The following is a 288,358-nucleotide window of genomic DNA, read 5'->3' on the forward strand; positions in this document are numbered from 1 at the left end:
CCGATGTCATGAGAATGAGTAATATTCGGTTTCTAAAACTGGAGGATATTTACAGATTTGCCAAAGAATCTGGAAAATTCTCACAGGACTAACTATCTCTATCTCTGTCTCTATTGTTTCCTATCTCTTTCTCTAATACTCTTCTCCTTGACTATCTATCCTCTTCCCGGAGCTTTAAATACAATGGGGTCTTTATCCTGAGTGTTTTAGGAGCTACCAAATCTCTTGGTGCTCCTTGGCTCGACCTTTTCAAATTTCAATTCATGTACCTGAAAAAAGGCAACACTTAAAAAATGATAGGCACCTTTTAGCAGTTTAAGACAACAATCTGTGATATAGAGGCAGCATTATAACACAGAAAAACAAAAAAACAAACGGAGAATATTTAAAAAAAAAGCGAAACACAAATTCCCGAAACCTATAGGGGAATAACACTGTCTTACAACTGTTCATGAAGTTCAGCATTTTTATGTGTTGTCGACCTAACACAAGCATTTGACAGGGTGAAGTTTCCCGAGGTCCTTAATCACAAGTAGTAGAAGATTTAAACACAGAAAACTCAACTTTATTTAGAGCAACCAAAAGCAGTTAATTAAAGTAAAAACTGCATCAGGTGTAGGACGAGAAGATAGTCGTAGTCTAATACGTTTCAACACATTCATCACTGGAATAATAACAGATATTAAAAACACAAAAGCGAATGGTTCTAAATTATTAATCACAGAATTTAAAATAATTTGCTACGCAGACGATACTGTGTTGGTAAGCTGCAGATGAGATAACTTACAATGAATGCTTTTCAGCTGTGCGAAATCTGCAGCAAAATATAAGCTGAAAATATCGGTAACAAAGGCTAAATACTTGACATTTTCAAGAAACTCTCTCAGATGTAAGCTTGCTGTTTATAGTAAAGTGAGGAGCAGGTCATGAAGTTCAAGATCTATCAAAAGATCCACACTCTAATAGCAAAAGAAGTTAGGGTTCAACCTATAAAAGCCTTCTAATTATTTGGCTTTTTACGTGATGTGGCATGGAAAATAAGCACACCGCGTCTACGAAACATGCATCAGACCCATTACAGCGTATAGTGTGGAGACGCGAGCAGATACGCTAGCAAGTACAGCATTCAGAGACATTTAAGTTCATTGCCTTGCACTCGGGTTCCCTTTTTAATTTTCTTAAAATCTACACGACCACCGAATAAATCTGAGTAGATCTTGTGCACATCATTACCAAAGACTTCAAGCGAAGACCGGGCAGACGCCCAAAAAAGATTCGCCGTCTCATCCTCCTCTCTACAGCTGAGCAGAGTACACTGTCTGAGATGCCTACATTTTCCATGTGCCTCGTCTACAGAAAGTGGCCCGCCATCAGTTCAACCGGCTGCCTATAGTCCCTTCTGCGTAATGACCGGAAGATTGTGCGACAATCGGTCGGAAGGTAACATCAGTTTTGTCCATCTGCATCCACTCTTAGCCTGTCAAGCTCACTTGTGGGTTGACTTACATAACTCGTTTGCTAACCGTGGCTTTGATGGCTGCAGAAGGGAGTGGCAGAACGGGCTCCGGACCAAGGAAGTTAGCCTCGGAGTCCAACCTACCTCGCTACCCACGATTTCCCGGGACCCATGTTAGCATCAAAATATTATGTCTACCGACATAGTTCAACCGGCATTTGCAGTACTTAACGACCCTTGAAGTGGTTTCAGGGCTGTCTTTACTGTCGTGCAGACACATACAGATCTGCCTCTGCGTCTGTTTTCCACAGCAAAGATCATCGCTTCTTGAACAGCATACACCTCCGCTTGAAACGCTTACAACGTAGCGTATTAAAAAGACAACATAAATGCAGATTTGACGATGTATATACTACAGACGGCGGTCGCCGTAGCCGAATGGGTTGGTGCGTGATTACCATTTGGAATTCACAGAGAGGTCGTTGGTTCGAATTTCGGTGAAAACAAAATTAATAAAAACATTTTTATAATAGCGGTCGCCCCTCGGCAGGCAATGGCAAACCTCCGAGTGTATTTCTGCCATGAAAATGCTCCTCATAAAAATATCTGCCGTTCGGAGTCGGCTTGAAGCTGTAGGTCCCTCCATTTGTGGAACAACATCAAGACGCACACCACAAACAGGAGGAAAAGTTCGGCCAAACACCTAACAGAAGTGTACGCGCCAATTATTTATTTATTTTATTATACTACAGACTACTCCAGACCTGACTACCAGAACAAGTCTAACGCATATGTGAAATATAGGACGCAACCAACTGGAGTAGAAATCGACGGACTGAATGGAATAAATACATTAGAAGATGCCCACACAACGACTAGTGTAATCAGCGATGTTGGAAAGATCCTCTTCAACTAGACCGTTAGGAAGTTCTCCTAGAAGATATCATGAATGTTAGACATCAGGCACAAGATCCGAATAAGACCATTGGTTATATTATAAAACGCATATAAATTTTTAATTTATGTATTGTAAATTTTATTTATTCTAAGATTTATTTATAATTAATCGTTTATTGTTAAATGTTGTTTTTAGACAGGACATAGCCCTAAATAAAAGATAAATAAGAAAAAAACCTCAATGTGCTGTTGCCAAAGTGTACTTTCTATCATAAAATAAAGAAAAAACAAATACTGAAATTTATAAACATTTGCATGAAAGCAGACATTTCATTCGACGGCATTTCATAAGTACAAACTGCCTATAACCGTTGAAGACTTTTATCGCTTTTAGTTCTTAAGAAGTGGAAAGTTTTCATACACCAGTTACTTATAGTTACTTATACACATACCTATATGTACATTAGGGTGGCCTCATTTTGCTGATACTTTGGATTCTCATTCTGAATTACTGAAAAGTAAAAAATAAATACAAATACGAGAAAAAATGGAAAAGCGGTTCGTAAAGCTCAGCGAAATCAATCATTTTATAGAAAAAGAACATCATGATTTTGTCGCTTTGGATAGATTTTTTTTAACAGAAGAATATAACAGTATCTTTAACATGAAGCACAATGTTTGTTGCAAGTCATTAGGGATTGGGGAAAATTGTGCCAATTTGTGTCATTTTAGTCACATACTTTGAGAAGTCAAAAATCTTTAGGATTTATAAAAGATAAGGATAGAGCAATTTTTTGCATATAAAATGAAAAAGAAAAGCTTGGCAAAAGCTAAAGTACATTAATTGCAGAATTTCAATAGCTGTGAGCCAGGCCTAAATTTTTTTATTGACCTAACACTATGCATACCCAAGTTTCCAGGTTATCCGTATATTTCATCAAAAATTCGAACATTTTTATTCTTCTTCACAAAAGCGATACCCTAATGCACACATGCATGTTTGTATGTATTATAGTTAGTTTAGATGCATATGCATACATACATACATATACATGTATAAAATTGTGGACTTGTTGAAAAACTTTTGGAAAATAAATATTATGTTCAAGGAAAGGAAAACAAGGAAAAAAAATTCTGAAATATGCAACTTAACTGCTAGTCAATTTTACGTAGTGGCGTTAGCGGCGCCAGATACTTGCCCCGACCAAAGCAAACAAACACAGGCGCATACTCACTGTATGTACATACATAGGTAAGTATGTACAGATATATGAAAAATTCTTAATCTGAAACAATGCATAAAGTTGAAAAGAATTTTTTCACTTAAATTTAACTTTAACGGGAAAAGTTTTTATGCTGAATCGCTTTTCTGCAAATGCGTAACTCAACAAAAAATAAGAAAAAAGCAAAAGACTCATAACCAAGTCAGACAACGTCAAAGAAAAATCATAAAATCAAATAAGTTGAGGCGCAGAAAATATGAATGAATGAATTTGAAATGAGGTAGAAGACACAAGTAATGCATTTGCTTAACTTTAAAATTTGAAAAAAAGCAAATACTTGGTGGCGAGTGCCTGGCATTGGCTGCCTGAATAAATTTATGTACTATATTTATGTATGTACGTTCGTATGTTTCAAAGGGACGTTTGCACTTCGACCTCATCATCTTTGCGCTCGCCCATTTACCTACACTAATATAATATATGGGTTATTTCATTCATTTGATGGAATTTTTTTACATGACTGTTAAAGTTTTTGCTTCGTTACTCTGCATGATCAAAAAAATTGTTAAAGTTTCTGCTTCGTTACTCCGCATGATCAAAAAAATTGTTATTTCATAACCGTTAGGTACATAAAAAGTGTTATTAAAAAAAAACAGAAATTAAATAAAATTAAGTGCAATGTTTTTGTTATGACGAGGTGAAAAAATGTGGGGGTTTTTTTAAATACTCGCTGCTTTTAACGAATCCGGAATAATCTGAAAAGATGTAATTTTTTTATGGCTAGTACATACAGACATATGTGTATAAAAACATACTTTTACTGAAATTGCTCTAAAAAGCTAAGAGAAACTAATGTTTGCTTTAGATTAATGCGAAAAATAAAAAGAGAAGTGGTATGTAAAACCTAAATTTTTGTGGCTAAAGAAAAACATGCCCGTTTGATTTTTTTTCGATTCGGGATATTATTTAATCTTATGCAATATGTTTATGAATGTGAAAATTCCTAAAAAATATTTGTAGTTTATTTGTAAACCTCTGATCTTCCCAGCCGATTATGATTAAACTTTGTTGAGTGATTGTAAGTATTGTATATCTGGGAAGGTTTGCGCATTGGTAAATTCGAGACATTTATAGAAATGTTTTAAGTAACAAAATTTTTTACAAAAATATTGTACCAGCTCGGTAGCGCCATGGTAGTAGCGGGCCGTACGGAGACGGCTCTTCATTTGTGGGGCAACATTAAAAAGCACACCACAAATTGGCGGAGAAACTCGAAATGTTTCTAAAATTTTATAGCCTAATTGGCTTCATATTCATCAGAAAATAGAAAAACTGCCGAATAAGAATTTTTTTTTACAGAAAGTGGAGGCGCTAAAGTGCGGGATACTCTACGCAAGCGGCTGATCAAAAGTACTTCAAATCACATTTTTTTCATTTTGCCACGCAATGTCATATACAAGCGTAACTAAATCACCTCATTTAAATTTACTTCCGGTAAGCGATGAGTGAGCCCGCCAAAAGTCATTATTTTTCTTTTGTTAAATTCTTATTTTACGCAGATAATTTTTATTTTTTGCTAATTAGAGGCGTTTTGGACGTTATTCACCTTTAGAGTGATATGTCCAATCTGTATTGTGTCTATGCAAATGCTTTTATTAGTATTCCTCAAAGGCTTTTCACTTGTTATTATAGTTTATCAAATTTTGCCCTAAAAAGCGTTAGACAGATTAAATACCTTGGAATAATTTTGAAAAAAAAAAAATCGGATAACGTCGAAGTCCTACACCGAACAAAGCTTTGCAAGGCGCAGTGCCTCTGTATTCTCTGATTATTTTCTGTCTCTTCACATAATTTATTTGGTCACTTCTTGAGTATGTTTTTTTGTTATGGAGGCCAACCAATCAGATCGCTACTAATAAAATAAATTAATGGCATATCTTCCTCGTTTATGGTTGCTCAAAAACCTTAACCTTCCTTTTACTTGTAATATCATCCCATATCCCTTTTGCTTTGTCTTTGAATGAACAAAATGTGTGGGCAACTATTAGCAGGGGTAGCTGAATGAGTTCGTACGTGAATACCATGCGGCAGTGCAGAGGTTCGAGTATATTTCTGTCATTAAAAAGCTCCTCATAAAAACCTATCTGCCGTACAAAGTCAACTTGAAACTGTAGGTCCCTCCATTTGTGGAACAACATCAAAACGCACACCATAAATAGGTGGAGAGAGTAAGCGCCACTAAAGAGAGTAAGCATATAGATATGCCCCAATATCATCAGATAGATATAGATATGCCCCAATATTCTTTGAAGGAATACAATTTCACGTTCTCCATCGTCCTTTTCATAGTTCACGTCTGTTCAATGATTATATCTTAAGCACTATTTCTATTTATTCATCGATCTATTCGTGAATTCAATGCTATTCTTACTGCCACTATTGTTTTTTTCAAGGGCGGCTTTTTTTGAATCTTTTGAATTCCGCTCTTTAGTCTTTGAAATTTCTATGTAAATGCAATTAGTTTTAAATTACTTTGTGCTAATCCGAGGCTAAAAGATTGTAATTTCTTATGTTAAATAAATAGATAAATAAATTAAATAAACCTATAACAATTAAATGAAAAAACCCAATAACGATTTATACGCCTAGACAGAAACAATTAAGATGGCGACAATCCGTGGCAACACACAATAAAATGTAATGGCTAATGGAGAGTCCTTCCAGGAATACGCAAAAACTCTTCAGCTGCGAATTTGTAGTTTACCTTGAAGACTTAAAGAAAAAGGCTACACATGTGTCGCAAAATAAGTGCGCGCTGCGAGAATCAGCCGAAAGCAGGTATTATTTTCGTTGTGCTTTAGTCGAGGAATATCGGCGTTTGTTGGCAGCGAGGGCATTGTTATGAAGCTGCAATCGAGAAGATACACGGCAAGCAAGTAAGACACAGCGATTCAGTCGGATGCACCCAGCTCTTGCCGACAATCAATTGCAGGTCTCAGTTACACGCAGTTTTTGGCGAGGAACCAACCTGTGCAAGACTATTTAACAATCCAGTGATCGAACTCAGAGGAGTTATTCTGAGGCGTTTTATTGGAGAAAGCGTAACAAATTTCGTAACAATATTTACTTGTAATTAAGCAAAAAGAATTTTATCTTTTATTGAAATTGTATGTTTGTATGTTTTACCTTGATTATTAAATTTGCGTCAATTTTTTTATTTCAACTCCAGCTGACATATTTTCTTAGGACTTACAAAGGAAAAAAGCCTAAATTTGAATGAAGCAACAGTCCGGACTATCAAGAAAAGAAATATGAAGTGCTTTTGCTGCAGGATCATTGACACCCACAAAGGCAATGGAGTTCCGTTAGATGGCAATATCACCAAACAAAAAGAACTAAAAATTTACATACACAGGATACACATAAATCAAGTTTTCAGTAATGATGAAGCTGGGCTTTGGTGGAAAAAATGACGAGCAGAACTTTTATATCTGAAACAGAGAAAACAGCACCCGGATTTAAGGTGTCTAAAGATAGCCTAAAGCTCCTTTTGTACAGCTATGCATCGGAGGATTTTGTGACATAACCCTTGCTAGTTTATAGATCTTTAAGTCCTCGTGCAATTAAAGGCGTAAATATAGATTCCTTACCAGTAAATTGGAAACCAAATCCGAAAGCTTGGATAACTGGATATTTATTTAAAGATTGGTTTTTAAATGTTTTGTGTCAGTGGTTGAACGTTATTTAAGGCTGAAAAGTTTGAGCTTCTAAGTGCTATTACTATTAGATATTGATATTAGATATCACCTACAAGATTTGAATCATCGCAACATCAAAATATAGTTCCTACCACCTAAAACTACTTCGTTGCTCCAACCATTTGATCAAGGTATTATTTACAATTTTATTTAGGCGTAAGCGGATTTGATGGAAATGGCATCCGAACCTGTAAATCAAATCGATTCTCAGGACACTAGCACTAAAGAAGATTGTGCAGTTCATAATTTAACATTAACAAAATTAAAGGAAGTCCTAAACTTAGCTGGAAATAGCAATTCATTTTTCTTGAATGCAGACTCTTCTACTAAAAAAACCCGAAAATTCAAAAGAGCGTTGCAAAACTGTCTAGCTCCATACCGTCAAATTTACAACAGCAACCAAAGTACAATTACAGATTTTGTTTAAGAGGGAAGAAGATGCGGGAACTTAAAATGAAGAAAAAAGTTCTGAAAGCGAAGGCGAAATGTTCTCGTTTGGTTATACTGAGCGGTGACCACGAAGAAATTTATTAAATTAGGGTTTCTTAAATTAAAATAATATTTTTTTATTATTTTGTGTTGTACATACATTCATATCTTTAATAAAAATGAAGTTGTTGATGAATTAAAGAAGTAAAAACAAACATGATTTTAATAAGATTTCGGAACATAGCCCTGGTTTTTTTACTGGCTCTGAGCCTCATACAACACCACAATTTCTAGGAATCTATCCACCGCGTTAAACGAGGGTTACCTGAATTTGGTTAACTAAGGGATGGGCAACAGAGTTGCCTTACTGTTATTAATTCCATGACGAAGGAAGTCGTCCAACTTGAACGATTCTTTTATTTGTATCTTTAGTGTTTACATATAAAAAGTGGGCATGGTTTTTGTCCGATCTCAATAATTTGTTGAATCTAAATGAGGTGGGGAGCAACACGTGTACGAAGTCCTGGTTAGTTATATGAAATCGGTATCGAAATACATGCATTTACTCAAAAGTGTAAGTAATACTGCCTATTTTCAAAATTCTACTTGGGTCGAATTTCTTTTTTGGGTTTGTTATTTTGACCAAATTAGAGCAATTTTGCTGAAGGCACTTTGGATTAGAAAGGGAGTCTTCTAAACAGACGAAAGCATGGATTGCTCCGCTATTTCCTAGTTTTCATTTTTACTCTCGCTACTATTCGGAAATTGAACAAATGAGTAGTGGAACAGGTAGCACTCCGCTTTACTCCGCTCTTAGCTATGTTTCGTTACTGTTAGTAACTCAGAGTACTAGTCAAAAAAAATTTCAGTACTCTCTGTAGTTGGAGTAGTAGCAGAAAGCTTAGAATCGACCGTAGCGCTACGTGCGAGATTCATGTGTACTCCCATAGCTACTACCTGAGCAGTGCCTGCTTTTGTTTTGTAAGTGACGTTTTGTAAGCGTTTTTGCGGTGGCACACTGAAAACATTACCGACAAGTTAGATATGTCTGTAGGTTGCAGGTATAGTTAAATACATCTATGTATGTCTATAATTTGGATTATAGCACTAATTCATATACTAAGTCAAAACACTTGTAAGTATATGTATATATGCAAACTAACAAAATAATGTTTCTATTTCAGAATTTATTTGAATATTTTTTTATTTAAATATTGAGAAGGCAGTTGGTTGGTTGGTTAAAGTGGTGATTCTTCCAGTCCAATCCAACTAGCGCTTCCGCACCATTTTGTTGCCACATCCTCGTTACCAACTTGTTTAACGGTTATTTACAGCATAACTATATCCAGTCTGTGCGGTTAAGGAACCTTATTAGGTTGTTAACATCTAAGCCAGATAGTTGTTCGAGATTCTCGAACAGCGGTTGGCCCAGGGTTAACATTCTGTCCTTCCATAGGGCAGGGCATTCACAGAGGAAATGGAAGATTGTCTCCTTTTTCTCCGGTTGTTTGCAACTGTGACAGTATGTATTGTGAGGGATGCCCATTTTGGCTGCTTGTTCTCCGATAGACCAGAAGCCAGTTAGGACTGCCGTTAGTCTCCAGGCGTCCCGTCGTTTCATTCTTATTAATGCCGATGATTGCTTGAGATTGTAGGTGGGCCATAACGTTCTGCTAATTTTGCATTTCGTCTGGATTTTCCACCTACAGTCTGCGATTCGGAGGTATTTTAGGGAAATTGTGCTCTTGACTGCACCTAATGGTGTGAGTACCGATTCTGCAAGAGCATTATTCATGGCAGATCCCCCTCTTGCCAGTTCATCTGCTTTTTCGTTGCCTTCAATGTTCCGATGTCCCCGGACCCAGATTAAGGTAACTTTATGGTTTTCACTCAAGATGGTGAGGCTATTCCTACTTTGTTCCACCACTTTGGAGGTTGTTGTGGCCGAACCCAGTGCCTGGATTGCAGCTTGGCTATCCGAGAGAATAGCGATATTACCCTTAAAAGAGAAGTCTGCGATTAGTAACATACAGGCTTCCCCAATTGCCAGTACTTCCGCCTGGAAGACACTGCTGGTATTAGGGAGACGCACAGATTTCTCAATTTTAAGTCTGTGAGAATATATACCAGCTCCAACACCGCAGCCCATTTTACTTCCATCCGTATAGACTGTAGTGTCGAAGTTGTTTAGAGAGAATCCCTTATTCCATTCCTCCTTAGTTGGAAAGAGAGTGGCAAAGTTCCTATTGAAAGTTACCGTCGGGACGATGTAGTCAGTTCTCACCGAGATTAACTGAGTTTGTCGCAATAATAGACTAGCATGACCATAAGTTTTTTCTCTCCAGCGGCCCGCTTCGTTTAACCTAAATGCACTCATGGTTGCCGTCTTCTTAATATGTAGGTCTATTGGAATAACGTGTGTCAGTGCATTGAGAACCATACGATAGAATAGGCCGTATAACCGTCTTATACAGCCATAATGGCAGTGACAGTGTGTAGATGCAAACAAGCTGGATATTTCCCGGAACACATTAAGCGATTAGTATTTATTTACTAAAAACATAGCACAAACACCCGAGTATTAAAGTTATAATATGATATAGTACAATAACTGCAACTAAAAAATGATAATCAAAATATTATAAAACATTTACATATTTCTTCAAATTTAATTTCTTCTTTTATAACGCTTCCGTGATAGCTATCACCTTGCTACCGTCGTCAAATTTCCTACCTCGAAGTTGTTCCTTGAGGCAAGAAAAGATATAGAAGTTGCTGGAAGCCAGATCTGGTATGCAGAGTTTTCGAGTAACTTGAAATTCATTTCTTGTTTGGAAGCCATCGCAATTTCAGCTTAGTGTGCTGAGGCGTTGACTTAAAACAATATTTTTGGTCGCAGTTAAAATTATTCATATAGATAGATTCCTGTAATCTCAAAAAAAAAAAAAATGTTTGATGACTTCTTGTTACATTATCATTGGTGAGGAATGTAAATGGACGCCTGGAACAGTGTTCGTCTTGAGTCGGTGTTCAACCCAGTTTAAGCTCTTTGCCTTGTAACTGTGTGAATATGGAGGAGCAGAGTCCGGTAATGTATCTACTAAGTTGGTATCGGATTTTAAGTTGAAATAAAGCAACGAATATCCAAATTGGTTCTATTTTTGTATAGAACCATTCATGGCATTTATTTTTTAAATATAAACATCCGTAAACACGAATTTTGGATGACTCGCCGGAGGACTTCCGTCGGTATCTCGTGAATAACTTTAGTAGCGTTTGCTTTCAATGCCTCAATCGAAGCTGATTTATCCAAGAAGCATTTAGACTTTACATACCCCCACAAATAAAAGTCCAAAGGTGTGATATCACAGGATCTTAGAGGTCAATCCACTGGTGCGAGACGAGGGATAGTATGGTATTATTTGCTATTAAAATGCTATTCGAAATATTGGAAAAACATGCTTACATACTACACACTTAACAAGCGAGCTTAAATGAATTTCTACAGTACTGCAAAAGGCAGCAACGAATCCATGTTGGAAAGGGCTAATTAAATTCAATTAAAAATTCAATAATTCAAAAAGCTTTGTTACTGCTGTGAATTTGAAGATTGGTCTATAATTTAAAATGTTCTTTTTGTTCCCAATATTTTGTATAGGCGTAATAAGCGAAATTTGAATTGCTGGGTCATAACACATGGGCTGAAAAATCCCAGGTCAAACACTTAGACGGCACCAGTGTTATTGCATTCACCTTTTTTAGTTAGTACTAACCTTAAAAATAACACTGTTAAAAACATATTCTATTCATCAGTTCGTGAGTTATTGTGCTAAGAGTGACGCTACTTCTGTTATCTTAAAAAAAAGGATCAAAAAGAATTTCGTGTTTTAATTTTACACTGCTTCATGATGGGAAAAAATACCATTCAAGCGAAGCAATGGCTTGAAAAGTGTTATGGGGGCTCAGCTCCATCAGAAACAATAATAAAATAATGGTTTTCTGACTTCACGTGACGTGCTCGTAGAGATACCGATGATGCATAACGCAGTGAACGTCCAACCGACGCGGTAACAACAGAACATCATAAAAGCGATTGATCGAAAAGTGAAGTTGCGAGAGTTAGCTGGCATCATTAAGACATCAAAAAACGTGTTGGCGTGCCTATATTGTAGGAGCATTTGACTATGAGAAAGCTCTGTTCAAAGTGGGTGCCGCGTTTGCTTACTGTTTTGTTTCATCAAAACAACGCACCGTATCACAAGTCAATCAAAACAATGGCAAAACTAAATTAATTGAACTTCCAATTTTCTTTCAAATTTGGCTCCCACATACTACTCGCTTTTCGCAGACCTAACATAATTGCTCGCCTGTATGAAATTTAGCAGAGGCAGAAGATAAATCGTCCTACAAAAGTGTGTATTTGAAATGCTAGAGTGGCGCTGGAATAATTGCGTTGTTCTTGATGGATGAATAAAGCTAATTATGAAGAAAAAAATGTGTTTTCTTCGTTACGCCCGGGACTCTTCTGCACATGTTTTACATCCATAGATAGGAATTTAAAAATCGAAGTAATAGCGTGAATAAGGAGCTTTCATGCATTTTAATTAAGAAACTAGATAAACCGTCAATATAACCCGTCTGTATTACCCGCAGAACGCAACCTGACATAAGTGCGTACCTATTTTTTTGTATGTAGATTATCACATAACTATCACTAGCTATGCACATATGTACGTCCATATGTAACTAGCGACTAAAGTAACTAAGCACTTTTCCAACCTCCAAGATGAGCACAGTTCAGTTGATTTAGTGTTAGTTGTTTAAAGTTGAGCTGGCAAAGATTTTAGAGCTCCGTTATCCAAGATTTATTGGGATTACCGGCGGGTTAGTGAACAGTTGCTTTGTTTATTAGAGAAATCACAGAGAGAACGTATATTCGAATCTCGTTGAAACACCAAAATTAAGAAAAACATTTTGCTAATAGCGATTGCCCCTCGGTAGGTAATGGCAAGCCTCCGAGTGTATTTCTGCCATGAAAAAGCTCCTCATAAAAATATCTGTTGTTCGGAGTCGGCTTGAAACTGTAGGCCCCTTCATTTGTGGAACAGCATCAGGACGCACACCACAAATAGGAGGAGGAGCTCGGCCAAACACAAAAAGAAACATTTTTAATTGCAAATTTCTCAAACTGTTCCGAAATATCAAAACAATTAAACGAATGTGATAGTGCAAACTAGCATTGCATCCAATCTTCCTAGTATATCTCTTTAAAAGTTTGATTATTTTTTATTCACAATAGATATTAACAGTAATTTTTCGGCAATCCTCCTGGTCCAGTTAAATTTTGAGATTTAAGTCTTGTTGTCAATCCGCATTTTTTGCACTGAATTCCTGAAACAATTCCGCATTAACCTTCATGTGCCCGGCTTACTACATTTGTAGTAAATTGTGAAAAAAAGTGAGATAAAAAAAAATTTTCCGAAACAACAATGCCCGAATTTTTTAGTAGCTTCCTGATTATCAAATCAAAGTCAATTAAGAGTATAATAACACTCGAACTATTATTTGCCTGACTTCTAGACCCTACTTGAAAAAAACATCATCTTGTGGCCGGCTTACTACATTTGTAGTAACCATATAAAATGTATGCAAAATAGTATTTTATAGTTAACTTCAGCTTGTCGCAACACGATTTTTTATAACTGTCGCTTCGCTTAGTTACCGAAGTACGTTTGTGTGTGTGTGTATGTGTATGTGTACGTTTAAATACATATATATCAGTCTAAGGTACGAAGAACTTCAGGATCATGTGCAAAACATATTGCACGAGCTTGATGAGGAAGAAAAGCATTTCGACTTGGAGGATAATAGCAATGCCGGCAATGATGAGAGTTCCAACCCGAACGATATTGGCGCTGGTGGTTTGATTGGTATCAATACAGAAGAATCCGACGCTGAAAGTGAATTAATTATTGAAGAGTACGACATTCGCAATGATGAGCAAGAAGAGGGTTTCGAAGCAGATTTCGAGGATGATTTTAATTCAGGCGAACCGCCCATTACCCAACGATATGATGCGTTGATCGCTAAAGATCAAACTGCATGGCTTAAGAACTTTCCTAGCCAAGGTGTTCGCGTAAGTAGCCATAATGTATTTCGGAGCACTGTTGTGGGTCCAACTCGGACTACCCAGGGTCTAATTGAGTCTGACGTCTTTGAGTTGATATTCACTCCATCAATGCTTCAACAAATTCTAGTAGATACGAATGAAAAAGCACGAAAAGCCTATGAGACTTGGAATGAGAAAAACTGCACTGGAGATAAAAGAATCTGGGAGAAATTAACCTTAATTGAAATAAGAGCATTTATAGGTCTTGTGTTACTAGCAGGTGTAAATAAATCAAATGACGAAGATGTGGGTGTGCTGTGGAGCCAATAATGCATTTGCTTTTATCGAGCAGTAATGCCTAAGTCACGCTTCAAAGAAATTGTTCGATTCATTAGATTTGACAGCGAGCGTACAAGAGCAGTTAGGCTAGAAGCCGATAAGGCTGCTCCAATATCTGAATTGTGGACACAAATGAACGCAAATCTGCGCAAATATTACCAACCATCTGGAGAAATTACTGTGGATGAACAATTATTTGCTTATCGCGGTCGAACTAGGTTTACTCAGTACATACCCTCTAAGCCTGCCAGGTATGGGATAAAGGTTTGGTTTGCATGCGATGCTAAGTCGTTCTATCCACTCAAAAGTGAAATATATACTGGAAAAAACTCAAATGCTGGTCGAGCAAATAAGGTAGGTGAAGGTGTTATGCAAAGGTTAGTATGCCATTGGGAGAACACCGGAAGGACTATTATTTGTGACAATTTTTTTACATCGCTAAACTTAGGCAAGTATTTAATGTCCAAAGGTCTTGTTATTCTTCGTACTGTTCGTCAAAATAAAACGTTTGTACCATATGAAATGAAGGCTGATCGCAATCGTGCTGAAGAATCTTCCATTTTCCGATTTCTCGATGGAAAGTTTTCTTTGGTATCTTATGGTATCCAAAAAGAGGCAGATCAGTTATAATACCTGCCAGCACACCTTTGACAAATTCAATTGTAGCTGAAAAGAAAAACAAGCCGCAATACATCCTTGATTACAATGCAAACAAAGGAGGCGTCGACGCAATGGATAAAATGCTTTCTGCATATTCAACGAAACGCAAAACATTGCGTTGGCCCTTGGCCATGTTTTATAACATGCTGGACGTAAGTGCACTTGCATCATTCATCATTTACTCGGAAAACAATCCATATAACCGTCGCACAGACGCGCGACGAAAGTTCTTGCGGAGCTTGTCTAAGCAGCTTTTTATGCCAGCAATTGAACAGCGCTCTCAAGTTCCCCGGGTGCTGGGATTCCATCAAACACGTAAAGCTATCGAAATGGCTCTGGATCGATCCCTTTCTGCTACATCTAATGTTGATTCATCTATTTTACCTGATATTTCCAACGATAAACAACCAAAATATCCTGTACCTTGTCAATACTGGTGCAAAAAAGCAGTGTGTAATGCACATGCCGAAACATATATTTTGAGAAAATGCTGTTCAACTCCTGAAAATTAAAACATTTTTTGTACTAAAATTATCACCTGAATTCAATATTTTTAAATAAAAAGATTATTACACACGTACAAGTAAACAAAAAACACCATACAAGTCTTTTTTTCTTAACATTACATTGGTTTTGCATGCCCTTACCTAGTTACTACAAATGTAGTAAGCCGACCGGGTACGTAAGTTTTATATCCCGGGCACATGAAGGTTAAGTTATTAATCCCGATTAACCTAACCATCTATCTGGGCTATTAGATTCTACTTTCAGTTTTCATAGACACTTTAGGATTTACTCAGTAAGTAATCACAACTACACCATCCATATTGGTAATCCTCCATGTTTACAATGTTTTGTTTTACATATGTATTTGTTTGCTTTGTTTTTATTTTCGATTTAATACGTTTCTACATATTGGGTTGGGAAAGAATTTCGCAGCGATTTTACCGAAGACTTTTATTTAAACAAAAAAAAAATTACAGGGTAGGCCATTTAAAGCGGGCCCATCGGGCAACCCTATAACTTTTGACAGGAACGTCAGATCGACTAATGACATAGCGCGTTGGAAGCGTCAGTCCAAGACAATTTTTACCATGGAGCAGTACACTCCAAAAGAACGCGCTGAAATAATTCAGCTTTACATCCAAAATAACTTCTCAATTGTGAAAACTCAACGTGCGTTTAAAAAAAAAAATAAAGTTAAAAGTGCGCCATCCAAAAGCACTTTACAGCGTTTATACGCAAAATTTATTAACCACGGTAGTCTCAGCAATACCAGCCACGCATCCAGACAACGTACACGACGTTCTGCTGAAAATATCGAGGCTGTACGAGCCAGTGTTGAGGAGGCTCCGCGAACATCGAGTTATCCCAATGTTTATGCCAATCATCGAAGAAAATGACATGGAAGGCTACTGGTTCCAACAGGACGGGGCTACATGCCACACTTCACGCGCTACAATCGATTTTTTGAAGCCATTGTTCCCTGGAAGGTTGATTTCGAAAAATGGTGATTTTCCGTGGCCACCGAGATCACCAGATTTGACGCCACCGGACTTTTATTTGTGGGGTTATCTGAAATCCAAGGTATACATCAACAAGCCAAGGACTCTAACTCAACTTAAAAACAATATCCGACGCGAAATCGCCGCCATACCGGCCGAAATATTGGCCAAAACGATGGAAAACGCCGAAAAAAGGACACATTTGGCCATCAAGGCCAGAGGCAAACATTTGAAGGATATCATTTTCAAAAACTAGCTGGAACAAATCTCCTTGAATCAAAATAAATGATTTTTCATATCAACACAAAAAAAAATGTTTTTTTCAATGTTTTTTTTCAGAAACAAATGGGCCCGCTTTAAATGGCCTACCCTGTATATCAATATTATATTCGTCGGTGCTGATTACAACCTCTTTCCGCCTCTCCACCAATTTGTTTATGCCGTTCCGCCAAAATTCTCTTGGTCTGGTGTCAAAGAATTTGTGGAGTCAGTTTTTAAGGACCTCCTATCGAAGGTAACGCCCTTCATATGGTTTGACCGAGAGCGGAAAAGTTGGTAATCGGTCGGTGGAAGGTCCGGGGAATACGGCGGATGCTGAAGGACCTCCCATTCGAGCTCTCAGAGTGCAGCTTTGCCGACTTGTGTAACATGGGATCTGGCGTTGTCGTGAAGGAGTATGGTTAGACCATGTCGTTCAGGTCTTTTCGGTCCCATAGCCTCATTCACGTGGTATAGCTGGGCAAGGTAGAGCTCTCTGTTGACCGAGGTACTCTTTTCGAAAATTTCTGACTTACGGCGCAATTGCGGTCAACCTTTGAAAGGGATTACTTTAAAAGATAAATGTCATAAATGGTTCTACATAAAAATTTTGTAATAAAGCTTTGAATTTCACCATTTACTTTGTTGTTATTAGGATTCGCTAGAAAAGAAAAAAATGCTGATAAAATTGTTCAACTTTGTTTAATTCTCTTAATAATTTTTCAGACTAAAATCTTACTTAAGGGGAATGTATTATGTTTTAATTCTTCAAGCAACATCGCATTTATGTACATACGTATATATACATAAGTACTCGTATACTTTTATGTATTGACAAACAGGGTGGCTGATGAAAGCCGCTACCAAAAAAAAATTGAATAACTTTTTTTCTTTTTAAGTTATCTGTTCTATTTTTATTTTAATTTGCAGATTGATCTTTAAAATTTATTAAAATGGATAACTGGGGCACGCAAACAAGAATTTGGATAGTCCGCCGCTATCACGCACTGGAGTCCGTAGTTTTGGTACAGAGAGAGAACAGGCGGATGTTTGGCGGTGATCCCCCGAGCAGATGGACCATAATGAGACTGGTGAATAATTTTGCTGAGCAGGGAACAGTCGCAAGAAGGCTTTATCATCGAAACCCACCAGTTCGGACGGAGGAAACGATCGCTGCTGTAGCTGCAGCTATACAAAGCAATCCAAGGGTTTCAACAAGAAGCTTATCTGCTCAACTTGGTGTCAGCCGACAGTCTTTGCAAACAATAATGCACAAAGATTTAGACTTATTTCCCTACAAAATTCAAATGGTTAAATGAATGCAGCGGACTTGCCGATTCGCTTGGAATTTTGCCAGAAGATCCTGCAAATGGTGGAAGAAGACCAAAACATGTTAAACTGCCTTTTCATATCTGATGAGGCCCATTTCGATTTAAACGGAAATGTGAACAAACAAAATTGTCGAATATGGAATTGTCGAATACTTCTAACCCACAGATACTCCACGAGACGGAATTGCATCCTCTTCGCGTGACAGTGTGGTGTGCGGTTTCTTCACGCTATATTGTCGGGCCTTATTTTTTTGAAGAAAATGGTCACACCGTTACGGTTACTGGAGACCGTTATTTGAAAATGCTGAAAGAATTTTTCTATCCAGAACTACGCCGAAAGAGAATTCCTTTCAACTCTGTGTGGTTTTAACAAGATGGGGCAACGTCTCACATAGCCCAGACTGTTATGACAGAGTTGCGACGAAAATTTGCCAATAAACTGATTTCAAGAAACTCCGAATTTCGTTGGCCCCCAGGTCGCCTGACCTTACTGCACCTGACTTTTTCTTGTGGAAGAAGAAGATTATAAAACAAAGCCAACAAATTTGGATGAACTGAAACAATCCATTCGGGCAACAATTGCGGCTATTCCTGTCGCAACTCTCAAAGCAGCAATGAACAACTTTTTACTAAGATGCTGCACTTGTGTCAACGAGCATGGGGGCATTTAAATTCAATTATTTTTAAAACTAGTTAAGCTACATTTAATAAAATTTAATGACCTTCAACTTGAAAAAAATTAAATGAATTCCATACACTAAAAAAAAAGTTATTTGAGTTTCTTAATGTAGCAAAATTCATTAACCACCCTGTGCATATGTAAATTCATCTCTCTAGAGCATAAAACTTCAATAAGCAAATTAAGCTAAGTACCTTCAACATTTAAGAACTTCAATTATAATCGAATTTTGAAATAAAGTAGACAAATACTTATTACGCATAGAATTGAATATAAATTATAAAAATGTTGAATTGAAATCAATGTATTTTATTTAAAGAAGTGAAGTGTGTCGCCATGCATTAGTGAGGTATATGGTGGAAAGAATTCAGAAGATGTGGCCAACATCAGACTGTTAACTGACTCAGCGACTTTGAAGGAATCAGCTGATCTCACATAACCAGGCTTATGAAGGCGGTTTGTTTTCTACAAAGCTGAAATTGTGCTGGTGGTATGAAAAATAAATCAAGACTATTTCCACTAATGTTACATAGTTGCCGTATGAACAACAACTGATTGGATGAGCGTAAGAATACCTGTGAAATGAGCGGGCAGAACTTTACTCTTAAATCCCCTATGACGTTTCCGCCGAAGTCACTCTTACAAGTTTGCTTCGGAAGAGCAAACCTGGTAATCTATCATCCGTGTGCGGGGTAGTAGGTTTATTGGATCTAGTAAAGTGTGAGGAGCAATAGCACGACTATGTCAATTCCATCCACGTGATTAGTACGCTGACGCTATCAAATAGTAAGCTTGCCAGTACTAGCGAGGTGACTGACGAATAGAAAATGTTAACGTTAAATTCGGCAATTGCAAGGGAAGTGGGTTGGCGCAGGACTAGTGACGACCACCGAAGTTTAGTGAAATCGTTAGTTCAGAACTATTTACATACATATACATATGCACACATAGATGAAACCAGAAAAGGCTTTAATCTGCTAGTCTTTGAAATAACGCAGACAACTTCAAACAATGCGTTTTCGCCATTCCCTGTGCACATTCGAATTTTCTTAATTTTTTTTGTTTTGTTGAGTGGCTTCAGGCAGTTTCGCATCCTTTTACTTTCTCCCACATGCATATGTGTGTGTGTACATTGATGTTATTTCGCGTTTCCTCTCAGCGTATTTGTTCAGTTGTTCCACGAATGTCTTTGCTGCTGCTGCTATTTTATTTAAAGTCAACTTGGCGGTTTGTTTATCGTTTTATTACTTGCTGCTACTGTATATCTTTCAGTATTGTTTTGTTTTTTGTTATTGTTCACTTACTAGTGTTTTTTATTGTGAAGCAATGTGTTGTTGGACAAAATATCCGCTTGCAATTAAAGTCACATCAAATCGCATGTCCGGAAATTTGATGTCATTTGCAGAAATTTGTGTTGAAATGCAATGCAGTTTTTTTGGAATTCGTTTTGTTGTTATGTAGTTTTTCGCAGATACACACAAACAATAACAAATAATGTGTATAACCATGTGCAAACAGATGTCGAAAAAAGGAAGTAATTAAAAAGAGGAATTTCAATACGATTAAGATAGCGTTGCCACATTAAGCGATTTAAGCGATAGTGTTTTTTCATAATTTTTTTTTAAAGATATACAAAAAACCTCGAAACTTTATTAGGTTGAGAACGACCGTCTGATGCATGTAGCGCGAGTATATTTCAAACATTTTTTTTTTTTGTATTTTGATTTCAGTTTGTCGAACTGATTTCGGCAATTTATCAATTTAAAAAGTTATTTATTCATTCATGATTTTTGTTTTTTACTTTTGATACATTTCTTTATACGTTCACATGCAGTGTTATGAAAATCGGAAGAAGAAGATGTCCGCAGCTTATCGCTTAGTATACTTTTTTCCAACAAATGTGATAATCGCATATCACTATTTAATTTTTTAAAGAGATATTAACCTGTGGTCTGATACAAGGTTGTTTTTTGCAGCAATGATATATTTAAAGCTCAATTTGCCCCTTCTGGTAAAGATTATTTTACTCACCTTATTTAGATAAAAAAACCCACTACCCCATAGATTGAACTGAGATAATTGGTAGCTTCAGCGTTGTCAAAATAAAAATAAATAAATAATTATCGCGTACACTTCTGTCAGGTGCTTGGACAAGCTCCTCCTCCTATATGTGGCATGCGTCTTGATGTTGTTCAACAAATGGAGGAACCCTTCGTTTTAAGCGAAGTCCGAACGATAAATGTTTTTTTATGAATAGCTCTTTCTTGGCAGAAATACACTTTGATGTTTGCCAATGTCTGCCGAGGGGCGACCTCTATTATAAAAACTTTTCTATCATTTTGCCATTTCATACACGTAGATTTGAGCCTACGCGCTCCCAAAGGGTAGTCATGCACAAACCCAACGCCTACTTCTGCTACTAATACAGTAGATCCGTTTTATTTTAAGACTTCACTTTCGAAAACAATCAAAAACATTTCGCCATCTGAAGAGCAAATTTTATAAACGTAATAAAAACGCGAAGGTAAATTTTTAATTCATGATTGGCATAGAAATCGTGTTCCATAAATAATGGGAAAGTTTGCTCATTCGAACAAACTAATAATATACCCAAAAAAATTGTTTTTGTTCTTTTTTGGATATCAACCGTCCTTTTTTATGGCCCATCCTTTACATTTGCAGATGCACCTGGATTTGGTGATATGGCATGACGCCAAATCTGAACCATTTTTGAGTTATTTGATTTTAAAGATTATTTAAAACTTTTCTTCTGTATGTCTACTATCTTTTGAGCCTACCCGCTACCCGACTTTTTGGATAGTATTTGAAATAATTTGCAGAATAGTTTCCATGATTTTTTTTTAATTATCTGAAGTAGGAAATACTTAGTGAAAAATTAGAACTCGTAGGCAGAGGTCTTTATTAAAGTTTTATTAATCGTTTTTGTTATTTAGCATACCCCTTGTCTAAAAACAGAAGACTCCTTGTCCTGGCCGTCTGCCCGATAATATAAGCTAAAACTTTCATTGTATCTGAGTTTTGTTTTATTCCAAAATGCCAGATAACCAGTCCAAATTAAATTTTATTGAGATATGCGCGAGTACATAAAGCTCTGACTGAATTTGGCCACTTTACTTATTTCAATTGCATTGTGCAAGTTCAAAATTTGGGCAAAGATTTTGACAGGTTTTTTAAGTAAGACCTGAATTGAGTCCTTCGAAATTTAATGGTGTTTTTTTTGTAGGAAATTTCCGAAGCTTAGAGTTTTGATCGCCGATTTCGCTCGAAGTTGTCACTTTCCCTTTTTGCTTTATTTTTTATTTGTCCGGGTTTTTCAGCAATCTTGCGATCTCAAGAATGTTAAAATGCAGGATTGCACAGATGGAAGAAAAAATTGGAGCGGAATTTAAGGAAAGCACGAATAGACTGTATGGCTGTACTGGAAGTCTTTACTTTTATTGCCATTGCCAAAATTTAGCCCCGCCCATTTCATTTTAATAAGTTTTAATAACAAAAAGCCGAGAAATCACATTTTAGGTGTAAAGCAAATTTGGCAATTGAAATTAAAAATGAAAATTTGCAAGTAACTGTAGAACACATACATAGGCACAGGTTCATGTGTGAAAAAAAAAATTATAATAATAATAAACTACGTCATAAAACCACCTTACTCTGTGAAATTCCTTCAGAGTGGATTAGCGGTTCACGGACCAGGCAACCTTCCGGAAAAAGTCCGAAATTTAGTTTTTTGAGGTGAAATTTCTTAGGCGTCAATGGACGAGCGAGAATGGAGAGTAAAATTTCAAGGTCATACAACGTTTTGAGCATTTTCGTTCCGCGAGAGAGAAAAAAGATATAACGTAGGGGAGAAGGAGAGAGACTATACCTTATATATATCTTAGATGCGCTTTAGGCTATTTTTCTTGAGTTGTTCCTGGTGGTTGCTAATTTCTAGTGAGAAATAACACTGCCTACTTTTTGGCGCTTGTTTGTTGGTGCAAACTTGTAGGAAATATATTTTTGGGGCCTACTTTTTGGTGTTATATTTCTTTGGTGCCTACTGTTTGGAGCGTTTTTTGGTTCCAATTTTTTTGCCGTTTTTTTTTTTGGTGCCTACTTTTTGGCGCTTGTTTCCGTTTCCTGACTAGTGCTTGTGCGCACTATAAAGTGATATCCATTGCCTTACGGTAATTTGTGCCGTTGCTGCGGTCCTGACATCGCTGCGTTTGTGCGGGTGATAAGCATTCGGAGTAGTGCGCCTTGTTGCCACGGTTTGTGTTCGGCGTTTACCTACACCGGTCGACCCCTATCCATTTTTTGTAAATTTTTCCTATTTGTATTTTCTACAAATGTTGTGAATTTATTTAGATATATATTCTTTCTTTCTCTCTATCTCTCTCTCTCTCTCATTCTCTGTCGGGTCTCTCCGTCTTTCTTTGTCTGCCCTTAAGTTTCACTTCTGTTATGTGTACTACGCTACACGCACTGTTTTCTTTGTAATATATTTTATTCTGCAGGTAGGTTTCTATTTCCCCTTAGAATAGTAAACTTTCGAAATATTTTAATACTTTGTGATGTTGGACTTCTCTCTCACTCAAACTTTTACGATTCATTTGCAAGAGGAAACATTTTGTACCCATTCTACTTTGTTTCTTAATCAGTTGGTCTATCTAAAACATATGCACTTATTTCTGAAATTATTTTCGCTCATACTGAAAGTATAATATAAAATTGTTCAAAATAATGGGAGAAGTCATCCATACGTTAGCCCCGATAATTGATATACATATATCGACATAAATTGACAACGAAACATCAAAAATCGTATATAACAAACCTTAGCCCAAACAATATATTTGGTCAAAATAATATATTTGAGCCGATAGCCTTGGTAGCTTGTGCTAAAAAGTTATTTTGTAATTTTAATTATAGATAACAAATAAATAAATAAAAAAAATATATTTGGTGTCGGCAATAAAATTGGTCGAAGCAATATCTTTGGTCTAAATAATGCAAATGGTCTAAAAAATTTATGCTGTATCGCCAACCTTTAATGAATGGCGTTATTTAAAAAATGTGATGTCCGTGATATGTAATATCAGCAAATAAGGGTTAAAAACACGGCCGAGAGGAAAGACCAATTTTTTAAGGTAAATAAAGAATGGAAACCTCGCTAAGCACGTATTTTAAATACCAGTCCTGTTGACTGTAAGTACATAAGTACATACAAGTACAATAAGTACATTCAAACAGCTGGTAAATCTAGTGTTAATGGCGCCCCATAAAAAATAGGTTAATGGAAGTAATTCTCCAGTTCTAAATAAGCGACCTATTGACACCACCATTTCGATTTTCGAAGACAATGGGCAAATTATCGAATGTAGGTTTGGGTATGGGTCAAGTAGAGGCGCCTTGTTGAAGTCAAATGTCATCTGTATATTACCAAATATTATATTTCAATGTAATCGGTTAAATGGCCCGGTAACATCAGATCGTTCAAACTTTTTGACCAAAAGGCGTTTCAAAACCTTTAAGTTTATCCCATTTATAGCTTTTAACAAGGACTAACTCTTTGTAAGATGATAAAGAGAAATCGTCAATATAAGCTCACCAGACGTTTTATTTTTACAAGCATATTTTTGTATTCCATCTCATTCTCAAAAATTTCTTCACTTTTGAAGGCTATTTATTTAAATTTTCTCTTATATTGGACACTTATTTTTTTCTTCAAAGATGAAAGATTACCAGGTTTGCAATTTAGCTATGGTGAAAAGGAAAATTGTGAGGGGAACTTTGGCTGCTACGTCACTTGGGAATTCAGTAGCTGAATTCTCCACAATAATTTCACACCCATTCGCAAACTCGTCCAATCAGTCGTTGTTCAGCCGACAACAAAGTGTCATTGGTTGATGTTTTTCGTATATCACCAACATAATCTCAGCTATTTTGTAAATACACCTCACCTAAGAGCTCACTTTGATATATTTTCATAATGTTCTTTCTTTTTAAGTTTAAAAGTAACGTTGCTTACAAAAAATCGAAAACAAGGAGCAGTACGTCAAAGACAAAATATTATATTTAAAAAAGAAAATTAACTTTACCTTTTAAGAGTTAAAATTAAAATAGAGCCGAAAGTGGCCTTTTGCAGCATTTTTCTAATTAAATATAAAATCAAGCTCAAGCTTTCATATACACCATTCATACTCGTAGTAATAGCAAAATCACGTTATAAATATCTTTTAGAATGTAATGCTTTCTTTAACGAAGGTGTGAAGGTAATGGGATAAGTCAAATATTAAGTTGATTAAATTTATTAAATATGCATGAGACGTACAGTTTGAAGTTTTCAATTATTTTTCATTGGTATTGTGTGGCAACTCTGCCAGCAAGAATAGAAATGAAATGAATGCCAAGCGCAGCTCCAATGTGAAGTGTGTCCCCGGTGACGCTGATAGCTATAATTGTAATGGGCTTATTTGTTGTCACTGCTATACAGATTCTATGCTTAGTTGCTGCTAGTCCTTTACGGTTGCCAAGAATGTAAGTAAACATACGTACACTTGCATATACGTAGCCTATTCTCACTGAGCAGGTTTCTCATGCTCATATCAATGCAGCTTGTTTAACTGTCGCTTACAAATTGTAATACGCTTGTATCATTTGTCAATGCGGACACACAAATATGTACATATAAATACATACTTATACATACCCATGTACACATATCTAAATAAGTACATACATATGTATGTAGAAGTACAAATTCATGGAAGCTCTGCTCAATATACCAACTTAACCCACATACATATACACATACGCAGCTTGGTATTCTCAAAGCTGCTGATCTGCTTCCGTATAAATATATACACATAAATACTCTTACACATATACTTTTTTGTGACTACACTCGTATGTACATACATGTACACATCAACCTTCCCACCAATTTTATTCCACTTGCTTCAACTTTTATTCTTCGTTTATTTCCGAGTCCGTATTGTCTTGATTTCTTTTCAGCTTGTCGCCTTGTGGCCTTAAATGTCCGCTCTGACGTTGAGTGATATTTTAAATTATTTTACTTTGAGATGGTTGCTTGCCGCCATACATGTACATGTGCATGTGTAGTTGTGAAGTCTCAGCGTTGGGTCAAGTGCTCGTTTAACCGCATTAAAATTTAATATTCTATTTCAAATATAAGTTTATTTTGCCATGAAAAGTACATTTGGTAGTAGAGTATTTTGTGGACAGCTTGTGGACATCTTGTCACATAATTTCTTCTGATTTGCCTAGCTTGCATTTTCCTAAATATTTTATTTGTTTCTTATTGTTCCAGGCTACTTTTGGCACATCACAGATTTGCATTTGGACACATTTTACTCGACGCAAGGAGATGTTATGCACAGTGAGTATAAAAGTTATAAACTTTCTTTATAAAATAAATTTACATTCATTGAAAAATTCACATTGACACCTTTGCATATCATTCGTATAACAAAACTGGAGGACAGAGAAATTTCATATACAGAGTTATTTAATAAGAGGTGTTATTTTGATATTCAAAGAAAAATGCTGTTTTTTAATATAAACGATCGGATGCTTATTTCATTATAAAGAGGAAGGTATGCCGTTAATACTGAAAAATAACATCAGGCAAATGAAAGCGTGGACGTGGTATGCTTACAGGAAAATATCCTTTCTTTCCTATCCTTTTCATGAAATTTTCCATAACCGAATTGCAAAGTGGCTGCCCTATGTCCTCGATAGCCATACGAATTCCATCTTTGAGGTCTTGAATCGACCCTGAGCTGTTGGCGTAGACCTTCTCTTTCACATGGCCCCAAGAAAAAGTTACAAGGTGTAAAATCATAAGATCTCAGTGGCCAATTGTGATCACCTCTTCGAGAGATAACACGGTACGGAAACTTTTTCCGTAAATGATCAATGGTTTCGTTGCTTGTGTGGCACGTAGCCCCGTCTTGTTGAAAATAAACGTTGTCCAGATCAATACCATCCAATTGCGGCCATAAAAAATCGTTAATCATCTCTCCAGTTTAACACCTAACACCTGTTATTGGGAAACCGTTTATTATCAAGAAGATATTTGTGGATGAACGGGGAAGTGTAATAGAATCAGGGCCGTCGAGAGAAAATTCGGGCCTGGGACTAAAAACTTACGGATACTTCTACAAAAATTTTCACAAATTAGAAGCATGTGACCAAATAAATGATTTGCATTGAAAATTTATTTAACGTGTAAAGGCAGAAACAGTCAGCATTAAGCGGAATGCCATATGCTATATTTGTGATAAAAGCCAATAATGAAGGAGTAGTTTCTAACAAAAATGGGGGAAATATTTTCTTCCACAATATCTTTATTTTTTTTATTAAGCTGTACGGCGCTGTATGCATGTAAAAAATGCTGGGCGTTACTTGGGGTCTATCACCCTCTCTGATGCAGTAGTTAGGCCGATATTGCTGTATGGGGCCTTGGTATGGTGGGCTGCGACAAAAAAACTTACATACTTAATGCCACTGGATAGGAGTCAACGACTCGCTGCTCTGTGCATATCAGGAGCGATGAAAACCACCCCAACGGCGGCGCTGGAAATGATACTCAGCATGTCGCCTATTGACCTTATGGCGAAAAATCTGGCAGCGAAATCTGCGAGGAGGTTAGTGGCTGCTGGACTTGTAGAACCTTCGAACATAGCTCAATAGGAAAAAGGATTTCAGGTTCCACAGACTACATGACTCCGTAATTTAATTAGGAGATAAGCTTTCGTACTACAATTTAAAATGATGGATGGCACAAAGGCATGAAGTCTGGCCGCAGGACTTTTCATATCTACACAGACGGCTCTAAAGCTTCGGAGTGAGAGCGGGCAAAACTAGGTATTAGGCAGCCTATCAAGCTGCCAGACCAGAGCAGTATTTTCCAAGCGGAAGTTTTTGGAAGAACTCAATAATTAATATATACGTGGACAATCAAGCAGCAATAAAAGCAATAAGCTCATATTGTATCAAGTCCAAAAATGTTGCAAGAAACAGGAAGGCCATAGAAAGTCTATCCGCAAACAGAAGGATGCACATCTATTGGGTGCCTGGCCAGAAAGGCATTGTGGGGAACGAAATAGTAGATGAGATAGCAAAAAGTACTGTTAGACTACCTTTTGAACAATAGAACGATATACTAAAACCGCTAAATACAGTATACAACGAAATGGATGACTACATCAAAAAACTAGTGTAAGCTAGGTAGACTAATCTGACCACATGCGAAACAGCAAAAGTTATGTGTAGAACTAACGACAAAAAACTGACTCAGTTTATACTTACGCTCTCGCGAAAGGACTGCAGAACTATCGTAGGTATGCTGGCAGGTCATAATCTATTAGCTACACATGCGTACCAGATAGGGATTGCAAACATGGACAAATGCAGGAAATGCAGAGAGGATGTTTAGGAAACTTTAGAATACTTTCTGTGCGTTTGTCCGGCATTATTAAAAACGCATTTAAAGCGCCTGCGAGCCCTATTTCATTGACTTTATCGGGCTGCGAAAGCACGATTATAATGGTGGCAATATCAAACGCTCTAAATGTTAGCGAATGCGGCAACCATTGTGCACATAGCTCTCTGAAACCCAATACTTCAGTCAAATTAGACCTTTTATTAAATGCCTTTCAGTCACACTCGACGATCTCCGAAAATGATTTCCTCTATATTTTCTCAGATTTCTGGTATTGCTGCTGTTTTTGGATGTTCTTGACGTGGATTGTTTTAAAAATTCATCAAAGTTCAAAGTATAGAACATTCGTTCAGAAATTTTCTTTACTTTTAAACCTCCCAAAAATAAAAATTCAATCATTGTACTATACTTGATTTTTTCCAGTGTAGAAAATACTGTGGCGCGTCGACTGATAGATTGAAATGAAAATTTACATACGCTCATATGAAGAGTGTACCAACTTATTAAAAAAAATGTCTGCTAGTGGCAACACCCTTTCTTATCGAACCGCAAAACTTATTGAACAACCTAGTAATCGTTAAACGACTTATAATCGCCACACAGTTATTGTTTCAGATGCACTGTTTGTACAGGGTGAGGAAGGTATACAGGTGGCAGAATTAATAATTAAAAGCTTAATTCACAAAATATTGTTAATGATAAAAAATTTGCCAAATTCAATCACTTTCACAAAGAGTAGGAAACAGTTTTTTTTTGTTTTAATTATTGATCGTCGGATACATCTAGAAATCTGGCCTCTATACTCTATGCCAATCGTTGGACAAGTGATGTCGGGATAACCTCGCGAACGATATTTCCTTATAGTGTAGACTTTCGAAGACTCAACTTGTGAGACATCCCCACAGTCTCTCATGGCTCTCAGCAAATTTAAAAGAATCGGCTGATGTAACCAGAATCATGCCAGTGGTTTGTTTACAAAAATACTAAAATTTATGTTGGTGATATACGAAAAAAATCAACACAGTCTATAGCATTCGTTGTATTCCGCTCAATTTCTTTTTTCACTAAAGCTGAAGGCCAAATCTGGTAATCCGTGGACCGAAACGGCTTATCAGTTTGTTAGGGAAGCAATCGCGCAGTATCACCACGGTTTCTCTGGCTGTGAGCGATGTGGCGCCATCTTGCTGAAACCATGTGTGTCTATTGAAGGAAGAGTGATTTCTCATTATTGGCAGAAAATAATCGTTCAGCATGCGCCGATAAGAGACACCATCCACAGAAATTGTTTGTCCTCGTCGGTTTTCAAAAAATATTCTTCAATTATTTCACTGCTTGACAATACACACCAAACCATCACTTCGGGACCGTAAAGTGGCTCTTACTTTTTCAATAGTAGGTTTTGTCCTTTAGGTGACCAATAACAGCAATTTTTCTTAATTCAATGAAGGCATGAAGTCTAAAATTCGTCCTTAATATTTTATGAACAATAATTTTTGTAGCTGGGTCACAGCCGCTGCCTATTTGCCATCCAACTTGTTGCCCGGATTCTTTGCACCTGAAGCGTCGAATATTTTAACGTGAAAATTATCTACGGCGTTGCACACGAGTCATTGGCATTGAAATACATTTCGATTGCAAACGCAAATTGTTCACCCGTTCACTGCGACAACGTGACTAACTAACCCGCACGAATAACGAAGTTAACGCAATCTTATCCTCACTCATTCGCTAAGCGGTTATACGGCTAAGCGGGATAAACGTTAAATTTAAAATTTAATTATACCCCCGGACACCCTTTGCAAGCTACAACTCTAGTTGCCTATAAGTTTCGTAAAAGTTAACTGGCGGCTCGAACTAAAGTTTACTAAAATTTGTATAAATATAAAGTTCTGTCTGGGTCGTATTTCTCTCTTCCCTGCTTCTTTTTTTATTAAAATTATTTGAAGTTCTAAAAAATTTAGTTATCACCTTGCAGCTGATTCTAATGCTAGGTATTGGGTTGAGGTCAAGGTATTAGCTTTTGCGCTATCGCTGAACTGAGGACAACTCCTGCTGTTGCTACTTCTTTCTTTAGGATTGAGAACATTTTAAAATTAAGGCATTTGTTATGTAGCAAGCATCACACAAATTCCATCAGCATCACGTACATTATTCACTTTGGACATAAATGTGTCTCAAAAATCTCAACCGCCGATTCTCGGACTTCACTTAGAGTCGATTGGGACACGGAAACGCATCTTTTCCAATGATATTATAATGGTCAAATTTTTGGCTCTTTTTTAAGTTTATCCAACTTATGTTGAAAAAATCTTCCGAGAAAAATAAGCTTCAAAATCAAATAGGGCTGAAAAGTCCCTTAAAAGTAACACTGCTAAAATTTCATAATATTCATTTATCAGTTCGTGAGTTATTGTGCTAAAAGAGACGCTACTTCCGTTATCTTAAAAAAAAGGATCAAAAAGAATTTCGAGTTTTAATTCTACACTACTTCTTCATGGAGAAAAATATCGTTCAAGCAAAGAAATGGCATGAAAAGTGTTATGGGGGCTCAGCTCCATCAGAAACAACAATAGTTTGCTGGCTTTAAATGTGGTCGTAGAAACACGGCACAACGCTGTAAGCGTTCAGATGAAGCGGTAACGCCATAAAAAGTCAAAAAGTCAACAAAATCGTTTCGAAAGATCAAAAAGTGAAGTTCCATCAGTTACAATGGGCTTTTTAGCCTGAGTGTTTTAGGAGCCACCAAATCTCCTGGTGCTCCTTGGCTCGACCTCTTCTCCATCAGTTAGCAGACATCGTAAAGATATCAAAAGAACGGGTTGGCTATATATTGATTGATCATTTGACTATGAAAAAGCTCTGTTCAAAGTGGGTGCCGCATTTTTCACTGTTGATCAAAACCAAGAACGTGCTAATGATTCTGAGCAGTGCAAAACTACGTGATTTTTTGACTACGAATTTTGCTCCCAGCGACTACTGGCTATTTGCAGACATAAAAAAAATTCTCGCCGGTCAGAAATGTTGCTCGAATGAAGAGGTTATCGCTGAAACTGAGGTCGTTTTTGAGGCAAAAGATAAATCGTTCTACTAAAGTGTTATTGAAATGTTAGAGCCGCGTTGGAATGATTGCGTTGTTCTTGATGGAAATTACATAGGTAGATGAAAAAAGCTAATTTTGAACAAAAAAACCCTATTTTCTTTCTTAGGCCCGGGACTTTTCGGCCCATGTGTTATGTACATATTTTGGGACTTTATTTTATAAGATGCAGTTATGAAATTTGCAGCTTTAGTTTTCATTTTAAAATTAGAATTCTGCACATTAAAAAATGTGCTTTCACCAAATGCCAATTAAATATTTCCGAATAAAGAAGTGAAGGGCACTTGTAATTCCCAAAGTAAAATGTTCGTGGAAGTTGCTATTTTAACTTGAAGCAAAATTAAGTCATCTACTTAACTGCCAGTTTCCGCAAATGCCAACACCTTTCACTTTCATTTTGGCACCAGAATGTCCTGCAGAGCTCAAGCACTTATTTGCGTTTGTAAATTGTTATTGTTTCAATCAAATTAAAATTTTATTTCTATTGCAAATGCCAAACAGCACTTTGCGCTTTTCATTGTTCCCTTCTCTTTCATATTATTTGGCCTCTCATGCACGAATTACACGTAACCTGCCTGCATTTGGTTCAGTTGTATTAGTTTTTATTTCTTATTGCTTATTTTCCTTTGTGAGTTTGGTTGTGCCGGTCAATGGGGCAATGTGGCATACATTCCGATTCTGGGGTGCCCATTTGTGTGAAATGAAAAGGAGGCGGCTACGGAAGTGCCTGCGGGGAGTAAAGCAAATCCCACCAAAATTGTGCTAACCATTAGAACAATGAATGGTCGGTCATATAGCTTTCGGCATTGTCAGCAAAAATACGTCTGTTGTTACATGCTTGCAACTTTCCAATTTCATTTTGTGGCCGCAGCGAAAATCTTCCATACTTTTTGGTGCTTTTAATTTTATTAAATTTACTTCTTTTTTTTTTAATCTGGCAGAGGGAAGAGTGCTATACACCTGTATAGCTTATTCCAATTTTTTCTAAGACTTCTTTTCTTACTTTTTTAGGTTTTTGTTTTACATTTATATTCGCCAAAGCACTTTGTTTATTTTTCCGGTACGTTGATAATCTTAGCAAGTATTTCTAAAACGGCCTTTTCCATTTGCGCTTCTTTCAGGTTGCTGGCGCATCGACGGTCAATCGCCAAGCGCTTCCATTCGTTCACCGGGTCGCTTTGGTGATTACTTTTGCGACAGTCCTTGGAGTCTAATTGAGTCGGCGGCGAAAGCAATGAAATCGCGGCAAGGTGACAATGTCGAATTCGTGCTATGGACTGGGTAAGTAGTAAAAATGAGAGGTAAAGGTGCTATGGAAAAGATTAGAAAAAATAAGCTTTGATTGCGTTTTTGGGCATACATACAAACGCACATATTTATTTTAATGAAAAGTTGACGTCAGTGGCTTAATCGAATGGTTGAATTTATTGAAATTGTTTATGTTGAAATTTGTTCCTCCGCCGTAAAACGAGTACCTCTGAGTATAATGCACATACCGTCTTTTTCCGAAAATAACTTATTTACTTATAACTTTCTTTTTTTTGTGCTTTTCTTCTAGTGCTTATTTTTGGGAGACGGCAAAAATAAAAGTATATTTATATATTTTTAATTTAATATTTATTTTACTTCGAATACAGAAATTTAAATCTATTCAATTACAGTCATGCCATCTTCTTCTGGAAGATCGTGATAAACAAAATTCTGAATTATATTCAGATTTTCTTCCAAATCCATTTCCTGTTGAATCATTGGTCCGAAACTCTCATGTCTTGCTACATATTATCGTTAAATTAATACTTCTTGTCTAAGCCACCATCAGTTATTTTTTTCCATGAATTTTCTACCCAATCCTTGAGCCTGATTTTACAAAATTACATCGATAATTTCTCAGCATTCTGTTTTCAATATATTCATTGATTTCCATCCGCAAATAATCTTTGATGGGCTTGTTTATTGCAATGTCAAGTGTCTGGAGGTAACCAGTCATTCCTGTCGGAATCATTATTTGATCAATCTTCCTTTCAGCAAGAAAGTTTTTTATGCCTTAAGCGCGGTGAGTACTGGCTAAATCCCAAACTACTAAACCTTTATTCTAGCCCCTCAACAGTGGTGGCAGCATCAAATCAACCCACTTTCCTATAATTGCTTGAGTGCGGCAGATTTTCTCACTTTCATTGACATAAATTCCTAAAACATGTTGAATCTGCTCTTTTTTACCTTTAGCGATTAAAAATGGCGATACTTTCTTGCCATCTAGACGAATCACCAACGTAAATTGACGAATAAGCCTTGTACACTGTCGTTTGAGCTCCTTGGCCTAAGAATACCGCGGTCTCATCCATAACAATCATGTTGGAGAGTTGGTATTTGAAAAAATCGATGCCAGTTCATATCGTTTAATGAAGTTGTCCAACCAGTTGAATTGTTATTTCAAGGGCAATTAATTGAATATCAGTCCTGCGCACAACCAAAGCCATTGCTCTCCTACCTGCAGTCCATTCGCAGATGCAATCGTCCAACTCAGAAAATAACGGCTGCTGTCCTAATCTTGCTCTGCGTTTTTTCTCATTGCCTTGGTTCACCAGTTGGCACAGATAATAGTAGTCTACACGCCATTTACGAACCATAGGGAGATCCAGCGGTACCAGCTGGTGGTAGCAGAGGAATAGGAAGACATCCTCTGCGTTGGAAAGATCAGGTGGAGAAGGACTTGGCTTCACTTCGTGTGTCCAACTGGCGCTGGTTAGCACGAGAAAGAAACGACTGTCGCGCTTTGTTAAACTCGGCCAAAATCGCGTAAGCTGTTATAGCGCCAATTAAGAAGAAGAAGAAGAAGGGGGATCCAGCATCTTCTCTTTACAGAATGCTAGAAGATTTACAACCCTGGAGTCTTCCACGATCCCCTTTTTGTATTCAACCGAATAGCTCGTTCGTTTTATACTCATTTTACGAATACGAACTCTTTTTGTCACAATATTTTAACTAAAGACTATTTTCGGGGGATGCCTTATTTAAAAAAAAGTTCCGAAAATCACAATACGGCTTATTTTCGGGGGTTGTCTTATTTTCGGGGGTTGTCTTATTTTCGGGGGTTGTCTTATTTTCGGAAAAAGACGGTATTAAACTAAACATTCCAGAATTTCAAACGGCGCGGTGATGCCTTGTGAGAGTCATTGGTTTAAACAAGTCGCCATAATGCAAACCACGACGCACAGAATACTGTATAGAAGAGGGAGCCTTCCGAAAGCCGCTACTTTATTTTTGGCGAATTTGGCAATTGAGTGCCATCAGAATAAAATATAAACAAATGCATGTATGTATATTCAGATCTGTGTTTGCACAATTTCTTCTATGTTATCGGCTTTCCACTCAATTTCGCTTACTTTGCCGATTTGTTTGTTTCTTTTTCTGTACTGACGTCACGGCCTTTTTAGGCGAAATCTTGTATTCTAACATTCTTCTATGCAAAAGATATTATTTTTAACGGGCATTCCTCACTTTATATTTGGAGGGCAAGTGTCAACATTTTACTCTTCCTGGGATACATGCGAGATTCTGTTAGTTGGTGGGAAAGTGTGTCAGGTGTGGTTATACAGCGCTCGAGTACGAAAATTCAAACATTATTTGGGATTTTTCTGTGGTTTTACTAATAAAGCGAGTAAAAGTTCATTTTAGACCCTTATTTAGTTCATCAAGAGGCGCTTATAGAATCTTGTTTTAATAAAATATATAAAATGGCCTCTTGGAGACACTTCGAATACATACACTTCTTGTATTGTCCATTGATGAACACTACAACAAATTTTGAACTGTCCTTAGAACAAACAAACATATGTATGTATGTTTCTTTATTTGTATGAGTTTTTCTTTCGCAAAATGCTAGCAGTTAAAAAAAATCTAGGTGATGAAGAGCCCAACAAAACGCAAATTCGAAAGAAAGATAAAATTTATATTAAAATATTTAAAATCTACGAAGAACTCTTTGTGCAATTTACACGGCTAGTAGAAGTTTTACAACAACAAATTTTAGGAAGAACCCTGTGAGACATAGTCCGTGTTCTTCCAACAAATTTATTATGAGCTCTTGATATTCTTTCCCTAGAAGAGGCAAACCATGCAGTTCAATCGCACTAACAGAGAGCTCTCATGAAAAAATCATTAAATTTTGTCTGTAAGCCTAGCAGCTTGAATTCTGTGCCTTGCCTCATTTGGGGAGTTGTTGCTGGCACTTACGAATATTTAAAAACGGTACTGACATTAATTGCTGATAATGAGTTCTTAGTGGTATGGCTTAAAATTTGCACTTATAGTTATCTTATAGAGTCATTAGCCTGGATCTTAAATAAATCATTCTCATCTCATCAAATGATTGATCTTCAAAAAAAACGATGAAATTTTTGTGTACATTTATACTAGAATACATGAATTTTTATTCCGAAATGTCCCATTTAATGAAGAAAATATGTTCTACTGAAGGTAGTTCAATACATATTTTTTTATACACCCATATATTAAGCTATAGCACACTCAACTGAATTGACTAATATGTCAATCGGCAGGAAGAATAATATCGTTAAATTCAAGCTTGAACTATTTTTTCTCCACTTTTTTCCTACCATAGTTTTAGTACAATAGGCAAAAAATAGTAAAAATATAGATTTTCTTGAGTGAACATTAAATGAATTGAGCAGGTATGGGCAATCCATCAATAGAGAGTAAACACCAGTCTTGAAGATCTGGCGTATGCAGTCGACGCTATTTTACTCTCGCGTTCATATCAACATATGGAAATGAAATTAAACTTGCTTCAGCCAGAGCCCACAAAAGCAGGACTCAAAATTAATATTAAAAAGACGGAATCTATGCGTATAAAAACTAGCAATGCCGCGTTGTTTACAATTGGAGAAGATACTTTGGTTGACTTTGACAGTTCTTAATATTTGGGAAGTATAATCTCCATAGACGGTGGCGCAAAAAGTGACAAAAGTGACCGAATAAATAAACCCCGTGGCGCGTTAGATAGGCTTCGAAATAACACATGGGCTGAAAAAGCCGGACCTAACACATATCTGGCACATAGATTAGCACTCAGTTAGTAGTTACCTTAAAAAAACTGCAGCTAAAATTTCATGATATTCTATTCAAAACAATGGATCGAAAAGAATGTCGTGTGTTAATTTTACAAAGCTTTTTGAAAAATGTTGTTCAAGCAAAGCTATGGCTTGAAAAGTGTTTTGTAGACTCCGCTCCATCGGAAACAATAATGAAAGGATTCGAATTACTCGCAACACCCACCAGATTTAATTCTCGTCGATTACTGGCTGTTCGCAGACCTAAAAAAATGCTCATCGATAAGAAATGTCGCTTGAATGAAGAGGTTATCGCTGAAGCTGAGGCCCATATTTATTTTATGGTATTGAAATATTAAAGTGTAGCTGGAATTATTGCGTTGTTCTTGTTGGAAATTATGTTTATGAATAAACTTTTCGAAACTTGTACAAAGTTTAAAATTTTTAGCATCGACCACGAACGAAAAACTGGAAGCGTTTATAAATATGTATCCGCGTAATATACTCAAGATATGGTGGCCAAGTGTAATAAAAAGAGAGGGGTTCTGGAGAATTACAAGAAGAAAAAATATGGATGAATAGGGTATACTCTGTCAAAACCTCATGATGAAATACTGCATGCCATCTTGGCACCCGAAAGGAACGAAAAGAAGAGGCAGACCACTGATAACGTGGCAAAGGACTATTCGCAATGCAACTAGAAAATCGTTGAACTGAGACTTACATATGACTAGAAATAAAAATGTTCGCCGAATTTTAGCCGAATACTTAAGCTCCTAAAGGGGTATGGAGTAAATAATAATAATATAAAAGAGGTATCAGGTCAGTCCATAAGTTCGTGCGTATTTTACCCATAATTTCACTTTTGTACGATTTTTGCATACAAAAAATTATTCGCGGAATATAACGGAACTATTTATATTTTCTTTGATATATTGTGCACTCAACAAGTGATTTTAGTAGTGGATAGAAGCACGTGTTGTTAAAAAATAAAATGGTATAAGAGGTATACTTTGTATTTTTTTTTTTTTAAGTGGTAAAAATGCAACAAGTGCTGCTGCAGAAATAAACACTGTTCACGGAGAGAATACCCTGAGTGTAAGGACTGCGCAAAAGTGGTTTTCAAAATTCCGAAGTAGTAACTGCGACGTGGAGGATGCCCCGCGCGCTGGTCGTTCTGAAGTCTTTGACTCCGACGCCTTGCTCGTGCCAAATTTGACGGTCGATATGATAGCTCAGAGGTTAAATTCATCGCATGGAGCAGTTCACAGGCACCTGGTTCAGTTGGGAAAGGTTTCAAAGCTGGGAAAATGGGTTCCGCATAGACTTTCCGTCGCCAGCCTTCAGCAGAGGGTGAATGTGTGTTCTTTGCTGCTGCAACGGTTTGAAAATTAAAGTTTTTTGAACCGTATCGTTACTGCTGATGAAAAATGGGTTCTTTACAATAATCCTGTTCGTAAACGCAAATGGTTAGATAAAGATGACACACCAGAACCGACCCCTAGAGATAGCCTTCACCCCAAGAAGATTCTCCTGTCTGTCGATAACTGCTGTTTATTATTTCCATCAGCTATAGAAACGGAATGAGGCATTTAAAAAAAATCGACTGTCTTTAGTCAATAGACGCAAAGTTTTGTTTCACCACGACAACGCAAGACCTCATACCGCAAGGCAAACATTAGGCAAGCTGAACAAGCTCGGATGGGAGCTAATGCCGCATCTACCATACTCTCCGGATATTGCACCTTGTGATTATCACCTTTTCCGTGGACTTGAATCCCATCCTCAAAAAGCTCAAAAATTCCGTTACATTCATTCATGCATACACCCCGAGGTAATAAAAGTGTGTTTAAAAAAAGAAAATATTAATCCTGGCAATCCTAATAAGGATAATGGAAAACTTTTATCAAATTATTGCATTGTCATCGGTCCTTGATAGGTGTGCAAAATTCCAAGTCGATCAGATTTTTAGAAGCCAGTGAAAATTAAGCTGAAAGATTCCGTTACATACATACATACAACCCGAGCTAATAAAAGTGTGTTAATTATTCTATAATATTTGTATCTTAATTTTTGTTATAATTTTATTCTGAGGTAGTTGACTATGACTGATCGTTCGATTTGCTATTACTTCATTATAGGTCCCTTTGTCATTAAAATTTATTTTCTACATTTTAGTTGGATTAGCAATTAAAGCGTGTTTTTTAGTTTTTTTAACTATTTTTTATTTTCTACTTTTTAGTTCGATTAGCAAAAAAACGTGTTTTTTAGTTTTTCTAAATTATTTTTTTTTTTACTATGAATGAAAATTATTGTTATCATTGCAGTCAGTGAATAAATGATTCGATATATTCGTGTTATATTTAATTCCTTTCTTATCGACTGTGAGTCTAAAGCTATCCAGTTATCGGCCGTGATAAAGAAGTAATCGGGATGAAGAACCTATTTCGTGGAGGGAGCCTGAGAAACTGATTTACAAGAATAAATAAAGATTTTTCATTTTACAACCAAATTCACCTTACTTTTTGCCCACAGTAAAAACAAGAAAATATTAATCCTGGCAATCCTAATAAGGATAATGGAAAGCTTTTATCAAATCATTGCATTGTCATCGGTCCTTGATAGGTGTGCAAAATTTCAAGTCGATCAGATTTTTAGAAGCCAGTGAAAATTAAGCTCAAAGATTCCATTACATACATACATACAACCCGTCCTAACAAAAGTGTGTTAAAAAGGGATATCGAAGCGTATTTAGGCTCCAGCAGGGAATTAAAAATGTGGCTAAACGTTGGGAAGACATTGTAAATAATGAAGGAAAATATATTATTGATTAATAAATACTTTAAACATCTTCTTTGTTAATTTTAAAACCACCTTTAAAAAACGCACGAACGTATGGACTGACCTGATATAACAGTTTTAGAGTTTTTTTGAAAATTAACAATTTTAATAACATTTATGTTCAATCCAAATAATATATCAAAGCGACCAATTTCGCCTATTTTCATTACCAAACACCTTCGACAAAGGGTAATAGTGTACCAAATTTGTTTGAAATATATTAATTGTTGATCGAGTTATCGTGAGCACGGACGGACAGACAGACATGACTTAGTCAACTTCTCTCATCATTTTGAGTCTGATTGGTGTATATATCTACTATATCTATTTAGACTTCTTTATGTTTTTGTTTTTACCAGTAACCGTTATGTTAACAAATTTGTAATATCCTTGTGTAGAACTGTGCGTGGGTATACAAAGGAACAAAAAATGCGAAATGCAAATATTTGATATTCTACATCGTTCAAAAAACAAAACCTGACGTAAAGCTTTGTCTAAATTTTCAACAAATATTCGCTTTCGCACACACTCCCACACGCACATTTTCAATAGTTCAAATATCTGCAGGCTATTTGCTTTGGAAAACCCATGTGTGTAGTTGCTAGCGGTAATAGTAAGGGAATACGCAAACGTGCAGCCACGTGTGTGCGTTACCTGCGTCAGAGACGATGCTACTGTTTAAAGGAACCAAAGAAAATAATGAAATAAAATAAGTTTTAGTGAAGGTAAAGAAGGAAAATAACCAAAACCACATCAAAGTAAAAAAAACCAATCTAACTTGTCTTGCATATTACGAGCTGACAAGTTGGTAAGCTCACACGCATACTCATACCTATTTATATGCTCCCTATAGTGCAAAGGGGGCGTCCATAAATTACGTGAGGTGTTTTTTTTAATTTTCTATACCTCCCTCCCCCCCTGGTGAGATTTCGTGAGATTTTATTCAACCCCCTCCCCCATCCCCTAATCTCACGAGAGATTTTTCAAAATGTGGGTTTCTTATGTAAGCGCGTTGGATTGTTATTGTAAAAAGAGAAAAAAAAAATTTGCTTCGTGCTTTTATTTACAATTAGATAAGACTAGTAATCAATATTGCTGTTATAATATATGAGTTATAAGTGTAATAAAAATTTAACAATAGAAGACGTAAATCGTAACTACTGCGATTCAAAAAAGAATATCTACTCTAATTCAGTCCATGGAGAATCACTCTAAGCCGTTGACGCCTGCGCACACTAACTCATTAGCTCGTCTTGTGACAATCCGTGAGGGTCGCACTTGGCGGAACATACGCGCTTGCTTAGCTGGTGCAATGTGAGCTGCTCGCCTGTGCTCTGCAGCTCTTGTGATAGATGCAAAGTAAATACTGCATGTACTGCAGCATCTTTTCTCTAAATTATCACGTATACTTGGGCAATAGAGATCATAAGGCGTGCTGATGAAGGCATTCAGCGGTTGAATCGGTAGGCGTATTCAAAATGGAGCGAATGACTTTGCGTCATGTTCTTTAAAGTCCGAAATTGTCAAATGTCCATCAACCTGAGTGATAAGGTATGGAGGTGGCAGAAAACGGTCGTGAAGAATCATATGCAGATCACTCCGGCGTGCGCTGCAGCACTTAGGTCAAGCTCCATATGCAGCTTAGCATTCTGTTTCTTCATAGTATCTTGTGCTGGAGTGGGACGTACGTTAGATGGTGTAGTGTTCGACATAACTTCATCCTCATCAGCGCTGATCACAAGAAGCTGATTTTGAGTTATGTGAAAACAGTGAAGGAAATGACCGCGCTAATATTTTGTAGTTATGATTTTAGCATATTTTATCAAGAATTTCACTGTTTCAGTTTTTTTATGCTATTAATTGTAACAATAAACTTTATATAAAAAAAAGTATTTTCTTAAAAAAATATATATTTAACCCATCTTTTGAAGGAATGCTAAAGTACACCGAACTTTTCTCTCAGTGGATTCCCTAAGAAGCCGTTCAATCTCATGTTTAATGCGATGTATTAACTCTTCTTTCTTCGGGAATTTTCGCAGTATTCCATAATTTTATCACATCGTCGTGACAGGACTTCTTCGCCTTATAGACGTATCTTTTGACGTATGCGTTATAAAAATCTTGATAGCTCATTTTAAATTAGTAAGAGTATGAACTGAGTCGAGTAAAACATTTACAATAATAAACAAAGAAGGTTGGAACCTGTCCGTGTGTCGCTGCCACTCAGCTCGTACGCTCTTGTTCATCGAGTCGCGCGTTCGGCTGATAGTGGCGCGAAAACAAACGACGGGCTACACTGTACCGTAAATTCAGATTAAATTGAACTATTTGGTATAAAACAAATATGGTGGTTTGACAGTAGTAATGTACATATAACGTCGAAGTATGAATGAAATTATTTTCTTTCGAACGAATTAGTGAATGATCTTAATCATTCTTAAGCATGTACAATCTGGATAATGGACCAAAATAGTATAATTTTTTTTGTTTCAATCACAAAAAAAATTGCGTGATATTTGCCGAGACCCCCCCTCTCTCCAACGTAAGATTAGATGAGATTTGACTCGACCCCCTCCCCCCCTTAAACATCTCACGTAATTTATGGACGCCCCCAAAGGTACTCGGCAAAGATTGTAGTTCATAAACTGGGAATTGACGGAAAGAGTCTACTAGTTCGCGAGCGAGTGCAATTGTACTAGTTTCAAAATTACAATTACAGCTGTATGCGCAACAAGTATCCTTCTATTATGTTTATTATATTAAAAACAAAAAAAACCGTATTAAATAATTTTTATTTAAAGTAAAATAGAATTTCAAAATGTAAAGGTTTCAAAAAAATTGAGTATGGGATTAAATTTGCGCCCTCGTAAAAGAGATAGCGCTGCTGATACTATTTTTGTATTCACTCTAGTAATATACTGATGCTTTGAAGGTGCATATAAGAGGTCTCAATCGCAGTAGCTGACATTGGTTTGAAGTGTAAAGATCTTTTTTCATCTGATGTCAAAAATGTCTACGTTCGTCCCGAAAAAATAGCATTTGCGGGAAGTCATGCTACATTATTTCCTTTTATAGAAAAGTGCAGCTCAAATGTGTCGTATATATTGATCAATATTTACGGTAATCACGCTCCATCGAATAAAGCTTATAAAGAGTGGACTCGACGCTTCAAAGTGGCAATTTCGAGGAGAGTGAGAAAGATCGCGAAGGGACACCGAAATTTCGAAAATGCGATGATACCCAATTACTATTATTGGATGAAGACGCATGTCGAACCCTTGATGATATATATATAGGGTCCGCCATATAACTTTACGGAATTAAAAATGCTATAAAAAAGAAACTACTCAATATTTTTCCAAACTGTTTTTTTTTATTTTGAAGTACAATCCTTCCGGTTAATGATGGAACACAACTTCATTCATATGGCTGCCTCGGCTAGCCATGCACCATCCCATACGATCGGTCCAATTTTTCAACACATTTTCGATTGTATGCGGCTGTATTTCAGCTATGACATCGCGTATGTTGGTCTTCAGTGCATCAATTGTTGCTGGTTTGTTGGCATAACACTGGTCTTTGACGGCACCCCAAAGATAATGATCCAACGGCGTCAAATCGCAGCTCCGAGGCGGCCAAACGATATCAGAATTTCGGCTGATAATGCGATCTTCGAAGACAGTGCGCAAAAGATTGATCGTAGCATTCGCTGTGTGGCAAGTAGCGCCATCTTGTATACACAACCATTTTCGTTCAGCGGAGGAATAAAACTAATTTTCTGTCAAATCAGATGACAGCTAAGTGTTACCATTCTTCAAATAATACCTAGTTCAAATCCGTAACGATAGATGGCGGGCCCTGTATAAAGAGTTGGATGTTGACAGATCAACCGTCGGTAAACGTTCGCACGCGATGGGAATGATCCAGAAAGCAGGTAACTGAGTGCCACATCAATTGAAGGGGAGGGATATCGAGAGACGTTTGGTGACGTGCAAGATGCTTCTTGAACGGCAGAACCCATTTTTCGCAGAAATGAAGAGTTGTAGCGCCTTTACAAGATACTGTTCACCAAACCATTACGTTGGTCACGCTGAACCCTTGGAACACCATTTTGTGCGTCTTTAGAAGTTTTAGCATAGATTTTAAGGTTTTACTTATTAAAAACTTCTCCACCAGTGAAAATTTTTTCATCCACGAAAAAAAATGTTCATGGCCGTTGACTGCGAGCTACCGAAGAAGCTGCTTGCATCTGTCGAATCTAATTTTCTTGAAGCGCGTTGTGAAAAGATGAGCTGTTGAGCGACGGGAGGCTTTAATGTGAAGATCATCTCTAATTATTCTTGAATTTCCCTTGACATTATTTTCTGCTTTCTAAGGGGATTTCTGCGAATTTTTTCTCGAACGGCTTTTTTATCAGGTCAGTCCATAAGTTCGTGCGTTTTTTCAAAGGTGGTTGTCAAATTAATAAAAAATATGTTTAAAGTATTTATTAATCAATAATATATTTTCCATCATTATTTACAATGTCCTAAAGGTGAAATTTTTAATTCAGTGCTCAAAAAATTGTTTGTCCTTGGAGCCAAAATACTCTTCGATATCCCTTTTTATAGCTTCTTTTGACGAGTAGTTCTTGTTACTCATATGGAATTGAAGTCCACGGAAAAGGTTCTAATTACAAGGTGCAATATCCGGAGAGTGTGGTGGATGCGGTCGATTTTTTTAAGTGCCTCATTCAGGTTTGATAGTTGATGGGAATAATAATCAGCAGTTATCGTCTGGTTTGGTTCCAGAAGTTCATAATAAACAATACCGGTCATATCCCACCAAATAGACAGGAGAATCTTCTTGGGGTGAAGGCCATCTCTAGGGGCCGGTTCTGGATTGTTGTAAAGGACCCATTTTTCATCACCAATAGCGATACGGTTCAAAAAACTTTAATTTTCAAACCGTTGCAGCAGCAGAGAACACACATTCACCCTCTGCTGAAGGCTGGCGACGGAAAGTCTATGCGGAACCCATTTTCCCAGCTTTGAAACCTTTCCCAACTGAACCAGGTGCCTGTGAACTGCTCCATGCGATGAATTTAACCTCTGAGCTATCATATCGACCGTCAAATTTGGCACGAGCAAGGCGTCGGAGTCAAAGACTTCAGAACGACCAGCGCGCGGGGCATCCTCCACGTCGCACTTACCACTTCGGAATTTTGAAAACCACTTTTGCGTAGTCCATACACTCACGGTATCCTCTCCGTGAACAGTGTTTATTTCTGCAGCAGCAGCTGTTGCATTTTTACCACTTTTATAAAAAAAAATACAAAATATGCCTCTTATACGCTTTCGAAGATTCCATTTTATTTTTTAACAACACGTGCTTCTATCCGCTATTACAATCACTTGTTGAATGCACAATATATCAAAGAAAATATAAATAGTTCCGTTATATTCTGCGAATAATTTTTTGTATGCAAAAATCGTACAAAAGTGAAATTATGGGTAAAATACGCATGAACTTATGAACTGACCTAATAATATTAGATTTTTCAGCAATTCTTAAATCTCACTTGCACTTTTACCACACTTAAGTAAGGCAATCACTGCAATGCAATTTCCTTAGATCCCCACTCCATTATTATGGATAGACAATGAAGACGAACAAAAGCAAAATTAACGGAACTTTGCTCTGCGAATTTGTTCCCGCCGTATGTATTGTAAACCTCCTTCATTAAGGCACCATCTTTTAACTAGTTCGATTCCCTACTAGCCACGCATGTTGAACTGCACGCTTATGATGCAACTTCTTATACTTATGTACTTTGAACTCTGATAAGCTTTGTACACCGGAGTATTGTACTTACATAATATTGTGACAGATACTGAGTACAGCAAGCAACTAAAGGCAGATCTGATAGGCGCACGAACTTGTGTATGAGCACAAATACAAAACAAAAGAAGTTATTTCTTTTCCTAGTTTTAGATTACACCAACACCCTTGAGCTGCTTATGTTGAAAGCCATCAGATACTTGAATTCTCGTACATGAGCTTCCACGCCAGCGTTAGCTAGTGGGTGAATGCACAGCGAGAATGTTTAAACGCGATGAAACTGTTGATCCATCACAGACAATTTTTTTCATAGAGAGGTCCTCTAATATAATATTTTGTAAGTTAATATGACAAGTTAAAAATATTCAAAGAGGGATGAGGCTCACTTCTAGTTAAATGGTTTTGTGAATATACGACACTGACGATTTTGACGTAATACTAATTCACAGGTGACTCATCAAGGTCATCAGCCACACATTAAGCAAAATTAACTTTACTGCGATTTGTTGCCCAGGGACCCATTTTCCCTTATAATCAAATAAAAAATGCAAAGATAAATTTTAATGTACCTTTCATTTAATTTACTAAACTTGAAACGGTAAAGGCACCAACTTGTATGTTTTATTTTAACTTACCGGGGATGTAATTTTATAGCGCCTTCATGTGAATGGTGTTGATTTTATTAAATCGCATGTTTTCAATAAGTTCTTGCTTTGTTGCAAGCATTTTTGACTTCATAGTGAGTACTGATTTTATCGCAGTATAAAGTTGAACGGAATGGTCATTTCAAAAGTTTTCTATTAAATTTTTCCTTTTCTATAAATTTCTTCTTTTTGATCTACCTGAATTAAATTTTTTTCACAAAATTTAGAGACCATTTTCCCGAACGTTTGCATCGCTTTTCAAATATTTTGCACAATACGAGCACCCTATAATGATAGAATAGAATCAATCTTCCGCTATCTGTTGTGGTTTAAGCTGCTTGGATTTGGCCGGGGTTTAGAGAATACAGAGGAGGAATATCGAGGAATGTCGAATTCCCCGTAGAAGTATAAATTAATGTAAAATTTGGATAAAATAAAAAAAAAACAGTGGAAGAATTAATATCGTCAACTGCCTTCTTTTTCATCAAATGGGGCGGGAAAATGGTCCAATAACTCACTGTAGTGTTGTCCAGTGATAGTTCATCCTTTTTCTAAAAATTCCATGAGGATGGCGCTATTCGCATTCCAAAAAATCGTTGCCATGACCTTTCTGGTCGATGCGACTGTCTTCGCCTTCCTTGAAACAGATTCACTGTGAAAAATCCATTGTTTTGATTGTTGCTTAGTTTCTCGTTTAAATTGCACCAACACTGCTTCAAAGTTAACAGGCGCATCCGCTTGTTGTCCACCGTGAGCAATTGCGGCACCCATCGTGTTGACAATTTTTTCATCACCAACTTTTCTTGTAAAATATTAGTTGCCGTTCCGATCGACCTATGGCCTCTGTTACTTCGCACACTTTCATTTGCCGATCATCAAAAATTATGTCGTGAACTTTTTGAATAACTTCATCGGTAACCACATCTGACGGGCATCCTGGTCGCTCCTCGTCAAAAACGAATGTTTGCCCACGTTTAAATTCATTGTACCAACATCTAACTGTAGTCGTAGATGGCGAAGCGTGCCCATAGACCAGCTTTACCAGACCGAATGTTACTGCTATTTTTCCATCTTATCGAAAATCTCGAAACAAGTCTTACTCGAATAGCTGCCAAATACAAACTCACCTATCGTCTAAAATTTGTTTTGCCGTCGTCTGATAGATGGCTGCACACGATGCTAATACCAACTTCTCTCAGGAACTATCATGAAAAACGGGTACTTATTGGACCGCCCTCGTATGAATATAGTTGGCGTCCCATTACATATATATATTATACATATATATGGCGCGTATATCCTCTGACATCTTTTTGACCAAGCTCTTTCTTCAAATGATGTTTTTCTAAAACTGGTGAGGCCCTGAACTATACTCCTATGTCCGGAATGCCGGATGTTTTTCATTAGACACTTTTTCATGACAGAAATGCATTCGGTTTGCCACTTCCTGTTGAGGGGCAATCGCTATTTGAAAAAATTTGTACATCATTTGGTCTTTCATGCCCACTCTGAGCTACGAATTCAAACAATATCGAATGGTAGACATGCGCGAACTCATTCGGCTACGAAAAACGGCTACGTCAAGTAGCTTAGAAAAATTGTAGCCCGCATAGCACTTGGATTAAGCGTAGTCTTGCCTTTTAGTGTGAAGGGTAAAAACAAATTCTTAATTATATTCAATTTCATCTTCAGCACCATATTGGAATAATTTATTTGCTTTACTTGAATGAAGAACTTTGAAATAATTAAAATATTATTTCTTGAAAAAGTAAAAAAAAGAACAGATTTCGTTTTAATTGTTGAGTTTACGTACTCGCATTTTTACAACATAATTTATTACCGAAAACATACAGAAGTTAAAAGAAAAAAATATTTTCAGATCCTTCAACTTGCAGGCAACGCAGCACCAGATAATCATATCTCATTAAAGCACTCCCAAGTGACACATTAAAAAGGGGAAAGTAAAACATATACATACATACATACATATTTTTTATTTTCCACACATATAAAATACTTTTTTCATTAAACCACGACTATGCAAAGCAAAAACAAAAAAATACCTGCCTTATAGGTTGTAAATTCACGCCCAAGTGTAACTGGATAGCCAAAAGGGGACAAATGGACAACAAGATACAAGAAAGGGCATAAAACACGCCAGTGCACAAAAATAATTAAGATAACAACAGTTTTATGATTCATAAAAAGCAGAACTTTACTCTTTACTAGCACCACCGGCAAGGTGGCCAAACTCTCAGCTCGTTCAGCTCATATTCTACACTGATCCGATATGAGTAGTCGAGCCCAGCATCAGGTGAAGGCATAAAAATGATTGCGCTGTCCAGTCAAGCATGTTCGCTCAACCGGGTAGAGTAGCAAAACGAAGAGAGTAAATATATATGTAAGTCATGAATGGTTCTTTGGTTTTGTAGTTGGTTTGCTGGATTGAACAGCTTTTACTCCAGCTGTTTCCTTGTATGCTTCTGCTGCTTATCTTGGGTATTTTTTTCTGCAGCAGTTGTCGGTTTTTAATTGCATACCGTTACAGCAAATTAAATTAGAAAACTCCAACGTATGAATAATTATGGTTCTTGATTTTGTAGTTGTTGTTACTGTTGAAGTTATCGCCAGTGGTAAATTAATAAAGAAAAATCCACCCTATTGAATTATTGCAGAACCAACAGTTGTGCATTGATATGAAATGGCATAGATAGCAAGTTACGGTTAATAGTATACATATACACTGGGAGGATTTGCTATACTTGTTGCAATTATGTTGATTTTATATAAATTCACTTCTGCCACTTGAACTTAAAAACTTTTCATCGCCTTAAGAGCGCGCGTGGCTTGCAAGCAAAACCCTGCCTAACAAATAATATAAGTATTGGATTGCATTTAGGTCATTCCTCGACACTAAATAAATTAAACCCAGTACAGTTTAGCTGCGGCGAAACATTTGGTGCAAATATTTGTGCGCACTTAAGCGAAATATGCACCTATCACGATTTTCTTGAATTTTTTCTTTTGTTTTTTAGCTTATCAATATGTCTTTTGTTTTTTGGTCATAAATGTTCACTAAAAATTGTGATTATTCGTTAGTTTTATTTAAAATGTTTAGTTTTATTTAGAAATCACATAAATCCCTTAAGGGGGGCAACTACTCGAGGCCTTTCAAATTTTCCATTTTTTTGAGACACGATTTGTGCTAGCAGCTGTTGAAGATAAATTTGCTTTATTGCTGGTAGATGCTGAAGTATTTTCTGTTTGTGGTATTTGTTCATGTAATTCACTAGCAAGAAAATCTTAATCAGAAAATATATTTCTATGTATTGAAAGGATATATGCCGGTGCACTTAAACCATTTACGGCTATTTTTCGAACTTGAACCTTGAGATACACTTTGGTAAATAACTCAGCTATGTCAAAATGTGTAACCTTTCTCTCGTGTTCTCAAACAAACCTACGTATTTCTTCACTGTAGTATGCTTTTAATGGTCCCATAAATGTTTTGTCTAAAGACTGGAGCTTATGTGTTGAGTGCGGGGGAAGAGAAATTATAGTCATTCCGTTTTGGCAAGCAAATTCTAGGAGCTCAATATTCCTTATGTGGGTATAGTGACCATCTAATATAAGAAGAAGCGCCTCGTCACTTGTTGGCTTCGTTAATTTTAAAAAATGTTGAAATCATTTTGTAAATATTTCAGTTTGTACCCGCCAGATATATGGCATGCGAAATCTGATCCAGAAGGAGTATTCTTCATAAGTTGTGGATTTTGATTTTTTCGTGGAAATATGAAAAATGGAGGTACAAAGCAGCCACTCGCACTCATTCAACTAATAACTGCTACCAAAGATCTACGCTCAGCAGATGTTATTGCACCAGCCTGGAGTTTCCGCTTGCAGGACAAAACCTTAGGTAGCTTGCTTTGTACAACTGAAAGCCCTGTTTCATACACATTCCATATTGAGGATGGTGGAAATTTGTGATTATCGTACTCTTGCTCAAGTATATCGAAAAACTTTCACATTTTCTTTTTTGAAGCCCATTGCTTTATTAAAAGAGTTTCCTGTTGGAATCCGAAAACTAATCTCATTTTTGTGCCTGCGAAGGAGTCCATAGCACCAGCACATTGCTTTAGAACAGAAAACTTATTTGGCACATGGGTTTTTTCAGCCAACTGAAACGCAATTGACCTAATATCGCGTCTTGTAAGGCCCCAACATCTTGATTTCATTTCCAATGCATACTTTACGATATCTTTCTCAGTTCCTTCAATGCAAAAAGTGCCCATTTCCTCACTCCTAACACTCCCTCAAAGAAATTAGCAAATTTAGCAAAATTATGAGCGGGTAATGTGGGCTACTAGCCCATAATACCCTACCCTAACTAACCCACATTAGCCGCATTAAGACTTAATAAAAAAAAATTATTTGAAACATTTATTTAACTAAGTTAAAACGCTTTCTTACCGTTTTGTATTATTTAAAATAATTTTAGGCCACTATCTGAACTTTTACTTTATACAAATAATCACTTTGTAAAAAATTATTTCAATATTTTACACCACTAAAAAACAGGTCGACTGCACTTGTGGCGTTAAATACATTATCATGACTTTCAAACCTTACTGGATAGAAATGTACACAGACTCTGCCATTCTCAGCTGTCAATCCATAGTTTTCGACATTGAACAATAAAATCGCCATGAATAGAAAAGCTAGGCATTAGACGATAAATAAAGCTTGAATTTGTTTGCCTTTTTTCCGAATCATTCAGTGGCTCTGATGAAATTCATCTTTAAGTCAGTTACATACTTTAAGTCAGAAATGGTGACCACCGATACTACAGGCTACTATTGCAAAGTCGGTGGAAGCTCGTGAAAAAACGAAAATGTCCTCTTGGCTTTCCGTCTGCTTCTGATCCCATTTTGGGTGCATTTGCTCGAAAATCCGATTGCTCATACTTTAAACCATCTTTTTGTTAACTGTTAACTGTCCGCCAAATATTCTTTTTAAGGGTTGGGATTGTCGGAGACTTGTTGCCATAAACCCAAAACTGCAAGTAGCCGCAAAGAAAAGTGATGGCTGGTTAAAACGCGCGATCTTGCTAGCCATGCGAAATCGATAAAACGGAAGATTACGATTTCCAATGTGGCGGGGTGTATGTGCGATTGTACCGTCTTATTAAAATCACAAATTTGCCAATCCCCGCTAATCTGTTTCGGGCGGTAAGAAGTCTTTTATTATGGGCATGTAGTGTTCGCCAGAAACAGTGACCGTATTGCCCATGACGTCCTGAAATAATTACGCCCCCATCACTCCTCCCGTGGGAGCGCCACACCACAGTGTAGCTTTTAGTGGATGTACTGGCTTTTCGTGGAGGAGGATTTTACTTATTGACGTAACCGTTTAAGTGGAAATGCGCCTCATCGCTTATTATGATAATTCTCGACACAAAATAGTTCTGTTCGTTGTTACGATTGAGAATGACTTGACAGTAATTCACAAGCGACGAACGTTTGCTAGTCTTTCAATAAAATCCACTATAGGGTCCGTCTGTTGATGCTCAATGGCGTGGCTCGACGTCTGGGTGATGTTTCTTCATTCTCAGCGACATCGGAAGCCACAGTCATGATATTCTCGACACACCCTGCCAGATCCCATATGGTTACAATCAATTGCTTGTATGTTTGCTTATTTGAGCTGTCTAGTTCACAAGTATAAAATATAACTAATGTACAACGCCACTTGCAAAAATTATAACATCTTCCGATAGTGCGATGAATTTTCGGCCACCTTGTAATATATATTTAAGGTTTTTTTATTATAAGATGGATCCGATCTTGATAGTGCCTTGTTATATTATTTTTGGCAGAGCCTGTCAAATCCGTTCTTTATTATTTCCAAATGACCATGACAACATATAGCAAAAAATGTACGCAAGTAAACACTAAATGCATTTTTATTACGAACGATTTGAGGATATGGTTATCTCTCTCGAGGGGTGAATTAATTCCTGGTAGGCACTCCAAAACTCTAACTATACCGTTTAAGCCAAGATAGGCCAGGCCATTTCTTATATTCAACCGGATCCATACAGAATTGGCATTGGTAATGGAACTCCTCGGATCTGTATTACCCTAAGAAGCCACTCTAGGATATTAGAATGATACAAATTCCATAGGTAATTGCATTAGCATACCTACGCACATAAGTCTTTGAGATCTAAAAAACACCTTTTTTATTCTATTTTAAAATTTATTCGCCCTTGTTGGAAAACCCTATATTTTAAAAACCAATTGTAAGCACAATCCAGTCCAGAGGCTTACACACTCACGTACATATGGACTTATATTCTACATTCGAATATACTTACTAGGATTGATTTGCGCACTGCTTTGGTATTTTGTCATGTCAACAGCGAAAACAACAACAATAAAACACTGCATAAGTAATCTAATAAGATAATGTTTGTTATTTGTCAGACTTAAGCATTAGTAAGTGGCATTGCAATTACAATGACAAATATCAAGTGGATGCGCACATGACGCGACACATATCGAACGGCGTACAGCAATACAATGCATGTTACATATTTACAATAATATCGATGTCGATAAAAAAATACGAACACAAATACATGAAAACTCCTGGAAAGTAATCCAATATCTACATACCATACCATGCGTATATATATATATGTAATATGCATAGAGAAAAGCTGGATAGGGAAATACTCCCATAGGATGTGCGTACATGTACGCATTTATGATGAGTAAAAGAATGCAAACAAGTTCTGAGAATTTTTATCGATAAGCTTAATAGTTACAGTACTACTTTGCAGCCAAAAGTTCCAGAGAAAAGCTCCAAATCCTATTTAAAATCGATCGATGAATCCGAAAATCTACACCATTTTTTTTTGTTTTTTGCCATGAGGTATTTGAGATATCGTCAACGAAGGATATTGGATTAAATTCGTTGCATTAGTAACTTTTGTATGCTGCACTATATTCAGTGATAAGGCCGAGAGAGCTTTTGAAGTAGAAAACCCCTTTCTGCGCCGATCATTCAGCCTTACGATATCAAATGCTCAGAAAATATTGGAAAAAAGACAACATACAGCCTTAACAAGTTTCAAAATAGGCGAATTGATTAAATTTATAAAGGAGTAAAGATAGTTTGAGGAAATGGGTTACGGTAGAATTGTAAGAAATACTATAAGAAAAACCTTACAAAATGGCTCATTGTAGAACTAATTACTGAATAGTTAGGTTAGGTAAAGTTAACTTGGCTTATCGGCAATGATCTCACATACAATGCTGCAAAAGAGATACTATCTGAAGCATACGCTTCAAGTTCTCTGATTAGCGATATCTTTCTATAAGAGGAAGAATACAGAACCAAGTAACTAATATGAAATGCGCATTCAGTGGCAGAGGCGGTGCTTCTTGGTGCTCTTAACATGGACTTTGTAACAAGTTAAGAATATTTCACTCTGGACTAGGCCTAATTTGCCGCTTGAGTTGATGTAAGACTATTGGCGTCTTCTATTCGCCATTTCTCTGCTCGCTATTTCTACGCTCTGCACACGTGACGAAAAATTTGCATGTGAAATCAACAACACAGTTGTCGAGCAAGATTCGCTGCTTGGTTAGACCACATAAAACTGGTACAACCCACTTTTTTAAAAACAAACGTAATTTTAGGCAACTCTATTTCAGCGCTGCCAAACTATATTTATTTATACCAGTTGCTTCATCTATGCGCCACTTGTTAACGCTTAGCGAAAAAAGAGGTATAATATCTCGTAATTCATGGTTTAGGCATTTATTTTTTACCTAATTCACATATCTAGTTCTAATTAAAGATATATTTATTCCTTTTACTCCATAGTGAAGCATAGGGCTACAACAAAACTCTTAAATCTGTCCCTGTCCAATGACATTCTTTTAATTTCATTCCAGTTCATTTCACTTAATGTTATCTCCTTCTCTAGCTGTCTTCTCCAAGTATGCGCTGGGCGTCCCCTTCTGCGTGATCCCTGTGGGTTCCATTCAATGGCTTGCCTCGTGATATCTTGTGCGGGTTTTCTGAGCGTATGGCCGATCCAGTTCCACTTTCTTTTCAGAATATTTGTTTTGATGAGCGTATGGTTCGTCAGCTCCCACAGTCTGTCGTTGGTTATAGTTTCTGGCCACCTTATCTTTAGTATACGCCTAAGGCAGCGATTTGTAAAAGATTGCATGCGTTGTATTAGCCGTGGCGCAGCATTCCATGTTTCACATCCGTATAGTAAAACGGATATGACGTTGGAATTAAATATTTTTAGTTTGGTGCCACGCGACAAGAATGAGGAGCTCCAGATGTTTTTCAATTGACCGAATGCTTGCAGCGACTTATTTATTCTGTTCTCGATGTCTTCCGCACAGCCGCCAGAGGTTGAGATAATGCATCCTAGGTAGCAGAAACTTTGAACTTCCTCTAAAGGTGTTGAGTTTAGTAGGAATGGGCGCGTGTTGTTTGCATTTATGCGCATGGCCTTGGTTTTAGAGACATTGATGTTGAGTCCCACTTTCGATGCCAGTGTCGATATCGATTTGAGTTTTCGTGCCATGTCGTCGTAGTTGTGCGCAAGGATGCAGATATCGTCGGCGTAATCGAGGTCGTTTAAGGATCCACGAAGACCCCATGTGATGCCTCTCTGATTAGCAAGAGCCTGACCTAAAATGGCGTCAAGGACAATGTTAAAGATAGATGGAGAGAGCGGGCAACCTTGTTTTACTCCAGCTTTAACAATTATTGGCTCGCTTAGCTGTCCTTCATGTAGGATTCGGCAGCGTGCGTCCGTATATAAGTTTATAATGAGATTAATCATTCTTTCGGGAATGCCTTTACATCGGAGCCCGGCCCAAATAGCGTCGTGACGAAGAGTATCGAATGCCTTAGCAAAGTCGATAAATATTAAATAAAGCGGTGACCGATATTCCACGCTTTGCTCTAATTAAAGATAGCTTAACCTTACTATACTCGCGCCAATTATTGTAACATCTATAATCGCGCATGGTTTCACAGGTCGATAGTTTATGCCCCTACAACATATTTTTTTAAATACTTTTTTTTTATTGTAATATTATAATTATTTTAAAATTTAGGGCATAATGAAACAAAATAGTGTGCCTAATACTTCATTTATAAATTATTTTACAGACTTTCAGTCTATCACAAATCAGTCTTCAAATTTGAAATATTTTTCTTAAGTAATAGGAAAACAAAAATAAAATCTTTACTTCTTCTTAAAAACAAAATAAACTTCTTAATAATAATAAAATGCGTATCAAAGTATATATTTATCTATGTTTGGCTTAGTTTTGAGCCACACCATAATAATCAGGCCAGACGGTTACAGCATGTTCCAAACAAAAGTATTGCAGGTGGCACAATTGTAACGTGTCTTGCGGTTTTTTTTTGTTTAGCAGTGTCCACAACGACCCCAATTTTATTATTATTGGATGTTGTCGAAGACTCGGGTCCATCTAATTTACATATTTCGCCGAGCCTAAGCCTTATGGTTCTCGGCAAGGATGTATTCAGAGATAAGATCATATGCTAAGGCTTCAAGAAAGATCCTACGGCTGATAAAAATATATTATAGAGCAACATACATACATACATTTTACTATACATAAGTCATAAAGTATCCCAAATTTTGTTAAAAAATATATATATTCAATACTAGCAGACCCAGCCCCCTTCGCTCGGCACACTAAAATAGAATAGATATGGTTTAGAACAGAAAATATATGATTTTCATATTACTTATTTCTTTATTCTTTAGTCAAGCGCCTTGGCATAAACAATATTTTTTGTTTTTCTATTTGTTTTTGAGTAAATATAAAATATAAATTGAAAATCAGGAAAAAAGAAGATTGTTTTTAAATTTCAAATCAACGCATATGAATAAACAATCGTCTTTTTTCCTGATCATCCATGAATTTTTCGTTTCAATTTATATGTTCTATTAAGCATTGGAGCTTTTTTAACCATTATCCATTTATATTTAAAAAAAAAAAAAAAACGAAAAAAATTGTTTTTTCCACGAACACATAATTTCATTCGGATTTCACATTAAATTCTCAAATTTCGTAAGAAATTATTCACTGTTCCAAAATCCACTCCAAAAAAATTCACAAACAATTTTTACATGTTGCACTACGTTTTTTCCTTATGGCATCCAAATCAGAAAGAAATATTGACACATTGTAACTCACACTGTCAATTTGACAGTTCAGTTCCGCCCCAAGCGTTAAGAAAGTAAGCGACATTATGGCTGGTTCAAAAGAATGCTGTACCCGTTGCCAGTGCTCCGAATTACAACCAAACTTTACGAAACCCATTTTCAATACTTACTTAACAATGTGTGTAAGTTTGGTTTAATTCGGTGCAAAGACACGGCGGGTCCACGTTTTGGCATATATTTCGAGACCCTAGTCATCAATAGGTATGAAAGTTACCCCGTATTAAAGCACATATCAACAGCTTTCATTTGATATCCATATTGTACATACACAACCAAAGGTTACCCGGGTCCACGTTTTGACCTATATCTCGAAACCCCAGTCACGGAGCGGCATGAAAAATACTCTGTACTAAAGCATTCACCAACAGCTTCAATTTGGTACCCATATTGTACATACACATCCGAAGGTTACCCGGGTCCACGTTTTGACCTGTATCTCGAGCCCTATTTCCAAAATAAAATATAATCCATGTTACTCGTGGACGATGTAGCTTTCGAATGGTGAAAGAATTTTTAAAATCGGTCCAGTAGTTTTTGAGCCTATTCATTACAACCAAACAAACAAACAAACAAACAAACAAACAAAGTTTTCCTCTTTATAATATTAGTATAGAAAACCCGCACTTATACTCGCGTCGGTCTCAGGGACGGATTGGCGCTAAATGCTACAACATGTACATACGTTCCGAACGCACAGCGTGCACTAAAACGAAGTAAACCACAAATCCGACAGCTAGCATAAAGCTCGGCTTCTCCAGATTTTCGTGCATTAAAATAATTACGAAAATGTGTTTCGTCGGTCTCAGAGACCAATGGGCGAGTATAGGAAGGTTATATGTATATACACGGCAAGTTGACCAATGATAATCTTTCACCGGTTTTGGTCAGTATATAAGCCCAGAAAATCACCCTGTTGTGCCTATTTTGATATTCTCGACGATTAATTATGTGCTATAACCAGCGCAGAATGGTAAGGTTTTCACCAAATTTTAGGAGATGATATATGAAAAAAACAATTAAGAACAAGGGAGTATGCGGTAAATTTGGCTTAGACCGAACTTTATGTATCTGTGTACGTACCTGCGCATATTATATATATTTGTATATATATATTATTGGCGCATACACCCTTTTCGGGTGTTTGGCCGAGCTCCTCCTTGTTCCGCAAATGGAGGCATCTGCAGTTTCAAGCCGACTCCGAATGGCAAATATTTTTATTAGGAGCTTTTTCATGGCAGAAATACACTCGGAGGTTTGCCATTGCCTGCCGCGCGGCGACCGCTTTAGAAAAATGTTTTTCTTAATTTTGGTGTGACATCGACAAATGGCAAGCCTGGTAAATAAAGGAGAATATTGAAGGGAAACCGAAGAGTAGCAATCGAGAGGGTTCGTGAAGCAGCTACCGATTTGCATCAACGACTGATTACTCACTTAAATTATACCTTTTCAATATTCAATTAAATATTATCCTTTCTAACTTAAATATTCATTCTGGCGATGAAATTCGTTATTATAAATCGCGTGTATTAATTATTCGGAATAGTTTAACAGGTGTTTCACCGAGATTGGAACCTATGTTCCTCTCTGAATCCCGAATTTTAGTCACGCACCAACCCATTCGGCAACGGCGGCCGCCCATTTTAATAACATTTAATTTGGGCTGGAATCAAATAAGTCGTATCAAATATCGCCTACAAACGAAATAATAAATAATTAATTTTAATTCGTATGGAAAACATTGAAATTCATGTAACGGGTGATCAATTAAGAGGAGTTTTTTTCATTTGCGTTTTTTTTTACAGATCGCGCGCGAGTTGTGGCAAACTCATCGTGGATTTTTTGAACAGCGTTTGGCATTTCATCATGGAAAGACTCACACCGCAACAACGTCTACAAATTGTTAAACTGTATTATGAAAATCAGCGTTCTGTGACAAATGTTTTTCGTGCGCTTAGACCGCATTATGGTCAACATAATCGGCCTGCCTTAAACACTATTCGACATACCATCAACAAATTTGAATCTGAATATTCATTGGTGGATAATTCTCGACCGAATAGACCACGTCCAGCAAGAAGCATTGAGAATATAGCGGCAGTAGCAGAGAGTGTACGTGAAAACCGCGATGAATCGATTCGGCACCGTTCTCAGCAACTTGGACTGTCGTATGGAACAACTGGGTCAATTTTACGGAAGGATCTTCATTTAAAAGCATACAAAATACAGCTCGTACAAGAACTAAAGCCAAATGACCTTCCTGCACGTCACCGTTTTGCTGATTGGGCTCTTGAAAAGATTGAAGAAGATCCGCTGTTTTCAAGCAAAATTTTGTTCAGCGATGAATGCGCCTCAATGGTTACGTCAATAAGCAAAATTGCCGTATTTGGGATGAAGAGCAACCAGCACAGGTTCAAGAGCTACCTTTACACCCAGAGAAAACAACGGTCTGGTGTGGTTTATGGGCTGGTGGAATCATCGGTCCATATTTTTTCAAAAATGATGATGGCCGCAACGTAACTGTGAATGGTGCTCGCTACCGTACCATGATATCGGACTTTTTGCTACCTGAAATTGAATCTAATGATCTCTACGACATTTGGTTTCAACAAGACGGAGCCACTTGCCATACAGCTCGTGAAACAATGACTTTATTGAGAAGTCATTTCGGAGAGCAGCTAATTTCACGTTTAGGACCTGTGAGTTGGCCACCAAGATCTTGTGATATCACACCTTTGGACTTTTTTCTTTGGGGATTCGTGGAGTCCAAGGTCTATGCTGATAAACCAGCTACGATTGAAGCTCTGGAAGCCAACATTACGACATACCAGTCGAAATGCTCGAACGAGTGATTGAAAATTGGACCTTCAGAATGGACCACCTTAAGCGTAGTTGCGGCCAACATTTGACTGAAGTCATATTCAAAAAGTAAATGTCAAAGAATGTCCTTTCAAATGATAAATAAAGGTTTTGAACATAATTTACATTTTTTTTTTTTTAACTATTGAAAAAAGCACCTCATGATTGATCACCCGTTATTTAATGAGTTTAATTGATTCAATTATATAACATACTTTTTAATGATTTGTGAATTTGTATGGACCGTGCAAATGCCTTGTATGCATGGCTGTATTTTTATGCGGAAAATCTTTCGCAATATTTAAATGAATTATGAGTTACATTTATTGAATATACATTTTTTTAATTTAAAGCATTTATTTGAGTATTTTTCACAATTTTACCACAACCTTCAACAGAACGCAGGCAAACGAAAAATATGTATTACACAAGTTTCGTCACATCCAATGGCTGTTTTCTGAAAAGCGGTCACCTAAGTCTCGCGCACTCTCATAATTCGTTCATGCTCAACTTACTTAGCGACTACTCACCCGTAGCCCTGCTGGCATTCCAGAGCCTAAATTTAAGCTCTATTTAGAGTTGACCACAAAGGACGCCGACACCAATCTTAGCACCCATTCTCCAATTATGCGTGAACAAGTTCACTGAACATTATTCCCAAGTATTACAGCCCGCCCAATTCCTTCATTAGAGAATGATCAGCTTGCAATCCACATGCATCTTTCAAGTTGTACATTTTGTAGGGTATTTGTTTTTTGTTTTTTTTTTTGGCATACAAATATTAATATTCGGTCAATGGACAAGTTCTCGAAAAGTATAACTGCCACTTGTAGAAAAAACTATCCCATTTATTTATACACGTATTTCAACTCATTCAAAGGGCGCAAGCCTTTCTTCAAAAGAAATATATTTTCTACGCAGCATTTGTAAGGCTTGTTATTGATTTTTTCTTTACTTTAATATCAAATGTTTTTACTTCAGCTAACGCTTGCCTAAGCATCGTCTGTTCGAGTGTCAATAATTTGTTCATTTAGTCATTTATTACAACCCTTCAAGCGTCATGCTCTTGAGTTGCGTTACAGCTTTTTTACATGTTTCTGCTGTGTAAGTAGAAGCATGATGTTTTGCTTTTCTAAATGCCTGATTAATTTACCCGTTTTATTCCATTTTCCAAAGAAAATTGCTAACATGTTGTTTTTGCCACTTATATGCCAAGGGAACATTTGCCTCTGGGTGACATTAATTGGCTTCTATAGTATTTATTTGTAAGATCTAGTTGACTTAATCCTATTTACAACTGAAAGTCTAATGACAAATTGAATGTGCGTGTGTATGTATGTGTATACATATGTATGTATGTGTATGTATTCAGAAGCAAATGACTAGGAGCTATGAACATGTACAAACGCGCATATGTGCCAAGGCCTGTTAGCGGGAATGTCGTCCTATATATTTAACCCTAGGACTTATACCCAAGTACAGGTGTGGCCAGTAGCTACTTTGGAGTGATGTAGTTCCTAAATCGCTACATATACGTCGATTGGTGTCTTATTTGTCATGCTAGGTCCATGCATTGATGAGACATAAGCTTTCAAAGTTGACACCTACGACTTCTTATACCCGGGTACAGGTGTGGCCAGTAGCTTTTTTCTCGTTTTTTCTCATTTTTTGAAGGAAACACATTTTTATTTATTATTTTCTTTATATTTAAAATATTATTTTATTGATTATTTCTTATAACTAAATATGCAATGAAATTTAAATTATTCAATTGTGTTCATTATTTTCACAATTATTACATGTAAATGTGTTTGAAGAATGCTGTATGCATATTGGGCGCTGACATATTCTGCACATGTTACGCGTTCGTCTTCTGTGTTGGTCATGGATATAGCAGAGAAAACAGCTTCCAACCTGCTGTTTCTTTGGTTTTGCACCAGCAGCTGCTGGTTGATGGCCTAATGTCAGCACTTCCTTGCAAGGCCGTACTTATGAAACTCGCGACTGCAATTTTTGTGTTGAAGTTCCGCATCACTTGCTGATTCACCGACCGCTCTTCAATTATGGGCACAGACAGTTCCTTGGCGAGCTGGCGAAGAAATGTCTTACGCTTCGCTTTGGTGCATCTGATGTTGGGATTATTCTCATAATATATGATGTACGGTGCCAATGCCGTCAAATCAATCATATTGAAGAATAGGGACAACGGCCAACGCTTTGTCATCCTTTGGCAAGTATATTCTCCAAGCAATTGGTCCATTACGTCCACTCCTCCTTTTGTCTTGTTATAAAACTCGATCATTTCTGGTTTGTCGCTTTCGCCAATGTGATCATCGTCATGCATTGATGATAATAATATAACTGCCTTGTTTTTTTTCGGCACATAGGAGCATATGGATATGTTGGGCAAGCTTTCCAGTAGATTTAGGGATGTAAAAAAATTGTCCATCGTTATATTTCGGCCGGTTCCATGAAAGCGGCTTACTAAATCCTTCACCACGCGTTCACCCTGGTTAGTTTCCCGTCCTGTAGGTGCTTGGCCAGTATATATTTGTCCACACAGTGGATATGCGTTTTTGGCATCACATACCCACCACACTTTGATGCCATATTTTGCCGGTTTCGATGGGATGTATTGCGTGAAGCGGGTGCGGCCACGATATGGAAAGAGCTTCTCGTCTACCGTTAGACATTCACTTGGCTTATATGACTGCTCAAAGTTGTAGTTTATCATGGTCCACAGCTCGGATATTGGGGCAGCTTTGTCAGTTACGTTGTGCCCGTGTGTTGCGATCGTCAAACCTTATAAACCGCAGTAATGCCCATTGACGCACGATATAATGGACAATTTTCCACCGACCACAAGTCCGGCGCACATTCGGCATTGCTGCGGTTAGCGCCAGTCATAATAAGCACTCCAATGAACGCTCAAAGTAACCTTCTTCCATGTTTTTGGTTCCGCCTCTGGATGTTTTGCGTTTAATTCCGCATATGTAGCTTCTGCTTTTTTGTTGGTGCAGCGTACTATAATATCCACCATTTTTGGAGTCATAAAACATTTATATGTATTGACTATTGACATCATAGTAGTTGATCTTGCGGGCCCACTTCGCTGTCGCAAAATATTTTGTTGCCTAGTTTGGCGTGCAAGTCGTGGCTGTGAGCTCCATATGGTACCATTACGTGCTACGAATTCAGCTGCATGCAAATTAATCTCCTCAGAATCATCTGAAGCATCGGATTCATTGTCAGATTCTTCGTAATCAGCCTCATCTACCTGGGCATTGTCAATTGTGTAATCAGGGTCTTCTACATCCGATTCAACCACGCCATCTGCTACTGCTACTTGTTCGCTTTCATCCCCTTCAGGGTTGGAAAATTCAAATAATTGATCATCTGAGATTTCGTCAAACAGGTTTTGTATGTACTGCTCTTTTTCAGCGTCAGATAATCTTTATAAAAATAATTAATTTTTATTCCATTTATGAAATTATATTTGAGTTCTTGTATTTACCTCATATATTGATTCGAAGACAAATATTCCATGTTCCTTCTGCGATCCATGTTGTAATATTTTAAATTTTTTCTGAGTTGTTACTTTCACAAATATAAATTAACTTCACACTTCAAAAGAACGCTTTACAATGAATATAAACTCGCAAAACTGCCGTTTATATAGCTGCAACCCTTAAGTTTCTGGAAGCATTTCTTACCTGCCAGGTAGTTGGATTATATCAAATGTTGTTTGTCAGCAAATTCTAGCAAGGGTACAATATAATGTCTTCTTCTAAATAATTAAGAGTGCGCGGAAAAGGTTGTATTCTAAAAATTCTAACAACAATAGAAATTATTGACTTCTTAGAAATAACTTAGAATGCGCGCAATTCTTAGAAGCAGGCTACAAATATATGTTTATAACTAATATACTTAAAATGTTCGTAAGACAGTCAGCTACAACATTGCATTAAAAAAAATAACTTGTTTCTCAGAAAAAGTGAGAAAAAACGGGTAAAACAAGCTACTGGCCACACCTGTACCCGGGTATAAGAAGTCGTAGTAGAAGTTGGGTATAAGTCCTAGGGTGAAGAACATAAATAGGTATAGTACATAAAAAAAAGAATTAATCCGTAGGAGGATTGCCAGCTCAACTAGTGCAAGGTAAAATAAAAGTAAAGGAAGGAAAACGTTTAAAAATACGCGACTAAAAGAAAACTCTTAACAATTAATGCCTTTCTATTCGTTATAATTTATTTTCCTCTATTTGTGTAAGGTTCAAATATCCGTATATGAAACAATAAAATGATGGAAAAAGTTTTTCCTAATAGCGCTTGCCCCTCGGCAGACAATGGCAAGCCTCCGAGGGTATTTCTGCCATGAAAAAGCTCCTCATATAAAAACATTTGCCGTTCGGAGTCGGCTTAAAACTGTAGGTCCCTCCATTTATGGAGCAACATCAAAACGCACACCACAAATAGGAGGAGAAGCCCGGCCAAACACCCAAAAAAGGCGTGAGCACCAATTATACATAGCGTCTCTTATTTATGACACCTTGGTGTTGTTTCACATAAGGAATATATATTTCAGCAATGCTTCCTTCCGCGCTGTTAGTTCTGCCTTTTCCAAACTAGGTAAAGTGGTAAAGCGAATGGGTCTGGTGGTGAACGAGTATAAAACGAGGTAACTCCTGTCATCCGCGTATCGGCACGCCCGTCACTGTTGACAGTTATAATTTCGAGGTTGTAAAAGACTTCGTTTATTAAGGAACCAGCGTTAAATCGATAACAATGTCAGTCCTGAAATCCAACGGAGTGTCTCTCTTGCCAACAAGTGCTAATTTGGACTAAGTAGGCCATTGAGTAGTAAAGTCCTCTCTCGACGAACAAAACTTACACTCTAGAAGGCTCTCATCATGCCCGTCTTAACGTATGGCGCAGAAGCTTGGGCGATAACAACATCCGATGAAGCGACACTTGGAGTGTTTGAGAGAAAGATTCTATGTAAGATTTTTGAACCTTTGCACGTTGGCAACAGCGAATATCGCAGGCGAGGGAACAATGAGCTGTATGCGCTTTCTGACGACATAGGCATAGCGCAGCGAACAAAGATCCAGCGGCTACGTTGGCTGAGTCATGTCGTCTGAAAGATACAAACGCTCGGGCTCTGAAAGTATTCTCTGCGTTGGAAAAATCAGATGAAGAAGCACCTGGCTTGACTTGGTGTGTCGAACTGGTGTCTGTTAGTACGAGAAACAAGAGTCTGGCGCGCTTTGTTTAACTCGGCCAAAATCGCTTAAGCGGTTATCGCGTCAATTAAGAAGAATGATAGATATTTCGGAACCAGAAATAAATTTATAATCCGTATGCTGGGGTTTTCTTTTAACTGCATAATTTCCATTATTTACTGGTTTCAAACGTTTCTTAAACTTCCCAGATAGTTGGATTGTATAAATTTTTGACCGATCTTTTAATTTCCGTTTCAAAAATATTAAGCTTTGCTAAACTTGATCTGAGTGCTAGGAAATATTCATTGAATATCACATTTATTCTATGATCGCCAAGAAATTGACGAAATCTTTTGCATTAGATATTTTGTAATTCAACAAGTTTAAAAGTTTCGAGTTTTCGAATAGTGTTGTTGGCAATAAATTATTAGCATTAACTTCTAAAATGTATTTAGAAACAACTGTTTTTTTCATAATATTGTCAACAGTTCGGGTATATGAAACACAGAAGATGATGAGGCAATGAGAAAGGTACATATGTATGTAGTCCAATTTATCGAATCATTGTAATTATCTTTTTTTTATTCGCCCTCCATTGTGCAGGAGAAGATCTCACGCCTATCAAAACTTTGCATCCATCAACATGCTGAATAACATTTCGAAAAAAGTTTTTATTTTAAATACTTTGAGTCATAAATCGATTTTTTTCATATAATTCGAGGTGCTGTTTTTAATTTGTGCAAATTCTAACTTTTCTTTAGTTTTAGAATAACTTTGGATATGTGCATGCTCTCCTATCAAAAAGACTAATGTCAGGTCTTATCAAATTATCTTCTAAACGGCTCAGTGCATATGTGTTTCTGGTCAGCAATAACTATAGCGAGCGACAATTCTTCTAAATTGTTATCCAGAGGCTAATGCCCATATTTTCTACTGCAAAGAATCGTTTCCTCGACACCTAGATTTAGTTCTGAAAATCATAGAAGGAGTCATATAAGAAGTGGTAGAATGATTGGCGTAAGAGCCATTGCGTGAGGGAATCTAATCTATACTAATATTATAAAGAGGAAAACTTTGTTTGTTTGTTTGTTTGTAATGAATAGGCTCAAAAACTACTGGACCGATTTTAAAAATTTTTTCACCATTCAAAAGCTACATCATCCACGAGTAACATGGATTATATTTTATTTTGGAAATAGGGCTCGAGATACAGGTCAAAACGTGGACCCGGGTAACCTTCGGATGTGTATGTACAATATGGGTACCAAATGAAAGCTGTTGATAAGTGCTTTAATACGGGGTAATTTTCATACCTATTGATGACTAGGGTCTCGAAATATATGCCAAAACGTGGACCCGCCGTGTCTTTGCACCGAATCAAACCAAACTTACACACATAGTTAAGAAGGTATTGAAGATGGTTTCCGTATAGTTTGGATACCTATTGGTGGATAGGGCTCGAGATATAGGTCAAAACGTGGACCCGGGTAACCTTCGGATGTGTATGTACAATATGGGTATCAAATGGAAGCTGTTAGTGAATACTTTAGTTCAGAGTATTTCCATCTGCTCCGTGACTAGGGTCTCGAGATAGAGACCAAAACGTGGACCCTAGAATGTGTTTGTACAATATGGATATCAAATGAAAGCTGTTGATAAGTGCTTTAATACGGGATAATTTGCATACCTATTGATGACTAGGGTCTCGAAATATATGCCAAAACGTGGACCCGCCGTGTCTTTGAACCGAATTAAACCAAACTTACACACATTGTTAAGTAGTTATTGAAGATGATTTCCGTATAGTTTGAATACCTATTGGTAGATAGGGTCTCGAGATATAGGTCAAAACGTGGACCCGGGTAACCTTCGGGCGTGTATGTTCAATATGGGTATCAAATGAAAGCTGTTGGTGAATGCTTTAGTACAGAGTATTTTTCATGCCGCTCCGTGACTGGGGTTTCGAGATATAGGTCAAAACGTGGACCCGGGTAACCTTTGGTTGTGTATGTACAATATGGATATCAAATGAAAGCTGTTGATATGTGCTTTAATACGGGGTAACTTTCATACCTATTGATGACTAGGGTCTCGAAATATATGCCAAAACGTGGACCCGCCGTGTCTTTGCACCGAATTAAACCAAACTTACGCACATTGTTAAGTAAGTATTGAAAATGGATTTCGTAAAGTTTGGTTGTAATTCGGAGCACTGGCAACGGGTTTCCGCGTTCTTTTGAACCAGCCATAATGTCGCTTACTTTCTTAATGCTTGGGGCGGAACTGAACTGTCAAATTGACAGTGTGAGTTACAATGTGTCAATATTTCTTTCTGATTTGGATGCCATAAGGAAAAAACGTAGTGCAACATGTAAAAATTGTTTGTGAATTTTTTTGGAGTGGATTTTGGAACAGTGAATAATTTCTTACGAAATTTGAGAATTTAATGTGAAATCCGAATGAAATTATGTGTTCGTGGAAAAAAAAAATTTTTTTCGTTTTGTTTTTTTTTTAATATAAATGGATAATGGTTAAAAAAGGTCAAATGCTTAATAAAACATATAAATTGAAACGAAAAATTCATGGATGATCAGGAAAAAAGACGACGCATCTCTGTTTTGATCCTGATTGTATTCCCTTCTCCTTCTTAAATGAATTAGTATGACTTAGGTTTGGTCAAATGAACGCGAAAGAGAGGTAAATTTATTGTTAACAGATATAGGCATGTTAACAAGAACACTTTTAAAAAGCTCTGACACTGGTACCCCAAAAAACGGCGTTATTGAGTCAGTTTCTCTCATTATTGTAGGCATTTGGGCATATGTCTTCTATGTATTTCAATTCCTTTGTGATCTTACAAGGAATGGTCATGTGAATAAAATTGTAAAAATAGTTGGTATTTTTATACATTTTTATATTAGTAGGTATAATTAATTTTTTTAAATCCGTTGAATTGTGAATTTAAATATTTTTATCCAATTATTTTATTTCAGTGATGGCCTGTCACACTCAGCGCTCAAAGAGTCAGATACAAAAAGACTGGAGATCCTGCGAAACATCACTGATTTGCTTGGACGTACATTTTCATCTCAATTCGTATTTCCGGTGCTTGGTCATGAGGACGGCACAACTAATTTTCGACATATGGGTGAACTATGGCGGCATTGGTTGCCTTCGGAGGCACTACATACGTTCGAAAAAGGTACGAATACATACAATGTTTACACATATCTATATGGATAAATGTAGTGTTAGTACCTCTATTATAATAGCAATTCCAAATTAAAAGAACTGCAAAAATGGAAAACATGAGTCAATTAAAAGAATAGAATCAGCTTCTATAAGGATCCTATGCCGATTTCCCATAAGAGTATGCAAAAGTGGGAACTTTGGCATTTATCAACTATTTTCTAATATCTTTTAAACGAATTGCTCTTCGCATAGATATTATCTGTGTTCGAAAAGAAATCTCTCAATGGTTTGGAATTCAGGCAGTTAGTACTGCACTTCTCTTATCTTCGTACAAATCTCTCTATCCTCAAACTGGAGTTTAAGGGAAGGAGGGGAAAATATATACCGAGACAGGTACATCTGTCTTCGCTGACGCAAGAGAGACTTTCTCTAAATCAGCCAATTTATCTATTTTTTTTTAACTGTTGAATACTACTAGTGTTTTTCAGATCCTGCGATCCACCAAGCATGCAGAATGGTTTTCTCATAGTATCTGACGACGCCTTGGTGCAAATCCAAATTGATCAAGTCCTGCAAGGAAGATATAAAATGTCTTAGGTGCGCAGGTAATAGTTCTCTCATCTGGATTCCAGGGCATAAGAATATAAAAGAAAATGGAACTGCCGTTGAGCTTGAGAGGAATTTTACGACTGAATTAGTACCAGAGGGGTCCCATCAGGTCATCGGCGTCCAATTGACTATTGTTAAAGCAGAACTATATAACAAATTGCTCAAGAAAGCGCAGCTGCATTTCCTTGTGTGCTATTTCGAAAACTTTTTGGTCTCACTACAATAAACGAAGAAACCCAGATAGTCTCTGTGGGACGACATTCAGTTTTCAAACTTTTAGCGGTCATTGGACCATCAGTACACACGCAGAAAACCTATTACCATTTAATGGCGTTGCTGAAGCTGTGGGATGTTTTCAGAAAGGATGGTGTTCGTTGGATGTTATTAGTTTCTTTCTCCGACTTTGGTCTTGGTTCATTCGGAACTCTTCACTCTGTGTTGTACTCACAAACCCATGTCTCATCTCTAGAGATGATGCGTTTGCACACAATTCAGTCCCTTTGGAACCAACTTGGCAACAACTCTACGTAAACCCAAATCATTAACTTCAATGTCCTGAACGGATCCATCCAACCAATATTCAAGTCTGCTGCCAGCTTTCTGAGGATTATTGATTGATTTGCGGTTATTGATCAACTTTTCTTTCATTTTATGGAATTTTTCATCTGTTTTCGATGTAGACACCCTGCCACTACGTTCGTCATCCTGGATGTACGCACGATCTTTTCTGAAGCGTTCCTGCCACTTGTAGACGGTTGTTTTCATTACCGATAGAGCTTCCCAACATTTTTAGGACTTTCTTACCATTGAATCTGCATCGCATTTTTAAGGCAACATTTAATACAAACTCGTTGTAAATTTAAATCCATTTCTAAAATTGTAAAAAAACGAAAATAAATGCAGAGGTAGGTTTACTAAAGACGGCGTAACTCTTACAAATGCTGAGTAATGGCGATAAGTGGCAATTTTTATAGGGATGCTAATTACAGACAAGTCAACCTAATACAAAAAGAAAACATAACTCAAATCAGTTAACTTAGAGCGTTGAATGACGGTAGAACGACGGTTGGTCGAGGAACTTTCACAACAATTTTCTTTACGAATATCCATTGACCCATCTGCAGTTACAGAGAATAATGAAAATAATAGTAATGATATTGTGAATGTAAAACGACATTTGTAGACACTTCCCTAAAATGTCTGATAGCTCAAACGCCATTGTAGCATAAACAGATGCCTTGTTGTAATCAGAACATATTTCGCTTCAGTAAATATTGATTTTCATGCTGTTACGTTTTACGCCACCTGAATTAATAATGAAGGCTGAAGGATGTATGAAATTGCAGGTAAAAAAATCGTTTCAACAAAGGTTATTGTTGTTTGTTTTTCTTTTTGCCACAAACCTTAATGCTTTGAAAATGTATGCCGCCAGCACAATCACTTCGATTCACTTCGAGCATGAATGAGTACGAAAGCAGACAGACGACAGGGCGTATACGTGATCGTTGCTAAGTATTCTATAGTAGGAATTGGTATGGTGACGAAAATCAGCAACAAAACTAAAAAAACTGCTCAGAAAGAAATCCCAGAAAAATATTTAGTTTTTATTGATTATTGTTGTTACTTACTTATTTGTTTGCTGCTTTATTGCAATCAGTGCAAGGTGTGAAAATATGAAAAAATAGTAAAATTGACGAGTATCGCTACCAAGCCGGTACTTCCGATTGATTTTTGTGTCGTCTGTATGTCTGCGATGTGGATGGTCAAGTACTCTAATACAACTGCCTAAGAAATGCTTATGTACATATGTATGTACGGCGGCCGCCGTAGCCGAATGGGTTGGTGCGTGACTACCATTCGCAATTCACAGAGAGAACGTCGGTTCGAATCTCGATGAAACACCAAAATTAAGAAAAACATTTTTCTAATAGCGGTCGCCCCTCGGCAGGCAATGGCAAACCTCTGAGTGTATTTCTGCCATGAAAAAGTTCCTCATAAAAACTATCTGCCGTTCGGAGTCGGCTTAAAACTGTAGGTCCCTCCATTTGTGGAAGAATATCAAGACGCACACCACAAATAAGAGGAGAAGTACGGCCAAACACCCAAAAAGGGTGTATGCGCCAATTATTTATTGGTGGCTTGATCGGCATGGAACAATTTTTTTTTGACTTCGCTTCTAGAAATTTCGTATTCTACATAAAATTGTAAGAAGAAAAGTATTGTAGTGGATAGCCTTAAAATCAATTTTGAGCCCCGTCAAATTTTAAAAGCAGCTACACTTGTGGTCACATAATAAGTTCACTTCATTCTTTTACAATCTGTGCAATATTTTTTGTTATAAGCTTTTTTCTCAAATTTTTGATAAATATAGAGTTCATTATAAACCCAAAAAAATTATCATCAAAATTTTGAAATATTTTACCCACAGTTTTCAGAAATGCCTGGGTGATACTCCCCAGACTCAATTAGCAAAAATGGTGCCATTTTGGAACACCACTAGTAGAACCACTGTTGTTATTTAGGCAAACCATCTTGATTTGACTATAAATCTGCTTATGTAATTGTTTTCTGCAATTTCTACCAATTTGTTCATTGAAAATTTCTCCAGCATTCTATGTCGTAGAACACCCCAGCTTGGGCACTCACACAGATAGTGGAGGACGACAGCTTCAACATCTGTTGTTATACGGCTACCCCCTCTTCCTAGCATGGTCTCCGATAGTTCTCAACTCGTTGTACTCTGGTCATGTTTCCTTCACTATTTTGCGAGTATCGGTGTTGGTCCATCTGTTAACAGCCTGTTTCTGGAGTTGCCCTTTGTAAGCGCTTCAGGAGCAGCCTACAGTTATCACTTCGGATACTCTAGAGGAAGCCCCTTGTCTTGCTAGCCCATCTTGCATTGTCTGACAATTTTTGAATTGATTGTTGGTGACTTTATAGCTAAAATGACTAATTGACTATCTGTAAAAATACGTGCTTCTGATAGTTGTTGTGGATGATTTCACCTGGGTCGATGCCGCAATCGATCTTGGCTTTATCAGTGCAAAATGCAGTGATATCTTCCGTGACTACTGAATTTAACTCCCATTTCTTTAACGCAGGAAACATTACCTTGAAATCTAGCCTGAAGTCTAGGGTAGCGGTAATGTAGTCTGATGTACTGCCGTTTAGCTGCCGACGATAAAGGATAGTACTACTACCCAAAAGAGTTATACGTGCCAATAATATATATATATATATATATATATATATATATATATACTAACTTCGTATCAATTAAAGATAGAATCTCAAAAGTGACCCTAAAGTTCTCTAGTAGACTTAGAGTCTACTGCGTGCGACGACGAAAAAAATTTACCCGCCCTAGTGTACATAAGTGCCTTTGATGTCTATGAAGAAAAAAGTGTCTGCAATTACCTCAAATTAAAATTTTGTATTTATTTCTTTTATCCTCTCTGCATTATATGATATCTAAAAACATATAACCCATTTAGCCTAATACGCCATTGAGCCAGCAAATCGCCCTTCTGGATTTAGCAGGACGATGCAGCCATGTTTAGCCGTCCTTGCGATTTCCGTTCCACTACACTCAGAAAGCAATTTCTGTATGTATGTCACCAATAATGGACTCCCCCCCCGTCTCATTCATTAACACTGGATATGGTATCCATATTAATGTGTGTCTCACAGATGAAGTTGTAACTTTTTATTACATCAATAGGATTCTCTCAGTAGAAATTCAACATTCATAGCTACTATTGGACAGAAAAATATCTGCATTGAAAAGCTGTTGCAAAGTGACCGAGAGACTTAGCAAGTTAGTTAAAGCAAATGTCGATAAATTCGAAATACCAGAAATAATAGTAGTAGTCGCAGCATCACCCAGGAGCTGAAGATTGTCCATAAAAAAATTTTAAAGGTATAAGATATAAGGGAAATTAAAAACATATTTAATACTAGCAAACCCGGCCCCCTTCGCTGGGCACACTAAAATAGAATAGATATGGTTTAGAACAGAAAATATAAGGTTTTCATATTATTTATTTCTTTATTCTTTATTCAAGCGCTTTGGCATAAACAATATTTTTTGTTTTTCTATTTGTTTTTGAGTAAATATAAAATATAAATTGAAAATCAGGAAAAAAGAAGATTGTTTTTAAATTTCAAATCAACGCATATGAATAAACAATCGTCTTTTTTCCTGATCATCCATGAATTTTTCGTTTCAATTTATATGTTTTATTAAGCATTGGAGCTTTTTTAACCATTATCCATTTATATTTTTCAAAAAAAAAAACGAAAAAAATTGTTTTTTCCACGAACACATAATTTCATTCGGATTTCACATTAAATTCTCAAATTTCGTAAGAAATTATTCACTGTTCCAAAATCCACTCCAAAAAAATTCACAAACAATTTTTACATGTTGCACTTACGTTTTTTCTTTATGGCATCCAAATCAGAAAGAAATATTAACACATTGTAACTCACACTGTCAATTTGACAGTTCAGTTCCGCCCCAAGCGTTAAAAAAGTAAGCGACATTATGGCTGCTTCAAAAGAACGCTGTACCAGTTGCCACTGCTCCGAATTACAACCAAACTTTACGAAACCCATTTTCAATACCTACTTAACAATGTGTGTAAGTTTGGTTTAATTCGGTGCAAAGATACGGCGGGTCCACGTTTTGGCATATATTTCGAGACCCTAGTCATCAATAGGTATGAAAATTACCCCGTATTAAAGCACTTATCAACAGCTTTCATTTGATACCCATATTGTACATACACAACCAAAGGTTACCCGGGTCCACGTTTTGACCTATATCTCGAGACCCCAGTCACGGAGGGGCATGAAAAATACCCTGTACTAAAGCATTCACCAACAGCTTCAATTTGATATCCATATTGTACAAACACATTCTAGGGTCCACGTTTTGGTCTCTATCTCGAGACCCTAGTCACGGAGCGGCATGAAAAATACACTGAACTAAAGCATTCACCAACAGCTTCCATTTGATACCCATATTGTACATACACATCCGAAGGTTACCCGGGTCCACGTTTTGACCTATATCTCGAGACTCCAGTCACGGAGGGGCATGAAAAATATCCTGTACTAAAGCATTCACCAACAGCTTCCATTTGATACCCATATTGTACATACACATCCGAAGGTTACCCGGGTCCACGTTTTGACCTATATCTTGAGCCCTATTTCCAAAATAAAATATAATCCATGTTATTCGTGGATGATGTAGCTTTCGAATGGTGAAAGAATTTTTAAAATCGGTCCAGTAGTTTTTGAGCCTATTCATTACAAACAAACAAAGTTTTCCTCTTTATAATATTAGTATAGATGTTCCTTCTTTACTCAAAATAAGACTACTTCAGTCGTTAAGAATATGCTCAATGTGATGGTGCCGATCATGTACTTGTTTTGTCCATTAAGAACTAACTCAATAGCTAGTATGATGCTAATTTATGGGCTTATAACTCAAATTGGTGGGACATCGCTATGTTAAAAATACCAGTTGCTAGCATTGAAAGAAAATAAAAGACGAGCTAATTCAGCTGCTAATCAAACTCGTAGTAAAATAGTTGGGATCTAGCAGGTTCGATTAAAAGATATGAACGACGAAACTACTGTATTTGCTCGGTGTCATTGTAAGAAGAGTTCCTTTTTTTGTTTTTGGTAGAGGAGGGGAAGCATCAATAGCCTGTGGCCGAAGCTGTGGGGTGGGACTTTAACCCACTAAATCCAATACGTACCTTTCTCGCAACTACACATTTCGCGTCATTTGATACAGTTCGATATGCCACTCTCATACACCGATTCTGTATGTTGATTGAATATCTTTAAGATAGGTTTTCTTCGTATAAGCCCTGCGCACAGGACCACAGAGCTTGTCACTGTTGATAGGAGTTGCCGTATGATTGATCGAGGACCGCCGATGTAAGGCATTAGCCTCCATAACGCACCATTTATACGTGCTACTTACTGACTATAGACGCATGACATTCAATGCGCAAATCGAAGGGGTCCCTTAGAATATTGATTGTTGAGATGTCTTTAAAACTAATATTTAAAGGTTAACAGAAATTAATAGTGAGGTAACAAGTGTGACTTTGCATTTTGCTGAATCTGTAACACTGCAGCAGCAAATTTTACCACATTTATCTCATCGTACATCATATTTTACATATATTCTCATAATAACTACTTTTCTTTCACACATTACAGGTGGCTACTACTCCATCGAGCAGACAAAAAGTCGTCTTCGCATAATTGCGCTGAATACAAATTTCATGCGCTACGATCACAAATCCCAGCCGAGCCATCTGGCAGCAGTGCGACAGCGCACGCCAAATGCTGCTAATGGTAATGGCGATTCGGAATATAAGACCTATTACTATCACCATGGTTCAATACATCAGCATCACGGCCATTCGTCCGGCGACTGGATGTCGCATGGTGGCAACTATGGTGGCTATGGTGTTGGCCATCATCGTGGCATGAATGCAATACCGGCGTTAAGCGTTGGTGATGGTGGCGGACGGGTCAGCGCACTATCCGAGTATGAGACTCAAGATGCGGAAAAACAGTGGATTTGGCTGGAGGAAGTGCTGGTTAAGTCAAAAAATAACAAAGAAACGGTAAGTTTTTGCTGTGATTTTTAATTCAGCGATACGAAGATATGTACCTACATGTATTTGCTCTTAAGTGTATACTATATATATATTCTACAATATTGATTCCGTCATAAGTATTTCCTTTATTAGGTTCAAAGTTTTTAGCCATTGTAACTGAGTTTGGGACACCATGATTTTAATTTTTCTTAAATTACTAATTAAAATTAATTTCGATATCAGCCTTCGTCGAAAGAAGGATAGTACCTAGGGAAAGAAGAGTACCTAGTTTCATTGAAATAAATGAGTTTGTGTTCGATTTACCGGGGGCACGGATGAACAGGCGTGAAAGAAAAATTTTGTTCGAATCGAATCCCACCGAAAAAAAAGTAATTCAAACATAACCAATTATAGATTGAAGAGTTTTGAAACTTTTCGAGATGCAACTCGTATTCTGTAGCATTTTCGGCAATACTGCCCTAGACTCTCCATATATTTGTCTATCAGTCAATTCGCTGTTAATCATCTCTTCGCAGAGAGCTCGCTCTGCCTGTTCGTGTCCGATCCTACTTCAAATACATCTGTCTGAAGATCCGATAGGCCATACTCCTTTGCAGTCGAACTAAATATGGGAAGTTCCCCTAACAAATGTATTTTAGTGCAGTAAATGCATGTTTTCGTAGCAGAAGCAGGCATTGAGCCGTCTCGGGCATCCTACTCTAAATTTGGTACTAGTAAACACAATCACCGCGAGCTAATCAAATTTGTAGGAGACCCAACAATATATTTTCGAGTTTATGTAGTTGACCTGATTGCTGATTTCCAACTCTTTCGGTGTATGCGTCGTGACGGAGGCTCCTTAGGTATACATGCAAAGAATTACACGGCAGCTAGCAGCCGTTCAACTAGTGCATGCGAAGACACACAATACTCTAAGGTGCCGAGTGGTTTGCGCCATAGAAGGTTTTGAGTCTTTATTTCTTCCATTATTTTTTGTTTTTTTTTCTTCTGCATACTTTTTCGCCTTGCGAGAAATCGTTGTTAGATCTAGCAATAAGTTCTCCACGTCAATATATTCGCTATAGTTTTCGCCGATCTTAGTTAAAAATTTTGCCAATTAGTCAAAGCCGGTACCATTTACTGCCGAAAATGGCTCGATATCCTCAATGACTCAAAACGCGCATTTTTTAATGGCCCCATTTTTGTCCAATGCTGTAACAGGTTTCAAAACTTCCGATTCCTTAATGTTTTTGCAGCACTTATAGCGATTCAAAGTAGATGTTTAGCTTCTGTATACTTCATCACTTTACAGCAAGAGTGGCGGTAAACAAACCCTGCCACTACAGTATTATCCGGTTTTAGGATTTCAGCAAACATATTCCAAACAAAGCTCTTACTCTTTCAACGGCCGTTCAAACGGTAATTACCTCTTGGAATTCGTTCAGAAACGATTTCTATTGTATCTGCCATCTCTACGATTATAAATCACATACTTAATGACAGTTGATCAATTGCCCTCTATGCATAACACAATTTGAAAATTTAGCAAATGCCCCATATGATCGCTGTATAACTATGCATCTCGAGTAGCTCGAGTGATTCGAGTGGTTCGAAAGCAAAATGTCTCGAGCTTTGGCTGTGGTGATGGCGATTCTGTGTGACATACCTATACAATATTTCTATACTCGTTCACGGTGAATGAAGCGATCATGAATGTGCTGCCGCAATCATCGTGCACAATGCAAGAGAGCTCATCACTTGTTACTGAGCATAAACGTCTGGTCATTAAAATCCCGAGTAAATGATCGAGTGTGCACAAAATCTAGGTAGCCATTGCTAATCTCTGGTGCGTAGTTATTTTGATAGTGAAAAATGACAATACGCCACACTGCTTTTCAATTGCTTTGATGCAAAATCATTCCCAGGAGTATTAATAAACTTACAGGTCCATCTGCATGACAGCATTGCATATGTGGAATCAAAATTATTAAATATAAATCGCGTAAACTTAACACATGATGTTGACACATAATTTCCCTTTTTAATAATAATTACAACAATTAATGCGAAAATGTGAATATTAATTAATATTTAATTAACCTTTGCAAATTTGTTTCGTAATTGCGTAAATACAGATTTTTCCGGTGTTTTTTTACTTCATAGCAGTAACATATCCAGCCAAAATATATTTACATACATACATGTATACATACATTAGGGATGCCTATCTATGAAGTTTTAATCCCGGTACCCAAAGTTCGGGAAATAGTTGATACGAATTTCGGGATAACATTTTTTTTTTTTCGAATTAAGGTGTGAGTGTGTAATAATTGTTAGAAAATCTTATTTTTCTAAATTTTTGTTTATTTTATATTTTTAAAAAATAATTGGTAACGTCCTTCATATAAACAATTATTTTTAAAATTACCTCTTGATCTTCAGGCTCCCGAAGTGCGTAAACCCATTTGAACTAAATAACTAATTTTGAAAACTTTTCAATCTTAAAATACCAAAAAACAAATCATTTAATGTCATCGGAATCTTAAAAAGCTCTTATCATTTACAAAGTGGCACACTAGAGGTGGAGAACTATCGATAGTGGGCGCCATCGATATTCGACGATAGTTAATTTTGAACCATCGATAGTGTCGATAGTGCCATCGATAGTGTCGATAGCGCCATCGATAGTATAGCCCGACAAACAAATAGCGTAGCCATCATGCAGACTGTCCTTTGCTCATATATGGAAAGGCGTTTCTTTATTGACTCCATTAATATTTTTGTCATAGTTTTTCCTTGCAAAGTTTGTAGCAGAGGTGAAACACTATCGATTTTGCGGAAAAGTCCATATGCCATGGGTATAATTAGCGATATGGTTACATACTTTCCACCAGAAATTTTCTCACTTGCTTGCTGAAAGAAAGCCAATACCTTTTCAATATCTTTTAGCGCAAGTATTTCCTCAGCAGTAAATGGCTGCGGTGCTTTTGTCGTTGATAATAAGACTTTGGCAATGGAATCGTTCGTTTCTAAAATACGCTCAATTAGTCCAGTCAAAAGAGGATTTAACTTCATAATTTTAGGAGGATGCGAGTTTATGGTTTTATTATGTAAAGCCCATCACTGTGAACTTAAATTTGAGTTTTCGGGGTCGGGGGTTGTGTCCCGCGGCCGCCATCTTGGAAATAAGGGTGCAACTAGTTTTTGCGATTATCTCGTGAATTTCGAAAGTTACGAAAATTTTGTTAAATACTTTTTTGTAGATAATAATATTATCTACAACTTTCATTCAAAACTTTTTTTTGTAAAATTAATAATAAAAAAGTTATAAACAAAATTACGCGAAAAATTAAGGGATGCATTGTTTTAAAGCGTAATAACTTTTTTTTTATTGATTTTATGGAAAATATACTTTGGAGCTTTTTTATAGAGCATTCTTTTGTGAACATTTTTGTCTAAAAGTTTTTTCCGCCATCTTTATTTAGTCGTATGATTTTGAGCTGCTAAGCGGAGCAACCAACACATTAGCGAAGCGCGTACATGATTACACAGGCCGACAAAATTTAACCAACATTCAGACCCAGAAACCAGACTATATATTTCCGAAGGTTTATGATGCGCTGAATCCAAATCTGGCCTCAGAATTGCTCTATCTGCTCTGGTTTTCGAGATATCCTAACCTAAAAGTGCAAAAAACTCCATTTTTGCCCATATTTGAGGTTATGTACCCTTGCAGATGTTTTCTTTTCCCAAAATTAAAGGATGGCATCTTTAAATACAAGCCTTCTTTTTTCAAATGGCGTTTTGTTTGCTCAAATATCATTTTTTTTCGCAGAGATATCGCATTTTGAAATTTTCATGTTTCGAAATTTTCCTACACCTGAAAATCGATTAAGATAACATAGACATGATATAGTCGATTACTAATTTTCTTGGGCTTGAGGGCCTGATATATATGGATTAATAGTATGTAAATTTGGAGTTTGTGGGTAAGCCTGCTTGCGGTTAAGTGGGTTAGCCTGCTCGCGGTATGATAGGGGTGGTTTCTAGGGGTTAGGGCTGTGTGTGACACACTTATGGTGTGAGACAAAATTTTAAGAAAAATAAGACTCAATTCAAGAAAATTAGTAATCGACTATATCATGTCTATGTTATCTTAATCGATTTTCAGGTGTAGGAAAATTTCGAAACATGAAAATTTCAAAATGCGATATCTCTGCGAAAAAAAATGATATTTGAGCAAACAAAACGCCATTTGAAAAAAGAAGGCTTGTATTTAAAGATGCCATCCTTTAATTTTGGGAAAAGAAAACATCTGCAAGGGTACATAACCTCAAATATGGGCAAAAATGGAGTTTTTTGCACTTTTAGGTTAGGATATCTCGAAAACCAGAGCAGATAGAGCAATTCTGAGGCCAGATTTGGATTCAGCGCATCATAAACCTTCGGAAATATATAGTCTGGTTTCTGGGTCTGAATGTTGGTTAAATTTTGTCGGCCTGTGTAATCATGTACGCGCTTCGCTAATGTGTTGGTTGCTCCGCTTAGCAGCTCAAAATCATACGACTAAATAAAGATGGCGGAAAAAACTTTTAGACAAAAATGTTCACAAAAGAATGCTCTATAAAAAAGCTCCAAAGTATATTTTCCATAAAATCAATAAAAAAAAAGTTATTACGCTTTAAAACAATGCATCCCTTAATTTTTCGCGTAATTTTGTTTATAACTTTTTTATTATTAATTTTACAAAAAAAAGTTTTGAATGAAAGTTGTAGATAATATTATTATCTACAAAAAAGTATTTAACAAAATTTTCGTAACTTTCGAAATTCACGAGATAATCGCAAAAACTAGTTGCACCCTTATTTCCAAGATGGCGGCCGCGGGACACAACCCCCGACCCCGAAAACTCAAATTTAAGTTCACAGTGATGGGCTTTACATAATAAAACCATAAACTCGCATCCTCCTAAAATTATGAAGTTGGCTATTTTTTTCGTCTCTTTTGACTGGACTAAATCATGAAATAGAAACTATTCGATCTACTGGGTGTTTCTTGCAACAAAGTATACGCCGAGACTTCGTGAGCTAATTTAAATTTTTCATTACACTTAGTAAATAAATCTTGAAGTACTACGTCATCAACTTTTAAAGCATCTTGCACCACCAGATTAATAGTGTGCGCAAAGCATGGCAAATTGCTAATTTGCAATATTTCACATGCTTTAAGCATGGAGCTGGCATTATCTGTTACAATGCATACCGTTTTATTGAGGATGTTCCAATCAATAAATATTTCTCGCAATGTATCTGCAATGTTATGCGAACAGTGATTAGTTGTGCTTAACAGTTTTTTCGTAGCCAATGATGCTGTTTTTAATTCGTGATTATAAACAAAATGACCCGTCACAGTCAAAAAACTAGCATTGGCACTTGATGTCCACAAGTCACATGTAATAACTATATCCGAAACATTTTGAAGTATTACTGATAACTTGGCAGAGGTTTTCTTGAAATAATTTAACATAAGCACATCTCGTAAGTGTGTCTTGCTCGGTAGTTTGTATCTAGGATCCAATACCTGAGTGTATTGTACAAACCCTTCATTTTCTACAATATTGTAGGGCTGCACATCTTTGGCAACCATCTCAGTTAAGGCTTTGTCAATGTCCGTCTTTCGCTTAGAATTCGAATCGTACAAGACGGCTCTTTTGAAGTGGGACTCTATAGAGTTCATACTCGATCTGCAACTGCTGCTTGTAGACGCAGTGTCGTTCCTTTCAGCACCTACAGCTCGTGTGCTAGAGTCGGGTTTTTTAATTTCCAAGCCAGAATGAAACCTTTTCAAGTGGTCGTGCAGGTTTGACGTATTGCCGCTTATCTTGTATTCTTTGCCGCAGTCAAGACATTTTGCAATTTTTTTGCCGTCGGACCTCTTGAAATACTTCCAGACACAGGAAAATTCCTTTTTCTTGTAATACTCTGTCTATCTGGTTCAGAGTCAGTGCTATTGCACTCGCAGTCCTGCTTGTCGATAGTTGAGGGGGACACTCGACGTTTACCTTAAATTCCACACATTGTCGATCAAAATACTTATGTACAATATATTAGACATACCTATTTTTAAAAAGCGCTCCATATCTATCTATTTTTTCTTCTTGGAAATTGCTGATACAGAACAAGCGCGAACAATTTTTTTTGGCGATGTGAGACGCCTGCTATCGATGGCACCATCGATAGTGGATGGCCCACTATCGCAAGTGTCTGCTGCTATCGATTGTGGCTCGATAGCGCCCAACCATCGATAGTGTCGTTAGTGCCATCGATAGTTTTCCACCTCTATGGCACACAATTAATCACCCTATCGAAAGATTTACACTATTTGCAAATGGCGTTATACGCCAGTCATATTTGACACTTGTGAACTAGACAGCCGCAGTATACAAACAAACAAGTACCGGAACGCTTAAAGGTTACATTAAGGATTTCCATTACTCAAAAACACAAGAAAGATAGAATAGACGTCAGGCTCCGAGAAGGAAGGGGAATTACTTATTTGTGAAGAGGAAGAACAGGCGAAAGCAATACAAGTACCAAACGCAAGAAATTATACACACACACGCACTTTCTTTGCACTTTCCAAACTACATACATTTGGAGGCATTCTATATTATATTAATTTATTCTTTGACAATTTAACACCCGGCACTTCGTTTTCATTAGTTTGTTTAGTTTAAATGTCATAAATCACAATACTCGTATTACCAAGCCAAAAATTTTTTGAAAAACAAGATTGGATGATTCATTTGGCGTCATTTTGTATAAAAAGCACTAATCCTGAATTTATGAGAAGCTGAGAAAGCTATGGGTCGGCCTTAATCGCGAATATTCGGGATCCATAAATCCCGTAATCAGCAATTATTGGCATCTCTAATGTAAATATGTGTGATGCGGTATAAACACATGATTAAGTTTATTGTTTACTGCTTGTTTATTTTCGTGAATACTTACTTTTATTTACTGTACAAAAATACAGGCACGCCTATATAAATCTATAAATAAATAAAATATTTACTCTGCCATCGCGTGTCCAGTTGAGACTAGCCGCTTGTCAAGTTTCCACTACGCCAATTAAATGCAATACATTTCATTGATTGTTTTAATTTTGCGCAGAAAAACTTAAATTAAAAAAAAATGTACAATTTCCATTTGAACCAATTTAAATATGCCGTGATAACGGTAATAAAAAATATCTTTTTTTAATATTCTCTATATTGTAATATACACAAACAACGCCTCAAAAAAGCTCCATAAAATATGAAACCAATTTATATGAAAGCCCATTCCGAATGGCCTTTTAAATATCAGTTTTGGGAAAATGTTAAAATTCAATAGGTAGGGCAATCAACTTGGGTAAAGTTTTTAATTTCAGTAGAAATAAAGTGAGATTTGGTAAAGATAATTAAGTTAAGTTAAGTTAATGACAATGATATTATTGATCTAACTTTAGATAATAATGAGGAAGAAAACCAACCCTCCTCACTGAAGACTTATTCGATTTCGAACTTATTCGAACTTTGCAGTAAACTAGAAAATCATTTTCTTATTAATGATCCCAATTCTGAACGATCTTTTAAATTACAACGTGAGCTGCAGAACTGCATGAATGGATATTATGAGTTATATAAAAACTTAGTACAATCATTATCCTAGTCTAATTACTGATTACATTGCCCGAAAAGAAAGAGCTACACAGAACGAGAATGAAGCTAGAGAAAATCCATTGCGTCTACCGCAAATATCTATTGCAGAAATGAAGGTGATTTGGAACCGCTTCGCAAACGGTGCAAGCCGTTAACAGACAGCCATAAAGATTAAAAAATGTAAAACTATGTCACTTGTTAATAAAATGAAACGACTTAAATCTGAACACAAGTTTATTTTAAGCTTTTAAATGAATTCTTTCTAGATATTTTATTAAGCACTTCTTTTAATTTTTGCAAACTATTTTATGTGAATTTAAATTAATTTTAAGTCTGTTTTTTTTGGTTTTATGCAATTTTAGAAAATTACGTAACGTATCCCGGCTTCTTCATGGCAGTAACGTATTTTTTAATGCGAATTTTTTATACGCGCTTTCTGTGCAACGTATCCACCGCATAAAACGGGACCTTACATGTATATATTTATATTTGGACATAATCATCGTAGGTTGCGTCCCCTTTGGGGATGACTTGATGAAATTCTCCAGCCTAGATCCCTTTTCTCTCCTCCGCTACATCAACAGCACTGGATGGCTGTAGACGGTTTTTTCTCCTCCCTTAATCCTTTCACAGGTAGTGGTCCACTTTATGGTATCAAAACGGCACGTAAGTGCTACTTGTAGCGTACCTGGGGTACTCTTGCCATCTTACCTACCTACCTACCTACCTATCGTAGGTTTAATGGAGGTCAATGCTCAGTGCGAAAAGCTGTATAATCATCGACAATACAAGTTCTCATAGTGCCATAAATTAATATTTGGATCGTTTTTCTACGCGCGTACTCCCTACTCTGAGCCAATATCACACCTCAAACATACTAAATAAAATTGCAAACTCATTTCCAAAGTGAGTGCTTTTGAGTGCCTTCCTGACCAAATTGGCCCCGAAATATTGCATACACGACACAACTGTTTATTGATTGAATGGAAACGAACATCAACTTCGTTGTCGCATAGACCATAGAGCAGCTTATGATTTGAAGCTCAATTTTATTGTGAAGAGAAAGTGAAATTCGCGTACAAAATTTTATTCCCGACAACAATTCCAAGTTTACATTTACTTGGAAAATAAAAAATTATTTTTAAATGATGTACCTAATGAGTGAGTGAATACAATTTTTTGTTGCTTTACTGAAATACCAAAACTTGTTCCGTGTAACAAAAAATAATAGAAAAAGTTGTTTCTAATATCGGGCGCGCCTTGACAGAAAATGACAAATCTCAGAGTGTATTTCTGCCATGAAAAGGTTCCTCATAAAAATATCTGCGATTCAGAGTCTGCGAACTTCGAATAAATCTCTCTATCCCGGAGTTTGACGGTCGTGCTATGGCAATCTTTCCAAATAGGCAGGATTGGATCGAAGGGAAAATCTGAACCGAAGCTTGCACCTCTGTCTTCACTAACGGTTCCAAGATGGAATTGGGAGTCGGAGCAGAGATTTTCTCTAAATCAGCCAATTTATCTATCTTCTTTAAACTACCGAATACTGCTTGTGTTTCACAGCTAGACGACTAAGGTCACTGGGTGCTCCTTTCTTCGACAACCTGGGGCAGTGCGACTTTCTTTGCGATTTCTAAATCCAATCAACCTTCTTCATTATATCCACAGCTCTGGCTGGCTGTGGATATCTGCCTGTTGGAGGTCTCATAATGGTATCAAAACGGCGCTTCAGTGCTACTTGAAGAGTTCCTGACTGGCATTTCAACCAATTCACCTACCTACCTACCTACCAGAGTCTCCCAATACTTCCGTCAAAACATTGCTCATACGGCCCAGTGAGATACCTGAGGCTTCCCTGAGGATAGTCTTTTGGGGGTAGTATGATCAAGTTTAAGTTCAGCAACCCATCTTTCTACTATACTACTTGATGTTGAAAAGTTCTTATACACTTTCAATATTCGTTGGAAAAATTTCCTTTGCTTTTAAACCTTCCAAAAATAAACAAAAAATAAAAATTCTATCGTTGCACGATATTTGGTTTTTTTTAGTGTAGAAAATACGACGCTAAATGGCTTGTAAACAAAGAATGAATTGACAGATTGAAATGAAACTACGCGTACATTCATATGAAAAGTGTGTCGACATAACAAAAACACAGACTGGTGGTCCTCTTTTATCGCACCGCAAAACTTATTGAACAACCTAGTGTGTTATATATACAATAGTATAACAACAAAACCTTTTTTTCCAACAACGATTAAGAGCAAAAAATAATTGCAAGCCATTTTTCGCTTACAACTTTCACTGGGCCTTGAATCAATTATTTACAATATTATCGTTTATCAACTGTATTCTGTGCATGGAAAATCTGCAACAAGAATCTTTACTTGTATCCCGTCTGCTTGCAGTACAGCCATTCAAAATCCAAAGTAATACCACACCAAAATGTACAAGCACTGCGAAAGCGACAAAGTGGTAAATGGCAAAAACCAACTTGGGTTTGTGGTTTTTTTTTTTGTTTTTTGTACTTTTCTGCAGAAAAGTTATACATTTATCAATTCTTGCTTTGTTACCCAGTTTTTGTTTTTGGTATCTTTGTTCTAAAGTCTTAATTTTTTATTTTTATATTTGTTTTCTCATTCTTGCTCCTCGTTTGTCTGTTGAAGTCTTAATTTCTTGCTCCTACCCGAAACTTTAAATTTTTCTCATTACTTATTTGCACCAGCATTCAATAAAAAATCCAAAAACAAAAAGAGGTAAAAAATCATTACACACAATTTCCAAACATGCAAGTATTATTTGCCACTATCTGATAGTTCTGGGCGTTTCCTCTACCACTTTTGCTGTTCCTTGCAAACACTTGTGTAATTGTTGTTTTCCTTGTGGTTTACTTAACCATTTTCACTAGCTTGATTTCACTTCGTAAGAAAAGTTTCAATTTGGAACTAACAAGCGAAAGTTTAATGAACGATTTCAAGTTTAGGGTAAGTTTTTTCACCATCATCGCCTTTGCTGCCTCCGCCCTTGCCATGTGCATTTTTATTGCATTCACAGCAGTCCGCAGTGGTGCAGTTGTAGTTTCCTTTCTTTTTTTTCTTTTTAGCATCTTTTCGTGCAACAATATTTTCTTTATTTCGCTTCATCAGCATTGTGTATTGCTGATTGTTGATGGTATTTATTTCGGCTATAATTGCCGTTGTCGTGGCTATTGCTTGAATTCGCTTTTCGCTTGCCACTTTTTATTGTTCAAATAAATTTCTGCACAATTTATTTAACTTTTTCTTTGTTTTCTTTTCATAGCATTTTGATAATATATTTTTTTTTAATTTTTTTTAAAGGTTATGTTTTTTGTCTTGGATCGGGAGAATGCATTTAGTTTTCCCTTGCCCTGCGGTATATATATAAAGGGTTTTCTAAAAAAGATGGATCGATGTTGACACGCTGTGGCTCTGTGCGAAGTAGCGGCGGACATTTGGACGATGCATCACACCTAACGGCATTTCCTCCTCCTTTCAAATAAAAAAAATCTTTAAAGCCCCGCAAACAGCTTAGTCGCACTTTTTGGAAAACCTATTAATTTAAACTTTACTAAGAAAAACTTCATTGTTTAAATTGAATTTTTGCACAGAAAATTTTAAGAAATGTTTATTTTTTCCCATAAAAAGGGTTAAAACAAATATATGAAATTTTTGCATATATTTCTTAAATTTAAATTAATTACATTATGAATAAATTATAATAAGAGGAAACGCAATATTAATCATCATATCGGAAGATTTAAATGTACATTTTGCAAATGGCGTTGTACGTCAATCAGATTTGACACTTGTGAACTAGACAGCTGCGGTATACAGACAGACAAGCAATGGAGCGCGTAAACTTCAAACTAAAGATTTGCATTACTTAAAATCATTTTCTTTTTTATTTAGTAAAAAAATTGTTCAAAAACCAAATTTGATGATTAATTTTGCGGCACCTTGTCCAATTAAAGTTGGCTACTAGCGTTGGTGTAGAAGAAAGTTGTTATCAGTCTATTGTTAGTTTTGATTTGAAATATATGTGGATATGAGTTCCCTGCAGGGAAAAACCAAACTTTATTTGCGAAGCACTATATCCAAGTCCATCAGTTGAAGGTAACTTGGAAGTTATACATATACATACCTATATTTATATATAATTGGCGCGTACACCCTTTTTGGGTGTTTGGCCGAGCTCCTCCTCCTATTTGTGGTGTGCGTCTTGATGTTGTTCCACAAATGGAGGGACCTATAGTTTCAACTCCGAACGTCAGATATTTTTATGAGGAGCTTTTTCATGGCAGAAATATACTCGGAGGTTTGCCATTGCCTGCCGAGGGGTGACCGCTATTAGAAAAATGTTTTTCTTAATTTTAGTGTTTCACCGAGATTTGAATTACGTGAATTCCGAATGGTAGTCACGCACCAACTCATTCGGCTATGGCGACTTGGAATTTACTATAAATAAGGAGTCTCCTATCGAAAGTCAGGAAGATTAGAGGAACGGATTTATATTAATGTTACAGTAGCTATTTACGTACAATTCATACCGTCCACTTACAAAACAATGTAATATTCCCTATTTTTGCCACAACTAAAGTTCGTTTGTAAGTACTCGAAGCAATTTTATTCTCCACATAACAGGCTTCATCAGTTGATGCCGATGAATTTTAATTAAAGAAACTTTATTAATTAAACCAAAAAAGAAAAAATCTTCACTTAACTAACATTAATTTTGTTCATATTTCTAAAATGAATACCTTACATTTTATTAATTTATTTTAGTTTTTGATATTTTCTTATGGTAAAAGCTTGGTCTTATTTCTGAATGTTCAACCGATTTTAAGAAAAACGCTAGAATTTTGTTGGCTACTATAGACTAGTATTTGAGCGGAATTTTGCTGATGCATGGTCGGACAATTCACATTTCGTAGGAAAAAAAGAAAAAATACGACTTCGGAAAGATAGAACGTGAATTGGTTGAGCTGAAAATTGAACTGATAGTAGTCCAGTAGAAAAATTTATTTGAGTAGTAAATTTGGTATTAGATTACAAGCCTTTATGAAACTTAAGATTACTTAAATGTTGTTTTTATTATATGTGGTCAAAATTTTGTCAAATTCTAGTTCCATAAAGTGGGTCAAAACGTCAGTCAAAAAATAATAAATATTTACAGACATAACGAGATTTGAGTGAGAGCTACTTTCAACAAAAAGTTTGAAATTCATTTTCTCAAAACATCAAAAAATTTATAGGCTATTTTAATACTAAGGGGACGATGAAGCAATTAAACTCTTGCAGTAATCAACAAAACTTATGAACAATATTTCTTTGAGCACTTATCGCTTATTTTTTGCTAACTATCAGTTATTTTGGCTTATTTACTTTTACTTTTACTTCATTTATTCGGGGATATCGTGTCAAAAAATTAAAACTATCACGACTCATTACAGATACATACACCATTGGCAAAGATGGAAAAAATAGCTCTTCTGTAGACATGTGGTTATCATTCCTCACTGCTGTCATTACCGAAATCCTAATCAAAATACGAATTTCACGAAATGTAGTACAGGACATAGATATGCTGCTTTTCAAAGCCATCTCGTCATTAATCCATGTTATGAACATGACAATTATTTCATCAGTAAGGAAAGACAGTTAATAAAAGATCACATTCGTTGGCGTCCTCTTTGAAATCTAACAATATTCAGTGCTGACTCTCGGCTAGTTGGATTCAATGTAACATAAATTATTTCCTCTAATACTGTACGTAGTTCTCTGCGGCAGTATAATTAATTATTCGTCGAAATGCTGATGGAGAAGTTAGTTGTTCAATATCCTCTTGGACTAAAGGTTCGCTTTCTAAAGATATCGACAGTTCTTCCCTCTCTACATACTCAAGAGCTTCTGCCACCTCGCTCTTCACATAATCTTCGCTCTCGTGGTTTTCTATCTCGCAAACGTGGCTTTATAGGTTAACTCGTTATCAGTCTTCAAAAGAGCAGACAGGTGCTGTCTTCGTCCAAATTGCCACACGTCATTACGTTTTGTGAGTAATTATGAAGTAAACAAACAACAGGACTTCCAGACAAAAATCTTGAAAATCACTTGAAAGATAATCGTGCGCCGTTATACTCCAACATCGATAATACTTACGGAAGCTCTGTGCAACGAGTGAGATGTTCGAAAATACGGAGCGCGCTATATACAAGTAGAAAGAGAGAGAACAACTTCGAAAGCACATGCGTCAATTTGGCGAAGACTATCTTTATAGAGTTAATAATTCAATTGTAGATTTGTTAGGACGTCAATTTAAAATATGACAAATATCGATTAACTACTGAGAAATTCATTACATTGTAGGGGCTTGCTGGTGCTAAAGCTTTTATCGGTTGACATAATGTGCTTTTGGCATTGTGCATTTTGAAATGTTTTTTAAGAGGCACGGGGTTTTAAATTCGGCGCCAGTTAAATAAATAAATGTTCCATTTTGTTTTATCGATTGATAGATTTAATAAAGAACTGACAATTGGTGGGACGAGATTCTTCTTCTTGACTGGTGCGATAAGAGCCAGCTGTTTTGGCCGAGTTTAACAAAGAAGTCGTTTATTTTTTGTGCTAATCAGCGCTAATTGTACAGCCCAAATGAAGCCCAGCTCTTCTCCACCTGATCTTTCCAACGCAAATGAGGCCTTCCTCTTCCTTAGCTACCATCAGTTTGTACCGCATCGAAGTGTTTACATCCGTTTAGATGACATGATCTAGCCAGCGCAGCCTCTGGATATCTATTTGCTGTACTTTCTCTATGTCACCCTTAAACTCTTGCAGGTTCAAAAATCTTCCTTTCTCTCAAACACTGCAAAGAATGATGAGCTATTGTAGTTCATAACTTTTGTGCAATAGTAGTATACATAGATACATCTCCGAGCAGATAAACGATAATCAAGCTTTTACACTCCCTTGCCAGGCGAGCGACCATTACTCGAACGTCGTACTACTGCAAACTTTCTTCCGACTCAGAAAAGAATAGGTGCTGTAGTTGTTGATATTCGGGTCACTCTAAGCATTCCAACAAAGTGTTTTTCTGCTCAAATGGACATCAACAGATTATCACTGGAGTGACATTTCTGCAAAAAGATTTTAATTTATTTTGTTTTATAGATCATAAAATTATTATTTTTGTATTAGTGCCCACTCGTCATGTACGGTTTGATAAATCCGATATTAATTTTTTGTTAAGTTAAGGTTTAAAACTTATTTTGTTAAGGCTTATGCCTAACTCTTTCCTCCCATTATTAGATAATCCACATTATCTTTATGACTCCATACGTGCATACCTGAGAATGTTGCCAGCGGAGCGAAATACCAGCCAACAGAGTTAGAAGAAAATAACGGCAGGCACTGAAATCAAACAGAATAAATGAAAAAACACATTAAGCAGTAGGACCACTTCGATTTTATAGGCTTAGTTGGTACCTCCTTATATATTTTGCAAGTTCAGAAAACTATTTATGCTGCTTAGATCACAGAGTGTTGCCAAATATTTATAAAAAATCTGAATTGTATTTTCATCAGTTATCCAAAATTAGCCAATTTTATAAGCTTTTATTAAGCTAATATGCTTATTTTGTAGGGGGGCTTAGGCAAAATAATTGCAATGAACTAGAGGTTAAGAGTGCTTTTTTATTGAGACTGTCACCAGTTTTCACAAAAAATTAAAATTAGGACATTTTCACAGAAGACTTACCACTTCACCATTCTGATAGCTGAAAAGAAAACAAACAAATTAGAAGAGGTGAGCGTGCGACATGGCAAGTTTAATAAGATATGCGGCCAGTATTGTGACATTTCGACCATAATTTTCTTTTTAATCTAAATAATTTTTCCTAATAATTTTTCATATTCTCCATTATTCGATTTTTAATTTAGTAGTATTATATTTACTTTTATTGCTGGAACTTTTTTACAGCTCGCTAACAAAATTGAAAGTAAAGACAAGAGACGAAATAAACTGAATGTGTTTTATTTAAACAAGATTAAGCTATTGGCTTTTAATGCCATCTCGTATGCAAAACAAGGAATACTATTTTTTACCGCAATAAAATTTTCTTTTAATCATTAAAGATTATAAACTGGCAAACGAGCGACAGGTCTATGTCATAAATTAGTTTCAATATTGATGGAAAACAACGTCATATTGTCGGTTATAAGTATCATAGATGCATACGTAATTATACTCTTGTATATGCATGCTGGTAGTTTAGTTAAGTGAGCATGTGTCACGGCCAGAATATCAGTTCGAAATGCACATAGTGATGTGTGCTGCTATCGATGTAAGTCCATCACGCTGGAAGGCAAAGAACGTCAGTGTGAAATGAAATGATGTACGTACATAGATAAATTTTGTGCTACTTATTTAAAGCACATTTTAAATCTTGCGAGAGAAGGAATTATATCTTCAGCCTTGTGATCTCGGAGCAACAGGAAAGGGACTTTAAGACTTAAGACAGAGACTTTAAGGCGTTGCGAAGAATATGGTTACTTTCGGAAAACTACATATGTAGTTATAGAATGAAGCAACTATTCTACATATGTTGGAAATAGCAATGGTAGCGACAGGATTTAGTTTGAACTTTTTAGTGCTCCTTTTCTATGCTAAGTTTCCTTGCCTAAAAAGTCAGCACTTATCTTAGTTTTTCAAGCTAATCTGATCATACGACAAATCTGTTGAATTCCCGACTTATAGAACACTTGAAGAGCAAATCTCAATTTCTCCATATGTTTACTGTAGCGGGAAATCTGTCGACATAGTTTTTGTATTTATTTGCACCTTTAAAATGAAACTGTTTTTTGTAAATTATTGCTGTTCTAACACTTTTTGGGATCAGATGAAAACATCCTCATATTTTTAAGTACCCTTTGTTCCCTGATATTCAAGTCTGCTATACAAATTCATTTACGATCTTGCTGTCTTGCTTCTTTCCCTTACCATTATGTAGTCATGCGACTAGGTCGAATCCATGTATTGATAATTCATATATTTTTTCACCTAAGGCTCGAAGTTGTACTTTGCATATGAACAATTCCGTAATATTCAAAATGCTAGGCTTTCAAAGCTTGATCTAGTTATCCTTACTCAGTATGCATTTACTTATTTGATGCTTTTATTTAATTCACTTGACACAGGGTTCTGTGACTGGGCTCATTTCAAGTGTTATTCGATCAGTCTAAAATATGTTTAAGCTGATAAGGTTATGGCAATAGTTCGGTTTAATATTGTGATATTTGCGGCACTATTTCTGTATTCACTGTTGAAATTCGACAGATATTTGTGATTGTCCTCATCTATAATACACTACGCTGCTCCAGCGATTATTCGTAGTATTTTTTAATGAGCTGGTTGAATGGTTTTTGGTGTGGTCATTGAAGATAGTAGTATTGACCTTTGCTGTGAATTCTTTTTCATAGAATTCCGATTTTAGAAGCTTGTGGGTGATTTATGATAGTAGCACTTTGATTTTGAACACAAGACTGTCCAGTCAGACTCCCTTGAATGTGTAGAACTATTGCATAATTAAGCAATAGGGGACTGATTCGAATAATTTTAAATTTGTCACTAATGTAATGTGCGGTTTGAAGCTTATTTTCCAAACTCGTTATTATCAACTAATCGTGGGCATTCATAAATGTGTCACTATTTTTGCAAGAAATGCAATAAATATTAATTTCTTCATATGCGACTGCCCCGCGTTCGCTCGTCTTTGGCACTGATGTGTTAAGAAGCAACCACCTTGGCTCCTTGGCACCACAAGATCTACCCAAAGTTCTTCGGGCGTCGGTAAATTTAAAGAAAATTAAAGGAGAATCTAAGTGCAGTACTTGCTAGTTGTCCCGCCAAAAGGAAAACAAAAAAAATTCTTCAAATACTCAACTAATATGTTGCTGTCAATCTGTGGGTACAGATTTTTTATTTCCAGATTGGGACCGATTCGCAGTCGCAGCACCTAGTCACTTGTATTTTGTAGCACTGCAAACTGTCTCCCGCTTGTTAATCAAGCACTTCATTATTTGAGCATGAAGTTCCGTAAAGCCTCAGAAGAGCATTATTTTGCGAAACGAAGAAGATGAGTTAGGTTGAGTTCCATGAGATCGGCATCCATAGGGATCCATACGACCGGAAGCTGACATAAATGTTTAGTCCTGTCGTTGTGTGAGGCATCAATAAGTAATTTAGCTTGTCGGCAGGTAATAAGGCTTGATCAGCCTCCGACATTGTGTTTCTGTGACAAAGGCCGCCTGAATACAGCCTTGTGCCCGGCTGAGCTGCATCCTGTCAATTCCCAGTTGTGAATCAACGAATTTCCCCACCATACCATCCCATCAAGTGCGCCAGCTTTTTCGTTTTTTTTTTTCTTTTTTTTTTTGGCGCGTACACCTGTTTTGGGGGTTTGGCTGAGCTTCTTCTCTTATTTGTGGTGTGCGTCTTCATGTTGTTCCATAAATGACGGATCCTATTGTTTCAAGCCGACTCCCAACGGCAGATATTTATTATGAAGAGCTTTTTTTCATGGGAGAAATACAGTCGGAGGTTTGCCATTGTCTGCCGAGGGGCGACCGCTATTATAAAAACCTTCTCTCATTCTCTCTGAATTCCGAATGATAGTCACGCACCAATCCATTCGGCTACGGCGGCCGTTACGCTTGACATTTATGGCGAGTATGGCTTAGTATCTACATATATAAGTGTAACGGTATTATATCTACCGAGTTCACTTAGTCTATATACAGCCAAGCATACGCACCTTCCAATTTTCTTATTTGGAGCAGCTACCCAGCGAGAAATATGTAAGTAAGGAATGTAGTACGAGTATCTTGCATACTGCCAATTTCTACAGGCAGGAACAAAAACTTGGCCGAAGTTTATGCGATTTTTGGCTTTAGCTAAAAGTTAAGATAGGCGAATGGGTTTTCTTCTGGCATCTGGCATCGTTGGTCCAAAAAATTTGGTTGTCATTATTTTAGCTTTATGTAAATATGTTGATGTACACATACATAGATATGTAGGTATTAATAAAAAATATAACAATAGGCTGGTTCATTTGCACGTGAAAGTTATTTTGGCCAAGTTGATCCTTTGATTTACGTATTCCTTGATGTTTTGCCACGATTGAATGTGTTGATCGTTGGCTACGGAGCGGCGAACGTTGCTAACAAAAATTTTTTCGTGCTTGTTTCGCCCATAATGGACATTAAGCTCTGAATTTACAGCCGATATTACATGCCTTAACACATTCAGTTACGTTGGCCACGCACACAGATGGCTAATACAACTTTAAACAATTTTCATAAAAATCTTATTTTAGCACTGAGGCAAAAAGTAAAGTTTTCACATGACTTTCTCGAAATACTCGCACCAACAGCAGCCAGCAAGCAAGAGGCGCCCAAAGGAAGTCAAGAGTGCAAACTGTCTGCATTGTCGATTGCAACAACAACGATGGTTGTTTGTTTGCACCACCACTACTGATCAAACGTGCAATGTATTTGAAATGAACTCTCTTGCCACAATACCCACACAGACAACACACGCTGTGTATAAGGGAAATGCTGCTGGGATTCGTGTAGAGCATCAAGACGCATTGCGTCTGAAGTAGTTTTCTTGCAGTGCTGGTGACTTCCTGCTGATGAGTTCCTGTTGCCCCTGTACTTTTCATTCTTTGGATAACTCAAGTATGTATATCCACATGTGGATCATGCATCAACCCGTTAAATTCAGATACATAAGTATGTGTAAGTATTTCAGTGAATCTCTGTTTGTGCCCCAGTACCTTAGTTAACGTACAGGGTATCAAAGTCATCGCGTTGATGTGTTGTGAAGTGCATGGTAAAGATGGGGATATACCTGTTTAACGTAAGCTCGAAGCGAAGACAGTAACTGCTGACTATAAATACGAGAATTCTTACATGATTGTATGTGTGTGTGCGCTGCTCCATTAGTGGGTAGAATTACGCTACCGCAGCTTCAGGGAATATTTATTTTCATCGGTTTTGCTTGACTTTGTGTCAACAATGGCCAGGAAAGCTACATATCTCCATACATACGTATGTACATATATATATATATTGTTTATGAAGCGCACATACATATTTGTATTTTTTATACAAATTACATTCATCCGCTTTTCATCAGCCCTTTCGGATATAACTAAACAATTCCAATATTGTTTTTGGAAAACTTTTTTACTAAACAAAAAATGGATTTTGAGTGATGGAAATCTTTATTGTAACCCTTATGCGCTCCATTTCTTGTCTGTTTGTGTGCTGCAGGTGGCTAGTTCACAGCGTTAAATCTGATTGACGTACGACGCCATTTGCAAAAATTATAAATCTTCCGATAGGGTGATTAATTTTGCGCCGCCTTGTACATGCAGGGGACAGTATTTCTTATTAACTAAGAGTGCAAAATAAATGTGCTTAAATTATGTTGAAAAAGAGGACAACAAAGAAAAGATGGCTCGAAGGTGTGGAACTTAAGAAGCTAAACGGCAATGGAATGGTGTGGCTTTGAATAGAGAGAGATGGCACGTGTTGTAAACGAAAAACTCAGAGGAAGCAGAAATTATGCAGAAATAAATCTTATTTATTTACTTTTTTCCCTATTCTTTTTTTTTATAGGAATACTTTAGGAAAGCCTTCTAATTTCACTGGACTACTTATAATAAGAAAAATATATTTTTATTTATCTCCTCGTAACATAGGAGTTTCTTCTCGGAAAGTTTCTGAAAAGTCATTGCGTATAAAACATCTTTTTAAGTCGAAAATCGAGATAATTGGTAAAAAAGGTCGATTAATGGAAAAATCTTGCACAAAATATATTTAATTTGACCCCCGCAATAACTTGTCATTTTTTACAGCCGACTTCGTTTATTTTTTTTCTAGTCGTTCGCCACAGAACTTTTTCGTAATTGAAGAAATAGTAAAAAACCGCCTTGCAAGAGCTCGTATACTCCCTTAAAGTATTGAATATTTTGCAATTCCGCTATTTCAACAATCACAAGCTCGCAATATTTTGGTGGTTTCTTAGATTACGAGTTGTTACGATTTTTTGATTATAAAAAGTGTTGATTTGCTTACTTCATTTGTAAGTTAAAAGATGCATGCAAGAATTGCAATAAAATCTTATCTACAAAGAATAAAGTATTTAAATAAATGTTCAAAACAATTCGCTCTAAATAAAATGATTATGATTTTAATAAAATGTGATGAATTAAAAAACACAAAAAAAAGCTTACTCATGAATGCTTTCCGCGTTGTCCACAAAATTATAATAATTCTGCTTCACTGCCCACAAACGAGAGTAAAGATTATTTCATTCATGGCCACAAATGAACTGAAAAATGTGCGTAACAATAAAACAGGCGCTAATTTTCTGCTCTGCTTTGCCTAGAATAAAGTAAACATAAACCTTAAAATGCAATGCTAATGCAAGCACAAGCAAATCGCAGTGGTTGCCACACACTTCTTTTGACTGCCTCCTAACAAAATTGGACTGTCACAGGATTTACCCCTAGCACGTATTTCGCTATCTACATATGTACAATGAAATGCTGCGGTGGGGATTGACCCCTATCCCTACTTACCAAGAGACAATCGCTACTGCGCTTACTGGAGCACTATGTACATGCGTAAGTATGTATAAACGTAGGTGAATGTGTTATACTGCTTTAAGCACGCAAAGCTAACAAGAGCAGCCAGACACACATTAACAATGTGACAGGCGACAAGTGGGCGCCACTTTGAGTCCGCAACTACCAACTGTCAGCTACCAAAGACCTGAATTTAAAGCATTTGCTGTGCGCAGTCAGTTGGATGCACATACATACATGTGCACAAATACATTAATGTGCTCACATATGTGTGTATGTGTATTTGCTTAACACCAATAGCAAATGCTCAATACATCCATCTGTTGTATTCATTAGACTCTCTGCCTAAATTTGTAATTTAGGTGCTTAGGTATAGAGTTTATGCTTTGTCTAATTTGCTGCCTACATAATTTCATTGTGTACTTAATCGCTTAGCTCCTCCTTCCGCCTTTCCCCTCCTACCCATATCAATCTCTCTTCCTCTATTCGTCGGCTATATATCAAAATACACCAAATATGCTTACAGTGCTGAAAGTGCCACTACCAGCTATGCCAAAAGCTATGTACATTCGCTTTGAACTAAGAGCCAGCCTGGCGTGCGTCAGCACAATTTACTCGTATCTGACCTATAAATGATCCACTAATTGACTTTTTTTTACATGATTCATTTGCTTAAAGCTAAGATCAGCCAACCAAGGGTCGAGGTCGAATTAGTATGAATCGAGAACGTTTGAAAATTACAAATTATTTGTACAGCCGTAGGTTAAATTCTATACACACCACCATTCAATTTATACACCGAAGGGTTTATATGTGAACACATGTGAGCAAAGTGGAAACGTTCCACGATTATCGGCGCCTAGTTACATAAACGACAAGGACTTATGTATATATGCTAGTATCTGGTTAAGGACTGTTATTTCAGAGGCATTTAACAGGATTGTTTATGGGGTTATAGCAATAACAAAAACATCAAAAATGAATTATTTCATGTCTTTTTGTGAGCTCTTGTTTTTGAAAGTACCATTCTGTTTTTAAGATAGAACCAATATTCGATAAAAGTAGAACTTCTGCATTTTCTGGGCAGAAAACAGTTTCATATGCAATTTGGTGCTCTCTAGAGAATTAAGTTTTACTTCACTAAAGTAGTTCTGCAGAAATAAAAAAAGTTGTCCGAGCATCACTAAAAAGGTGTTTATTTTTAATTAAGTGGGTCAAATGTTAGCTTTCAAGTATTTTGTTGTTTCTCATTTATCGGCGTTGGTATGCAGCTTAACATATTTTCAAAGAACAATATCTAAAGCAGCCAAATTGCACGAATGAGGTGGCCAGTGTTTACCATTATCCTTTTTTTTTCTTTTTTTCAGCGTGAGATATTTCATGATAAATTGCTAAATCAAGCAATTCTCAAAATAGCACGGAAGTGTTCCATTGACTGTCATTATAGACATGTTGCCAACTTTATTATCTGCCTTTCTACACCCTTTATATGATGATTTGATGATTTATTACGTATAAAAACTTCACAACGGAGCTCTTTTATCATATCAAGGAATGTATATTTGGAGCCGGTTCGGTTTTTATTCTGTTTTATATCAACAATGAAATGAACGTAGTTAGAATAACCCAATTTTTGTTTCATATTGAATGGCCCCAGCTGACCCCACCAAACACCCAGCAAAATCTTCTTTGTCATTAATCTGCGCTTGGATGTTGTTGCTGTTGTAGCAGCATAAACATTCCCCATACGTGCACGGGGAATGCTGTTGGAGTGACCGTCTTTGGCCGGATATAAATCAGGGTCGTGCAGGTACAACCGACTGTCATGGGAACGTTTGATGGTCGTTTGGTTCGATTAATTATGATTTCATCTCAATTTTTACCCCAATTGTTCTCATATATGACCTACTTTTCCTCGCCTTATATCATTCCCTTAAAAAGTGACCCGATTTCATTACTTGTCCATAGAGAGTCGAAGCTGTATATTCTGTCCAAAGGAATATTTTGTACTAACTCGTGTGACACCCATGCAGAGAGCCCTTTCTTGATACCAGCCTTATATAATTTGTTCTAAATGGTTTTGAGGATAATCTTCAGTTCCGCCGGGCCGGCGAAATTCAAACTTTGATTTGCGTTAAAAAAGCTTTAAATCCTGCTAAATAGGCCCATCCCTTTCATAATACGCGTTGTGCAATTTCTTAGTGTTGTGAGAAATTTAGAAAGGTACGTGGTTTTTACAAAAAGAGTTCCGCGTTTAAGCAGTGTTCCTAAGTACACACTCTAAAGGTGTATCTGCAGCAAAATATATGAAGAAGTCGATGAAGTTAATAAATAAATAGGTGCAATGGCATACCGAAGTTAAAAACGTTAACAACTTCCCCAGATAACGCCTCTTCAAAGCAAAATCAAAAAAATTATTGATTTTTTTGTGACAATGCTGAACTTATCGTTGCGAGAAGCTGAAGCAGTTCTAAGAAAAAGTGGTGTTAATGTATCGAAAGACATATGTAATGGCACGATTCGAGGACGTTTATGTGCAGAAGATCTCAAATAGCAGAGTACATTAAAACATCCGCTCCACTCATTATCACACATTGAAAAAAGACTTACATGGGCTAATGCACATTGGGCAAACTTAGTACTCGCGAATGAGTCTTTCTTTAGGGTGAATAGTTGCATACGTCATCCCTGGAGTACTGCTGAAATCAACAACTTCAACGAACTGTTAAGCATCCAGTTAATGTTCGTGGTTGGGGCCGCTTCTCCGAAAAAGTATTTAGCCGATTATTTGCTACCAACTTGAACACAGTTTTGTTGAATAAAATTTACCAAAACGTATTATTACCGTCAGCTGCGAAGATGTTTAGAAGAACTGGATAACTTTGGGTTTAACAAAAATTCAACGATCACAAGTATCGAAGCCGGAGGTTTGTATATCGGAAGCAGCAAAAAGGATTGGAGTGTTGGATTGGCCTTCACAGTCGCCTAATGCCAATTTTATTAAAAATGTTGGGACAGTAGTTAAGACAAAACTCAAAGAAAAACAAATGTGAACGGTCAAATAGTTATCAAGGTAAGTTCCGCTGATTTCGAGCCGATTACCTCCACAACTTGCGCAGAAATGAAAACAAAATCTGACTCGAGTTAGTCAAATAGTTTTTAAGTTATGGCGACAGACTGTAAAAAGTACTCACATGCCGGTCCAACTCGACGACTTCCATGATTTTATAGACTTTTTCGACGACTGACCTACCTGACCTACTGAGTCTACCTAATATTCGACGTTCATATTATCTGAACCAGCTTCTAGTATTCAACGTGGTCATAGTCGTACTGAAGAACTTATGTATTACATCTTTGGTTATTTTTTTTATTTTTTAGCTTTATTTTGGAACATGATAATACATAACTGGCATTCCCAAACGCAAAACAGTCAAACACGCTTTTTTAAAACATGATAGTGATTCCATATTGCCGAGAGATATTATTTGATCAATTATCATACTTTGTGAGATAAGGCGCACTACTGGTAGGAACTTTTTAATTCTCTAGTGGTTCAGAAAGTTGTATATTACGTTAATTATTTTTTTTTGGACGTATTTCCAATGCACATTCTTTAAAGGCAATCACTTTTTTAATTTTAGGTGCGAAAAGGGAAATAAAAGGTTTTAGTTCGAAATTTCAGTTTGAAATTTCTTTTGATGCTAGTGAACAGCGGGCATGCCGACAGCTGAATCTGCTTCAGCGAAAAGGGTATATGTCATTTGGTTCGGGAGTTTTATAGAATGATACAGTTTTTTAGCCGAAGCTAACAAAGATTATAGCAAACGATTTACTAATAGACAGACTTAAGGCAGGTTTTGGTAAGCAAAGGCGCAACAGTAAAGAAAGGACAAAAGATAAAAAATGAAAAGTTCAAAAAAATGCAAAATAAGCAAAAAATATGCAAAAGATAAAAAAGAGCACTATGAAATCCGTTTTAAAAATAACAATACACTGACCGCTTGGAAAAAAATTGATAAGTAGCAAAAGCTACTTTCAATGCTCTTATATACCGTAATTCTTGACCCAGCAACAACTGTTGTGTAAGTGCTGACGAAGAGTTGTGAAGCAGTATAACAGAGGTACACCAGGCGCCGAAGCGTATTTGTGTAAGAATGTGACGGGCCAAAGCTACGCAACCTTTTCAATAAGTGGTAGAAAAATGGAGTGGTAAAAGGAAAAAAATTAAATTGAAAATAAACTTTGGCTACGGCACGAACTTCGTGATGAACTGACTGACCTAGCGCAATCCAATTCACTAGTAGTTTGTTTGTGGCTCGCTTAGCCAGTGTGCGAGCAGACAAAAAAAGGAACAAAACAAAAACAATAGACACTTAAAAAAGCATAGGGGACGAATGTGGGTAAGGAGAACGATAGCCGTAAAGGGCTATTGGTCACCATTCATATAGATCCACCAACACTTGCATCGTATGGTAGCAACAAAATAACTTGGACTGTTAGTGGTAGTGCACTCACTGTAAAACATTGCCACTCAAATACACTTACGCACACTTGCACTTGTTTTAACGTATAAGTATTGGACTTTCTACCCATCGCGTGCGCTTTGGTTTGATGTGTTGGATGTGTATGGGCGTGTAGTCATGCGCTAACTCTTAAATTTGTGCTCGACTGATGAAATTGTTGACACAGCCTGACCGGATGTAAAACAGTTGAACAACTGAACTCGTAAGTTGTTGGGACAAGAAGAGGTAGCGGTGTAAAAATGGCAAACGGCAACAGCTTTTCACAGAACAGACAAGCTATGGCTTAACATCTTACGTCCTAGCAGTAAACTGAACTTTTGACTACTGGCAAATGAAGATATCACGCCTTTTTAAAATGGTACTGGTCCCCGTTTTTGTGACTTTGTAACTACTTCTTCATGTGTAGTTGAGCGTCTGCATCAGCTCGTCTTTCAGGCTACGAACTTTGTTCGATGTTAGCGCATCAAAAGACAATTAAACGTAACGCAGAGTGACTAAATTAAATTGACTCGCTTAAGATTCGTGCGCCAGTGTGAATATAATACATAAAAATGCATGTCTGTTACCTCGTACCATATGCGCTGTCATATGGGTCCTCGGATTTAGATCAAATCTGGTCAACCTTTTCCTTGTACTTAGGGGAAGAACACACAAATAGGTATAATAAAATTCCGCTGCTAGATGCATGTGATTGAATGGCAGAAGAGAGGACTTCCGCATGTTCACATTCTGATATGGTTTGACACGCAGCTTGAGTGGATAATGCCATTTCTGCAGAAATGCCCAATACCGAAGAGTAAAAATCTATTTGCATAGACTCTGTAGTACCATTAATCCACAATCTTCTTACACTGTAAACAGTAAAGCATGTGCGAGTACAATAAGGAACACGCATTGAAGATGGCAGATATCCACAATATAAATGTCGGAAACCATAGTTCTTTACTCATAAGATAACAATCAGCACGGGAAATGCTAGCCTGTAAAAGCAGATGGATTGTGCCATATTCTCATATGTTATCAAAAGCATTCAATGCCCATATCAACATCGCATATTGCCATTTTATCAAATCTATCAAGCGGATATGCCAACGATATTGCAGGCACAAAACGATGAAGTGAATGAATTTTAAACAGCTCAGTTGTACATCCAAAGTACGACACGTGGCTTGAGATCCCATTTTTTGTCGAACATGGATTTACAGACGTAGAAGGTTATATTGGCCTTCTTAACTCGATTTTCTATGTGATGCTTCTAGTGGAGCTTGGGGTCAAGTATTACACCAAGATACTTGATTTCCGATGAAAGAGAAAGACACTGGTTGTTTAGACTTGGAAGCTTAAAAGACGGAGTCTTGTCTATTCTGGCGAATAGCATCAACTCCGTTTTGTCAGAGTTGACTCTGAGACCGCAGCTGGTGGCCCAACTACTGAAAATATTGATTGAGGTCCAAACTACAAAGGCAGAACTGGGTTTGCTTTAGCACTGAAGAAAACCCACAGAATCCTTAAGATTGCATCAAATTTCACCCTTTCAACAGCAAAAACTAAATGGCAAATGTTGCAGCCAGCAAATTAACCGTTCGAAGAGTTATTCTAAAATCCCCACATCTGAAGCATAAAAAATTACAAAAAAATCAGCCTTAAATAAAATTCGCATTCCATTCGATGGATGGAAAAATTAGTGAGTACTGACGAGAAAAAGTTGAACCTGGATGGATTGGATATATACAATTACTATCCATGATTTAATGAAGGAGGAAAGTTACTTGACTCGACATCACAGCTGTGCAAGTGGTGTTATGCCATGGGGAGCAACATCATACCATGACGTGTTCGAGTTTCAAATTGTAGACTATAAAATGACGGGAAACAGCTATTAAGCTCTACTGGAATATCTTTTCCCGATAATCGTGAAACATTATTGAAAATCGATGTGGATGCCTCGCTCGTACAGTTTATGAGAATAGGCAACAATTTGAAGACGAAAATGCTTTAATTCGAATCAGTAAAACGACCTGTTCTGAAATTTTATTAGGCTATCTGGAGAGTTAATACAGATCCATTCATCAACGTATTTCCCAAGTAACTTATAAACAAGGTGGCAGCACAAACTATTAAGCTTTAAATAATAAATGTAAAAAACCAAATATACTAAATTTGTTATTTATTTTTATTATTTAATTAGTGAACCAATAAATCAAGCGCAGTATTGAAGCTGTTGAAATTTTAGTGCTGCGAATTACCGTTAAATGGAACAATATTTTGATGCATCTTTGTTTTCAAGGAAATTTTAGTCTTAACTTGAATTATCAGAAACCCTTGGGTTAGTGATCAAATACGATTGCTTTAGTAACATTTTTTCCAATAAAATTATTGCCCCCAGTTAAGTGCACCGGACAAAGTTTCAGAATAAAATTTAACAGCTGATCGAAAAACTTAAACACTGAACGTTTGCCAGTTCCAACTTTCAAGAATTTTTTTTTAATGCTCATAACTTAGTCAAAAATAAACCGATTTTAATGATTCTGGGTTAAAAATGATCGTCATTACTTACATAAGCGATTTCATGTACAAACAACAGCAAAAAAGTAGTTGAACACTTTTTATTTTGCAAAAAACAAAAAGTGCGAAACCGGTTTGTTTACTCAAAAATTCATTACTTAAAAACAACAGATTTTAGCTACTGGGCATTCAGCTTAATTGAAATTTGAGGTGTCCGCTTGATTTGGAAAAAGTGAAAAAAATACATTTTTTGAAACATTAAATTTCAAAAAAATTTCGCACTTTTTGTTTTTTGCAAAATAAAAAAATTTCAACTACTTGTCTGCTATTCTTTGTATATGAAGTCGCTTGTGCAAGTAATGACGATCATTTTGAACCCAGAATGATTAAAATCGGTTGATTTTTGACTAAGTTATGAGCATTTAAAAAAAATTATTCTTTTATAATTAAAAAAATCGATTTGGGCCGAAAAACAAAATTGCCGATAAATCTTGAAAAAAAAATTGAAAAAAATCATTATTTTAACCAGAGAGCAACATATTTCAGTTACATCTAAATCGAAGAACATGTCCCGCATAGCCCGGTTGAATTGAAATGGAAAGCATCTATTACAAGTTTAAGTCGACGGAATACAGGCACAAAATATTTGGATTATATTTTTCAATATCTCGCTTTCACTGCGTTTCAGTTTCTTTGGCAATATATGTATAATATTACGAGTATCACTTTGTTATTTAATTTGCATTTAAAAGTTAAGACGTGCAGTTAAAATTAATCAGCGCTATATCTCCTTGTAGTGGCAGGCTGATTAGCCTACCCTACTAGAAATCAAATAGATAAACGAAACCAACGCAAGACAAGCCTTGTCGAGGCCCTATGCTCCCGAGAGGAGTGAACAAGGAAAACAAAAATATCTCGTAATAATTTCGGTAATAATTCGTTTGTTATATCTTGAGAAAAAAATGAGTGCTTACTAGAATTTGCCAACGAAAAAAAAAACCAAATTCTGACAATATTTTTTTCGCGGTCAACGAACAAAAAGTTTCCATGAACATGTAATTTTTTTTGAATTCTAAACAAGTAAAAGTTCCGTGGAGAATTTAATTGGGACAATATTTACACATAGCCAGTTGGAATTTCAGTATAGTCAGTAAAACTTTGTTGAACTAAAAATAATAATTTCAAGAGAAAGATTTTAAAGTTTTACAGCAACGGACTGCGGGAAGCCAGGAGTATTTATAAACTTTTTGATAACTGATTTTTTAGCATTCGACAGTGATATAGCCTGCTTAAAGAGCGACTAATTTGTATACTTGAAAATATGTTTCTAAATCTGAATAAAATTTTGAAAAACCGAATTTTGAAAAATATTTTTGGATATTTTAACTTAAAGTTTTTAAAAACTATTTGTATTACAATATAAAATATATTTTTAGACAAATTAACAAAAAATTGAACTTGTAAACTTTGTTAGAACGTGGCTGGCTATACGATTTCCATTAAGGGTTGTAAAGAGTTTTTCCGAAGTGATGCCTACATGTCAGTAGTGAAAAATTCCCAGACGGTACCTTTTTTATGACATCTTTGGCATTCGTCAAGTAGCCAAATGTACAATCTTACACGATAGAACAACGCGATAAATTTACAGAAACCTATTATGAAAATGGTTTATTTTTTAGAAAAACGTATAGCAAAATTCATGATTTTTTGGTGGAAATAATCGTCTGAATGAGTCGGAAGTTCAAAGATTGATGAACAAATTTCAAGAAACTGGTTCTGTCGAGTATAGGAAAAGAACTGCCAGGCCAAAAACTGGACGTTTCGTTAAGAATCTTGCTACGCTAGTTCAAATTGTTCCTGAACAACATCCATTTCTTGACATTACCAACATATAAGCATTCATGAATTAACTGTTTGGCTGTTTTTACCTGTAGACGTTCTTATGGTAGATATTTTTGACATGCCACACACCCTGGTATGCCAGCCGTTTTATTATTTATTGTTTAATGCCCACTCTGCTCCTCGAACTCGGATCCTACCAAATAGTTACTACGCCCGAATACAATCAGCTACTATTAAAAATTTACTATTTATAAATTGAAATCAAAGAGAGTCTGGCCAGACCCACCATTCAAACGGTAGGTTAAACGAACTCTCGGAATTTTCACGATGTAGCCAACTAAATATTAAAGATGTTCACCATTTGCCTCTAGAATTTGACGGCGGATTAAGAAAAGCTAAACTGAAGTGCGAGAAAATTAATTTAGAAACCTTAACACGCTCACGGAGCGTTAAAGCGGAAAACGGAATCGTGCACGAGAAACGGAGGAGAGAGAAAGAAAAAAACACAAATGCTCTAAATGAAATGAATGCACGCGAAATATGTAAAAATTAAATGTTTGTTGGTATATTTGTTGTATAATAGTCAACCCAGAAGCATCACAACACAACAGATCCAAAAATAATTGTCGAAATGTCTCCAGCGCGATGTAAAAACACAAAGCGAGAAGAGCAAAGAAAATAAGCAGCCAATTCCAGCGGAATAGAAGCAAAAAGAGGGCGAAAGAAAATGTAATGCTGGACGAAAATTGTAGGTGTGGATGAGCACATTGCTTTTAGGGTGCTGGCAATCATTGTAATTTGGCTGCGAAATTGTTTTTACTTATCACTTCATGTTTATGTATGCGTAGTGTATGTATCTATGTTTGTGTGTAAGTAAGCATCAACATTTACATCATTTCGGTTTTATGCGGACAAAATCACGAAAACAGAATCAAGTAGGCTTTTATGTGGCAACGGAAGCGGCGTTGATCCAAAGGTGCCGTCAGAAGTGGCGGAAGAATATTTAGCCATTGAGTTTCGCCACGCTCGAACACCTCAGTTCGTTGTGCTTAATTTCGAATACGAATGAACTGAGCCTCCAAAGCGGAGGCATGCCAAGGAAGAGGCGGAAAAACTTTAGCTTTGTATGTCTCTACGCCTACCTAAAAAGCACAAATGTGAAAGGCAGCAAGAGAAGCATGCATTTTTGTTGGCCCAGTAGCGGAAATGAAGACGAAACTTGATCTTATCGTAGCTACTTAAAATAGCAAAATCTGAAAAGAGGCCAAAAAGAAAACAACAAAAATAGCGATAAGAAATGAAAACATAAAACAAATGCCGCTTCAAATTTTAATGGTTTGTAAGTGAAGTGGCGCCCTTGCCCACCCACAGGGGGACCACACAGACCACTCAAGTGCACGTACTGCTGAAAATCGTTTATTATAGCAGCATTTCAGGCGTATAAGCTAACTTTAGTAAGTGTACAAATATGTGTACATTCATATATCACAACATTATCGTTAGAGTGGTTGTTTGTGCTGGCCCATCTTCAAGCACTTTTTTAGCATCCCCACAAAGGTATATGTGGATGTGTATGGATGTATGTATGGGCGTAGTATAAAAGTCATGGAATTGTGTTGGTGCGTGTTTGTCTGCCAATGTGGCTTTCTTGTAGCGGAGTGGCATTGACGCTGATTTTCGTTTATGAGCTTGTTTCGCTTTAATTTTGTTAGCAATTGAAAGCACTTCCCGGATGACTTAACGTAAGATTAATTATGCTGACTTTGTTGATTTGCGCTTGAACGTGTTTTCCCTATGCTTTTACGCACTGAGTCATTGTTTTTGTCAGAAATTGAGCATAATTCGTTAAAGAGCAGCTTAGTTATTGATTGTGAATGATTGGTTTTTTTTTAGCTCTGTGGCTTATTTATGGAATATATATTGAAGTGACTGACGAATAAAGTAGGCGCAAAATTAAAAAAGCGTGTAGCAAGAAAATCCGCTTCTTCTTTCTGTTCAGAAATAAAACTGTTGCTTCATGTATGGGACTTTGACAAAACCACTTTGAAGATATGGAGGTGTGGGGTTTTCTTTTCACAAAGTTTATTTAATATTTACATATTTAATTACATTCATATGCCAATCAGCAAACTGGACCACTCTTTGAAATCAACTTTATTTTCAAACTATTTTCCAGACTTCTCGTAAAGTACGGTTCTGAAACAAGAAGAAAATTTATAATCTGCATACTTTTACATTTTGAAATACGTAAATATATTTTCTGAAAACAAATTTCTAAAGAAATGGTGCACCATAGGTAAAATGCTTAGATTTTTGTCTGTCTTTCTTTAGTAGTTAAAAATTAAAATAAAAAAAATTATCATTCGCTATATGAAGAAAATGCGTAAGACCATCGAAATAAAAACGTTATAAAAATTCAACGCATATTTTTGGTGACTTTAAACTAGCAAAATATTACACCAGTATTGAGTAAGCCACAAAACTGCGTACCAGAATTTTTCCGAAAAATTTGGCTTAAAAGTTTAAAATTTTGGTGGAAATTTGTTGGATTTTTTCTCATACCCTACAAAGCTTGAAACTTCGAGTTATATGATTTTTATTGTAATACGAGATATACTTAAAAAAATAAACAATTAAATAAAAATTAAATAAATTGTCAAAAATTGCATCATGTCGCGGTGCTAAATGCCCGGTGGTGTAACAATTTGTTGCCAGCTTCTTGATACTCTCGCCGTTTTTCCATTAATAGTATCATTTGCGGTAGTTTGAATATATCACACTCGATTGAGCAAACTATATTCACCGCTCTTAGAGCGGTCATGCCACAGTTCCACTATAAGTACTTAGGAGAATTCATTGAGTCTGAGCCGCAGTTTTATTTTCGAGAGGAAGCAAAAAATCGAAACTTCCTGCAAATGAATATAATTTTGAGCAAAAATGTATATCTTTGACAGAAAGGTAATTTATGAAGACACACAAATTCATTAAAGAGGGGTTTTGTTGATACTCAAGGTTGCTCTAAAATATTTTCGCAGTTCCCTATTCCGTTCTATGAATCATGCCGCCAATTTATTGGTTTTATATCATTTTTGTCTTCGATCTTGTTTTCGATGAAATTAATTGCGCTTTTATACTTCAATGAATAATTTTTTATTTTTTGTGCAGAAATTTTTGTAATTATGAAGTTTTTCGAATTGACCTAATAGGGCACTTGGACTCTATACGATTTTTTTTGTTAAAATTTTTTCATTTCGATTTAATTTATTCAATAACAATAATATAATGTTAATTAAGAAAGAATATGTAGTTTAAATTAGATATAAATAAATAATTAAATATATATATAAATAAAAATCAAGTGTTCAAGTAATTGGTGCCCAGTTTGAAAACAGTGGTTTTTAGAAAAATCAATAATCTTTCAAATTATACACGAACTTAGCCTTAAACAAATTTTTTGGAAATGGTTTTTTAGACCTCTCTTTTTCAGCTGCGTGAGAATTTTCAAAATCGGTAATTACGGTTTGACAGCTGTGAATGACAAAATATATTCATATTTCTATTGAGTAAGGTTTAGCAAATCATCATGAATCATTGAACACCAAAACAACGCTTCTAAATTGTGGAAACTTACTTTGATACTTTGATACTTTGCTTAATCAACTAAGCATCGAGGGCATTTAGTTTCAATAAGACGCAGGCGCAACTTGTCATACAGCGCGCTTAACAGTCGATTTTTTCCAATATTCCAATACCATTCGTAATACGGCCTAGATTTATTGGAAAGAGTAGTCAAAAATTGGACCATGTAACTCTTGGCCACGCCGGACATATGCCCGTTATAATATGAAGAAAATTCCATTTAATTATCCACCTGATTATAATAAAAAAAATTCATTGCAAAAATATTTCTGCTTTGCATTATCATTTTAATTTCTCATGCTCATAAGAAACACCCAAGAGTAGGATCTTCGCCTTAACAAGACTTTGAAGGAATTTTTTTTTGATAGATCAGGCAGATTTCGGGGCATATTTGAGAACTGAAGAGTTGTATATCTTAAATAATTCCTAAATATTAATTTAATCAATCAGTCAAATATTCAGCAGTTAAAATATTAGTGACACTTTATCCACAATCTTCATCATGATCAAGACTCAAATAATGCATGTAATTAGAGTATTATGCAAATATTATTTGCAAGGTGAAGTCCAAAATAAACAAGACTGGCATCATAAAAATGTTTTTGATGGCGCCATCTTCTTAGTGAGTTCGCACGTTGGAAGTTACATGCCTAGCTGACTTCGGGTGAAAGCTTGGAGAAATTCGGTTCAATGCAAGCGAAGTTATTGCATCTAAAGTGTCAGTATGTTTGTGTCATCGGTACAAAAATAAGTTTCGAACTAAGAGTTAATATCAAATTTTGTTTTCAAATCGGTAGAATGTGTACCGAAACATTTGAATTGATGAAAAAAGTGTATAACGATGATTGTCTTACTCGAGCCAGAGTTTATGAATTTCAGAGATGGTTGTGATGACAAAGACAATGAACATACGGGCCGCCCAAAATCAATATTCCCGAAAACTCCATCGAAATTATTTGTAAATTTATCAAAAATGAACCGAAATCATCGATGAAGTTCATGGAATCGGAGTTGAATATCTCCAAAACATCGATTTATCGTATTTCAACTGATAATTTGGGCTTACGCAAGGTCTGTGCACGTTTCATTACGCAGAAGTTAACTGAGGCCCAAAAAATTTTCAGAGCTCAACATTCGAAAGACCTCATTAAAGACGAGAACAACATTGTCACTGGAGGCTCCAACGTGAACTCCAAAGTAAGCGTGAAAGTGCCGAATGAGAGGCCACAGACGAGCCACCATCCAAACTATCGCGTTTGGAGAAGTTAAAAATCAAATCGATGCTCATTTGGTTTTACGAAAGGAATTGTCCACAAGGAGTTCGCGCCAACGGGGCAAACCGTTAATGCAATTTTCAATTTTGGCATTTTGAAGCGTTTTTAGCATCGCATTCGTCAAATTCGCCCTGAATACTGCGAAGAAGGAAGCTGGCGCTTATTGCATGATAATGCACCATCTCATCGATCCACTCTTTGACTGATGTTTTGACTTGAAGTCACATTTTAACTATTAATAACTCACCGCCTTATAGGGCTCCCTGTGACTTCTACAGGTACCTATTCGGAAGATTGCATCCAAAAACTTCTACCGCCTTCCCGAAGGACATTGCTGTCAATTATCTGAAGCACTCTTTCGCAAAGCTTTTAGATCACGCAAAGCAGTGTATCGAGGCCAGAGGGGACTATTTTAAATAAATAAAGTCGAAGTTATCAGAAAGTTATCAAAGCTCCTGTCGTTTTTACTTTAGCTTAGTCTTGTTTATTTTGGACTTCATCTTGTAATATATATAGATACACACACATACATGAATGCATACATCTTTGTTAGCGTAGTGAAAGACTCCACATTTTAATCAAATATAAAAGTATAGTAATTTAACCGCAGAATGATTCTATTCCGCACACATCTGTTGACTTGCTGCATGCATTAATACATACACACAAACACAATAGAGCCACATTTGAATGTAGCCATTTGAGAGGTAGTGTGCACATTTATGACAACTGAGCTTTTAGTAAAAACACAAAGTGAGGTATATTACAACACACTACACCACTTACAAGTATACATGTACATGTATATGTATGTACATATATCAAACACTCACGCACAAGCACACATACTAGAATCTGCCAACGAGACGCATCAGCTATGACATTCAATGACCTACATAATTCTCTAATAATGAAATATGAAGGACGCTGCTACGTGCAAAATGTGCATGTGCCATCTTCTATACATATTATACTTTTGGGTGTGCAAGTATTAGTGTCAGTATAAATATTACTTGCAAATATATGACATTTATCAGTATTGTTGAAACATATAAAAATGAATATGAAGTACTACAAAAGCACTACTTGCACGTTTACGGAAATCTGCACTAGGATATTATCGTGAAGCAGTGCACGGTCACCGCGACTGTACGTGCAACTGCTATTGCTTCAGCTGGTGTAACTCTCGCTAACTTCTTTTTGCACTCACTCCCGCTACAGAAATATTTTATGCCACATACTAGTACATGCAACACTGATGAACTGTATTTTGGTTTTGTGTGACGTACTAACATATTTATATGCCTTCATGTGTTGAACATCGAAATATACAGTAAATATACCACACTTACATATATGTGTAAATATGACTGGAATTTATTTCTGACTAGCAAATTGCATGTCTGTGTGGGGATTTGTTTTAGCAAAATATTTTTGCGTTCGTCTTCGTCATTCTGGTAATGTTATAAGAATCTATAATACTTTTGGTTGCACGCCTTGCACGCTAATACAAAATACGCTATTCTATTGTGAAGCTAAATTAGCATTGCAGAGTGTTGATCAAACACAATTGAAATTTTAAAAAGTTTCCATTATATTACATAATATTATTATATAATATATGTACATACCAGACAGGGAGGGCCCGGCGGTTCGACCACGCTTCTATAATATACTAAATACAACTATGAGTAGTTATAATCAAGAAATCGATTACTCTTTCCGGAAATCCACCTTCGACAGGCTCTTCAAAACTAGCATCCCGTCAGGAAGAGAGTGGCAAACTCAAAGACCATGGAGAAGAGGGGGAATACATTTCTACACGGATAGATCTAAGTTAGAAAATAAAGTAGGCTATGGAGTTTTTTCAGAAGAATTAGGAATAGAATTATCGGTCCGACTTTCAGACTACTGTAGCGTTTATCAGGCAGAATTCTCAGCCATAAAGGAGGAACTGTGTACCTCACAGGCGATAACAAGAACTACGAAAAAATACCTTCTCGCACAGCCAGGCGTTCATCAAATCAATGGAGGCTGTTATACTAAGATCAAAGGTTGCTCAGGAATGCCTGGCAACTCTAAATGATACTAATAGCCATCTGCAAGGCAGCCTTATGAGATATTGAAGGAAATTGCCAGGCCGATGAGCTAGACAGAAAGAGTACTAATATTCCCCTTCTTGAAACCAGAGGCAAAATTGAAGTCCCTATAGCAGCAAGGATAAAATAAAATAATTTTATCCAGGATGTCAATAGGTCATAGAGAACAGAAAATAAGTGTGTTACAATCAGGCTAATTTGGCCGCAAATAGATATGACAAGAAAAGTTGCTTAACCTCTCAAGAGAGAAAATCTCGAAGATCGTGGCTTGTGTCTCCGGTCATTGGCCTGTAGGTAGGCACTCTTCTTGGCTAAGAATATTTCCGCATCAATACTGCAGAAGTTGTAGAGACGAGGAAGAGGACGAGTATAACTCTGCCTCTGTAATTGTCCAGCCTTAGCTAGGAAGCTCTTACGGAACTATCCGTTGTTGTGGTAAAACCTTTCCTACGCTTGATAAGAGAGTCTAACTAGTTCCATGAATACTGAAACAGTAAGGTTCCCGTGTTGCACAGTGGTACCACAATGGGTCTACATGGTCTAAGTGAGTTTAGATACTCTAAGCAGACTGCCACTAAAACCTGACCTATACATACCATATATACGAGCACCGCAATCAAAGCTGTGGCGTATGAGTTATTTTTTTTTTAAGGTGCCTAGTTTTGTTGAATTGTTTCATCTGTGTGATTTATTATTTTTTTATTTATTCCTTAAGGACTAAAAAAACTCAGAACCGACATTTAAGATATTAGCTCAAAACTGAAATATAAATTTTAGAATATTAAAAATTAAAAATCGTACAATTCGATTATCAACATAAGAAACCAAAAATTGTATTTTGACGAAATTAATAATTATGAAAGGTTAAGTGTTTAGAATTTGTTGATTTATTGAAGATAAGATTGTTGTTGACCACTCTGGAATAAAATCTATAGCTTTCTTTTATAGCTTCTATAGAAAAATATTGCTAATGGACCTTCTGGATAACCGGTAAGAATCAGTAGTATAAAATAGTGATAATAAATCGCTAGTAACAAAATCGTTAATATTAATGTAAATTGATGAAAATTGATGAAAATGGATAAATATTAAAAAATTGCTTTGTTTCTATTATAAAACTAAATTAACAAAATTTATTCTTAAAAATTGGTTTGCTAGTTGTATTTTATCATCTGTGCTGGAATCAAAATGGCCTCCCTTTGAATGTAAGCATCTAATTTCCATTGAAGATGCGCAATTGAATATTTTTCTACTATTTTATCATTGACTTATATTCGAATTTATTTGCAATAATATTCCTTTTTGCTATTTCCAAAGCTCTTCCGTTATTATATTTGTAGAAATCAGAATTAAAATTGAAAAGGGGAAATAGAAAAATGTGTAATTTTATCGGTAAATAGAGCACGACATAACCAAATATGTGCGTTTGTATAGGTAGAAACCACAGTTCTAGCAAAATAACGGGTGATTTTTTAGCTATTGTCTTTTTAAACAGTTGGTTTGAACAGCAGACGCACCTTTCGTGATTTGTTACAATGTCAAACATCTTCAGTTTGGTCTATAATTTAACCATGAATCGTCTTACAAACGAACAACGCTTGCAAATCATTGAATTTTATTATAAAAATTCGTGTTCTGTTAAGAAAGTTTATCGCACTTTTTTATCGAAAAATTGCTGCTTCAATTAAAGCATTGGAAGACAACATTAAAGCATTTGTATGTGAGATACTGGCCGAAATATTGGAAAGAGAATGCCAAAATTGGACCAAGCGGATGGACCATTTGAAGCGCAGCCGCGGTCAACATTTGCATGAAATAATCTTCAATTTGAGTAAAAATTTCATACATTTTTCTAAATTTTACGTGTGTTTTTTTGAAAAACTTTCCTATAGCTCTTAAAAAATCACCCTTTATAAACCATACCTAAATAGCACACTTGCTTGTTGTACATATTAAGCATAAGTTTGGTTGGTCTATTAGTATTGCTGCAAGGCAGAAGTGTACTACAAAATGTGCATACATACATACTAGGCCGGGTCGATTTGTGGGGAGGCAAAAAATTGCCCATTGCTCTGTGAAAATCGTATTCTAGGGATCAAAATAAGAAACTTTGCCGAAGAAACCATACCTCTAAAACGAATTCTGATGTCCCCCAATTTGGGTCGAACCTTTAAGTTTCTTTTCTCATGTAAAGACCAAAAATGGTGAAATTTTGAAATGATTGTATGGGGAACCCCCCAGGGGAGTTCCAGGGTGTGTGCCACTGGCATGGGTGGATCGGCCGTCCAAATTTAGTGGGGGTCGGTCATACATTTAGACTCGATTGGAGCACTATAAATGGGTCAAAGTGGGATTTTTCGTTCGACCCAAATTGGGGGACATCAGAATTCGTTTTAGAGGTATGGTTCCTTCGGCAAAGTTTCTTATTTTGATCCATAGAATACGATTTTCACAGAGCAATGAGCGATTTTTAAATCGACCCGCCCTAATACATACCTATGGCTCAAATATTATATTATATACACATATTAGTCTTAAAATAGGTACGCCCACGATCATAAGGAAATTGCAAGTTTTTTTAATAAAAGAAACAGATATTCAATTGTACGTGGCTTTTATTTCATACTATATATTAATGCAAGAAATATAAATATTGTAATATTTCGAAGATCTTTGAACATGGAATATGGAATATGGATTACCATAGTTGTTTGAATTTTGCCATAAATCCTTCTTGTTTTTTACTGTGTCCCTCCCGATTCGCTTCTTTAAATCTCACCAAAAGTTTTTAATGAAGTATAGATTAGGTGATTGGCTTGGCGAATCCGTAAATGTAACATTGTTCCGTAACTGTTTCATCGCTCCAATATATGTTATACCATTTGTTCATACGCTCTCGTCCACCCTATGACTTGTGCTCTTAAGCAAAACTATTCCTCTTCCTTAAATTTGCTTGTTTCAACAGAGGAACTTTACGAGCTATTCTGCCTTGTCGGTTCATATTACGTAGTTGATTTCAGCTGTCATTGCCTTTGATGATTTCAAAGGGTCGCTTTTGACAAGAATCGCCACTAAATTATCAACAGTGCCAGTCGGTTTTTTGTCCATCACGTCATCCTGTGATTTTTATGGTCTTAAGGTTATTTACAAGAAAATGTTTGGACCGTCCAGTGACTCAGCGATAAATTTGTACAATTTTTTTTTTGAAGATTGACGACAAGCCTCCGCTCCTCAATTGTTCAATGCTGCACACGAACCATCTTTGAAAGATATTCATATTAATTATTAATTATTAAATGAACTATCTAACGCGCTACTGTAACGCAATATTTTTCAATGAATTAGTTAAAATGTAAAATTTATCAGCAGAGTACCTATTTTAGTGACCCTGAAAAATTACATTTCATGAAAGTAACCGAATCTGTGGAATCAATAGAGCAAATTAATATTACGAATCGTTTAAATTCCCAACGACGTAGTGACGCCATTTGTAAAAAAGCGAAATTTCTTTAACGTCTTCAATATTTCCGAGCGGCACAAGGAAATGAATAGCTAAAGGCAGCGTACCTATTTTAATGTTCATGTGTATGTGTACATTACAAGTGCTTGTACAAATATTTGAGTTCACACATGTCAATTGTCGATGGCCAGAACCATAACAAAACCAGTCAATACGTTGGAATATAGCATGCATCCGCTCTACTATATTTAGTTTTATTTGCAAGCGTAATCGTGTAATGATTTTCATGCATTTACTTATACATACTCGATATATTTTTCTAGTTTTACATGAACTCAAGTATGTGAAACAATATTTTTCTACCTTTGATTTTTCTCAGTAGATACACTATGAAAAACTAAACGTAATAATATGGAAATGCCAAATGAATAAAGCATAAACGTATGTATATTCAGAAATCAATAAAGAAAATACAATTTGACACAGCGCACGCTTGCTTACAGTGAAATTTCATAGTCATAATCATAAAGGATCAATATCAGTTATTTTTGGGGTTAACGCATATTGAAAACTACATTGTCGGATCTACTTCAGTCTGCCCGTATAGGTTTCAAATAGAACTTGTTTTATGTGAGACGTTGAATTTCTAAATTACGGATATACTGAGAAATTTCCTTAAATTAAAAAGCGTTGGATTTTTCATGCAAATGCTTGCAAATAAATTGGCCGTACCAAAAATTATTCAAAAATGTGATTCAAAATTCTTCTCCAATATGTTAAAAAATGTACGGTCTGTCTAAAAAAAGCGTGACCGCCATCATGGTGAATATATTTTTAGAGGTGTGCTCTTTAACAGACCGTTAATCGGCTCTGAGTGAATTTGACAGAACCAGCTGATAGGCTAACGTCACTTGAGATGTATTCACAAAAAAACTGATATTGTGTTGGTGATATACGAAAAACATCAACCAATGACAATTCGTTGCCGGATGAGCAACGACTGATTGGACGATAGTGTGATTAATTGTTTGTGCAGAGTTCGACTGCCGAATCTCCCAAATCACGGGGCAGCCGAAGTTCCCCTAACAATTTTCTTTTCCACCATAGTAAAAGAGCAAACCTTGGAAAACTTCTTGAGCGTCCATATTTGTTTTCCTTTGAGTTTTTGCTTATTTTTTAAATTAATTTTTGTTCTCCCACAAACGTTTTCAATAGGGTTGGCATCAGGCGACTGTGAAGACCAATCAAACGTATCAATCTTGTTTTGCTAATTATAAGAAATATCTTCGCAGCTGATGGTAATAATGCTTTTTGGTATATTTTATTCATCAACATTGCATACAAATTGGCGGTGGATGCAAATAAAAGAAGCACCCACAAACATGAACCTTAACTGGATGTTTAACAGTTCATTGAAGTTGTTGATTATCAGCAAAACACCAAGATCGACGTATACAGAAGAAGATTTACCCGTGAATATTACGTTTGTTCAATTCAGTTATGAAATTGCCGTATCTCATGAAATTGTGTGAAACTCAACGTGTTCCTGAGTTACACCACTTTTTCTTAAAACTGCTTCAGCTTCACCCGACGATAAGTTCGACTTTGTCACAAACAAGTGAATGATCTTCTGATCTTACTTTGGAAAGTTATTTTTTTTTTTTTGATCTCGTTCGATGAAGACGTGAACGTTTTAACTTTGGTATTCCTTTGCACCCATTCACTTATGAACGTCTTCGTCTTGACTACATGACTACATAGAAACACTGCTTCAAAACGTTATTCAACCCGGAACTCATTTCGTAAAAACCATGGACGTTTTCTAAATTTCTCGCAAAACCAACAAATTGCTCAACGGAGGTCGTGAAAAGGATACACCTATTTACCAGCATTTACATTTTCTTATAACGGAACGTTAAGTTTGAATTTTTCCAGTAGCGCTTCCATTAGACAAATAGAATAGCCATTATAGATATAATGAGCATGATTAGCGAACGAGTTAACATATTTTAATGGTAAAGAAGTTAATTCTCGAAATTTTTTCTGATATAATGAAAAAAATATTTTCATTTTGATTTTGAATTCAATGCAATTTTTTTAGGAAATTATTGTCATTTCTCTTTATTATAATAATATTGGTATGGCTCAATTACGTATGGAACAAAATATCGGCCAAATGGCCGCCGCGGCCTCGGCGGCACACCTCCATCCGATGGTCCAAATTTTCGATGACGCTGAGGCATAATTGAGGTTCTATGCCGTTAATGTGCCCAATTATCTCATCCTTTAGCTTTTGAATGGTTGCTGGCTTATCGATGTACACCTTTTCTTTCAAATAACCCCAAAGAAAGAAGTTCAACGGTGTCAAATCACATGATCTTGGCGGCCAATTGACATCGCCGCGACGTGAGATTACTCGGCCATCAAATCTTTCGCGCAAAAGAGCCATTGTTTCATTAGCTGTGTGACAAGTGGCACCGTCCTGTTGAAACCACATATCGCCCACTTCCATATCTTTCAATTCGGGCCATAAAAAGTTCGTTATCATCTCATGATACGAACACTATTCACAGTAACTGCCTGACTGGCCTCATTTTGGAAAAAATACGGCCCAATGATGCCACCGGCCCATAAACCGCACCTCTTTGTGGTGGTTTTTCGGCAATCACTCTTGGATTATCATTCGCCCAAATGCGGCAATTCTGCTTATTGACGAATCCACTGAGATGAAAATGTGCCTCATCACTGAAAACTGGTCATTCACTGTTGCCATTTCCTGCCACCATTCTGACCATTGACGATGCTAGAAATGGTCAAGAGGCTTTAGTTCTTGAGTCAATTGCACCTTGTAGGCGTGTAAATGCAATTCTTTTTACATAATGTTCATCAACGACGAGCGTGAGAGGTGCAATTGTTGGGCACGACGACGAGTCGAGGTAGACGGCTCTTAAACCACACTATCGTGAAGAGCAGGAATATTTTCTGCAGTACGAGCTGTACGAGCATGCACTGATGTTTTCACATCTCCTACAGAACCGGTTTGCTCAAACTTTTGCACAATTTTTCCGATTATACGCACATTTGGACGATTAAATTGACCGAAAAAATCACGAAGTGCGCAATATGAATTTTGATTTGAACGCCCGTTTTCATAATAAACCTCAATAACTTTAACGCGTTGCTCGATTATGTATCTTTCCATGGTTTTAATTGAATTAGTCTGATATTGAAAAATGTCAAATGAAATGCAGACGAAAACTTCACGGTTAGGTGTGATTCACATTCAACATCGGCCCTTAAAATTTAACCACCCTTTACATTTTGTTCGATCCGGGATCTCGTTATTGCCAATTCCAAGATCTAGATATATTATTAATTATTTTGCAATAAAATAAACTCGAAAAAACATTCCCAGTATTGTTTCAGATTCATTTGTTTTTCACAAAAAATGTTACAAAACTATTTACAATATTTTTATTTTCTTTTAAATAAACATACGGCAATGACTTTAGAAGTCGTCTGCGAAAAATGTTAGGTAGATATTGTTTTAAGAAACCATTCATCTATAACAAATTGATTGTACTTTAGAGCGCCAGTAATAAAATTTCTTAATTTTTTCCATTGAACATCATTTACACCATTCAGAGCGCGAACTATTTCGATATTACATAGGACAGGTTTTCCATGGAAAGTACAGCGGTATTATTTTAATATTAAGCATTCTCCAAGAAAATGTTGCATGGTTTCCTTCTCATTTAAGTTACATAAAGAGCAGTTTTTCTTGTAAAGGCCATTTAAAAATCCGTGAAGTTTTAAAATGTTCTTTGTTCTTTATAAATTGCTCTATTCCACAGTTTTTGCTGGTTAGTAGTGTTAATACAATTTAAAAATATATATTAGTTTGGGGAAAAATAAATTCATCATTTTTTCACAAATGGTGTAAAACTGTTTCGTGGTTGATCTTTAGCTCCAGAGCGATGATGCGACTACTAACATGCCAGTCAACTTCCATTATTTCTTTAACATCTAGAATGTCTGAACAAAATCTACAAAACCAAAATTGCACGTAATTAGCTATTTCAGTAACGGCACCATAAAAGCCGTTCGCAATTTCAGTGTACTGCCTTCATTTCCACCTTCACCAAAGAAAAGCTGTAAAATGTACCGAATTTTCTCTTTGTTCACTTCCATTGTTAACACACTGTGGGAAATGTAGTCGTAAAAAAAATTGTAGTTGTTTTGTGTGAAAATACGACAATACAATACTAAAATGGTGAAAGTTTTGCGAACAGCCGATTTAAATTGGACACACATTGTAAAAAAGTTTAATGTATTTCTTTGAAGTTATATGAGGGTGAAGATGCATGATAATATGCCAGGAATAAAATCTGAACTAAGAGATGAGAGTCGATGCACCATTGGTGAAATTATGCCGACAATCTGCCTGTTACTAACATAGATCAGTCCACCTTAATTAATTAAGAAGGCAAAACAACTGCTTTTATCTTATTAAACGTGGCACGATTTTTCACTAACCTTTTAGAAAATTTATGGGGTTCATTAACTTTGAATAAGTTAGAGAAAATGCTTGACCCTTTATTCTTGTAAATTTGAGGGCCATTCTAATGTAAATTTTTAGTTCATTCATTAAAGCATCGGAGGATTTGGTTGACTTGCCAAGAGGCAAAATAATTACGCAATGCTAACAGAGAGGAAAATTGCACCGAAAAGTTGCCAAAAAAGGCAAAAACAACATTCCTGGATTACGCGAAAATCTGCATAGGTTACTTACTCATCTCTCGTTAATCTGATCTTTTGTGTTTTGGGTTTCGGACCTGTTTATTTGTCACCAATCACTTGAGAAGTAAAGAAGAAAATTCAGGCAAATTAATTAAACGAAAAAGTGAAAAAGATAGCATGGAAAGGATGTAGCTGCTAAAATCAAGCCAAATGCTGCTAAAACTTCTTGAGTTTAAAGAAACTTTGAACTAAAATTGCATTGAAAAGTAATGCAATGCTAATTTTAGGCTGCAGACAAAGGGCGTGCAATTACGCAGATAATACTTATATACATACCTATAAATGTATATTAGGGTGCATCACTGAGCAAACAAAAAAAAATAATATTCAGTACTGCTTTTCTATTGGAATTATAAAAAATAGTATATTTAAACTTACACCAAAATATTTCAAAAAGTTGTTAGGATTTTGGTGAGCTTGGGCAAGGTGAAAATATCTCAAAAAATGTTTTTTTTCCAATAAAATTAATTCTTAAACCAATTTTTGTTTTTTTTTTTTTTCAAAAACTACTTTGGATGATAGAAGAGCTTAAGCTTCAAAGGTCTGCAGAAAATTATTTAAAAATTGTATCAATAGGATCAAGATAATGATATTCGCGAAATAAAAAAATTGGAACGTTAATGGGTTAAGGGTGAGAAAATGACTTTCCAACTGTACTTTAGAAGTGTTATTCGATCAGGATTTGGTAGAGTTATTCAAGTTTTTTTCAAAAATATTTTCTGAAGAAAGTTAAGAATGCCATACAATTTTTATTATTTTGATTCTTTTCAACAAATTTTCCAATCATTTTTACGCACACCTTACAGATTTTTTAAGTTTGAACTCTTCGTTTGACTGGAGTTATTGGAAATATTTTTAGAAATTAATTATATTTGATTTATAAAAACCTCGATTTTTGCAAATCAGACAAGCTCGCGCACAATCTTAAATTTTTTCCGAAATACTTTGGCGGAAGCCTGGAAATATAATAAATTTATAATTCATGTGGAAAACAGCAATCTTTTTTGTTTGGTAAGGCTCCCTAATGTGTGTATTTACATATGTATGCACATCCGTGTATGCGCGGGTGTGTATAAAACTACGAAAACAAGTAGGCGAAATTAGACTGACTGGCAGATGGACAGACGGCAGCTTGTTAGCAATTTAATTCCACCATTGTGTCGGTTCTTAGTTTGTTGGGAAGGAAGCTTCTATCATCCCATTTACGTCAGTAAGTTCTTGTTAGTGTAATCGTCTACATTGCTTTAGCTTTGTAGTCCGATGCTATTCATGCGCTTAACCCGCTTTGGTATTTTAATTAAATTTCAGCTGCCTAAGTGATGCGTTAGGTGCACTAATGATCTTCAAGGAAAACTTCGCAAATACAAAAGAGGATAGATAAGAAGCAGCACAGCAAGCGAACCGAAGCTGCAGAATAGCAACTAATGCAACATTGAAGTGTGGCAGATAAATAGAAAGACCATTGGATGGCCGGCCGGCCGGACATTCAAATGGCTGGGTCAAGTGACGAAAAACGGGCGTATAAATATCCGGCAACCGTTGTCGTTCGTAGCAAGTGGACGAGCCACAAATTTGATGTAGTTTGTTTGCTGTTGCTGTTGTTGTTTTCGTTCAAATTCGGTATGCCACAGCATGCTACATTGTTGTTGCTACACTGCATACAAATTAGCATTGCAAAGCAGGTCAGCAAGAGGAAAGAAATGAAACACAAGTGTCGTCAAATTAGATGCTGAAGCTGAGCAGAAGCTTAACCCTTCAGTAAATTTAATGCAAAGTTAAAATACATTGGCTGTTTAAGGTCAAGAAATTATGTTATCTGCGTTTTTTATGCAATTCACGTAATTATTAGTTTTTGCATTATTATTGTTGTTAAATTTTTTGTTTTGTACAAAAATTAGTTTCTATGATAAATAAAAGTATTTTGTAAACTTTGTAAGTAATTCATTTGGTAAGTGACCTCGTGGCAATAAAATATGACATTCATATATTCCCGTTTTAAATCGTTCCCGCTCCTCAGTCTTCAAACCTCCCCGCCTTCAATGAACAGTCGTCATTATTATGAAGTCCTAAAATATTAATACAGTATTAAAATTTATATAAATAATATATAATAAATAAAAGTGCGCTAACAACTATACTCGTACACAAAATGCTTCGAATTATACGGTACATATTTTATATTGAGTCTTATCTGAGGTGGAAGGTCTGTTTCTGACTTAAATTGCATATTTACACTTATAAGTAAAACGTCTCCATATTTCAAAATTTGTTAAGAAATGATAAAATTAATACTCAAACTGCAAGAAATCAAAAAGTCTCTTAATTGATTATTTAAAAATTTAACTCTTCTCATTTAAATCATTTAACATTCCCTCGATTACTTTAATATTGTATGGGTTTTATCGTATTTGGTTGTGAGCTCCAGAGTTTGACAACACTGACAACGAGGTAGTGAGGTAACTATGTTTTGGTGGAATGATATGACAATTTCGAGTTGATTGCGCAAATTCTAATATTTCAAAAAGTTGCTTCGGGGTTTTCGTTTTGATAAGTTTAGGCAAATATACGCTGGCACAACTATTTAGCGCCATTTGAAGTTTTAGCTCAGATACACCACCCAGTTGCCCACAAATGAACTCACCACATGGAATAAGTGATAAAAGTGCTCAACAAGCGTAATTTTATTTCCTGAAGAGCAAAGTCAGCTCTGTATTATAGCTCTTTTTGAAAAAAAAAGAATACATTTTACTTATGGCTTGGCTTGCACGATCCGAGTACCACAAATATGAACTAATTTTATCACTGAGACTAGTTCCTACAAACACAAATGGTCTGAAATATATAAATAATAGCTATAGGGTTTTGGGTTTCGTTACAAATATTCAACCTGGCTCACATAGAAATAAGGTGGAGATTATCATTATTATATTAACCGGAGTTAATGTAGTTATGAAGTCCTCAAGAAAAACAATTGGTCGAGAAAGTGGAAAGTTCTTACTTCGATATCGTCAATGAAAATTCTGAACAAAATTGAGCCTAGTACTGACTCTTGTGGTAACCACGAGTGCAGTCTTTTTAGCTTAAAACACCTGCTTTTAACTAAAGATTTGTGCCATTTATTGTTAAGGTAATTCTCGGGCAATTTAAAGCCCAAAATATCTGTTTAGTTTAAGAAATAGTTCACAATGATCACCTTTCTCAAAAGCCCTTTGAATAGTCTAAGAATGTTAAAATAGGTAAATCACCATTATCGAATGCAATCCTAATGGGTTAGTGCATTATTATCATTCGGTAGTGCTCAGGTTCGAACTCCCCGGTAATAGTGGTCACTCCTCCGCAGGCAATGTCAAGTATTCGAGTGTATTTCTGCCTCATTGAAAGCCATTTGTCGTTCGGAGGCGGTGTGAAATTGTAAGGTTCCCATTTGTGGGAGAAGAAGCTCGGCCAAAAAACCAATGAAGGATATAAGCGTCAATTTGATTAGTTTGGGGCGAAAGAAATCCATTATTTTCTCGGTAGATAGCAGTAGTGATCGATATCTCGTAAAGTATTGATAAAACAAATTAAAGTATATGAAAGTGAAATTTCACACTAAAAAATTGTTCTGCTGGCTTTTGTTTGTTGAATTCAGTTGTGAGTTAAAGGGTGTTAACAATGGAAGTCAACTAAAAGAAAATTCGGTACATTTTACAGTTCACCTTGGATTAAGGCGAATGGTTTGGTGAAATTGCGAATGGTTTTTATGTTGCCGATACTGCAACAACTAATTTCGTGAAATTTTCGTTTTGTGGATTCCGTTACGCATATGTGATGTTAAAGAAAATGTCGATAATGTCAAAAATCTCGATAAAATCACAAAAATAATCGAAGTTGACCCGCATAATAGATCGAACATAAAATAGTTTTAAGCCTTTTGCGCAAAAAATTTATGGAAAAATAATGGTTTCAGGCAAAAAAATATAACAAAATTTATACTCTCCGATTTCTTCAAGCCTTAATCACTATTAATTAGTACGACTACGATTTCTCCTCACATACACCACGTTCTAAAAATATACTCACCCAGCTATTTTTACAAAAGTATAGCTCATACTTCAACAAAAACGGAAAGTTTCAATTTTTGAAAACTTCAGAGGAATTTTTAGAATTTTTTGATTACACAGCTTTATGTCTCATTGAATTTTAGTAACCACTTCAAATGACTACAAATCGAAATTTTTCACATTTTTTTTATTTAACTTTATTACTAACTTAAGACCAACTTTATTTATATTAGTAAAGAGAAATGAGGGACCTTTTAAACATCTCTTTGCGATTTTGATTAAACTGATCACTCTTGGGCCTTATTTCATATGAAGGGCACAAAGAGATGTAAAGTAAATGGATTTCCAGGGATCTTCTTCAAGAACCGAATAAACAGCCGGAACGATCACTTTCTTCAAAAATTTAAATGTTCATGTACGAGTACATTGGCGGCTTAAAAGCTGAAGTCTGCTCACCAATTTTCAATCACCCAGTGACGTTTTAAAAGTTTAAACATTAAACCCAAGCTGCCATTGGTAAGATGCAGAGAATGGGCTGCTGTAAAGTCAGCCATAGAAGTTATTTGAATCAAATGAGGCATCAACTTTAATGGCAAGGTAAGCATTCAAATACTTCATCAGGAGTTAATTTAAAGGGATCTACTTTAAAGAATCCAATAACTTTAAACAAAACTTTTGTCTTATCCGTAGCGGATATAGAGTACATAGAGAAGTGACGCCTTTTTGCTATAGCGAAATGTCGTTGGATAGTTTTCGTTTCAACTAGGGGCAACCGATATTATGAGGTAAATGGGGGCAACCTTCTTTGATAGTGCTATTATTGTCAACAACCATGGTTATACGAGGGTTGCCTTTTACCAGAGTCGCCTTTGCAACCTGTGATGTAGTGTAATTCGATATTTTTATAGAAAATTTTTTAGCATATACTTACTTTTTCACTTATGAGCTACACTTGTTCGTTTTTCAGTGAATTAAAAAATTCAACTCGCCCAAAAGGTGGAATTAATTTGTGAACATTTTCTTACGATGATTTATTACGATCCATGTCGAAAGGATTATTGAGACACGAGTGCATTGATCAACTAACTTCGTTTTTGGCGTGGAAGCACCACACTTAGTCACTGTGAAACTCTGGTACAACAAGTTCCAATGTAGCCGTTGATTCTTTCAAAATCAAATTTGTGAAGGCCCTCCAAAAATGGTTGTTGTTAACAGATAGAAACAATCGAGCTATATATTAATTGATAACGCACGATTGTCATGTGATATATCGCGACATACTCATAGAGGCATCCTTGGGCATTACTGGGACTATCATATATTAAATATTGCATGAAGTTTTGGTAGTCAAGAAGATTTGCATTGGATACCGCATAATATTATAACTCTCCAAAAACGAACTCGTGTCGACTGGTGTAAAGAAATGTTGAAGGAATTCGGTCGCGGTGGTTCAAAGCACGTCAATGATATCAAAATTGGTGACGAATCTTGCATTTATGCATATGAGAAGGAAACCAAACAGCAATCGACAGTATGTGTGTTCTAAGTTTAATCCCACAAAAGTTGTTTGCGGTGGAAACACCTCAAAGCAAATGGTTGCTTGCTTTTTCGAAATTTTAGTCTTGCCGCAGCTGTACCATTAAAGATACTTAAACGGTCAATTCTAAATAGTACACAACCAAGATGTATCGCGTATCGACTTAACAAAAAATTGAATTAAGGGGTTATCCATCTCAAAGCTTGAAATGGCTCCTAATTATATGTTTTTTCCCTGAACATCAAAAATAAAATACTTGGTCAATGTTTTTCAATGCCTGAAAGAGATGTTGAAGGAGCCTTTAAACAGGTCGTATTGGAGGTGTCCACTTCTGAGTGGCAAAAGAGCTTTGAAAATTAGTTCAGACGAGTGCAAAAGTGTACTGACTTCCAAGGACAATATTTTAAAAGTAATCAAGCTATTTTCATTTTTATTTTACATTTGTGCAATCCTCATAGTTGCTAATATCCATTTTCGGCCGATCCTACAGTATATTGCATTTTGAGAAATTTCGTGCAATAAAAGCGACAAAGCTGATACTTTTTCTTTATTTTTCTATCTCAGCCACTACTTTGAAAATATTTTCCAAGGTTATTACAAATATATTGTGTTTCTTCTTATTTCTGCGTCAAATACGAGTAGGTACTTAGTAGCTGTGCGTGTATGCGTAAACGCGAACTTCGCTGAAAATGTTAAATTTTACGAAAATGAGCAGAAACGAGCAAACACCGCATTACTCCAAAAAAATGTATTTATTACGAAGCATTCCTGTATCATTCATTTGGCTCAGTTTTTGTCAGCTTGCATTTTTCTTTAAGTAAGCACTTCAACTCATTAAATAACAACAACCAAATGCGCTTACCACATTTATATTAATTGCTTTTTTCTGAACACACCTTGAACTTCATTTTCCATATAGAACTTATCACTTCAAAAAAAACAAAAAAAAAAAATTGAACAGACACATGACTTTGCACAGAGTTGCAACTTCCAATAGGTTATTTGGAGATTTTCTTAGGTGAGATATGTACAATACTTTAATGAAAAATAACTGGTGTCAAGAATATATTGATATTAAAATTTTTAATATAATATATGCCAAAATAAATGCAGCCTCGGCCATTGTGCTCTGGGGCAATCTTATCATTTTGAACCTGGTATGCCATAGACCAAAAATGTTGATCAAATAAATTTCTTTTCAGAGTTTTCTAAAGCGAAAGAAACTTTGAAAAGAGCATGTATACAGATAAAGGATTTTATGATTCAATGATATTTAAAAGATTCGGAAATACGCAGCAAATTTGATTACATTTGCTCAGTTATCGTTTTCCACAAAATCTTCGATCCTTCGTTTTAAGCTAAAAGTAGTGGAAGTGTATACTATTTTGTATATGCTTCAGAACATCTATTTTGATGGATAGTTGCAAAATGAACTATAGAGGAGAAGGGAGAATCCACTAAGAGAATCTTCGCATTGAAGGATCTTTACGATTATACTATTCAGCAAGCGTCGTTCAGTCGAAAGTCTTTGCGATCATAGAGACCTGCAATCAGTTTCAGCCTCGGAATGGTACGGAAATACCATAGTGTAGCCAGCTTAGGAAAACCCAGCTTTGCAGGGTAGTTCATAGAGAGACTTAGCTCGTCCGAACAGATTTCATGGCTGAGGCAACGAAGAGTTCATGATAATTAAATTACTGTTGAGCTATCTCGAATCAACTCGACCGAAAATATCTGTTTAGTAGGAAAGAATTTTTAATTGGCCTGTAAAACACTTGCTGAGCACAGTAAATTGCATGGGGACCTATAATTCTGTGCTTATGTGGAGAGAGTGGGACTGCAGCATAAATATCTTGACGTGGCTCATAATATCAAATTACTGAAGAGACAGAGGCATATTTTCTGCATCTGCTTAATTTGGGCAGAAAATTTAATTACATTGTTAAGCAGATGTGGTATGGACTTCTATACCCTTATGGATTTAATACATGATAACTCCATTGTAAGCGATGATTGCTCACTAGACGGCGAAATGACGAACCGTATACGAGGGGTGCCTTTTATATGTCGGGATTAGAGAACAAAAACAAATTTTAATCATCGAAAATCACTTTATTGTTTTTCGAAATATTCTCCATGAAGATCTATACACTTTTGCATGCGTTTGAACCAATTGTCGAAGCACTTTTGCCACTCTGAATGAGGTACCTCCAAAACATGCATTCTGAATGCCGCAACCGTTTCTTCAGGTGTCCAAAAACGTGGACCTCTCAGTTTGTTTTTTACGTACGGGAATAAAAAGAAGTCATTCGATGCCAAGTCAGGACTATACGGCGGATGACCCATTAATTCGATGTTTTGGGTGCTCAAAAATGCAGTTGTTTGAGCCGATGTGTGAGAGCTCGCATTGTCCTGGTGAAGAGTGATCCGTCTTTGGCGATTGGTTTTCCTAATTTCTTGGAAGACAACTGGCAAACAAATGGTTGTATACCACTCAGAATTTACTGTTCTGCGTTGTTCTAGAGGTACGGTTGCGATACGCATAAATCCATGATTCATCTCCTGTCACGATGTCATAGACGTGTTTCGAAGCCCCGCGATCGTATTTTTTGAGCATTTCCTTTGACCAATCGACACGAGCCTTTTTTTGAGCGATTGACAAATTGTGTGGGATCCAACGCGAACAAATTTTTTTGACAGTCAAATGTTTACGCAATATTGAATGTATGCTGGTCCCACTAATGCCTAAGATTGTCTCAATCTCACGATAGGTCACATGACGATCTTGCAATATCAGTTCGCGTACATCATCAATGGTTTTCGGAACAACAACTGATTTTGGACGACCTTCACGAAATTCGTCTTGGAGTGAGCTACGACCACGATTGAATTCACCATACCATCGATAAACACTGGTCTTTGATGGAGCTTATCGCCAAAAAATGATTTAACTTCATAATCCACGTCGAAAGTAGTAAAAAATAATCGCACGAAAATGTTCACGATTTAATTCCCTTTTTGGACCGAGATGAATCTTTTAAGTTACTGTAAACAACACAAATAGCGCTGGTATTTCGAAACATTCTGAGTACGAAAGAGCCAAAAAATGTCAAACTTTGCGATGCAGCTGTCAGTTGCCAGATTGCATTACTAGCGTTGCCAAATCCCGTACAAGCCGACTGGCAAAGTTGGTGTGAAATGTCAGGAGTCTTGTGTGACAAAAAGATACCAATAAAGTTAAAAGGCAAAATTTTTAAATCTGTGGTTAGACCTGCAATGGCGTAAGCTTCAGAATGCTGACCGCTGTCTGCTAAACAGGAGCAAAGAATTCGTGTGGCGGAGATGCGAATGCCGCGATAGGCATTGGGCGTCACATAACTGAATAAGATAAGCAACAAACACATCAGAGGTAGGAGTCATGTGGCTCCAATAATTATAACAGAGAAATTGTCATTATCGGGAATATCGTTTTCTATCATTTTGTTGTTTCATTCCTATAGTGGGCATCGAATCCGTCACGTGGCAGTCACGGACAAAGCCAATTGGTTACGGCATCTACCATAAGAAATACATTGTCTATGCGACATAAACAGGATCACCAATTTTAATCTGTAGTCATTTAGAGACTGAGCTTCGTCCATTGCCATTGCGGAAGGCAGGAAAAGTCTGAACGTTTCTATTCAATGCTCAGATTGGTGGGAGTCATAGAGCGTTTTGTGCCATTGCCAGTTTAATGGCAATAATTAACTTTTGTTTTAAGAATATTAACATTTAGGTAGCGCAAGGGTTAAAATTAAAATTTTTTTGGAGGGCGGAATTTTTAAGCCATGCTTGGCATGGCATTTCTACTAGCACTTGATTTTCATAATAACCCTTTCCATTTTCTTTCGTTCACCCACGGTGAAGCGACATTTGCATTTTCAAGGAACTTAAGTCCCTACAATAAGTCCGTTTTCCACCATCAATTTCAAGCGCAAAAATAAGGCTTTGTGTTATTAATGTCGTTAAAAACGCAAGCTCAAGGTGGGTGGTGAAAGCGTAAAGAAGAAAAAAATAAATTGTGCGTCATAAAGTGCTTACTAACTATGGTGGGCGGTCAGAAGAATTAACCGAAATCAAGAAGAAGCGAAAACCAGTAACAAAAATAAATTAACAAAGTCAACGCGGAAATGGCCTTGAAAGCTGAAAATGCGCACATTGAAGATGGCTATAAATAAACATAAAAATATGAAGAGCAAATAATAAATTCAGGCATCTGCGCTTAACTCGTAAGACGGCGATAAAAAATTACATATCTTCTTTACTTCATTTTAAAAATGGGAGGCAAAAAGTGCTGAAAGAAGTAGCAAAGTGTTTGTGTTAAGAACAATGCGGTTTATTAAAATGAAGAGACAAAAAATAAGTGAAAAATTCAGTAGAATAACGAAATTTTATGAGCAATTAAAGAACTTTAAGTGTGTAAAAAAACTGCCAGAGGTTTTTGTATTAAACCTACTAGTGGAAATGAAATCATTGTTGCTCTCTGTTTAGGAAAGAATTGCAGCTCTGGAAAATAAGCACATTTGCACAGTTATACACAATTACAACTGCAAATTTTCTTTCACTTGTGAGAATATAAAACTTTCGTGAAGTTCCGATTTAAGAACTTATTAAGAGGTATTATTTTCTTATGTGGCTTGGCAATAGCTTGTCGGGCGTCGGTACCAAAAAATCTTTGCCAGTTTCCCCACTCTTTTGAAAAGTAACGCAAGTTATTCGTCAAAGCTCACAAACATATGCAGATCCTTCATAGGTTCTTGGTAGATTATATTCGGAATGTGTTTGCTTCCCTTTGCCACCAACCGGTATTGTGCGAAAACTAGATTAATTATTCCAAGAACTTTCTCATATTTTTATACAATATAATTTTTTTGTTTTGTGTTTTATAATGAGAAACTTGTCTTTTAAGCAGTGTAGTGTGTTTTCTGCCTTGAAATTTCGCTGGCAACGCCATCTTATTTGACCTGAATATTTGACTTGACCAACCTGAACAGCTAAATATAAATTAATAAAGTCAACAGTCAAAAATAAAAAGTCTAAATGAACAGAATGAAACAGAAAAATTTAAAATAATAGGACTATGAATAAGTTCGTGCGGTTTTACAATAGATGGCGTAACTTGATTATTATTCCATCGATCCACATTTCCAAACATTCATTGGAGAGCTACTGTCGTAAGGCACAAACGTCAGTATAAGTTTTTTATTTGAAGCGTAAACAACAATATTTTTACCACACTTGAAAATGTCGAATTTCGTGCCAAATAATGTGTTTTTGCGGGGAATTCTTCTTCATTATTTTAATATGAAGAAAAAAGCAGCCGAAAGTCATCGTATCTTGGTGGAAGTTTATGGTGAGCATGCTCTAGCTGAGCGAACGTGCCAGAAGTGGTTTGCACGCTTTAAAAGTGGTGATTTTGGCTTGGAAGACGAAGAACGCGAGGGTGCGCCGCCAAAGTTCATGGATACCGAATTGGAGGAATTGCTCGATCAAGATCCGGCTCAAACGCAAGAAGAGGTTGCAAAAACTTTGGGAGTTGATCAATCAACCATTTCCAAACGTTTAAAAGCCATGGGAATGATCCGAAAGGTAGGCCATTGGGTGCCGTATGAATTGAAGCCAAGAGACGTTGAACGCCGTTTTATGGCATGCGAACAACTGCTTCAACGGCACAAAAGAAAGGGCTTTTTGCATCGAATTGTGACTGGCGATGAAAAGTGGGTCCATTACGACAATCCAAAACGTCGGGCAACGTATGGATACCCTGGCCATGCTTCAACATCGACGTCGGCGCAGAATATTCATGGCCTGAAGGTTATGCTGTGTATCTGGTGGGACCAGCTGGGTGTTGTGTATTATGAGCTACTGAAACCGAATGAAACGATTACGGGGGATGTCTACCGACGACAATTGATGCGTTTGAGCCGAGCACTGCGAGAAAAACGGCCGCAATACGCCGATAGACACGACAAAGTTATTTTGCAACATGACAATGCTCGGCCACATGTTGCACAAGTGGTCAAAACATACTTAGAAACGCTCAAATGGGATGTCCTACCCCCCCCGCCGTATAGTCCAGATCTTGCGCCATCCGATTACTATCTCTTCCGATCGATGCAACATGGCCTGGCTGACCAGCACTTCCGTAATTACGATGAAGTCAAAAAATGGATCGATTCGTGGATTGCGGCAAAACCGACCGAATTTTTCACAAAGGGAATCCGTGAATTGCCAGAAAGATGGGAAAAAGTAGTAGTAAGCGATGGTTAGGTTAGGTTAGGTTGATATGGTTGCCCAGGGAATGGGCACACTTGGACGAAGAAGGATTCGTCCTTTGTGATGCCATTATGGAGGGGTGAGGCGGGATACAGGGAGAGGGCGGGGAGAGGTGCTGGGATAGTTGGGAGCGTGCGGATTACGATTACGAACGATGACTATGTTTGCGTCAACCGCTTTATGCTGCTGATGAAATTCATCAGATTTTTAATGCCAACGCCAGCTATATCAGCAGGCGTGGCAAAGAAGTAGGAGCCAAGATGCCTAGATCTTAGCCCCGCCAGAGCAGGGCAGCTAAGGAGAAGGTGCTGAGATGATTCCACCTCATCCTCCATACATCCAGCGCAAAAGGGACTCGAGATGATTCCAAGTCTCACAGCATGCATTCCTCGCGCATTGTGTCCTGTGAGAAAACCCACGAGATTGGAGAGCTGAAATTTTGTCAGCCTCAGAAGCTCGCCCGAGCGCCTGCGGTCCACACGTGGCCAGAAGGATTTCGCGACCTTACACGTTCGTGTACTTGCCCAGCGCTCGCTGAGTTGGTGCGATGCCCATCTTTCCAGGAGCAGACCGCAGGTAGTCAGGGGGATCCCAATTCCCTCCCTTCGCGGGGAAATCACCTCGCATGTCCCTTGTCTGGCCAGCTCATCCGCCTCACAGTTTCCAGCAATGTCGCTGTGACCAGGAACCCAGATGAGGCTGATGTTAAAGAATTCGGACGCAGTCGAAAGCGAGGTCAAGCATTCCTTGACCAATTCCGAATGCACCGTCGTAGACCCGAGCTGGTCGGAGTAAATATTTACTTTCTTGACCGTTAATACGCATTTGAGCAGCCAATCGGCTGCCTCCTTGATTGCGGCTACCTCTGCCTGGAACACACTGCAGTGGTCCGGTAGCCTGAATTTGAGTCTGGTGGGGAGCTCCTCGCAAAAGACTCCTCCGCCAACCTTTCCTTCCAACTTCGATCCATCCGTGAACAAGTTCACCATGCCCTGTCCCCAAGTGTAGCCCTCTCTCCACTCTTCCCTTGACGGAATATGAGTGGAGAAGCTTCCGGTAGGACTATACGAGGGTATACACTGATCCGTTGACAGAGGGATGAACTCGAAGTTTCTGAGAATGCTTGAGTGCCCATAAGTGAGGTTAAGCTTATAGCTCCAGCCCCTCAGTCTGATTGCGGTACGCGAGGCGGCAATTCTGCCTGCAATGTCTACGGGTACCACATTTAACATTGCGTTGAGCGCCAGAGTAGGAGTCGTTCGAAGCGCCCCACTGATTCCAATGAGTGCCGACCTCTGGACTCTCTCTAGCTTCTTCACCAATGTCGTCTTCTCTAGTGAGTTCCACCAGACTATGACTCCATATAACAAGATAGGCTTTACAATAGTATTGTATAGCCAGAAAACAACTCTAGGCGAGAGGCCCCATCTTTTACCAATAGCGCCCTTGCATCCATACAAGGCGATTGTTGCTTTCCTCACTCTTTCCTCAATATTGGGCTTCCATGTGAGCTTGCTGTCAAGGATAATACCTAGGTACTTAACCTTGTCAGAAAGCATCAGCGGAGCGCCCCCTAGTGAGGGAAGTTGAGCTCTAGGTATTTTATGTTTCCTCGTAAATAAGACGAGCTCCGTCTTAAGAGGATTCACCGACAGGCCGCAGTCCGTTGCCCATCTAACAACTACGTTAAGATATCCCTGCATCAGGTTGTACAGAGTATCCACAAATTTTCCTCTGACGATTAATGCGACGTCATCCGCGTAGGCAACCACCCTGCAGCCCCCTTTCACCAGCTCCTCCAGCAAGTCATTTACAACAGCGACCCAGAGGAAGGGCGAGAGAACACCACCTTGCGGAGTGCCCCTACTCACCTGCCGGTGAATGGAGATGCCACCCCATTCTGCCGCGACAGTTCTGTCGCTGAGCATTTTATAGATAAATCTGATCAGGTCGGTTTCGACCCCCAGTTTACCCAGAGACCGGGTGATTGCCTCCGGGAGGACGTTGTTAAAAGCCCCCTCGATGTCGAGGAAGGCGCCCACCGCAAGCTCCTTCTGAGAAAGAGACTCCTCAATCTCTTTCACAATTGTGTGCAGGGCAGATTCGACCGATCTTCCCTTGCAGTAAGCATGTTGGGTATGCGACAGCCGACCCCGAGGAATTTCGCTTCTTATGTGCAAGTCAATCAGTCTCTCAAGGGTTTTTAGCAAAAAAGATGAGAGACTGATTGGCCTGAAGTCCTTAGGGGAGACATGCGAGCACTTGCCTGCCTTGGGTATAAAGACAACCCTCACGGCCCTCCATGACCTCGGTATATAGCCCCTGGCTACGCAGCTCGCATAGATAGGGCTCAACCAACGGCATGATACCTCCACTGACTTTTGCAGTTGTGCAGGAATGATGCCGTCAGGACCAGGCGACTTGAAGGGTCTAAAGGATTCAATGGCCCAAGACAGGCGGCGCTTATCCATCAACCAGCCCCGGTCTCGAGTGCAGGTTGATCTACTCTCCAGGCCGGTGCTGCTAGGTGCTGGGCTCGTCGGAAAATGGGCGTCGAGAAGTAGCTTTAGTGACTCCTCGCTGCTCATCGCCCAACGTCCCAATTCGTCTCTTAAGTACCCCAAGGGAGCGGAACTCTTCGTGAGTACTCGTCTAAATCTGGAGGACTCATGGCAGCCCTCTACGCTTTCGCAGAAGCTTCTCCAAGAGTCCCTCTTAGCTTTCCTAATTTCGGACTTATATATTCCTAGCCCTGCCTTATAAAGCTCCCATCCCGAGGGAGATCTTATTCTTTTAGCCCTGTTAAAAAGGCGTCTGCATGAGGCCCTAAGCTCAGAGAGCTCCGCTGTCCACCAAGGCGGTTTTTCCTTCCTGGGAAAAGCTTTTGTTGGACAAGAGGTTTCAAGGGCGTTGTTGCAAGCTGAGGTGAAAGTCTCCACCAGTTCGTCGATCGCTTCTTCCGATAGATCTTGATTTCCTCCCGGTGCTTTGGGGAGTAGGTTCAGTAGATTTCCGTTGTATGCATCCCAGTCCGTCCTCCTCAGGTTCCTGTAGGGGGATCTTATTGGACGGGTTTGAGCGAGAGAGAACTGAATGTACCTATGGTCCGAGAAGGAGTGAGCATTTAGCACCTTCCAATCGGAGATTCGGTTTATCAGTAAAGAAGAAGCCAGAGTGAGGTCAAGCACCTCCTCTCTGGCTGCGGTAATGAAAGTGGGGTCTTTACCCCTGTTACAAATAAACAAGTCCTCGTTTAGAATATAATCAAAAAGTGACTCACCTCTTGCATTGATGTCTGAACTTCCCCAGCAGGTGTGATGGGAGTTCGCGTCAGTGCCTATAATAACGCCGATTTTCCTGCGTTTTGCTTCAGCTAGGGTTTTCCTTAGCAGCACCGGAGGTGGTTCCACCTCGTCGTCATGTGCCATGTAGACTGACATCAGCCATAGTTTCCCAGGAGGGCCCTCCAGGCTCACCGTTACAATGTCTTCATTGCTGAAATTAGGCAAAATAAATGCGTTAAGTTCCTTTCTGATGAGTATACAGGATCTTGGTTTACCTGTCCCGCTATACGCCACCAGATTGTAGCTTTTCGTCCTGAGCCCAGAAATGCCGTTGCTGCTCAGCCACGGTTCCTGGATCAGGACTATATCAGCTCCACCTTGTTCAAGGTGGATTAGTAGGTTGGCGGACGCCGCCTTAGAGTGTTGAAGATTTATCTGAAGAATATTCATCCTCCAGTATCCTCTCCATCACCCCAAGGACGGCGTCCTCGCTTTCCGAGGCCAGAAGCCTCTCCTCCTCCGCCCTGTCGAAGAACGACCCGATGCTTATGACGGACCCCGGTAAAGAGCGAACGTCATCAGCATTGTCACCCTCCGACATGACGGATTCCACTTCCATGTCCACAGGAGCTTCCTCCACTGTGGGCATTACGTCTCCCAGCACGTCCGGATGTGCAGGGGCATCTCCTCTGGCATCGGTTTGGTAGACTTTAAGGACTACCTTCTCGAAGCCATAGTTAATGACCCCTTTTGCTTCGGCGAGAGGACTGAGGGACTCTGCATTCAGCAGAATCAGCGCTTGCCGATAGGATCCCTCAGTCTTCTCCACCTTCGCCACCCTCCAGTTGTGTGTGAGAAGTGTGGGGTTGCAGTAGCGGAGGATTTCCTCCATCTCCTTCGAGGCAGAGGGTTCGGAGGGGAGCCAGACACGTGCTCGCGGACGTACAGATAGATCCTTTCGGTCCACTACCCTCAGCTTAGCTCCCTCCCATACCTCTCCCACCAAGGCTACTGCCGCCCTGTACATTGAGGCTGACCGTTCGTCAGCGCAGATGATTCTTTTATATGAACCGTAGTGCCATCCTGCACTTTCACAGCTTGGGGGGGGGCCAGGGTTTTCCCTCGCTACCCTCATAAATACTGCGGAGATGGCGGACGCTACCTTCTTCCATTCCTCCCTGGAGATGGCGCCGTCATCTTTACCGCTGTCCATTACTCCCAGAATGATCGAGCACGCCTGTTTAGCGACTTCGCTAAATGATTTTGGCGGGCCACCACCAATCCTGGGCCTCTTCTCTTGCGGGATATCCTCTTCCAGGGAGCGTTGTCTCTTAACTCCCGAGTCCGGTTGTGGCGCATTCGCTTCCACTCCCTTTTCACTGCCCTCCTCTGCTCCCCTAATGACCTTCCTGGCCCACTCGAGCGTCTGGGAATGCTTCTCAGATACCTGAGAGTCATTCTGCCCACCGTAGCGCTCCAGGATCTTGGTAGCCATGCGAAGATCAGAGAAGGACCGTTTACTCTGCCCTAGCTGCCGTTTAGGCTTAATGGAGGATCCCCGGAGAGATGCTCCCGAAGTCCCCGGAAAACTGGGGGAAAGCCCCTTGCTGGTGCTGGCTTTCCCATCCATCGCCCCTACTTTAAGAATTACAGACGGTTCCGCCTGTCTTCCACTACCTATCAAAGGCGGGTTCCCACCTTTTACCCCCCGATTAGTATTGAAAGTCGGTTCCGACTTTCCCTCGGTGTCTCCCTTGGTTGCTACCTTACGCATCGATTCCGATGCGTTACCCCCACTAGAGACTGCCCCCCGGGGCAAAAATTTCCTAGGAGGCGATTTCGCTCCTCCTGTCTTGAGGGAGTTGGTTTTGGGACTCGGTTCCGAGTTCCAGCCACCGTTTATTGTTTTGTTAGTTGTGTTGTTGTTTGTTGTTGTTGTTGTTGTTTTGTTGTTGTTGTTCATTATTTTATTGAGTGGGTCCCCACTCGGAGCCGCTATCCAAACCCGTAGTGTGTAGTCGTCCTTAAAGGGTCCCATGGTTGTCTGTGCCGTAGCAGGGAGGCCATGCGAGGGTTGACGCATGTCCTTATGGGGCATGCGTTCAGAGCCAGACCGGACACAAAGACGGGAGTCGTCTCAACCGCACCTACACCGCCAACCCAATGGCTACGGGTTTGGAACGTACTCCGAGGCCTGCCAAGGTTTTAGCGGGACGGGGGCAGTCACGTCATTAGCCCACCAGCCATTTCTGCTGAGTTTCACCTCAGCATACTCAGGTGGCAGAATGCCGCGACTACCAGCACAGGTCAGAAAAAGTCTAGAAAAGTATTGAAAAAGAAAAGGTCCAAATCAGAAAGCGGGTGGGGTCGTCATCGTTCAGAAAGGCCGTTAAGGCCGCAGATCATTTAGCGCTACCCAGGGTGCACCACGCGGAGGCGATCTGCCCTACACCCCCCGATGGACAATACTTTGAATATTAAATTTGTAACCATTTTACGTCAATAAAGTTTCAAATTTCAAAAAAAAACCGCACGAACTTATTCATAGTCCTATTAAAAAAAAAAAAGAAATTCGTTATTGGAAGAAGCTGCGTGCATTGTGCGTGCAGCTTTATTTCAGCTTTGAATATTTCCTTTATTTACGCATTCCACTCAATGAATTGGAGTAATAAATTAAAAAGTTCACCATATTTTATGTAAGCTTACCTTTTAGACAGATTTTTGCTGAATTTTAATTTCAACACAATTTTTAAATTCGAAGAAAAGTCACTTTCCACGAAAATTTAAGTAGCAAACGCAATTTGCTTGAAAAAATGTTGCCAACAATATTTTGGCAACATGTTGCGCGCTTTTGCATAGCCTGGACGGGCAACAACTTTGCTGCGCAATTATTGCGTAATTTCAGCATAACACACGATCAAAAATTTTCTATAGATGTTGAGAACCCAATTTGCGTGCAACCCGAATAGAGTTCTATACTTTAGAGTGCACGTTTTATTTGTCGTAACAGATATCTACTTTTCAATTGCTCACCGAACTTAGCTGAGCTTAGTACCTGATGGCGACACTTATTCTACTTTAGCTTGATCTCAAGGCAGACTTGGTGAGATATTTTTGAACGATTTTCGACTTAAATATTAATGAGAATAAATGCCCATTTTCAGTCTTTAAGTTGTATAAAAGCAAAAGCGCAATATTGCACAAAATTAAACTTTCTGAAGTTATACATTTACCAACATGTATGCATCTGCATGAAAGATGTAATTACATTTCTTTGCTTGTGATTGATTATATGCTTGTCTAAACTGACACATTTATGAATTTTGTACTTAACATTTTCAAATTAATTATCTCCTTGCAGAAATTTAATTATCCTTACAACTCATTTTTATAAATAATGGCACTTTAACACACCAGCATAAATACCTGCTTGTAAATCTGGCTCGCACATGCTTAGCAGTGTCTTCCGCATAAGTAACTATGTATGTATGTATTTGGATTCAGTTGGCTCAAAAGGTCATGCTTAAGTCTCAGGGGGCAGCATTGAAAAAAGACAAGTGTAATTTGTATTGTTAGTTGCCCCTATTGGAATAGACAACTGCATTTGACTACTGACACGTTCTTAAACCTGTTCATATTTACTTGTAAACATGGCATATGTACATATGTACGCACCCTGCAGGAAAATACAGTAGAGTCTAACTGTATTTGTTTTTTTGGTTTCCCTGTTCACTCCTCTCGGGAACATAGGGACTCGACAAGGCGTCTTGCGTCGGTTTCGTTAATCTATTTGATTTCTGACAGGGTTGGTGATTAGCCTGCCGCTACCAGCCTTAAATAGTGGGAATGCCCACCCATCGTTGCTTAGGAACAACGCCTTCTTAATGCTTTGATCGCTATCTGTATTTCACATTTTTCTGCCAGAAGGATCGCACAGATGGTCCTCAATCGCTAAATTTAGTGTGTCTGCGCTATTAACGCGGTTGCCCGTTTCCTCTTGCTAGGGCGACTGATGCAATGTGTATCTGTGTTTTTTTCTTTGTTTTTGCTTCTTTTAGCAGGCACAGTGCAAATAATGCGCTAATGGCTAGTGCACTACCAAGAGTTTAACTGTATATTTGTTTCATTTGCATGGGCCAATGATTTTGTCGAAGTTAAAACGACACTGTTAAATGTACCACATGGTACGTTGTCACTGAAAATAGGTGAAGTCGGTTTCTAACCATGTCCCACTTCCGAACAATGGTAATTTTCGAAAATGTCATATACACGACGGCCGCCGTGGCCGAATGGGTTGGTGCATGAGTACCATTCGTGAGTGCATAGGTTTGAATCTCGGTGCAAGAAACAGAAAAATTATGAGAATTTTTTTTTTAATAAAGGTCGCCCCTAGGCAGGCAAACTTCGAAATGTATAAAAGTCATGAAAAAGCTCTTCATAAAAAACCATTTGCCGTTCGGAGTCGACTTAAACCACGAATAAGAGATGGAGCTCGACAAAGCGTGTAACAGCAGTGTACACTTCAAATATTTATTTATTTGCTTTTACATATATCAATCTAAAAGTAGATATAATGAACCTTAATTGCTTAAATTCCACACATTAAAGAAGAAAAGGGGGTTATCTATTTATTGAAGATGTCACCGCTCTTTTAGGTAAATGTGTTTATTTCTAAAATAAATACATTAAATTTAACCAATCTTGATATTCATATTGCAACCATGATTTGAAAATTAGTCTCACAGGAAAAAAAGACGCTCAACTTCTGTAGGACAGGGCAGACCAGAGATCTGCCACACGATGTTTTCAAGTGGCCGAATTCAAGCTGTTCTTGATCCACAACCTCTACATGTTTTTCATTAAGGTGTACAAAATTGGAAATCTTCTTCTCCTTGATTGCCGTAAAAACCGCTTAAACAATTTCCGAGTTTAGCAAAGCACTCCAGTCGTTCCTTTCTCGACCTAATCGGCGCCAGTGGGATCTTTTCAACCCAGAAGAGGCCTTTCTCTTCCTCTACTACCACCAGCTGAACCGCATCGACTACTCTGATTAATAATTAGTTTCTCGATATCTCATATAGCTAATACCCATGCATTCCATGTAGATTAATTGCATATAAAAAGTGGCGCAAAATTAATCTTATCGGAAGATTTATAACTTCTTCAAATAACGTCCTACGTCAATCGTAAATATTTGACATTTGTGAACTACATACACAGCTGCAGTATGTAAGCAGACAAAGAATGAAAAGCGCAGAAATAAAGATTTCCGTCGCTCATAATAATTTTTTTTATTTATTAAAAACATTATTTAAAATCAAAATTATGACTAATTTTGTGCCACCTTGTATTTATAATGTACATCGTATAGCTGCAACACCCTTCTAGTTAAAAGCCAAACTATTGTAACTGTTGTTAGAAAAAGTTCGATAATAACTTTAGTGAATTCTGCCAGTTTCAAAACGACCAACTAGAGGACAGTGGAAAACCAATATTCATTTATTAATATAAACAAGAGTGCCCTAAATGTCAAGTATGCACGAAAATAGCATTCAGCTAATGTAAATATTGATGGTGTCAATCACTTACTTATTTTTGTCCATTAAGAAGTAATTCATTAATTGGTTTATTACTTCCGCACGGTTTGACTAATTCGTAAACTCTTGCACGCGTAATGCTGATAAATAAGTGAACAATTGGACGAGGCTTTGCTATAAATTCCAGTTGGTAGCAAGGGCAGAAGTTTATAATACGAACGGCAATTACAAAGCAAACTGGTAGTCAGTTCATTCAAGAACTAATGGGTTTAAAGGTCATACAAAGGCGGTATTGAGTGCTTATGCTGATATTCACTATGTGGCTGACAATGAATATTGGAAGGAAATGTACATAAAATTCGAATTCGTTACTTTTTCCTTTTATTAAAAAAACGTTTTCGATAGAAAAACCGACAGGGAAAAAATATTCATCCTACTCAAAATTTGAGAACCACTGCAAGCAAGGACAGGAAATATGAAATTTTGAAATCGAGTTTTCAAGCAAAAAATCTTGAAATTCGCTTAAGATATTTTCAAACACCAACACCAAAAATTCTTGCATTCGTTTCGTTTTTTTTTATATATATTATTTATGTATAAAAATAAAGAGTGATTAATTTAGAGGTATCGAGATTGGGCAATTTCGATTATTTTTATGTAAAACCATACATGACACTTATTTTCTTAAGGTAATCCCTTTCAAATGTTGGCCATAACAGCTCAGTAATTTGGACATCCGTAAACACCATTTTTGCCACTTGCAGGAGGGCTTCGGTTGATATCTCATGAATAACTTTTGCAATATTGGCTTCCAACGCCTCAATCGAGGCTAGTTTATACACAAAGCATTTATTTTTACCCACCTCCACAAATAAAAGTCTAAAGGTGTGATATAGGGCCCGCCATCTATCGTTACGGATTTGAATTAGGTATTATTTGAAGAATGGTAACACTTAGCTGTCATCTGATTTGACAGAAAATTAGTTTTATTCTTCCGCTGAACGAAAATGGTTGTGTATACGCTCAAAGAACGCTGGGAAATATTGCGACATTACTTTGAAAATCATGGTAATGCAGAATGTGTACGAAAATTACGTACGGCAATGGGAAGAAGAAAAGCACCGAATGAAGCGTATGTGCGTTACTTTGCGTTTGGCCGCCTCGGAGCTGCGATTTGACGCCGTTGGATTATTATCTTTGGGGTGCCTTCAAAGACCAGTGTTATGCCAACAAACCAGCAACAATTGGTGCACTGAAGACCAACATACGCGATGTCATAGCTGAAATACAGCCGCATACAATCGAAAATGTGTTGAAAAATTGGACCGATCGTATGGGATGGTGCATTAGTAGCCGAGGCAGCCATATGAATGAAGTTGTGTTTCATCATTAACCAGAAGGATTGTACTTCAAAATAAAAAAAAAAAACAGTTTGGAAAAATATTGAGTAGTTGCTTTTTTATAGCATTTTTAATTCCGTAAAGTTATATGGCGGACCCTATATCAAACGATCTTGGTGGCCACGGACACAATCCACTGGTCCGAGACTTTTCTCTCGTCTTTCCTCACCGAAACGACGACGCAGCATATTCCATTGTCATCAAATCGCTGGCTATATGGGAAGCAACACCGTCGCCGTCTTGTTGGAGCCAAATGTTTGGGAGATCACGAGTTTCAACTATCCGCTATCCGCTAAATTCGTTTATAATGGCGCGAAAGCTTTCGCAATTAACTGTTACTTTGGCGCCAGCCTTGTCTTTGACGAAATATGAGCCGATGATTCTCTCAGCCCACAGGCCGACCAAACGGTTGTTCTCAACGGATGTAATGGCTCCGGTTCGTGCTGCTTTTCAACCTAAATACGAAAATTTTGTTTATTGACGTAGCCATTAAGCCAAAAGTGGGCCTCATCGCTGTACACCAAAAATTGGCCTGAGCGCACGATGAACACTTTTTACAGAGCGTCGATCTTCGTAATAATATACAATTCTACAATTTTCGCTATTGGGAAAAGAACCTCCAATCCGATTGCCCTTTATATTTGGCGCTTGTATCTTTTTCATGGTAGAAATACACTCGAAGCTTTTGCCATTGCCTGCGATCGCAATTGGTATTTCATGGCCGAACCCATTCATGTCATGCAGCAACCCATTCGACTACGGTGGACGATTTACATGTATAGATATAGAACCCATAAAAATTGTTAAGCTAGATCAAAGATTTGTCGATTTGTTTTGAATGTGTTCAGTTCGTAAGAAATGCTTCTGACGAAACAGAAAACTGTGTATTAACTTCTGTTTACTATCGCTACTGTCGCAATTCAGACGATGTAGATACGTTTCCTGGTAAAACAAATTTGCCTGAAGCGTTTCCTTTTTGGTTCTCACACTGAAACAATTTGCAAACAGAATCACTTCTGGTGACGTTATTAACGAAACGGTGCGCACTTGTTGAAATCGTAGCTTTTCTAACACAAAAATTTTTCTCACTAGTTCCGGTTTTTCCTGGAGGATACGTATGTAAACATACAGATGTGTATACAATCGTGTCTTTGAGTAAGCGTTCAGGAATACATAAAACCGAATTTAAATAGTTGGGATGCTTCTTAGGATCCAGTATCCTCCAGCTAATTCCACGAAATACTTCCAGCTATGAACTTTTGCATGTCAGTTTCTTGCGAAGTAGCAATTATCAACTACTGCAGAATTCTAGAACTGGTTCTAAACTGATTGCATTTTGGGTGCTTCTGTGATAGATCGAAAGTGAACACTTGAGGCTAATTCATTAATAGATATAACTAGTTAAAATACATGTATATAGTTTCGAACTGGTTCAAATAAGTCTAGTTTGAACTAGTTCGGTATACATATCTCTAATTACGATAGTGCTTTGGGAGAGTGCCCACTATTATAACTGCAGATTAACTACCTAATGCACATACGGACAATTGTCATGGAGGTCGCTACTTAATAACATAATCCACTTTAAATACGCTGTAGAACAAAGTGTACACCAGAGCTTATATTTACATATATGTATGTATACTATACTCCACACATATTTGTATATATACATATATGGCACGAACTGAATTAGTACAGGGGTTTGTGGTTGAAAGTACACTAAAGCACACACAGTGGCATTTGCGTACGCAGACAAACAGGAGTAATGGCGGTAGGGTCATAGTGGTATTTGTGGCCAGTAACCTTTTGCGACCAGGTGGGCAATTGGCCAAAATGAATATCTATTATATATATGGATGTATTTTTGCTGCATAAAGTTCGGTTCGCTTGGTCTGCACGGATTGAAATAAAGGAAAAAAAATTGTTTTTATTTATTTCTCACACCGCACTGTGATGAAACCAAATATGTTGTTTTCTAGCTTGTTTGTATTATTTTGTATTTACCTTTTTTTATTTACTTTTATTGTTTGAAATTCTGAATGGATGTTGCACATGTTTTAAACAACTTTAATCCTTTTTAAGCCATACGTATGGAAAGCATAGTTCAGACCATTGTAAGTATGACAGTATTGTATGTACATACAAATATATGCAAATATATATGAAATATACTGGGTGTTACAAAGCGTGTAAAATATTTAAGAAGGTGATGGTACTTGATTATGCTCGTACTAAATATATATATATATTTTACTCTCTTTTTATAACTCACTGGATATATATATAGTATATGTATATATACTTACATATATATGTATGTACATACAATACTGTCATACTTAGTATAATGACAATGCTCTGAACTATGATTTCCACTCGTGTGGCTTAAAAGGGCTTAAAGTTGTTTAAGACATGTGCAACATGCATTCAGAATTGAAAACAATAAAAGCAAATAAAAAGAGTAAATACAAAAATACGTGCCCAAGACAGTCAGTTCTACTTAACCGGAAGGACCCGGATTTATATCCAAGGCCAAGGACTGTACCTCAGCAGTATTCTCAACATATGTACGGCGATTGTTTATGCTGAAGCAACAACAACAACAACAACAATAAAACAAAGACAACCATACCCTTTAATCATTCAAAATAAAGTGTTATACCTTGCACGTGCTGCTTATTGATGTAGCTTGCATTTCTAACTAGTACGAAGGAGTAAACGGCTGACTGATTAATCAAGAACAATAATAGCATAACAGTATGCGACACGGCAATCGCCTTTACTCAGTTTTTAGTTTATTGCACTCGCCATGGAAAATTACTTTTATTCAATTCAAATTAAAAAATGTGTGAAAATAATACCAAATTAAGCATCAATTTACTTTTGCTCGATATGACCACATTTTGCCTTAACTATGGCTTTGAGATGGTCCAGGAACGAATGGCAAGCTGCCCGAATGTGACTTGCAGATATTTTGGCTCACTCGCGGATAATGGATTTTTTCAACGCCTCAAGACTGGTCCATCTTTTAGTTCGGACCTTCCTCTCCAAAATGGACCAAAGAGAATAATCCATCGGATTAGCGTCTGGTAAATTTGAGTGCTATTTTATGGACGTTATTAAGGTCGCAACGTTATTTTTTAGCCATTCTTGGTTCAGTCGAGCTTTGTGAGACGGTGCCGAGTCCTGTTGAGATGTCCATGGTCTGCCACCAAAATGTTTGTTTGCCAACAGTTTCAAAGAAACCTTCAGAATATCTTTCCGATAATGCTTCGCATTTACCTTGACGCCAGGCTCGATGAAAACGATAAAGAGAGCGGTTACAGCGGTCCAAACCATTACCTGTGGCGGGTGCTGCCTCCTAGTGGCTAATCGATGACTCAAATTCTCGTATGAACGGTCGGTGAAATAAACCCTATCGTTTTGGGAGTTAACGAATCACGTTGGCGATGTATCATTGTAACGAGTAAAGGTGTGATAAACAAAAAATTTATTTGCTTTAAAGTGCTCGAGCTCACTGACAATCGCTGGCTGTAATTTTCCAGCCAAATACTATTACGTTAGAAAACCATTACTGATTTTCTTTTCTCGCATTTAGTCTTCGCAAAATGCTTCCGCGCGCTTGTAAACAATACTCTGGACTGTCATTTAGCCAACTTTTAGACAGCTGATGCCCATGCATCGAGTGCCGGACCCTGTATATCATTTTCCAAGAAGATAATTGCATTTCTCGAATGCCTTTTGATACATATGTACGTTAAATTCAAAGTCGTGCTTTGCCCTACAGCGTACCCCTAGTAGTCGCCCAAAGCACATGGTTTAATAAGTTTAATAAAAGGTGGTTAGCCGTACACATTGCTGTACGCTAACAGTCGGCGGGCTATAAACTTAAATATTTAAAGCACACCGAACAGTCCAGGTAATACTCTCGCTGCACCCTTTCCTCACCTACTCCTGATATGGTCGGCTATTATATCCCCAAGTATTTTTTCAAGCACGTCATCCATTAATCAAAGCTCTTAAAAATTAAAGAAGTCTATTTAATGCGAGAGATATAGGACCAACCACTATATCTGGAGTACTACAGTGCACACTGTTCGGTGAATATTTTTATAAAACTTCGTGAATTCATGTCAATGTGCATTAGATAACTTTTAAAGTTCTTTGAATTTATTTTATAAATATGATGTCCGGCATATGTCGGATGTGGCTACGAGTAACATGGCCCATTCGATCAGTCCAATTTTTGACTACTTTTTCCAATAAATTTCGCCATATGCAATAAATCGATTGCTAAGCACCTGTACGGCAAGTTAGGCTATCTCATTTTGAAACAAAATGTCGTCAGTCAACATGGGTCGATAGAGCTCGCCATTCACCGTAAAAACAGCTCTTTCGAATTGAGTACCGATGATGCCACCAGTGAATAGATTTTCTTTTTTTTTTCAAAATCAATTTCCACAATTTGAAAGCATTGTTTTACCGTTAAATGATTCATGATGACAGGACAAGCTTTACTGGAAAGAAATGCCAGCACAGTTTGCCATTCTCAGCTGTCGAACCATATTTATCGATATCGGAGAGGTCCCTCTCGCGGTTCCAAAAACACAACATCCCACTTTGTTAGACTCCCGGCCACTCTGTAGTTAAGGGAAATGAAAAAGCAAGGAAAGGCTCTGAGCTTGACTTTCAACGAGTGATAGAGGACAAAAGCATTCCTCTGAACGAACTGTATATTGCGATTGCCTTGTGCGTAATCGCGGAAACCAAAAAAGGTGGTTTCTGACTACTAACTGTAGGGTCTCCAAAGCGCTCTGGCAAAAAGTGAATCTTAAAAGAAGAAACTGTCTGGATGAATCCAACAGATCAACTAACCTGCATCCTCCCAGGTGTTATAACGGTCCCTGGCACTATTGGCACCATAGCCAGTAGAATGGGTGTACCTCGCAATGACCTCTGCAGGAGTAGTGGTTGTGAAGAAGAAATTGAATCGGTACATCACATCCTCTGTGAATGCCCTGCAGCCGCGTCAAATATCTCGGCGATTATTTCTTCAAAGGCCTGGGAAATTTGCAAAATGTTTCACCTTTCTTAGAAAGTTCTAAGTCGTTTAAGCAACGAAGTTAGTGTATGGAAATCAATTGCAGGTATCAGAATGGCCCTTAGGGCCACCGAGTGTCGATGCCTAACTAATATTGTTATTGTTGGTGAGAAACTCCTCTTCGTTGGATTCACTCGGAGAATATTTACTATCCATATTAAATTTAAACTTCAATGACATATTTCAGACAATAATTTATAAGTATTCTAACATAACCTAACTAGTGAGGAATGCTGTATTCACATCTATAGGATAGTATACAGTTTGGTAAATATGCGTCCAATGTGCCACGCAACGCGTACGCTTATTTTTGCAGTTCATCCCTCAAATCTTTTATCGTATGGTTGAAATATTTTCAGCCATCCATGAAGGTGCAATTTAAAGCGAATTAACACTTCAAGAACCTATGAATTTCACTGTCAGAATCCTCTTAGAATTGTATGACCTTTGCGATTCTAAAAGGTTTAAAATGTCTAAAATCAAAAACTACGGAACGCATTCGTAATACTCACATATTTACCACAACTAAATACATTCTACCTATTTGTAAAGCACGAACTTGTAGTTACAGAGGATATTAGGAGTTAAACACAGCGCAAAACAGGAAAAGAGTGGCATAACGTAAAAAAAATCCAAAACAACTAAACATAAAAAAAGCTGACATCCACAATATGGTACCAAGCATACATAGCAGTAAATATGGAAGTAGTACAAATGTTTTTTTTTTGTGTTTTGAATACTCGTTGAAATCGACTAAGCTTTTTCGGCCAAGTGCAACGAAAAATGGTAGTGATTAAGTACGTACTTAGATTATATATGTATATATGTTTTTAGCAGGGGGGACTTCCAAGCATGCCTCCACATATGCGCATTTGGAAGGTAGTTTCTTTTAGCTCACTTATGTTGAAGCATTCTATTGTTTGCCTCATTTTGTTTGCCTTCTAGTGGTAAGTAGCATAAGTAGATTTGCAGTTTATACTTATCTCATTTTAATAATTTACTCGCTTCTCTTATGTTGGTGGTAGGTTTGATTCAACTGTGTTGGGACGAAAATACGTATACGTACATACTACATACATAAGTGTGTATAGACTTTCCAAAAAAATGTCGTGCTTTATAACACAAGTCTCTCAGAAAAGAAAGGAAAAAAAAAACAAAAAAACCTAATTTCAAAATATATATGTACATACCTACGTACATGCATACATACGAGGCAAGAGACATCTGAGAAATGTTCCCAGCAAACTTTACTTAATGCAAACCGAAATGGGATTAAATTTACATAAATAGATTAAAGAGTCTCTGCGGCAGCACTAAGGGAATACAAAGTGGGTGGTACACACACGCATACAAATATAACATCCCTGCAGGAAAAAATACTACTCGAAAACTAGAAAAATTAAAGTTAATTTTTCAGCTCAGAACATGTATGTACTTGTTTCTATATATATTTTTATATATTTCGTTTATTTCAAGTCTAAAACATAATTAACATGTTGAATGTCGTGGGGGTCACCGGTGACCGGCACTAAGTGAAGGGGTAGCCAGTGACCCCCACGGCTAGGATTGCAAGAAACACATTTGGCTAAAATTAAAACTTTAAAATTATCAATTTTAGTGACGTTAGTGCAATAGTGTAATTGATATCATGTCGCATAGAACATACAAAAATATTTTTTTTAAATATGAGAAATGTGTATAAATTTCATGTGCACAGAATAGTTTTGCATACTAACAAATTCATGTTGGCTCCACGGGCAAACCATGTAAAATCGGCGTCGCATTCAAAGTTTTAATGTTGTTACAGACCTCTTAGAGCTAATATGAGCCTAAATTATTTATTTAATTAATTTATTTATTTAATTCAATTAATAGTCTAAAAAATACAGTATTTCTTACAGACTATGAAAACAGATTAATGCTAAATCATTAATCAAAGTAAAATTAAACTTATAATTAACTAGCTTCAATTGTAATGAGTAAAAGAAAAAGATAAAATTTCTTATAACTTAAAGAGGAGGATTATTCATTTTAGTAAGACAAGAAATACAAAGTTTCTTACCGACTGCATTGAACTAAGAGTATTTATATTATATGTATGTAGAAGTAGTTAACAAAATTAAAGCTTAGGAAACTAAATTAACAAAAATATACTTGGTAATTATTTAGAATTCTTACAAGGAAGAAATTTTTTAATTGGGTATTAAATACATGTTTCGCCCTGGAAAAGTCTAGATCCAAAAGGGAGGCGAGATAGTTAATGTCAGACAGCGTTCTAACAAGAGGCGCTTTGGAACTATATAATGTCCTCCTAACGCCAACATGAAAAGTTTTGACACGGCGAAAGTTCCTGCAAGGAACATTAAAATGTATTCTTTCTAGAAGAAACGGGCAGTCAATTAGTCCATTAACGAGATCGAAGATAAAAGAAACTGCTATATATATAATATATATATATGTATATATATATATATATATATATATAATTGGCTCGTACACCCTTTTTGGGTGCGTCTTGATGTTATTCTAAAAATGGAAGGACCTACAGTTTCAAGCCGACTCCGAACGGCACATATTGGCAGATATTTTTATGAGGAGCTTTTTCATGGCAGAAATACACTCGGCGGTTTGCCATTGCCTGCCGAGGGGCGACCGCTTTTAGAAAAACGTGTTTCTTAATTTTGGTATTTCACCGAGACTCGAACCTACGTTCTCTCTGCGAATTCCGAATGGTAGTCACGCATCAACCCATTCGGCTATGGCGGCCGCCTAAATACTAAATAATTAAATTAAAATAAATAAATCAAAAAAAGAGGTTAGAAATTTATGACATTCATTCTTTGAAACCGAAAAGTCAAGCGGAGTAGAACTCGAGATCTTAGAAAAGTCCATCTAAGCACAATCGACTTGAAAGCCTTGATCAAAAGTTGAATAATATTCACCAAAAGCAGCCAGGTTAGAAACTGTGAACAAGTTCCGCATAAGCTTATGAAGCACTTATGAAATTGGTTCAGACTTTTATTATAACTAAATCCTAGACAAATAAAACAAATTCTTTAAAAAATTAAAGTTATTTACTTTAAAAAGATAAATAAAATTCGGACTAGTTTAATTCCCATATTTTATATATCCGGTTGTTGTGAGACCTCTTTTGTGGAAAAAACGCTCCTAATTCAATTGAAAGTCTTTTTTTATTGCGTTTCTGGTTCATCGTCGCTGGCAAAGCTTGAAACTAAACGCTTTGACTAAAATAGGTATATTTATTTTTAAGTTGTGTAAAAGCTCATTATCCCCCAAAAAGAGTATTGCATGTTATACATATATAATTGGTGTTTGCACCCTTTTTGGGTGTTTTGGCCAAGCTCCTTTTCCTATTTGTGGTGTGATGCTATTCCACACATGGAGGCGCCTGCGGTTTTAAGCCAACTCCGACAGCAAATATTTTTTATCAGGAGCCTTTTCGTGGCAGAAATAAACTGGGATGTTTGTCATTGCCTGCCGAGGGCGACCGCTATTATAAAAAACCTGTTTCTTCATTTTGATAGAATATAGAAACAGAATCCGTGTAGCAGAAATCTGTCTCAGATAAACTTAAAGCTTTATACCCTTTACTCTGGGTATTTTTTATCGAAAATGATACACACTAGTATTGTAGCGTTTGTCATCTTAATTAAACCATCGCGATGCAATGGTGCGTCGAAAGAGGAGTTTTAAACTTTATTATTTAAAAAGAGGAGTTTTAAACTTTCTTTTAAAACAAAATCAACTAATTTGCAGACAAATTGATCATTTTATTCTACTGGCACATATTATGCGAGTCGATGGTGAGCTAGTAAGATTTATGCTATTTAATACCACTATCTGAACTGTGACGTTTGCAAGTTAGTTTGGATTTTCCTGCAGGGGTGTAAGTGTAAGTATGTACATACATACATGTAAGTGAAGTAGAAGGCGAACGGTGCACACAGGGCAAGGTTTGGAGTCAGTGAAACAAGTTGTAAAGTGGTTGTTTATAAACTAGCTAATGATAAGCTCGCAGAGAAAAAAAAATTAGGTTAAACATATGTACAGATGTATATGTATATATGAGTATATGTATGTATTTAAATACACTCATATACTGTTTATTATTTGTACTTATTATTAGTCAAAAATATTTATTGCAATATTTCGTGGTTCAACGGTTGATAGCAGAGTTGAAATAAAATAACAAATAGCACAAATAAGCTGATAACCAAAAATTATTAGCTTGCATTGAAATATGTTTTTTTTGTTATTTATTACATACGATTAATGCATTAGATTTGCTGTTTAAGTATCCAAAATATTTAGTTCTTTTATTAGCATAATTTTATATGGTGTATTGCTAAAGTATCATGGCTAATCGCTATTGATTCATTAAACCAATTCGACTTGATTTTCCAATGTTTGAAGATTGATAAACTGCGCGGAGATTTTTGTTTAGTAAAGTAAGGCAAGTGATTATGAATCGTTTAACGGGAGAACAATGCTTTGAAATTGTGGAAATTTACCTTGGAAAAATTAAAAATCTGTTCGCGTGGTACATAGGGCATTGGCGGCATAATCGCTTCTTATTTCGGAATGAGGAAAGAGCAGCCGTTGCGGCGAATGGCAAGCGCTATCGAGCCAAGCTTACTGAGTTTTTGTTTCCAAAAATTAATCACCTAAACATTGACAATATTTGGTTCCAACAAGACGGCGGAACGATTTATTGCTATATTCAAGCGACAATTGATGCAATACGGCCAGATATATTGGAAAAATTAGTTAAAAATTTGATAAATCGAATGGACCTGTAACTTGTCGACGCAGCGGTTCGATTATGTTAGCATAAATGGTTACCATGACTCAACAAAGAATCATTGTGATGCCGAACAGCGGAAAGAAGGAAGATGTGGCTTCGGATTAGGGGATTATGACCAAATCGTCAACCGCTTCAAGTTGCTGAGGAAATTCACCAGGTGTGTAATGGTAAAGCTTACCATATACGCAGGTGTGGCAAAAAATTGAGAGCTCCGATATCTGAATCTTAGCTCGGCGAGAACAAGGCAGCTGAGGAGAAGGTGCTGAGATGATTCCACCTCATCCTCCAGCCAGCTTCTACTGAAAGTACTTTGGGCAATCTCAAATATCACTGCATGGAGACCTAACGGACAATGGCCGGTAAGAACACCCACCGAATTTGAAAGCTGGGTCTTTGCTTGACTCAGAACTTCCTTCGAATACCAATGATCTACCCGTGGCCAGAAGGATTTCGCGACTTTGCGTGTCTGCGCACTAAGCCAGAGTTCACTGAGTTGACACGAAGCGCATCTTTCCAAGAGCAGACCAACCACAGGTTCTCAAGGAAACCCCAATCCTCTCATTTTGTGTTGAAATCATCTCGAAGGTTCCCTGTCCAGCCAGATCATCAGCCAACCAACCCTTCTGCCCTACTTTAAGCCATCCGTAAACATGTTTGCTATGTCCTGTTGCAAAACGTTGTACGCCGCCCACTCGGACCCTGCGAGAGTGTACAGTGATCAAGTACCATGAGGATGAGCTCGAAGTCGCTAAGAATACTTTAGTGTCCGTAGCTTAAATCTAGCATATGGCCCAAACACGTTAATCTAATTGCAGCGAGTGCAGCGGTAGTTTGTAAACGATGTTCGCAGAAACGACAACCCCTGCGAGTTCCAGTAGGCAAGAGCAACATACAGAAAAATTTGCTTTATAATTAGCTTTATAATTCTGCTATACAGCCACATCGCAACTTTAGGAGAGAAGCTCCATCTTTTGCCGATAGCGCAACTGCATCCATACATGGCGAATATTGCCTTGGCGAATATTGCCTTCAATTTTTAGCTTCTACCTTAGCCCCGTATCAAGGATGAGTCCTAGATATTTCCCGCTGTCAGAGAGCACCCTGTCTGCTATTGAGGGGAGCTAAGTTATAGGTATTTTATATTTCTGCATAAATAAGATGAACTCTATCTTCAGAGGTTTTACTAAAAGACTGTGATCTCACCATCTAAAAACTTCCTCCCCAATTGCGTAGACAACCACCATCCTCTTCAGCTCCTCTAGCAAGTCATTAAGAACAACAACCCAGAGTAGTGTAGAGAGAATACCGCCCGCTCTTCCCCTGCCGATGAAAAGAGGCGCCGCTCCAGTCTGCCACAACCGTTCTATTGCTAAGCATTATGTAGATAAATCTGATAAGATCGATTTTGCCCCCAGTTTATCAAGATACCTCCGTCAGTACATTGTTAAAGACCGCCTAAATATCGCGAGAGACGCCTACAATAAAGGGACACCTCGACATCTATGCAACAGTAAGCAAAATAGATTCCTTCGATTTGTTTTTACAATAACCATGTTGGGCAAACAATAAACGCTTTCGATGAATTTCATTCCTTCCGGACAGATCAATTAGCCTCTCAAAGGCCTTCAGCAAGATCCTGTGAGATTTTATATGAGATTATATTATTATATGAAATTATCTACCAAATTATATATATATATATGTATGTACATATATGTATATATAATATATAGTTGACGCGTACACCCTTTTTGGGTGTTCGGCCTAGCTCCTCCTGCTGTTTGTAGCGTGCGCCCTGATGATGCTCCACAAATGGAAGGATCTACAGTTTTAAGCCGACTCCGAACGGCAGATATTTTTTATGAGGAGCTCTTTCATGGCAGAAATACAGTCGGAGGTTTGCCATTGCCTGTCGAGGGGCAACCGCTATTAGAATTTTTTTTTTTTTTAATTTGGTGTTTCGCCGAGACTCGAATTTACGTTCTCTCTGTGAATTCCGAATGGTAGCCACGCACCAACCCATTCGGCTACGGCGGCCGCATTATGCATTAGTATGTATTGTATGTATATAATTAAAATATAACTTCTTAAATTAGTACAGGAATGGCCCAACGCAATTCTTATTTCATTTTATCTTTTGCTTTCCCTTCAACACGCCTCTTTATGCAATGCATCAATGCTTTTTTTTTGTACATTATGGGCTCTACTATCCCACATCTCCATGAGGTATCGCATGCGTTGCGCTATCGCATGCGAACTGCCAATTTCTTGGCATGCGAACCAATTATCACAGATGAGTTTTTTACGTGGGCATTCGCATAACTTTTCATTCTAAACAAAATTCCGAACGAAGCACTTTTGTATTTTGGAGCAAAAGGAAAAGTTTATTAAACGAAAAATTAAAATGGCAAATCGGTAGATCAATCTATTCCCCACCTTTGTGCCCGAAAAGTGTTAAATAGACTAATGAGATTAGTAGCAACATTTCGTTTTTAAATTTCACGTTTGGTTCGTATAAATAAAAATAAAATTGCATGCAATAATTCTCTGACCAAAAGATGTGCGATTTATTGCAAGATATCTGTGATGAGAGTTTTCCATTTGCATGTAATCGTATGAGATAATGTTCATGTGATCTGTAAAAAAAAAAAATACATTATAAAATATATCACGATTTTTGAAACAGTTTATATATGTCTTTTATTATACCAAAATTTAATGGCCTATAAAACTGCAAGTAGATTTCTTTTAAATTCTGATTAAAAAAAATTGAAATTTGTAAATCTAGAGAGTTTGAAACTTTAAATTATATATATAATATTTGTTGTAGAATGAAGTACGTTTTTATTAAAGAATTTAGAAATTAAATCAAAACAAGAAAGCAAACGGAAAGTGGTCAAAAATAGATATACGACAATGTTGAAATAATCGAAATATTGTTTGCCTCCCTAGAAGCTACTGACAAACTCAGAAATTTTTACTTTCCTACACTTCGAATACTTTTCAGTAGCATTAAATAAACTCTTCTTCAAGCTTTCAAAGCAGTAGTATGAAAATATTCCTCCCCTTGCTCTTATTTAAATAAATTTTAAATACTAAATGCCGCCCAATATTCGCACTTGTGGCCATTACATTGCTTTCCAGCTCACTTAGGCACTCAAATACAAGCATTCTCAGTTCGTTATGCTCAGATGACGCTGTAAATGTTGACGTAGTAAATTATTCCTACAAGGATAAGCGCCAATTGCTTTGCATCCTACTTCTACTTGATGTTACACTCGGTTAGTTTTATATGTTTTTGCTTCGTTTTTGTATTTGTATAAAAGAGAAAAAGCTTAAAAACAAAGCATTGAGTACTTGTATTTTGCTTAATTTGACTACAATCTTACAGTCGTTTGTGTGCAAATTATTTGTTTAACTTCTAATCCGGCCTCAACCGCAAAAGGCCAACAAGTCAGAGGTATAGTATTATAATAAGGGCTTTCAAAAGGCAAGACCATGTGAGTGAGTGTAACTTTCTCGTTATTCTTCCACTGAGTATTTTATACACTATTTAAATATAATACTTTCGGGAGTACTTATATACATGCATATACATTATATACAGACATATATATTATATACATACATATATGTATATATAACTGGTGCTAATAACTTTTGTTGGTTGAACTCTGCATCCCATTTGTGGTGTGCGAACTGGTGCTGGCCCCACAACGGCAGATGGTTCTTTATTAGGAGCTTTTTGCTTGGCAGAAATATACTGGGAGGTTGGCTATTATAGGGATATAGGGGCGACCGCTATTAGAAAAAACATTTTCTATCATTTTGCTTTTTCGTGCCCGGACACTACCGTTAAAATGGCTCAAAACAATTTTTTTATGCCATCTCATTTTAGATGTTTGTTAGGAAAAATTAAGGGAAAATATTTTCGGAAACGGCCATTTTTCTCTATGTAAATCCAATGATAACTTTTAAAGTATGCGCCGCGAGCGTAGATTCAAAAAATATACATATGTACAAATATAGGAGACTAGTTTTTCCCATAGAACAAATTTATTTGGTAGCATCCATCCTATGTATGTACGTATGTACAAGGTAGCGCAAAATTAATCACCCTATCGGAAAATTTATAATTTAGTGGCGGTGTATGTTAATCATATTTGACACTTGTGAAGGACATACACAGCTACAGGTAAAAAAAAGATTTCCACAACTCAAAAAAATATTTTTATATTTAGTTAAACAGTTATTTAAAAATAAAATTCCATGCACATGTGACTTCATAGTTTCTCTGCATAAAAAATTACTCCCCCGTATGTGTCCGGGATCAGTCGCAAAGGAGCATGCGACTACTGCTACTTTTTATTTCTTCATATAAAAAAAAAAAATTAAAAATTCAAATTAACGCTTTTATTTGAGCATGTCCTATGAGGAGACTGATTGTACCTTTTTATACCCGGAAGCGTACGAAATGAGACTAGTCGGCCTGGAAATTCAAAAGTTATATCTATGGCTCACTCATCTATTGGTAACTCAATAACCGGTACAACAACTGAGGTCTGCAGTTTAAATACTCGCGCTGCAAAAAAATATTTTTGTTTGTATTTATTTGTTTAATTAATAATCTAAAAATGCAGTATTTCTTACAGACTATGGAAAACAAATGTATGCTAAGCAATTTAATCGGAAATAAATTAAACATCACATTTACTTATTTCATTTTAATGAAGAAAATGTAATATTTTTTACAGTTTACAGAGAATGAATATTACATAGGAATAAACATTTAACATTTTTGAAGCAGTTCTTTGTGGAATAAATATTTGAATCAATATGATTTGAATGCATATTAAATTCTCCCAAAGTTTTAGAATTCGGAGCATTGAAAGCATAATTAGTTCTAACCATCCCCAACCCTAAAATATCATGATTTCGGAGGCTTCGCTTAGGAATATTGCATGTATTGTATTATTTTGTCCGTTCTAAGCGCTTCGCAAATTTTAATATTTAAGTTTTTTTAATGCTAATATTACAAGAAAACTTAAATTTTAGTCGACAAATTCATAATCTCAATTTGTTATCTTCATATTGTGCCATCGCCCTACGTGCGAATGCACAGCCCTGTTGATTTTTAATCGCGAAGAAGTAACTCGAAATTATCGAATTAATACCCAATTGTAACCTATGACGACTAGTCTCGTTATACTCCTTTTACAGATTAGTCCCACAATTATTTGCAGGGTTTCGTTGCCTTTTGTCTCTTCTTCAATGCCATTCCTGATTTAATCTGCAGGTATGTGCATGTACAAGAGGAGTTTGTAAGAATGAACCGTAAGTTAGCGTTAGGTAGTAGTCGACAGGCTGTATAGGAGTATACATACATATGTATGTGTGTTCTTTTAAACTGTTGATGTTTAACTTTGAAATTAAAATGTTTCATTGTGCGTCACAATGCTTCGCTCACTAATTAGTACTATTTAGGGTTTGTTGTACACGACTGGTAAAGTGCTCTAATTTAGTCTGCATTGCATGGAATATTTACTTGTAAATAAGTACTGGCTGTTATATCTGTAAATATAGTACATGTACAAGTTAATGCAAACACTTAAAAAACTGCTCAGACTTAGTGATGAAGGATATTAGGGTATTTGCACATAACGTATGTTTATAAAGCTTTCTTTACTGTACGGGGACAGATACCTGTAAAATTTCGAAAAAAAAAATTTTTGTTTCATAAAATGTTAATATAATTATTTAAGAATATGTCAAAAAAATTTTATGACGTACATTTTTTTTTCATAAAATGTTAATATAAAAAAAAAATATTGTTTCATAAAATGTTAACATAATTCTCTATATGCAAACAAATTTTTAGAACGCAAACTTAAGAATTAAGTGACGGCTCTATTCTTTGCGCTCGAGCACTGGGAGAGGAATTTTCATGTACGCAAATTTTAGACGCGTTTTCCTCAAAACTATATTTTTCGAATTGGCCTACACGATAACTCGAAAAGTTATTGACCACATCTTTTTTATGATATTACTTTCTATGTGAATTTACTATTCGAAAAAATAATTTTTTCAAAGCAAAAATAGTAGAAAAATTCGCCCCAAAAGTCATTCTTTTAAAACAATTTATTCCGCGATTTTTTCCCCCCATTTTTTTAATTCATATAGAAATTATGACATTAACCCATCTTCGATCGCTACAAGAATTCGACATAATTTTTCCATTTCCTTTTTAGTCAGTGCTTATAGGACCATAATCAAGAAAAATTAAAAAAAAATAAAAAATTCTGATCATCGGTGTTTTAGATATGGACTGGTCGAAAAATCGAAAAATCGACCGCTGGCCAAAAACCGCCAAATATATTATATTAAAAAAAAATACTGCATTTATGAAAAAATTTAGCACACGAAGTCAATTTATTTCATTTTATTTCAAATACAAATATTTTTTTGTTGTTTTATTGATAGAAAAGTCAGCTTACAAATTTTTATGATAATCATCAAAACATTTAGTATGTAAATGAATATTGCATTTTTTGCAAGTAAAAATAGTATGTGTCTTGCAAAATTTACACCGCCGAAATTTGTTTTCAATGCTTCTCATGACGGCGTGTACCTTTTCACTGATCCGAGGAAGGTTCGATGGACCTTCATCTCCATGTTCGTTTTCATACTCGTCCTCGTCCTTGTCGTAATTCAATAATTCTGTTGTAACTTTGGAACGAAAATCAATTTGTGACAGTGGTTTTATCTTTTCAATTTTTGCCATCATACAATGAAGTTTCCATGCATTGACCATTGCGTTACCAAGAGCATTTGTCCATATTGGCCACCACCATTTTTTTCCTCTCATACATATTCTATAATTTGCCACCGCATTATCATGGAGATCCACACCACCCATGCCATGATTATACTCTTGAATAACTTTTGGCTGCGGGATAGTGATAGTTTGTTTTTTCTTCTGACAATATCTTTTAGTGCTACTAATTGGATTGACTGTGGAGTTATTAGTTATAACATTGACTACAGCATTATCATTCCACCGAACAGTCAATATTTATTGCTGATGATCAAGCAGTTGGTCAAATGTCCCTCGTATTTCTTTTTTTAAATTTCTCAAAGGAGAATCGCCCATTCTATTTTCGCGTGTAGTACCAGTTGCAAAAAATCGACGTTCGTTCAGAAGGCACATTAGATGGTACGAAGAGAAAAAAATTATCAAAGAAAATGATGTCGCACTCAGGGTCAGATACGTTGGCAAGCAAGTCTAAGACTGTTTGTGCGCCTAGAACAATAGTTTTATCGTGAGGGGTTGCTGCTCCCCCGTACAAGGAACTAGAAAATAAGTACCCACTTTCAGAGCATAAGACTATGTTTTAAACCCAAACCGGATTGGCTTTCCCTTGATAAACATTTTGCAGGAGTGGCGTCCAAAGAATGGAATCATCTGTTCGTCTATAGAGATTATGGCTAAAGACTCCAAACTGCAAAAACTTTTTGTTGAGAGTGTCAGTAATAGGACAAACCTTCGCAAAAGGGTCTCTTGGCCGATGCTACGGCTGCTACTATGCCGGTCTCTTTCGATCAATTCAGCGATTTTATCGCAATTTTCGACGACAGGCCTTCCGGACCGTGGCGCATCTTCGATCACCTCTGCACCAGAACGAAAACGTTGAAACCATCGTTGTGCGGTGGAAATGGAAACTGTATCGGGTCCATAAACTGCACAAATTTTATTGGCAGCATGAGATGCATTTTTGCCTTTATCGTAGTAGTACTGTAAAATATGCCGCATTTTCTCTTTATTTTGCTCCATGTTTGCGACGCTATAACTCACGAACGACTAAAAGCAAACAACAATTAATCAAACACGTGTTAGCACGTGAAAAGAGCTTTCCAAAAAGCTCTAGCGTGAACCGATGCGACGAATACAACTAGAACTACTCGCTTGCAAAGACAAGCTTGCGGAAATACCGCAAGACTTTTCTGACAACCTTATATTATTATCAAAAAACAATGTAAAGAGATCATAGGGGGATTTTGAGCCTACAAAATGGTGCAATTATACTATATACGTTTACAAAAAGAATTTATTGCTTACCAATTTCAGAAAACATTTCTTTCAATTTCAGAAAACATTTCTCCCACAAAGATACTCACTTCCATCTCTTTCAATAAGAAACAAATATTGCTAGATTTTGTTCTATCCTACATGACAGTTCCTGGCCAGCGGTCGATTTCTCGTCCACTAAAGTTTACGTCCATGAAACAGTAAAAATTATTGCAATATCGATATGTTACTTTTTTGATTCTCTTAATTTCATCTTTTCTCTTCACAATAAATTAGTAACAATTATTTGTTTTTTTGTTTTTCATTATTTTTTCATCTGCAACACGTAAAAATAGTGATAATTTCATTCTTTTACAAAAATCTGCCCTGAACCTTTTTTTCTTAAAAAAATTATGCTCTAGAAATTAATTAAATTCCAAATTTAAAACTTCTGAAAACTGATCAATAAATTTACATTTAGTTTCTGAGATATTGAAGTCCCAAAAAAATGTTTGGGTTTTTGTATTCAGGTCACTGAGGCCGATGCTACAATGCCCGTCGATTGAGAAGCCCCGCGACCTTCCTCGAAGGCATTTTAAGTGATTAAAATAAAAAAAAAATGTATATTATTTTAATGTAGAAATAAACTGTATGCCAATTTTGAAAAAAAAATATATGGACTTCTTCATTTAAATAATTTTAATGTAAATCAGGGAAAATATGGTAGGTTACAGGTATCTGTCTCCTTAATATAATCTTTTTACCATAATATAGAATATTCATATCAATATAGAATAAAAAAGTACCCCACACAAAAATTGTTTTATTTTGTTTATAAGTTGGCATATAAATATTACAAAGACTGCGAGTAAATTAAAAAAACGATTACGTATAATAATTAAATTTACAGCAATTATTTTTAATAAATAAATAAAACTCTATGCACTTTCAAACATTTCATATTTTGTCATAAAATAAAATTTTTATTATAATTAATAATTAAAATTAAAAAACATAAGCTAAGGAACTCAATTTTACATATTTCAACAACAAAAATAAATAAAAAAAAAGACCAGTCTAACGGTTAGACGCGATAGAAGTGAAACCTTCCGTAAAATAAACTGAGAGAGAATGAGACGAAAGCAGCATTAGGGGCGGGATAATTATAGGTTCATTATAATATTGCTATAAAGTTCATATTTTATTTTCTTCATTTTATTATTATTCATCCTCAATGTTTTCAATTTCAACAAATGATACGAGTGGCTTATGATAGCTAAAATATGATACAAATGCTTTGGTTTCGATGTTGTCAACATATCTTTGAAATACCGCGTCAATTGTTGTTTTTGATCGTGTTGTCGATTCAGTGCGATTGTTACACAATTTTAAATTGTATAATATGTTGTATTGAGAAGGTCAATTAAAGGAACCGCCATGTCTAATGCAAAATTTACGTTAAAATCGCCACTTAAAATCATTGGAACTTTATCGTAATCTTTTCTAAGTATCCGCGATACTTCTGGTGTATACTTTATTAAATTTTCGTGAATGAACTCCGTGATGCTATTTATTGATTGATTCGGTGAAATATAAATTGCCACAATTAAAACTGGTTTTCCATTGCTCAATCTGGTTTCGCATGCACATATTTCTCCCACTTCAGAGAGCTGAACAGACAGTGATTCTACTTGCTGTGCATTCAGATCTATCTGTGGAGTTACAATACGAGCACCGTCATTTTGATTGTGGTATATTGCAACACCGCCTGCTCTCGTTTGTGATCTTCTAAATTGAACTACAATATCAAAATTGGGAATGTCGAAAATGCTTTCATTATCCAACCAAGTCTCGGAAAGAATTAGAAAATTTTTTTTTTCTGTCGATATTTACGAAACTTTTCTGCATTATTTTTCGGCATAATTGCGGTAAATATTTAAAAATACGTACTAACATACACACAAAAATTCGTAGGACGCTTGGTCTAAGCAAGTATTAGGTAGTGTAGTATAGGTATACATAATGCCTTCTCGCTCACCGTGGCTCCGTAATACGCAGGCACGCACATATACCTACGTATATCAGCATATAACGCTTCGTAGCCAAGAGTGTCGCTTTTTCGTTTCATCGAGTCTCAAATCACTCCCAACGATTCTAAAGAATCTAATACAATAATTCATTGCCTCAGCTCCATCTCCATCCTTATCGCTAAATTCTTTTTTCAGTGTCACTGCAACCCATAATACTATGTTGTAAACAAATAATTTTATTTTCTTCAGTTCTATGTTCATTACAAACAAAGTTAGACTATGAGGCACATTTCAATTTAGACTGTTTATCTTTATGTCTAGGATATAGAAAGCAACAACCACGTTTTATTCCATCCTTTGTTATGAACTTTTCACTTTTTTTTTCAATTTCAGCTCCAACACCACAAGCCGACAAAGCGCGTCGTAAGGTTGGAACGGTTTTAGCTTCTTTAAGCAAGCGTTATCTTATGTTTGGTTCAGCTAATTTTTTGTCCCAGACTTAATAGAAAGACTTTTCTTCGTGATGAGTTTGAAAGTTTCCATTCAGAGTTCTTCTGCGTAAAAATTAAAAAATCATTTGGTGCATCTACATTCATATGTCTACCATATTCATAAATATTCTAAATGGCCAACGTGATGTTCGTCTGCCACATGAGTACTCTCTTATAAGTTTGTCACTATTCTCTACTGTTCCTTTAGTTCGATTAAAGTCTATAATTATAATTGGCTGGAAATGAACTTCATTAGAACCAGAATTGTCTGCATGTTGAGAAGACAGGAGATGTACCATCCGGTTCTTCTTAGGAACATATGATACTACAGATATGGTCTTTGTGAAACAAGATACGGAAGAATACTCCTTCCGATTTTTTGAGAATTTCAATTCGTTGAGTATGCCCGTTTGGTTTTTTCTGACAGCATCCAAGAGCGTCATATTTTTTGTAAGAATGAACTCTGCTAAATCATAACTTGTGAAGAAATCATCAGTAGTTATGCCCATGCCAGATCCAAACAAAGGCTCAGCGAGTTCTTTAACAACCCATGTATCTTGAGTTTTTTCTACATTTCTACCAGGAAACTTTCCTATATAACCTGCAAATTGTACAAATATGACGTTTTCACTTCAGCGGTAGCTAAAATTGTATACCATATCCTCCAGGTTTTGATTTTAAGTATTGTCGAATTGGACATTTTCCACGAAATACTCGTAGTACCAGTTGTTCATCAATAGTTATTGCGCCAAAAGGATTGAATGACTTTCGCCGATTTTCTACAAAAGAATCCCAGATTTCCCTTATGGCAGTTAACTTGTCAGTATTTTTTCGAGTTTCTCCGGTAGTTTTATCATCAAATCTTATAAACTTAGACAATGTAATAAATCTGCCACAAGGCAGGGATGTATTTAGTAAATATATTTATCCGAATGGATTCGTCAGTACTCCACATTTCTTTTACATTTTCTCTTCTACAATGTAGCGCTCCAGCTATTATAAGTACACCTTCAGTTAGTACTTTCCAGATTTTTGTGTTGCCTCTGGGGATATTTTTCATTGTACTTATCAAATACTCTTTCGGTTTCTTCGTTAGTATGAAGACAGGTTATCTCTTTCATCATTGGTGTTATAAGATGATTGAATATATCATCAATTTCGATTGTAGTACTCATGTAATTAGTTACTTCTGGAGTTACTTTCACAATATTCCGTGCTAACCTACGTGTTTGCGGAAATGGCTTCGAAGACCAAACTCGACCAGACTTAGCAGTGTAATATTCAGTATCCAAAGGAAAGGCAACATCATCTTCGCTAATACCAATATCCCTCAATCTCGTCTTCCGTTTCCCTGGTTTCACACGCATAAATATCAGGTATAAAATTACAGATGTCACTGTTACAATATGCTTCTGCATCACTTCTGTCATCCATCTGTTACTGGAATAAACTTTTTGTCCGATTTTCCATTTTTGGCCCTAAAAAAAAAGAAATCTGTAACTTACAGTACGAAATGGGTTAACTTGGGTCCCCCAAACGAAAAACTTACCTTATAATTATAAATATATTAATAATATAATGCCACTAATAAGTTTTTATACTATCTAAGAGGAAAAAGCGAGAAAGAAATTATTTACGAAGCTATTAACCCATTTTCGGCAGCTGGTCGATTTTTCGACCACCAACTTCGGACTCCAATATCTCAGAAACTAAATATAAATTTATTGATCAGTTTTCACAAGTTTTAAATTTGGAATTTAGTTAATTTCCAGAGCATAATTTTTTAAGACAAAAAGGTTCAGGGCAGATTTTTGTAAAAGAATGAAATTATCACTATTTTTACGTGTTTTTGTGCAGATGAAAAAATAATGAAAAACAAAAAAAAACAAATAATTGTTACTAATTTATTGTGAAGAGAAAAGATGAAATTAAGAGAATCAAAAACGTAACATATCGATATTGAAATAATTTCTACTGTTTCATGGACGTAAACTTTAGTAGTCGAGAAATCGACCGCTGGCCAGGAACTGTCATGTAGGAAAGAACAAAATCTAGCAATATTTTTTTCTTATTGAAAGAGATGGAAGTGAGTATTTTGGGGAAGAAATGTTTTCTGAAATTGAAAGAAATGTTTTCTGAAATTGGTAAGCAATCAATTCTTTTTGTATACGTATATAGTATAATTGCACCATTTTGTAGGCTCAAAATCCCCCTATGATCTCTTTACATTGTCTTTTGATAATAATATTATCACAAATATTACCACTTTCACAAATGAGTATGCAAACCAACACAATGCTCCAATTAACATCACGCCAATCGAAATACGTAGGTTTATTGGAATATTGTACCTATCGGGGTACCATACTTTGCCACACATTGACCACTACTGGTCTGTTCGACCGGACATGGGGGTTCCAATTGTGAAGCAGACTATGAGTCGTAATCGCTTTAAAAAAATTAAGCAGTTTTTCCATCTCGCTGACAACACGAATTTAAACGCAGCAGACCGTTTTGCGAAGGTTCGTCCTATTACTGACGCTCTCAACAAAAAGTTTATGCAGTTTGGAGTCTTTAGCCATAATCTCTATAGACGAACAGATGATTCCATTCTTTGGACGCCACTCCTGCAAAATGTTTATCAAGGGAAAGCCAATCCGGTTTGGGTTTAAAACATAGTGCTTATGCTCTGAAAGTGGGTACTTATTTTCTAGTTCCTTGTACGGGGGAGCAGCAACCCCTCACGATAAAACTATTGTTCTAGGCGCACAAACAGTCTTAGACTTGCTTGCCAACGTATCTGACTTTGAGTGCCACATGTTTTCTCTTCATATCATCTAATGTGCCTTCTGAACGAACGTCGATTTTTTGCAACTGGTACTACACGCGAAAATAGAATGGGCGATTCTCCTTTGAGAAACTTAAAAAAAGAAATACGAGGAACATTTGACCAACTACTTGATCATCAGCAAGAAATATTGACTGTTCGGTGGAATGATAATGCTGTAGTCAATGTTATAACTAATAACTCCACAGTCAATCCAATTATTAGCACTAAAAGATATTGTCGGAAGAAAAAACAAACTATCACTATCCCGCAGCCAAAAGTTATTCAAGAGTATAATCATGGCATGGGTGGTGTGGATCTCCATGATAATGCGATGGCAAATTATAGAATATCTATGAGAGGAAAAAAATGGTGGTGGCCAATATGGACAAACGAACATGGAGATGAAGGTCCATCGAACCTTCCTCGGAGCAATGAAAGGGTACACGCCGTCATGAGAAGCATTGAAAAGAAATTTCGGCGGTGTAAATTTTGCAAGACACATACTATTTTTACTTGCAAAAAATGCAACATTCATTTACATACTAAATGTTTTGATGATTATCATAAAAATTTGTAAGCTGACTTTTCTATCAATAAAACAACAAAAAAATATTTGTACATATTTGAAATAAAATGAAATAAATTGACTTCGTGTGCTAAATTTTTTGCAGAAATGTTGTATTTTTTTTTTAATATATTTGACGGTTTTTGGCCAGCGGTCGATTTTTCGATTTTTCGACCAGTCCATATCTAAAACACCGATGATCAGAATTTTTTTTTTTTTTTAATTTTTCTTGATTATGGTCCTATAAGCACTGACTAAAAAGGAAATGGAAAAATTATGTCGAATTCTTGTAGCGGCCGAAGATGGGTTAAAGAAAAACTAATCTTGCGGTACCTAAAGTCCCCCACTCCGTACTTTAAGGGTTAACGTAACTGGAGAAATCAAGAGACATGCACTTATTGTTACTATATGTGCAAATCGCACTGATATAGAAAACTCTAATTTTCTTAAGTGCGCTCGTCCATTCGTTCATAAGGTTCCCTGTGAATTGAAAGTATCAGGTCAGGTGGTGATGCAGATCCTACTACAAAACACAAAACACACGAGAAACGATCTGCCACTACCCCATCAGCAGAATTTACTCAACAAGTGCAAGCGATCATTGACGCGGACCCTTCGAAATCAATGAGGGCCCTTGGGATTGTGTTTAATGTTCCTGAGTATCTTATTCGTCGAGTCGTCCATGAAGATCTCCGGTATAAACTCTATAGTATGTTATGTGCAAAAATAGTTAATGATGGATCAAATTTGAGATTACCGAGTTATCTGATCAAAACGCCTCCTAAATGAAATTAAGGACCCTCCAGCGCACAAGATATTGGGGTTTTATTCTGACGAAAAATATTTTTGATCAAGGCCACAAGACCAACCGCAGAAATTACCAGACTCACAGTTGGCTATGTTCCATTCCTACAGAGGTCCGTGTCGCCATGCTCGCGCAGTTTTCGGTCATTGTTATGGTTTTAGGTGTTGTGAGCAACAAATTCATAGTTAAAGTTAAAGTTGTTATTTACTCCTTTTTTCGTACGTATTTAGATAAAATTAATTTAATATGGATTGTTCAATTTAAAGAACATCAAGAAAACTTTTTTTCAGAAATAGACTTTGCATTCTAAAGACAAAAATGTATCGGCAAACTATCTTGCACTCCAGAAAACTATATAAACTAAAAATAAAGTAGTAAAATACGAAAAATAGCAAATTTTTAAGAATTAGCTAATGAACTAGTAATTAGTTAGATAGTTGCATTATATGGTTCTTGTGGGAGTATGAACTATATTTTTGTATAAGATTAATTAAAGTTGAGAAAAAATAAATAAATAGTCGAAAAGTTGTGTACACTTTCCTATGACGCTGGCGTATATCTATACATACATATATTTAGCTTAGTTTTATCAAAGATGAAGCTTTATCCTTTTTAATACCATTTCTGTTAGGAGTTATTTTCTTTTAGAGCAATAATAACAATGTGGTATAGAAGCTGGCCTCTAAAAGATAGCGAGGTGGAAAATTTTTTGTCTGATTTTGGCAATGAAATAATTAATTTAACTGACGATGATATTTTCCTAGACTTGCCAATAGACTTATTTTTTTGACGCTGGCTGTATATGCAAAAACAAGTACTGAGGACTTACTGCATGAATTTGAAGAGTAAAATCGGCGTTGCAAAGATACAGCTAACGGCACATTTCTAGATGTTAGAAATAAACAAAATACAACCCATTAAACATTTAGTGGGGTAACTCATACCGCAGTGTGTCTACCAAAGGTTAAATAAACTCTCTGAAAAGAGATCCTAATCTTTTTTCTATACTCCAAATACTTACATGGTCAAGTTTCAGCCATTCGAGTGGAGTTATCCTTTCAAAGAAAGGCGTACAAAAAATCAGATGGTAACAGTTTAAAACAAACAAAAAAAGTATGGTTGTGTGAAAAATTAATCCAAAATGGTAGCGGTGGTATATCAGACAAGTATGCACTTAACAATTCTTAACAGTTTTTTAAAAGCGCCTAATACTTTCACTTTTTATTGCTATACGAAATTAGAGTTTTTCGTACTTTCTTATCATTCAAAATTCATTGAACAGAAACTCGATATGATATAAATTTACGCTTTCTCTCCTATCCTAAAGGACGTCCATATCAACTTAAAAATTTAACATCATACCAAGTGGCACTCAACTGTGGCACTTCTTCAAATTGAAATAATTTTTCGCGCGTTTACATACGAAACATCATCATCTGCCTCGATTTCTTCAGCTTATAATTTGTTATTGATTTTCAATTTGCTATAAGTATTTTCAACCTTTTGACATTTCTAGCCTCTTTTATTGTGCTCTTCCTGCTACTGCCACATTTTCTATTGCTAATATGATTTTAGGTAAATGTGTGTGATTACACCTATATTTTTCTATTATCGTATTTACTTTTACATACAAACTCTCATTCAAAAGTAAAATGTTGCTTATATTTGTGTTCGTGTCGATGTGAACTGACTTTCATGTCAATTTGCAAAAGTTACTTAAATGGGGAATTTGAGTCTATTCAAGTGGAAGATAAGTTTAACCTATAAAGTTTGTGATGATAAGCATCCTCGATCTATGTGTATAAGAACCGTGTATACACATGCATACATACATGTATGTATTTGCAAGAAGATGCTTATGAGTTTTTGGGAAAGCTTTGCGACCTTTTAAGAAGTAGGCATAAGTTCTATTTAAATTGATTCTAGTTCAGTTTATATAAGTACCAAGAAGGATGTTAATTACCGTTGTATTGAAGTTGGCATGACAATAAATTAGCTACAACATTCAATCCAATGAAACGTGAAACTTGTTTGTAATTGAAGCAAATTTATGCTCTTGCATATACGAATATGTATGGATGTTTGTTTGTTTACTTTAACAGTCTTTAAATGTATACATTCTTATAGGCCATATTAAGCTAATGTAGGGCAGGTTTATTAAGAAGGCATAAAAAAAATAAATAAATAATTGGCGCGTACACTTCTGTTAGGTGTTTGGCCGAGCTCCTCCTCCTATTTGTGGTGTGCGTCTTGATGTTGTTCCACGAATGGAGGGACCTACAGTTTCAAGCCGACTCCGAACGGCAGATATTTTTATGAGGAGCTTTTTCATGGCAGAAATACACTCGGAGGTTTGCCATTGCCTGCCGAGGGGCGACCGCTATTATAAAAATGTTTTTATTAATATTGCTTTCACCGAGATTCGAACCAACGACCTCTCTGTGAATTCCGAATGGTAATCACGCACCAACTCATTCGGCTACGGCGGCAGACAAGAAGGCATATGACTGCGAAATATCAGCACCTGGAAAATTGAAAAATAGGGGAATATTAGAGAGTTGGCTTACTGCAGTTGCCGAACTGAATTCCCCATCTCTCACCTCTTACTAGTAAAATTGTATTCAAAATACATATAAAAAAAAATATGAATTAAACCGAGATAATTTAAATTGTATCTTCTTTTTTACAGGTGTACATTGTGGGTCACATACCGCCCGGCTCGGATGAGCGCCACATCGGTCTGCAGCAGAATGGGCACACCACTTTCACCGAAACCAATAATAAACGTTATTTAGAGTTGGTGCGCAAGTACTCGTCGATAATACAGGGCCAGTTTTTTGGGCATTTACACTCGGACTCTTTCCGGATCATATACGATGACAATGGTAAGTGGTTGAGTAAATCCCAATAGGTTTGACATTAAATTATTGATTATGTTCACAGATTCCAATCCGGCTGTAAACTAAATTAGTAAATAATAATTAATCAAAATTCAATAAGTAAATAATAAAAGATCCAAGGATAGGCTTAATTCGGTCCTTATATATTTGCAAAGATTTTAGCACAATTTTATTTGGGCTAGCTATTAATTATTGGAATCAAGCAAAATAACATGAAATAGCATAAAATATAGCTTTTAATATTAGATGGAAGGCCCAAAATTTTGTCTTAGCTTATAGAAAGTGGGCGTAGTTTTTGTCTAATCTGATAATGTTTGTAGCATTTCTAAATGAGGTTGACAGCAATAGGTGACATTCTCAAGAAACATGCATTTATTGAAAAATGAATGTGGAATCGCCTGCTTTCAAACATTTTTCCTCGGTCGTATAGCATTTTTTGGGTTTATCACTTTTACCAAATTTGGGTAATTTTTCATTGCATTTAAAGGTGACATAACTTTTTTTATTTTTGAAAGTTACCGTTATATATCAACTTAATGAACCTTAGAGAAAGAGTAATATGTGCCCAAAGTTCCACTGAAATATATTAATTTTTACTCAAGTTATCGTGTTAGTTTTGTGCATCGTATTGTTTGTCTCTGCTCTTTATGTGGTGCTGATTTTGTAGTACGTTTTGTTTTTTGATATGCTATATCAGAATTTCATACTAGAGATAATTAAATTATTTATCTTCTTTGGTAAGAGTGCGCTGCATTTTGAGTGCCAGTAGAAATTTTCAGTAATCAACAAAAATCTTACCAAATAATGCGATTTGCAATTCATATATAGTGCAGAGTACGCATGTACGGTATGTATGAGTACGCATTTTAGCGACTAGCGACTAACCTAACAAGCGAATACATATATAACTGCGAATATAGATATTCAATATTTTACCGTCATGCATACGTACGGCATGCATTTATATACTTATGCATCCTAACGCACATATTGACTTAACAGATGCGCCCTGTCGTGAGTACGGCAAACTTTTCAATTGCCTAGCACGAAATACGCATTGCCGAATAAATGTTCGCTGGAATGCAAACTAATTGCTAGAGATTCGCACAATACAATTCCTGGTATGCAGGTACATATAGTATCTAATGGTATGCCTGAGCTGCAAAGCATTGTGTGGCATCATTGAGCGAGTCTGAATGGATAAGAAGATTTATAGTGGGAGTGAATATTAGCAAATTACTTAGAAATCCCATATGTAATCATCCGAATAAATTCAAATGGAACAGAAATACTGAAATATATATGTATGTATACGTTTGTAAGTGGATGTCAAGTGAAAATTGTGTTTAACGGTACATACATTGGCGCATATAAAGGGTTTTCCGAAAATAGGTTTTATTTTGGAATGGATTGCGCTATCGAGGGATGATTAACGATTTTTTATGGCCCGAATTGAATGGTATTGATCTGGACAACGTTTATTTTCAACAAGACGGCGCTACGTGCCACACAAGCAACGAAGCCATTGATCTTTTACGGGAAAAGTTTTCGGGCCGTATTATCTCTCGAAGAGGTGATCTCAATTGGCTACCGAGATCTTGTGATTTAACACCTTGTGACTTTTTTCTTTAGGACTACGTGAAAGAGAAGGTCTACGCCAATAGCCCAGGGTCGGTTCAAGACCTCAAAGTTGGAATTCGTGAGGCTATCGAGGACATAGGGCAGCCACTTTGCAATTCGATTGTGGAAAATTTCATGAAAAAGATATTGTCCTGCAAGCGTGGTCGTGGAGGTCATTTGATTGATGTTATTTTCCATTATTAACGGCATATCTTCCTCTTTATAATGAAATAGACATCGGATGATTTTTCTTTGAATATTAATATAACACCTCCATTTGGAAAACCCTTTACTTCTGTATCCTTAAGCATAGGTGCGCGCACTTATTCACATATTTAGCAATTGTAAGTAGCAGCATTAAGGAATCGAGTCATATATATACATATATGTATGTATGAAGTATACAGGGTTACGGGAAAAGTCGTTTTAGATACTTACAATCCGGTCCACTTGTTTAGAGGCAATAATTCTTATGGAATAAAATGGTTATTAAAACAATCGCATTTGATCTAGTGATCCAATGTTTTCTGATAATTCAAGTAACGACTGTACTTTGCCTGAAAATAAACATTCAAGTGAAAACTGTAATTTGCTCCAAAATAAACATGCATCAAAATATGATTCCGTCTTACTTTATTTCGCAACAGTAAAACTTCCGCTGTTGCAATACTTTACTTAATTTATTCCCTAGAATAGAGGCACTCAGTTCGCCAACATTATTTGCGCATTAAAGCTGTGAAAACGGATCGCTTTTTAGGCATTCATTATTTGGTAAAAACTTCTTAAATCTAATAAAATGGGAAAACAGGAAATCCGAGTTCCAAATCGCCAAATTACCAAAGAGATTGGGCAAAGTTCAAACGTTGTAGATCTTCAACTGAAACAAGGTGCCTTGTAAAATAAGAAGTACAAAGGCGGTGCTGTAATGGCTTTGGCACTGAAGGAAGGCGAGGATTGCATTCAATTCCTCCCTTTCAATAGCAAAAATTAAAAAAATTGCTAATGTAGCAGCCAGAAAATTCACCGTCGAAGAGCTACTCTAAAAGCGCCTTCTGTGAAACATAAAGGACTACAAAAAACCACCTTTGAATAAATTTCGCAAAGAACCCCGCCCCGATTGTGCAAGAAGAATGGAAAAAAGTAGTTCATAGTGACGAAAAAAAGTTCCATCTGTACGGACGGGATATACACAATTACTGTTTTAATGACTTAAGAGCGGAGGAAAGTTACGTGCGTCGACATTCACGGCTATGAATTCATTCACGGTGGTGTTACTGTATGGGGAGCAATTTCGTACTATGATGTTTTCGAATTGAAAATTGTAGGTTAGAAAATGATGGCACACAGCTATAAATCGCTATTTGAAGAATCCTGTAAGTTCATTATTATTTAGAACAAGTGAACATTCGTAGCTGTCGGGAGATAAGAACTCGGACTCAACAACTTCTTCGAACGTTATTGCAGAATGGGTGGATTTGTCCCAGTGGAAGTTGTGATTTGTATTGCATACTACTAAACAATTTCATATCAAAACGGCGCTTTAGTGCTGCCAGACCGGCACTTCAAACATTTCAACCATTTCATACGCCTTTGTAAGAAATAGAAGAAGACTATCCATTCAGGCGACTAGACTTTGCAGATTTATACTTGCTGCCGAAGATGCGTCTTCTTCAAAAACAATTTGTGGACAGATGAGCATTAGTTCGATAAAGATGGTAATACCATCTAACATTATGCCGACTATTAGGCTCCGAAAGACGAATGCAATCCAAATAAAAAGAGAACAAAAGACGATTTAATGTGGTTGTTCTATAACGAAAGATACTCAACGCAACTGACAAAAGTAGGCAGCATCTAAGAACAAGCGTCGGGAAAAGTAATTTAAGAAAACACGAAAACTCGTATCAGGAATAGGGGCGGTCATGTCGAGAGCGAATTAGAATGAAGAAAAAAGTTAAAATTTTCACGTCTTTTGTTTTAGGCACGTTTCTCTTTTTTTAATTTTTTACTTCTTATGAAATTGTATGCTCCACAAGCGCGCAATTCGGATTATTTCTTTACTTTTATTTCTAGTAAAAAAAAAACTTAATAAATAATATTTAAATTCGGAAACACTTAAGTTTCGGGAATCGTATCATGCAATGTCATGTATCTAGGACGCCTTTCTCGGTATCCTTGTTTGCCAAAATATTCAGAATGACAAGATTGATTTGATTTGATTTAGCCATATACCCGCTTGAGCATCCGCTCTATAACTCTAGAACAAATTAAAATATATCTATAAAACTTCATGCACTCTTTTTAAAAGGTAGGCTGGTATTAAAAGTGGCTATCGTTGCTCAATAATTCCGGCAACTTTTCATATAAGCATAATTTTCAAAATTAAAAAAACAGTCATATCTCTGTGATAAATTAAGTAAATTTATTAAAATTTAAATAGTACAAATGATGAACCCAAAAAAAGAAAAACGACGTAAGTGAAAATATCATTTCCTTCTCGTCCCACCGAACACGCCTCCCCACAATTTTTTATCAAAATTTTTTATAACAGTATACATCCTGGTGACTCCCAGGCCGCCTTTTCTTATATAGTTCTTATTTCTTCTTCTTCTTAATTGGCGCGATAACCGCTTACGCGATTTTGGCCGAGCTTAACAAAGCGCGCCAGTCGTTTCTTTCTCGTGCTAACCGGCGCCAATTGGACACACCAAGTGAGGCCAAGTCCTTCTCCACCTGATCTTTCCAACGCAGAGGAGGCCTTCCTCTTCCTCTGCTACCACCAGCTGGTACCGCATCGAATACTTTCAAAGCCGGAGAGTTTGTATCCATTCGGACGACATGACCCAGCCAACGAAGCCGCTGGATCTTTATTCGCTGCGCGAATATTTAGACTCAATATTCTGGTGCTTGGTTAAAAAAGGCAGGAGTTTGACAACCTCCGAGTTTTGAAACTTTACAGCTACATAAAAAATGTATAAGCCAAATAAAAGGCTTCATAATATTTACACCAGCGACTCCGCTATATCAAAGTTACTGGGATGCGAGTTAAAATCTTAAAAGCATTGAAATGGTATCGTTCGCGCATGAAACATATTTTAAACGGTTTTAGAAAGCGAAGTATAAAATGCCATGATACTCAGAAAATAACTTCAAGGTTAACTTTCACCAGACGGAATGTGTTAGAAGTGCATATACCCTGCAAGCGATGTAGCCATAAATATCTCTTTTCGCATTTTTCCACAACTTGTAAGAGAAGAAGATTCATGGGCTTTGAACGACTATAGGAAAGGTGAAGGTCATAAAAAATAAATTGAGATTCAAAAGTTAGACATGCTCTGGGTTGCACTGCAGTTTTCTGTTACCCAATAAAATGTATGAAGAAATCTTAACTTTTTGCCAAAAATAATACAGCCATCTCACCTCAACCACTCTACTTACGGGACTTGAGGCATCGAGGTCAAAAAGATGTCGGAGCAGCCAGGCACATTTCGGGACGTGTATGGAGAAAATGTCATAGGCTAGCCCCCAGCACGGAAATGTTTTGTAAAGTTTAAAAATGGAGACTTTGACGTCGATGCCACGTCCCGCAGCAGAAGGTCTTCTGAATTCGATGAAGAACGCCTCAAATCACTTTTGAAGAAGATCGATCGCTAAACCCGTCGTGAATTGCCGGAAGAAATGAACTGGGATCATAAAGCGATTCTCAATCATCATTCAATATCACTTATCGAAAAATTGGGAGCCTGAGTGCCTCCGAACTCAACGAAAAACACAAAGAAAGTCGACTTCAAATTGCATCTCGCCTGCCATCGAGCAACACGCGGTCATACACAACGCATTTTGTGCCGAATCCACACGGAAGATGAGAAGTGATGCCTGTACATCAATATGGAACAAAGAAAGGAGTGGGCGGCTCCAGGAGATACGCCAAAGCTGAGAGTCAAGCCGGACCTTCATCCAAAGAAGACATGATATGTGTTTGGTGGACAGGGTGCCCTCTCTATTCGTCTGAAAAGACCTGATCGACATGGTCAAACCATACTCCTTCACGAGAACGCCAGGCCCCATGTTGCACAAGTCGTCAAAGCCGCACTCCAAGAGCTCGAATGGGATGTCCTTCAGCATCCGCCATATTTTTCCAACTTTCACCGACCGATTACCATCTTTTCCGCCCCCTGTCAAACCATATGAAGGGCGTTACCTTCGATAACAAAGAGGTCCTTAAAAACTGGCTCAACAACTTCTTTGCCTTTAGACCAGGCGATTGTTGGTGGAATGGCATCAACAAATTTGTCGAGACGTGGGTAGAGGTTACAAGCAGCAACGGCGAATCTACAATTGGTTAACTTATTGATAATAATTAATGTTTTTTGTTTAAATTAAAGTCTTCGGTAAAAATCCTACGAACTTATTTCCCGTCCTAATAGATATCAAAGAATAAATAAATATTTTTCGAGCAGAATGAAAAGTCATCTTACCTTTTGAACACGCCTTGTATTTCCAATTACTTAATTTGGTGGTTATTGAATACGCAATAGCAAAAGTAATGCTAATTATGAGCCAAGGGAGCAACATATATATGTATGTGCATATATATATTTTATCGTGGTGCCTAGGTTACAACCAATGGACTAATTGAATGTAAAGTGTAACAGGGACAACTACCATATATGACAGTCAAGCTGACACAAACTAACACAAACTCTAACATTGGTGACGTTTCTTACAAATAATCTTACGTTGTTCATATTAGAAATAGCATTTAATTAACCCAAATGTTTTGTATATCATTTGTTACTCTATACCTGAACAAATAGCTACATACTTAAGTAAGCAAGAATCTTTATACTTGTAAATGAGGTAGCACATGGTGTATGTGCGAATGCGTCTGCACGTGCCAAATGAGCAATCATATGAGATTTCTTTGTAAAGTACATCAAAGTACCAAAATCTATACATGCACATAGCTCAGCTTACATAGCTCAATATCATTATAATGCATATTATTGAAACGTAGCTGAAACGATACTCCTCAATTCCCAAGTTGTACAAAGTGTATCAAATATGCTGACGTTCAGTTTGCAAATACGTCGCAAAACTTGATGTGGAACATACGTAAGCGATTTTCTGTACAACAACAGAAATGTGCATAGATAAGTGCATACTTACATAATTTTGAGATGTAATAGAGAAAAAGGAAAAAATAAAAAATAAATGTAATGCAAGAAAAAACTGTAAATCACATCTCTTAAGTATATTATGAAAAAATTGTAAGTCAATTAAAGTTATTAGTATTTGAAGGTCCGCTGCTCTCTGCCGGGTACCTATACCTGCAAGGCCATAAAACGTTTCTGAAATCCATGTATAACATAACCCTAAATTTTCTTTGGCACGGTACTAATCCACCAGGTACCTCTGGTAGCTTTTAATATCTATACAACTCACAACAACACATTAGCCACTTTTTTAGGGGAAGTCGATTTTTGACTTCCAAGTGTTACGATAAATTGAAAAATGTATCAACAATTTTCCCAGGGATAGCTCGAGAAATATCACTTTGAACAAATGTATTTTGATTTTTTGGTTTAAGAGGGCAATGTTGCGAATTATAATCTACAACATAAAAGAAATTTTTTTTCAGACGCCTCTGGAATCTCAGCGGCTCAATTTTCAATATTTTGCAATGAACACTAAAAAAAATTGTTTAAAATTGCATTATTATATTGAAGTTAACTGAGTAAATTAACGCTATCAATACCGCCAAAAAGTTCTTAAAAAAATGAATTTTTTCATCGAATTAAGAATGTAAAACAACTTCCAAGCCATATTTAAACTTCGGTAGACACACTGGGGTGTGAGTCACCCCACTAAATGTTTGATGGGTTGTGTTCTGTTTATTTCTAATATCTGGAAATATATAATTAACTGTTTTTTTGCAACGCCGATTTTACTCTTCAAATCCATGCAGTAAGTCCTCAGAAGGTGGTGCGCATTGAATTTATGCAGATCTAAAAAAGCGATTGCGTGAAATTCAGCCCTCTAAGTAGTTTTCATACTTTTTTTGCATATATAGTCAGCGTTGAAAGAAAGTATTGTACCTATATACCATAGGTAGGTAGGGTGGTTGTCATAAAGACACACTTAGACATTTCGCAGGTCCATTGTGATACCACTGGAGCTTATCCTTACCCTACGTGTTCCTTTTCAAACCATCCCGTAGCTTCAATGAACGAGCAGAGCTTCGTTAGTTTTAGATGGGCTATGCCCGGTACATCGGTTAAAAATGCTGTATCAAGAGTGCGCAGTCTTCTCATAGCTACGCTTTCACACTTACATAAAAGGTGTCTGACTGTTTCCTTTTCTTCTGTGTTCAGACAGCTTCTAGAGAAATCGAAGTACGGGAGTCCTAACCTTTTGCCTATGCCTGCCTATTAAACAATGACCAGTTAATACACCTATCATTTCGCTTATAGCTTCTCTGTTAAATCTTAGCAAGATCTTCGATCGACCGCTGTTCCAGTTCGGCCATGTCTGTCTGCTTAGTTCGCATGTTGTGAGGTTTTGCCACCTTGTATTTACCTTTTTGATGGTTTCCCTGTCTATAAGTAATTTACAAGTGGCTATGGGCATGGGTATCAGCGCCTTATCCTGAGCGCCTATCTGAGATCGAGCGTTGTACCGGTTCGTGCAAGTTCATCCGCCTTGCAGTTACCTGCTATATTCCTGTGGCCTGGTACCCAGATAAGGCGCACCTTGTAGCACTTTCATACGTCATTTAGTAGTTTAAATCATTCTAGATCTGTTTTTGACGAGTGCGTCTTTGATTCAAGCGCTTTTATTGCCGCTTGACTGTCCGAGTAAATGAAGACTTCATTTGTGGATAATACTCTCGTTTTTATCTCTTTAAGTCCCTCTTTTATGGCAGTGACTTCCGCCTGAAATACACTGCAATGATCAGGTAGGCGAAATGATTGGCATACTCCGAGTTTATCGTAGTAAACCCCTCCATTTATTTTGTTGTCCAGTTTTGAGCCATCTATGTAGATGTTTACATCATTTTTCTTAACAATAAGCCCGTTATCCCATTCCTCTTTGGAAGGAAATACTGTGACAAAGGATTTATTTAAATTGATGTCCTTGGCCTTACAAAAATCCGTTGTGCCAGGAATGCAGGGGAATTATTCTAAAATTGAGGAGTGTCCTCTTTGGTTCGTTCTGAGTAGGCCGATTTCTCTTAGTCTGAGAGCTGCTTTGACAGCTGTTTGCTTACCGAATTGCTAAGAGGTAAAACTTCAGCTACCAATAGGTAAAAGGTTAAGCGTAATATATATTTAGTGCATCTATGGGTGTGGTTCTAAGGGCCCCGCAGATGCAAAGACTGGTCATTCTTTGTACATGTACCCTCGTTCTTTTAATGTATAACTTATCTAAAGCCAGCCACCAAACTAGTATTCCGTATGTTAGGATTGATTTGACAATTGCTGTGTAAAGCCAATATACGATAGATGGGGAGAGATCCCAACTTAGTCCTATCAGCTGTTTGCAAGAGTATAGTGTATACCATATATTGACAAGTCTAGTACACTCAGTTCAATCAACTATTTCATTGGATCAGATAAAAAATTTTTACCCCGCTTTCTTTTAGAGCCCAACTGCTAGACCATATTGCCATTATTACTCTAAGAGGTAAAACTTCAGCTTTGATAAAACTAAGCTAAATATATTGAAATAATACATTAATTTCTTCGTTAATAAATGCACTCAAAGAATGTTAACAAACATCTTTAATTTTGTTGTAAAATTATGCGATAAAAAATTGTTAAAGTTAAAAAAATGATAAAAAAAGCACTTTCTCCAGGTTTAATCAAATAAAAATCACAACTAACTAGTTTGAGTAATTACTTGTTGTACATCATTTGAAAGGTCTGACAATATCATTTTCAAAACATATAAAGTATTGAAAATCGGTGAAAAAATGACTGAGATATCCGTAGATTACCGCGCAAAGTCTGAAAAAACGGTTTTTTATAAATAACAAAAAATTGGAGGGTACAAAAAATATAACAAAAATATTTTTATGCATTATTCGACCATATAAACAACCTACAGCGTGTATCAGGTGTATTTTCAGTGTTGCACCGTGTTATGTTTATAAAATTGCTTGATAAATCGACGGAGAATTTCTTCCAATTTAAGGTGGCATCCTACAAATGGAGTAGTTGCAGTTTTATGCTGGCATTCGGAGGATGCCCATAGGTTTTGTTTTTACTCCGAAACAGTCTTTTTCGGGCCTCAAGTAGACCAATCGTTAGTAGTTTCTGGTGGTATTTAAGTGACAGAAGAATATTTTCTGACCACCTCACATTTTTTACAGTGAATTAAGGTTTCAATTCTTTATCAATTTTTCGACTGTTCGTTTCTTTTGCAATGAAAGCATGGGACCTGATGGCATCATTATCCTATTAAAAGGAAACCATCCAAACCAAATCCTTGTAGGCCGCGCACATACTAAAAAACACATGTTTTTATTGACTGTCCTTTGAAATTTTTAAAATCTTAATCCGGATAAAAATAAGTTTATATTTTTCTTGAACTTTTTATCGCGCAAAACGTAGATAGTTCTTGCTTCATTATACCTTCGTTCCAAAGTACTATAGTACGCTAAAAAGATAAATGAAGATCTTTTTGAGAAATTCGAATGGACGACACAACTTTTCTGGTGAATCCTGGCAGAAAGTTATACAGCCGCTTCTCAAGGCAATCCCGCTAAAGAATTTATGGTCTAAAATTTAGAGACAAAATATTTCAAGAAATTCCTACTTTTCAGGCAATTTGCAGTAGTGGCGAAAGGAGTCGATCTTTCGTGAATTAGGGTACATAGAATTAACATAAATTTATGCTTTAAATAAATGTTTGCTAAAGATTGCCGATGTATGAAGCTACCAGATTTTTGGGTGACTTTACGTTATTCCACTTCAACAAATCAGTATTGGTGGGGTTTCAAAATAATAGGGTAATTTTGGCGCCCAGTGAAGCAGATCCAGCAAATTTCCGGAATTGATGCTGGTCCTTTTTTTCGTGAACATTAAGTCCATTGCATTGCACTCCGGTTCTCCTTTTAATTTTCTTTCCATTTACCTGACCTCCTAAGAAATCTGAGTAGATATTTTGGTGCCAAGAAGCCAAGATGGTCGCTTCTTAACACATCCGTGCCAAAGGCCTCAAGCCTGATTTAAGAGAAGGCCGCGCACAGACGCTCAGAAAGTAGTCCCCCGTCTCCTCCTCCTCTGCACATCCTGTGGAGAGTGCACTGCCTGAAATGCCTACCTATTCCATGTGGTTCGTCCATAAAAAGTAGCCCTGCTTAATGACAGGAGAATCTGCGACAGTCGGTCGGATGTGTAGGATAAAATCAGTTTTGTCCAGCCTTGTACTTTGCTAAAAGGCGAAAAAGTAGCCAAAGACCCTGGAGACTTTGAAATAAAGTAGCCCCCTGGAAATTAAAGGGTGTTGAAAACTATTGTAAACTTTTACTTGGTTATTGGTATGTATTCAGTCTTTATATAAATCCACCATAAATAAATCTTGCTCTGTTTCGCTCTTACACAAAAGTTTCTATGAGCATTTAATTATATCTGTGCATTATCCAGGTTCTAAATATCTTAAAATGTTTTAAAATACCGGAACTGCCTTAAATGTTGTCAGTATTTTTTACATATCCCACCCAAAAACCTTTTTCGCAAACATAATCTTCATACACTTAACTCGTCCCTACTATCAAACTTCAAATCTGTTTTATACCCTTTGATCTTAAGACATATACGAACTTTACTAAATTTGTTGTATATTGCAAATCCGCAAGCATATGTGACTCTAACACATACATCCTCAAGGAAGCTATTTTTGTTATCTGCCTAAAGTTGTGCCCAAAAATGTCTAGCAAACATATGGCTGTGCTGTACTTATATACGTATGTATGTACCTCTGCTGGTGTTTGTGTGTACATATCCATAAGCCAATAAAAACTTTGAATTATGGCGGCAAATTTGGTTTGCCATATTTACGAACGCCTACAAGCTTCATGATGGATGACCCATAAATCGAGCAAAGAAAAACGAAATGAAAGCATAAAAAATATTAAAAAGAGCTAAAGTACCAAAAGAAATGCAAAAACTTACATTCAACTGTGGCAAACAGGACTCCAAGGAAGAATACAGATATGCTTCATGAAAAAAAAGAAACAGCAAAATAATGTTGGATATACACAAAAATCCAACTGTTGACAGCTTGCGCTCAGCACTCGTTTTCTTGTTTTGGGTCCTCTCCTTTTGTGTAATGATTGGCCAACTATGCACTCGCAAAGGCAACTCAGAAACAATTTACTTTAAAGTTTAAAGTTTTTCAATTTCTCGAAATAAATAACAAACAGAATTCATTATTTTAGAAGTTTACACTTTAAATATTATCAACACATTCGTTTAAAAGTTACCTCTGCAGTATTTCATGCTGCAAGTGTGCTACTTTGTATTGGTCTCCGGAGCGTATGAGCAACCAACCATGCGTTGCCATGCTAAAATGTCAGCAAACAAACTTTAAAATAATTTTATTTCACTGACTTCCGCACTTCCTTCCTATCTTTATTCGTGGCATTTTGTCACTAGGCGACCACTGTGTGGCGAAGACTGTCCGGAATCTGGCATATTGCACATATTTATTGCATAGATACTCGTACATTTGCTCAAATGAATATGCCTCTGTTTGTTTAAATTTACATCTACATGCATTAATTTATTTACATATATTCAATTTACTTTATTAATGTATCATCTGCTGTGTACATGTGGCTTTTGGTAGTGACATACTTGTTGGCTGCATGTCAGTTAGGCAAACTAAATATGTAGTGCAATTGCACACACAAATGTATCAGAAGGGCTTAACATCAGTATGGTCGATGTAATTTGCAAAGCGCAATGACCTGAATCATGCATAGTCATTATTGTCAAGCAATTGACATTCCACAGGCGAAATGCTATTTATTTATAATCATATTACTTCTATTAAATCTAAGAAGCGGAAATATTTAAAGCAAAACATGCATAAGCAAGCAAAATCGGTTGACAAAAGAAAATTATTCATCTTCAAGTGAATGCAAAACTCGTCATGGCATTAATTAACAAATTACGTAGTTCAGCCAAATGAAATTGTCTTTTCTTCGTTTGACTAAGCCGGCTCCTATTATTTTCGAGTTATTGATGTTATATTTGCATGTGAGGCTATAGGCTTTCAATCACGTCACTATTTCAAACAAAACTTTTAAATTAAACACTTTTTCGAAATTCTTTCTTCTATTTCGATAGATTTCATCACTAAAGGCTTTTGAGCCTAGCTTCGTGCTTAGCATAAGAATTCCATTCACAAATATGAACATCTGTGACCACAAATAAATGCTTTACAAATAACTACAAAACTAGAAATTATTTTTAGTGAAAAATTTTTGACTTGTAAAGCATATTCCGTTCTTTAAGATTTTTATTGCCATACAGAGTGCAAATAATGATGTGCATAAAAGGTAGTTCTTAAATATATTCACAGGTTCTTAAAGATGGAAAATCTTCATGCATCATTCACAGCTCGTCTAATAAATCAAAAGTCATAAGAAGACCATAGATTTGTGTCTCGTTGACTTTGCATTTCATTAACGGTTTTTCAATAAGAGCTGCTCCATGGTGGGAGCATAAAATGAGCTGTGCGAGAATTACACAGGCCGACAGCATCTCAGACCCAGAAACCGGACTATATATTTCCGAAGGTTTATGATGCGCTGAATCCAAATCTGGCCTCAGAATTGCTCTATCAGCTCTGGTTTTCAAGATATCCTAACCTAAAAGTGCAAAAAACACCGTTTTTGCCCATATTTGAGGTTATGTAGCCTTGCAGATGTTTTCTTTCACCAAAATTAAAGAATAGCATCTTTAAATACAAGCCTTTTTTCAAATGGCGTTGAGTTTGCTCAAATATCATTTTTTTCGCTGAGATATCGCATTTTGAAATTTTCATCTTTCTAAATTTTCCTACACCTGAAAATCGATTGAGATAAGATAGACATGACATAGTCGATTACTAATTTTCTTGAATTGAGTCTTATTTTTCTTAAAATTTTGTCTCACACCATAAGTGTGCTGACTCACCACACCCCTGCACTATCTAACCTTTGGGTACCGAGTCACACACAGCGCTAACCCTTGGAAACCACCCCTATCATACCGCCAACAGGCTAACCCACTTAACCCTGGGGACAGAGTTTACTCGCATATTTTTTTTAAATAAGTCTTATTTATCTAGATATCTCACAACACAAGTGGGCTAACCAACTTAACTATACCATGTCTATGTTATCTCAATCGATTTTCAGGTGTAGGAAAATTTAGAAACATGAAAATTTCAAAATGCGATATCTCAGCGAAAAAAAATGATATTTGAGCAAACTTAACGCCATTTGAAAAAAGAAGCGATTATCTGTGCATGAAACACCAAATTTTGGAAAACTTATTTCATAAAAGCAGACGCGTCTCCGGGCTTCTCCGTGCATGAAACACCGAATTTTAAATAAGTTATTTCTTAACAGCAGACACATCTCCGGGATTTACCGTGCATCAAACACGAAATGAGAAAAAAAAGTTTTTTCTACTGGTCATGAAAAGCCATCTGCCGTTTTGATTCGGCTTAAAACTGTTGGCCCTCCATTTGTAGACCAAGATCGCACGGCGCACCCTATAAATGGGACGAAGAGAAAGAAGTGGTTCATTGCAAGAATTTATATTAAGCCCATTCGCGGAGGATTTCAGTGAACTTTTAAGACTAAGATGGTCAACCTAAGAATTAAAATTACTAATGTGGGAAGTTTTGGTATACCCAGGCCATCAAATGCCAATGCAGCTATCATTCAATAATTCAAATTCAATCAAAATAAAAAAAATAATCAAACATTCAAGGAAATTCTACGATCTTTATACAAAATAAGTTAGGAAAAGAAAAGAACAGACAAAAATTCTCGAAGGGCAATAATCGTCTCCGACTAATGATCACAAGGAAGAAATCGTCTGAGTGAGTCAACAATTCAAAGGTTGGGGAAATAACTTGAAGAACTAATTCTATCGAGATAGAAAAATGACTGCCTGACCAAAAATTAGATATTCTGTGAACACTTTGTTGCTATAGCGTTCCGCTATAACTCTCATTATATAAGAGTTTATTTTTAATGCTACAAAAATTCCCTGCAATCCCAAATGAAATGAATCTGCAGCCGAATCCTAAAAAATCCTTGTTGATGTCCATTTCCTGGAAAATTATATTGATCCAGTCTGTAACGAAGACGCGAATCGGCAGGGGGGGTTATCTGCGATGTTTGTCCTGTCCGTAAACAGAATAAACTGGGCAATCGATAGCTTTTCCCCTTTCAAATCTCCAGGCATTATGCCAGTAATGCTTCAGAAGACTCAACCCTTGGTGGTTCCCGTTCTTCAAAAGATCTTTTTGGAGTGTATCTCGCTAAACCACGTTCCTGCAAGCTGTAAGAAAACCAAAGTGGTCTTCATTCCTAAGGTAGGAAGGAGGGGCCGCGCCTTGGCCAAGGACTTCAGACCCATAAGTCTTACCTCCAAGCTCCACTGGAAGCTGCACATAGAAAACCGAGTTAAGAGAGCCAGTATAGCCTTCTACGCCTATAAATCTATGTTCGACAAAAAATGGAGTCTCAGGCCACGTGTCGTACTTTGGATGTACAACTTAGTGGTTCTACCAATTTTGACACATGGCTGCCTAGTTTGGTGGGTACCTCTTCAGAAAGGCTACAACACCACTAAACTAGTGCAGAAAACTCCATGTGTGGGCATCACTGGTGCTTATAGAACTAGTCCCACGGCTGCGCTCAACGTTATTCTGCACTTACTGCCCGTGGATCTTCAAGTTAAATCCATTGCTGCTCAGAGCGCTATTAGGTTGAAGGAGATTGGCCTTTGGAGACAACTTCCTGTAGGATATAGTAGCATCTTGAAGCAGATCTCCCCTTCTTTCTCTGATTCGCACTGATCTGTCCATCAGCAAACTGGGTTTTGAGGGTTGTGCTAGGGCTATCTTTCCGAGCAGGCAAGATTCGAAAGAGGGAAGAGTCGGTACGGATATAGATACCTCTGTTTTCACTGACGGATCCAAGATGCAATCTGGAGTGGGAGCGCGGTTTTTCACTAAATCAGCCAGCATTTCGGTCTCCCTTAATATGCCGGAAACGTGCAGCGTTTTTCAAGCAGAGGTCTTCGCCTGTTGGGAGGAAGACATTTATATTTTTTCCGATAGTCAAGTTGCGATCAAGGTCCTGTCGTTGCCGTATTGCAGCTCTTTTCTGGTGAACTCCTGTAAGGAGGAACTCAAACGTCTCGAAAGTGCAGGAAACATTTCCCTTAGCTGGGTAGCAGGAATATAGAGGGAAATGAAATTGCCGACGAACTTGCCAGGAAGGTGTCGACAGAACCGGTTTCAGCTGTCCCCCTCTCAGACATCGGTGTCTCCTTGACCATTCTTAAAGGGAAACTACACAATTTCTTTCTAAAAAAAAGCGCAAGATAGGTGGAGGGCGCTTAGGGTGATGGGAGTCCCCCGCCATTCAATTTCCAAACACATTGCGGTGTTCACTGGTCACTGGGTGATCGGTACTCATGGGAGAAGCTTGGAATTCCGTATAACCCCTATTGAAGAAGCTGTGGGGGGAACCTGCAGAGAAAGAGACTGTTGCCCACTTTCTCTGCAAATGTCCGGCTCTGGGGGCTAGGCGCTTGAGATTCCTTAGCGTGCCCTTTGGGGATGACTTGAAGAAATTCTCCAGCCTAGATCCCTTTTCTCTCCTCCATAAAATCGGGTCCTTACTTCTTGCTTTTATTTTTTTATACATTTAGTTTCTACTATTTTGATAATCATATATAAAATTTTATAACGTAAATTTTCAAACTTTGTATACAATTTATAGGTAGATAGGTATAGTGGTTGTCGGTTGACACACCTAGGTCTGCTTTAGACCCATTGTGATACCACCGATGCTGTCCCCTCTCCTCACTCTACATCGTTCTCGTTGGACGAACCTGGGGATTTGATATATCTAACAAGACTTGTTATTTGTATATTGGCTAGTTCTGCGAAGTAATTCAGGGAGCTTTTTCCTAAAATATTGCACCTTCTTCTATCCAGAGCCATGCACCCGCATAGAAAGTGTTCTATAGTCTCTTCTTCTTCAATGTCGTTACAGCTTCTGCAATCGTCGTTATAGGGCGCTCCCAGTCTACTGGCATTCCTGCCAATCAGGCAATGCCCTGTTAGGACCCCGAGAAGGTTTCTCATGTTTTTCCTACTTAGTTTCAACAGTCGGTTTGTGTGGCCCATGTTCCATTCCGGCCAAGTCATTCTACTGGTTGCACAGGTCAGGGACTGAAACCATAGCCTGTTCGCAGCACTGATAGTGTGTTTATCTATAAGCATCTTTCAAGTTTCTAAAGGTATAGGTATGCTCGCTTTGTCTGGTTGTATCGGTAATGTGGTACCCAATCTCGCCAGTTCATCTGCTTTGCAGTTGCACCCAGAGTAGGTTTATTACAAAGTACTGTGATAGTTTTGTCAAAACGGCGATACATTCTTTTACTATCTTCGAGTTAATATTAGGCGATTTTAAAGCTTTCAGGGCCGATCGACTATCTGAATATATGTATGTTTATATCTCTTGTTGTGAGGACTCTTTTATTTAGGGCTAGCAGGCCTTCTCTGATAGCCAATATTTCAGCTTGAACAAATTTATAACAACTCGGTAAATTTTCAAACGAATTTCAAATGTTTTAAGTCAAAACTTATAGAAAAATTCTGGGTTTGTAGTTATATAGTTTATTAGATTTTAATATAAAAAAGTTTTAAGTTTTAAGTGCAAAATGGCTCATGAGTGGTTTTGTTTGGAGATAATGCGCACATGAAAAAAAAGATGTTGAAAATAGATTAATAGCGGGGTTTCATTAATAATTTAAACTTATCGTAAAAGAAAACTACTTAAAAATTAATCCTGCCATGAGTAAAATTTTTTCAACTACAAATTCTAAAAAAAAGTAGTAATGAAGTTCATTTGTACATTTTCCTGTTTATTATCGCTTTAATTTATTATACCGCATGTATGAGTGATATATTTTCAACCGTTAAGTTCCCCTCATGTTAGCCGTGAACCAAAAAAATGTTCGTACATTTTCAATTGGTATTATAAATCTCCCATAAATTTAAGCTTACAATGTATTTCAGCTGTAATATTTGCGCACATGAACGCACAAGCGGTTGGAATGTCGAGTGAGAAGCGTAAATCCGTTGGCTAATTGTTTCCGCAATGGAACGTGCATAAAATCCCTTAACGGGCTTTAATGTTGGCGTAAAAACAAACGCGTATAAATGTTCGTAAAACCATACATATGGTATACACATGTAAGTATGTGTGCATATGTATGTTAATAGCAACATATTCGTAATTCATTTTTCATTTGCTGGCACATAAGATGCACGCATCGCATCAAGTATGCACATTCCATGTAGGAAAATTTGATATTTTTTATTAATTTTTTTGAATTGAATTCTCTCAGTGCAATCAGTGCTTACTTAGATTTTCACGAATTTTGTCATTGCTAGACACGCGGCACCGCTACTCAGTACTCAGTGAATTAGTCAGACTCACTGTTGGGCAAGTATGATTTTAGAGATTTGCTTACAGTTTTTGCCAACAAATTACTCTTTTTTCTCTATTTTCTATTTTCTCTTCTTTTTTTCATTTTTATCATAACTTCATAATTCGATGTGTTCCAAAGTAAACTGTCGATCAATTCATGAAATGGCTGAAACCTTCTGTGAAATTCTTACATCTGAAAATTACACAGAACTAAACATCTAAACGGTCGGCCGCCGTAGCCGAATGGGTTGGTGCGTGATTACCATTCGGAATTCACAGAGAGGTCGTTGGTTCGAATCTCGGTGAAAGCAAAATTAATAAAAACATTTTTCTAATAGCGGTCGCCCCTCGGCAGGCAATGGCAAACCTCCGAGTGTATTTCTGCCATGAAAAAGCTCCTCATAAAAATATCTGCCGTTCGGAGTCGGCTTGAAACTGTAGGTCCCTCCATTTGTGGAACAACATCAAGACGCACACCACAAATAGGAGGAGGAGCTCGGCCAAACACCTAACAGAAGTGTACGCGCCAATTATTTATTTATTTTTTTTTAAACATCTCAGAAGGTCAAAAGTTAATTTTTCTACATCGTAACTGGTGCAAAGTGTGGTTGTGGTCTAAAAAAACATCGCTAAAATGACGCGTAGCAGATACAAAGTGTATCAATGTTCAGAAGAATCTTATTAGAGAAATCAAGTCAACCAACTATCGATTTCTACTAATAATTCCTACAGCATTTTCAACAAAGAGAAAAGCAATTTCAAACTATTGAGTCATAGTTCTATGTATACTATATTCGGCATTTAGAAGTGGTAGGTTAGGTTAGGTTATGGTGGTAGTCGGTCCGTATGACCAACTCACTTAGACCTCACAGGTCCGTTGTGACACCACTGTGCGACACGGGAACCTTGTTTATTTACTTTCGTGAAACCATTTTGAGGCTCTTATGAAGCGCAGGATTGGTCTAATCCCCGCACCAGATAGTTCTGTAAGAGAATTGAAAAAGTGTTTACCTAGACAACCTGCTCTGATTTTAGCTAAGGCTGCACAATTGCAAAGGAAGTGCTCTACTGTTTCTTCCTTCTCCTCATCTCTACAGCTTCTACAATAATCATGGGAGAATACTCCTAGTCTCAAGGAATGCCTTCCAAATAGTAAGTGGCCGGTGACACCAGCCACGACCTTCGAGATACCTTCTCTTGAGAGGCTAAGCAATTCCTTTGTCCTTTTCTTGTTTATTTGCGGCCATAGTAGCCTGGCTGTTACGAATGTATCTTCTTTTTCCCATGACCTATTGGCCTCCTGGGTAATGTTGTTTTTTATTATTAATTTACTCGTGGCCAAAGGGATTCCAATAGTACTTTTATCACGGAGCAGTTGAAGAGCAGTACCTTTTCTGGCTAGCTCATCGGCTTTACAGTTTCCCTCATTAGCTCTGTGTCCTGGAACCCAAATAAGGCTGACCTTGAATATGACGCTTATATCATTTAGGACTGCTAGGCATTCCTGTGCAACCTTTGATCTTAGTATAGCCGCATTCATTGATTTAATGGCCGCTTGGCTATCCGAGAATATATTTATAGTCGTTTTTGTTACGGCATGCATATTTAGGTATGTAGCCACTTCTTTTATGTGTGCAGTAGTCTGGTAATCGAACTGAAAGTTCCAGTCTTAATTCTTTCGAAAATACTCCATAGCCAACTTTATCGTCTAGCTCGGAGCCATCTGCATAAAAATTAGTTCCCCCCTTCTCCATGGCCTTGGTGTTTGCCACTCCCTTCTTGACGGTATGCTTGTCTTGAAAAGCTTGTCGAAGGTAAGTCTAGGAGTAGAAGAGTCTATTTCTTGTTTGTGACTGTTCAGGGTGTGCAAATACAGGCGTGGCCAACCCCCCGTTCTATCCATAGCGCCATACTTTTGAGTCTAAGCGCCGAGGCGGCGGCCGCGTTTTTCCCTACGAGATTTAATGCAGGCAAATTGATTAGCACTTCTAGCGCTTTGTTTGGGGTAGTCTTTAAAGCACCAGAGATGCATAAAAGAGCTATTCTTTGGACCTTACTCATGATTTTAGCGTAACTCGCCTTTAGAGTAGATGGCCACGAAAATGTTGGCCTTTTTTACTCTTTCCTCAATATTAGGTTTCCATGTGAGTTTCCGATCTTATATAAATCCTAAGTACTTGACATTCTCTCTTAAAGGAATCTCCACACCCTTGAAGACCAGCGGGGAGATTATAGGAAGCCTATATTTCCTTGTGAAGAGAATTATTTCAGTTTTTGCGGGATTTATAGGGAGTCCCCTACTCTCGGTCCAGCTCCTAAGTGTGGAAATGTTAGAGCGCAGAATGTCCATGAGGATGTTAGGATATCTGCCTTTAACAGCAATTGCTAGGTCATCTGCGTATGCAGTGACGTGCGTCAGCAAGCAAACAGCAAAACTCAGCAAACACTCCAAGCGTCGCTTCATCGGATGTTGTCATCGTCCACGCTTCTGCGCCATACGTTAGGACGGGCATGATGGGAGTCTTGAAGAGTGTAAGTTTTGTTCGTCGATAGAGGACTTTACTGCTCAATTTCCTACTTAGTCCAAAGTAGCACTTGTTGGCAAGAGATATTCTATGTTGGATTTCAAGGCTGACATTGTTATCGGTGTTAACGCTGGTTCCTAAATACACGAAGTGTTTTACAAGCTCAAAACTATAACTGTCAACAGTGACGTGGGCGCCGATACGCCAGTGCGGCTCGTACGATACTCTCCAACATCAGATTAATACGAATTGAATTCGGAATCCGGATTCTTCTTCGGCGGCGGTACCTAGGGAACTAGACATGTTGCTCAATGTTGGCAGTACTCTCTGAGAGCAGGAGTGAGAGTCGAGTGGCGAATCTTCTGGCTGTATGTTGTGATTGCAGCTTTTCGATGTCGAACATTCTTTGCATAGTTAGATGTACGCTTTTCGCTGCACAGAGGCTGCAACAAGGTAATGATCTGAGTCGATGTTGAGTCCTCGGATCGTACGTACATTTAAAAGACTGGAAGCGTGTCTTCCATCAGAGCAGTATGCTGCTTATACTTGAAGTACGACGTATCCCTCTGTACCTCCTACGTTTATGCTTTCGGGTGAGAGTATGCAGTTTTCTTATTTAAGTCCCCTCAATATCTACCACATCTGAACGGCAAAATAGTAATTTATTATAAAATCATTTTTCCTGGAACTCAACGAGGTGTGTATGAGATCTGCGTAGCTACCACAAAGTTAGCTAATTAGTACAAATCCTCCCTGCAGGGCTCGAAGCTACATTGTATGTGTGCTTGCTGGCATGTATATGTATATGCGTACTTATACGAAATCTCATATGCATCTGATGGTCTTACATCAACAGATATGTCAACATATGCATGAGTACTTATTATTTTACATAATTTTGTTCAAAAATTTGTCTTTGCAAATTTCGCCTTTCCCATCTTTATGGACCGCATATGCATACGTAAAAGTGGTTGAGTGTGGACACGTAAACATTCTGGTTAAATCTTAAATTACAAATATATCTGTATATATAGGTATACCTACGTAGGTATATACATATGTGTGTACACATATTGATACAATTTTCACAAATGAATACATATATACATATCATTTGTCTTTATTTTTTCAGGCAAACCAGTTTCATGGATGATGATTTCGCCATCTGTAACACCACGAAAACTGAATGTTGGCTCAAATAATCCTGCAATGCGGCTTTACAAATTCGATACGGATTCTGGTCAGGTCAGTAATCAATGCATATTTTGCATGAAAATATCTCAATAAAGACATAATGTTTTGAAAAGCACGTAATAGTACTTCTTATGATAAAAAATAGCAGGCGACTCTACTACAATCATTCTTAGCAATTGTTGGTCGATTTTAAAGTTTCATAATTTGTAATATAAATATTGCGAATAGCCTTTTCACATTTCTAAATTAAGTTAGATTAGGTCAGGAAAGATTCAATGGTTATATCATAAAAAGGAACACAGGTACGGTTGGTAGGTGAATCAATGGGGAAGAAGACAACCTCGAAATCATAACTGTGAACTTCGACGTGGATGCTGATACGCGAGTGCGACGACTATTTTTTTGATAACAGGAGGTACGTTGTTTTGTCCTCGTTCACCACCAGACCCATTGGCTTCGCTTCTTATCCACTATGGAAAGGGCAGAACTAACAGCGCGGTCGGTAAGGCCGATGATATTACTTGTACGCTCTTATAAAGAATTGTGTCCGGGCGATTAAGTTCTGCAGCTCCCGCGATCTTTTCCAGCATCCGGTTAAAGAAGTCAGACGACAGCGGATCAGCCTGTCTGAAACCTAATTTGGTTTCAAACGGCTCGAAGATGTCCTTCCGAATTCTGATAGCGCTACTGGTATTGAGCAGTGTCATTTTGCGTAGCCGTATTAGTTTTCCGGCCGCCGTAGCCGAATGGGTTGGTGCGTGACTACCATTCGCAATTCACAGAGAGAACGTCGGTTCGAATCTCGGTGAAACACCATAATTAAGAAAAACATTTTTCTAATAGCGGTCGGCCCCTCGGCAGGCAATGACAAATCTCTGATTGTATTTTTGCCATGAAAAAGCTCCTCATAAAAATATGTGCCGTTCGGAGTCGGCTTAAAATTGTAGGTCCCTCCATTTGTGGAACAACATCAAGACGCGCACCACAAATAGGAGGAGGAGCTGGGCCAAACACCCAAAAAGGGTGTACGTGCCAATTATATACATATTAGTTTTGCGGGTATTTCAAATTCCGACATCGCGATATATGGGCAACTACTTGTCGAACGCAACTTTGAAGGCGATTCTGCTTTCATGGGTATTTCCTAAGACTTGACGTTTTGTGAATATCTGGTCGGTGGTGAATTTTCCAGGTCTAAAGCCACACATTCAGTTGCTTGATCGTGGGCTTCAGCCTTGCACACAGTACGCTCGCTAGAACCTTGTAGTCGATATTTAGAGGGCTAGTCGCGCACAGATAACAGTATCATCCTTCTTGTGGATTGGGCAGGGCACACTTAAATTCTAATCGGCAGGCATGCTTCCATCCGACCATATTTTGCATAGAAAGTGATGCATTCACCTTACCAGCTTCTCGCCGCCATGTTTGAATAGCTCAGCCGGCAGTCCGTCTGCGCCCGCGGCTTTGTTGTTCTTTAGACGCGTTATCGCTATTCTCACCTCGTCATGGTCGGGAGCGGAACGACGATCCCGTCGTCAACGATTGGGGTATTGAGACCTTCACATTCTCTGTGACATGCGCAGCTATCACTATTTAACAGGTTCGAGAAGTATTTGCTCCATGATTTAAGAATGCTTTGGATATCTGTCACCAGATCTCCGTCTTTGTTCTTACAGGAAAACTGCTGTAAGCCGCCGAACTTTTTAGTAGAATTTTCGGGCGTTATTCTTATTGGCCAGCATCTCAATCTTCTCGTACTCCCGTATTTCGGCCTCTCGTTTCTTCTTTCGGATAATGCGTCTCTCTTCCTTTTTTAGCTCTCTGTAGCGATCCCACATGGCTCGCGTTGCGCCCGATCGCAGCGTGGCTCTATAGACGGCATCCTTTCTTTCTACGGCAGCATGACATTCCTCGTCGTACCAACTGTTTTTTTTGGCTCGCTGGAATCCGATCTCTTCTTCGGCGGCGGTACCTAGGGAACGAGAAATGTTGCTCCATTGCTCGTGCATGTCGGATTGTTGGGCAGTACTCTCTCAGAGCAGGAGTGAGGGTCGAGGGGCGAATCATGTGGTTGTATGTTGTGACTGCAGCTTTGTGTACTTTTTGCTGCACAGAGGCGTACCTTGCTGCAACAAGGTGATTATCCGAATCGATGTTGGGTTCTCAGATTGTACGTACATCTTAAACATTGGAAGCGTATCTTCCATCTATCACAACATGATCGATCTGGTTTCACGTTTTTCGATGAGAAGATGGCCACGTAGGTTTGTGTGTCTTCCTACGATAGAATCTGGTGCTGCATACTACCATGTTTCGGACTCCGGCGAAGTTGATGCAGGCTTAATTTTCCGATTGTGGCAGCGCTCATAGGAACGTTTCAGGTGCTCGTAGAAATAATCTGTGGTCTCATCATCTTTCTCTTCCATCCGAACGTGGGCGCAAATGAACAAGATATTGAAAAATCTCGCCTTGATGCGGATTATTGCGAGACGCTCGACCACTGGCTCCCAAACCCTGCGCACTGCTAGCTATCTTGGTTTGTTTCACCTTCTCAGATTAGCTCGCTCTCCAACGGGTGTTCGAAAGCTACCAGAGGATACTTGAGCTAAGCCCGGATGTTGTGAGCTGCTTGGACCATATGTAGAAGAATCGTCCTGGCCACTGCCAAGTGAATGGACTTCTATGTATGGAACCATCCCCCAGTGACTTTCCCCACTTGCGTGGACTGTTCAAACGTTTGGCTTTGATTAAATCAAATAGCCTTGCCGAAATTAAACACCCTCTTAATATGGAAGTTACTATCCGCCGTGTGCAAAAAATTTAGCAAGCGGATTCTAGTCTAGAATATGTAAAACGAGAATCGAAATCAAAGTTAACTACACGACACCAATAGCCCAGATTGACATTTACAGAAAAGTAAAAAAAGAAAATGAATGGGAAAGAGTAATTTTTTCCAATGAAAGAAAAAAAAATTGAAACCAGACGGTTCCAAATGTTTTGGCATTGTAATTTCGTAGGGTGTTCTGTCAAGCTTTGGGCAGCCATTAGTGTCAAAGGCAAAAGCATTGTGTTTCATATTCACCGTAATGAATAGTGTCAAATATTTAGAACTTCTCGACGAAATACTTATTCCTTTTGTTGATGATAATTAGGATGAGGAGTAGAATTTCCAACATAACAACGCCATTTATACTTCGAAAGTAAGAAAATAGTTTTTTACAGCAAAAAAATATAATATATATTTTAGAAAGGCCTGACTACTGACCTTAACCCAAACGAGCAACCGGGCAATACTTTCCCAATTGGTTTTCAATGGAATACAGTTTAGTAGCGCTACAACCCTTAGAATGGAGAGAAATTTACCAAAATATTATAAAAACCTTAATCAAATCGATACATCGGCGACTTGAAAAAGTTATAATCAAAGGAGAATCCAACACAAAGTACTAAACTCTAAATTATAAATTAACCTAAAGAGATCTATTCTATTAAAATATTGTAATATTGGTCTTATGCTTTTTTTGCTCTACAGATTCTACAGATTCTACTTTTCTTAATAATTAATTTAAATTTCATAAAATGTATCTTTATTTCTGGAGATTTTTAAAACAAGTATCATTAAAAGTTTAAATGTTAAAAACATAAGTTATTTAACCTAAACTGATAATAAAAATATAAAAAAATTAGTTGCTCTTATAATTTTTTCGTACGGTAAAGATTCTCCTTGAATAAAACGTCAAACAAAACACACAAAAGCCAAATGAAGCACCTGTAAGTAAATATAAAATATAACCGAATTCGAGTGTTTTTTCTGCAAGTCGGCCACACAGGAATACAACTATTGATAATCAATTTTAGGCTATACAATAGCATTGAGTGACCAACATACACAGATACATATAAGTACATATGTGCGCTGAAAGAATTGTTTGCAACCACCTTCACCAATATAGTTATAACAATTATTATTTCTTTTTTTTCTTTATTTTATTTTGTTTGAATTGCTGGCACTGATTCGAAATTGAATTTGTGTTCCACTTCCGCGCTCAAGCCTACTAAAAAAGTGTTTCAATTTTGGTCTCAAACGATGCGGCTGGACTTTCGTTCCATTTTGCTTTTTTGTACATTTTCGCAGCTGAAGAAAAATATTTTCACTTACATTATGATATCTTTTTGTGTGTCCTGATTCGGTTACATTGCAGCAAAGTGTGTTACAAATTTAATTTATACAGCTGCAAACTTGCATGCCCGCACTCATACTTCCATTTGAGAGTGCATCCGGTTGGCGAGTGGCGCTTCTTGCTTTGCGCAACGCCTGCATATCCTACAATGTGTACGTACCTTCGTACCAAGCACATATATCATATACACATATATATGCACACATGCATATGCATGCAAGTCTGTATTCGTATGCAAATGTCTGCATGACCAGCACCATCCTGTTTGCGTTCGCAAAAAACTCTCTTGGCTTTTGTTCAACGCGTTACAAATTTATGCCACTTTCAAGCGCTCGCAAAGTTATGCACATTTTAAGTCTTACTGCCTTTCATCAATATGTATGCCCACATGTATGTGTTATAAGTGCAGTCTTGTGCAAAAGTTTAAGGTCATTATACCATAATTTGTACAACCATTGTAAAGTTTGAAATATAATTGGGTAATTCACAATTAAGTACAAATAGTCTACAAGTTGGTTGAAAAGTATTGAAAGTGACACCTACTAACCAATAGAGGCAACAACAGGTTCGATTCGTCAAATCATTATTTCGATTCGTCAAATCATTATTTGTTTTGAATATACTTCAATGTCAATACTTTGTTTTGGAAGGTTTATGGAAGGTTTAACAACAAAAATGTTACAGTAATCTGATTCTACATTTCCAAGAGTGCATCGATTGGTTTTGGCGTTTCAGAGTATCAAAGATCAAAAGTATAGTGAACGTTCAAAAACAAAGACAATTCAATATAAATAACTCCATGTGGAAAAGCTGCTCGGAATGTTAGTCGCAGTCGTTAAAAATTCGGCAAAAAGCTGTAGAACAGTACATAGAACAGTACAGTACAAAGCTTCCGGAAAATGATAAGAGAGCTGGTATAAAATTATTTAAGAGTTATTGAAATTAGTGTGTACAACTTAAGAGATTTTATTTTTGCTTTCAACCCATCTGTATTAAGGTCCGGATATAACGGTGATTTGTCATTTTAAGCAGTTAAGTGACCAGTCTTAGACTAGTGGCTTATGTAGTCTTGCATTGCTCTGTTAGAATAATATTCCGGGCAAGGATGTTTCTTCCTAAACAAACGGTAACAGTAAATTATGAGAGAGAGACTCTTTCGACGTGGTTTCGTTGTTAATAATTTCGCCAACAACCCATAAGTTGGAGTATCTGTATCCAGATATTGCTCCCCAAATCGTAACCGTAATTATCGAAAGGAAATGACCATTCTACAGACGATGGGCGCATTAGTTGCGAGCTATAATATACTTTAGCCGACCAAAAACAATTTTTTCCATGTCCACCAGCGATGAAATCTACGTCATGCTTTGAGATTTCTTTTGCATGTTATTTAGAAATAGTGCCTTTTTAGATGCAGGAAAGCTCATATAGCTCACGTAACAAACAAGCTTTCAATTATTTAACGTCTTGAAGCAAACCAATCTTTTAACAGATAGGCGGAATTGTTTGTTCACATATATTAGGTGGTCTGTCTTAACGTCGATGTTATGGTCCTTGACACACAAGCCTTACCTATTTCAAGCTTTATAGCGACCTCCTTGCATAAATGTGTTATTTGTGCTAAACCGTAATTTGGTAGGTACTAAGCATCGACAAAGCAGTACCAGCATTCGAAAATGAGAAAACTTGCCTAAAAAATTTTACTTGCCGCAGAATGCTATGACAATTGATTTTAAACCATACCTCTCTAATGCTTGATGACTATACCTTTGTGGTGGCCTAAGATGCAACTGATTTACTAAACTTACAAAACATTTTTCGAAAGTTTGATATGACATAAAATTCATAGTTTACTAAAATTTTTTCTATGACCGCAAGGTAATCTTAAACTTGTGCACGATGTAACTTGTTAACGATGTAGAGTATTAAATTAATTCAGTAGTGTGTTAGAATTGAATCAATTTGAGTTATATTCTACAGAACTAAATATTAAAAAAAAATTCTTAAAGACCTTTTCGTATTCTAAATTTTTCTTTTCCCTTCTGGTATTCCTTTTTGTTGGCTTCAAATTTGTTAGTCGTAAAGTTTTGCACAAGACTGTATGTGCGACGATTTTATGATAGAAAATTTTGCAATGCATGCAGCTTTACACACAACCATTTTGGCGAAACGAGCTTACAAGGTGAATCGAGATTTTTGACTGCCCGTCTTTAAGCAATTCAAAAAAAAACACAAAAAACTGCAAAAGAACGAAGCAGAAGAGACTGGATTCTCAAAACTTGAATTTCCCTTAAAAAGTCTAAAACTGAGACAGTCAAAACTTTCTGTAAAGAATCATTCTTTAATGCATCTAATAAACAAATTTGTAAGCAGATTATAATTAGATTGAAAATAAATTCTGGAGAGTCACTTCTTCGCGAACTGATCACAAGAAACACTATTTCGCTGGAAGAGCTCGAATTGGTTTCGCAAAAAGATTGGTATAATTTAAGACACATTACGTTAGAACTGAAAAAATCTTTCCTAGTACAGCAATGGGCTTCTTTGTAAACTCACACTAAGTTAACTCTTTTCATGGCAGCCGTATTGATAAATTCACATATTTAGGCGTCCTAATCTCAAACGACAATCGCTCTAGTGAGTGCATTCAGGAATGAATAATTGCTGCAAATAAAATATAATTTGGCCATATGTACCTATTTAAAGTGAAGATACAATCCTGGACTTATAAACTCATTGCTCAAAAGTGTGGTCCATGGCAGCACCCGAGGAAAAATCTCTCAGAGTCTTTCAGAGAAAGATTCTCAGGAGGATATATGGCGCCAGGTGATAACATAATATGAACCAACAACGAGTTACACCAATTTATCTGTGGCGAGGACATGTTCTAAAAATAGAAAACACGCATGTTCGAAACTAATAGTGCAGCACAAACCTATGATAACGCGAAATAATGGTCGCCCACGTAGGTGACTAATGGACTGCATAGAAGAAGACCTACGAACGCTCGAAATAAATATCTAGCAAGAGGTCGAGAGGCCTGGAGGAATATCGTAGAGGAGGCTAAAACTCGCCACGGGTTGTTACGCTAAATGACGATTTTTTGGTGGGTGAGTTAGGGTTCAAAATGCCTTCGTACCGGTCGTCTACTGCGTTGAGTGGTGTGCCCACTAAAACAATCTCTCTCGTCTTCTATTGAGACTCCCCTCCCGGGACTACTTTCTGCATTACTTCGAGAGGGCCCTGAACGGCGTCCATGAAGGGGACCAGTTCTATTGTCCCACGTCTGGGTCACCCGTATTTGTAGCCAGCTTCTTGCTATAGGTTCTTCTTATGTCATGAATGAAACTTGGTACACATTTAACTCCTTTTCCAAGGAAGGCTTATTTTAAAAATGGGCAAAATCAATCAATAACTACGCCCTTCCCCCATATGACAATAGTTTTCAGAAAGAGTAAATTTTGATATCTCTACTATAAATAAAGCAAAATTATTCATGTCGCAAAATTATTCAGGCTTGGTAAAAGTGACAAATCAGAAACAAGAAAAACAATAATAGGATAACAATTTGCAAAATAGACGGTGTCACACCCATTTTTAGGTGAATGCGTATGTTCCGATCATAACCAAATAAAACTCACCCAATTTATTGCACAGTTAAATATTATTTTTAATTTTTTATTATTACAAACCAAGCTCGCCCTTTTATGTTTAGACTTCAATTTATCAAGAAAAGACCTTTTTCACACAGAATAGCACAACCTTAGTAAATAGTAAGACTTGATTAAAGCTGTAAATGTTCGTCCGTTCGTCTCATGTTATAAGCTATAACTCATATTAGGAGTTTGTTTGATTCCAAAAATTAACGGCCAGTCTAAATTAGATTTTACTAAAATGTGCGCGGGTAACGAACATTATATATCCGGACCGATTTTAACCTTCCTTACATGTTTTTATTTGAATTTGGTAACCAATTTCTTGCACAATGTTACACTTTATTACGTGAGTACAGTTTCGTGTTTATTGTACGAGTAACACTGGCCTAACCAAATCCAAGCAACACTCCTTTGTTTTTAACTCGTTGCTTTAATATTTTTTGTTTTTTCCATTTTCTAACCTATTTTTCGCTTCGCTTGCATGCATAATTGCAGGTGCTGGACTACACGCAGTACTTTATGGATTTACAGTTAGCGAATCAGGTGGGCGAGCCCAACTGGCTTCCGGAATACAATCTAACCCATTACTATGCGCTCAGTGATATCTCGGCCATTTCCTTGCACAATTTTGTAGATCGTTTCACTAGCAGTGACGGCACCTGGTTTGGCAAGTAAGTATTGAAACTATGTATATAATATTTTATATGAAAGTTTAAATAATTATGTACGCAAAAAAGGGTATTTCATAGTTACATAAAATTTAACTGTAAATGGGGTCATACTAATATACTTTTGGCAATTACTACTTCTACTATTACCCACTCACTCACTTCTTAAAGAAATTCGTGACGTCAACGAACCTTAGTACGTACGCATTTTCAACTTTGCAATTCGCTCATTTCACTTAAAAGCCCTATGAGGCAAAAATGTTTGCCGTCTCTTATACGGTTTAGGTGAATGACTTAGATGTTTGGTCTGTTTATAGCCTACAGGCAATATTGCCAATGGCAATGATGATTATTTCTTCTATTTTTTTTTTTTTGCTTTGAATCTGTAACAGTTTAATGAGTGTCACAGCCTGGAGCGACTACACAAAGCAAGCATAATTGGCAGACTCTAGGTTTGGGTTGTTGATGTCTCGTTGTAAATGTGAGCTCACAAATAAATATCAATTTTTTTAAACCCTCTGCCGTGTTCTTTTTAAGAATAACCAAGCAACATAAACTGCAGCTAAGAATTTTGCTTGTCTAAAATGTTAAGGGTGATGGATCAAGGTCATATCTTTACAATATTATCAGATCACAAAGATTTAGCTTCGACGTTATTGCTTTTGTAACAGCTAAACGTTTCCATACATTTTGCTGGCAATCCTTGGCCAAATATATATCGGGGCCATTCGGTTAACGAATAACGGACTATTATGGGAACGTCAACTTCAACGTTCACTTTACCGATGAAGTGACTTTGAATGAGCGATAGTAATAAATAAGCTATCCCTGGATTCTAGTCTTCGTAGATGGATCTAAAATGGGCATTGGAACTGGATTTGGTAAGGTTTTTTAGTAGCGCCTACAGATACTAAAGTAAGCTTTGGTTTTTTTAGGTCACGGTGTAAGAATGTATGTAGTATTGGACAGACTGTTGATCTTGTGGGATCTTTAATCTTTACAGTGGGCATTCAGGGTGTAATTTTGGTGTATCCAACACAATTTAAAAGTCCTCCAATCTTTTCCTTAATTACAATTTTTTACTATATTTAGAAAAAAAAAATTGGGCAATTTTGTTTTCACAGCTTCACCCTTTTTACCCAAGTTGTCAGAAATAAAATTTAATTCAAAATCAAAACTCACACCTTCATGTTAAAGAACTAAGTTTTTTTTTTTAATTTAAGAGTAAACTTGGTTATGACATAAAATATTCGATTACATCTCTCCTATCCTGATGTAAAAGCTTCTCTTTTTCTCATTATGTCATCAATTGAATCGGAGCTGCTTAACCGATTAGAAAATAATGGAACAAAATATACGCCATATGTAATTATTTAAAATACTAAATAAGAGAGTAAATAGTTTTGAAATACATATATGGGGAGACAGGGACTCCGATCATGCAAGGTACTTCCAACTTATATAACATAAATTTCAAAATTCTATGACTTAGTGTAACGAAAAGGCACTGCGACCAAAATGGTATTTTGTATTCATATACAATAATATATCCGTAACCCTTGTTATCCGAGATGCGTTCAGTCTCCCCAATGAATACTTTGAAGTCTTTCGCTTTAAAATTTCTCCTAACACCGGATATTTATGCAAAATATGCTCGGGTGTCGCATCGTTAGACCAGCCCTGACTGGCGCATGTGAAAACAAGCTCAATTGTGATCGGTTTGATAATCCCTGAGGGCACTATTATCGATTATAACGGGTGATTTTTTAGCTAATATATTATCTTTTCAAACAGTTGGTTTAAACGGCTGACGCACGTTTCGTGTTTTGTTTATCTGTCAAACATCTTCAGTTTGGTCTATAATTTAACCATAAATCGTCTTACAAACGAACAACGCTTGCAAATCATTGATGACGCTTGCAAATCGCGCGCTTCTTCCATTTTATGGTCAGGTTAATCGACCCACTGAAGTGGCTATTCGAGCTATTGTGACTAAATTTAGAACCAAATTTGCATTATTGGACATCAAACCACCAACACGCTTACGTAGAGTGCGAACTGAAGAAAATATCGCAGCTATATCGGCCAGTGTTAATGATGACCATCAATTATCGATTCGTCGCCGTTCGCAGCAATTGGGTCTCTGTTACTCAACAACTTGGAACATTTTGCGAAAGGATTTAGGTGGGAAGCCTTTCAAAATACATCTGGTGCAAGAATTGAAGCCGAACGACCTAGCAGAATTTTTGGCGAATGGGCTCTTGGAAAGTTGGCCGAGGATCCTCTTTTTTATCGAAAAATTGTGTTCAGCGACGAAGCTCATTTTTGAATCAATGGATACGTAAGCAGTAAGCAGTAAGCAGAATTGTCGATTTTGGACCGAAGATCAGCCAGAAGAATTGCAAGAGCTACCAATGTATCCAGAAAAGGTCACAGTTTGGTGCGGTTTATGGGCTGGAGGTATCATTGGGCCGTACTTCTTCAAAGATACTACGAATCGTAACGTAACTGTGAATGGTGAGCGCTACCGTGAAATGATATCCAAGAGCTTGACTTGCATGATATGTGGTTTCAGCGAGACGGTGCCACATGCCACATAGCACGCGTAACAATGGACTTGTTGAGAGGCGAGTTCGGTGAATATTTTATTTCACGTTCGGGACCTGTCAATTGGCCACCCAGATCGTGCGATATAACACCTTTAGATTATTTTTTGTGGGACTATGTTAAAGCTCATGTCTATTCAGACAAGCCTGCTTCAATTAACGCATTGGAAGACAACATTAAAGCTTTTATATGTGAGATACCGACTGAAACATTGGAAATAGTATGCCAAAATTGGACTAAGCGGATGAACCATTTGGCGCGTTGTCGCGGTCAACATTTGCATGAAATAATCTTCAAACATTAAATTGTTTGGACTGTACTATCGATTTAAATAAAAACTGCATGCATTTTTCTGAATTTTACGTGTGTTTTTTTTGAAAAACTTTCCTATAGCTCTTAAAAAATCACCCTTTACATAAGTTTACGAGTGGTTGAAAACCCAGGTTTTCTGTTTTTACTTTGCTATCAAATTTGTGAGTCTCTTTTGTGACAGAATCCTCACAAATAATTTTCTTCTTCTGACAGATTTTTGCTGCAATTTTTCTTATTGCAATAAATACTATATTCCTTCCGCTCTACGGTTGTTTTTATTCGTCCAGCTCCTTGTGACTTCATTTTTCATTTCTATGGCTTTTTCGCTTTCTTCATCAAACGAAACCGACTTTTTCTTTTTCCTGTGTTTCTAATTGTTAGTGGTGGAGCAGATTGTGATTGAGTCTTTCAGAATCCTCCACACTTCCTCTATGTTTATTATTCTTGGAACACTAATTTAATATTGATATCCTTTAGATTTCCAGTATTCCATTTCTTCCTTTTCGAACCTCTGCATATGACAAAGACAAAGAAAAAAATGTGGTTTCATCAAGGCAACGCACCGTGTAACAAGTCAATCAAAACATCGGCAAAACTACGTGAATTTAACTTCGAATTGCATCCATATCCACCGTTTCCCCGAATTTAGCGAAAAAATGAAGATCAAACATAAAGTTCGCATAATAACAAATATTTTTTTATGTTTTCAAATGCAATTCATTAAATATCTCGAAACAAGAAATATATGACTTAGACCACCTTCATAACTATGGGCGAATATACACTAAGAAATACGGAAAAGTGTTTCCTCGTCTTTGATAAGCACTTCACGGAAACACTTTTCTGGCGTTTGAGGGAAGGAAGAAAAATTTGCTAATGGAGCTAAAAGCGATTCAACTAAAATCGGGTGTTTTGAACTACTGAATTACAATTTGAACTGAACGACTACTATTACAATGTGAACGCAATAACTTAAATGGAAATGAACAATTGCATTACGCAGTTTTATAAAGGCTTTCCTTAAGCTTCTGGGCGGAATTTGTAGTTACATATTTCGAAAATGTACCTAAATATTTCATGCGATATCAGTATATACGAGTATACCTTCTACTCAAATATGAACGAGACGGTATCAATAAAACGGTCCGCGGATGACATATGGCAAAAATAAATCTTTTGTTTTTTGGTAGGACTGTTATCAGCTTACATGGCAAATTTCAGCGTGATATGTCACATAGTTTGTTTTCTGTGCTACTGTAAACAAGTCAAGCTCGAGTGTGTTCTTCGAATTCTCTTTTATGACTTCAATTGTCTCAAAATGTTTTCCACGGAGCGGCAACTTGAGCTTGGGAAACAGGAAAAAGTCACATGGAGCCATATCAGACGAATACGGTGCTTGCGGAACGATATTAACATTATTTTTGTTCAAATAATCACGAACAAGACGTGATGTGTGAGCTGATGCATTATCGTGATGCAAGAACCATGACCTGTTGTCCCACAATTCCTTCCTTTTAAGACGAATGTTCTCGCGCAAACGCTTTAAAACGTATAAATAATATTCAGCGTTAACCGATTTTGCGATTTATGCGATTTTCAAGCACAATTTCCTTTACTTTTCCGATGTTTTCGTCGTTTACTGATGTTGCTGGACGACGTTCATGAGGCAAGTTTTCAACCGATGTACGGCCCTCTTTGAACGATATCTACCACTGGAAAACACGTGCACGCGATAGAGCAGAGTCTCCATAGGTTGTCTGCAACATTTTTAAGGCGTTTGAAGCGGAAATTTTGTTGGAATAACTAACTTGAGCTTGACTTGTTTACAGTAGCACAGAAAACAAACTATGTGACATATCACGCTGAAATTTGCCATGTAAGCTTATAACAGTCCTATCAAAAAAACAAAAAATTTGTTTTTGCCATATGTCATCCGCGGACCGTTTTATTGATACCGTCTCGTTCATATTTGAGCAGAAGCTATAGGTAAATGGCATTTATACCCTTTATTGGGTGACGCCTTTTGACCGAGCTCGTCCTACTATTTTTGGTGTAAGTCTGCATGTTTTTTCCACAAATGTATGGGCTATAGACTTATGCCACCCCCGATTGACAGATAATTTTTATGAGGAACTTTTTTATGGCAGGAATGCACTTAGGGGTTTGCCATTCCCTGCCAAGGGCGACCGCTATTAAAAAAATTTTTTCTAAGTTTGATTCGAAAAGCAAAATGTTAACTTAAGAAAGCTGAGTTTTTACAAATATTTGAAAAATTAATCGAAAAACATTTGTTGAATCTATTTAAACATTTTGAACAATTAAAATTTGCCTAAAATCTGTTAAATTATGTATTTAATTTTATCTGTATTTATTTATTCATCACTTATTTTCCTCCACATCCCTACAGGCTTTTACCATTAAGAAGATTTCAACATTGCCACCCAAAATGCATATAAACAAGTCGACTTTCGTTTCGATTTCCTAATATTGGTTGTTGTTTGTTATTGTTTACCTAGAAGTCTAACAGAAAGATATTGGCTTGATGTATTTTGCTGCAGGCATAATAACAATAACAAAAAAAAAGCCCTTTGAAAGAGTACACACTTTTACAAACAACAGCAAAACAGGTGAAGAGAATATTGCACAAAAATACGATGGAGCGAACAACGAAAGCCAATTGACTGAAAAATAAAAATATTCTGTATTTCCCTTAGCCTTTGTTTACATGCCGCCGTTCGACAGCCATCCGCTGTAATGGTGCTTCATCTCTCCCCCATCCTTTTTGTGCAATACTGCAATTGTTGTATCGCCTCTGGCTAGCAATTGGCGTTATATAGAGCATTTTTGTTGCAAAGTAACACAGCGACCGAAGCCGCCATTAGCGTGGATTTTCTGTAGTTCAACTCAACATGTCGTTGACGTTTTGCTTGCTAGTAAATGCATTAGGGTGCGAGTGTATGTGTATCTATGTCTACATGCATATACAAAGGGTGCTCCATAGAGTAGGTTTTTATTCTAATTGTATGATATTTTGACAGCAACAATTCTTTCTCGTTGGAAATGTTGACAGAAAGCAAGTATCATAGTTCCGTGTAGTGAAATTAATCTCTTTACCCTTGAACAAGGTTGAGAAAGATTGCAAACGAAATGGGCAACAATTTTGCCCAAAAAATCAGATTTTCTGACGAAGTGCATATTCATACAAGATACAATGTTAACAGGCAAAACTGAATCGCAAAACCCGGTGGCAATACATCCTCAGAGTATGAGAGTTTGGTACGGTGGGTTCGCACATTTTTCCTTCAAAATCATGTCATCAATCAGCGTCATGTCGGTACACGTTAAGCACTACAAAAGCTTGATAGTCGATCTTAGTGTCCGAAAATGAAAGATATGGACCTCGACGATTTTTCGTTTCAGCAGAATGGCGCGTGATGTCACACGGCTATACCACAATCGATTTCTTGTGCGCCAAGTTCAGTAATCGTGTTGCCAGCCATCCCAGCGATGTCAATTCGCCACCTCGGAGCTACGATTTAACGCCGTTAGACTTTTTTCAAGTGGAATATCGAGCAAGAGATTCTTGGGGAACAGTCACTGGGTTAGCAGTTGGCGTTACTGCGAAGCTAGCCTTTGCAAACGCATGAATGAAATCGTAATCCATAAATAGTGGCATTATTTGCTGTTTCGAAAAGCCAATAATATATAGAAAAAACTCGTTATTTATTTATAGATTTTTGTTTATGTTCATCAAAAAGAAACCACTATATGAATCACCCTTTATTTATGTGTGGAGGGATGTGTGAGTGCTCGCTGGTTGCGAACTGTTGATAGACTTGTTTGTTTATTTGCTTTGGCAGTGATGTTCCTGGGTTTCTTGTTGATTGTCTTGATTGTTTTAATGCAAATTTATGCATATTATTTGTTAGTATGGTATGTATGCAGGTTTCTTATCATAAGGAAGCTCTACCCACAGGTAAAAATGTATATGCGTGTACTGTACAGAAAAGAGCAGATTTTGCCTTTCGGCATAATATAAATCAAATGTGTGTGAGGGTTAAAAGCTGGTCACATATTTGTTTAGCGTTTGCCGTTCTTAACTAAGGTCCTGCGGCCAAGTGTTACATTTACAACAAAATACACATATTTATTAGCATCCTTCGCAGAATGAAAATATGTCGCATTATCAAACAAGCACTATTGGTGCGAGTACTAGAAAAATACCAATAAATATTTTGGCCTTCTTCCTTCTTGTTGCGTGCTCAGATAAAGTTAGGCTTGGTTACACAGCTGCCCTTGAGAAGGCACACTTCAGCAAGAGATCAAATTCGATACCAATTCCAGAGGGTAAACTGTCATTATAAACTTCCTCAAGCGGCTCTAATTTACCCATGAAATGAATAAACTCCGAACTTGCAGGTTGGTCCACACCCCACCCGCCTTTGAAAGGATATTAATGAAGAAAGCCTACTTGCGCCAAGCGAAGATGTGAATTGATCGGTTACCATAGGAATGAACTTAAAGTTTCTAAGGTTCTTCTTCTTAATTGGCGCGATAGCCGCTTATGTGATTTTGCCAAAGCCAACCGGCGCCAGGATTGTGAAAATAAGCGTTGACTAAATATTTGTTAGACAATAAACTTGTTAATTCTGCTGTTTTATGCTAAATGGAGATCACCCCGTCGGTTACGTCTTCTTCTTCTTCTTGATAGGGGCGACAACCGCTTACGTGATTTTGGCCGAGTTTCACAAGTCGTGAAGTTAAGTCCTTCTCCCCCTGATCTTTTCGAACGCTGCTACCACCGACCGGCACCGCAACGAATACTTTCAGAGCCGGAGCGTTTGTATCCATTCGAACGGCATGACTCAACTCGCAAAACCGCTGGATATTTATTCGCTGCGCTATGCCTATGCCGTCGCCTGCGATATTCATCGTCGCCAACATACATATGTAGGTCAAAAAATCTATCACAAAATCTTTCCCGCAAATACTCCAACCATTCCAAGTTTCTAAGGTTACCTTAGCTTAATTCAAGCTCACAGCGTGAACGTCTTGGTGTGATTGTGGCACGTGCATTAGCAGTTGCGACTGCGATGCCCACGGGTACCATGTACTAAAAGCACCATGTATCTAACTACACCAAAAGCCTATAGTGCAGATTTCAGATTCGATCCATTATTTGACGGCCGCGTTATTGGGAAGGGGACCACTATATGTATGCATATGGACCACTTTCTTCGATTGCTTAGTTTCGAGTCTAGATATGCTGTGTTCTTGGTAGGAACAGACACACACAAACACTTGGAAGACATGCTTCGCACATCTCATCTGTTGACATTTTCAAGGGGATGCTTTCTGTCAAACCTTCGTCACATACAGATGCTGGCGGTTTTTCAGCTATCTTGCTAAGAACTGTCAGAGTTGGTAGTTCCTCTTGAGGTTATTTTAAACAATTCTCTGTCTCATCACACCTTTTTTTAAAAGTGGAAGTGATGTTCGCTATTATAGGCCAATTTCCATGCTATCAAGCAAATCTAAACTATTGGAATGCATTGTAAGACAACATTTATTTTGCATTAAAGTGTCTAATTAACCTAAACCAGCACGGTTTTGTAACTGTTCACTCAGCTTCTAATCTGTCTATTTTTAGCGAATTCTGTGTGTCATCGTTTTCAAAAGGACTCCAAGTTGATGGCGTTCGCACTAACATCTCTATGGCATTTGAAGAAGTTCGCACGATATTCTACAATATTAAACAATGCAATGGCCGAAGTCACAATTGACGAACAGAGTTTTATCGAGCCTATGTCAAGTGACTCCCATGGGAGCATCTTGGAGCCACTTCGTTTTGTTATTTTTATCAATAACATAAGCAAATGTTTTACCTTTTCGAAGTTTTTGCTCTTCGCGGATGATTTAAAAATTTTGACATCTGCTAAGGACCAAGTGGATGCGCAGAAGCCTCAACTCGCCTTGAACAATCTTCATCGTAGGTGCCTTTGAATATTAAAAATGTTTAATGTTTTTGAAGCGTCAGTACATTTTTCACATATCCTCCAGCATTTTTAAAGTGTAATAAAGTTTAAGGATCTTGGAGTTTTAAACGATACGAAAATTTCCTTCAGTAGTCACATTACTTTTATTCTCTCCAAATCGTATTCGGTTCTAGGTTTCATTCGTCGCAATGCAACTGAATCTTCTGATCCGTAAACCTATAAAGGCCGTATTCATTTGGAGATTTTACGACCAACTTTCGATTAATAGAACTGAGCGCATTCAAAAAATATTTCTTAAGCAGGCATTACGTTCCCTTCGATTTGAGTCACTTGTTCTACCCTATAATTCTCCGCTAATCCTAATTAATCCAGAATCCCTTGAAAACAGAAGGACAGTCCATACACTTTCGTTTATTTTCAGTGTTGATAATGACATCGTCGCCTGTCTAGATCTACTTGAGCAGATAAACTTCAATGTTCCACAAAGAAGTCTTTGCCATTTTTACACTTTTCATGGGGAAAACTTTAAGACTAAATTTGCGAGTAATGCAGAGACTCTAATTCACTATCTAATACCAGCCTGCTTTATTTCACTATATCTAAATCTAATTTTGTAAAAAAATGAAATTTAATTACTTTAATTACTTAAAATCAATTTTTGGGTTGGGGAATAAGTTCATAGGGGAATAAGTTCATTTCATATTTTCTTTTATTTACAACGATTTGTTTTCTGTTTAGCAAAGGGTAAGTATCCATTCGATAGAACTCTTTTTGTACTACAAAACTATGTTAATTGTATTTTTGAGTTATTTAATTTTTTTATATTTTTTAGGATTGGAAATGGAATACTCAGGAGGCAAAAATAAGCATTTTTCTGTTCTTTGTTTTTAATCGAGGTCAAAAAGCAACCAAAGCAGCTCGGGACATTTGATGTCATAGACGAGAAGGTGTCATAGACGAGTCTACAGCACGGAAATTATCTGCAAAGTTCGAAAATGGGCACTTTGATGACTATGACACGTTCCGCAGCGGAAGGCATAATGAAATCGATGAAGAACATCTCAAATAATTTTTGAAGGAGAACGGTTACCAAACCAGTCCTTAAACGAAACGATTCTAAATCCCCTTCATTCAATGGGATTTATCGAAAAATTGAGTGCCTGACGAGCCTTTCAACAGAAAAAAAAAAAAAAAGAAAGCCGCCTTGAAATTGCTCCTTAGCATATCGCCCGGGCATAAAAAGCGCATTTTGTACCGAATCACATCGCGAGATGAGAAATGGTGTTGATACATCAATATGAACCAAAGAAAGAAGTGGGTGACTCCAGGAGGTAAGCCAAAGGCGAGAGTCAAGCTGGATCTGCATCCAAAGATCCCAAGGAATTCTACATTGCCCAGCCACACCGCGTGAATGAGGCTAATCGAATGAAAAGACCTGATCGACATGGTCAAACCATACTCATTCACTACAACCCCAAGTTGCACGTTGCACAAGTCGTCAAAGCCGCCCTCCAAGAGCTCATATGGTCCTTCAGCATCCGTCGTATTCTTCGGACTATATACCGATCGATTAAATCATTTCCGCTCCCTGTCAAACCATATGAAGGACGTTACTTTCGATAACAAAGAGGTCCTTAAAAACTGGCTCATCAACTTCTTTAACAGCAGACCAGACGATTTTTGTCGGAACGGCATCAACAAATTGGTCGAGAGGTGGGAAGAAGTTGTAAACAGAAACGGCGAATACATATTAATTGATTCACTTATTGATATAATTTTATATATTTTTTTGTTTAAATAAAAGTCTTCTGTAAAATCGCTACGAATTAATGTATTGATCGCTAATATTTTAGTTGCGAAATTCGGCTTGTTCTTCTTATTTTTTGTCTAGTCTGTAAGGTAATTTGTACTGCAGATTATTAAAAGAAGTAAATAAATATATTTCCATTATTACGCATAACCTGATCGAGTAGCGTTTTAAATCAATTCGTGTCTCACATTTAGAGAAGAGCAATGAAATCTCCTACTTGCCAAATAAATGGGGAAGAATGTGTGCCTAGCCACGTAGCAATCTCGAAATGTTCTGTTGTATTAATGTTATAATTCCCCGACGTGCTGTGCACGAAGCAGATTGATTTTACAGTAAAGTGTATGGTTGTGAACTCAAAAAAAAAAAAGATTCTAAAAAATAGATTTAATAATATTTAAATGCTGTATTTAAAATAACAAGCCAATTTAAATTTTCATTTAAAAATATCATCTTGTTCGCTGTCATTCCAGATACTCCCGTGCCAATACCGTTCGCTACCAGGCAGATCCCTGCGAGGGTGTCTGCATGCTAAATCATTATTGTGCGATTACACGAGTGGACTATAAAGAATTCCGACAGTGTCTGGAAAAGGAGCAGAGTGCGTTGCGTTCAAACGCTCCTGCTGCCCACACCGTACTCGCAGGCGCCTGCCCCGTTATAGTGCTGATGTGTGCATTGTTAGCGTCCAGTTGTCGCCAAGCTAGTATGCTGCTGCCGAAACTCATTGCATGCATGAAAGTGCAGCAGCAAAAGCAACAGCAATTGCAACGCTTGACTCCTTTTGGTGAAAGAAAAAAGCAACAAATTGAATTCGTAGCAATGGTGATGGGGCGAGCTATGGTAAAAAGAAGTGAAGTTGCAATACAGGCAACATTATTAAATACGAAAACGACAATTTTTACTTTGCTGCTAGGAATATTGTTGATGCTGCAATACACGTTTGAGTACAGTTACGGTGGCAAGAATAAACGCCTGCCTGCTATACTTGCATGTATGGGCCAACCTCCAGCTGATGATCAACTGAGCGCAGATATGGAAAGTGTTTACATGCAACGGGCAACGGTACAGCAAAGGACTGGCTACATCCTTTTGTGGGAAAGCAATGAAAAGGTGTTATTGCAGCAGTCAGGTGCACTCCGTTGCTTCAATTCGTGCTACAAAAGCTGTCATATTATCGCTATGGCGGCGTTTGGCCACGACGACCAAACCAACACCTCCGACAACAGCGCTGTACAGCTTCACCTGCGGTATGGCATGGCGCATGGAAACCCTGCTGGCAATAACAAAACACGTCTTGTAGCAACTCCATTTTCTACCATGCAGCAGCAATTGCATCAAAACAACAACGTATATGGGTCCTTGAAATGCCAGCTGCAAATTATTTGTATATTTTGTTGCACAATAAATTGCCTGCGGCTCAAAAGTAGCCCGTATCTTGGACCACCAGGCGTTCAACGCAACAATAATACCACCAACGTTGACTACGATTTATGCACACCCGCCGATTTACTTGGCCCTAACTCCTCCTACTGCAATTCCTTCAAACATGAACAAATGCATAGCCGATTAAGCCTAAACTTCGCTACGCATTAGTATGAAAACCCGTTATCGCTTTATGGTCTAGCTGTTTATAATTATAATGCTTAATCGTATGCTTATTACTACAGTAAATTATACATAAAGGCATGTGTGAGAATTAGATAGATGTATGTGTGCATGGGTATAACTATTATAATATTCGAGTTCTCAAAGCAAGACTGCGAGTGGTTAAACTGGGTATTTCTGCTCAACATTTTCATATACATACATACACACTATGTATTTATACAGTGGAGGTCGCTTACACGAATCATCTTCTTGGACTACTCGTTAAGTAAAGGCCACTCATCCAACAAAAAACAATTCAGGATATTTTTTTAACAAAGGTAATTTGCACCTAAATTTTTAAAATATTAGAGTGCATCATAGAAAATTTGGAAGCTCAGCTTTTAAGAAAAGCTTTCCATAATTTGTAGGCTCAAATCAATTTTTTTTGAAGGTTTTTTCAAAACAATTTTTTCAAATTTCGTAGGCTACGTTCATTTGATTCCCAGTTTTTGTATTTGAAATGCTGGTACCTATGCCCCTGTGATCATTTTATCTTAATTTTAGATAAAAAATAAGGACATGCTTTGGTGCGCTTGGCGTTTTCTCTAATAGCGGGTACCCCTCAGCAAGCAAAGGCAAACTTCTGATTTTATTTGTGCCATGAAAAATCTCCTTATGAAAACCGAACTGGCATTCGGAGTCGGCTTAAAAACTGTATATCCCTCTTTTTGTCGAAAAAACATCAAGACGCATTCCACAAATAGGTAGACGACCTCGGCCAAACACCCAAAAAGGGTGTAAGTGGCAATTATATATTATTTATTGTATATATACATACACATATATACCTATATATTCGCTCGACTACGAACTAGTTCAAAGACTGAATATATCCATGAAAGAATGTAGATTTGCTACGATTGCGGAAATGAAAGCCTGACAGAACTCAAGGATATGCCATAAAAAGCAAATCAAAAGGATTCTCAGCTGGGCTGGTATATGTATTATGCCCGAAAAATTCCAAGGGAACAAGTAAATATTGATGAGTAAATATATATTGTAATATATTTTCTGAAAGAAAAAAAATTTTAAAAAAATTTCAATTCGAAAAGTATGCGAGTCCGAGTTGAAAATACATATGGACCTTATCAGCTCGTCATTACGCGCTATTGCTATTCGTACTTTGTCATGACCCAATAATGATTCATGGATTCCTTAGCTCTCGACTATATTTTTTTGTACATTTAACAGTAGGCCATAGCTGTAGGCCGATTTTGCAGGTGTATCTGTTACGCCGTCTTTCGTTCGGTATTTCATGGCTACTACTCATGAGTGAAAATGTAATTAAAATGCATCGCACCATACTGTACTAGCGTCATGGCTTTAAATATTGCTTGAAAAAGAAATGCAGCAGTACGAAAGTCAAAAGCTGAACGAGATCATTTCCTACTCTTTCTTTGAGGGTCAGAGCGCCGCACACTGGGGATTTTTGTACAGAGATGCGGAAAAAAGTATACATCCCAAAAAATATTTACATTTTTACTACTAACGAAGTTGTATATATTTGTGTATGAAAGGAACATGTTTAAAAACTATTTTTAAAAAAAAATTTTAAAAAACAATGTTTTTTAAAATTCATAAATTTTAATTTTTTTTTTTATTAATATAAGCCAGCAAATATTTACGCACAGGATACATGTAAGTTCATAATTCTGAATTACCCTCAAAATGTCAAAACAAAATTAAAAGTGTTTCGTTATCATTATGCACACACTAGAAAGCGTTTAGTTATTATCATTGCCAAAAAATAATCAGTGGCGCCTGGTGGCACCTGCAATTGATTAAAACTGAAAGAGACGCTATTAAGCAACACGTTGATACTAGTTTCTGACCGTAGGTAAATGTAGCTCAACTTGCAGATACAAGAATATGAAGGAATATGATTTTTTTTCTTTTTTTTCGTAAAATTAATTATAAATAGATAATCAAATGCTTCACAGCCTTTGTTCTTCCGGCTTAAATATATAAAAATATCGTACCCTAAATGAAAAATAAAAAATTGGAAGTCGGCTCAAGCAAAAGGAAAAAAAACCACCTTGGGCTTTGAAGTTTTCTCTTAGTCAGTTCAATACTATAAAAAAATTATACTTTTGACATATCTATGAAAAGAAAACTGTAAGTCGGAGTTTAGTAATTCTTTTTGATTTTATTGTTGGTTCTATTCTGGAATTTAGAAATACCATTAAACATTGCGTAGGTGGTATGTTGCAAATTTGACTTTCTTCCGCTGAATCCCCAGTGTGCGCCGTGAATGGTCTGGTGGCAGTTGTAGGCGGTAGTGCGTAGTCTATAAGTCGGCGAACCTGTGAAATATCGGTTAGAATCTTACCATGACCGTAGCTCGTATTTGATCGCTTATGATCAATTTTACTTATGTCATGTTTTGCCAACAGATCTATTGGAAACAGATTTCGTGCCAAATGTAATACTTTTGATGGCGTGGTTGATATTTTATCGATTATGAGAGCGGATGCAAGTCTTCGAACTATATCAGCCTTTTTAATGTTCACGCCGTTCCCAAAGGCGTTCCACCACACAATACAGTAGAGAATTGGCCTGACATCCGCTTTTAGCAGCCATCTTAAGCCTAAAAGTTCGTGGTTGTAGAAGAAAGAAGGACTTCGCGTAATAAATAACACAATCAGAAAATCACGTCGTGATAAAGGTCCCCACTAAAAAATTACTTTATAGAAAGGACACTATTTCTGTGTATCTTCGAACCATTAAAATTTGCTAGTTCTCACTACAGTCCAGATTTTGTTCCTTCAGCTTAATATTTATTATTAGGTGGCTTAAATAAACTGCATGAGATATCTGAGAAGCGTATAAGAATATATCAAGAATGAAAGATAATTTTATATTAATTTGTATTCGTTTCGCGAATTGTAGACCTGTAATCGTATGTTTAGTAAAGCGTGGACTGTTATCTAGAACTTAAGACTTTTATGGTGCTAAAGCTGGGGTTGGGACTTGCCTTTAAGAGTGGAGAGATGGCTTCTAGTAGATTTAGGGGGCAGCTCAGCTTCCAGCATATATCTAGCAGTGCCTACCATAACAATCCGACGGAAGTTGCTTGCAGAGCATTATGCTTTTTTTTACCTTAGAGGTAAGGCAGCAGAGATGGTGGAAGCTAAGCCGAAGATGAAGATAAAGATAAAGACGAGGCCGAAGCTGGCGAGTTTGCATAGTACAAGATTCTTCTTCAGATGAGAAATTGTTTCTAAATGAAAATATCTTTTTAAGGTAAACCTAAAAGGAAAAAATATGTTGACAAAATAAATTTGTCTAGAAAGTTTCAGCACTTGTATGAAAAGTTAACAGAAATTTCTCGAATATTAAAGAATGTCAATCAATACGTTTGATTACATTTTGCTAAAAATTTAGCCATTGATCGAAAAACATTTGCAAAAATTTCAATAAAATTTCGATTATCGATAAATAAATAAAATAAAACAAGTGGGTTAATGTTTACTTATTTCGTTGCTTTTCAGGTAGTTGGCGGAGGGGAAGAGGATTAACACCTTAAACCATATAAAAGCACAATCTAAATTTTAAGAGAAGTATCCCTTCCCCTACGCGATTTTGCGGACCTATTTGAAAATGAGCTAGTAACCCTGGTTGGTTGGTTGGCTTGAGTGGTGATTCTTCCAAAATCCAACTAGCGCTTCCGCACCATTTTGTGGCCATATTCTCGTTACCAACTTGTTTACCAGTTATTTACGGCATGACTGTATCCAGTCTGTGCGGTTTAAGAACCTTATTAGGTTGTTGAAGTCTAAGATAGACAGTTGTTTGAGACTCTCGAACAGCGGTTAACCCAGGGTTAACATTATGTCCTTCCATAGGGTAGGGCATTCAAAGAGGAAATGAAAGATTGTTTCCTTTTTCTCCGGTTGTTTGCAACTGTGACAGTACGTGTTGTGATGGGTGTCCATTTTGGCTGCTTGTTCTCCCACAGACCAAAAGCCAGTTATGACTGTCGTTAGTCTCCAGGCGTCCCGTCCTTTCATTCTTATTAATGCCGATGATTGCTTGAGGTTGAAGGTTAATAATGTTGCTTTTCGTATGGTCTTTCCACCTACAATCCGCGATTCGGAGGTATTTTAGGGAAATTGTACTCTTGACTGCACCTAATGGTGTGAAGTCCTATTCTGCAAGCGAACGCTTCATGGCGGACCCACCTCTTGCCAGTTCATCTGCTTTTTCGTTACCTTCAATATTCCGATGTCCCGGGACCCAGATTAAGGTAACATTATGGTTTTCGCTCAAGGTGGAAAGACTATTTCTACTTTGTTCCACCATCATAGAGGTTGTTGTAGCTGAATTCAGTGCCTGGATTGCAGCTTGGCTATCCGAAAGAATAGCGATATTACCCTTAAAAGACAAATCTGCGATTAGTAGCATACAAGCTTCCCCAATTACCAATACTTCCGCCTGGAGGGTCCTGCACGCTTTGGGGGGACGCACAGATTTTTTAACCTTTTGTGAGTATATTTTTAATCCAACATAGTTTATTTAATTAATTAAATTCCCATTAATAAATTTTTAAAAGTAACTCGCGTTTATTTCACAGTTGCAAACAATTAAATGGCGGCCGTAGCCGAATGGGTTGGTGCGTGACTACCATTCGGAATTCACAGAGAGAACGTCGGTTCGAATCTCGGTGAAACACAAAAATTAAGAAAAAGTTTTTCTAGTAGCAGTCGCCCCTTGGCAGGCAATGGCAAACCTCGGAGTGTCTTTCTGCCATGAAAAAGCTCCTCATAAAAAAGAAAATATCTGCCGTTCGGAGTCGGCTTGAAACTGTAGGTCCCTCCACTTGTGGAACAACATCAAGACGCACACCACAAATAGGGGGAGGAGCTCGGCCAAACACCCAATAAGGGTGTACGCGCCAATTATATATATACAAACAATTAGATGAAATATAAATAATTCACTAAAGCAAGCTATTCGCCCTTAAAATAGTTATTCAAAGTTTCAAGCTGCCCGCTTGCGCAATATCTTCATCTTCGTTTCCACTCTGTCTGCTACCTAAGAATTAATGATGTTCGGACCCCAATAGAAGGCATCTGTGTAATGACTTCAAAAGCGGTTTTCTGGCAGGTCTGTTGCTAGACCGATTGCGTGCTACTGGTACTCCGTAACCAGACTGGACAAGCGTATTGCATACTGATAACAACTTTTCTTTCTTTTGTTTTTTTTTTTGCTTTCCACACTGCGCTGAGTTTTGGTGGCGACTGTGGTTGTATGTGCTGAATGGGAAAGAACGTTGTCGAAGTTAATCAAGGAAGTTAATATTTGGTTACGAAATATGTTTCAAATTCAACTGTTCAGATTTTTTTGTGGCTTGATATTGACTTTAAAGCTGTGTTGCATAAACCGCAATTCGTCTGTTGCCGTATTGCAGATGGGAAAATTTAAATTTCAAATACAAATACATAGACATGTACGAAAATGAGTGCCACTAACGAGTTTTCTAAGAGCTCGAATCATAACTATATAAAATCTATACTTTGCATATATATATATTTATATATATTACATACATATGTACACAGATGGACAAAAGTCATCGTCATTTAGTATCTAGAAGATTTTCCCAGAACATAATGGAAACATAAAAAGTAGTAGTATTTAACCAAAACTAATATTATTTATTTACTTTCTATTTCAGTTTAAATATCTTTATCTTCCAAGCTTAATTTTTGTAAAAATGAAAAATAAAAATTGTTTCACCTTTTTGGAGGGCAAAAGTCACCGTCACGTCAGCTCGACTTGCCTTTTAAAATAATTTTACCAAAAATGGAAGCCAACCTGGCTCCTCTATTCAGTGAGTTCGTTAAGTATGTTAGCTTAAAGACTGATCTGTATACATTTTACAATGGTATTTAATTAAAAATTTATTAACGCTGCGTGATTGTTACAATCAAAGTAGGTGTCAGCTGTCCCCTTCTCAGACATCGGTGTCCCCTTGACTGTTGTTAAAGGGAAACTACACAATTTCTTTCTAAAAAAAAGCGCAAGACAGATGGAGTCTGTCTCATCGTGTGCTATTTCGAAAACACTATGACCTCAATACGATAGAAACAGAACGCTTAAGGTGATGGGAATCCTCCGTCATTCAATTCCCAAGCTCATTACGGTGTTCACTGGCCACTGGGTGATCGGTACTCATGCGAAGAAGCTTGGAATTTCGTACAACCCCGATTGCAGAAGCTGTGGGGATCCTGCAGAGAAAGGCCTGGCGGCTAGGCGCTTGAGATTCCTTAGCGTGCTCTTTGAGGATGACTTGGAGAATTCCTCCATCCACAGCACTGGATGGCTGTAGACGGTTTTTCTCTTCCCTAAATCGTTTCACATGTAGTGGTCCACATTATGGTATCAAAACGGCACGTAAGTGCTACTTGAAGTGTACCTGGGGTACTCCTGCCATCTTACCTACCTACCTACCTACAATCAAGGCAAGACCATTCGGGAGATATGCTCATTAGTAAATTAGTAAAGATGAACCAGAGTGCAAATATTTGGCAAGGAGTGGACGAGAAATAATATACATATATAGTTAAAAAAGAGCCAAGAACTCCGTCATTAGAAATTGCTGTATCGATAAAGGAAAGAACTAGTATAGTTGTTCACCGTGCGCAGCGCGCTGAACTCCGCTGGTTATAACGCCAGAGTATGCAGATCAGCAAGGTCAACCAAACGAAGCGTCTTTCCTTCGCAAAAGAGCATTTAAGCAAGGGATTTCCGGGAAAAAGTTATCTTCTCTGATGAAAGTAAATTTTGCATATATAAATTAGACGGACGTATTTTAACGTGGAGTAAGCAGTGTGATGCATTTCCCTGCTAATGCATTTCCCTGCATATACAAACAACTGTAAATCACGGTGGTGCTTGAGTCATGGTATGGGGATGCATGTCAGCGGCTGGTGTTGCAGAGTTCATCTTTTTCGATGAAATAATATTTAGAGGACTTTATTTGAATATCCTTAAAGAAAATTTCCAAAAAAGTGCTCAAAAGCTTGGCATTGAATCAAACTTTTATTTTCAACATGAAAATGACCCCAAGCACACCGCACATATAGTTCGCTTGTGGGTCTTGCACAAGACTCCCCATACCCTGAAAACTCCGCCAGAGTCACCCGACCTGAATCCAATAGAACATTTATGGGACCATTTAGATCGGCGCTTTCGGGAGCATCACATTACCTCAAAGAATATGCTTAAGCAAACGCTGCTACAGGAATGGCAGAAAATAAGCCCAGATGTTACCAGAAAATTGGGTCATTCGATGCAGAAACGATTGCAAGTTGTCATCAAAAATAGTAGCAAACACACATCATACTAAAATAATATTAGCATCTAAATTTATTAAGTAAGTACTTCATTAAATAACGGTGACTTTTGTCCACCAGAAATGCACACAGCAACCATCATATACCATTTTTTATAAATACTTTTTGAATTAGCCTTATGTTTAAACTGTTAAATAAATAACAGTTTTTGTTAAATATACTACTTGTTATGTTTCCATTATGTTCTGGTCACGGGAGATATTATAATTTTCTAGATATTAAATGACGGTGACTTTTGCCCATCTGTGTTTGTAAGTATGGACATGTTTTGTATAATATGGCGAACACTGATAACCACACATAACTGTAATGTAAAGAAAATGTTTTTAAAACCAAATAAGCAAATATGGAGTAAAACTGGTAGTGGAGCAACATCTACCAACACATGCGTATATTTAATTTATAGAACATGCATATGTATGTGTACCTCTGTAAATAAGGGTGTAAGTGTGAAGATTGGTATGTATGTACTTGTGCATTTCACAGTCACAATACACATAAGGTGGTAGTTAAATGTTGCTACACTGGGAGTTGACTAGTTATCTAAACGATATTAGTGATACCATTAGATTAATGATTAGAAAATAAATTATATATAAATAAAAACAAATAGAGAATAAAATATAGTAATGCCGTAACGAAACACGGAAAGAGAAAAAAAAAATGGCACTCGTACCAATACAATACCATACATAATTCTTTGGAGATATGTATGTGCATATGTGTATATGTTGAAATGTATTTGAATGTGCGACATTTACAAATACATATACACAGATATGTAGATAAATAGATCAATTAATGTTTTACATGTGAAATGCATACACACGTAAAGTATACACATATGAATAACTAATAAAAGCAAAAGTAAGTGTAATTTATGTAAACAAATTATGAGTGTGAAGTAATAAATATATTAAAAAAAACGTATGTAAATACTTTTAGTAGCGTAAGCATAATAAAAACCGCATGAAGTCATATGTAAATGCATACATACTTATGTATGTATGTATATGCTGATATTTGTATTTGCATACTAATTTCTATAAGAGTACTTTTCACAAGCATAGCTAAAAGATAAAAAGGAAATGTAAATATTTATCATAAGTGCTTAAATCAATATACCATATTTATGTATATAAAAGAGGATGTGCATTTGTATGTTTGTGTGTTCCCTATGACTCCTAGGTCACTGAACCGGTTTGGATCAAATTTTCAGGAATGGTTCCGATCGAGGAAAAAGAGTTGTCATCTATTTGGAAAATTGGTCATGCAATTTAACTAAATTAAACAAAATGTTACACGATTCGTTTCAAACGAGAGATGTTGAGGAAGTTCCAATCCAAGCATAGTTTTGAAATCATACTTAAAAAGGATCGCCACCTATAAAAAAATGTTACATGTTACTTAGTTAATTTATTTAGCGAAGCCAGATTTATTTTCAAAATGAAAAAGAAAAGCTGGAAGCTATAATCCATTTAAGTATACCGTGAGATATGTGGTCCCGGAAGGTCTAAAAGTTACACTAACCGATAAAATTTCAAAAAACGGTATTACAAAATGAGCAAAAAATTTAAGATATTTGAGAAATCTTTGGTTTAGAAATAATTTTAAACAGTGTTGTTATTTAATTAACAAGTTAAAAAAATTATATTAAATTAAATATTACTAAATGAGTACCAATTGAAAAGAGTTTGAGAAATCCTTGTTAGACTATTTTTTCGAAGTGCACCTATCTAACAGAAGAAATTAAAAAAAAAAAATAATAATTAGAAATAATAATTTGGAGCATATTTCCAAACGTAAAGTGTTCAGAACTTTTAAATGCAGAACTTTTTTTTTTAAGGGTTGCCGCTGACTGCATATTTTTTATAATTTCTTCTGACGATTTTAGTTCTAAAGTTGAAATACATGAACTATGAAATATATACAGATCGAAAATGTTTTTGTTAATATAAAACAAACCTGTGTATAAAAATATAAAAAAAAATTATTAAAATATTGTACCAATTTAATTTTGAACATACGAGTACAGAAAATTTGTTGAGTTTTTGATTTTGAAATAACAACTACTTTAGCATTTCATTGTTGCATTCAATGCGAGTTAAAAAATATATTTATATCGCAAAGTTTAACCCTTTACTTGCAATAAGATTATTTTGCACGCTCTAAATTAATGGGCTTTGTAGATGAAAAAAAAAAAAACGGAACGCAGAGCATGTAAAGTAATTTCATACTTTTATCGAGAATTTTCAGCAGATAAACACAGAATCACAATTCTGCAACGCATAACCACGTCTTTTTGAATGCTTTGGAGCTATTTAAGCGGCTTCCGCTTATTTTTCCACTCACGTGTAAGTATGCACTAAGTTGCGCTGTTATTTATCACACCATTTCTCGAGCAAATAGCTAAATCTCTCCAGCAGCTTAACACGACGCAGAGCATACAAAGCATTTCATGCGCGCATACTACAACGATGCACTACACCAGCGTATCGCATTAAGAAACTCTTTCCAACGTCTGTTCGAGTCAAAAGACTTAAGTCATTATCAGAGGCGTTTAGATGCGGCACACAACGGTCAAATTAATAAATCTGTTAATGAGGTCACCAAGAAGCTCACTAAGCAATTACCCAAACCTCTACTACCCCACTCTCCCACAACTCCATGTATATTAACGACAAGAAATAGAAAATATGCCGATGCCGCGAATGTATTTCTCATAATTTCTTCCGATTTGCCATTATACTTCATTATACCATGTTTTCCTCATAGCCAGCTTTAGGTAGGTTGCTCCAGACTTGATACACTCCGGAAAAATTGTTTAGTTATACACAAAATATGAAGACCGAAAAATGTTGTTCATTCGCTTGCGTTAAAATAAAAAGTTTATTAAATAGTTTTACTTAATATTTTTCTAGTTGTTTGATGCATTATAAGCGCGAAACTAATATTAAAAAATGCATAAATACTTAGCCATATATGTATAAAAAATAAGCATAAATGTATTTTATGTACATACATACATATACAAATATATGGGATAAGAATAAGTAATGCAATTAAAAATGCTGATTAATCTTCGACTTTAGTGCTGACCTGAGTGCGTTTATTGAACTTGATAAGAATGGAAAACTAATGAGAATATAATTAAACATTCATAAATTAATTATTATAAAAATTATATAAATAAATACTATTTGTCTGAAATGTATACGACAGTGTTTCAATATTATTTTGGCACATATTTAAGGTATCAATAATGGTAAGTAAATAAGGATAGGAGACTTTAATGAACGATGTCGCCAAGATTTTTATTCAACTGATGAATTTTTTCTGAACGTAACAGTTTTTCCTCTCGACTTTAAATAAATTTCTGCCGTTCTTAAGGGTCTATCACAATAGGTCCGTTGCGCCTTTTTCGTGGTGCCACAATAAAGGTATTGCCGCATTTAAACATAAAAAAAACCGATGTTCCTGTTGCGAAAGCAACTATTATATTTCGATGTTTATAAGCAGGCTTTTGACGGTTGTGAAATATCTGTATAATAAAATAATGCTTATTGAAGCAAAAGAGAGTTTTAATGGAATTTATAATAGTCGTACACATTTCGTGCGACCATAACTTCGAGGGCACGTGCCTACATTTTTCAGGTCACTTGCGTTAACACTTCTTTACTCTTTCAAACATTTATCGAAAAAATAAGGGTGCTCTCGCTTAGTTCACGCGGAACTTTCTCCACCCATATTCCATAAAGGGAGGAGTGCACCGGGGGCTACACTTGGGGACAGGGCCTGGTTAACCTGTTCACGGATAGCTCGAAGTTGGATGGTAGTGTTGGGGGAGTCAGACTACCGGATCACTGCAGTGTGTTCCAAGCAGAGATGGCCGCAATCAAAGAAGCAGCTGACTGGCTACTTACTTGCGTAATAACTGTTAAGAAGGTAAACATTTACCACGATAGTCAAGCGACAATTAGGGCCCTAGGCTCTATTATGGTACATTCGAAACTAGTCAGGGAATTCCTGGTCTCTCTATCGATTGCATCAGAATTCTTCGGAATTCTTCGACATAAGGATAATTTGGGTACCTGGTCATAGTGACATTGCTGGAAACTGCGAAGCCGACGAGCTGGCCAGACAAGGGACTTGTGAGGCAGTGTGCCCGCAAAAGGAGAGGATCGAGATCCCCTTGATAATCTGCGCTCTACTCCTAGAAGGATGGGCTTTGCACCAACTCAGCGAGCGCTGGGCAAGTACACGAACGTGTAAGGTCGCGTAGTTCTTCTGGCCACGTTTGGATAGGAGTCGTTCGAGGGATATTCTGAGGATGACAAAATCTCTTTCCTCACAGAGCACTATCCGCGGGGTATGCATGCCGTGAGATTCGCAATTATTTCGAGCCCTTTCTGCGTCAGCTATATGAAGATGAGGGGGAATTATCTCAGCACCTGCTCTTTAGCTGTCCAACACTCGCGGGGCTAAGATTCAAGCATCTTGGTTCTCATTTCTTTTCTGCACCTGCTGATGTAGCAGGTCTTGATATCAAAAATCTGTTGAACTTCATCAGTAGCATAAAGAGGCTAACACAACCGCAAATTAGTCACCGTACATAGTCCACATATACTGAACCCTCCCCACTCCTCTCCTTTTCGTCCTATCGTTTGTTCCTTCACCTCTTTTTTCCCTCTTGCAATGACCCACTCTCTGAGCAACCATTATTATTAATTTAAATTTCATTTGTTTTCCGCATTTAATTTGATTTAATGCAAAACACATCATTGATAAAAGTTTAGACGCTACAAAATTATTCTTATCGTACGGCGATAATAGAAAGTTGCCAGTGTACGTGGCGCCTTCGACCTAAAAGTATATAATCGATTTTTCTGCCAGTCAAATTCGTTGTCGCAACGGACCCTTTGTGACGCCCTATTAGCACAGTGCGTATGCCCCCTATCGATTGCCGCAATCTTGTAATCTAGTGTCATTCTTGAATTTGTACAGTTTAAAAAATTGTTATCTATATATATAAAAATGAAATGATGTTCGTTTGTACGCATTTTTTTGGGCCGATACGAGGCCAATTTTATTCGTTCTTTTTTCATATTATAGGGATCCACTAGGGGAAGGTTTTTAGCAAAAAAAAATTTCTTTTAAATATTTTCTTCATATAAAAAAAAGAAAAAATCAAAATATTGTACAAAACAAAACTTGCTCGATTCTTAGATTAAAGTAAGTTTCGAATCGACATTCATTTTATGCGTACAACTTTTTTTGAATTTTTCGTTATTGTATACAGAAATTTCAAATGATTCGAATGAAAATTTTTTTTTTTTTTTATTTCTTCCATAAAATATTACACCTGTCGTTCGACAATAAGTAATTTGATTTACAAAAAGATGGAATGAGAGTGATATTGAAGGGCCAATGCCCCCAAGCTCATTTAGAAGAAATATATACATATTATTTAAAAACAAGTGGTTAACAAACAATGACATATACGATTAGTTGACAATTGATTACAAGGATTTTGCAAGATCTGTTGGTGTTTGACGGTTAAGCCGACTTTGGGTAGATTTTTCTTTATTTGGTAGTCTTCTCATCACAGGATTTGTATGCGTTAATAGTCTATTTATGTGTCTTCTGCTAGCGCTTTGTATTGTTTCATCAATAGTATCGATGTCAAGGTCGCGATGAATATCTGTGTTAGGTATGTACCAAGGTGCATTAGTTAAGGTCCTAAGTATTTATGAAAATAATATTTCAATTCAATTGAGCAATGCTTTCTTTGGCCAATTCTATATGTAAATGAATGCGTTTGCAAACGATGTTTTCGGCTATGAACAAATGTTGGAATCGAATGAAAAAGGAAAGAAACGCGAAATGATAAAAAAAATTCTTGGAAAATTTAAAATGAATGGTGCTTCATTGGAAAAATTCAAAGGTAATAAGAACATACACAAGATAAAGTTAGAATTCGAATTTTTAGATTTATTTTGTTTATTTCTCATTTTTTCAGAAGTACACCACACAACAACTCATTCCAACTCTGATTTTGAAATCCTGTTGGAATTGGTGATCGATAATTTTGTCACTATAATGGTCAATGGAAATTTGCGTGTATCAGACCCTGCATATTATTTATCATATCAACTTTTTATGGAACATATGGACCAAATGAACACAAAAAAATAATTTAGTTTTGTTTTGATTTTTTGCAACATTTTGGTTTTCAGTTAATACAATAAAAACAATACTGTTTTTTCGTGAATACAAAATTCTAAATTTATTACGTTGTTTGTTTAGAATTTTTTTAGAAAAAAAGTAAATTTTTTGGTTTTGAGGAAATTTGTTTATTGTTGCTATTTGTGAAAGCGTAGATATTTGTAAGTATTTGACTATAATCCTAAAAGTAAATGGAATACCACTATGACACATAGAAAACATTTTTTCAAAGGGGTGTTTTTCGAAAATTATAAAAAAAATTGTTTTCAAAAATTTTGAAGAAATAAAGTAAAATAAAAAAATTTCGAAAGCATGAAAGTTTTTCAAAACCAAATTTTCCTCAAAAAGATAAAAGAAATTTCTTCGAAGAGGTGTTTTTCTAAAACTACAAAAAAAAATTTTAAAAATTTTAAACAAATAAAATAAAATAAAACTTTTTCAAGGGTATGAAATTTTTTCAAAACAAAATTTTCTGAAAACCAAACAAAATTAAAAAAAAAATGGTGTTTTCAAAGCATTTCATATTCCACTATTAATAGAGAATACATTTTTTCGAGGGGGTGTTTTTCAAAGCGGAAAAAAATCTTTTTTAACAAATCAATTTAAACTTTTACAAAAGTATGAAATTTTTTCAAGAACAAAATTTTCTCAAAAACGTTAAATTAAAAAAAGAATAGTTTTTTCAAAATATTTAATTTTCAGCAATTAACTGAGAAGAAATTTGTTAGAGCGAAGTGTTTTTCAAAACTTCAAAAAACACTTTTTAACCAAAAAAAATAAACCTTTTTTCAAAAACAACAGGAATGATAACATTGCCTAACAATTTCTGCACTTTTGCACAGTCTAAAGAGGCATTGATACAGAGTGTATTTCCAAACATAGTTCAACATTACAAAAACCATGATTGACTCAGCGAAAGAGCAATTTTAGCTGGGAAAAATAAGGACGTCAATGATATAAATTCAGCTATTTTAGATCAAATACCTGGTGACATAGTTGCGTATAAGTCAATGGACACTATTACTGATCAAGATGAGGTCGTAAATTATCCAACTGAATTCTTAAACTCACTCGATTTGCCAGGCTTACCACCTCATAATTTACGATTAAAAATTGGAGCACCGATTATTATGCTGCGCAATAGTAATGTGCCCCGACTTTGCAACGGTACCAGACTCGCTGTGAAGAAGCTAATGGGTAACGTTATCGAAGCAACAATTTTGAAAGGGAAGTACAAAGGAGAATACATTTTGATACCCTGAATTCCACTGATTCCGGCGGATTTACCATTCGATTTCAAACGTTTGCAGTTCCCTATTCGCCTTGCCTCCGCTATGAGAATTAATAAGGCGCAAGGACAGTCTCTACAAATGTGCGGTATTAATTTAGAATACCCAATTTTTTCTCATGGACAATTGTATGTAGCTTGCTCACGAGTTGGCAAACCATCGTCATTATTCACGCGAAAGATGAAAAAACCAAAAGCGTTGTCTACCAAAAAGTGTTACAATAAAGTTCGAATGAAATTGTATCAAAGAATTTGCTTTGTTTCGTATTAATTTTATTCTCTTTCTGCAAATCATTGAATTTATCGTCTAGCGAAGCGGGCGAGGGTACGCTAGTTAGTTATAAAATTGCATATCCAAAAATATTTGTCAAGCCGTTATATGTACCAGCGGGGCAATATAAGTGTAAATGGATAGCTTACCGTCCCAGCCGAGTAGACTTTAGCGTGACTAAAATTCGATGGATATGGATTCTAGGCTCAATACGAAAATGAACAATTATGGAAAACATTTTCTCGGTCGCCCTCGGAAGACCGTTGGAGTTATCTGCAAAAAATTGATCTCAACCATAAGTTCGATATATCGGTGCTTAATGAATTGGCGTAAAAAAACCGTTTGGACAAAATTCAGACCCGAGATTCTTTGCTGAGACGTAACGAATTTCTTTTTTTTGAAGAGGTACTCCACTAACAATAGTCTATCAAAAAAGTAATAATAGTACCAGAACAATAATTTAACTAAAACAAGTTTTTGATGAGAGTAAACGTGTTCTTTTTAACTCCTAAAATATATTTCCACTTCCATCTAATTAACCATAATCTGAGCTTTCCGTAGAAAACAACGCATGAGCTATAATCTTTTTAAATTTATATGGAATTCCGAAATGATAAAATTCCCTGACTTTGTGCAAAGCTTTATTTTGCTTAATGTAAAGTATTCCTAGGGGCATAAAAAAAATCAGCAGATTTTATTTAAAAAATTACGTTGGCTAACCTCAGGGGCGGTTTTCGACGCTTATAAGAAAACCTATTTTTTGGCGAGATAATTATTTTAAATTGGCTTTTGTGAGCGGCGAACGGGTAGGGAATAAAATACCTACCTGCAAGTAGACGTTTACAAGAAAAAATAAGATAAGAGAACCAAAATGTTTGTCAAATGAAAAATTAGTCTATCTGATATTAATAATTTGCACCTGATGACGTATTAGTTGTGCCTCAAATTTAAAATTTTATGTAAGATGTTTCGGATTGTCCAATTTGTCTACTCTCACTCGCCTGATGTCTGGATTGCATGCCGTACTCATAAGCCCACATCTCGTATCCAGTAATAATGCGTTTGATGAATGTTAGATTGGATGCAGCCTTGGAAATCATGTCTTTCGCGATATCAACGCGGCCCATTTCTTGTGAGAAATTCAGGTCCTTTGGGACCAACTTCGGAATAACACGGCGCAAACCCAAATCATTAACTACAATGCCCTGAACGGATTCGTAAGCTATGTTCAAGTCCTCTGTAAGCTCTCAGACGATTATTATTATTATTTCATTAGTGATTGATTTGCAATTATTTATCAACATTTCTTTCACTTTATTGAAGTTTTCGTCTGTTTTCGATGTCGACGGCCTGCCACTATATTCGTCATCATCAATGTACTCATAATCTCTTCTGAAGGGTATATGCCACTCGAAATTGTTGTTGGCTGGCTTGTTTTTAGAGTTCTCATGACCGAAACAGTTTCCCAACATTTCTAAGGTTTTCGCACCATTGAATCCATTTTTAACGTATAATATAACACAAACTAGTTGTTGCAAGTTCAAATTTATTTTTAAAACTTTAGAGGTAGATTTACTCAAGGCGGCGTAGCTTTCACAAATCCCAAGAAATAGTGACTAAATTGTAGTATAAATGATAATCATAGATGTGCATAGATTGACTACCTAAAAAAAAACATCTGGCCTCTGTCGATTGTTCCTGGAACTTTTTGATCAAGGTGTTATATATGTATGTACATACTTATATTATATAAATACTTGCTATATGTTTATATAACAGATGTTCGCCAAACTAAATGGCACTGGAGTCAAATCGAGTAGATATCAAGTAAATATATTTTTCGGAAGGTACAAATAAGTTAAAAAACAATAAAATTTCTACACGAAATTATTATCTTTCTTTGTTCGTTAAGACACTTGATATCCTGTCTTCGTTTATATATTAATTTCCATTAGAACTAAGTCAAAAAGTGCACTTAATCTCATTATTAAAATCTACCCGACTGTTGATAAGCCGGAAACAATGGCTCACATTTCCGGAACCAATTCTGTGTCCTACTAAGAATTTGCATTTTTAATGAAACTATCAACGGCCAGTCAACAAAAATTGGCTCCAGACGGAGCAATGTAATGCCCAGCACTCCCAAAACTAATGCAACAGTTTCGCGCATGTGCTATTCTCTAAGGGCATAGTAGTGGGCTTTCCATTACAAAGCCGCATTGAATTTACGGTCCATTTTTTTATTGGACCAACCTACACCTCGTAGGCCATAAAATCTACATTGAACATTTTCATTGCAGTAATTTGCAGCAGACATACGCGTACAAATATGTTTAGCGCATATTCAATTGCATGCATATGCAGATGTCTACACGAGGATTAGGTTGTTGGTTTGCTGTCTGACATTGTATACAGTTACTTTTATTTCATGACACATTGTTGGCACAATAGTTCTTAATGCAATGTGGTTTTCAATTGGCACTGGCGCCGCCTCCATTGGTATACTGACGAATTGATGGTTGCATGGTTGTGTGCTTTTGGCTTAGCCCTTATTGAGTCGCTGGTATTATAGTGCTATTTGTTGAATATTTTCACTTCACTGTGGTGGCTAAGAATTTAGGTTTTCGGGATATCCTTAAACGGCGGGAATGCTGAATTATGTGGACATTCTATTATATTTTTCTAACTGTAATTAGATTTCGTTTAATGACAATTTTTGAAACTGTTAAGCCGGTTTTTGGGTGGTCCTCGGATTGATACGAAACCTTCTTTCTGTATACATATCATATGTGAGGGGATAGACCGCTGCAACTATTTCAGAAATGGACTTAACCGAAACCGAATCCACGGCTACTTGTGGAAACCTAACTTTATTTATGGAGGCCCGCGGACTTGTGATGGACACCATTTCCGAAAAATCTGGGTTGGATTAATTGCGGTTATTCATTCAAATTCTAGATTGTTTAAAAAACTGGACATAAAACCAGTTATTTTCCGCTTACTTTAAAGCCCCGAAATAAATTTAAAAAACACTACAAAGCACCCACGTAACTAAAAAATCTTCGGTATTGAATTAAATTAAATTTTCCATTTTAATACTTATTGAATTATTATAATTTTTTCTTCTTTATAACCTTCTTATTTAAATCTACTTATTACTGTAAAGCCAAATTAAAAGAAAAAACTGGTTTGGGAACACTGATCGTTTTTGAAATAATAAAATAATATCACAATAAAATCACAATAAAACCAAGAAAGTAAAAAAAATCCTAAAATGCCTCCTTTATGTGGGGGTCATTTCCTAGTACAACGGTAAAGGGTAATTTTTAAAATAGTCAAGACATAATACTTTACTTCACGTGCGTATGGCCAGTAGCGCCGTCTAGTCGTCTAGCGTTCGCCACTCACTGTTACTTTGGCGCCAGCACCGTCTTTGAAAAAATATGGGCCAATGACTCCTCCGCCCCATAGGGCGCAATATAAGGTTGTTTTCAATGGATGTGAAGACTGTTTTTGAATGACTTGGGGTTTCTCTTTAGCGTAAATACGGCAACTTTTTTTTATTGACGTATCCATTAAATTAAGCCTCATCGCTGAACAAAATTCGGGCCCCAAATTGATGGTCTTCGACGAATTTTTCAAGAGCCCAATGATTGATATTATGACGCTTCTGAAGATCGGCCCGCTTCAAATCTTGGACTAGCTGCATTTTACACGCTTTCTTTGCGTACAATCGCGCAAATAGTGCCGGCGCCGAATAGATCTTCGGGGTCTTCGGAAAAAATCTCATTTAAACCTGAAATATTCTCTTCACTTCGGGCTGCACGTGGTCTAATCGGTTAAGAATAATCCAATAATGCAAAATTATTTTCAATTTTGACGCTGGTTTGCAGAATAGTGCGTTCGATAGGAAGGTTATGTACATCATAAGTTGGACGGAGCCCGGTATGAACATTTTTCACAGAGCGTCCAGTTTCGTAATACAATTGTACGATTTGTAACTGTTGTTGAGGCGTAAGTTTTTGAATGATGAAATGCCTATGAATATTGAAAAAAAAAATGTATTTAGTTTGACAGTAGTTGCGCGTGATCTGTCAAAGAACCCTATTGGAAAAAGTACCTCCAAGTACGCGTGTGGCACAGTACACATGGTAGCTTGAACCCCGTTATTGATTGGGTTTTTATTATTGCTGCTACCTAGATTTTGTAACCAAATCTTCTATTGAGTTATTTGAAATAGTTGAAAAGCTACTACTTCTTTACTTCTTTACCTCAAGAAATTGTTTTCAACAGTTTAAAACTATATTGTTTCCAATGCCTTCATCATAACTCGAATACCGGCGTTTTCATATCATAATAAATACAAGGAATTTCCATCCAAATCATCTTAGTCTAGCTCTAATCAGCAAACTATAATGTATTTCGTATTATCAAAGCATTAAATGTATCTTTATCAAAAACTTGTTTGAAAATTTCTACGGGAGAAAGTTTTCCTAATTGGTCAACAATCGAAGCTTTGCTTGGAAAACATTCGTTATAGGCTAAGTGATAGGAATAAAAAGAATAGAATTATAGAATTTTAAGATTTTACTCTCATTTTACCCTCACTGAAATGTTGTAACACACAAGTTGATGAGGCATTGTACTTAAATTCCCACATAAAGGGTTTTCCAATAACAGGTGTTATCTATCCATATCGAGAGATAATTAACGATTTTTTATGGCCGGAATTGGATGGTATTGATCTGGACAACGTTTATTTTCAACAAGTCGGCGCTACGTGCCACACAAGCTACGAAACCACTAATCTTTTGCGGAAAAGTTTCCGGACCGTGTTATCTCTCGAAGAGGTGATCACAATTGCCCACCGAGATCTTGTGATTTAACACCTTGTGACTTTTTTCTTTGGGCCACGTGAAAGAGAAGGTCTACGCCAACAGCCCAGCGTCGATTCAAGACCTCAAAGATGGAATTCGTGAGCCTATCGAGGACATAGGACAGCCACTTTGGATATTGTCCTGTAAGTGTGGTCGTGCTGGTCATTTGCCTGATGTTATTTTCCATTATTAACGGCATACCTTTCTCTTAATAACGAAAAAACATCCGATCATTTATATTAAAAAATAGCATTTTTCTTTGATTATCAAAATAACACCTCTTATTAAAAAATCCTATACGATTCGATTCTTGGTATACATCCTGAGATACGATTTTCCAAAGACATGTGGCGAAAAATTGTTGGAACTTTTTACTTAACCTATTATTGATTTCGTCATGCAATTCGGGATCTCGGTATTTCATACTTAGTTCGCACTATATTTGTAAATGTATATCAGTACACCCGTAAGTATGTAAGAAAGTGTCATAGTCCAGTTATAGCCGCATAAAGGACACCTGCAAATATGGGGCTCGCCACAAACGCGCCAACTTGTTGTTATTGCATTTAATTTTTGCTCCTGTTTGTTGTCGGTATGTTTTGGTATTGGTATTAGAGTTGCTTTAGTGCATTACATAAAATTTCATTGTAACTTCAACGCCGTTGTTGCCACAATTATTAATGCAGATGTCATTGCAGTTCTCTTTTTATCGAGGTTTGTTTGTTGCGCCATGTCATTCGCATTCGATGATTTGTAGTCTCTTGCTTATTTACATAGGTGTCGACACTATTCTGTTTGTATCACCGCATACAGTAGTTGGCAAATACTCGTAATACAGGCTCGACCCAGCCATAGCCATTGTTGCATGCGTGTCTATTGTTTTGTAATGGAAGCTCCTGATGGACATTTTTGCTATGTTCGAAAAACGTTGAATAGTAATTAAAGGTGTGTTGATGTTGCTTGTTGCTTCATGTAAATGCAAATCTTATTAGTACCAGGGATTTTTGCGCAAATGTTACAACTAGAAACAGGCATACATATCTACACATAACTGTCTATACATAAGCACACATATAATGCAGGTGTATGCTTTGTGTTCCTATCTATGGATAGGAAACATTCACTAAAATAGAAAGCAATAAGGTGCGACTTTATTAAACAAATACCAGCATGCAACGTTGTCAGCAGAAGCAAACCCTTATTTCGTACACATCTATAAACACATTTTTCTTTCTTTTCTAACATGGCATAACACATTATGTATATCTCAATAAAACACGCCTAATTGGAACTCATAAAGCTTTGAAGGCTTCTTTTATGTTATCCGCAAAATTCTTTTCAGTAAGATTAAAATAATTCAAAAAATATTCAATGCGAGTGAATTTACTATTCACTTATTCACTTAGCAACGTTAAGAAAAGGAATTACTGGATTCTGTTACTTGCAATGCACTTATAATATGGATAATTTGTATGCAAATCCATTGTGCGATTAATCTATTGGTCAATAGCAAATCATCAAATTGAAAAGAGTTCTCGATTAGGTTTCTAAAGCTTTTTCAAGGGAAGTGATCTAACTTCACCTATTCTATAGGATTTTCTAATCGGGACAGCTGTGTCCGCCATATTGGTTTCCCGACATCTATCAAATTTAATTATGGAACAGCATCAAGACGCATACCAAGCGCCAATTATATATGAATATATTATTACGTTTATGTCCTAATAAAATGACTAACAATAATACCTCTGAGTTTGATCACTGGGTTACTAAATAAAGGCTACAAATAATGGCAACACAACTTATATTACCTTATTTAATTTGAACACTTAATAGCTTTACTTTACGTTTACACGTTTAACTAACTGAAGCACCAATGCGCATGCGCCTCTGCATGTGCTTAATAACTATCGTAATTTCTAAATTTGGCAACTCGTATCTTCGGACGACTTCTGCCTTGCCTAGTTCTATCTTGTCATCTGCTATCGAGGCCGATTTGAGGTTATGCTGAACTCTCACACAGGGCAGATTTGAATTGACCGTAAACATCGTGGAATTTGAGGCCACCCTACTTTACCTTGTGGAGTGTTCTTATGTCGCAGGCCTAAGAATACAAACCTATTGCCTATTGCCAACAAGCCACAATAGATCAGTGCCCTCAAACTCCATATTACCCTAACCATTGCACAAATTCGACTGAATTGCAACAGACCAACTGCGAAGCTGCAGCGGACACCTGAACATTCAATACGTAATGACAAACATGGATCTTGAATAAAACGAGTTTCGTTAGTACCTCACACGCACTTTGTTTCATTTAGTTTCTTTATCGACCCGAGCTCATTGGTAAATTCTAAATATAGTAAGCGTGTTGAAGCGGCCGCCATAACCGAAAGGGTTGAGACGTGACTACCATTCGTGTAGGTTCGAATCGCATTGCATGAAACATCAGAATTAAAGAAAAGAGTTGTATTTCTGTCATGAAAAACCTTGTCATAAAAACTATTTGCCGTTCGACTTAAAATTGAAGGTCCCTCCATATGTGGAAAAACATCAGGACGTATGCCGCAAATAGGAAAAGGAACTCAGCCAAACGCCTAACAGAAGTTTTTGCGCCAATTATTTATTAATTTTTTTATGAAAGTGTTATTTATTAACAGAGACTTTTTGGCCATATAAAAACACGCTGTGATCTAAGTCTGAAAATTTTCATGTATTTATTTATTCGTGATATATTCCAGAATAACTTACTTATCACAGGATTCATATAAGTTCGATATTCGTAAACTCTCTTACAGGGATATTACTAAAATTGAATCTAGAAATACGAGTACAAAATTGGAAATTTGGAAAATCGAAATATTTCAAAAGTAAAATAATTACGCTAACATTTTCAATAATTTACTGGTACTGTCGGATGTAATAAGAAAAATGTTTCAGTGAGCCCATAAAATTTACAACTTTCGGCAAGTAGATGAATAGGTCCAGTGCTTGAAACTTATTGCATACATGAAAAACCAAACCATAGACCAAGTTTGGCGTCTAATAGTAGTCGCCACTCGACAGACAATGCCAAACCTCTGACCGTATTTCTATCATTTAAATAAATTTCTCCAAAACGCCATCTACCTTTGGTTTTCTCCCAAATTGTTAGACAACATTACAAATTGAAGAAGCTGCTTGGCCAAGCAAAGTTACATAAACATCAGAAGCAAAAACAAAATGATAGTTTGCTGACTTCAAACGTGGTCGACGATACCCCGATGATATCCAACGCAGTGGACGTCCAAATGAGGCGGTAGAACCAGATAAGTGAAGTGAAGTGAATTAGCTGGCATCGCAAAGATGTCAAAAGAACGTGTTGACTTCATATTTCATGAGCATATGACTCTGAGAAATCTCTGTTCAAAGGGAGTGCCGCGTTTGCTCACTGTTTATCAAAACACAAGAACGAGTTGATGATTGGGAGCAGTGTTTGGCAATGTTTAAGCATAATAAACCTAAATTTTTGCCTCGTTATGTGACAATGGATGAAACATGGATCTATTACTCCACTCCGGAATCAAAACGATCGTCATCTAAGTGTACAGCAACTGGTGAACCTCGTCGAAAGCGACCGAAAGCAGAACAGTCGCCTGGAAAGTTTATGGCTTCGGTATTTTGGGATGTGCGTGGTGCAATATTCATCGACTATCTTGAGAAGGGAAACACCATCAACAGTGAATATTATATAGCATTACCGAAGCGTTTGCAAGCCTAAATTGCAAAAAAAACTTCCACATATGGCAACGCAGTGGACGTCCAAATGAGGCGGTAGAACCAGATAAGTGAAGTGAAGTGAATTAGCTGGCATCGCAAAGATGTCAAAAGAACGTGTTGACTTCATATTTCATGAGCATATGACTCTGAGAAATCTCTGTTCAAAGGGAGTGCCGCGTTTGCTCACTGTTTATCAAAACACAAGAACGAGTTGATGATTGGGAGCAGTGTTTGGCAATGTTTAAGCATAATAAACCTAAATTTTTGCCTCGTTATGTGACAATGGATGAAACATGGATCTATTACTCCACTCCGGAATCAAAACGATCGTCATCTAAGTGTACAGCAACTGGTGAACCTCGTCGAAAGCGACCGAAAGCAGAACAGTCGCCTGGAAAGTTTATGGCTTCGGTATTTTGGGATGTGCGTGGTGCAATATTCATCGACTATCTTGAGAAGGGAAACACCATCAACAGTGAATATTATATAGCATTACCGAAGCGTTTGCAAGCCTAAATTGCAAAAAAAACTTCCACATATGGCAAAGAAAAAAAATTCGTTTCATCAAGAAAACGCGCTGTGTCACAAGGCAATCAAAAGAATGGCAAAATTACATGAATTGAACTTCGAATTGCTCCCACAACTACCATATTCGTCAGATTTGGCTCCCAAATAAATAAATCGTTCCACAAAAATGATTGCCTTGTTCTTGGTGGAAATTACGTAGATGAATAAAGCTAATTTTGAACAAAACAACCCTAGTTTCTTTGCTAGATCCCGCACTTTTCAGCCTATGTGTTAGTATGAGGAACATACGTCTTTAATATGTATGTATGTTGTAAGTCGGAAAGTTAAACTAATAGAAAATGTTCAAATTAAATAAAAGGTAATAAATTTACAGGCATCTGATTTTATAATGGAGTAAAACAATGAAATTTCAAATTGAAATGTAGCAGTGTCTAGAACTGCAATGTAAAAGAACTCCCAATGATTTTATTCATCTTATCCGCATACATCCAACTAACATTTCATTTCAATAACATTATCTGAAAACTACAACTTCTGACTTGGTTAGATTAACTTTCAAGCCCAAATTTAAACTGTAATACCGCATTGCGTTAATCATTGCAATTTTGTCGGTGACTCGACTAACAGCACAAGGTCGTCAGCATCCATCAATGACTTAATAATTAATTTCACTTATGGTTTCCAATATCCAAAAGCAATGTACCAGCTTACTAGGCTTAATTGATATATAATTATTACATCAACATCAAGACGCACACCACAAATAGGAGGAGGAGCTCGGCCAAACACCCAAAAAGGTGGTACGCGCCAATTATATATATACCTATATTATATTATGTTTGTACCTATAAGTACCCAAACATTCTATCAACATTCTTCCTTATTGAATAAGGTCATTCATAGCAAGCAAAGCATCGTACGGAGTTCTGCTGTTATATTTATTTGTACCAGAACTAATTGATTGTGCCGCGTCCTGCCTCTAGAAACTTACTTATTTCACTTTACTACGCCGTACAATTTCTTACACATTAACATTACATTATTCATCCTTCATCGTTGAATGAACTGAGCACAGGAATACTCTACATGGCTGTGTCATATGGTATAATAATTGAGGAATTCAATTTTAATTCCTCTCAGATGTTCTTGAAACTGCATACGCAGAAAATGAATTAACCAGAAAACTTTATACGAGCACAACTGGACAGATTGCTTTTAAAACGCTTCATGTAAGAGTATTGCTAAAAAATAAAAAAAATACAAACGTTCAGTAATGAAACGTCCGTAAATGCTACAAAAAGGGGCAAAGAAAAAAATTTCAAAAGTCAAAGAAGTATTAATAACCTCTCTGCAAGGAAGTGAAGGAGTGAATGTGAAATGAGTTTCAGTGGAAAGGCAATTCAGGTATCGTAATACATATAAATTCATGGAAGAGAGTTTCAATTCCATCGGTAATAAATAAAATATTTGCAACACTCGTTGTACGGCAAAAAGCATCAATACAAAATGTAACAAAAAAAGTAAGCAAATGTCAAAATCGCACAGTTTAATAAAACACAATTTGGGCTGGCTATAAACGTATAAGTAAACTCATAGCCAAATAGAGTTAAAGCTTGTGATAAAATGTTTTGCAATAAGAGGTCTTATTCCCGTAATGGATCAATGGTTTCTTTGCTTGTGTGGCACGTAGCGCCGTCTTGTTGAAAATACAGCGTTTGCTTTTTGAACCACCTATTTTTTGAGAATGGTAACACAAATGACATGTCAAATGTGTTCATAATTTAGTTAAAGGTTTGACATTTACGAATTGGGACGCTATACGCTTGAACAAAATTGGGAAATATTGAAAACCTATTTCCAAAGTGGTGAGTCTTCTTCTTCTTTTCTGATTTTGGGCTCAGAAAATCCAAACGTTACTGTAGAGAAGCAAATGCATCCACAACGCGTCACTGTTTGGTGCGGTTTTTGGTCTGTCGGCATCATTGGGCCATTTTTTTTCGAAAATGAGCGAGGAGCCGCGGTTACAGTAAATGGTGAGCGTTACCGTGACATGCTCAACGAGTTGTTTCCAAAAATTGAAGAGGATGACATGGACGACATTTGGTTTCAACAGGACGGTGCAACTTGTCACACTGCCAAAGTTACACTCGAACAGCCAAAAGTTTTTGAAAACCGAATAATCACCCGAAATTCCGATATCAATTGGCCGCCTCGGAGCTGTGATTTAAGCCCGTAGGACTATTTTTTGTGGAGAGCCGTTAAAGACAAATGCTATGCGAACCATCCAGAGACTATTGATGCTTTAAAACACGAAATCGAAGTTGTCACCCATGAAATTGGAGCCAAACAATCGAAAATGTGGTTAAAAATTGGGTTGATCGAATAGCCTACTGTAAAGCCAATCGTGGCAGTCAATTGAACGATTTTATTTTTCATTTGACAATGTTCCATCTTCAAATTATATTGAATTCAAAAAGCATATTTTACATGGCCCACCCTATAAATGTTGTCCAGATCAATACCATCCAATTCCGGCCATAAAAAATCGTTAATCATCTCTCTATAGAGCAATTCATTCACTGTAACTGTTGCTCCAGCTTCATTTTCGATAAAGTAAAATCCAATGACTCCGCCGGACCATAAACCGCACCAAACAGTCACACGCTGAGTATAGAGAGGCTTTTCAACAATAACTCTTGTATTTTTTCAGTCCCAGATCCGACAATTTTGCTTGTTGACGAAGCCACCGAGATGGAAATGGACCTCATAATTCAAGATGATTTTTCGGTGGAATTCGGTGGAACAAAGACACGACGTTGTTGATGATCGGCTGGTTTGAGTTGTCGTGTTAACTGGACTTTATAAGCCTTAAGACCCAAATCTTTATACAAAATACCGTGTAATGACGTTTGTGAAATGCCTAATTCCAAAGAACGATGAGGAATGGGCAAACCTGGGTTTTCTTCAACACTTTTGGCTACAACAGCAATATTTTCGGCTATTCTTAAGCGACGTGCACGGGTTTTATTCTTCACATCACCAATTTCTGTATTGCGGTCTAGCAAGGTGCTTCACGATGACTCAAAAATGTTTGAGTTTTACGAACCGTTTCTGCCAAATTTTCCCCATTTTTATAGTGAATTTTAATAATTTCAATGCGTTGTTTATGCGTGCATCGTTCCATTTTTATTAATGGCGTAGTTTGTACTTGTCAAATATCAAAAAAATGACAGCTTCAAAAGTGGCATCTACCGAAATAATGGGGTTTTCAAAATAACACCTGTTATTGGAAAACCCTTTAGTATACTATATAAGGCGAACGGGCGGAAATTTAATCTTAGCGCCCATGCATAAAAGAGGGCGTGGTTTATATCTGGCCATAATAATATTTATGTCTAAATTTATATTCAAATGAGTTCGGAGTGGATGTATACCAAGTTTGGGCGAGCTTTATTAAGTTGTTATCGAGATACACGAATTTACTCAGAATAGATCGTAGCCTAGCCCATTTTTTATGGTAATTTGTATCACATGCGCACAATATGTCTGTTCTCAGAATTTAATGTTATACATATATAAGGGAGGTGAGTGTGGTTATTGGTTGGCAGCTGAGATTGGCAAACTGTTCAGTAGGGCTTGGCAAGTCATCATAAATCATTTAACGCCTGAATAACGCTCTCCAAATTGTGGAAATTTGCTTTCAGAAAATAAATCTGTTCACGATAATCATAGAGCGAAGGGTCGAAGAAGATAGCGAAATGTTAATTCGTCGTCGTTCTCAACTTGTTGGCCTTTGTTCTCCGTCTACATGGGAAATTTAACGTGAGGATCTTGATTAGCGTGTCTATAAAGAATAGCTCGTGCAAGAATTCAAGCCAAATTAAAATCGATTACGTCGCATTTTTGGTGATTGGGCTCGTTTAGATTTATTATTCAGATTTACATATTAGGAAATCTAGTTAAAAATTAGACTGGGTCATGTAACTCGTAGTTGCAGCGGACATATGCCACATATCATATTCAAAAAAAAAATTCGATGAAATTATCTACCAGATTATAATAAAAAAAATGTATTCCAGCAATATTTCACACGTTAAATTCAATGATGAAATATCAAAATGTCTTGGCATGCACCTCGACAGCAAGCTTACATGGAAAACACAAACCAAACCTGTACTAAAACGTTTTTCAATAGGGAGGGCGAACGACGCAATATTTTTTATTTTTCGGTTGTCATTTGTAAACTTCATTAGTATACATTTCATCATGGAACGCTACACACTTGAGCAACGATTGCAAATCGTGCAAATTTTTTATGAAAATAATCGTTCTGTTGTTGCTACTTTAAGAGCATTACGGCCATTTTTCGGTCCATATAACAAGCCATCCCGTTCGACAATCGACCGTCTAGTGAAAAAATTTGTATCTACGTTTTCGCTACATAATGTTCCGGTGCCAGTGAGAGCAAGAAGTGCACGAAGTGTTGAAAATATTGCTGCCGCCAGGGCTTCAGTTCAAGAAGACGCAAATGTGTCGCTCACACGACGTTCTCAACAATTGGGCCTTTCTGTGTCGTCATTGTGGCGAATTTTGCGAAAAGATCTTGGCCTACATCCATACAAGATCAAGCTGACACAAGAACTGAAGCCGTTTGACCATTTGAAGCGACGTCGATTCGTAAATTAGGCTGAAGATCAACTCGAAAATGATCCAGATTTTTTCCAAAAAATTATCTTCAGAGATGAAGCTCACTTTTGGCTCAATGGCTTTGTCAACAAGCAAAATATGCATTACTGGGCAGAAAGCAATCCACACGTTATTCATAGGCACCGTTGCATACCGAAAAAATCCCTGTTTGGTGCGGTTTACATGCCGGCGGCGTAATTGGCCCATATTTTTTCGTGGACGAGAACGATCGCCACGTTACTGTGAATGGAAATCGATACCGCGACATGATAAACGATTATTTTTGGCCGCAATTGAATGGTATGGACTTAGACGACATGTGGTTTCAACAGGACGGGGCCAAAAGCCACACAGCACACGCTACAATTGATTTGTTGAAGAGTAAGTTCGATGAGCGCATTATTTCCAGAAATGGACTGGTCGAATGCCATTTGGGGTTATGTGAAGTCATTGGTCTACAGTAACAAGCCGGCGACGATTTGTGAGCTCAGAGCCAATATTGAACACGAAATTGCTGGAAATTCGGCCGATTTATGCAAAAGAGTGATCGAAAATTGGGTTCAACCATTGGACTTCGTAAAACGTGCACGCGGTGGTCATGCAAAAGAAATCGAATTCCATACTTAAATGTATATGTTCAAACTCGATAATAAAAGAAAAATTAGTTAAAAAAGTCAAATCGTTTGTGTTTTATTCAAAAAAAAAGTTGAAGCGCTCTTACTGAAAAACATTTTAGTTACTTCATCGAAATTCTCATGTTTCTTTGAAAAGCAAACTCTTTTTCTACTCAGCTATCTTAAAAATAATATGAACTTAAGGCATACAGCTCTAGGGCACTGCAGCCAATTCTAACGTCGAAATACTCCAAAGATCCACTAAAAACTCCTAAGAATGATTACAAACGCACCATATTACGTCAAGAATGCTCAAATCCATCGTGATCTCAAGCTACTGTAGCTCGATAAATAAAAAAGCTAGCCACAGCACACAAGATAAGACTCTAAACGCACCCTAACCCCTTAATTGCGAAAATAACTGGAAATACAATATCCTTTAACAGACTGAAGAGAAAGTCAACAATGAACTTATTATGCAAAAATTATAAGCAAACATTTTAGATATGGTTGCATCACTGAGTGCTTTCCATACATGTCTACAGAAATGTTTTAGCTTTAAATAGAAATAATGCTGAATGTTAGAAAACAGACTGCAATAAATAAATGGATTCGAAAAAGAAAACATATTTATCTTCTATATTATCATTTAAAAATCTCATTCTCTTAAAAAACACCCTTTATATACCGTTATAGGAACTTACGCGCTTTGTTAAAGGCTTCGACGTTGTCTCACATGCTGTGGTCCTTTAATATTATGCCGCCTCCGGGCGGCGCACACTGGGGATTTAGCGGAAAAAAGTCAAATTTGCAACATACCACCTACGCAATGTTTAATGGTATTTCTAAATTCCAGAATAGAACCAACAATAAAATCAAAAAGAATTACTAAACTCCGACTTACAGTTTTTTTTTTATAGATATGTCAAAAGTATAATTTTTTTATAGTATTGAACTGACTAAGAAAAAACTTCAAAGCCCAAGGTGGTTTTTTTTCCTTTTGCTTGAGCCGACTTCCAATTTTATATTTTTCATTTAGGGTACGATATTTTTATATATTTTAGCCGGAAGAACAAAGGCTGTGAAGCATTTGATTATTTATTTATAATTAATTTTACGAAAAAAAAAAAAAAATCATATTCCTTCATATTCTTGGATCTGCAAGTTGAGCTACATTTACCTACGGTTAGAAACTAGTATCAACGTTGTTGTTGTAGCAGCATAAACATTCCCCATATTTACATACAGGGAATGCTGCTGAAGTGACAGTCCTTGGCCGGATATAAATCCGGGTCGTTTCGGTAACGTAGAACCGACTGTCGTGGAAACGCTAGTATCAACGTGTTTCTTAATAGCGTCTCTTTCAGTTTTAATCAATTGCAGGTTCCACCAGGTGCCACCAGGAGCCACTGATTATTTTTTGGCAATGATAATAACTAAACGCTTTCTAGTGTGTGCATAATGATAACGAAACACTTTTAATTTTGTTTTGACATTTTGAGGGTAATTCAGAATTATGAACTTACATGTATCCTGTGCGTAAATATTTGCTGGCTTATATTAATAAAAAAAAAAAAAAAAATTTATGAATTTTAAAAAACAATTTTTTTTTTAATTTTTTTTTTTAAATAGTTTTTAAACATGTTCTTTTCATACACAAATATATACAACTTCGTTAGTAGTAAAAATGTAAATATTTTTTGGGATGTATACTTTTTTCCGCATCTCTGTACAAAAATCCCCAGTGTGCGGCGTCTCGTTTTTATGAGTTTCTTTTTCATGCCGCTTAAAAGTATGCAATTGCCTGCCTCTCTTAGGAAAACCTCTCTGTCATTTATGGTTTCATGCTTACCATGGAAATTACATTGGCAGTCACGCACAAACCTTATAATTATCTAGCTAAAAAAAAAAATTCATGTATGACTTCAAATTTTATCTTTTCCGATATTTCTGAAAGCTTTCTTTTCGTATAGGCTAATGAAATTGCCAACAATTTATAGTAACTACTTTAAAATTCTTTTCTTTCACTCTATTCCACATATTGTACGTACTAACAAAATATTTCGCTAAGAATATGTGGTACATTTGCCACGCCATAACTGAAAATACTTGTGTACCTGCGAAAGTAGTTGATTGCGTGCCTTTTTTTTGTGTTTTATTTACATAGTAGAGTTACATACTTCAGATTAGAAAGTGCATGTAAAGTAGTTGTATGGCAGGCAATTTTCTCCATTCGCAAATCATCCAACGGCATATTAGATTTATGCACACAACAACAACGACAGTAATGGAAATAAGTGCATGTATTTATTTACTGAAATAAGGAAAGCAAATACAAAAACCCGTATACGAATGTGTGGATGTGTTTATGTGTTGAGAATGTGTTCAAATATTTAGAGCAAAACACAAAGTAGGCACTTGTGGCAGACGGTGCAAAAGGTGAAGAGTGTTTGGAAATGCACGAGTATGTACAGCGTTCCACCCGCACTTAAGCAAACGGCGAGCATGTCTAGTTAAGCTTACAGCTAAGAAATATTGAAATGGAAAAAGGTATTGTTTGGCATGAAAAAGGCTCGCGAAAGCTACGAATTCGGTGTGTGCTCAAATGTGCAAGTCGCGAAGAAGTCAACGGTCGCTGTGGTAAAGTGGCTGGTATTTACCTTTTGAAATGCTAACTTTCTTCTCTGCAGAAGCACACTTATACATGCATACTTTTATGTACGTATTCGCAAAAATGTCGAAAATCACCTCTTCCATTTATGTGTATATTAAGCAAGGTAGGAAATGGAAGCTTATTTTAATGGAAGGCAAAGAAAAAAACTCCGTAGTAGGAATCGTTATAAAATCTTTAAATATCGAAAAAAGTGGTACCTAATTAGAAATTTAATATGAGCTACCTGTTCCGAATTTTCCCTTTGTTGACTTCCATTGTTAACACTTTGTAATTCACAACCGAATGGAATAAAAAAAAAATCAAAAACAGCAATTTGAGCAAAACTTTTAATTGCTTGATCCATACTTTACGAGATGTAGATCACTACAGACATCTCACAAAAAAATAATGGATTTCTTTTCCCCAAACTAAACAGTATATATTCTGTCAAAAAAATATCGGGAATTTTTCATTTAAAAAGTGCGCGTTACACATATCGCACCCTAAATACAAAAGGGTCACAACTCAAAATTTTCCACACTCGAGCTTGACTTGTTTACAGTAGCACAGAAAACAAACTATGTGACAAATCGCGCTGAAATTTGCCATGTAAGCTTATAACAGTCCTACCAAAAAACAAAAAATTTATTTTTGCCATATGTCATTCGCGGACCGTTTTACTGATAACGTTTCGTTCATATTTGAGCAGAAGGAACATTTTGAGTTGTGACCCTTTTGTATTTAGGGTGCGATATGTAGAATGTTGGCACAACTGCCCTCTATAGTGGCGCATAGTTTGAGCATGATCTGTCAATTAGCTTGATTTTGGCATTTAATTATATCAGTTAACCGCAGGTGTGCTCTGCGATTTACACTGCGGATAAAAATATTAAAATATCAAAAATAACAAAGAATTTGTCTTCTGTCTTGATCTTTTGTTTTTTGCACGGGATTTCGTGCCGAACCATTGAAAATGTTGCAGTTCAAACCTCACTCGAAAAAAACCAGGTGGAGGTAGACAACTGTCTTACCCAAATCCTAAGTGGTCATTGCTGAGCGAGGTACAGCTTATGACTGCCGACGCTCGTAGGTGGTTTGGGGCGTACAGATCTGGCACGGTTGGATCCCTCCTAAAATGATTTTAATAGCAGGTCGTAGTACGATAATAATATCAGCCTGGAAATCCAACCTAGGATCTCTCTTGCCAACAAGTTCTACTTTGGACTAAGTAGGCGAATGAGTAGAAGCGACGGTTGGAATGTTTGAAAGAAAGATTTTGCGCAAGATTTTTGGACCTTTGCACGTTGGCAACGGCGAATATCGCAGGCGATATCTCATTCAAATGGATACAAACGCTCCGGCTGTGAAAATATTCGGTACCAGCTAGTAGCAGAGGAAGGAAAAAATGAAAAACATCGCATCAAGGAATTAAAATTATAAGCAATTACTGATATATTTGGAAATGTATTTGTTTTTTTGTTTAATTTACCTTCTGATGCAAGAAAAATTTTCAAAATTACAAAAAAAGACTCTTTTTACTGACAAAAGAAGTTACGTGCGATAGTTTGTTTTGATAAGTTCATGCATATACGATATGAAGTGTTACCTATTCAAAACACCATAACTTTTTTGTATGAAATGAGTTTTTATTGGTTTCAAAGACAAAATTGTTAAAAAATGATTACAATTTTAACATATATTACATACATACACATTTATACTTGCATTTATATATATTAGGATAGACCCAAAATTAAAACTACATGACTGGAAAAAAATCGTATTTTCGGACTGAAAGACCAATTTTTTATTGGTTTGAACTAGTGGAATTTCTAAGCCTTTCGTGGCACGGCTAAATATATATAAAATTAAATAAAAGAATTGGTGTTTCATTGAACAAATTGAGGGGGTAGCATAAAGAAAAAAAAAATATTTTTTTGGAGCATCCTAATGCACTTATGTATATGTAAGTTTGTGTATATATGTAAATAAATTCCATGGAATAATTGAAATCGAAATGGAAATTAAAAGAAAAGAGAGCAATTTCTTAATTAAACCATAAAAATATAAACCATCACTACATATTGAACCGATTATTTGTATTCAAAGCTTTTCATGTCAGTCGACGAAGACCGGCCATAAAGAGCTTTTAATTAAAAATATTACAGCTACAAGGGACATCCATGTAGTCAGGCGAGCAAGAGTGGAAAATGAAATTAATTGCTGACAATGCCCTTTTTTGCCTACGATAATAAAACCAGCCATATTAATGACCAGTAAATATGAGGCATGAAATCGAGCTATTAAATATGGAAAACACAAAAACAATACAAAGGAATCTGGTAATCAATAAATATTGAGCATTAAATGGGGGCATCAATTTAAATACTGCACTAAAGTGCAGACTATTATTGAAAATTAAAATGAGGTGAATTCCTTCAATTGAAACGTATGTATCATTACGTCATCTAAGGAAGATCTAAAGAGAGGATTTACTCGAACCCAAGTTCTATTTAAAGGAGTAAAAAATGCACGAAACAGTGATCCAAAAATAGTCGACCATATTACAAATATATCCAGAAATGATACGAGAATCCGAGAACGGTCCAAACTGATGCTTATAGCTTCTTGGCCAATTTCTGGACATCAACTCGTTTCATTCTCCAAAGAACTAGGTTTACACCACTCTTTAACCTCTTGTTTTGATTCAGGGTCCTAGTGATAGACCCAAATCTCGCCCATAGTAATTAATCGACGCACGAAATCCACTTAATCCTTTCGAAAACGCTCTAAATGCTGCTAAGAAAGTCGTTTTTGTTCCATTGTTAGCGCACTCAGCTTTCTGAAACGCAAAATTTCAATCAAAATGTTGCTAAAACGGCCCAATGAGGTGCTTAGGGCTTCTTTTAAATCTCATTCAGTCACTCGAAAGTTTTCCAATTTTTTTTCTACCATTTCTGGTGTTGTCGCTGTTGTTAAATGACCACGTTTAAATTCAACAACCCATCTTTCTACCGTACTAATTGATGGTGAAAAGTTCGTATGTACAGCAACTTTCGTTCATAAATTTCCTTTGCTTTTAAAGCTTCCAAAAATAAAAATTCAATCACTGCGCGATACTTGATTTTCTCCATTGTAGAAAATACTGTAAGACGTCGAGCAACATATAAACCCATGATGAACCCCTATAAAAAAATACCACAAAAGTAATATGTTTAAAAATGGGCAACGCCACGCACATCGGATGGTATAAAACCGCGTCCACTTTTCATTTGTTAAATCAAAATTTCCGTCCGCCCATCTGATGCAATAAGTTGTAACTCTCATTGTCTATGAACTTGAGTTTTACTAAAATATGCCCCGGGTATGTCATAAAGTTCGGTTCGGACCGAATTTAGCACTTCCTTACTTGATATAATCTTAATTTGATACTCGGCACTCAGGATCAGCGACTCAATGACAAAATTCATTTTCTTCGTCTAGTACAGTGCGAAAGTTTTGTGAAAGCGTTAAAATAAATACTTCTGTATGTACAACATGCACAACAACAACATACACAGCCACGACAGCGGAAGCAGTGGCACTGCTTAACAAACTAATTAATTCCTTCATGATTGCTACTTTTATTAGTTTGCGTGTTGTTGCTATTATTGTTGTTATAGTGTTGTTTAACTTGTGGGCTGGTGTATTTGTGCCTTTGCCGCTTTAGTTTTGTCAAGTAAGTAGATACATAAGCATTTATGTACATATTTACAGGGCTCACCTTTAGATGAATATATTCATCTAGGTACGTATGTATTTTGCATTTTATCCTCACACTTTTTACTCTTGCGACTTCAACAATCTCCAGCGTAATTTTATTCGGAAAACCAAAAGCAAGTTTTCCCGCAATGACGACCACGTTCAACTGCTTTTGTTAGCTCAATTCGTAATGAGTTTGTCATTTCTTGTTGTTGCCTCTATGTTATAAATAGTATATTGGTTTGGTTTCACTTAAGTTGGGGCAGCGGCAACACTTCACAATTGCGGCGAAGGAGTACATACTTACGTATTTTACGAACTGGGGCACAGTCAGCACGGAGCAGGTGTTTTAAATAAGCAGGAGAAGAAGAAGAAGATGAAGGAACTCGACGATAAGACTAAAAGAAGCAAACAAATTAAGTTTCGCGAAAAATATTTTGCCGCAATTAACGTTCCCTGTGGTGTCGGTGCAATTAATTCGCTTAAACTTTTTCCATTCTTGTTGTAATTTAATTTAATTTCTCTTCGTGCCAGTTGCGGAGAATTGTAGCAGCTTTTAATTTTAATGTGATGGAATGTGCATTTGCACACATGTACGTATATATGATCACTTACAAATGCACATACCTTTTAATGTTTTCTCATTTGATTTGTTTATCCCGAAAATGTAGAAAATACTGTTTGGTTTAAACGTGGCCGCAAATCTTTATGCAGAATTATACACCTATAAATTAACATTTAAATCGATCATCTTCAGGCGTATAAGCGTAAATACAGGGTGGCTGATGAATTTTGCTACATTAAGAAACTCAAATAACTTTTTTTTAGTGTATGGAATTCATTTATTTTTTTTTTTTTCAAGTTGAAGGTCATTAAATTTTATTAAATGTAGCTTAACTAGTTTTAAAAATAATTGAATTTAAATGCCTCCCATGCTCGTCGACACAAGGGCGGCATCTTAGTAAAAAGTTGTTCATTGCTGCTTTGAGAGTTGCGACAGGAATAGCCGCAATTGTTGCCCGAATAGATTGTTTTAGTTCATCCAAATTTGTTGGCTTTGTTTTATAAACTTCTTGTTTACATAAACCCCACAAGAAAAAGTCAGGTGCAGTAAGGTCAGGCGACCTGGGGGGCCAACGAAATTCGGAGTTTCTTGAAATCAGTTTATTGGGAAATTTTCGTCGCAACTCTGTCATAACAGTCTGGGCTATGTGAGACGTTGCCCCATCTTGTTGAAACCACACAGAGTTGAAAGGAATTCTCTTTCGGCGTAGTTCTGGATAGAAAAATTCTTTCAGCATTTTCAAATAACGGGCTCCAGTAACCGTAACGGTGTGACCATTTTCTTCAAAAAAATAAGGCCGTCTCGTGGAGTATCTGTGGGTTAGAAGTACTCCATATTCGACAATTTTGTTTGTTCACATTGCCGTTTAAATCGAAATGGGCCTCATCAGACATGAAAAGGCAGTTTAACATGTTTTGGTCTTCTTCCACCATTTGCAGGATCTTCTGGCAAAATTCCAAGCGAATCGGCAAGTCTGCTGCATTCAGTTTGTTAACCATTTGAATTTTGTAGGGAAATAAGTCTAAATCTTTGTGCATTATTGTTTGCAAAGACTGTCGGCTGACACCAAGTTGAGCAGATAAGCTTCTTGTTGAAACCCTTGGATTGCTTTGTATAGCTACAGCTACAGCAGCGACCGTTTCCTCCGCCCGAACTGGTGGGTTTCGATGATAAGGCCTTCTTGCGACTGTTCCTTGCTCAGCAAAATTATTCACCAGTCTCATTATGGTCCATCTGCTCGGGGGATCGCCGCCAAACATCCGCCTGTACTCTCTCTGTACCAAAAGTACGGACTCCAGTGCGTGATAGCGGCGGACTATCCAAATTCTTGTTTGCGTGTCCCAGTTATCCATTTTAATAAATTTTAAAGATCAATCTGCAAATTAAAACAAAAATGGAACAGATAACTTAAAAAGAAAAAAAGTTATTCAATTTTTTTTTGGTAGCGGCTTTCATCAGCCACACTGTATTAGGCCTCTTCGAGCATTAAGCCGGCCACACACATACAGTTTCAACTGATAGTTTAAACTGTACAATTCAACTGTACAGTCTAACATCCACGTGTGTGGATATTTCAGTTTCAGTTCAATTCAACTCTACAGTTGAACTGAGACAAATGAAATTTTCAATTTTTTAAACTGAAAGTTTAAACTGATTATTACGTGTGTGGGGGTTCGCTGTACATTTCTCAGTTCAATTAAGAGGAGGTGTGTTGTATTCTGTGGTATTCCTTTTTAAAAGTATAATTTTCGCGTAGTTAAGATGGCGCGTAATAAACCTAATCAAATAATTAGCGATTTTATTGAAATGTATCGATCGGAACCTTGTCTTTGGCAAGTAAAGAGTCATGATTATCATGACCGTATGAAAAGAGATGATGCATATACCAAATTAGCAAAAAAATTGGACGAAATTGAACCTGGTGCTACGAAGAAATCTGTTATTATCGTCTTGCTTCTTCGAATCCATTGCCAAAACTGAAGAATTGAACTGTATGTGTGTTTGCTTCAACAGTGTACAGTTTCAACTGACGGTTTAAACTGTTCAGTTTAAACTATCAGTTGAAACTGTATGTGTATGGCCGGCTTTAGCAAGTGCAACAACTGGTATACTAGTAAATAAACATATTTGGGTAGCGTTGGAGAAATAGCTACCTAAATTTCGACTTATCTGGAAACAGTTAATGAATATTAGCAAGACTGAGTTCACATAGGAACTCATTTGTTGCTTCAACTCGTTACTTGTGATGCTCATGCTAACAGCCTTTGTGTGCTCGTTCTTCTTAATAGTGATTTTGACTATAGACCAAAAACTAAACAATTGCAACAGAGTTGCCATGTGTGAACACGACGATCAACACCAAATGAAAGTTTGCAATGTTGAAGCAACAAAAGTATCCCTGTGTGAACGCGGTCTAATGAAACCCTCTTGAAAGAGAGTTGACAACATTGAAAATAATCAGTTATACCAGTTTTAAGTGGTAGAACCATACTTGCTAGCGACGAGTCTTGCTCGATAACTTTTTTGTTGCTTTCAAAAGCAAATTTTTCGTGAAGTGAGCAGAGCTCAGAGATAAATAGCACAGAAGTGATAAATCGAAGGTGTTTATTGTAAAACAGAGCGAATAATTGAAAAAATAAAATCTTTATGAGTTTTGTTGAACCGCTGAGGATACCAGGATGATCGATTTAATTCAACGATTTTTCTGCCATGAAAAAGTTTCTCATGAAAAATATCTGCCGTTCGGAGTCGGCACTTGTGTAACAACATCAAGACCCACACTACAAAGGAGGAGCCCGGCCAAATACTAAAAAAGGGTGCAAGCTCCAATTATGTAAGTATGAATATATGTATGCTAATGATTCGATGTGTTTGCTTGATATTATGTTCTCTAAATATGTACTCAAAACACAACGTGAGTTTTCTTACAAACAAGGTGATTTTTTCGGTATCCTAAAGTACTTAATTAGGGCGCATCATGTTTTCTCTACTAAAACTATGGACGCTATTCCCCACATAAATCTCCGAGAGGAAAGAAGAACAAGTAGGTACAAATTCAAGGTAGACTTATATAGTTATCTTTGTCAATGGCCCTCAGGTAAAGTGATAAGGTTTTAAGTGGATAGAGTTCTCACTTAATCGTAGCCTATGGCTCCTGGACCATTGTAAAGTCTTCGAAGGTGTGTTAATGGAAATAATATCGTTGACCCTCTGGCTTGGCAAGCCCGATGTCATCACAATTCTCTCTGACAGCTACAAATAGGAGATAACTCCAATTGCAATTCCCGACAAGAAACTAAAGAAAGCTACTGTAGCTATATTCTCTGCAAAAGAGGAATCAGATGCAAGTGGGGTATTTCTCCGAAGAACACTCGGTTATCAGACCTATCCTCCTTTACGGGATTATAGGCTGGTAGATGGCTCTCGACAATACAACGATTAGAAACAGGCTTCAGAGGGTTCAACGTATGGCACTTGTATGTAGCAGCGGCACTCTGATACTCTGAAATTTTCTTCTTTATTTTTCACAAGTCCAAAATCAGTTGTTATACCAGAATATATCGATAAAATGCGCGAAATCATTGAACCAAATCTTCTTTTAACATACTATGCATTTGGTGCATCTTGAGTTTTAATAAGACGAGCGCCAATAAGATTTTGATTGATCAGCTTATGGGAAAAATTCTACCACCATTGCTATCGTATTATACTTTATCCAAAGTGGAATGGAATTAAAAATCCCATCGGTCAATAATCGGGCCCACCCTTTATATAACGTAAATTTTCAAAAAATATAAAAACGCAAAAATAATGAATACAAAATTTTAAAGGGAAAATTTTCAAAAATATATAGCGAAACTCAATAAAACTCCTAGTACTTCCTAGTAGTTCCTAGGTTGAACACATAAATAATACTGAGATCGAATAAAACCCACTCTCACTTTTAATATGTTAATACTAAATTTCTGTCCGTCTGTCTGGTGTTCCAAGTTTCAACTCCCTATGAGTTTTCTTGATTCCAAAAGTTAATAGCCACCTCAAATTTTATTTTACTAAAATAAGCGCGGGTATGTAAAGTTCATTCTGAGCGGAATTTACTTTGTTTGCTTTACTTGTTTTGCTTTAACGCCAATACTACCCACCCGTTTCCCTATGCAACTATCTAAGCAATCATAGAAACCTTTGAGTTTTTTACTTTATATTCCATGCATTTAAGTAGCTTCCTGCAAAAATAAAAACATGGTCATATCTAGCTTCAATTCATTTCATGTGCATACGTCTATGGCAAGAGTGAATTAGGAAAATAGGCTTAGTACACCTAAGACTTCTTTACCTTAATTAACATTTATTTGGTTAAGTGTGGCGTTGAATTATGAAAAGAAAAAATCAAATAAAAATTCATTTCTTTTGAGCGAATTCCCTTTCCTTTATGCACCTGCGAGATTTTGTCGTTCTTTTCCTTTTTCTCTCTTTTCCATAATATCTTTTGTTTATACTTTAGCCTCGCAACTTTGCACTAATTTTGCCTAAACCTCAAAGGTATGTCTATTTTTATGGCACAAAGCCCTTACTTTGAATATTCTTTAGTTTTTTAACCCCACAAAAACAATTTATTTGGTTTTAATACATACTCATATATGAATTTATAACATACATATAGTATACTATGCACACATATAAGTATATATATAATTGCGCTTACACAATTTATAGGGTGTTCGGCCAAGCTCATCCTCCTATTTGTGATGTGCGTCTTGATGTTGTACCACAAAGTGACCTAAAGTTTTATGCCGCCTCTGAATGCCAGATGTAATGATTTTTTAAAAGAAGCTTTTACAGAAACTCACTTGGAGGTTTACCATTGGCTGCCGAGCGTCGACAACTATTAGAAAAATCATAGGCATACGCTTACAAATATCTAAGCTACTTAACTTTGAGGAAATTGTAAGAGCAGCGTAATGAAATCACCTGCAAAATCGCCCAACAATTGTGGCCGACTCTTAATGTTAAACGCACAGAATCTCTGCTAAGCCAAAGTAAGCATAGTCTTAGCACAGCGATTTTAGTCATAACGGGGCACTGTTAAAGAGGTAGACACGCCCAAAGAATGGGTGTTCAAACACATGACTTCTATAAAGGTTGTCTAGATGAGGAGGAGCAAGATATTGTACAATCTCGCACCATCTGTGCCATTGTTCTGTTCTATCCAGGCTAAGTTTACCAATCTAGGTAGAAATCAGTGATATTCTAAAACTTTTGAAAATATCACACTGGTTTTAGAAGAGATAGTGGCATGTTCCTCACGCGGCATCACAATGGGCTATGAGCCTGAGTGTGTCCCACAAGACAACCGCTTCAACCTATGTTAACCTATTGAGATTCCGGAATGTGGTCAAAAATGGACATGGTACCACCCATTTAAAAAAAAACTGCTTCTGTTGTATTTCGGTTTTTGGAGTCCTCATTTTGCGAGTTGGCATTTACTTCATTTATAATAGAGATATAACGATTTTTTTTTGTGAAAATTGCCGTTATATAATATAAGTGGTGAACGTGGTATCTACAGATTTCGCTTATTCTAAATATTAGCCCACGTTGGGGAAACTGTAATATGTGCACCAAGTTTCATTGAAAAATGTAAGGGACGAAATCACTAAATCGACTGCTCTCGACACTTTGAGTATTTTATAAACTTATATATGTACATATATATATATATAGAGATATGTACAAGTATGTATGTATAGACAGTCGAATTGGTTGGTGCGTGACTAGGGATTCATTGAATTCAGAGAGAATGTGAGTTCGAATCTCGGGAAACACCAAAATTAAGAAAAAGTTTTTTCCTAATAGCGGTCGCCCCTCGGCAGGCAATGGCAAGCCTCCGAGTATATTTCTGACATGAAAAGGCTCCTCATAAAAATAAAAAAAATATCTGCCGTTCGGAGTCGGTTTGAAACTGTCGGTCCCTCCATTTGTGAAACAACATCAAGACAAATAGGAGCAGAAGCTCGGCCAAACCCACAAAAGGGGTGTACGCGCCAATTATGTATACAAGTTATATGTTGTTCACTTTCCCTCTGGAGCAGTGATGATGCCTTGCCAGCTACTTTTTGATTCTAATTAGCTTTTTGATGTTTAGGTTGGGAGACTTGACTTCGTCCCCTTTGTTGGACTATTGGCCTTGTGGCTCAGCAGTGTAAATCAATACATCAAATATTAACGGCGACGTGCCGGAGTAAAGTCAATCGTTCTTTATTAAACAATTGTCTGGACAAAACTGACTATAAGAATGGAATGAATAAAAGACTAAAGCTAAGTAGGTACATAAATGGAAATATGAATCTAAACCTAAATACATAATAAGTACATAAAGATCATGCCATGGGTTTGTGGTCTGTAAAACCGACTCAGCATATTTCCGATCAGAATTCCAACGCTTGCGACACAACGGAAACGGCTGGCCTTTGCTCCGACTCACATTATTTTGTTTATGTTGCATATGTGGTCGGGTTCAGCGATATTGTTTGCGCGGAGGTTGCTCGGTGAATTCATTGCGAGAGACGTTCGATGACTTGGCTGTTAACTTACATACATATATATGTACATATTATATCTATCTCTATTTCGTTATTTTGTTATATACAATCATTATTTGATCAAAATTAAAGTCCCATTGAGCCCAAGTAGCCAAGGATATAAAAATATGTAACAGCTAGCAACATTCTCATTTCCTAAAAGCTAGACAAGACATGACATTTAACTCAGTAAATTACGAAGAAAGTAATTAAAAGTAATCTTCTGACTGTCAGTTGGTAATAAAAAAATCAAACTCGAACTCTAAGGAACTATGATGTAAATTTGGTTGGTAGAGAGAGTTGCATGTGAGAGCTAATATTTTATGTTAGCACAGTACTTCTCCGACCTTTTTTGCCTTATGTTTTGTTGAAAGGATATATAAACTTCAAGTTGATGTAAACCGCTTAGTTAATTGGTGTAGTGTCTCCCGATTATCGCTTAATATTAAAACATGTTTTAAACTCTGGTTTTAAAAGGCTGTTCATTCCTAATTGTTATAACATCGGTGCCGATATACTTCAATCTGTTGAAGAAATCAAAGATCTAGGGGTTGTTTTTTATGTACGCCTTACATTTCTTAATCATATAGATTTTATTCTCTCTAAAGCGTACTCTATACTTGGTTTCATAAGAAGGAATAGTTTGAAACTTGCAGATCCTTACATATACTCTATTTACAGCGTTTTTTCGATCTACATTAGAATATGCCGTGCTTATTTGGAGACCTTATCACCAACTCGCTACCGACCGAATTGAAGGAGTTCAAAAAGTTTTTCTTAAGTATAATCTCAGTTCTCTGAATTTCTCAGATCGTACTTTGCTTTGATAATTGGTAACACACTTTACTTAAATTCCTACATTGCATTTTATACATGTTATTCGTCCGCTAACTTTATACCTTTCATCAGTCTTATAATATTGGAAAGTGTGTTCAACTCGACCTAAGTATTGTATGTACCTGTCCAAGGACATCTGACGAGATGTTTTGGCTTTTGGAGTATGCTGCCAATTGTTGTTATAGTTCTATTTGGTCACCCTTTTCGATAAAGTTGCCAAGTATTTTGAACACAAGCATCTAGGAGTTACGCAAAAATTCTGGACCACCACTACTTTCTTCCTTATAATCAAGCATTTTTGGTAGCGATAGACCTCTGAAAGCCATAAAATTTATAAATAACAACTGAATATAAATGAATCTATTAAATAAGTTTAAATAAAGTACAGAAAATTATATGAAATGAGAAAAAAACATGTACCAACGATTAACATATGGTAACGTCTTGAGTCCTCATCTGAAGCTTTGTGATAATTTTTATTGGAGAGGATTTTTTCGTGGCGTGTCCCAAACCCAGCGCACAACCAGATACCCTGGATTGCTCTGCCTTCCTAAATTAGCGCGCTCTCGAACGGCCGTTCGGAAGCTATCCAGAGAATACTTGTGCGAGGTCCGGAAGTTGTAAGCTGCTTGGACCATATACAGAAGAATAGTCCTGGCTACTCCCAAGTAACTGCCGATCAGGTACTCTCCCTACTTATGTGGACTTCTTCATATGGAACCATCCTCCAATCAAAAAGAAGAAGAAGGACGCCTTGAGTCAAAACAAAAATAATACCAAAAAGCAAACAACTCGGGATTTTTTACCATTACATTCCACTAGCTCACAAAATTCTTGTTGCACGCGACTATTTTGCCAAACACACCAATAAAACTTTTCAGATTTTCCCCTTCCCCAAGAGTTTCAAGTTACCACTTCGAAAAAATCCAAAAACGAGTTAAAGGCGAATCCGAAATCGTCCTATGAAAAGTGTTTTGAAATTTGAGGGAAGCGATGTTGTATGTAATGGTTAACACCAAGACTGAATTGAAGGAAATAAATTAACTGTAACTGAATAATTCAACCCTTTTTGTTTTTAATTATTAGCAAATTCCTGGCCCTTTTTATGCATGGGTAATTTTTAAGTAATAACGAACAAAACTACGTTGGAGCTTTTATTGAAAACTCACTACACTATTGCGCTATTATTTTAATGAAGTAATTAAAAAGAGAACTGTATCAATGTAAAAAAGATGTGCAGTCCTTTCAACAATCCTTTGTCGACGAAGCCGAGGAAGCCTGCTTATCGAAAGGCGCCTGCTGCTACCACACATCGAGAGGGTATGATAATCTCGCATACATATGGATTTTATCGGATGTTTATTTAAGAGCTTGAGAAGTTAAAAAATAATATATTACAAAACAAAAATATTGTTAGAGTGGATTTTTTTTATTATAATCTGGTAGATAATTTCATTGCATTTATTTCTTTAATATAATAGCCGGCTTACGTTCGCCGCGGCTACGAGCTACATGGTCCATTAAATCTGGCCAAATGGTATCAGTAGGGGCTTGAATGAGGCTTTCAATACTTCACGAGTTGGTGATTTGTCGCCATACGCCAATGATAAAAAGTAGTCCAGAGGCGTTAAATCGCGCCAACGAGGCAGCAAATGAACAGGAATCCTCCTGGAAAGAAAGTTGTCGCCGATTGATTTTGCAATAAATCGATTGTTAAGCGCGCTATATGGCAAGTGCTCTATAAACTTCGCGAACAGATTTATTTTTTGCAATGTAAATTTCCGCAATTTGGAAGCTTTATTCTAGTGTTTGCTGATTCATGATGACATGTCAACACAGTTTGCCATTCTCAGCTGTCAAACCATAGTTATCGATATCGATAGTTTTCATGCAGCTAAAATATCACCCGATATTTGCTTCTCTACGAAAATGTTTGGTTAAATTAAATCCCAAGTATAAATATAAATGTGTGTGTACTCATATATATGCCATCATGTCATCATATACATATATACATATATTTCTTTACAACCAAAATTACCTTCTCCGAGCTATGCAAAGCTCGATTTTGTGAGTTAATGAAAGAATGCGCGTTGCGTGAGCGAATTCCTCAATGCCGCCATACGCGTACAACCGCATTTAAAGTGATTAGCCTTAAATGCCAGGAAAAACATAAAATCAAATAAAGGTGTCACAGTATATGTAAGTGAAACAGTTAAACGCTCTCGAAAGTGCCACAAATGCGATACAAGTAGATTGAAGAGTCTATGAAAGTTTCGAAGAATTCAAATAAAATATACTCAGCTAAGTATGCATACATAAGTACGTATATTCGAGTACATATACGCTCATGGGAGTATTTATTTGAATATATATATATTATATATATCTGCGACGATATTTATATACAATTGTATGTGCACAGTTGCTTAAAATACTGATATGTGGACGTACCACACCTACTCACGTTTATTTAAATGGGTTTGCTACTTCACTTTGGTGTGCGTTATGCTGGTGTATGCAACGAAATTTTACAGTCATTATACGACACGTTATTCGCCAGGCCCTCACACAAGCGCACATTGAGTTTACTCACACATTTACATTAATATTTACCTATACCTACATGGATATAGCATTCCGGTCTGAGCGCTACCGTTTGCTTTGTCTGCATTGTCTCACCTATGCGTGCCCATGCCTGTCAACGAAACACGTCGCGTAAAAACGCAATTTTCCCATTCAACACCGCACAAGTTTTGTGGTTCTCATTCACACTCTGAATGTTAATGGAGAAAAGTAGAACGTACGCATAGTAGAAATATGAGTGCACCCCTAGGAAAACATTTGGCAAAATTTGCAATGTAAGTGATCTAATAATATTCAGCTCAATGCTTGAAACTTAAAAAGAATGCATTCATACGATTTGTTATGTACAATACCATACATTTTTAATCAGGAAATTCCATTATCGAAAGTGGTTACTAATTCTTGTAATCACAACTCTATGAGGTCGTTAGGTTACGGTGGTAGTCCTTCTGTACTTTACAGATCCGTTGTCATACCGGTGTGCGACGCGGGAATCTCATTTATTTATCTTAATGAGATCCTTCGGTGGCTGTTATGAAGCGCAAGATAGGCCCAATCTCAACGCCGCACAGTTCCGTAAGAGAATTGAAAAACAAAAAACAAACAAATACTACTTACATATATTGACCGAACGTTAATAGCGTGTGTTCGCTATTCGTCTTTGGAATAAGTTACCGCTAAAAATTGAATGTAAAAAAGAGAACTTGAGCTTCAGATATAAATTATCTCGTTATTTTCCGAAATTGCTGAATGTACCCATAACTTCTTATTCTTTAACTACAATCAATTCCTACCTCTACTATTAATTTTTTTAATCTTTTCTTTAACACCTGCTACAACTTAAACTTCTTTACTACGGCTGCTTTTTTATCACTACCGTAATTTTAATTTAATTTTATTTTTTGTTCATTTTGGTAAACTATGTTTTCAATATGTAATCTATTGTTAAGGTTAATTATTGTAAAAATAACCCAGTCGCAATCGAATGAGGCGTTCCGTGACTACGATTCCGAAGTGCTCAAGATCGAATCTATGGGCATGAAACACCAAATTATGATGAAAAAGTTTTTTCTAATACCGATCGCCCCTCAGCAGGCAATGGTAGATTGACGGGCGTTTTCTTCTTCGCCTGGTGTCTCGTATTATACCAAAATTAAAAGTAAAAGTATTGACTAAAAGTTTTAAATTTTGCTGAATTTTTAAAAGCTTTGTACATAGTTTATAACTTTGTGATTTGTTGGTATTTATTGTACATAGTATGAACTGAATTTTTATAAGAAGAAATATTAAATGAAAAATAAATAAATAGCCAAGCTTTGCAGTATGCCGGGCCTCTATTATTCTGAAGACAGGTGCATGCTTTGTTTTTCGGGAGAAATTATTTTCAAGTCTGACAACACCGCTGTACTCATACTTATCTACAGTTAAAACTAATGGCTATCACAAATATGTGGGCTGTACAAAGATTGTTTCGGCATTCGAGGATTAAGGAATTGTTGTGAAGTCACGCAAACTGATCGTAAATTCATTTTTGGAATTTTGCCAGTACAGCACGAACAGTAGTTTTCCCTACGTGGGTACCTAAAGCCACATTGCATACACATGCAGTTGTGGGCCGTATTGTGATTATATTTAGGTGTATATTTGCGCGCTCGCAAACCCTTTGTCTGTTGATGCGTGTGCCTTAAATTTGGCAGCGAGACATTTTTGGCATAAACATTTTCCATGGAGTACACGCATGTAGGCACTTAGACACCGGGCCCATGTCACTTTGCGTAGCTTCTTTTGAAAGTCCCCGGCGCATACTTTTCTTTCCCGAACACCTTTGTACAAAGCCTGTATTAAACACATGCGAATATATAATATATGTTTATTCATGTGTAGACACATACATATGTGTTTATGTATGTATGTAAAAGCAGGCTGTTTACAATTTGGTATTTCTGCGTTTCACCTCAACTCATTGAATGTCGAAACACGCATATAGGGTACTTCATTAAGACCATTTTCGATGTCTATAATTTCGGGCAAATAACCAACGTAGTAGTTGATAACAACAATGATAGCTGCGCATATCACAGAGAATAGCGATAACGCGGCTAAAGAACAATAAAGCCGCGGACGCCGACGGACTGCCGGCTGAGCTATTCAAACATGGCGGTGAGGAACTGGTAGGTGCATGCATCAGCTTATATGCAAAATATGGTCGGATGAAAGCATGCCTGCTGATTGGAATTTAAGTGTGCTCTGCCCAATCCATAAGAAGGGCGATCCTGCGATCTGTGCCAATTACCGCGGGTCTTTTTAATATCGCCTATAAGGTTCTAGCGAGCGTATTGTGTGAAAGGCTGAAGCCCACCGTCAACTAACTGATTGGACCTTATCAGTGTGGCTTTAGACCTGGAAAGTCTACCATCGACTAAATATTTACAATACGCCAAATCTTGGAAAAGACCTACGAAAGGGGAATCGACACACACCATCTTTTCGCCGATTTCAAAGCTGCATCCGACAGTACGGAAAGGAGTTACTTGTGTGCCGCGATGTCTGAATTTGGTATCCCCACAAAACTAATACGGCTATGCAAGATGACGTTGCTCAACACCAGCAGCGCCGTCAGAATTGGGAAGGACCTCTCCGAGCCGTTTGATATCAAACGAGATATCAGACAGGGTGACTCGCTGTCATGTGACTTCTTTAACCTGATGTTAGAGAGCATCGTACGAGCCGAACTTAATCGCTCAGGCACAATATTTTATAAGAGCGTACAATTGTTGGCGTATGCCGATGATATCGATATCATCGGTCTTAACAACCGCGCTGTTAGTTCTGCTTTCTTCAAACTGGATAAAGAGGCAAAGCGAATGGGTCTGGTGGTGAACGAGGACAAAACGAAGTACCTCCTGTCTTCAAACAAACAGTCGGCGCACTCGCGTATCGGCACCCACGTCACTGTTGACAGTTATAGTTTTGAGGTTGTAAAATACTTCGTTTAGTTAGGAACCAGCATTAACACCGATAACAATGTCAGCCTTGAAATCCAACGTAGAATCTCTCTTGCCAACAAGTGCTATTTTGGACTAAGTAGGCAACTGAGTAGTAAAGTCCTCTCTCGACGAACAAAGCTAACACTCCACAAGACTCTCATCATGCCCGTCCTAACATATGGCGCAGAAGCTTGGACGATGACAACAACCGATGAAGCGACGCTTGGAGTGTTTGAGAAAAAGATTATGTGCAAAATTTTGGGACCTTTGCACGTTGGCAATGGCGAATATCGCAGACGATGGAACGATGAGCTGTATGAGCTTTACGACGACATAGACATAGCGCAGCGAATAAAGATCCAGTAACGTAGCCAGGCTGGGTCATGTTGTCCGAATGGATATAAACGCTCCGGCTTTGAAAGTATTCGACGCGGTACCAGCTGGTGGTAGCAGAGGAAGAGGAAGGCTCTCCTCTGCTTTGGAAAGATCAGGTGGAGAAGGACTTGGCTTCACTTGGTCCAATTAGTCCAATTGGCGCTGGTTAGCACGAGAAAGAAACGACTGGCGCGCTTTGTTTAACTCGGCCAAAATCGCGTAAGCGGTTATCGCGCTGGTAGGTGAAATGGTTGAAGTACCGCTTTGACACTCTCCAAGTATCACTAAAGCACCGTTTTGATATCATTATGAAACCTCCAACAAACAAAAATCCAGTCAGAGCTGTTGATGTAATGGAGAATTTGAATGACATTAAGTTGGCGCACTGTCCGAGGCTGTCGAAAAAAGGAGTACCCAGTAACCTTAATTGTCTAGCTGTCAAGCCCGGACACTTACAGAGAAAGGACGCAACCGTCTCCGTCTCTGAAAGGTCGCCACAACTCTTGCAATGCGAGTTAAATAGTAAACCTACCTTTTTCGAGAAAATTGAATGCCGTAGAGTCCCCAGCACTTTCTGAGTCCTCCTTCTATTGTACTGGGGCCAAGGGCTATCGAAATAGCACATGAAGCAAAGGAACTTCATCTCTTCTGCGTTTTCCTGAGAAATAAGTTGTGTAATTCGCCTTTAACAACAGTCACTCAGATGTCGATGATAGTGCAAATTCAGTCGACCCTTTCCTGATGGAGTCATCATCAATTACATACTTTAGGAACATAGAACCAGATAAGAGAAATGCACATCCCAGCACACCCAAGATATTTGATCTGCTTCTTAAAGGAGTTGACTAGCCTTGCTCTTGCGGCTTGACTAGTGTGAAAAATGTTAATGTCGCCCTCGCTCTCACGTTTCCGAAGCATTTTATATGCCTGCAGGGTCTCAAAGCATGAAAGAAAACTAGAAGCATTCGGTTATTTCAACGAAATAGATAAATTGGTTGATTTAGAGAAAATCCTGCTCCGGATCCCGATTCCATCTTGGAGTCATCAGTGAATACAAAGGTACCAGCTTCGTTTCAGATTTTCGCTTCGTTCCAATCCTGCCTACTTGGAAAGTTTTCACTGGCACGACCATCAAACTCCAGTTTACGGATAAAGAGATATGTACGAAGTTCGAAAAAATATGGTGTTAACAGTCAACAAATGCAACCATGTTTCTTGAAAGATTGCCTCCAGAGGCCAACCCCCTTTAACCTGATTGCCCTTTCAGGTACAGTAGAAATATTCGATGGGAAGTAAGTGCAAAACAACATTCAAGGCAGCACTGGGACAAGTTTTACATGCTCCGATGATTCCAATGCATAGTCCCCAGTTTAGTAATATTATTGCCTTTCCGAAGAGCTTCCCTCCACACCAAGCATCCATACGTTCATTCCATGGTAAATAGCACAAGCTCAGATTTGTCAGAATTGGCTCTTAAGCCGCAACTGGTTTCTCAGCGACTGAGTACTTTCCAAAATTTCGGCGGTGACTGTGGTAAACGGTCCCTTAATAATATTCTTATATTTATAAGTATATTTATTATTAATACCGCAGCAGAAGTTTTAAATCAGTTCTCCCAATAGCCATAAAACTGACTTGATCGAGATACTGAGCTGGTTAGTCGAATAAAATACTGAGATATGTATTTTATGAAAAATTGGGCTTTTCTCTACCCACAATTTTTTATGGTAAATGCGAGTACATACAACAAAACAAAAGAAAAGTGTTTTAATGCCAATATTGTAATAAAATATTTTTTCATTTCAATAATACGTAATATTTATTCTTTGATATGGTTATTAAAAGATAGATAATTTTCATATGCAATTGATGACTTTTCAGTCTTAGCGTGTCATTTGGTTATTGAGCACTGGATGATCGTGAAAATTTACGACAGTTGGAAGATGCGTTTTCTTTCGAGAATGACGACTTTTTGCCACATTTCCATTGCTATCACTAGCCACTTTAGTAGCGATATTGAGGCAACCCGTACCATGCATTATTCGTGGAAAATTTATTTAATAAATATATGTATAGAATATCGCCATGCAACTTAATGTTAACAGAGACTAAATGGATGACGAACAGCAAAGGCTTTCAATTGAATCGGTCATTGCAATAAGCATTCGGAGCATTCTAGTAATGAATATTTGCCTCCCTAGCATACATAAGCAATTACTTCTTGTTAATTTCTGTGCGAAGGCATAGGCTTGTGGCTTTGGTATCTTTTTCCGACTCTGTCGCCTGTACCTGTACTTCTAGAGCACGAAAATTTTTCTGCTGAGCGCTTACTTTATTTGGAAGGTATTTGTTCTGCATATGTGTTTGGAGTCAGGTTTTGCAGGCTCTCAATCAACACACTCAGATCACTATTTTCAAGCGCCTGCAGTTTTAAAATAAGATATAGGATATAAAACTACTTACTGCATTTACATGCATATGAAAAATGAGTGTACAGTCAAAGCAATCCTTACTTTTTTCAGAGTAGGTAAAACTGATAAAATCTGTGATCTACTGTTCCTATTCAGAAAGCGAAAATTGGCTACCCATTGGGCAAGGTTTCTTATGACACTCCCTTGCCTGTAAAGTTAGAAAAGTCCTCTCTTTGCAGTCGCTTCACTATTTTAAACTAAACTTTTAGATGCGTGAATATGCTTCACAACAGAATTCCATTTTCGAATGAACTTTGGCATTTATAAATTCCCAAATTTTTCCAGTTCCAGTTTTTTCAGTTTTCCATGCCAAGGCTAGGGGTATTTCCGCCTACTTTTACTATTGTAGTTGTATCAAAATGGCCGTTGTACATACACAGTCAAAATTCGAGTGCACCTATAAAAGAACCCGTTACACAAATGTACCCAAAAATGCATATATATATTTATTAGTACATAAGTACAAAGTAGGTTTATTCGTGAACTTCACATTCAAGCGCGTCTATCTACCTATGTAGGAAAAAGTTATTTCAAAGTTATTTTACTGCCTCTGCTCCTCTACGCAAAAAACTTGAGAAGATTGCATTTCAGCTTTGTGTGAAAAGATAAAGCAAAGACAACAAAAGGAAGAGCTGTCAATCATTTGAACTTGCATATATGTATGTAGCAATTTAAATGCGTAATCTGTGCGAACGTGTGAACTGTTCGTGGTTATAGAGAAAAAGAAAGATAGAAACTTTAATGAAAAAAAAACAATGCATGTTAATTTATTTAAAAACACATGAATGTGAAATTTCAAAAATAATCAAACTTATTGCTTACTCTTCACACTCAGTACATTGTAAACCCCTCTTCTGTTTAATTTCTCCTACTATACAAAGCGTGCGTCTTCCAAGAGAACTCGTCTTAATCAAAGACACGGCACAGCTTTCTTGAAAGAACATAGCGCACAAAAAACTATCCCACTAACATCCAAATCAATAATTACAATGATATGTCACATTCTAATACAACTTACTGATACTGAAATCTAGGCCACGGGAATACAAGGTCCGGCACTCGAAGTGTAGGTACCAATTAAAAACGCCATAGTTTGGAAAATTACTTTTATTCAATTCAAAGTAAAAAATATGTGAAAATAATACAAAATTAAGAATCAATTTAATTTTGCTCGATATGACTACCTCTTGCCTTTACTATGGCCTTGAGACGGTCCAGAAACGAATCGCAAGCTGCCCGAATGTGACTTGCCGGTATTTTGGCCCACTCGCGGATAATGGCCTTTTTTAGCGCCTCAAGACTGGCGAATCTTTTAGTTCGGACCTTGTTCTCCAAAATGGCCCAAAAAGAATAATCCATCGGATTCGCATCTAGACGTTATGAATTTCGAAACGTTGTTTTTAAGCCATTCTTGGTTCACTCCAGCTTTATGAGACGGAGCCGAGTTCTATTGAAATGTCCATGGTCTGCGATGAGCAACCTCCAGAATACTCGATAATATTTCACATTTACCTTGACGCCAGGCTCTATGAAAACGATTGGAGAGCACGCATCTGCGGTTACAGCGACCCAAACCATTACCTGTAGCGGATGCTGCCTGCTGGTGGCCAATCGATGAGAGCCCTTGAGGGCCTTATCCATCGAGTTGTCCATGAAGATCTAAGGTATAAATCCTACATTATGCACACATTACAGTTTATGTCAAATTATGAGATATTATGGGTTTTTCCGATGAAAAATAGTGCAATATTTCTGCAAGACTCTGCTTCTTCATACAAAGCTCTGGCGACACAAGATTGAATGGCTGAAAATTTATATGATCACATAACACCAAACTTATGGCCACCTGACTCCCCAAATCTTAATACCCTGGGTTACTATGTATAGGGCGTAGTTCAGCGTGAAAAAAATAAGAATCCTTTCAACATCAATCCTTACTAAAGGAAAATATGCATCACTAAAGGAGCGCGCATTTGAGGAATCGCTCAAGCTCCAGTTCAGGGATCCATTCTAGTCTTTCAAAACTGAGAGCACTCAGGTAGCATAGTCTAGTTTTCGAGAGAGTCAGGCAGTAGCATAGGAGATGATCTAGGGTTTCTCTTGAACCCCGTTCATTACATTTCCTGCAAGCATTGTTAAGAGTCTATGCCTTTGTGACCCCCTACCCAATATACACAAAGCCCGCGATTACGAGCGAGCTTGTCAATTTCTTTCATGCGTTCATGGGCATTTTTCGATAAAAGACAATATGATTTTATCGCTTTTATAGCCGCTTGACTATCTACGTTTATTATTGCGCAGTTAATTGTTGCTTCTGTACATAAAAATCCTGCTGTTTTCTTTACTGCTTGAAACACAATGCAATAAGTAAGGAGTTTAAATGACATTTTGATGCTTAAATAAATGTTTTTAAAACAAATAAATTTCAATTAATTAATTTTAATAAATTTAAAACCATTCTGAAATTATTTTAATCAAATTCTCCCAGATTTAAGAAAAAAATCCTCTTGGATGGAGCCTTTATCAACGAAGGAACTTATCTGAATAATCCTAACCATCATAGTATATTATTTACACATATGTGTAACTGTATTGCCGGTTCGAAGAACTTAGTTAAATGTGTGCGTGTGTGCATCGCCTTCTTCATTTCTGAAAGCAAACCAAACGTTGCAAGTAGTTCAAATGCTGAATCAATTTCTCTTGAATTTAGAATGGATGAAAGGATTAACACTCGACCACTTGTGTACAACGTCAGTGGTTGTGTCAAGGCATATATATACTCGTACACATTCACCTACCAAATTTTAAGCGTCATTTGGGGAGGGGAACATTTTCGCAAATTTCCACCTATGTAAATTACAAGTTAAACAGAATTCACTTCAAAGTATCGGCAACGATGAGACAGACCATATAGGTACTATGTGCTACGGACAAGGGTGGACCTAGGGAGGGGAGCCGGTTAAGCTGTGAAAATAATTGAGGAGAATGCAGAGCATTCTAGTAAATTGATTGAACTCGCTACCATTTAGACTTTTCTTTGTCTACTTATGAGTGGGCGCATTAACTTCGTTGAAATATACCACATCGAGATACTAAACAGTAAATGGTAAATTCTGTCAACCGTGTTTTAACCCTGTGTTTTAACCCTTTCGCGATATTGGTGCCAAATGGCAACAGTAAACGTTAAAAGGCCGTCAACACTCTCTTGTAAAAAATATCAACGTTTTTGTTACATATTTTCAAAAATTGAAGTTTAATGGTTAAACAGAAATAAAATAATTTTTATTTTGCATTTTTAGATTTTTGAGGCATTTTGGGCAAATGTTTTCAACAATTTTTGAATAAAGTATTATATATAGAAAAATGTTCAATCGATCATTTGGCATATAAATATTTTTTCGCTCGCAGCTTTAAAAGCTGTGCTAATTTTTAAACTAAGCTTGTTGCCATATGGCAACAAATTTCTCGTAAGGTGTTAACTTGCATTAGATTGCAGAAGAAGTTTATTTGCGATTGAAACTGGTAGCAGAGAGATGTGTTGTTTTTTGCGGAATATTATTTTCAAATATGGCAAGAAAAATTAGCGACAGTGTTATAGAAAAGATTTTGGAGAATTTCGAGGACTCAGATCTCTCAGACTTTGAGAATTCGGAATCGGAAGAAATATTAGAGGATTTATTTGAGGCATTTGACAATAATGAAACTTTTATGATGGAGGAGCTTAGTCGTCAAGGTCCGTATGATATAAGCTTTACAAATATCAACGGGGAATTTAATGACGAACTAGTTTTGGAGGAAATAGGCTCTAGCTCAGAAGCTGGTACCTCGAACTATCAACCAAAACAAGTTAATGAATTTCGATGGAAAAAGACTTCGTGGGCTCCTCCTTAAGCTGAGTTTTCTGAGTGTTATTCAAGTAACGCTGTAAAACTTCCAGTACAGTACTTTTTGGAGTATTTTACTGTAGAATTTTTTGAGGAAGTAGTGCAGGCGACAAACCAGAGAGGCTCTTTTAAAAGACGGTCGATCATTTAACTTAACGAAAGAAGAAGTTTTTAAGTTTCTTGCTTTGGAGGTTATGATTGGGACAATTGGTTATCCCAGATTGTCTATGTGCTGGACAGCGCCCACAGATATTCCGGCATTTCGTCAAAATATGACAAAGAATAGATTTCATTTCTTGCGAAACAACTTGAAGTTCACAACAAGTGATCCAGGCAATGACAAACTGTTCAGGATTCGTCCATAAATAAATATCTTTACTAAAAAGTTGTATACTATCCCCAAAGAAGAGAATCTTTGTGTGGATGAAATGATGGTACCTTTCAAAGGAAAGACTGTCCTTAGACAATACACGCCTAAAAAGCCAATAAAATGGGGAATTAAATTATTTTGTCTATGTAGTTCAAATGGCATGTTGTATGACTTTGAAATATATCAAGGAAAAAATACCGTTATGCTCCGATATTGTAGTTCATCTCACAAGAACTATTCCCGAAAACAAAAACTTGAAGCCATTTTTTAACAACTATTTTTCTACACTTAATTTTATACTGTACTTACAATACAATACTGTACAATACTTGCAATCTGAAAAGGAACTAAAAATGGAAGGTAGAGGTAGTTTTGTCCAATTGATTTCATCAATATATGGCGAAGAGCCGCTTAAAAATGTGCAAATACTTTTAGTTGAAAAAAAGACGAAAGTTGAAATAACTCAGCCCTACATTGTGGCTGTGTACAACAAGAATATGGGAGGAGTTTATAAAATAGACTTCCTTCTTTCATTGTATAGAATATCGATAAAAAAAAATAAATAATTGGCGCGTACACTTCTGTTACGTGTTTGGCCGAGCTCCTCCTCCTATTTGTGGTGTGCGTCTTTGATGTTGTTCCACAAATGGAGGGACCTACAGTTTCAAGCCGACTCCGAACGGCAGATATTTTTATGAGGAGCTTTTTCATGGCAGAAATACACTCGGAGGTTTGCCATTGCCTGCCGAGGGGCGACCGCTATTAGAAAAATGTTTTTATTAATTTTGCTTTCACCGAGATTCGAACCAACGACCTCTCAGTGAATTCCGAATGGTGATCACGCACCAACCCATTCGGCTACGGCGGCCGAATATCGATACGGTCAAGAAAATGGACACTTAAAATATTTGACCAATTTATTGACCTGGCCATATGCAACTCATGGCTGGAGTACAGGAAGCATCATGAGGGTAATAATAAAGGCCAAAAGCAGAAACTCATGGATCTGGTTGAGTTCCGCAACGACATTGATGACGGTCTGCTAGCGCAAGCAAATAAGGACGCATTTTCTCGCAAACGTGGACGGTCAAAGTCTCTTTGAATGAAAACATCGACAGCCCATCAACTTCTCGAAAGAGATATGAAACCGCACCATCAGTTTCTGTCCGATATGATGGAAATCAACATTGGGTGGAGTTCACTGAGAAAAAAAACAGATGCAAATTAAAAGGATGTTCAGGATTTTCCAGATACAAATATTCAAAGTGTTCGGTTCACTTGTGTCTACCCAACGGAGATCGCGATTGCTTTAAGGATTATCACTGCAGCGACAAAATTCTTGGTAAGATATTTCTTTCCTTTGTATTATTTTAAGTAATTTTTATAGCTATAGTTTTCTATAATACTTTTTATGCTAATATTTTATGTTTTTAGTTTATATCCTTGTTCACTTTTTAATATGTATGTAAGTGTATATTTATATATATTAATAGTATTGAATGGATTTTTTATTATATTTTAAATATTTTGTTATTGTTGGAACTTTAGTTTAGAAATCTTGATTTATAAAATAAATAAATTGAAATTTTGATGTCAAACCAAATTTTAATAAATGTACGAACCTTTATGCAAAAACCAAAAATAAACTATTTTTCTTTACCATACAAAACATTTGTTGCCATATGGCAACATTAAAAAAAAACACTTAACAAAAAAAAAAAAAAAAATTTGTATTGTTACTGGTCCTAAAATAAATACTCAGACAAAAATTTGGATTTTTTGGATGGCGCAATAAAAAGATGTAGCGAAAGGGTTAAAACGAAAAATCTTCTGGGTTAGCGAACTCAATAAAATAGGAAATTGAAACAATCCAGGATTTTCTAGGAATGAGCCCTATATTAAAATTTTATCGATACGCAGCTTTTTGGAAACATTTTCTAGTCCAATCTGAAATTTTACGAGCTCTGAACGGTATCGATGATCCAAATTGGAGAAATCTTACGAGCTTTGTTATTAGTGCTTTACGTTGTAGGCAATTTGTTTTTGATGAATATTATTGATCATTTGACGGCAAACGACTTAATATGTCAATGTACATCATTCATTTTAAAAGTTATATATATCTTGTCATTTACTTTAATACGTTATATTGTATAGTTAAGAAAAAATGAAGTTCTATCTATCAATCAATGGTAAATGAAAATTGTTTAGTTTTGAATAAATATATATTTTTGTATTTTGTATCATATAAATTCTTGGTAACCAATGCCGAAAATCATTTTGATGCATTTTTCTCAAATGTCACACAATTTGGTGAAGAATTAGAGATTGAAGCTACCGAATCAATCATCCTTTAAAAACTGTGAAGAGTCTAATAAAGTTTCTGTACATGACTACCATTCGAAAGTGTGCAGGTTCGAATCTCTGTGCATGCAATATCAATTTATTCAAATGATGACAAAGTTTTTTTCTAATATCAATCGCCCCCCAGGAGACAATGACAAACCTGACAATGAATTTCTGAAAATATTTTTTCCATGCAAAAGCTGGTTTTAAAAAACCATCTGCCGTTCGGAGTCGGCTTAAAAATGCAGATCATTCAATTTGTGGAGCAACAGCAAAACGCCTGCCACAAATAGGAGAAAGAGCTCGACCAAACACCCGAAACGGGTGTGTGTACCAATTATAAAGGATATCGGACTTAGAGGTATCGGATTTTAAATTAAGATAAAACAACGAAAATTCAAATTGATTGGGCAATCTGTATTATTCTTGTATAGCACGATTCATGACATTTATTTTTTAAAGATAATCCGTTTCAAATATTGGCCGGAACTGCGCCGTAATTCAGCCATCCCTAAATACCAATATAAGTGGCTTGCTGCAGCACTTCGGTCGGTATCTCGTACATAACTTTTCTTCAATCTTCCCCTATTGGAAAACGTACTTCCAATCTGATCACCCTTTACTCATATTATATATATATATATATAATATAAGATATTTAATATATACATATGTATGCTTCCTTACCGCTAATCAAAATAGTCACGGAGGATTTGAAGACGCAGTTTTTAAAACTCTCTAAAAAATTTTATCCGAAACAAAAAGTTTTAAATGCTGTAGTGCCTGGTTACTTGCGCATAAGTATCCTTTGTATCTATGTGTGTAAACCAAATTTCCATATATATTGAAAATAAAGTTAATATTTGCTAGCACATTATTATTGAATGGGGTACATTATTGTCATAGTTCTATATACCTTCAAAATTTTACTGTGGATCCGCCTCTGAGTACGGAATGTATTAATACGTACGTAAGTAAATAATTGCGAGGTGGGACCATATAATATATGCACTGTGTTTAAATTAAGGTATTTTTGCTCTTGATTTGAACGAAAACTGTGTAGAGCCTACAGCATAGAAGGCAACGATTACTGCATTTTCATCGCTGAAATCAGGTGAATTAGCAGGTAATGAATTCAAGCATGAATTGCGAGCCAATGCGGAAAAGGGTGGTGAATACGAGCTGTTAAATAAATAAAAGATGAGAGCAGAAAGAAATACACGCCAGCTAGGCAAAATAAAAAACTACACAAACGAAATACAATACGTACATAAAAGGTCTATGTATGATATTTCGTTTGATTTTTCCAGCTGTCCATTTTTTCTATTGTCCACTTATTAGGAATTCAATTTTGTATGGCAACTGTGTGTTTTAGCAACGAATGTTGATGGTATGCAGAGGAAAACTGTTTAAAAATCATTTAAGCTATTGTGTTATTGTCTGAAAATGAAACTATTTGCATTCTATTTTTATTTCCGTTGCTATAAGCGAAATACAACATCAGTCAAAAGAAAATAAAAAAGTATAATATTTGATAATTAAAAAAATATTTAAATTGCAATTAATTAAATATCAAAAATAATCCTTAGGCACTATTTGTCCAAAGCTGGCGCAATAGCAACTAATAATAATAGTAAATAGTAAAATACGAGTAATAATAAAGAGTTTTATTTCACATAAAAATGTCCTAGTGAATTTACCAAAATTTTGCTTGTGAATTCAGCTCTCTGAAATGCAAAAATACTATCTAATATGCATTTCGAAAACAATACCATCCATGAATTCATGCCTGATTGGTTTTTCTAAGAATAACCCTATGATCGGAAAGTTGGGGGAATGTTTAAATAAAACAAAACAGAGTTAAATTTCAGGCAAATTTATTTATATCCTTCAAAATATGACCCGTCTGAAGCAACACACATGTGCCAACGTTTAATCCAGTCCTCCATGCACCCCTGGTAGGCCAATGAAGGGATGGCCTTCAGCTCCTTCGTCGCATTCTATTTGATCTACTCTATCGATTGAAATCTCCTTCCACGAAGTGGTAACTTCAACTTGGGGCACAAAAAGAAGTCGCACGTGCCCATATCATATAAATACGGTGCTTGCACGATGGTATTCACTTGGTGTTTGGTAAAATAATCCAGCACAATTTGGGCTCGTTGCGATGGCGCTTTATCATCATGCAAAATCCAAGAATTGTTTGCCCACATTTCCGGCCGGCCAGGCAGACACTAGTGATCCGATGGCACAAAAAAGTGAGATATGTGTGTCTTACAGTCCTACCAACATAGGAAAAAAATATGGACCGGTTCCCACGTGCGCTGTTCATTTAAATTAAACATTCCCGGTACTTTCTGATCATAGGGTATGCCTAAGGGCATTTTCTGTTGAATCCATTAACAAAGTAAGGCGCAGAGTAAGTGCTGGTACCAAGCAACAAGCCAATGATTTGCTCCATGATGCAGTGCAGATACGTACTGACGGAGACGACTACATTACAAGTATGTACATATAATATGTATAGGGAAGGCAGGCATTTGGTTAAATGGCCTAAAAATCCATACTAAACGAACAAAAAACAGCGGAAAAAACACTATTTTTGGGAATTTGTTTCTTAAATATGGATTGAGAAAATTTAATAAACCTTTTGTACATTATTAAGCATATTTTTAACTAATGTAACTTTTCATGCGGAAATACTTAAAAATAAGCCGGTGACAGACCATGTCTTGAATAAAAAACATTTTGCAGTGATCACTGTATCTCGGTCGGAAATTATCTGAGACCGAAACCAATTCAAATTTAGTCAAAGTATCATTAAATCTTCCCCCTCAACGTTGTCCGCTTATTTTTTTCTTCATTTAAAAATGTTTGGCGGCAGTCTTAAGTGAAAACTTCTATTTTCAACGAAAATTTCCGCCATTTTGTGGGCGGGAAACTCCCTTCATGTCAAAAAAAATAAGCTAAACGTTGGGGGGATGCATTTTATATGAAGAAAATGTGTGCCAAGTTTGAAATGAATCGGTCAAGTAGTTTTTAAATGGCAGTGGTCACCGACCTTCAAAAAGTAACTTTGAGAAAAACGCATTTAAAAGTTTGAGAGCTAAAAAAGTGAAGAAAATTTTTTTTTTTTTGCCTACACAGAATCATCGATTCCGGCTCCATAAAGTAGACTTCCTGCGGCAGCTTCGATGTCTTCAGTCTCTTTTTTCTGCAGTCTTCGTTTGATCCTGGCTTCTTTGCTCTGCTGAACAGCTTGGATCTCAGCCCTGACCTGAACAATAGAAACGAATAAACTGTATAACTATTTGTCAGCCGCGCTGCCTTTCCGAACGCTCGCACCTGTCAGCGCACCTGTAATTGGACAATAATTCCAAAAGTTTTGCGCAGATGGGCTTAAAGTTTTGGGAGTATATTCTTGAAATGTTAAACAATAAGACAAAACAAACAAAAATCGATTTTTTGAAAGTGCAAACCTTAACTAATTCACCTAAAGTACTAGCACTCTTCAACTTCACTGGTATCCGAAGCATTGTATTTCGTAATTTCGAGCTCCAACGAAAAAATATAAATAAATTTACAAGGCTTTTTAGCTGATCAAAAAACCAGGAACCAAATCAATCACATTGTGATAGGCTAAAGCATTATATTTGGAGTTCTCCGTAATATATGTATCCATCACACATAAAACCAGTCCGGATCCATATCTTGTGTAGTCTACCGGCTTGTCCCAATAATGAACTTCGCAACGTTACGTTAATTTTCAGCGACGAAAAATACGGTCCAATCACACCTCTGGCATAAAATTCATCCGTAGGACATGTCACTTTTTACGAATACATTGCGTCGCCATTCGATTTTGTTACTGTGCAATAACACACGTTTGGCTTACTAACATAAAATTAAAAGTGAGTTTCACCACTTCTCGGCCTAGTTTGACCTTAGGTTGGAATAATTACTCAAGAGAACGCACACTTGGACGAAAACCGAATTTGTCATTTATTATGCAAACATTACACAAAATGTACAGCGTTCGGGGTCTAAAGGGTTCCCAATTCCTGAGAACGGTGTGGAATTTAATAATTAAAATAAGGAAATAATTGGAGCGTACACTTCTGTTAGGTGTTTGGCCGAGCTTCTCCTCCTATTTGTGGTGTGCGTCTTGATGTCTTGATGTTGTTCCACAAATGGGGGGACCTATAGTTTTAAGCCGACTCCGATAGGCAGATATTTTTCATGAGAAGCTTTTTCTGGCAGAAATACCCTCGAAGGTTTGCTCAGCCTGCCTAGGGGCGACCGCTATTAGAAAACACTTTTCTTCATTTTGGTGTTTCAAGCAAGGAGGTTCGAGCCTACGTACTCCGAATGGAATTGAATTGGGCACTCAAAATATCACATTAATGAACCATCCATCTTACAGCCCAGATTTGGCATTTAATGGTTTCTTTTTTTTTCTGAACATCAATCAATAAAATACGAGGACAATATTTTTCAATGCTTGAAAAAGCTGCTGAAATCTTTCAACAGCTCGTTTTCGAAGTATTCTCTTCTGAGTGACAAAATTGCTTTGAAAATCGGTTCAATCGAATGCGAAAGTGTATTAACTTTCATGGAGAATATTTAAGAAAACAATAACGCCATTTTCATTATTATTTTACTATGTTTTCGTTATTGGGCACAAAATATAAAATATAATATATAAAATGTATATACATCTATTAGTAGACCTATTATTTCATATAACTTTGCGTTGTTTATAGATCTAGAATTTATTATTTTCATTATTTAGAATAGTGTGATTTTACTGCCTATGAACTACTATGCCAATTCTCGGAAATGTGATGAGTTCAAATATGGCTGATTATGTAACATCGAATTCGAATGGAATTACTTGATGGGCGTCAGGTTATATTTATGCAGCTAGTTGTGAGCTTGGCATACTTGCAATGCACTCCTCTGCTGTGCACAGCCGACAAGTGGTGGCCGTGTAATTACTGTGCAGCGGTTTGTAAAACGAAATTGACGCAATTGGCACAATGTGCCCGTTACATGAAACTGACCAACATACCCGACAGGGTGTAGAGCACAGCGTTGTGGAATCCATTGTTTTGGTGCGTTTACTGAAAGGATGCTTCGTAGGCATATCTACATATAATTATTGCTCTGGTAGGGGTGGTGCTGTTGGAGCGCATGGTCGGCCTGTCCGGATTCTAAGTCATGTCACATACGATTGATGCGCTAAAAAGTTGCAAATGTCAATTTACAAAACTTATGACAATAGCTCTCTACATACATATATCACTACGTAGGAATGTGTGGAAGCATGCGGATATGTGTGTGCATATGTATATGTATTGCGGAAATGTACCGGTAATGTGAAGTGACATTTTATATGCAAAGGATCATCACTGCAGTCTAACGAGTGGGCTTTGCAGCAGGTCATTTTATTGCCGATGGAAGTCCGATGTGACAGCAGTCAGTCTACCATAGCCGCTTGTGGAATTACTGCGAAAAATGATATGCAGTTAATATAATTGGAAAATATTGCATCGTACGCTTCAACTCACCGAAGCAAGTGATACAGTTAAAACGACGTACGCTCCCGCAGGCACTTTCATGCCGAAGCGAATGCATACACACATAAATACGATTTCGACTGACAATAGCGCTATGTGTACAGGGTGGACCAACTAATGTTTAAAAGATGAACTGCCGATTATTTTAATGTGTTAACCAAAATATATTTGTATTAGAATTCAAATTTAGTTTAATGTCCACGGTATACGAAATGCGACAATTTGCACTAGAATAAAGTTGTGAGATATTAAAAATTTACTTTTAAAAATGGTGAATCACCTTACGTTCGGAATTCGGTAGAAGAGAAGCCCCTTCCATGTTATTTGTGCATCAATTAGCGAAAATGGTTCCTTAAACTGGATCTCTATTAGGACTGCAACATAGGCACCAATGATTTACGACAACAGAAAATAATTAAACCGTGGAGTTTTGTAGTCCGATCTTTTTTTTTAAATATATGTTTTGCTTCGATGTTGTGATCGATGCTTACTATATTTAAGGAAACACGTAATTTAATCATTATTAATAAAGTTTATTTTGGTTCATATTTCTTATGACTGCAGTTCTTTAATTGTTAATTAGTAAATCTAAATAATAGGCGCCTCCTTTTTACCAAGCGTTAGCAAGTGGTGAATAGATGAAGCAACTGGTATAAATAAAAATATCTTGGCAGCGCTGGAATAGAGCTGCCTAAAATTACATTTGCTTCTAAAATAATGAGTTATACTAGTTTGAGGAGGGTTAACCATTCCCGTTAGCGGCGAATCTTGTTTGATACCTGTATTGTTGCTTTCACATGCAAATTTTTCGTCAAGTCATCTGAGCAGAGAGATAGCGAGCAGACAAGTAGCGAATAGAAGAGGCCTATAATCACATTTCGTTAGCAAACATGTACAAGTAATAGCCCTCAATTTTCGACCACTTCTAAAAATGCTTGAATCCTTAATGTAATTTCTGCTCACAGCGTTGCGCATTTTCTGCCATATAAAAAAAAGAAAAAAAAAAACTGGAGCATTTGTTATAGGGAAATTGACATACATATGTAAATCAGCACGACTTCGCAGCTACTTCTAACTTGCCCATTATTCCATTAAAATTGAATCGGCTATAAAACTGCATTTTCGAATTGTTTGTAAAATCATGAATACGAAATTTGTAATTTGGTTACCATTTTTTTAATTTTTTTTTTATACTTTTGCAAAAGGTTAAAACTTTGGTTTATATGGAAAAGCGCGCGACTCTTTATACCATTAATAAGAGACATTTAATCCTCCATAAAGATACCATTGGAGCTAAAAAAAGTTTTAATTACTCTTCTCCCGAAAAAGCGCAATTTATCAGAGTGAAAAAATTAGAGAAGGATAACATTGCCCAGCTTGATAAGCAATACTATAGCTCACATAATTAAAAAAGACTATCGCTGCCTGCCAACGTAAAATCGGTGGTGCTGAATGGTTGCGAGACATGGAACCTGAACACGTGCGACTTGCAAACGTTACAAACCTCTTTTAACCGCTCTCTACGCAAAATCATGTGGTTATTCTGGCCTAAACCCATAAGTAACCTGGACCTATGGGTTATTACTGAGTAAATATCTATTATTCTCGAAGTACGACGTCGCAAATGAGAGGCGATCGGCCATACACTGCGTAATCCCCTGGACAACACCACAAGACTTTTGTTGGATTGGAATCCCCATGAGAGTCGTAGATGCGGGAGACCAGCCAACACCTGGAGGTGACATATGGATATAGCGGCGCAGAAAGTAGACAGTTTATGAAACAAATTCAATTTCTAGCTTCAAATGAATCAAATTATAACCTGGTTGTTCCACCTCAGAACCACGGGAAAATATAAGTTTCCATCCTTTCTTAGCCAAAGTTACGAATTATTTAAACAATTAAATAATACTTGATATTATGAGAAGTATGTGCCATTGGAAGCTGCAACTTTACTCCATTTTTCAGGCAGAATACGGATTCCTTTAACGAAAAATTCAAATTCCTTTGACTTGATCCATTCATTGAGCCAGTTTGCGATGCCCTCGTAAGAAGTGAATCGCTCTCCAATAAGGGCTGACTGCATTGATTGGAACAGATGGTAATCCGAAGGTACAACGTCTGGGGAATACGGTGGCTTGGACAAGATATTATAAGAACTCTTTTGTTACAAAAAAATCAAAAAAAAAAAAATATGTATAAAAAAACAAACTAGGAGCAGCTGTATATTTTCCCTAAATAATCTCATATTTTATAATCGTTTTTTTCTTTTGTAAATTAAACTAATTGCTATGTTTGGTTAAGTTTTATTTTCAAAGTAGAATTCAAAGTTTTAAAATAAAATATTTACTATTTTCTCCCTACTTTATATTGGAGATAACTTCAGAGAGTTAACATTGTGCATATCAATTAGCATTTCTGATTCATAATATACAATTTTTTGTCAGTTGATGGTTGAAACATCAATGCCTACGTTAAGTGTGAAACGATTTTTTCAGCAAACGAAATTATTCATTTTATATAAATATATTTCATAAAAACAAACAAATTCAATTACGAAAACTTTACATTTAAGTTGTCGAACGAAGTCTCACAGTTTTGCTGCTAAACTGAAACAGTACTGGAAATCTCCAGTGTTAGGTATGTACTTAAATTCATACGAACTCGCACGCAGCCTTAAAGCTGCTGCAAATTTCGAACATTCGGTCGGCCACCCTCTACATTCATATGAATATATGCATATGTATGACGGCGAGTGTCTCCACATACTTTGCTTACGCACATACGTGCACATTCGATTCATTGCTTAGCAAGAGGCCATTTAAAAACGTAATGAAGTTACACAAATTCCACTAGCGGCAGAAATAAAACTCAACCGCTATTATTTACGAAACATTGCATACACAGCCACATCCATGTAAATAAGTAGATACACAGAGTGTTGTGCAAAAAGTTAATAAATTTTACCACTTGACTACTAGGTGCAGTAAAATACAAATGAAACTCAGAAAAATCCAACTGTATTTCAGAAAAACTCAATATATTTTTACTGTAAACTTGTGAATATACCAGTTTTATGATGATAGAATACTCATATAGTAGATGCAGTTTCTATCGTTTGCTGTATTATTTCTTCCACGTCTTGCAGTCGCATTTCAATCACATTGGGTCGGTCCTTGGATGTAACGCTCATATTCGTTTTTTTCAGGGTTCCGAATAGCTGATTTTGATCCCAAACACAAAAGGGTGGGTGAACCCTTACTACCAACCACTTGCTCAAGTCCAGCATGGCGTTGTGCATTGTTGCCCAACTGTCCAACACTAAATCGGAATCTATGTTGCCCATGGTGGTACATTTCTCCAAAACCCACTCACGCAGTTCTCTTTTTTAAATGACCGTTGCCGCGTTTCCAGGTTCAATACACAATACAGGTGGTGGTGGCAGTGCTAAAACGACTCATGTGCCACACCGGTGCTGACCTTTTATTTTAAAGCAATCAAGTTAAAATTCGTTTCATCTATATTTACTTTCATTTCAAAACTACTAGAAAAGCTCATTCTAAATCGCTTAAAACCAATAATTGAATTTCGCAATCTGATACCTTCACACCAGTTTGGATTCCGCTGTAAACACTCCATCATAGATCAGGTGCACAGAATTACAGCTGAAATAGAAAAATCGTTCGAAGAGAAAAACATATGCTCAGCAGTCTTCCTGGACTTCGCGCAAGCATTTGACAAGGTTTGGCATGAAGGCCTTATCAACAGATTGAATTCATGCCTGCCACTTCAATACAGTGCATTTATGAAATCGTATATAACTGAACGGTATTTTCGCGTAAAACAAAGGAATGAGTATTCCAAATTGCAGAAAATAAACGCTGGCGAGCCGCAGGGAAGTATCCTTGGACCCCTTCTTTACCTTACATATATGAAAGATATACCAATACCTCCAAGCACTATGATCGCCACCTTTGCTGACGACACAGCAATCCTCGCAACAGGAAAAACCGCCGAAGTAGCTGCAACTAAACTTCAAATCGCTATAGACGCAGTAGAAAAATGGACGAAAATTTGGCGAATAAAATTAAATAGTAACAAATCAATTCATGTGACCTTTACCAATAAAAAAAGTAAACCCTCACCCAATAATGCTACTAGGCGCTCCAATTCCGTACGCAAATACTGCCAAATATCTTGGTATAACCCTCGATGCTAAGCTACGTTGGAAGGAGCATATAAAAATAAAACGAAGCGAACTTAATTTGAAAATATTAAAAATGAACTGGCTCATTGGACGGAATTCAAAACTCTCCATATGTAACAAAATAATGATATACAATCAAATTATCAAACCCGTGTGGTCTTATGGCGCTCAAATTTGGGGATGTGCCAGTAAAAATAAAATTAACATAATTCAACGATTTCAAAATAAAATTATCAAAAATATTGTCAACGCACCTTGGTACGTTCGCAATGCAGATATTCATCGTGACCTCTGCATTCCTACGGTCGCTGAAGTTATTAAAATACAAGCAGAAGCCCATTCTATGAGACTCCAGAGGCACATTAACGAGGAAGCCAGCAAACTTCTCAACACCGCAGGCCTAACTAGACGACTCCAGTGAAAAAAGCCATATGATCTTATCGGAAGTTAATGTAAAGAAAAGATTTTAAAACTCTCTTCATAAAAACCCCACAAAATTGTTAAAATCATACTGCTTGTTAGTTTCCCTTAAGCTAGTTGTAGTGTCAACAAACATTGTATACCTATATATAGATAAATGTTTGTCATAAAAAAAAAAAAATAAAAAATAAAAAAAAATCTATATTTACTATTTGTTTATATCTATTAGGAAATACATTTAAAATATTTTCTGAAATATTTTTGGAAACATGTAGTTTTAGATACAACCATAAGCGTTTGAGAGAAAGGTTCTGCGGAAGATTTTTGGACCTTTGCACGTTAGGGACGGCGAATTGCGGGCGATGGAATGATGAGCTGTATCAACTATACGATGACATAGACATAATACAGCGAATAAAGATGCAGCGGCTACGCTGGCTGAGCCATGTCGTCCGAATGGATAGAAACGCTCCAACTCTGAAAGTATTCGATGCGGCGCCAGCTGGTGGTAGCAGAGAAAGAGGAAGGCCTCCTCTGCGTTAGAAAGATCAGGTGGAGAAGGACTTGGCTGCATGACAGGCGCGCTTTGTTAAACTCGGCCAAAATCGCGTAAGCGATTATCGAACACTATCAAGAAGATGAAGAAGGCGTAACCCACGGAGTGATCTCCATTTAGCATAAAGTACCAGAATTAACAAGTTCATTGTCTAACAAATGTTTAGTCAACACTTCTTTTCTCAAACCTCATGTTGCCAGCAAATTAGCAAATTATTTTAGTTTTTTGGAAGCATACATACAAACGTTCCGTTCTGCATTTATGTATATCTCCCGCGAAGCAAATTAGAAGCTCCATTTCCTGCAAAACTTTTAATCGTTCTTAATTCTGAATAGAACAAAAAATGGGCGTCAAATAAGATTTTGGTGTTAAACGGTAAACATAAACTAAAATCATTGAAACATCAAAATGATAGAAAGATTTTTCTAAAAGCGGTCATCCCTCGGTAGGCAATGGGAACCTCCGAGTGTATTTTTGCCATGGAAAAGCTTCTCATAAAAAAATCAGTTGCCGCTCGGAGTTGGCTCAAAACTGCAAGTTTCTCTATTTGTGGCACTAACGCCATATTCGTCTGTTTGCATTCCGCAATTCGAGCACAAAAGTAGGCGAAAACAATTGATTCTTACGCGGCTACAACGTAAGAAGATAAAATTCTCTATGTCGAATAGAAGGAAAAAAACTAAGAGTAATGTCAAATTAAAAAGGAAACCACTTTGCTGTCGTTGTGTTATATTTGAAATTAATGACTCGCCGCAAAAGGTAATATAACTAACATTTCAAGAAATACTTGCCCTGTGGTAACAAATTGTTCGTCATTTATTAATATACGTGAATACATACATAGAAATATAATACAATGTGAAATTCTTTGCAGGACTTAAAAGTCGTATTAAATGGAATATAGCTGATAACAAAAAAAATTTCAGCGCCTCCGTCGTCGGTCTATTACGCCATTCAACATTGACAGAAGTACGGAAGCCCATTTATCATAGCCTACTGATGTTCATGGCAGAGACTTCAAGTGGAGCGATACCTGGAATAACTACAGGCACCACCAACAACATCATGACCTATACCATTGCCACAGACATTAACACTATCAACAATAACTACCATAGGCATACAAAAAGAACAATATGAAAACAATCAAAGGCACATGTAAACAAACGATTATAAAGGGTGATTTTTTAGCTATTATATTTTTAACCAGTTGGCTTAAATAGCTGACGCACGTTTCGTGTTTTGTTTCACTGTCAATCATCTTCAGTTTGGTCTATAATTTAACCATGAATCGTCTTACAAACGCTTACAAATCATTGAATTTGATTATAAAAATCCGCGCCTCTTCCATTTTATGGTCAGTTTAATCGACCCACTCAAGCGGCTATTCGAGCTATTGTGACTAAATTTAGAACCAAATTTACGTTATTGGACATCAAACACCCAACACGCTTACGTAGAGTGCGAACTGAAGAAAATATCGCAACTGTATCGGCCAGTGTTAATGATGACCATCAATTATCGATTCGTCGCCGTTCGCAGCAATTGGGCCTCTGTAACTCAACAAGAAAAATTTGCGAAAGGATTTAGGTGTGACGCCTTTCAAAATACAGCTGGTGCAAGAATTGAAGCCGAACGACCTACCGCAACGCAGAACTTTTGGTGAATGGGCTCTTGGAAAGTTGGCCGAAGATCCACTTTTTTATCGAAAAATTGTGTTCAGTGACGAAGCTCATTTCTGGATCAATCCAGAAAAGGTCACAGTTTGGTGCGTTTTATGGGCTGGCGGTATCATTGGACCGTACTTCTTCAAAGATGCTGCGAATCGTAACGTAACTGTGAATGATGAGCGCTACCGTGAAATGATATCCAACTGTTTTTTGCCCAAAATTCAAGAACTTGACTTGCATGACATGTGGTTTCAGCAAGACGGTGCCACATGCCACACAGCACGCGTAACAATGGACTTGTTGAGAGGCGAGTTCGGTGAACATTTTATTTCACGTTCGGGACCTGTCCATTGGGCACTCAGATCGTGCGATATAACGCCATTAGATTATTTGGAAAGAGTATGCCAAACGCCGGAATCGATTTGAGGAGCTTCTTACGGAACATTGATTGAAAATTTTTTGCGGCCAATGGCGGAGCAATATCCTAATTTGTGGTTTCAACAAGATGGAACAACTGCGCATACTGCTAGGCAAACTATGGACCTACTGCATGAAATTTTTGGCGAACGTCTGATTTCCAAAAGTTCAGATTTCCCTTGGCCACCTCGTTGGCCAGATTTGACTGCGCCCGACTTCTTTTTATGGGGATATTTAAAAGACAAAGTGTATCTTAATAAACCAGAGACTATTAGATAGCTGAAGAAAAATATTCGGGACGAAATACTGATTCTTCAACCAGAAGCATTATGTGGTGGAATGGAAAACGCGTTAAAAAGTGCCAATCTTTGTGTCGAGAAAAATTGTGGACATTTGTCTGATGTAATATTTCACACATAATTCCTATAAAATATATTGAATGTTTAAAAACAATTAACCAAAATAAATGGTTATTGCAAAAGTTATTTGTGTTTAACATTCGTAGGTCTTATTTGGCCCACCCTGTTTTGTCCCGGCGGCCGCCGTAGCCGAATAGGTTGGTGCGTGACTACCATTCGGAGTTCACAGAGAGAACGTAGGTTCGAATCTCGGTGAAACACCAAATTAAGAAAAACATTTTTCTAATAGCGGTCGCCCCTCGGTGGGCTATGGCAAACCTCCGAGTGTAATTTTGCTATGAAAAAGCTCCTCATAAAAATATCTGCCGTTTGGAGGCGGCTTGAAACTGTAGACCCCTCCATTTGTGGAACAACACCAAGACGTACACCACAAATAGGAGGAGGAGCTTGGCCAAACACCCAAAAAAGGTGTACGCGCCAATTATATATATATGTAGTTTTGTCCAATGACCCTGATACGAGTTTAGTCATTACGTCAACTGATGAACATGCTTTCGAGCACACGACATAGCCGCTTCCAGCAATTTACGCAATTGACAACCAGCGGCAACAAATGCGCTAAAATGATCAATGGCCATACAAGAGAGTTGCACACGTTCAGGTGGGTTGAATGTACGAAAATTTCGGTACGTAAAAGCTCACTGAAACATGCAAACACAAAGGTTTATTAAATTATGTATGTATGTATATCACATTAATAATTATCATTATTAAAAAATTAATCGATTTTCAAGCATTCAGAAAACAAAATGTCTACGATTGACAAAAAATTAACAGACACAAACGAATAGGTGTTTCTAAAGAATTTTTAGTATGAAAAAGTTTGCGTTTTACTACTTTAATAACTGAAAACATCAGAATGAGCAACATGGTGATGAATTAAGAAGCCGATTTTGACACGAGAAAGCTTCTTGAACACAATAACACAAACATGCTAAACTACCTGGAAGTTTTCTAAAGACTTTGATTGAAAGGTTGAACAATTTTGGAACATTTTTGAGTTTCGTACAAAGTTTGAAATATTGATTTGCAAGGTTTTTATTATAAAATGAACTATATGTATATAAAAAGCTTACGAAGAAAATTTAGCATGAAAAATATTAAAAATATTTTGAAAAGGCAAAGAGACTTCATTATCTAAGCAAAAGTGCATAAGCTGAACATTGAACTTTTCGCATTATAAATGATTAATTTTCTCATTTAAAATTTAGTGGAGCCACAATGCGCTTAATAATTGCTTATCACAAACAATTGAGGGCTTTATAATAGTTTATACAAAAGTGCTATTGAGTGCTTTTTAATTAAATTAAATTTTAGAGAAGAATATTAATAATTCATTGTACGATGAGCTATTAGTAATGGTAAAAATCAAAGCGTAAATTTGTGCATTCATACGTACTCGCTGTTTAGTTAAGTAAGCACACGCATAATATTTAATTTTCGAGGTACACATTTTGTGCGTAAAACTGCACCTACACATATTAAGACCCTCACCTCATTTGTCATGGTGTTTCTTTAAAAGCGTGTAAGATGGAAACGAAAAAAGCTTTTTTATTTTTGCCTTGGGTATTTGTTTTCTTGATTTATTGTAAATTCACAAAAAACATTTTTGTTTGATCGTATGAGGTTCGTTCAAAAAGTTGTGCGCCTTCAAAAAATGGTCTTCCAAACAAAGATATATCACTGGCGACACGGATTCTTGGACTCACAGGTGTCTGAAATCAAAAACGACAAAAAGGTTCTTGTTCACTCTGAATTTCGTTATAGTGTGAACTACGATCTTTAAAAAAAATTAAAAAATAAAATAAAATTTGACAGAATGGCGGACGTTCAAAGATGAAAAACCGTCTTCTAATATCTCTATGCCGTATTTCCAGTGGTATGTGTGGCATGGTCCCTGGTTCTTCGCACATGGGCGTATGGATGTTTTACGCTACCGCGGCTTCTTTTGCATCTGCAGCAAAGATATTATTATACCGTTTTATGCCGTTGAGAGCACATGAGTCGACCGTCTGTGATTTGTCATCAGTTTGTAGACAGTCCACCTCCTATCAGGTGTTGATTTGTTTTAATCTGCGTTTTACGCTGCCATTTCGCGAGTTGCAGGTGCAGCATTATCCTCTTTGCAAAACTTTTAACTGCGTTCCAACAGTCATTTGATGCACACATGTTATTGATTAAGCTGTCTGGACTCAGCTGTTCTCCCAAGACTAACTCAAGCGTTCGGCGTTCTTCGTTGAAACGATCACAGAAGAAGAACAAGTGCTCCGCGCTTTCTATTGCATTGTTGCAGAACAGAGTGTCCTCCATGTGAAAACGATGGGGGTACTCCCTGTGACCGCTCAATATTTGGATTAAATAATGATCTACGTCTCCGTGTCTTCTGGTCACACATTGGCTAATTTTGGGGATAGGTCTGTAGGTCCAATGTTCATTAACAGATGAGTCCCATTTGCTTTGCCACTTTTCTAACATATGTAGACGTTCCGCAGCTGTCGCTTAAGTTGCCGGCTTTACTCTTTGTTTGTCATAAAGTTATCCCATTTCCTGCACAAGTATACATATATATTAGGAGCTTTCCAGCGATGATGCAAGCCGCGTCGTCTGATACGGTCCGGTATGCGCACGCTACTCTTGGTGCATTTCGTCGGTAGACTTGAGCTGCGGGTCTCACATTCGATGGCTTAGCTCCTGCGCACATAGCAGCAGCATACAGGATGATTGAATCTACCACCCTTGCCAGGAGGTGCCTTCTAGCGCCTTGCGGTCCGCCTATATTTGGGAGAATTCTTGTAAGGGCACCGTTGACTGTCGCTGCTTTGGAACCCACAGTTGCTAAGGGTTGCTTAAAACAAAGCCGTGCATAAATCATTACGCCTACATACTTTATTGCCTCTTGCGACAGTATTTCATGGCCACCTATCCCCAAATTCATGAACTCTTTTTTCGCGCAGTTACGAGGGCCGCTTCTGTTTTTTGTACTGCCAATTTCAGCCCCGCTACAGAGAGTCATACTTGGACTCTAGCAGTTGCATCATTACACTTCTCCTGTAGGTGGTCTAGCTTCTTGTCCGTGGCCACGAGCTCGATGTCATCGGCGTAGTCTACCAGAGTTGCTTTACCTGGCAATTTTAGCCTGAGTACTCCATCGTACATGGCATTCCACAGTGAGGGTCCAAGGACAGATCCCTGAGGAACGCCACCATTGTCTGCATATGTCTTTAAACCGTCATCCGTATCATACTGCAAATTCTATCCCTAAAGTAGCTCCATATTATGCGTATTAGATATCCAGGGCTTTAAAGTATGCAATGAAGTTAATAGATACATTTTTAAGCGACAACACCATCTTTGGCAAATGTCCCGCTAGCAGCAATTTAAGGTGTCTAATATTTTCTAACCCTGTCCTAAAATACTGTATATATATACTGGGTTGCCCATATTCGATGGACCTATGTGCTTTTTTTAAATCAAAGAAAAACACAATTTTTTTGATGTGGACGATAAC

At 36.9% G+C, this 288,358-nt stretch overlaps 1 protein-coding gene across 1 annotated transcript; it reads left to right on the forward strand.

Annotated features, from left to right (window-relative positions):
* Nucleotides 1-14,942: 14,942 nt before the first annotated feature.
* LOC129241937 (acid sphingomyelinase-like phosphodiesterase 3b) lies at nucleotides 14,943-211,886 on the forward strand. Its single transcript, XM_054878487.1, has 10 exons — nucleotides 14,943-15,324; nucleotides 25,978-26,046; nucleotides 32,332-32,491; nucleotides 66,952-67,160; nucleotides 74,003-74,415; nucleotides 169,419-169,614; nucleotides 191,645-191,757; nucleotides 200,039-200,214; nucleotides 211,407-211,776; nucleotides 211,850-211,886. The coding sequence occupies exons 1-10, from the start codon at nucleotides 14,943-14,945 to the stop codon at nucleotides 211,859-211,861; spliced, it is 2,100 nt and encodes a 699-aa protein (XP_054734462.1). The 3' UTR covers nucleotides 211,862-211,886.
* The last annotated feature ends 76,472 nt before the right edge of the window (nucleotides 211,887-288,358 follow it).

This window comes from Anastrepha obliqua, chromosome 3, assembly GCF_027943255.1.
Source record: "Anastrepha obliqua isolate idAnaObli1 chromosome 3, idAnaObli1_1.0, whole genome shotgun sequence".
Lineage (NCBI taxonomy): Eukaryota > Metazoa > Arthropoda > Insecta > Diptera > Tephritidae > Anastrepha > Anastrepha obliqua.

Bases quoted from the DNA above. Each gene is read 5' to 3' on its own strand.
- LOC129241937 (XM_054878487.1), top strand. From the start codon at position 14,943: ATGGATAAAATGCTTTCTGCATATTCAACGAAACGCAAAACATTGCGT. The intron at 26,047-32,331 runs GTGAGTATAAAA...CGCTTCTTTCAG, and splicing joins GCAAGGAGATGTTATGCACA to GTTGCTGGCGCATCGACGGT. The intron at 74,416-169,418 runs GTAAGTTTTTGC...TCTTTTTTACAG, and splicing joins CAAAAAATAACAAAGAAACG to GTGTACATTGTGGGTCACAT.